Source organism: Myotis yumanensis, unplaced genomic scaffold, assembly GCF_028538775.1.
Source record: "Myotis yumanensis isolate MYYU_CA2020_CCGP unplaced genomic scaffold, mMyoYum1.0.hap1 SCAF_15, whole genome shotgun sequence".
NCBI lineage: Eukaryota > Metazoa > Chordata > Mammalia > Chiroptera > Vespertilionidae > Myotis > Myotis yumanensis.
The window spans coordinates 31,876,299-32,164,656 of NW_027223766.1; the positions used below are offsets into that span (position 1 = coordinate 31,876,299).

General features: G+C 39.0%; 1 non-coding gene across 1 annotated transcript; it reads right to left on the bottom strand.

The window, feature by feature from the left end:
- Positions 1–157,338: 157,338 nt before the first annotated feature.
- LOC138993605 (U6 spliceosomal RNA) lies at positions 157,339–157,449 on the bottom strand. The gene has a single exon (XR_011468320.1). It is a non-coding gene; the product is annotated as a U6 spliceosomal RNA (small nuclear RNA).
- Positions 157,450–288,358: the final 130,909 nt, after the last annotated feature.

The window sequence follows — 288,358 nt, forward strand, 5'->3', positions numbered from 1 at the left end:
TTGACTTTATAGAATAGCAATCCCCAGGTAAGATCATCATTTCCAGAAGCATGCAAGTAGGGGAAATATAAGAACCCTTAAGGTTGTCAGCTCAGTGGCTTTCCATGAAAGTAACCTTGCTGTGGTTCAGCAGTGGCCACTTTCTCATCAGACTCTGAGCTCTTATTTCTTCCTTGTGAAATCCATGCCTTTTACCTTAATGTTGGCTCTTGTCATACACCAACTCTCAGAAACTGGGCACTTGGTGCTGAATCCCAGTTCATTATGGCTGGCAGGATTCATGTTTTCCATAGTCACTTAAGATTAGGATTTTTGGACCCAAAATAAGGTAAGGGGTAGGTAATTGACTAGATAAATATGACTAAGAAGGAATATCTGATTTGGTGAGGCATCTCCGGTGAAAAAGCTGAACTAGAAACGAAGTAATGAAACCATTGACACCATCTCTAAAGTTGTCATGCTTGGATTTTTCTTCATTATTCAAATTGCCCTTTGGGTTCCTAGCTCATTTTATCCTGATTTTGGGTTTTTTGCTTCTGATTTTTGAATGTGTAAACTTCCATTTCTGACTCCCTGGACTGACTGTGTACCACTTCTAGACTATGATCTAAATCTAATATTCCTGGTGAAAACGGACATAATCATTATGGTAATAATAATAATAATAATAAAATATCTATAGAGTGCATATTATATGCTTTACATTTATGATGTCACTTAATCCTCACAGAAAACATGTGAAATAGGTCCTATTCTTATCCAAAGTTTTAAATAAAGAAACCAAGGCACAAATAGATCGGAGTTATACAGCTGCTAAGGGGCAGAGTCATAGTTGAGATGAAGCTGTGCTCTCGTCAAGCACATTATATTGTTCTATTCCATCTCTACCATGCCCTTGCTCCCCAAGTGACAAGGAAGTCTCTGAAAAAGCCTCCTTTTACTTTAATGTATATGGTAACTTATGGAGCTAGGGCACTACATTTCCCAATAATTCCTCTTTGGAAATCCTTGAGCCGCATTTAATTTCAACAATTCCCCCCCCCCCCCCCGCCACCCCCCAAAAAAAGCATTTCTGAAATCATGACATTCTCTGTTATCTCTCCTAATGAGATCATCCCAATGATTCGGGGGGACTAGTTCATTTTATCAGTGGCGCCTTCATTGCACAATTTCCATTTTTGCTCTTGAAGAATAAAAGATTTATGCCTGGTAGACTGTGATGTGGTTTGCATCTAAGAGAAAAACAATTCTTTCCAAAATAAATACAATATCCCCAAATGATTTCATAATTACAAACAGTGTTGACGAGCTCTTTGGCTTAAATAAGCTTATAACATATTTGCTGTGCTTTTGTGTAGATATGTTTTGATGAGCTTGCTAAGGAAAAATAATTAAACCCCTCTGCCATTTCTAATTGAGAAGAAAGCAATGCAACCCATTAGTTGATGTCTACCATAATAAGATTTTTTTTCTCCCTCATTTCATTCCAGATTTGTTTCAAGGATTAACTTGCGTTAAATAGTTTCAGGTCTGAACATCAACTATGTTTCTCATTATTGCAGATCAAAATGGCTCAATTCTCTTTGTGTGTCAATGCCACTAAAACACAAGGGAATCTTAAAAGTACAAACTTCTGATAGAATCACCACATTTTCCTAGTCAATTTGCCCAACAGAGCCTATTCTTTTTCTGCCTTTACTGCTGGAACGATGCTTTGTCCTGATAAGTTTTAGGTTCTGATGTCATGCACAGGCTAGGCAAGACAGAGTGAATGTAATCTCTCTTGTATCTTCAATGCACTATTGTGAACTTGGCTTTCTAATGCTCCTTCAATCAACTGTTGTCTTTGATCTTTAAGCGGAATGTGGCCATCCATCTGATGTGATGTAGGGACTATCATCTAGGTCAGTGGTTGTCAAACCACGGCTCGAGAGCCACACGCGCCTCTTTGGCCCCTTGAGTGTGTCTCTTCCACAAAATACCACGTGTGGGCACGCGTGTACAGTGCGAAATTGACTTAAAACTTTAAGTAAAGTTTATTAAGTTAATTTTAGGGAACGTTGTGGAGTGAAAGAAGATGTAGTGTCGAGGATTGAGAAAGGTATGTTGAGATGGTTTGGACATATAGAGAGGATGAACGAAAGGAGATAGACGAAACAAGTATACAAGATGAGTGTGGATGGGAGAGTTGGAAGGGGTTGACCTCAGTGAACGTACCTCAATCAGATTGAGGATGTTCTTAGCAAAGGCCAGCTTAGGAGTACCCTAATTAAGTTCATAACAATGTACCTACCTATATAGTTTAAGTTTAAAAAATTTGGCTCTCAAAAGAAATTTCAATCGTTGTACTGTTGATATTTGGCTCTGTTGACTAATGAGTTTGCCGACCACTGACCTAGGTTAATCCAGGGGCCTCTGCATTTAAACACACCTGACTTTAAATTCTGACTCCACCACTGCTATATAACTGGGTCAATTCTGAAAACTTTTCATCCATAAAATGGGCCTAATAACAGTACCTATTGTTAGCTACAGGAAGGTGTATATGGGATAACGCATGTTAAACAACCGATGAAGAAAGGAGAACATGGTAAGTGTCCAGTTAGTTCTATTGTATGTTGCCTTACTGTATTGAAAGGCAAGAGGTTAATTACAAAGCCTCATTTCACTGTGACATTACTAGACTTGGTTATCTGGTTGATTGAGGTGAAATAATATGAAACTAAGGGAGAATTTTGGGGGCACAGGGGCATGGGGTAATACATGGCAAACCTCCTCTCTGCTCAAGATCTGAACCAACTTAGAAGACCAAGGAGTTTGAAAATGGAGACCAAAGTATCCCTTTATGACTAATGAAGCTGAGTGTCCAGACTGGGACATGTCTGCAGTTTCCCATGGAAAAGCCAGGCTTACACTTGCAACTGGCCTAGGCCCTATAGAGCGTTGGTTTCACTCTGAGGAGCAAAAAATGTTTTTCCACCTGACAGCTTGCTCTTAAGAGGAGATGACAGAGGTCTTCATCGGACAAGGGGAGAGGAGTGAGAGGGTGGAGAGGAGCCAGGAGCATGATGCCAGAGATGGGCCTCCCCCTGGAAGGAAACATCAGGAATGGGAATGAACATCCCCCCATAGGACAGTCTGCCTTAAAATCCACAGAGTTCAAGAACTGAGGGACCCAGGTTTCATTTATTGAAGACACAATGTGTGGAGACAGATTCAGACTGAGATATTTATAGGTGCCTCCCTTATCTGTGGTTTCTCTTTCTGCAGTTTCTGATACCTGAGATCAACTGCAGTTTGAAAATATTAAGTGGAAAATTCAAGAAATAAACCATTCCAAGTTTTATTATTATATATTTTTATGTCCTCACTGGAGGATATTTTCCCATTGATTTTTAGAGAGAGTGGAGGAGAGAGGGAAAGATAGAGAATATGAGAGAAACACATTGATTGGTTGCCTCCTGCACGAGCCAGAACCAGGACCAGGACCAGGACCAGGGCCAGGGCCCGGACAGGGGAGGAGCCTGCGACCCAGGTATGTGTAGGGAATAAAACCTGGGACCCTTTGGTCCACAGGCTAATGCTCTATCCACTGAGCCAAATCGGCTGCCGTGGTCGGCAAACTGCAGTTCATGAGCCACATATGGCTCTTTGGCCCCTTGAGTGTGGCTCTTCCTAAGCCCTAGGAGTACCCTAATTAAGTTAATAACAATGTACCTACCTATATAGTTTAAGTTAAAAAAATTGACTCTCAAAAGAAATTTCAATCATTGTACTGTTGATATTTGGCTTTGTTGACTAATGAGTTTGCCGACCACTGGAGGGCCACTGGTAATTTTTCAATCCTGCAGTCTGAGTAGCAATCAAATCTGCCAATGCCAGCTGGTCCCGCCCCGGGCGTGAGCCCTCCCTCCTGCGTCTCCACGCCTTGGATGCTCCACCCTTTCGTCACTCAATAGCCATCTTGGTTACTGGATGGATTGTGGTAGCCCCCGGGCTTGTGTTCATGAAACTCTTATTTTACTTAATAATGTCCCCGAAGCACAAGAGTAGCGATGCTGGCAGCTCAGGTATGCACCAGCGAGAAGCCGAAGGTGCTTCTTTTACGTGAAAAGGTGAAAGTTCTCCTCCACTTAATAAAGAAAGAAAAGAAACGTGTGCTGAGGTTGCTTAGATCTACGGTGAGAACGGTAAGAAAGAATCTTATATTGAAAAAAAAAAATTCGTGCCAGTTTTGCTGTCTCACCTCCAACTGCTGAAGTTACGGCCACGGTGCATGGGAACTGCTAGTTCAGATGGAAAGGCCTGAGCTTGTGGGAGGAAGACAGGAGCAGAAGCGAGTTCTGGGTGACGCCCCGTGTTGCACCTGCAGGAAGACTTCCGAGGGGGGGCCCCTGGGATGAGGGACCCCAGGCCAGCTGCTGCCGGAGGGCTGGCTGCACAGGCCCAGGAATGGGTTTGGCATCCTGTCATCTCACAGCATCGCACGAAGAAGGGTGAGTACAGAATAATAAGATATTTTGACAGAGAGACAGACCATATTCCCATAACTTTCATCACAGTATATTATCTTAATTTGTTTTATTTTATAATTAGCTATTGTTATTAATCTCTTACTGTGACTAATTTATAAATCACACTTTATCTTAGGTCCCTTTGTACATAGGAAAAATCATAGTGTGTTTAGAGTTCAGGAATGGTTTCTGGAACCCAACGGAGGTCTTGAAATGTATTCCCCCTGGATAAAGGAGGGCGGATATGGCACTTTTGGCTAAATTAGCTCAGATCAACGAACTCAGTCTTCTAAATCCATAGAATCCTGGTCATTTAATATTCCACATGCAAAGGTGGGAATTAAGTAAAGGATCTTCTCTCCACTATACTCTCTTCCATCTTTCTCCAACTACTTTCAGCTTATGACCCTGACAACGAATCTTAAATAAACTGCTGTGCATTCTTCATACTAAAGTAACTGAGGGGATGGGACCGGCAGCCTCACCGTTGATAATACTGTCAAGAACAGAGGTTCAATTTTCATGCTTCAGCTTTAAATAGAGGTAAATCATTTTATTACAAGACTTGGCATCCTTGCTCTTGACCAGCTGTTGAACAAATGTGTGTCCTTGGTCACCAATGGAGCCAGACTAGAGGGTGTAGATAGCTGAGTGTGAGCCATAATGACTACTGTTAAAACAACTCCAAAGCACATGTCCTCCTGACAAGGGTGTGGAGATGGCAGGCAGTACATGCACAGTCCAGACATTCTGAGGTATGTTTTCAAGTTGTGCTTTGCAGGAGGTCTGAGCCACACACACACTTCCAGAGCCTTTGAATCTTCATTTATGCCCGAGTAGAGGGGTCCCACATGTACTAAATCCTTCTTTTCTCTGCCATCACGTGGAGGGTCTTCTCAAACCCAGGAACCCTTGCCTCTATGCTGAGGTTCTTCTTCTACTACTTTTATTAGAGCGCTGATATCATTGCTTTAAAAAAATTTAAACCTGTTTTGAATTTTTCACTAGGCTGTGAACACTGCTGGACCAGGGTTGAGGTGATCTTACCCATAATTGTATCATAGGCACCTGGCACAGGGTCTGACCCATGGGAGGGGCTCAGTGACTATCTTGTTGAATTGAACCGAATGACAGTTTACTTCTTTTTTTAAAAAAAAAATTAAATTCTTTATTGTTGAAAGTATTACATATGTTTCCCTTTTCCCTCATTGACCTTCTCCCACCTGCTCCTGCCCCCCAGCACATGCCCTCACCCTCCTACTGCCTGTGTCCATGGGTTAGGCTTATATGCATGCATACAAGTCCTTTGGTTGATCTCTCCCCCTTACCCCCACCCTCTTCTACACTCCCTCTGAGGTTTGACGGTCTGATAGATGCTTCTCTGTCTCTGGACCTGTTTTTGTTCATCAGTTTATGTTGTTCATTATATTCCATAAATAAGTGAGATCATGCGATATTTTTCTTTCTCTGAATGACTTATTTCGCTTAGCATAATACTCTCCAGTTCCATCCATGCTGTTGCAAATGGTAAAAGTTCCTTCTTTTTTACAGCAGCATAGTATTCCATTGTGGAGATGTACCACCGTTTTTTAATCCAATCACCTGCTGATGGTCACGTAGGTTGTTTTCAAATCTTAGATATTGTAAATTGTGCTGCTGTGAACATAGGGGTACATTATTCTTTCTGATTGGTGTTTCTGATTTCTTGGGATATATTCCTAGAAGTGGGATTAGTGGCTCAAATGGGAGTTCCATTTTTAACTTTTTGAGGAAACTCCATACTGTTTTCCACAGTGGCTGCACCAGTCTGCATTCCCACCAGCAGTGCATGAGGGTTCCTTTTTCTCCACATCCTCACCAGCACTTGTCGTTTGTTGGTTTGTTGATGATAGCCATTCTGACAGGTGTGAGATGGTACCTTATTGTTGTTTTGCTTTGCATCTCTCAGATGACTAGTGGCTGTCAGCATTTTTTCATATGTCTCTTGGCCTTCTGTATGTCCACTTTTGAGAAGTATCTATTTAGGTCCTTTGCCCATTTTTTTGATTGGATTGTTTAATCTTCCTTTTGTTAAGTTGTATGAGATCCCTGTAAATTTTGGAGATTAAACCCTTGTCTGATGTAACATTGGCAAATAAGTTCTCCAATGCAGTGGGCTCTCTTGTTGTTTTGTTGGTGGTTTCTTTTGCTGTGCAGAAGCTTTTTATTTTGATGTCCAATTTGTTTGACAGTTTACTTCTTAAGGCAGGGAGTGCAGATACTCTGGGTTGAGGCTCTGGTTTTGTTCGGATGACACCTCCTAAGTCATGTGACCATATTTACCTCTAGCCAGAAGCTGTAACCTCATATAACTTTTCAAGAACCGAAGACCCCTGAGAAATTAATTTTGCCAATCTTCTTTTTTGTGTGCTAACTCCAGTTGCCAACATACAGGAATACCTAGAGTTGGGGCTCTCGATACCCCAATGTAGAGGTTCATGGCATCCATTCCTTGAACTCTGCTCCACGTGACCGCTTCCTACTTTTTTTAAGGAGGACCAAAAGTAAAACTCAGTCACAAAATTTAAGGGAGTGCCAAAACTCTCTTAAGTCAAGATAAATAATATTTTAATGCCGTATCTTGAAAAATAAAAAAGTCAATGAAAGCATTTCATGATGAGCAAATCCTCAAAATTTAAATAAAGTCACTTTAAGTAGTCTTGATTTTCCTTATTGCCTCACTCTCCTTGCCTAATCTTGGCCCCAAAAAAGACAGAATTGAGGGGAAGTCTCCTTGGCCATGACTTTCCTGATTTTCACCCCTTGATATTTTTTCTTCTTCTCTATATCAGGGAGAGTTGGTATGGGTTTCAGGTAGTGCTGAAAGGTAAATGCAGAAACATAGTCATAAAAAATGGAAGAACTTGTCAAATCTGAAGTGTCTATATGAGAAAAGATTTAGCAGGGGAAATGTTGCATATTTATTAACTGAATAGCAAAACGCTGAAATGAACAAAATTTAATAACATTGAGCAATATGGCTGTAAGATTTATGTCTTAGGTGAATTTGTGTGGCTCCGTTTTTATTTGCTTTGTCCTTTATTGGAATAGCTTTTTAAAAGGGCTATTTCTTAAATTGTTCTGGATTTCCGTTAAGCAGTACAGAGTGTTGCTACATGCAAATTTACTTTAAATGGGAGCAAATGCATATGAAATCAGCAAAAGAACGCTCCAAGTGTGCCTCTCTTCCCTACTGGAAGAGCTGTCTTCATTTACATAGGAGAGCATGAAGCCAGAAAAGGGGAAAATACTTACATGAGATCTCCAAGAGCTTTTTGGAAACGCTGCAGGAAAACACAACACCTCAGTGGTGAAGCCAAGTGGTTTTCGAGTTTCCTGCAAAGCGGCAGCTTTGGGGGGAAGTGACCTCCTGGGGCAGTCCAGAGGTGCTGGCTGGACGGTTAGGGCTGCCCCTTTACAGGCTCTGGATGGATCTGAGGTGGGGAAAGACTGCGTCATTGTAGCAGAGCATCTTGAAACTTCTCAGTTCCCTTTGTTTCCAAACAGGAAAACAAAGTGCTGAGGAAGCCTTGAAGAGAAGGGGGGAAGCCTCCGGCAGTTTTTTTTTTTCCCCCTAGGGAAGCCCAGCTGTGGCTACTAGTATATCACAGTATTTCTCAAGTGTTCTTTGGATCTCTTTACCTCAGTGGTTCTCAACCTTGGCTGCACATTAGAATCACCTGGGAATCTTTTTAAAATCCTGATTTCTGGGCCTCATCCTCCGGGAATTCTGTTTCTTTGTTATGGGGTGGGGCCACAACATTAGTAACAAAGAAACAGAATTTCCGGAGGATGAGGCCCAGAAATCAGGATTTTAAAAAGATTCCCAGGTGATTCTAATGTGCAGCCAAGGTTGAGAACCACTGCTTTACCTGGTGCCAACCATCCCCAATGAAAGTAGAAGAGAGCTGCTTGATAGGAACCAAATCCTGGCCAAGATGCTGACTTTTCTCTTTGCCCTTTTCTGTAGCACAGGGTGTGTCTGATTTGCTTACAAATGCAAGTGTCACCTGGACCCGCCCTCCCCCACCTCACAAGTTCTGGGAGTACAGGCTGCAGGCAAAGTCTCCTGCTGTGCCGGTTGCAGAAAGGTACAAAGTCTTGGCTCAGGGAGTCTGAGATGAGATGCATGACTCAATAGGAGAGACCAGTTTTCTATTTTTGGCCCCCCAGACACTGAAATGCACAGATATGCCACGGTAACTTTTTTCTCTGGAGGACTCATCTCATGGCTGGTTGCACATTAAAGATAAGTAGGGAGCTTTAAAAAATACTGATGCCAAGGCCCCACTTCAATCCTATTAAATTAGATGCCCTATGGGTGTGGACCATGTTTCCATGTTTTTAAAGAGCTCCCCAGTTGATTGTAATGTGCAGCCAGGGTTGAGCAGTCACGGCCTGTACCACTTGGTCCCACAGACAGCCCTTTGCTCTCCTCCGGTTGCCTCTCCACCCAGATAGCTCTGTGCCCTCCATCAGAGGGAGCTAAGACTGCCTTTCAGTTTAATTCAGTTCAATTACATTCAATTCAATTAAAGAAATATTTATTCAACTTCTTCTCTACCCTTCATTTCCGATTGTATCTTCCACGAGAGTGGTGAGATCCATGTTTCCCATATAGGACGGCAAAGAGACTTGAATTTATCTTAGTTTTTGCAGGCATAGTTAAAAAAATCCTATTAAAACACCGATTACAAGTTACTAAAGATTATGCACTAGATTTGGATATCAAACTTTTTCTTACAGTCAAAGCTCTGAACGTATATATATTTGCGTGTATGCAAAACATTTGTCTTTTAATGTGTTTGTTTATTCAGGGCATGTTATTAAGCATCAATGAGCTGAGATAAACAAGACAGAGAACTTAGTTTTTGAATAGCCCCCAGGGTAGTGGGAGATGTGAAAAGTGAACAAGAAATTAAACTACTGCAAATTGTGAAAGCTAAAAGTCATATGTATGAAAGTATGTTTCACATAGATTCAGAGGAAAGGGTTGTGCCTGCAAGTTGGAAAGGCTTACAGACGCAATACAGAAGAGTAGCCCCTCTCCATGAAGGATTTCAGACAACAAGAGGAGTATGTGCAGTTTTTGAACATGAGAATGAAGTGTTTGGCTGGAGGGTAGGGCACACAGGAAACATAGGAAGAGGCAGGGAAGGAACTTGAGGACTCCCAACTGTCTTTACACCTTCATCTGTGGGACCAATGTTTCTAAACCTTTCTTGCCTCATGGCTGACCTCCACATTCATCATGTATTTGCAGCTGCACTTGGGTATGCAGTGGTTGAGAAACACTCGGGTGGGATGAGACCGTAGGTGAAATGAGTTTGGAAAGCGATGGAGAAACCTTTGAGAAGCAGCTAAAAATTTAAGCCAGTTGTTCTTAACCTTCCTAATGCCGTGACCCTTTCATACAGTTCCTCATGTTGTGATCCCCAACCATAAAATTATTTTCGTTGCTACTTCATAACTGTAATTTTGCTACTGTTATGAATCGTAATGTAAATATCTGATATGCAGGATGTATTTAGGCCACCCCTGTGAAAGGGTCGTTCGACCCCCAAAGGGGTCGCGACCCACAGGTTGAGAACCGCTAATTTAAGCTCTAGAGTTGGATTGGCCTGGGGTTTCATAAACTCACTGTTTCTGAACCCCCTTCCTCAACTGTAAAATGAAAATACTCATACTTATTTCATAGGATTTTAAAGACTTATTAGGTTTGTGTAAAGTCCTTAACAGCCTGTGTTATGCCCAGATTTCAAGATTCCCAAGAAACCACATCAGGGAGCCAATCCGATGCAAGAGCATAAGAATCTGTATTTCGAGCTAGCTCGGCTCCCCGTCCACCAGACTCACCGACACCACGACAAGCCAAGTGGTGAAGAGAAGCGAACCCCGCCCAGAGACCGGTTATATAGGGGGGGGGGGGGGTTGGAGTAAGGGGAGGAGAAAGGACTGTGCTCTGCCGATTGGCCAGGCGCAAGCCGGGTCCTGTTACACAGGATGTGGTCATATCTATGGTGTGCACTTCCCTTGATTGTCATTGGTTAGTTTAAAATCCCGGGTGTGGCCAGCAGAGGCCTGGGCTTCCGGGAAGAAGGCCGCACGTGGCCCCAACATGGAGGATACAGGCAAGATGGAGGGCATAGCCCTCGCCCTTTCACCTGAACACGGAAAATGCCAATAGACGCTAGCTCTTCCAGTTGAGATAATGAATTGTCTCTTTGCAGTTTTCTTTAAGTTTTATTTGTGTTCATTTATGCTTCCCACTATACGTGGCCTATGTCCCAGGGATATACTCAAAGACCACCATCACTTTGGCTGATTATAAGAAGTTCATGGTTTTGGATATACAATGTAACATGAGTTTTAGGAAGTAGTCAACTAGATCACCATCAAGGAACACCATCAGTTCTAGAAAGTCAACCGGTAGGCCCACAGCCTCGTTTACGGATATGTCCATTCTGCAGTTCTCCATGTCTCTGCCTCCAAAATGAAAACCAACACACAAATGACCAGGCTCCGCTACCTGCAACATCTAATCTGGTCTCTCCATGGCTTGCTCCTCATTCTTCTTCTGCATTTTAAGACATGGTGAAGAAGGTGATATTTGAGAAAGACCCTGAAGAATGCATGGAATTTCCTTATGGCTAAGAATAGGCATCCTAGGTGGTGAGATTAACATCAGCAACGGTACAGAAATATACTTAGGAACAAAAAGTAGTAATATAGTTGTTTCTTTGGAAGACAGGTTCTGTGTACAGGCAAAGGAGAGGAATAAACTGCAGAATTTAGGCTGAGGCTACAAGGATCCTTTCTATCAATTGTATTTTGAGAATGAAAATTCAGAAAATTTATGTACGTCCTATAAAATAGCTGACAACTCTTAGAAAGCTTGGTCCCAAATCTCATTTAAAATAATTTCACCTGACCTTTCATTCTATTATTTTTATAGAAATAATAATCTTGTGTCTGATGAAGGGCATTTGTGGTGTGGTCCCAGTCTTGACTTGCTGAGAGTTCATCTACTTAAAAAATTTTTTTTTTAAATTACAGCTTACATTACTATTATTTTATATTAGTTCCAGGGGTATAGCATAGTGGTTAGACACTCGTATAATTTACAATGTGTTCTTCCTGATATTTTCAGTACCCAAGTGGCATTATACATAGTTATTACAATATTATTGACTATGTTCTCTATGGTGTATTTTATATCCTCATTACTATTTTGTAACTATCAGTTTTTACTTATTTTTTAAAAAAATATTTTTATTGATTTCAGAGAGGAAGGGAGCAGGAGAGAGAGATAGAAACATCAATGGTGAGAGAGAATCATTTTTTTGTCTGCCTCCTGCATGCCCCAAACTGGGATCCAGCCCACAACCTAGCATGTATCCTGACCGGGAATTGAACTGTGACCTCCTGGTTCATAGGTAGATACTCAACCACTAAGCCATGCTGGCTGGGCCAGTTTTTACTTCTTAATCCCTTCACCTTTTTCACCCAATGCCCCCTTCCATCCCCTCTGGCAACCATCATCTGTTCTCTGCATCTATGAATCTGTTTCTGCTTTGTTTGTTCATTTATATTGTTCTTTAGATTCCACATATAAGTGGAATCATATGGTATTTGTCTTTCTCTGCCTGACTTATTTCACTTAGCAAAATAAAATCTAGGTCCATCCATGCTGTGGCAAATGGTAAGATTGCCTTGCCTTCTTTTTTTTTTTTTTTTTTTACAGCTGCATAGTATTCCATTCATCTGCTGATGGGCACGTGGGCTGTTTCTAAATCTTAGCTATTGTAAATTATTGATTCACCTAAGTAACAATCTGTTCCTGGAAGAACATAATCATTTACACAAAAACCAACTGTGATGTGAGGATTATATCATAAATCAGGATACGAGCCCAGATCCCCTTCCCACACATAGACCCTTAATAATAAAGAAGGGTTGGGGTAAATAACAATAGAAGGGAACAGAGTCATTTCTGAATAGCTTGTTTTCTGAGGGAGTCCATATGATGTCAGAAAAAAAATAAGGTCCTAAATTCTGTTTTCCTATTAAAAATCCCACTTTAGTTGAAGCATCTGCTGCCATAAGCAGGATTTATGCCACAAATAAAAATTCAAAAATATATCTTTTTTATAGAACTTGAAAATAGGACTTCTGAAATTGGAGGAAAGCTACACAACTTAGAAGATCCTGTCTCAGATGGAGGGTAGTGAAGTCCATGCTAAACGCAGGCACCCCTGGGTGCAGGGTTTATATGGGAGGGAACATAACTTTGACAGGAACCAGGTCTGGGACTTATAACTTGACAATTTCAAATCCATGTCAGATGATTCTTCAGTGGTGAGGGCATTTCTGGAAGAAATGCTAACAATGCTCAAGTGAAGAATTGACCCCAACTCCAATAATGACAGTAAAAGCTTTAGACTTTCAAGATACTAGTAACAGAGGGTGGGAGGTTGATGACAGGACCAGGCATTACAAAGTCCCTTTTGGGCAACGTTACCTAAAATGAGGACTAATGCATAGTAATTTGAGCCCAGGTAACCTCTTCACACACACACACACACACACACACACACACACACAGACACACACACACACACGAAATAAGCTACATCTAAAACGACAGATTATTTGAGCCAAGAAGGACTTGATAGCACATTGAGGCCAACCTCCTATTTCATGAGGAAATCGATGTCCAGTGATCACTCAGCTAATTTCTGTCATAGCTAGGGGCAGAATTGTAGTCTTGGAAGAGTTTTGTCTGTGTTATTTTAATGCCCAGAACTCTCTTTATACATAACCCGAAGCGTGTCCTAAAATTTGGCTGGGCAAGTCCCAAGGTAAGAGTAAGGAGGAATGGGTCCGTCAGTTACATGGCCACGGTGGAAAATCTGACAAGTCACTGTAAACTCCTGGGGGAAGCAAGGGGCCAAAAATCACAGAGAGACTCCAAAATGCACTGTGGCCAATTCAGTCTAGTTTTTCTGGTCAGTTTCAATATCTGGGGAAACAAAAGAGAAAAAATTTTTTTTTGAAATATAGAATGGAATTGAGAATTTCCTCAAAAGCAGAACAAAGAGATCCTTCTAAGTCAAGGCAGGAGGAATGAAGGGAAAGGCACCCAGATATCCAAGAAGTGAGGCTACCAGAAAAAGGCAGGAAATCAGGTCCCAGGCCAGCCCGCTGCTCTGGAAGACAGGTGGTAGTTATGGGGATGGCGGTGGTCAGAGCATTTGAGAAACCCTAGACACTTAACGAATTTCAGGAAGAAGGGGGACAAAGAGAGCCATCTGGGGGTGGGTTGGGTTGCAGCAAGAGGCGACCCCCAAAGTGTCCATAAATAATTTCTGAGTAGTGAGGGAGACACACCAAGGACATATAGAGCAGAAAGATTTTTTCCCTTACTATTAAGAAATGGCATTTAAAAAATTGGTCTCCTGATCTCTTCACTTCATCATCACAAGAGATAGTTAAAAATTATCTCAGGCATCTACATATCAAAAACTTTCCTACAGAATGTGCTAATGGACAGGATCTCTGTAGAAAATATTAAAGGCAAAGAGCCAGAGTTGTAGAATGTTGGTTTTTATGAACATACTATCTAAGTCCTTACCTCTGCACAGCTGCCGAAAGGGAGACACAATTTCCAACAGTTGAGCCCAGCCGGTATAACTCAGTGGTTGAGTGTTGACCCATGCACCAAGAGGTCACTGGTTACATTCCTGGTCAGGTTACATGACTGACTGGGTTGCGGGCTCCATCTCCAGTAAGGGAGGCAACCGATTGATGTTGATATTTCTCTCTCATCAATGTTTCTATCTCTCCCTCTCCCTTCCTCTCTCTCAAATCAATAAAAACATATGTTTTTAAAAAAGAATTCCCACCAGTTGCTATTATTGGCAGTGCTCTGAGGCTGTGGCAAAGGTAGTGTCAGCATGGGACGTAGATAAGTCTGAGGCATAGAAGATGATCAGTAGACAGCATAAACCAAGAATATAAAGAGAAGACTATGACTTGGACTCCAAGAGTTGCCTCTACTTCATGCTAAGGGTTCATTCAATAAGTTAGTGAAGTCTAATTTTAAGATAAAAATATATGTATACTCTATTGCTTATCTTAAGTATTTGTTAGTATTATTAAACATTATAGTTAATTGATTAATAAATAGTAATTTAGTTTTGAAATTGGTTCTTTTCCCTCCGCTCAGTGAACCCTTGTTGTCTACGTAAAATCCTGAGTTATAAGGACAGCCATCAAAGGCCTGCTAGAAAGTTCCTTGAAACCAGATGAATCAAACCAGTCCTTATGGTGCAGTTTGCAGCCACCCGCTGGGGGCAAACTTATCAAGGATGTGCTCAAACAGGCCGGGGACATTAAAAAAATAAATAAATAAATCTTGCAATTACACTTTTCTACCACTAGATGACAAGCATGCTTAAGCAGGATAAAAATCCTCCTACTTGATGCATCAGTGGCCCCCTCAGTGATAATAGTAAGTTAAGGTATCCAGAATTCAATTACAGACTTTACTAGGAAAGATAGACAAACTGTGAAAATAAAGAACTGTCAGCATTGACTAGTAGAATAAATGTGGTTACAAATTCACTGAACACTCATCCTTGAAGCCAGGGGCCATCAAACCACTGCCTTTTGGCCACATCCAGCTTATTTTTGTAAATAAAGTTTTATTGGAACACAGCCACACTCATTTGTCTGTGGCTGATTTTGCTCTGTAATGACAGAGGGGAGTAGTTGAGACAGAGACTGCATGACTTGCAAAGCTTAAAATATTTCTACCAGGTCCTTTACAGAAAAGTTTTGCAATGCTTGGTCTAAACACACAAGGTCATATACTAACTCAATTAATCCCTATAGCTCGATGGTTGTGAGAATGTATTATTATGATGATTATTTTTTACAGGAAAAAAAAGTGGTTAAGGACCAGATGAACCCCGGCAGATATATTAAATGACTCTAGAAGGCATATATGACAAAGTCTGTGACTATTGATGTACGACATGCTTGATACTGCAAGGTTTGTGTGCCAAGATGAATGACAGTTAGCTTCAAAGTTGTGGGGAACCTAGAAAGAAGAAATCAAAATTATTGCAAAGCTGGGCTGGTCTTCCGTGTGACCCACGGGGAGAAATATAGCTGAGTTGGAGTAGCTGCCCATGAGCACTTTCTCCTGAAATGATTATTTATTCAGAACATATTTTAAGAAACTATTTTACACAATTATTCATAAGACTGAAGATGCTTCAGCAGATGAAACAGGGTTTCCATTGTGATTGAACCATCAGTGGTCAGGTGGAGAGGCGCAGAAAGAAGACAGAAGAAAGCTTCCTTCTTTTTAATGTCGGAATTTCAGTGCTGGAACCTGGGCATACCTGGGCCCTCAGGAGACCTTCTGGGGATGGTGGGAGCTGGGAGGAGGGCTGGCATTCATCCTAGTCATTGTCTGGGATGTCTTTTCTAGTAGTTATAGAGATCAGTGATGTACTGGGGTAACTCCTGGAGATTTATTCCACACTTGTCATTGCTGGTCTTTGTCTTGTGTTCTTTTTTTTTACTGAAGCATTTGGGTAAATAAGTGCCTCATAGTCATAAATAGTGAGGAGGAGAGAGGAGAATCAGGAACTCAGTCACTGGCTGCCAGCTTAATCCTTTGTCCCACATGAAGAAGAGATGGGGCCACATTGCCTCGGTCTTCCTAGGGTTTTCCCCGAGCTCCTACTCTCCCTGCCTTTGCTCTGGGAGAATCTCCTCTTAGATCCTTCCACAGGATGTCCTCCTTCCTTAGGATGCTTCATTGTTCTAACAGAAAAGTAGGTTCTGGCGGGCTGTTCCGTTCACTCAGCCTTTGTTGACTCTACAAAAGAGGGAGGTGCTACTGTGTGGTATCTCCGTGGGGTACAGTGGGGATGTGAGTGGTGAAGGGTTGGGGTGGGCCTTACAGAGGAATGTGGGCTACTGTTTTCTCATAAAGAATCAGAAATAACCAAAGCTTCCTAGAATAAGAATTAATGTTCTTCTAAAGATCATCCTATTTGGATTACATGAGAAATTTATATTCCTCCTAATAACATGATTTGGACCCCCCCACACCCCCCACCTTTTTTTTGGTGAGATAATAATCCCAGCCTCATTATACCAGTGGAACATTTGCCCAGATTTCAATATAGAATGAATGTCCCACCTCCCTTTTCTTTAATACACAGGTATGTGTATAGGTATGTTTGTATGTGTGTTTGTATATATGAATAGTCATATGTATGTATTTATAGTTGAATTTTGTTGGGCAGGATATGCAGGATAGTGTAAAGCTGAAAAATTGATAAAGATAATCTGGACTATTGGAATTTAGGAATGGGAAAGGCTGGAAGATAAGAAGTGGTTTTATTAAAGGTGAGTTAGGTTCTGAGGGAATTTGGATCTGCAAAGGAAGAGGCATTTCAGGCTATGAGATGGAGAGGCAGAGGTATGAGCTTGATAGTGGGCACTTTGGGAGATGATAATTTGGGGAAGGGCTAAATCTGGGAGTTCATGAATATCAGGTTAGAGTTTGAACTGGATCTCATAGTCTCTGAGAGAAGCAGAAGACTTTTGACTAGAGAAGTAGCAAGGGCAGGACCATCATGTTTATCTTCTCCTCTCTGTGCTTAGCGAAGTGACCATTGACACATGGTTAGGGTCCAACCAATTTCAAGTGAATGAATGTATAGCAGTGATATTTTAAGAACACTTCAGTGAAGTGATCAAATTTTAAATCTCACTGCTAGTACCAGGACTGTAATTGGAAATAGCTGAACATGAATCAATCATTGCAATAGTAATTGTAACCAGAAATAGGAAATGTTTCATAAAATTCTATTTGTTTCACTTTTGATTACATGGCCATGCCTGACTGTACCGAGTTTAAGATATTCCACAAATGCAGCATGATGAAATAATAATAATAATAAATCAGGAATTTCATGTTTGCCTCAATTACAATAGTTTTTTCTGATTGGTTTGAGGAGTTTATTTAATAAATATTATTTCTATTTAATAAATATTATTTCTTCTTATTCTTTTCATCCTCAGATCTATATCTGAGACTGTAAAAATTTTTTTAATTTACTTTTTAATTTTTTAAAAATATATTTTTATTGATTTCAGAGAAGAAGGAAGAAGGAGAGAGAGATAGAAACATCAATGATGAAAGAGAATCATTGATTGGTTGCCTCCTGCATGCCCCACACTGCAGATCAAGCCTGCAACTTGGGCATGTGCCCCGATGGGGAATCGAACCATGACCTCCTGGTTTAGGGGTCAATGCTCAACCATTGAGCTACACCAGCTGGGCTTAACTCACTTTTTTATTTAAATAAGAGTCAGGTAAGAAGAAAGGGATTGCATCCGAGTCATTAAAACTGGTTTTCTTCAATTCTTAATTTTTTTTTTTTTTTTTAGCCACCGGTACTTGATATGTTGAACTAGAAGGACTCCCTTTCAATATCGCAGTGTTGTTGGGTGGAGAAATAAGGGCTAAAGTCCATCCCTGGTTACGTCAAATGGTGTCAAATTTGGCTTGCCATTCTCACTTCCTGTTGACTCCCAGAGAAAGGCTGCAGTTGGCGTCTAGCAGTGAAAAACACGAAGCTCCGAGACCAGTCTGAATTACTAATCACTACATGTCCTGTTCATTCTAACCACTTTCTAAGCGATTAAATAAACTGGCCAGGTCAGTGACTCAGCTTCCGAGGCGGTAGCCAGCAGTCCGAGCTGATCTGCACATCCCTGGTTTCCATTCCCAAGGTTTGATCTAGGGCTGGCTCAGAAAGATCATTTCTTCTTGAAACTTGTCTCTCAGGGGACAGAAAGATGGACACAGATGATGCAGTGTATAGTCTATTGGAGAAGGGCCATCTCACCATGAGTCTTTTGAGGGGAAGGGTTGCAAGAATGTCATCTTTCATCAGCTGGTGTCACTCTTTGGAACCAGGGACAAGTATCTGGGTGTGGCCGGGCAAAGTTGTCTGACCTTTGAAAGGAGAAAAGATATTGAGTAGGAAACATGAACTTTTTTCCTTTTCGGGCTTAACTGTCAGTAGATACAGTATTCCCTAGTTTGTGTCAGTAACTACCAAAGGTTCTTGAAGATGTCACTGTTTTAGAGGAGTAGACTTGTCCTGTTGTTTTAGTGATCAGCTGAACTTCGCTGCGTTTACTAAGCTTGAAGTCCAGTTACCATAAAAAGCAGCATGCAGTCAGTGGTGGAAATAGGGGTGGGAGTGGAGGGACCCCATGGGAATTCAGTTCCAGGAACTCCCAGTCTCATATGCAAATTAGATTAGACTGCTCTGTGGCCTGGGTTCCCAGAGCAAATAATTCCCATTCCCACCTCTTTTCTTGCATTGTCTCTTGTGGGAATAAAAAAATAATAATTTTCACTTTATTTCAGCTACTGCCTTATTTTAAAAAGTATATCAGTTTGTCCACCTTTCTTCAGGCAACTCCTTTCCAGGTAAACTTTTAAATACTTAAACAAAGAAAAAAGATTTTGAGATCCTTAGTAGAAAAAACTGTAAGTTTATCAAAGTTTTATCTCTTCAGAAAGTTGAGTCTTTTGAGTGGCTGGTGCCACCACATCCTTCAGGCGTTTTTCTTACTTGGCATAAAACTTGTAGCCGTTTCTCATATTCCCTTTGTTTTGATTAGTTGATGCATGATAACTTGACAACACTCAAATGTGAAAGCTTGAGAAAGGGAGGGTGACAGGGAGAGAAGTCCTCCAGCCAGCAATTCTTTCTTTAAAAAAATTCTTTGAACATGACTAGTTCTCAAGCATAGGGACTGAAGGTGAACCTGAAGAATTCATCCCAAAACCACAGTCTCAATCCTCTGTATGTGGCCATTTCAGTGCTATCTGGAAAGAACGTGTGTGAATGTGCACGCCAGAGAGCTAACATGCAAATCACTTCCTTCCCAGGACACGTCGAGTGTTGCTGCTTTATCGGTGCAGATGTGCTGTGGGCCTTGCAGATAGCATCTGTTTGTTCTATTTATGGGGGCTTGAGGGGGAAGCATGTAGTTGAGCTCAGCATGAGAACAGCTTTCTTGTTGGATCTTTTATCTTAATTGTAACTTAAAAATTATTGCATTCTGGAATCAACGGATTGGGGTCATTGGTGATTCCAGAGGATAGGTCATCCCTTCTCCTTATTCACTCCTTATCTGCTCCTCCTGCCTCCAGATTTCACAGAGTTAAAATCAGAACTGGAGAGATGAAGTCATTGCACGAGAACGCATAACATTCATTGTGAGTTTCATTCATTATTATTAACCAGATATTCATTAAGGCCCTGCTATGTTCAAGGCATGGTGCAAATTCTAGGACCTGGTGGTGAGCAAACATGGCTCTGTTTCTGCCCCTGTGGATTTTATAGTTTAATGGGGGAAATACACAGTCATGGAAACAGTCACAAATACAGCTTCATCTGTGACATCTGTGACAAGTGCTTTATGTTGCCACAAGACCCTAAACTAGGCAGATTTAAGCTGGTCAGAGAGGTAACAGGAGGGTTCCTTGAGGTAACGAGGCTTAAGCAATGATCTGAAGGATGAGTAAAACCTAAGGAGGTGTATCAAGGAGGAAACAGCCTCTCTGGCAGAGGGAATGGCATGGGGGGAGAACTATGGCGTGATGAGTGGAAACATGAGGGTAGGAGAAACAGAAAGAGGGTCAGTGTGGCTAGAGTGAAGAGGGAGGAAGAACAGGAAAGAGAGAGACTGTGTGGTGATACAGAGCCAGACACTGAAGCTCCTTGTTGCTCATATGAAGGAGGGTAAGAGTAGATGAGGAAGGAAGACCACTGGGGCTACTGCAGTAGTCCAGGCAACAGGTAATAGAAACTCGGTCTTAAGTAATGAGTGGTGCAAGAGAAGGAAAAGAGTACATATGTTCAAGAAGTACTTAGGATGTAAAAATGACAGGATATGGGAGGAAGGGAAGAAGTGGAGACAAAGGTGACCTCAAGCTTCTGAGTGGGAGAAATGGATGGGTAACAGTGTCATTCAATGAGACGAAGAATGCTAGAATGCCCCATTAAAATACCAACAGCATGTTTCACAGACTTGGAGCCAACTCTCCAAAAATTTATATGAAATAAAGAAAGACCCTGAATAGCCACAGCAATTCTGAGAAAGAAGAACAAAGTTGAAGGGATCACAATACCAGGTATCAAGTTATATTACAAAACCACTGTTCTCAAAACTGTCTGACACTGGCACAAGAACAGACAAATAAACCAATGGTAGAGAACAGAGGACCCAGAAATCGACCCAAGGAATTATGCTCCATTAATATTTGACAAAGGAGGCAAGAGCATACAATGGAGTTAAGACAGTCTCTTCAATAAATGGTGTTGGGAAAATTGGGCAGATACATGCAAAAAAAAAAAGAAAGAAAGAAAGAAAGAAAGAAACTAGACCGCCAACTTACATCATACACAAGAATAAACTCAAAATGGATAAAAGCCTGAAATGCAAGACAGGAAACCCTATAAATCTTAGAAGAATCCATAGGCAGCAAAATATCAGACATTTCTTGTAGCAGTAGGTTTACCGATACATCTCCTAGGATAATGAAAACTAAAGAGAAAATAAACAAATGGGACTACATCAAAATAAAAAAACTTCTGCACAGCAAAAGAAACCATTGCCAAAACAACAAGAGAGCCCACTCCATGGGAGAACATATTTGCCAATGTTACATCCGATAAGGATTTAATTTCCAAAATTTATAGGGAACTCATACAACTTAACAAAAAGAAGATAATTCAATCAAAAAATGGGCAAAGGACCTAAATAGACACTTTCAAAAGTGGACATACAGGACAATAGGCATATGAAAAAATGCTCAAAGCCTCTAATCATCCAAGAGATACAAATCAAAACAACAATGCAGTACCATATCACACCTATCAGAATGACTATTATCAACAAATCAATGAACGACAAGTGCTGGCGAGAATATGGAAAAAAAAGGAACCTTTATACACTGTTAGTGGGAATGCAGACTGGTGCAGCCACTGTGGAAAACAGTATGGAGTTTCCTCAAAAAATTAAAAATGGAACTCCCATTTGACCCAGTAATCCCACTTCTAGGAATATATCCCAAGAAATCAGAAACACCAATCAGAAAGAATATATGCACCCCTATGTTCATAGCAGCACAATTTACAATAGCTAAGATTTGGAAACAGCCTAAGTGCCCATCAGCAGGTGAGTGGATTAAAAAATGGTGGTACATCTACACAATGGAATACTATGCTGCTATAAAAAAGAAGGAACTCTTACTATTTGCCACAGCATGGATGGACCTGGAGAGCATTATGTTGAGCAAAGTAATCCAGTCGGAGAGATAAATATCACATGATCTCACTTATTTGTGGAATATAATGAACAACATAAACTGATGAACAAAAATAAATCCAGAGACATAGAAGCATCAAACATATCTTCAAACCTCAGAAGGAAGGCAGGGTGGGGGCGGTAGCAGTGAGGGGACAAGAGATTCAATCAGAGGACTTGTATGCATGCATATAAGCATAACCCATGGACACAGGCAATAGAGGGATGAGTGCCTGTGCTGGGAGGCCGGAGAGGGCTGAGAGAGGTCAATGGGGCGGGGAAAAGGATACTTATGTAATACTTTCAACAATAATGAATTTAATAATAATAAAAAAATGAATGCTAGAATGGAGGAGGGGGAGGGGAAGATGATAAGTTTCTTTTAGGACATCTTAAAGTTAGATGGTAAGGTACAGGTTGACTATATCAGTCTGACCCTCAAAGGTGAGGTCTGGGCTGGAGAAAAAATATTTGTGAGTGAGTTACTTAGAGTTTTTAATATTTCTGTGGTTTATTCCTCTTCAGCATCTTTCCAGAACAATATCTTTGTAAGTAGGAAATAAGTCAAATGGTCTTGGACACCAGGTAAGGTGAATTGTTGAACACGTTATTCCAGATGGCAGGAACTTAAGGGGCTTCTGGGAGGCAGGCATAGGTATGGTGTGGATGAATTAGGGAGCTGTCTGATTTGAAGGACATCAAAAGGTAGCTCTGTACCCAAAGAGCTGTCTTCTTCCTTGTTGGAATCATGTTACTCTTTAACTGGTTCTTATTTTATTTGACTTAAAATGAGAAAATTTTCACGTTTGAAGGTAAAGTAAATGTCTGCTCCAAATTTCTCACTCAAAATGATTCTGCTTTTTGAAATCTCTAGACATATAGGCTCAGCCTGAACATGTCTGTGATGGGGAATCCAGTATTGGACAAGGCAGTGTAGATCTTTAGTTCTGTTCCAAAAATTCTTCCTTTTATTGGATTTTCCATCCTAGATGACTCACAGCAGTTCTCCTTCCCTTTCCACATAGCAGACAATCAACAAGTGCTTACCCATAAGTCATCAGTCTTCTCAGCTAAGCTGCCACAGGGCTGGATGTGGTACATTCAACTGTCACTGAAGTCATTAAAGCTTGGACAAATATCATCTCAATTAGAGTTCACAATAACCCTTTGAGGTGTGTATTATTATTCCTAAGGGGATGAGGAACTGAACCTCAGAGTCAAAGGACTTACTCATGATGTCACAGGAGTGCAGAGCACAGCCAGGGCTTGAACGTAGGTATTGTGACTCTCAGTTCTGGGTCCTACTCAAGCTGCCTCAGTAACTTGGGTTAGGGCTCTGTGCTAACTTCTGAAGGTAGCGTGTTAGTAGGGACCATTGAGCCATGAGCTGATAGCACTGAGGTGGGGCTTACCCACCTGGTCCATGTGGGCTGAATGATGCCTGCCACCTTGACTTGTCCAGCAAATGTTACAAAATAAACAAACAAACAAACAAAAAAACTGTTTTTGATTTTGAACACCTGGAGTTTGGACATGAACTCTCTAGTTCTCCACTTACTCCACTCCTCCCATCAGCCCCTTCATTGATCTGCCTACAGAGTCATAGAAGACATTGCACATATAACTTTGTATCTCTTTAAAAGCTGGATAGAACTCTAATCTTCAAATTTTTTTTCAGATTTCACTTCCCATTAGTTAAAAAAAATTTAAGTGTGTATCCTATGTGTATTTTTAGATTCAATACAAATCTTATATAATAAAAGGCTAATATGCAAATTGTCCCCTCGGGAGTTTGACCAGGAGTTTGACCGCTCACTGTGATGTGTACTGACCACCAGGGGGTGGTGTGGAATGAAGGAAGGTCCTGGCCAGCAGCCAGCAGCTGGGGGAAGGAAGGCCCCGGCCAGCTGCTGGAAGGCCCTGATCGGCCCTGATGGCTGGCCAGGCCTAGGGACCCTACCCATTGAGCCATGAGCTGGGCCTCTAGTATTTTCATAATTTCATGCACTGGGCCTCTAGTATTAACATAATAGACTATCTTTATTTTTAAGTTTATCAAATACAGGTTTAAAGTAAGGATAAGTCAGTAAAATAAGACCATAAAAATATAAATAGAAGTCCTGATATTTTCTTTTCTCACCATAGTGAACCATCCTCATGGATCATCTCTGTAAAGTCCCACTGGAGGGACCACTGACATGCATCCAGGAAAGTGGCAGGAGAGGAGCTAGTGTGACAGGGCATGGCTAATGGCTGTATGACACCCGGGGAACGTAGGGAAACATTTTAGATGTGCTGACAAAAGGCTTTCCTCTCTGTGTTGCCCAGCTTCGGCTCGGTTCTGAGGCACAAGCATTGCTAAGCTCTCTCTGGAAGTTCGTAGTGAGTGAAGGGCATTGCTTTGTTCTGCATTGTTTGCCCGTGGTTTTAATTGCCATGTGTGTCCTAAGAGATGTGGTAATAGCACTAATAGCTAACATTTGTTGACTGTTTACTATGTGCCACTGCACATAGATATTTACATACATTACCTCATTGTCCTTATTACAACCTCATGAAGTTTTGCTATTCTCATCTCACAAATGGAAAAACTGAGGCTTACCTGTGGGTGGCTGGCTAGGTAGTGGCACAGCTGGGATTGGAACTCTAGTCTATTCTCCACCAAATCGCTTATTCTTCACTGCTAAGCTATCTATACTGCCAGTAGAATGAGTGCTTAGATTACTGATAATGATCCGGGTGGATTGCCATCATGAAAAGTAGCTTAAATGGGAAGAATCACCAGTTGCAGAGCCCAGAAGCCTGGGCTCACAGCAGTTGTGGATAAATGAGAGGAAACTGCCAGGTTGATAGAAATGCCAGTGGCGTTAACAGTGAACCTCTCCAACCAGATCTGGGTCCTTCTTTATTTCTAGATAATGTGGCTCTTCTAATCTGTAGCTCCAGGTAGCAAATATACACTGAGTACTTTTCTGGATGAGACCATTGGAGGCTGCAGCTGTTGTCCAGGACATCTGAGTTCTATGACAGGCTGCGCATGGTTCAACCTTACATTTAAGTGTTTGAATAGGAGAGGGAGGGAGGGAGGGAGGGAGAGAGAGAGAGAGAGAGAGAGACAGAGAGAGAGAGAGGGAATGAGAGAGAGAGAGAGAGAGAGAGAGAGAGAGAGAGAGAGATGTTATGGGATTCAGGAGTTCTCTTCATTATCTGTTACAGTGGAGTCAGATAGACCTGGGATTGAATCATGCCTACTATAGATTATCTGGGAGAACTTTGGCAAGTTTTCTAAGCTCTTCAAGTCTTCATTTCTTCCTCTTGAAAGTGGAGATGATAATACCTCCTTCAAAGTGGTGTTGTTAGGAGTGAACACAGGGCTTGGCACACAGTAAGAGCTCCAACATTGGTAGCAGTTAACGCTCTCTGTGACCTTGCTCTCTCTAAGAAGAGGCGCCGGTGGATTCTCTGTGGCACAAGCCCAGGTCTTCCCCTGCATCGTTTACATCCTATATGCTCTTTTGGAAAATGAGGAGAAACTTTTTTTTTCTTTCTGAATCTCCTCAATATCTTGCTTCCTGAGAAGAAGAAATCGGTTTTCACAAAAGAGGAGTAAGAACTGGAGACGCTGGAAATTTATGGGCTGGAGAAGGCTGCTCCAAGAAGAAGAAAAGAATTCTGGCGATCAGTAACACCCTCCTGAGGGGGCCCAGATGTAGGCCAGATGCTGAAAAGCTGTAGAGACATATTAGGCCCCATGAGTGATCTGCCTTGACTTTCATCCATGTGGGCATGAGGAGCATTGACTGATCTCACTGAGATTATTAAGAGTGACTCCAGGGCTCTGGAACATGGGTATAGGAGGCTGGGGCTCAAGGGGTGGTCTTGACAATCCTCCCAGTTGAGGAAAAGAGTCTGTAGATGACAGCCCTTCTCTCCTGATGGATGCTGACTTCACATGCCTTGCCCCATGCCATCCCCAGAAGAGTGCTCAGCAAAAAACACTGAAGACACTTCAAGGGGAAGAGATTTGAGATTTCTGCCGAGGCAGAAATCATCGCTAGTGTTATTTATTTAGTGTTATTAAGGTTGATTTGGATGCAATCCTAACGATAGTGATTATTCCTGCCTGTAATTGCTTTCTCTTCAATCAGTCTGCATGGCCTTTTTCTAGCTGGAATTTCACCGTACAGCTCAGCCTCCCAATCCACGTTTTGATAAGCATGTTTCATTTTCCTAAATATGTAAGGATGGTGAAAAGGTCTCTTTTTGTGATTGGCATAAGGAGAGGCACATTACTATAACTCTTTTAAATAAGGGCTAAATGCAAGAGCTGAACCCTGGACACGAAACACAAAACTGATTGTTGCTGCTGCCCCTGCCTTCAGTTTGACCTGTTTTCCTCCACGGCCTCTTCTCTCCACTGCAGCCAGAGTGGTATTTCGACCTTCATCCCTGCCATTTGTTTATTTTAAACGTATTTTTATTGATTTCAGAGAGGAAGGGAGAGAGAGAGAGAGAGAGAGAGAGAGAGAGAGAAAGAGAGAGAGAGAGAGAGAGAGAGAGAGAGAGAGAGACATCAGTGATGAGAGAGAATCATTGATTGGCTACCTTCTGCATGCCCCACACTGGGTATTGAGCTCACAACTGGGCATGTGCCCTGACCAGGAATTGAACCGTGACCTCCTGGCTCATAGGATGATGCTCAACAACTGAGCCATGCCACCCAGGCCATCCCTGCTATTTAATTTTCTATTGCTGCTGTAACCAATTACCACAGACTCAGTGGCTAAAGACAACACAAATACATTCTTTCCCACTTCTGCAGGTCAGAAGTCTGATGTGAGTTTCAGGCTAAAGTCAAGATGTTGGCAGGGCTGCAGTCCTTTCTGGAGGTTTGGGGAGAATCCTTTCCTTGCCCTCTCCAGCTTCTGGAGGTGTACACATTATTTGGCTCAGAGCCCCTTCTTCCATCTTTAAAGCCCGCAGTGTTGTCTTTTTCTGATCATATGTCCATGGTCCCAGCTCCTTCAGGCCACAGCTGGGAGAGGGTCTCAGTTTTTAAGGACCCATGTGATTATATCAGGCCCACCTTGATAATCCAGGATCATCTTTCCACCTCAAGGTCTTTAACTTAATCACACCTGCAAAGTTACTTTTGCCATTCAAGGCGACATTGTCCCAGGTTCCCAAGATTAGGATGTAATATCTTTGGGGGACTGTTATTCTACCTACCACACCTACTCGCCTGCTCCACGCCCATCATCTCTCTCCTGGACAGCTGTAACTGCTCTCTAAATGGTTTCCCTTTATTCACCTCTGTTCTGCCACCTTCCTCTTTTGTGATTTCTCCTCTCATTCACTCTGAAATAACCACATTGGCCTCCTTGCTGTTCCTTGGACACACCAAGCACATTTATGCCCCAGGACCTTTGCACTTTCTGTTCTCTTTGCCTGGGTTGCTTTTTACCCAGATAGCTTCATGACTGCCTGTCTCAGTACTTTGTTTAAATGTTATCTCTTCAGAGGAGGTCTTTCCCTGAACAAGTTATATATGCGATTAATCTATTCCTTTGTCTCATGTCCTTACCTGTTGATTCATGACAGAGGATATATTTATTTTATCCTTTTCCCCTCAAGTCTTTATTTCACTTTCATTTTAAAAGATAGTTTCACTGATAGAATTCTAGGTTGGCTGTTCCCCCCACCCAACCAATGTTCTAATGAGAAGACTGTTGTTTGTCTTAGTTTTCTTCCTTTTTATGTAACTAATGCTTTTTTTAGAAAAAATATTTTTATTGATTTCAGAGAGGAAGGGAGAGGGAGAGAGAGAGATAGAAACATCAAAGATGAGAGATAATCATTGATTGGCTGCCTCCTTTTGCCCTTTACTGGGTATTGAGCCCACAACCTGGGCATGTGCCCCTGACCAGACTAGAACCCCGGGACCCTTCAGTCCACAGGCCAATGCTCTAACCACTGAGCAAATCAGCGAGGGCAATGGTTTTATAATATTCTCTTTAATGTTGGTTTTTCAAAATGTAATTATCATTTGCTTTGATATGGTTTTCTTTATGTTTCTTTTGTTGGAAGGTCATTCAGCTTCTTTGATCTGTGGGTTCACAGTTGTTTTTTTAAAAAATCAAATCCAGCCATTATCTTATTTTTTTAAAAAATCAAATCCAGCCAAATATTTTATTGCCTCTCACTTTTTCAGAGACTCCAGCTATACATATGTTAGTTCACTTGACATTGACCCACAGTTTACTGATTCTCTGTTTAGTTCTTTCCCCCCACAGTATCTTTTCTCCCTATGTTTTATGTCGCATAGTTCTATGCTCTGTCTTATATTCACTACTTTCTACTGTATCTAGTCTGCTGTTAATCCTACCCAGGGGTGCTTTTCATCACAGATATTGTGTTTTTTATTTCTATAAGTTTGATTTATATCTTTTCACACTTATACTTTTCTCTACTTTCTTAAACCTGTGAAGTATATTTATGGTAGCTGGTTAGCATCCTTGCTTACTAATTCTATCATTTGTGTAATTTCTGGGTCTGTTTCTATTGATTGACATTTCTCCTCAGATGGGTTATATTTTTCTGTTTCTTTGTATGCCTGGTAATTTTTGATTCAATGCCGATATTGTGACTTTTATATTGGCTGCTAAATTGGTTGATTGCTGGGCTTTTTATTTCTTTAAATAATTTTGGAATTTTTAAAAAACACAGTTATTTGTTGACAGTTTTCTTAAGGGAAATCTAGAGCAGCCTTTAGTGTAGGGTTAATTTAGTTTTACTACTGAAGCAATATTCTTCTGAAGACTATTCAATGATCTCTCTGTGTTAGACTTCTTTCTACTCTGGCTGGAGAGGGTAGCAACTCTTCACCCTGTATTTTCCTGAAGATTGTTTTGTCTGCTCCTTTCTTCTTCTTTTTAATCTTTATTGTTGAGAGTATTATAGATGTCCCCCCCACCCCTTTCCTCCCATTGTCTTCCTCCACCCATATCCCCCCTTCCCCAGACCTTCATCAGTCTATTGTCTGTGTCCATGGGTAATGCATACATGCATATAAATTATTTGGTTAATGTCTTCCCACCCTCTTTCCCCTCCCCTCTGAAATTCATCAGTTTGTTCCATGTTTCCATGCCTCTGGTTCAATTTTATTCATCAGTTTGTTTGTTTTTTCATTAGATTCCTTGTTCATTTATTTTGATTTTTAGATTCAGTTGTTGATAGGTATGTATTTATAGTTCATATTTTTCTTCTTATTTTATTATTGTGAAAATTTAGTAAGATACTACACATGGAAGTGCTTTATTTAAAAGTAAGTTATTTCTAAGTGTGTTTCCAGTAGCCAATTATTGCTAAATGACAGAAATCTGCTTGGAGAATATAATAGTAATGTAAATAATGACAGCTACCCTTAATATATGTTTTCATATCAGGTCATTGTGCTAGTGGCTTTACACATATTCTTTCCACATCCTCTTAACAAATATGCTCTTTAATTGCTTTTTCTATTTTCTGTATCAATTCCATAAGAATTAAAACTGCAAGTTATTCTTATCCTGTTTACAGCCTGAGAGAACAGCCTATTTTCCTCTCAAATAAATGTACATTTTTCACTTTAACTCTTTGTAAGACTTTGCAAGAGTTTGTTGGTTTCACTTCTTGAAAGGAAATAGGACAACCCTAGATCTCCCACACAAGAGAAAATGGGGTCAGAATCTTGCTTTAAATCTTCTCATTGCCAAGGCTTCGATGGAAAACACGAGTGTCAGGAAAGATGGAAGAAGTGGGCTCAGGGAGCAAGCAGGCGGGAGGAGAGAAGTCATGTGCTGTGTGTGTCAGCACATGCTCAGTAAAAGCAAAGAAACCTTCTCCTCTCAATTGCTGCCTTTGCTGTTTCTTTGCTCTCTCTCCCTCTCCTCCACTGGGTTGTATCTATGACTGTGGTTCTGGCACAATGAAAGCAGGGGAACGTGCGTAGCCTCGCACCATAACCAGCTCTTGCTGTTCTCATTGCCCACCTTCTCTGCTTGCTTCCACCCCCCTCCTTGACCCCACTGTCTTCCTGGATGTGGGTGCCCAGTTACAGTGTGCAGAAGGGCAGGACGACCACTTCTTTCTTCTCCATTGTGCTTGGGAAACTCACTAACAGTAGATGCGCTCCGCTCTGGCTTGAGCCCGTTAAGAGGTCTCTAAGGATTAATTCCCAAGAGATCGAATCTTGTTATTTTACTGTGGCAAAGTGAAATTAGTGTAAAGTAACAAGGAACCAGATTAATGTGACCCCAGGAAATAATCCATAAAAAACGTATGAGGCCTTTAGCAGGCTGTAAATTGGATTTCAGACAGGGTGAGGGGAGGGGGAAGAATCATGTTAAAAACAATCAGTTTGTATTGAATAGAGCTAATATGTTAGCACTTTGAGATGGAAAACACCAGAGTAAATAACTCTGAGAACCCAGTGGCAGTTTTTTTCTAACGTGTAAATAATTGAAATTGTGATTATAACCCTAACTGATTTTTTCTTACTTTATGGCTGGTGGGAGGGTATCATTCATTAAGCATCACAGAAGTCTAAATCAAAAGAACAAAGGAGAAGGAGAGGCAGAAGATAGAGATGAAGAAGAAAAAGCAGTTGTTCAGCTTAGTCTACAAGACAGGACAAATCAGTCATCTTGGTGCCTTTGCAACAAAGCAGTCAGATTGCCGCAAGCCTGAAGAGCAAAGAAATAGCTCATTAGAACCATATTGTATTTTTCTGGGATAAGGGAACTGACTCTGAAAGAAAAAATGGTTTGGAGGCTGATAGACAACAATTCCTCCCTCCCTCCCTCCCTTCCTCCCTTCTTCCCTCCCTCCCTCCCTCCCTCCCTCCCTCCCTCCCTCCCTCCCTTCCTCCCTTCCTCCCTTCTTCCCTCCCTCCCTCCCTCCCTTCCTCCCTCCCCCCCTTCTTCCCTCCCTCCCTCCCTCTCTCCCTCCCTCCCTTCCTCCCTTCTTCCCTCCCCCCCTTCTTCCCTCCCTCCCTCCCTCTCTCCCTCCCTCCCTTCCTTCCACCCTTCCTTCTTTCCTTTCTTTTTCCCTTCTATCCTTCCTTTCTCTCCTCTTCCTCCCCTCCCTCTCCTCCTCCCCTTCCCCTTCCTCCTCCTCCTCCTCCTCCTCCTCCAGCAGTGGCTGGAAGGAAGAAGTGACAGGCACTTGGTAGTTGTACCCAGTCATCCTATGTCATCAAGTTGATAAAAAAAGAATTTCCATAGAAAAAAACAATGATTAAACTCATGTGGAACCACAGAAGACCTTGAATAGCCACCACAATTTTTAGCAAGAACAAAACTAGAGACATCACACTTCACAATTTCAAACTATATTATAATATAGTAATCAACATAGAATGGTACCAGCATAAAAACAAACGTATAGACCAATGGAACAGAATAGCAATAAACCAGAAATAAATCCGCCCATAGACTATCAACTAATCTTCAGCAAAGGAGGCAAAAATACACAATGAAGAAAGGAAGTCTTTTCAATAAATGATGTTGGAAAAACTGAATATCCACATGCAGAAGAATAAAATCAGACCCTTATCTCACATCATAAACAAAAATCAACTGGACTGAAGACTTGAATGTAAGACCTGAAACTATAAAACTCTGGGGGGAAAAAACTCTTTGACATTGGTCTTGACAATGAGTTTTCAGATATGACACCAAAATGCAGGCAACAAACGCAAAAATAAATAAGATTATATTAAACTGAAAGACTTCTGTGCAGCAAAGGAAACAATCAACAAAATAAAAAGGCAACCTTTGGAATGAGAGAAAATATTTGCAAACCATATATTAGATGAGGAATTAATATCTAAAATATTCATGTAAGGAACCCTTATAACTCAATAGCAAACCCCCCCCCCCCCAAAACAAATAACACAAAAGATGAGCAAAGGAGATGAATAAAACTTTTTCCAAAGAAGACATACAAATGATTAACAGGTATATGAAAATGTGCTCCACATAAATAGTCAGCAGGGAAAGGTGAATCAAAATCACGATGAACTATCACCTCAGGCTTGTTATTTTAAAAATATCAGGTAGCAAAAGGTTGTGGAGAAAGAGAACCCTGCTACACTGTTGGTGGGGATCCTTCCACAAAGGCCAATGATGAAGGGTTTGCCCTCTAGGCTCCCAATTTATACCTTCCTTTGATTATTAGTTTAATGCAATTATAATATAATCCAAATATAATTTTTCTTAAAGTGGAATTTAAGAAAATTTCTGAAATTTCCTGGAACAATAAACATAAGAATATCTAAAGCAAGGTTTACAAATAAGAATATGCGGCATATTTATTCTGAAAGTTAAGAATATTGTGAAACTTTAGCAAGTAAAGCAATATAGTATTTATACTGGTAGACAGAAAAATAGATTATAATGGAATGTTCAAATCTGAACTATAGAATACATAAAAACTTAATATGTGGTAAAGCAGATATCCCTAATGTTAGGGTGGTGAATGATTGAATTAATATATTGTTTGGAGAAAGTTGCTTTGTAGAAAAAAAAGTAAATTGAGAGTCTCAGCACTTAACATGTACCTAGGAAAGTTCCTACAAAAGCATATATGTGTGTAGGTATATATGGATTGACTTGTGTCTTCCAAAAGATTAAACTTTGTTACAGTAGTCCTAGAAAACTAATTATATATTTTTATACACCATACTATATATCTATGTATCTATATCTATCTATATCTATATCTATATCTATATCTATCATATATATCTATCTATATCATCTATATCTATAAAGATAATATTTTTGATGATTGGTTTGGACATAAAAGTGTTAAAGCTAGCTAATGTAATTTGATGAAGATGCATCTGAGGCACTTTGCCTTAACAGGTTTTAAAACATTTTTATAAAGCAGCGATGATTAAAGCAACAAGACCAATAGCTCATTAGAACAGAGTGGGAAATTTAATATATAAAACTATGGGAGGATGTGGGTAAGCAATTGGATCTTCTCCATGTGGACCTGCTTAGGCTCCCTCAGAACATGGTGTCTGGCTTCTAAGAGTGAGCGTCCTGAGGGAGCAAAGCGGAGTGTGACCTTTGTATGACAGCCTCAGAAGTCAGTCCCACAGTGTCATCTCGGACATACTGTTACCTGTCAGGTGGTCACAAGACCTGCCTGGGTTCAAGGGGATGGGACATAGACTTCACCTCTTGATGGGAGATGGGCAAATTCCAGAAAAGATGTGTGATGGGAGATGTTGCTACTGTTGTAGGAAAATGGTCTGCCCCAATCTGGGGCTTGGCAAATCCTCCTTCTCTCCATATGTGAATTGTATTGGCTATCATTGGTTTTGCTTCCTGGGTTTCTTGGATTGGTTCTCACATTTGCACCTTTCTGAACTCTCTCTTTGCCCTCATCTTTACGTTCCTATGATTATCTTGAGGCAAAATTCCTGGCACTGGTGATAATTTTATTTTGTGAGTTGTTTTTTTGGGGGGAAAAATTGAACTTTGATTTCCATCAGGGATAAAGTAATTGTAGAATTAGTCCCAAACATAACAACACAAAGACTCAAATGTAAGATACAAAGAACACTGGGTATTTGATAGTTTTAGGTGATACAAGTTTGAGGAATTGTCAAAGGAATTGTGAGTGTGCCACATGGCCACGCATGGCAACCTTCTAGATATTTTTTGGTTGTAGAATCTTGAGCTCTGTCCACATTGTTTGGGTTCATGGCAAGCCCTTCGCAATAAAGCCTAATTCATAGCCATGTTAAATATGTGACTAGAAATACTGTATTGACAGTTCTATGACTATAGTTTTGAGAAGTTCCTTTTGTTCTTTGCACCAGGAGTCCCTTTCTTCTCCCCTACCTCCTCAATCCCTACCAAGTATAGCCTCATTGGGGTCTTCAGATAATCTACATATATTAAAGCCTAATATGCAAAGTGTCCCCTTGGGAGTTCGACCAACTGGAGTTTGATCACTTGCTATGATGTGCACTGACCACTAGGGGATGACATGGGACGAAGGAAGGTCCCAGCTGGCAGCTGGCAGCCACTAGGGACTCTACCCGTGCATGAATTTCATGCACTGGGCCTCTAGTATAGAATAAAAGATAAGTTTGTCTTACAGAATCTGAAGAAATGCTACTGACTTCAAAAACCCCTGTATCATGGGAATCAGCTAGACCCATGGTCGGCAAACTGTGGCTCGCGAGCCATATGCAGCTCTTTGGCCCTTGAGTGTGGCTCTTTCTAAGCCTTAGGAGTACCCTAATTAAGTTAATAACAATGTACCTACCTATATAGTTTAAGTTTAAAAAATTTGGCTCTCAAAAGAAATTTCGATCGTTATACTGTTGATATTTGGCTCTGTTGACTAATGAGTTTGCTGACCACTGAGCTAGACCATGTAGAGTCTCAAGTTAAGTTCAAAGGAGCAAACTTTGACAAAAATTTACGTAAAGTAATACTTTCATTGCTCCCACAGCACCATAGCAACCACATCCTATAACAAGTAGTTGTTAATATTGGAAGTGAATTTGCAAAAGTAAACCTTTACCTCTAAATGGGGTTCTGATAGTTTTATACAAGTGGATTTCATGGCTTATGTTACCCACGGGCTAATTAACACTTGAAAGCAGTCATTCGGATAAAGGTGAACAAATTCTCGACACCAGAGATAATTCTCAATATTCTTCATATCTTAATACCAATAAATACCAATAAATACCAGCCAATGTAGAGGTGGTATAGAATTATGCTCCAATCAAATAGAAATGAAAATAAAGGCATTACAGCATCTTAGATAATGAAAGAACCTCAATTCAAAGGTGTATGTGGCAAAGTGGATGCTAGCATAGTCTTAGGCCTCACACAGTGCCTACTCATATAGGTGATCAACCTATATTTGTTGGATAACAAAATGAAGGAAGGAAAAAAGGAATTGGATTTATGTTAAAAAAAATGAAGCTCCAATAATTGTGTAGGATATTGGATGCCTTAGCATTGAGACATTGCTATATTAAGCATTAGGTATCCACTATTATTGCGTTTTATCTTTCACTAGGAATTATGATTTTTCTACCTGGTCATTGGCATTTTGAGGGAGGGGCTAGTTTGAAATCATTAACTTGAGTTCATTATATTAGACAGACCAATGAGTTCTAAAAAGACTACAAATTTTGTCTGTGGTTTAACTTCCAATAATTCTCCTTTTTGGTTTAATAGCGTGCGGACAATGTTCTAGATGACCTCTGATGCCTCAATGGCTGATTTCAGGCAGACTTAGCAAACAAATTTTGGAATTAAGTGAAGGAAGTTGTTAAGATTGTATTTCAACTCATTCTGAACAGAGGGTGGGTTGCTGCAAGTGCAAGAATAATAAAAGTGACGTGAAAAGTTCTTAAACAGTGCTTTCCCAGGGCACTTGGGACACCGCAGATATTAATGAATGCTTGTTAAAGTCCACTGGGGTAGGAATGGGGCAAGGATTATTAACATGTTTTATAGGGGAAATGAAGCATCAATAAAGTATCAAGCAGTGATTATGTAAAAGAATAAAGTTTCAAGCCCCAGCCTCTTTTCTCAGGGCCTTTGCTCACCACAGCACAAGTAAAATTGCGCCTGCATCCCAGACTGGAGTGGATCTCAGCAAGCCTCATACTTCTCTCTCCTCCCTGCACACCTTGTTCCTCAGATCAGGAGTTCTAAGCCCTTTGTACACTGTGCACACCCCAGCCCTCTACTTTCCTCCCTCTCAGCAGATGAAATTGCCTCCTATTTCACATAGATCCTTGAAGCCATATACGGTGAACTCTCAACCTCCCTTCTTGCTGACTCAAAATTTATTTTTATCTTCACCCATTTTCTGCTCATTCCTCTTCCTTGTTTCAGAGTCTGATTGCCTTGAAAAGCCGGGTCCGTCTAGCCCTCTTCTGGATTCCATGCATTACAGTTTTCTGCCACCCACCTCCTTCATAGCTTTCATCTCTCCTCCTCTCTGAGCTCTTTCCTGTCAAGCTAAAACCGGGCTCAAAACTCTCCTTCCCTAAAAATACTTTTCCTTGGCCCTGCTTTTCTTTCATGTGACCTCCCTATCTCTCTCTCTCTCTTCCTGTAATTGCCTAATTTCTGAAAAGAGCAGCCTGTGTGCTGTTGTTCCAGACGTTTGCAAAGACCATTTGGACTGCTCTTGTGTTCCTGAGAGGCAGCAGGAGCTTTGGAACCAGACTGCCTGGGTTCAAGCCCAAGGAGAGGGAGGCTGGCCTTATCACTGCTCTGCTGTTCACTGGAAAAAAGGGATCATTGCCTTCATGCTGCCTTTTTCAGCACCGAAGTCCACCCTCCTGCTGGTTACAGCAGCTCTACTTGGGGAAGACATCTCATTTGTTTTTAGTTCCAAATTTGAGCTTGTGTCCGAAATACTTGTCTTTCCTATGGAATTCAGTTGAGAATGATTTCCGCTTTTGAAATGTAGATTTTTATTCTAAGTAGGAATGGAGTTAAAGAAGGAGAATGACAACTACTACTACCAAGTGAGAACTATATCTATGCATAATGGCTGGCTGCTATTCACAGCTCTTCTGCCTCTTCTATTAAAAAATCTCTGTGCACACTGAATGGGATAATTACTTAGGTCTGTGGGGAAGCACTTTCTGTTAAGCGGTAACGTGACACTGAGGCAATATTATTTCACCACTTACCTGAAGGCCTTACAAGCATTTCTTTCCTATACTGGTTTAAAAATCACTGACTTGATAGATAAGAGGGGTATAAAATATCATGGAATTATAGAATAAGAGGTGCTCTGACTGAGGGGAGAGAGAAGTGAGAGCAAAGGGCCAACAAAAGTTATCCATAGTAGTTCTTTGGGTAACAATTAAGGTATGGTAAAAAATGAAATTCGAGGACACTTGTAATGAGAGACTAAAGATACAAAAAGATGCAATCTAAATACACCCCCCCCCCAAACAAACAACAACCCACTAAAAACAAAGACAAAAAACAAACAAACAACAAAACAAAAACAAGAGGACTGCCCTAATCGGTTTGGCTCAGTGGATAGAGTGTCAGCCTGCGGACTCAAGGGTCCCAGGTTCGATTCCAGTCAAGGGCATGTACCTTGGTTGCGGGCACATCCCCAGTAGGAGGTGTGCGGGAGGCAGCTGATCGATGTTTCTCTCTCATTGATGTTTCTATCTCTCTCTCCCTCTCCCTTCCTCTCTGTAAAAAATCAATAAAATATATTTAAAAAAAAAAACAAGAGGACTGCAACTGATGCCTCTAGCTGGTGGCAACCAGGTAAACATTCATTCATTCAACAAGCATTTATGGACACTTTCTAAATACTGGAAACGCAGGAGTGAATAGCAGCTCTTCTTCTGAAGAAGTGACAATCTAGGACATTAGGCAGATAAACAAACAGTTCATGTGCTATAAATACAGTGATTCCGGTTTCCCCGGAAGCTGCGATGAAATAAGAGACTCAAGGAGCAGGGCAAACATCCTGGTGGAGGGGAGTAAGCCCAGTGTAGAGGAGTGGGGGGCGGGGAGAGGTACTTGGGGAGAGATGGAATGGGCAAACTTGGGGAGCAAAGAGTCAGAGCAAAGAAAGGACTGGAAAAGTAGGCCAGCTCTGGATAAAAATTAAATGTTGTTGAAATAGTACCAGGGGCAATAAAAATGGGGGTGAGAAAATACAAATAAAGACTTAATCATTTCAAATAAAAGGTTCTGGCTGGGAATGGGGAAATGTAAACCATTATTTAAAAACCCCCGGGGAAGAGGATTGTAAACCAGACTGTGTGTGGGTCTGAGTGACCTTGACCAAGTGCAGTAATTCCAAGAACCCAAAACCCTTTAAATGGTCTCTAAGGCTCCAGATCACAGTCCTGATCTCAAACCTGCCCTGTTCTTATATTTCAAGGGAAATCTCCTTTCTACCTATGTTTCTTTTCACCTTTGTTCCTTCTGCTCTACTGCAGGGCAATGAAGACTTGACATGCCTATTGGAGTGTAAGCCACAAGGATAGATGCGTAACGTTCGAGACAGTGTTTGCTCTGTAGGTGGAAGTCTGGGCTGACTCTATTTCCATTCTGCTCCTTGAGTTTTTCTTGCAGATGTTCCAGCTAGTGGAAGTAATACCTGATCTTTCATGATCTCAAGCGGCTCACTTTTGTAAGTGAATTTTCACAATGAAACTGGCCGTTTTATAAAGAAGTAGGTAGTGTTTATAAAGAAACAAAGAACTGCTTCTTACGAATTTTACAGGGTGTGGAGCAACTTCTCATACAATTCTTGGCAAATATTTTTAAACATGGCACTGAAAAATGCAAAAAAACCCACCAAAAACCCAAAACAAAAAACAAAAACCAGCTTCTGAGATATTCCCTCCGCCCCTCTTTCTGTTGTGTATTTTCTGTGTTGAAAGCTAGACTTCAGGCCAAACTGAGAGTGGAAGCAGTATTTACTCTGCCCTTGTTATGTTCCATTTGTTTTCACACATGCTCCTTCACACATGTAACATATCCAGTGAGGCAGGAAATATTATTATCCCCATTTTCTAGGGAAGGAAACCAAGGACCAAAAAGGTGAAATAATTTGTAGAAAAGCACAGAATTAGTAAAAGAGCTGTGATTCCAAGTCCTGCCTCTCTGATTCCAAAGCTGCAACTTTCTCCAGTACACTGACTTATAGCAGCTTCGGGGCTCCTTATGCTCACAGGACCCTGTGCTTTCCTCTTTGTCAAAAAATGTTATACTTTTTGTTAAAGTAAATAACATATACACATAGAAAAGTATACACACACCTTCAGGGTATAGTTTGATAGAGTTTTCACAGACTGACCACATCCATCAATCGGCTCCCAGATCTTGACACAAAGGATCATCAGCATCCCCCCCAATCTCCTCTTGTTCCTGTCCAATCATGAACCCCCGCATTCAGAGTAATCACTCTCCTGACTTCTACTGTAGATTAATTTTGACTTTTTCTGTACTTTATATACAAGACTCATACTGTCTTATGTTTCTGGCTTCTTTCACTCAAGAGAAATGTTTGTGAGATTCATTCATAACATTGCAAGTCATTAAAGATTGTTCATTCTCCTTGTTGAATAGTATTCTAGTATATGAATAAACCCCAATTTCCCATTCTTTTTTTTTCTTCTGGGAAATTGAGTACTTTCCTGATTGGGATTGTAGAATAATGGTTCTTCAGCGATGTCTGCATCCTAATCCCTGTGAATATGTTACCTTACGTGGTGAAAGGAACTTGGCGGGTATGATTAAGTTAAGGGTTTTGAGATGGGGTAGGCCCAATGTAACCACAAGATTCCTTCTAAAAGGGAGGCAGGAGAGTCAAAGTCAGAGAGGAGAAGCGATGTTGGAAGCAAAGGTTGGATTGTTGTGTTTTGTAGATGCAACCTAAGGATGGCAGTGGCCTCTAGGAGCCGGAAACAGATTCACACTCAGAGGGAATGTATCTGTGCTGACGCTTTGATTTTAGCCCATGACATTCATGTGGACTTTCGACTAAAACAACTGTACAGTAGTACATTGATATTGTTTTAACCCATAAAATTTGTGGTAGTTTTTAACAGCAACAATAGGAAACGTGAGTGCTATTATGGGGACATTCTAGTAGGACATGTATTCTGATGAACGTACGAACTCATTATTACTGAGTTTATATCCCTGGGAAGGAGATTTCTCAGCCATGGGATATGCATGTTTCAGCTTCAGTCAATAATGTCAAGTAAATTCCCAAAGTGGTTATACCAATACATACACTCTCTACTAGAAATGATGAGAGTTCTGGTTACTCTACATCTTTGCCAACATTTACAATGTGCTTTTTTCATTTAAGAAAGTCTGGGAGTATAAAGTGTGGTTTTTCTTAGTGGTTTTAATTTGAATTTCCCTAATGACTAATGAGATTGAGTACTCTCATATACAGGGTGTCCCCAAAAATGTGTACACATTTAATAGCTGATAGCTCAATTGATGTTTCTTTTCAGATTTAACCCATTGGAATAGATAATGTATAATAAGTATATATACATTTTTTTGGACACTGTATTTACTGGCCATTTGAATTTTTGTATGTGTTTGTTCAAGTCTTCTGCCCATTTTTTTCTTCCTGCTGGTATTGGTCTGTCTCCATTATATTGGCTATAGAAGTCCACTCAGTTCTGTTTTCCTGAAATTTGCATTCAGTTTTTCAAAGTTATCTTTCCCTGTTCTTTCCCATTTTTCTAACTTTCATTTCTTCAATTGTCCCCAAAGAAATACATCAAAACTGGTTTAGACCTAGTCATGAGTAACTGTGAGAAATTTGTAATAATCATTTTTAGAGTTTTACAATTTTAAAAGAGGCTTCTTGGTTTGATTTCTTGACTTTCAGCATCTACACAACTTTTGTTTATCTAGGCCTGCACAATAAAGCCTAACATCTCTACATTTTGACCACTTGGGACTTACCACCAAAACACAGTCCCTGTAACAAAATTCAACTGTTAGCAAGGAGTCACACCAACTGAGCCGCACCAGCCAGGGCCATCACACAAATGTTGATATGTTGTATTTTTATTTTTTTTTTACAGTTAAGAATATTTTTCAATTTTTTCTAATTTTCTTTTAGACTCCCTTTTTTGACTATGGATTGTTTATAAATTTAATTTCCAAGTATATAGAGAATTCCTTGTTATAGTTCCATCATTAATTCGTAGTTTAATTCAATTATAATCTAAGGATATACTTTGTGTGAACCGAATTCATTTAAGTCTGTTAAGGTTTGTTTATGACCCAAGGTATTTTCTGTCTTGGTAAATGTTCCATATGAACTTGAAAAAAATGTCTATTGCTGGAGACACTTTTGGATAGATTATCTGTGTATGTTGGGTGGAGTTCTACACACAACTAGATCCAGTTGGTTGATGGTGTAGTTCAGTTCTCTGTCTTTAATGATTTTCTGCCTACTAGCCCTATCAAGTATAGAGAGAAGAGTGTGTAAGTCCCAGGTATAGTTGTGGATTGGTCTAAATTCTGCCAGTTTTTGCTTCACGTATTTTGAAGTTCTGTTGCTAGAAGCAATTGCATTTAGAATTGTTATGTCTTCTTGGTGAATTAGCACTTTTGTCATTTTGCAGCGTCTCTTTACATGCATGGTTTTAACTTAATTTTTCTGTCTGTGTTTGGAATCTCAGGAAAATAATTTTAAGGCATCATGGATTTGTGAATGTAGACATAGTCCTGGTTAATATTATGCTCTCTCTATAAAACTAATATGTCATTATCTTGACTCTTAATGTTAGTTGAACCAATATCACCCACGTGGCTATATTTTAAACATGGAAAAATGAGATGAATTTGTCACTGAGAAACTTTTAGTCCAGTGAAGTGACAACTTTTTTCTCTGACGCTGCATGGTAGGAGTTGTTGTTTCAGGAAAGGCTTAGTTTCAGTTTATGGGTTCTGAGTGATTGAAGACTGCTTCCAGGATCCTTGTGCTTTGATTTTCCTTCATCTCTGCCTCTGAGAAGGAAGGCACAGCTTCTAGAAGAGAGGAAATGTCTATCTGTGACATAGAAGGCCAAATCCGAAGAGCAGAGACAAAAGAAGATGTGTAGAAATAGGGGAAACCAAAGTCCAAGAAAGATTTTTTTCTTTCCCCACCAGACTTAACGTTTGGTCACTCAATGCCACCGCACTTCAGATAGACTAATGCTCTGATGTTATGTGGCAAATACAACAGTCTCTTCCTTCGCCCCCTAAACTCGCAGCTCAGCAATGGAAATCCTGCAGTACCAGTTGCCTCTGAAACATCTTTCCTGTTCCAAGTCTTCCTCTGAAGCAGGAAAGGATCAACCTGGAGAGAAACTTGGAGATGCAGCAAGAGTTTAGGGAGGTAGGAGAAAGGACAAAGGTCCCTGAAAATATTTCTCGTACTTGTTATATCTGTCAAGTTAATTATACCTCAACTAAAATAATAGATGGTCACCAAATTGAATACCATCTTGAAACCCATTCTCATCATTAAACTTCCATGGGTTAACTGCTTAAATTGTGAGCTTGAATTTGTAGCATCAGCATAGCCCTTGAATGAATTATGGACTTGTATTCACTCCAGAACAATCTATTACCCTCCACATAGCAGAAAATGCCATTTGTTGCAATTTGTGCAAACTATAAATCAATACATTATTACTTAAAGGCATGTAAGCTATGGCTACACTGCACACTCCTGCATTTGGTAATGGTGTATGTGTTGGGGGTTGGAAGAGGAACAGCATAGATTTTTTTTTTTTATTCTCCATTTGAGTACTCACACAATTTTCAGGAGAACGAATGGTGGCTCCTGTCTTCTTATAATGCAAAATGGCATCTCTGCTCAAGTGTTCCTCCAGGTCTCAAACATCTACTGACCAATCCCACCTTTGAATGTGGTTTTAAATTGGATGGAGAAACTGTGCACAGTCTAGCAGGTAATAGGTCTCTTTGCAGAGGTTTCAACCCTGGCTGTGCCCTGGAGCCACGTGGGAGGTGGGGCAGACTTTTGGAAATCATTGCCTACACCAGACCCCAGTTTATTACAATGCAAAGTTTGGGATGACACCCAGACACTAGAATTTATGTAAAAGCCATCCAGAAAAAATAAGAAGCCATCCAAATAATTTTAATGTGCAGCCAAGGTTGATAACCTCTGCTCGACGGAAAACAAAGAAAACAAGTGTAAAGGGAGAGTCGCTGTGAGCTGTACTATTCTCAAATTCAAGCTGAAATGCATCTGGAGGATGTCAGATACAAGCAAGTCCACGGGAAGCCTCTTAGAGTATTTCTCTGCCCACCCTGAAGGGTGAAAAGAGATAAAATTAAGTGCACTTGACAAGAAGTAAGTGCTCAATAAATCCTTACTTCTCTCTTAAAACATGCAGATAACTAATAGGGGCCTAGTATGTGCAAATAAGCACACGTCAGCCTTGCATAAAACGTCACTCCCTTGGCTTGGCCCTTCACGCACTGCTGCCTGACCCCTTTCATATCCTGGCACACTGAGAAAATGATGCTTGATGTGCACACTGGCGTGAACAACAGAGTCTGCAGCCCAATTGTCCTGAGGTCTGAAGAGTTAATATCTGGTGGGAAGCAAATGTGTCCTTTTGTTCCTGGAAGACTGGAGAGTGTACAAGAATTGCTAGGTATTCCTTGACTAGAGAGCGCCACCCAAGACTGGTTGTCTTACCTGCAGCACCGATGAAACAATGAAAGCCAACAGGAGGGCTGCCACAATCCAAAGGTTAGGAAGAAGAACTACAGTTTGTCGAAATAATACTATGTGCACCTACTGTGCTAAGGTTCCTCAGCTCCTTCTGTTTTTCTAGCTGCCATGTAAGGTAGGCACATGTATTTCCATTTCCCCCTTTCCAGATGAAAACCTGAGATCCAAGAGATACACCGAAACATCATTCTGTGCCACCTCAAGGAACCTCATCATGGCCATTCTGTTCACTTTCCACCTCCAGTCACTCTGCCTGGATTTTCCAGAGTCAGACCCTGCAAGGAACATCCTACCCCAGCTTTCAGCTACCTGGAACCCTCCTCCTTGTGACCCAAGCCCTGTCTCTCTGTGACCTCCCCTGGCCACCATGTTGATCTCCACCTTTGAATCCAATAGCCTGCCCTTCTCTGAACCCAGGGGAGTCTGAATGATAGAAAGGGGGACGGAATTAAGAAAACCATGCCTGTGCCTTTCTAATTTATGGTTAGTTAAAAAAAAAAAGACACAGAGAAGAGGCTTTATGGTACAAAGGTCACAGAATAAATTGGTGTCCAGGCTAGGAAGAGCCTCAGACGGCTATTTACTTAGGGGGCTCTTTCAACCTGAGCCCAGAGCCGAGCCCAAGGAGTTTCTGCGTAAGCACAGGGCAGGATTTTGTCAGTGGCAGCCCCTTTCAGGGAACCATAACTGCAGTCATACTGAATCACGAACTAGATTAGCCACATTAGAGCTCCCGCTATAATATATTTCAAAGTTAAAGCACAGGCTGTGGCAATAGTATCAAAACCTGTAATTTCTGATGCAAATGAACAGCATGAAAAATGGCCCCTGGCTACTAGGATAGACAGAGGGATATGTGAGTGAAATAACATGGCAGTTATGTCAGAATTTGGAAGAATAACTGTATCCTAGAATAGTAAATTATTATCACAGCCTGACTGGTAGAATAACCCATAAGGTAAGTGAATGTGTGTGTGTGTGTTTTTTTGGTACCTGGATAAAATTACATTGTCAATTTTGTTTAGTCCCTTTTTAAAACCTGCACATTCAGTTTTGAAAATGTGTGTGGAACATAAGGTGACATTTGGAAGAAAAGCATAATTTTCAAAGAATACTGATTCCATTAGTTCTTATATTACAGATGCCGGTGAATTTAACTTTTATAGAGTTGCTAACACATGGAAGGCATAAAATGGACTTTCAGCTACCTAAGATTTTCAACAATGTCTCAGGGAAGACAGTGAGCTTAATAAAATGTATTTTTTTTTTGGGGGGGGGGGGACATACTGTGGCATTGAGTTTCATGGGCATAAGCCCATGGAATCAGAAATCTTTAAGTTCAAAGGTCTTATTGGCTGAATGCTGTTATGAAACCAACATAACGGTACTGAGCCTAACTTTTGTTATCTACAGAATGGGGTTAATAATACCTTCCTTGCAGAGCCTCATAAAGATTAGAAATGATAATATGGGTAAAGTGTTCAGCATAGTTCCCTTCATTTAGACCCTCTGTGAAGGAGAGCTGATTTATTACTATTTAATCTAAACTCATGTTTGATATGTATATTTTAAATTCTAGAGTTTTAGGATTGACTCAGAGGTAAAAACAAATATAGTGGGCTTAATATTTTGTTGACGTATTTAGCTTTTGTATATGTTTGAATTGACTCTGATAGTTGGCTGTTTGTGTGTAAGGTAAGTTAACTAACCCTTCTAAAGGTAGAACTTTAAAATTTTTTTTAGCAAACTAAATTGTAGAATCCTTCCCATCTATGGAAAATACAGGTATATTTATAAATAAATATCATTTATTAAAGTTTTGTACCCAAGTTAGCTTTAATTAGTCACACACACAAAAAACATGAAATAAATGTATTTGTTTTGAGAACTGTGCCTCTATCCCAGAGAGCAACAAATCAAGGTGGGCAAAGATGTACTTGAGAGCAAGGCTTTGTAGTTAGGCAAACCTGGGCTTGCTTCTTGACTTTTCTTGCTAGCTGTGTGACCTTGGCTTAGACTACACCTCTAGGTGCCTCAGTTTTCTCATCTAGGAAATGAAAACAATAGCTACTACAACACTGTAGAGATTAAATAATGCATATAATGGCATGGTACTTATCACCTGGGGAAGTCTACATGAATAAATGTCTGTTTATGTATGGGGCCTGAAACTATAATTTGATCAGAGGACAGAAATATTTATAGGGTTATTCAATACCAGGAAATTCTGTTAATATCCATAGGAGATGGTAAATGGATCTAATTTCTATGTAGACCATGAGATCTTTTTGGTCATTGTTATGACTGGATGGGATTATTCACTTGGTGTTTCAAATCATTTCTTAGCTCCCAAAACCAGAGCAGAAAGGAAAGCAAAATTGAACATTGTACATGGTTAACTTAAAACTGTATTTAGAAGTGAGACCATCTGGGTTGTGTGTTTTTTTAACTTACTATTTTGGCTACCAACAAGTAGGTGTGGTTTTGTGTTAATGTTATAGGTAAACTTAGTTTGATACAGTGTGTGATAGTGTTCTGAGGATTTTTCACAACTGTTATTCTGGTAGCAAAGTGTGGATATGATAAAGAAGTGGGACTGGTATTGGTAAATGTGAGGAAAGCTAGTAAAAAATGTTATGGTCTGAGTGGTCATCTTTGTAGACCAATGTATGTCTATAAATACGGTTTGCTATCTGAGAATTTGAAAATGGTCTACTTTGTTATCTAATGATTTGGATTTTAGCTGTCTTATTTCTTTTGTTAAAAAACCTCAAATTCAACAATTTGCACTGGGTTTCTCCCATGCTGAGTATAATGCATTACCATAATTCAAGGCACATTCAGTCAACTCTGTGGTTTCAGGGAGCCATACATTTCAAATTTATTTCCAAGGTCAAAAAGCCATCCCCTATGGCAAGTGCAAAACGCCTTTGATGTGGTGGGTACAACATCTGTGCAGACAGACACACTTAACTCATGCAGCGCTTTGATTTCACATTTTGGTTGAGAGGTAAGGTCTTTTGAACCCAAGTACATTTAATGTTAAATCACATTAAACAATTAGGCAAATGGGCCATGGTAGTGAGGGAGATGGCACCCTGTTCATAAAGTCTGTCCTGGAACACCTGACCAAAAACAGACTCCTGGGCTGTTGGGACTGCCTTCATCTTGGATTACATGCCGGCAGTAACTCAGAATCAGCTACTGAAATGCAACTTGTTGACACTGAATTTCAGACCTTACATATCTGCCTCTCCTCTTCGTTTCTCCAACTCAGTTAATGGCACCAGCATCTACTTAGGTGACTGTGCCAGAGCCCTCATGCCATTCTTTATATATATATATATATATACTAGAGTCCTGGTGCACAAAAATTTGTGCACTCGGCGGGGGGGGGGGGGGGGGTCCCCCGGGGGGGGTCCCCCAGCCCGGCCTGTGCCCTCTCACAGTCTGGGACCCCTCGGGAGATAATGACCTGCTGGCTTAGGCCTGCTCCCGGGTGGCAGAGGGCAGGCCCAATCCCTAGGTGCAGCCCCTGGTCAGGCTCAGAGCAGGGCCGATTGGGGAGTTGGGGCGCAGCCCCATCATGCACAGAGCAGGGCGGATCGGGAGGTTGCAATGCCACCCTCAGTCACGCTCAGGATAGACTGATTGGGGGTTGGGGCACCGCCCCCTGTTACACTCAAGGCAGGGTCAATGGGGAGGTTGCGGTGCCACCCCTGTCACGCACAGAGCAGGGCCGATCAGGGGGTTGGGGTGCTGCCCCCTGTCACTCACAGAGCAGGGCCCATCAGGGGGTTGGGACGCTGCTCCCTGTCACTCACAGAGCAGGGCCCATCAGGGGGTTGGGACGCTGCTCCCTGTCACTCACAGAGCAGGGCGGATCAAGGGGTTGGAGCACTGCACCCTGTCACTCACAGAGCAGGGCCGATAGGGGAGTTGGGGCACCGCCCCCTGTCACACACAGAGCAGGGCCGATCAGGGGGTTGGGGCGCTGCACCCTGTCACACTCAGGGCAGGGCCGATGGGGAGGTTATGGCTCTACCCTGTCACACACAGAGCAAGGCCCGTGGAGGGGGGTGGGGCGCCACCCTCTATTACCCACAGAACAGGGCTGATCAGGGGGTTGGGGCGCCACCACTGTCACACTCGGGGCAGGGCCGATGGAGAGGTTATGGTTCTACCCTGTCACACACAGAGCAGGGCCCGTGGGGGCTGGGGGTTGGGGCGCTGCACCCTGTCACACACAGAGCAGGGCCGATCAGGGGGTTGGTGTGCCGCACCCTGTCACACACAGAGCCGCAGGGTGATCAGGGGATTGGGGAGCTCCCCCCTATCAGGCACAGAGCAGGGCTGATCAGGGGGTTTGGGTGCTGCCCCCTGTCACGCTGATCCCGGTGCCGGGAGGCATATTACCCTTTTACTATATAGAATAGAGGCCTGGTGCATGGGTGGGGGCCGGCTGGTTTGCCCTGAAGGGTGTCCTGGATCAGGGTGGGGGTCCCCACTGGGGTGCCTGGCCAGTCTGGCTGAGGGGCTGAGGGCTGTTTTCCCATTGGCAGTTGACTAAAAGCTCCCAACCGCTCCTTGTTTTCTTTTTTTTTTATTCTGGGCCAGCTTTAGCTCTGAGGCTTCGCTGCTGAAAACATGGATACAATGTTGCGGTCCGGGGCTGACTGACAGCCGGTTTTGTTTAGCTTCTTATTTGCAACATAGTAATAGTTGCTTAGAGTTGCAGTTGAGAGTCCGGCAAGTGAGGCGGGGAACGTTGGAGTCTGCAGTTCCTGGAGGAAGCAAGTCTCCCTGCTCGCTTCAGTGCATGGCTGCCGGCCGCCATCTTGGCTGACAGTTAATTTGCATAAGGATACGCTGATTAGCCAATGGGAAGGGTAGCGGTCGTACGCCAATTACCATGTTTCTCTTTTATTAGTGTAGATTACTTATCACTTGGGGTAGTCTACATAAATAAATGTCTGTTTATTTATGGGGCCTGAAACTATAATTTGATCAGAGGACAGAAATATTTATAGGGTTATTATATATATATGTTTTTATTGATTTTAGAGGAATGGAGAGGGAGAGAGATGGAAACATCAATGAGAAAAACACTAATTGGCTGCCTCTTACTTGCCTCCTACTGGGGATCCAGCCCACAACCCAGACATGTGCCCTGACCGAGAATTGAACTGGTGACCTCTTTGTGCATGGGACTACGCTCAATCCACTGAGCCACACTGGCTGAGCCCTCATGCCATTCTTAATTCATTTTCTCCCTTCATTTTCATCTCTATCTCCAATTGATAACCAAGACTGGCTAATCGTGAAGTTGCGCGCATCTGTCTAGCACTGCTCTGTCCTTATTTCTTGCTTGAATAATGGGTACAGTCTCCTGATTTCCTTTCTGATTGATAGATTTACCCTACTCCAATCCTCCATTTTGTAGCCATGACGAAATCTCTAAGTTACTTCCCTTCATAAAGCGTTTTTAATAGTTTCCTGCTGCCCTCTGGATAAAAAGGCCCAAATTCTTTTATCTGGCCTTTAAGACGCTTCCCAGAGCTCAGAGGGTCTCCTATTTCATCGCTCTCCACCTTGCATTCCAGGTCTTTGATGTTCCTTTTGGGTGGAACGCATTCTGCAGCTTCCTGTCTTGGCTAAATCCCATTCCTCTTTTGGAGCTCAGCTGAGACATAATTTCTTCTGGAAAGTCTACCTGACTGCCACCCTGAACTCCAAGTCAGGACCGAGTTAGTGGGTCCTCCCCTGCTCCCTGCACCATTTTCTGCACAAGACCTCTCATGCGTGTTCCAATCACTATTTCTGTGTCCACTTCGCCTGCTGCCTATAAACTCGTCAGAGCAGGGAATAGTCCCAGTACACAGCAGAATGGCACATATTCAGGATTCAAAAAGAATCTGTTAAATCAATATACTATTTTTAAATCTTCTGCTACCTCTTCCTAAAACTAAACACCAGAGCTTGATAGAGGTTTAATTTATATATCTGAGTCTGTGTTGGGCAGAGGAAAGACTCTTTTATAGAAATACCACTGGAAAACTAGGTTATGTTGATTTAATGAAATATTATTAAAGATATTGGAGTTCCATCTCTAGTCTGCAGGTAGTGGAAGTGGAGCAGAACTGATACACGGCTTCCTGCAAAGAATCGGCAAGTGGATGAGTGTTGGAAAGCAGGCACAGTGGAAAGGATGGTTTACGCACACATCCCTTTCCTCCTCCAAGTCTGTAGATCTTTTCTGAGTTGTGGTATTTAGTTGGGTGATAAAGGAATTCTTATGTCATGCATAACAGTAATTTAAAATTTAATTTTAAAAAAATTTTTTTTTGATTTTGGAGAGGAAGGGAGAGGGAGTGAGAGAGAGAGAAAAACATCAATGATGACAGAGAATCATCAATTGGCTGCCTCCTGCACACCCCCCTACTGGGGATCGGGCCCGCAACCCCAGCATGTGCCCTTGACCGGAATTGAACCCAAGACCCTTCAGTCCACAGGACGATGCTCTATCCACTGAGCCAAACCAGCCAGGGCATAACAGGAATTTTTAAGTGCTGAGTAAGCACCATGGTTTCTGCCCTGAAAGCTTTTGGAAGGTTGAGAAGATGGGATTTTAATGGACGTGTCACTTAGAAAGAAAGAGTCAAAATGGTATTTATTTAGATGATTGTGAGATTGGAGGTGGGAAGCACTGAGCAGGAAGATTCTACTTGGTAACAGGGCAAAAGAATTGTAGGTTTTCCAATCACTGCCCCTTTACTACCCTTCATAAGTTGAAAGCAATTTGGGCACTTGAAGCTCCCCTAGTGTGAACTTGGAGCAACATGAATTTGTGACTCTGTCACTTCCTTGAACAAAGCTGTAGGACATTGGGAAAGTTTCTTGATCATTCTGAGTCTACATTGTCTTATTTAAAAAAAAAATAAGGATAAAACATGTTATTAGGTTATCATTATATAAGAAAGACCACATGTAAGTTAACATGACTCATAAAATTGTCTAACATTACGACTATTTCTTTAGATGTCAGGGCTCATAGTACGTAGAAATTGTTACATGCCTAAGGGTTAGAAAGAAGGAAAAACAAGTTTTAAAGAAAGGTTCAAGGATGCAATAGGTTTTTTACCAGGATCTAGGAGGCAACATTATTTGCAACTAAATTAAGCAGAATAGAGCTGTCACATACAGGGACTGGGAGGCATTTGTAAGGGCAACCAAGCACTGCCTGGCTGGCCAGGAAGTAAACAAGTTTATGCAGTATGTATTGTAGGCAGGATTCTAAGATAACCCTCCATTGACCTATACCCTTGTATAATCCCTTCCCCCTGAGTATGGGTGTAACTTGCAAATATGATGAAATTTTCCCCCCATAATTATGTTATGTTATATGGCTAAAAGTGATTTTACAGATATAATTAAGGTCAACTAATTAGTTGACTTTGAGGATTAGGATGTGGATCATTGAAGAGCCATTATTCTGTCTACTAACACCCCAAAGAGGAAAGTACTCAATTTCCCAGCAAAAAAAAAAAAAAAAAAAAAAAAAGAGAGAGAGAGAGAGAATGGGTAATTGGGATTTATTCATATATTAGAACACTGTACAACAGTGAGAATGAACAATCTCCGATGACTTGCAATGTTATGAATGAATCTCACAAACATCATGTTGAGAGAAAGAAGCCAGAAACATAAGACAGTATGAGTCTATGTGTATAAAGTACAGAAAAAAGTAAAAATAATCTATGGTATATGTGGAGGGTTTATGACTGGGCAAGAACAAGAGGGTGTTGGGGAGGGGGGAGATAGATGAGATGGATCCCCCCATAGAGGGGATAAATGGTGATGGAAGAAGATTTGACTTGGTGTGGTGAACACACAATACAGTGTTCAGATGATATGTTATGGAATTGTGCACCTGAGACCAGATACATTCAATAAAAAGGAAAAGAGTAGCATGAGCCAGGTAATTATTTGAAAACCACTGACTCAAACATTATTGATACTGAATGACTGCCTTTTCACTTTCTGAGACTATGATTTTGTCTCATCTTTAACACATACCTGAGTACCTAACCTATATCAGGAATATCATCAACGCTTACTAAACACCTTAATAGATGAATGTGCTTTAAAAAAATAACATATTACTTCTTTAGTATTTTGCTCCTTTTATGTTGTATTTTACAAATTAAACCTTATGGTAAAAATGGAAAGAGAATAAAATTACCCTTAGAAACTAACTGTGTTACATTGAACCTATGATTTAGCATTTCTGAACCTTCTCTAAAGTAGATAAAGTGTCTGTGTAATAGATTGCAAACATTAAATGAAAGCTGGTAAACTGCTCCCTTCTTTCAAGATTCAGCTCAAAATCTCAGCGCCTTTGGGATGTCACAACCATGGTGACCATACTGTTCTGCTAATGGCATTTCATCTCCCTGTCAATGGTTGCACATACTTACAGCACGTTTATTTGTTTATATTTCTGTTTCCTTCACTTGAATGATGTGTGGGTCATTTTAAAGTGAAACTTTTAAATTATAAGTTCAAATATTGTAAGAAATAACACAGAGGATCCCATGGGTCCTTTACCCAGTTTCTTCAAAGGTAATAGTTTAAAACACGGTGGCACCAAATTACAACCATGATATCAACATTGACAGTCAAGATACAGAGCATTGCCATCACAAGGATTCCTCGTGTTGATCTTTTACAGCAACACCCGCATTCGTCCCACCCTGCCCCCTTCTTTCCTTCCTGGGGACCACAAATCTGTTCTCCATTTCTACAGTGTTGTCATTTCAATAATACTATTTAAATAGAATCACGGAGTATATAACCTTTTGGCATTGGCCTTTTCCACTCAGTATAATTCTCTGGAGAGTCACCCAGGTTGCTGTGTGAGTAAATACTTTATTATTATTTTTTATTGCTGAGTGCTATTTTATGATATGAATGTACTAGAGTTTATGTAACTGTTGATCTATTGAAGGACATCTGGCTTGTTTCCAGTTTGGGGTTAATGTGCATAGAATTGTTATAAATATTCATGTGCAGGATTCTGAGTGAACATTAAGTCTTCATTTCTCTGGGATAAATGATCTAGGGTGTTATTGCTGAGTCATATGGTAGTTGCATGTTAGAATTTTAAGAAACTGTCAAATTATTTTCCCAAGTGGGTGTATCATTTTACTTGTTTGCCAGCAATGTGTAAGTGATCCAGTTTCTCCCCATCCTTGCCAGCATTTGGTGTTCGCACTATTTTTTTATTTCAACCATCCTGATAAGTGCAGAGTGATATTTCATTTTTGTTTTAATTTTCATTTCCCCAATGTATCATAATGTTGAACATTATTTCATGTGCTATTTGCCGTCTGTGTATTTTCTTTAGTAAAATGTCTTTTGCTCATTTTCTAATTAGGTTGTTTATTTACTGCTGAGTTTGGAGAGTTCTTTATATAGTCTAGATACGAGTTCCTTCCCAATCTGTAGCTTGCCTTTTTGTCTTCTCCATAGGATATTTCAAAGAGCAAAAGTTTTAGATTTTGATGAAGTCTAATTTTCAAATTTTTCTTTTATAATGTGTGCTTTTGTTGTCAAATTTAAAAACATTTTTCCTGCCCTGGCCAGTATTTTAAGTGGCTAGAGCTTTGGCCCATGCACCAAAGGGTCTTAGGTTCAATGCCCATCAAGGGCATGTACTTGGGTTGCAGGTTTGATCCTTGGCCCAGTTGGGGCATGTGTGGGAGGCAACCAATCAATGTGCCTCACATCAATATTTCTCTCTCTCTCTCTCTCTCTCTTCCCCTCTCCCTCTCTTTTCCATTCTCTCTAAAAAAAAAAAATCAATGGAAAAAATATCCTCTGGTGAGGATTAACCAAAAAAAAAAAAAAGAGAAAAAGAAAAAAATTTTTTTCTAGCCTTTGATACTGAAGATTTTCTTCTATATTTTTGAAAAGTTTTATAGTTTTACATTTTACACTTAAGTCTGTTATCCACTATAAATTAATTTATAAAGTGTGAGACTTATTTTGAGGTTCATTTTTTGCCTATGGATATTCAATTGCTCCAGCACCATTTGCTGAAAAGTCTTTCCCTCATTGAATTGCTTTTGCACCTTTGTCAACAATTACTTGAATATATGCATGGGGGTCTATGTCTGTGTTCTTTATTCTGTTCCATGATCTAGGTGTCTTTTCCTCTGACAATGCCACAGTCTCTCTATATAATAGGTCTTGATATTGGCTAGTTTCTTTGCACTTTATTTATTTATTTAATATTTTTATTGATTTCAGCGAGGAAGGGAGAGGGAGAGAGAGATAGAAACATCAATGATGAGAATCATTGATCAGCTGCTTCCTGCACACCCCCTACTGGGATCGAGCCCGCAACCCAGGCATGTGTCCTTGACTGGAATCAAACCTGGGACCCTTCAGTCTGCAGGCCGATACTCTATCCACTGAGCCAAACCAGCTAGGGCTTTCTTTTTATTTTTCAAAAACATTTTAGCAATTCTAATTCCTTTGCCTCTCCATATAAAGTTTGAAATAATTTTGTACATGTCTACAAAATATATTGCTAAGGTATTGAAAGGAATTGTAAACTTACATATCTTTTAAAGAAAATTGCATCCTTTGTATGTTAAGTCTTCTAATATGTGAATATAGTTGATTATATCTTCCTTGGTTTATTTCATTAGCATTTTATAGTTTTCAGCATACAAGTCCTGTACATGTTTTGTTAGATTTACACCTAAGAATTTCATTTTTTGAGTGACTGTAAGTATTGCTATATTTTTAATTCTAATTTCCATGTCTTTGTTGCTAGCATATAAAGATAAAAATTAATATTTTTATGTTTACCTTATATCTTGCTACCTTGCTGAAATTACTTATTATGTTATATGAGGTTTTTTTGTGTTACTTTTTTTTTTTTTTAGTTTTCTTGGGGTTTTCTAAATAGACAATTATGGCATATGAAAATAGGGACAGGTTTTTCTCTTCTCTGATCTCTATCCATTTTTGTCTTATGGTTAGAACTTTTAGCAGTATGTTGACTAAAAGCAGTAAGAACAGACATCCTTGCCTTATTTTTTATTTTAGGGCAAGACATTCAGAATGTTACTATTAAGTATGATGTTAGCTGTAGGTTTTATGCAATGTGCTTTATCAAGTTGAAGAATTTTCCCCTCTATTTCTATTTTTATAAGAATTTTTGTCATGATCCAATGTTAAATTTTATTAGATGCTTTTTCTGCATCAACTGATATGATCATGTAATAAAAATTAATTAATATGCTGGATGACATTGATTTGAAATAGTCTTGTATCTTGGAATAAAGTCCACTTGGTTATGATGGATAATTCTTTTTATGCATTGCTGAGTTCTATTTGTTAGTATTTTGTTAAGAATTTCTGCATCTATAGTCATTAGGAATATTTTTTACTATCTTTGAATAGTTTGGGTATCAGGATAATAATAGCTTTATAAAATGAATTGGGAAGTGTTCCCTTCTATTTTTTTTGGAAGAGATTTTGTTGAACAAAAATACTTTTGTTAAATCTTTTTTAATGTTTGGAGTCTTTTCCAGTGAAAACTTATGGGCCTGGGGATTTCTTTTCTGGAATCTTTGAATTATGAATTTAATTTCCTTAGTACTTAAGGAGTTATTCAAATTCTTTTAGATGAGTGAGTCATGGTAGTTTGTGTTTTTAAGAAATTGGTCCATTCACTCTAAGTTGTCAAATTGATGTGTGTAGAATTTATAGTATTCCTGTAATGTCCTTTGGATGTCTGCAGATTCCGCAATTAGGACCCTTTTTGCATTCTTGGAATTGCTAATTTTTTTCTTTCTTTGTCATTACGCCCAGGCGGGTTGGAAGTACAACCTTCTCTCTTGGTTTCCATGGACACTTTGACAGAGATTTGGAGAGGATAAAATTCCTGGCCCCCTATTCTGCCCTCTTTCATACCACCTTGGTGAGCGGGTGGTTTGTGAAGGGTGGGGTGCCTTGTTACAGCCAGGTGAGGGTAGATGTCTCGGTTTCCTGCTGGACCTTTGTTGCCATGAGTGGAGGTGAAACCGGTTTTGTTTTGTTTTTGCTTTTTTTGGGGGGGAGGGGGGACAATGTTTGGCTGGAGTAGAATGGTTATTGTCCAAAAGTTTTCTTCTGTCTTGCTAAAATGCCCCTTTGACTAGAGGAAGCAGCATTTTGATATTTTTATTTTCTTCTAAACCTGTTAATGTTTCTAGATTGACAGCTTCTTCAGCTGTAAGGCTGAGGTATATGATGGAAAATGAAAACCCAAGGAACTCACCACTGTGTCCTTCCTATATTTTAAGGTCCCTTATGGCCTGCTTTGTTCTTTGTGCCTTTCAGAGTCTTCTGTATTTGTTTATATATAATGTTCAGGGCTTTTAACTATACTTACTGGTAGTGGGAGGAATAGAGAAAAGATATCTACTCCATCTTCCTAGAAACAGATGTGACATAGTAATTTTTATTATTTTTCTTTTAACCCTCAGCACCTACTTGGGTATTTCATAAAGTTCATAAGAGACAATAATGAGGCAAAAAAAAAAAATTTAAACTGTGAAACAGAAAATAAATGAAACATTATTATTTTCTTCATCATTTTATTTTTTAATGTTATAGAAACTAGGAAAACTACTTGTCCCTAATGATAGTGGGTGTTAAGATTGTTTTTACTATGTTTCCTCATTTGATTTTATTGGTGTTAACTCTAGCAAAGTGGAACAGTCATGATGGGGCAGCATAACAGGCAAAAAAAATGCCTAAGTGAATGCTGTTTTTTTTTAATTAAGGCAAGCAGTTTACTGTTTTTGGATTACTGTAGATCCATCTCCATTTCATCAGTAAATCGGTCAGAGGTGGGCTTATTGTGAAGAAAGGATGTCCCTGCAGGTTGGACAGTCATGTGGCCTGGAAGCCGCTTTAACAAGTCATATGTCACATGACTGCGACAACTACTGAGAATTGCTACTCCTTTGAGAAAAGAAACAGAGCAAGATGAACTGTGTGGAGTAATTCTTTTTTTTTAAAAAAAAATATATATATTATTGATTTTTTACAGAGAGGAAGGAAGAGGGATAGAGAGTTAGAAACATCGATGAGAGAGAAACATCAATCAGCTGCCTCCTGCACACCCCCAACTGGGGATGTGCCCACAACCAAGGTACATGCCCTTGACTGGAATTGAACCTGGGATCCTTCAGTCCGCAGGCCGACGCTCTATCCACTGAGCCAAACTGGTTAGGGCATGTGGAGTAATTCTTATGTACCTGAATGCTTGTCTTTAAAACAAAGTTTAGTAAGTTGAATTGCATTTTGCCATTTGGTTTTATTATATATTTAGTATATATGTACTATAAATCCTCAGCAAATAGAGTGTCACATCATAGTCTAAAACTTTGCTTGTAGGGAAGCCTTCACTGACCATACATTGAACATCCCTCGCCTATAATGCTCATCCCATAGCAACCAAAGAAATCTCTGGTTCTACCGCCTTGTTTTTATTCCCAGTTAAATGTTCCCTTTGAAAGTCTGAGCATTTATTTTCATGAAACCAATTTTCTTTTTGTAGTGTTTCTTGACAGGAGCATATCCTTGAAGTATTTGAAGTTCTATAAAATGATTCTATGCTGTTAAATATTTTGGTTCAATGTTGGTGTCTCTGTTTTTTTCTGGTTTTCTATACTGTTCACAGAACCACTCCAGGCAAGCATCTTCCTTCAGTTCTTTCTTGCCTTTTATTGTCCAAGTCTTCTATTCTCTTACTCATTGGTGAGTTAGTGGGCTTTTTTCTAGAACATTCATAATCCTGCTCCCTGTGATGTACCCTGCATTTCACCATTAACAAATGGGCCTTCACTGTAAGGAAGGTGTCACCCTTATTGATTATTACCCTACCTGAAGGTTGCAGTCTTGGATCCTCTCCACGGCTTCAGTGAAATTAACTACATGGTCATGATTCAGATCGTTGGGTAGTCAGTCATACAATCAGCAGCATGAAGTAAGTGTAGCTACATTCTGGAGTTAATACTTCAGCTCAAGTAAATCATCTAACTGACCAATTACTATTATTCTCCTTGCCTAGAATTTTCTTCACACCTTCTTCATCTAGCTTAAATGTCACCTTCACAGGGAAGTCATTGGCTGTGTCAGGCCATTTTCTTCTATGTGCTCCTAGTATTTATTTCATTTACTCAATCAACAAATATTTACTGTGTGCCTATAATGTGCTAGGAAGGATTCTAAGCTCTGTATATTCTAGCACTCTGTTAATAATTATTCAACTTATTCACTTAACACCTATTGAGCACCTACTGTTTGACAGGCTTTGTCCTATGCATACTCCCATGCACTGAGGCCATTTTTGCTTTTTGTTGCTTTTTATATAAATTGTGAAGTTCTGACAAGACTTTTAACCCCTAGGGCAGCAATTTTCAACCAATGTACCAAAAATAATTTTAAAACATGAAATACCTGACTAGTAAGGGGCAATGACCTCTTTTCCCTTAGATTGTCTAATAAAAAAATGACAAAGTCAACACAACAATAGCTATCTGGTGTGAATGAATCAAAATGATACCTAACTTTTTTCGTCACATCAGCAAAAAATATATTTCTTTTGTGTGCTGCAGAATTTTTAGTAATTAGTTTATGTGTGCCATGAGATGAAAAAGGTTGGAAATTGTTGCCCTAGAGGACAGGCATGGAGCATGTTATATCTAGAATAGTTCCAAGTACACAGTAGGTGCTCAGAATATATTTGATGGATGAATGGATAAAACACACACACACAAACACACACACACAAATACACACACACACACACAACAACAACAACAACAACAGACAGGACTAACTTTGGTAGTAGGGAAATGCCTGTGTGTCATTGCATGTGAAATGGTAAGGTTGTCTCTGCTTGTGGTGACTGTGACACGTCAATTCTATCACAAACAGATCCAGCCAAATTGACTCTCCCTTTAGGCAAAGAGATGTTTTCCCTCAATCAAATTATGTGCCATTTACCATATACTACTTGATGCCAAAGTATGCTCCCCTGATGAGCATGACATTTTATTTGCATGCACATAAGCAAGTTCACAGTGTTTCATCTGAAAGTGCAACCCCACTAAGAATGCATTTGTTTGTATTTATTTAGATTTATTTAGAAGCTTTGTTTGGATGGGCACATGGCAGGGGGTGATCTGAAACAGGGAAGCCTGGAAAAGCTGATGAAAGCTGGTTCTCCAGTGAAGAATGCATTTTGGATTAAAAAAAAAAAAGACCTTTAATTACCCTCAGACCTCTTTTTGTTCTTGTTCCAGAACATTCTATGAGTACAAATTCTCAGGCCTCTTCAGTTCTTTTGTCTTGTTTTTAGAGACTGATCATGTATGCCTTTGGTGTTAGAGGTGAGTGCCCTGGTGTTTGGGTAGAACATCTTTGAAGGAAGTTTTCTGGGGGTTGGTAGGGTATATTTGAGGTGAGTTTGCAAGGACTGGCAAATCCAGATTACTGACAGTTAAAGAATAAGGGCCACACTCCTTCAGGTGAACTTTAGCTATTATCAATCCATCAAGGTACCTTTAGGCTGTCTCAAGGGAGGTTAATTTTTCTTTCTGATTGTCTCAAAAATGTCATCAATGTGGTGGATGGAGTAAGAGGTTCAGTTTGCTTTGAAGCAAAGTTGCCTCCATCCAGAAAGTGTGAGGCAGGAGCCTCTTAATTTGCTGTGTTACATGTATTCCCTTTGGTAGAAGAGCTAAAACAGAAAAGAAGACGAGGAGTCCATTTCTTTGCCTCAGACCCAACTGTGTCGCATGGCGTCTCTATTTAATGGCTGAAGGTATATTTCACAGGCTTGACCTAGATAATAAAATGGGAAACCCAAACAAACACAGAGGAAAGGAAATGGTTGGTTTAGCACAGTCCCCACACCACCCAAGTACTGCCTTCACTTCAAGGCAGTCAACAAAGAAGGAAGCCACCTCCTCCTTCAGGATATCTGTTTATTTTGCTATTAACCAGGGAGAAGAGAATTTGGGGAAGATTTTTTTATGGAGAGTTGCAACTTAAATGGAAGCTACTGCTTTTAAGATTAAGAGCATTACCAAGAGATGTCTCATAGGCTTTAGTCCTATACAGTTTGTAATCCTTATACTTACCTAAAAGATCAACCTATACCCCTGTGGGTTTACACTGTATCCCTTTTTTTATGCTAACTTTAGCATCACACAGAAACACCTGAATTCAACCACAATATTGGGGGTGAAAACAGACATATATTCACATCTACCCACAGACCCTTGAGGATATTTTTCTTCATTTATTCCTGTGAAAAGGGATTTATAACCAAACCAAGAAAAAACCTCAAGTTACTGGTGTGGTGAGATTATTATTACTACCCCAAATCAAGGAGGTTGGAAGGATTATATTTGGAGCCAAGGTTCATCCAAATCATGGTGGTTTGGAAATCACCTTACACTGAAATTTTTCTTTTTTTCCTACTTAAACAAGCATCCTATATTTACTCTCATCTGTGGGAGTTAAGGTAATTTCATTGGAGCTTTTGGTTTATAATTTTGTAGCCTACTTCCATGTTCTGGATTGGCTTACTTAACTCAATGTGCAATGCTTCCAGTCTTCCAACTCCGCCTCCCCCCGCCCCCCTGCCCCCCCCCCCCCCCCCGCCACTATTGAGATTTGTATACTTTATATCCAGGGCTTGTTCCTCCATAAATATGAGTAAAGTTGGTCAATCACATTTATTATTTAGAAGACAATAATTATAATATCCTACTTTTGTACAGTGCTTCAGTTTGCAAGGCACTTTCACATAATTAAATCATTTGATTCTTAAAACAGTCCTTTGAAGTCAGCCAGGAGGGTATTATTATCTCCATATTAGAGAGGAAGCAGGTTCAAAGGGGTTGTATGCTTGTCTGAGGTCACATGGTCAGTAAGAGGAAAACCAGGATTAGAGAGTGTGAGGTCAGAGTACTCAGCTGCCCAGGAACTGCAGTGCCCCTCCACCCCACTTGGACCAGAACTGGAGGAATACGGTGCTTTTCTCTTAGTAGACTACAACAGGTTCTTTTGCATAGTACCAAAGACAAAGTATATACTCATGAAACCTCAAAAATACTTATACAGTGCTCTAGCCAGTTTGGCTCCATGTATAGAGTGTCGGCCTGTGGACCGAAGGGTCGGAGTTCAATTCCAGTCAAGGGCACATGCTGGGGTTGTGGGCTCAGTCCCTGGTAGGGGGCGTGCAGGAGGCAGCCGATCAAAGTTTCTCATCATTGATGTTTCTGTCTCTCCCTCTTTCTTCCTCTCTGAAATCAATAAAATTATATTTAAAAAATACTTATACAGCTATAAAACAGCAAGTTGCTATGAATAGGATACTTAACATTTTAAGGGAACACCTAAAGGAGATTGAACGAGGGAGGGGTTACTCTAGAAGGCAGGTTTGAAAATTACTGTGCATGTTGACTTGGATTTTCTGAGAAGCAGACACCAAGACGGGTTAGACGTGAGAGACTGACTGGGGCAATGCCTATGAGGGGGAAAAGGGCAGGCAGGGGGCTGGAGGAGGTGGGGCTGTCCTCCAGAGCCTGATGCAGATCTGACCCCTGGGAAGGAGAGGGGGAGAGCAGATAGAGGGGTGGGAAGGAAGGGTCTCAGACTGCAGCCCCTTATGAGAAAGTTTGTGGCCATGTATGTGGGGAGCCCTGGAGCCCAAATCTCCCCTAGAGGAATCCTCTGTCTCACAGGATGGGGCCTGTTAGTAACCCATCAGGGCTCAGGCACTGACTGGGAGTCGCCTGCGGGGAGCATGGCCTCAGCCTGAACACCATGGTGTGTTCAGAGCACAGCAGCTGGGACCAGTCAGTCACTACTGTTCCCCACAGAAGGAGATCTGAGTGGTGCTCTTGGCCACCACATGTATATCATGGTACTTGATTCATTTTCCACCTTTTTAAAAGCAAGGAGTAAACAAAAACAATAGCAAATACTCTTGGAAAAATACAGACACACTAGGAATAAAATTAGATGCTCATGTATCACCATTGACAAACTTGGCTCATACAAGGGAAGGGCTACATTTTGTAAAGACGTAGATTTGGTTTTTCAGAGGTTGTATTTGTAATTTAAAAAAATATATATTTCTTTATTGATTTCAGAGAGGAAGGGAGAGGGAGAGAGAGAAACATCAATGATGAGAGAATCATTGATTGGCTGCCGCCAGCATGTCCCCCACTGGGGATCGAACCCGCAACCCAGGCATGTGCCCTTGGCCGGAATCGAACCTGGAACTCTTTAGTTCACAGGCCAATGCTCTATGCACTGAGCCAAACCAGCTAGGGCTGTAATTCTTTTTGATGACCCAACTGTGGGCTCTGTGGATGCAAGAATGGTAAACTATTTTTTTGTATTCCTAACACAAACACAGTGCCTGGTCCATAGTAAATGCTCATAAATTGTTGTTGAACAAATGGGTGAGTGAACTTAAATGATAAAGAAGGGGGAAAATTGCCATTTCTGAATATTTTTCATTGTTTCAGTTGTCTTTCTTGGGTGTTTCTTCATTAAGCTCATTAACAATGGACTCTAAGTTCCTGGAGTTGAGGTAGAGGAGGATGAGACACTTGGGACTTTTTAAGGAATCCTTAAAATCAACCTTCCCTGGCCTAGTGACCTTTGACCTGAGGACTTGGGAGCTGACTAAGCCTTGCACAGTAACTTTTTCTGCATACTAGTCTGCACATAGGCGAGCGTATTTGTTTCAGATGGTTTGCTTTTTCTTGGCATTCTTGATCAAGCAAAGAGGTGGTAGGAATGGCAAAGAGAAGGAGATGGAAACTGGGTGTATAGGTGAGGCCATCCCACATTGGTAAAACCAATAGCAATTCAGTACTTAAGTAACTTGTTCATGAGTGTCAGGTTATGTCAAGGTTTATTTGTGCGGCATTCCAGTGCATGTTTCTGTCAATGGGACCTCGAGCTCCCCATGCCCTTCAGATACTTTGATTCTTCCTTTCTCTCATCTTCAACTGGTCAGAAAGTACTGCCAACTTTTTGTTTATTATCTGTTAAGCTCTTTTCTTCTGTTGTAGGAAATATTAAGTGCCCTTACTACCATGAATACCCCTAATAGGTTCCCTCACCTCTAGGAGTTTCAAGCTTATGTATATAAGAAGTGTCATGTGTGCCCTAGCTGATCTGGCTCAGTGGCTAGAGCATCGGCCGGCGGACTGAAGGGTCCTGGTTTGATTCTGGTCAGGGGCATGTATCTTGGTTGCTGGCTCCATCCTGACTCTGATCGGGGCCCAAGCAGGAGGCAAGCAATCTATGTGTGTCTCTCACATAGATGTTTCTTTCTCTCCCCCTCCCTTCCACTTTCTCTAATAATAAGTGGGAAAATATCCTTGGATGAAGACTAACAACAACAAAAAGTGTCACGTGCACTTGGGCTTCAGTTTCAGATTTGACTCTACCCAGCTGTCGATTTTAATGCAGATCATTTACCCTTTTTCAACCTCAGTCATCTCATCCATAAACTGGGAATAACAGTGCCCATCTCAGGGAGTGGACATGGACTTGAAGTGAGATAATACTTGGAAAGAGCTACTACAGCACCTACATCATGATGGTTCTCCCTGCAGCCAGGGAACCCAGTAGCATTCCTGACACCGCCCTCTGGGTAATCTTTGAAAAGGATTATTGTACTGGCATCTTCAAGTCAAATCTTTCCAGACAGTTGCCCTATTTTTGCCAAAACATCTCCAAAGGTGTGAGGTCAAGGAACCGCAGAATCAATTTCCAGTTTATTTGTCTGCCAATTAGTATCCTCTAACACAGCCGTGGGCAAACTACGGCCTGCGGGCCGGATTCGGCCCGTTTGAAATGAATAAAACTAAAAAAAAAAAAGACCGTACCCTTTTATGTAATGATGTTTACTTTGAATTTATATTAGTTCACACAAACACTCTATCCATGCTTTTGTTCTGGCCGTCCGGTCCAGTTTAAGAACCCATTGTGGCCCTCGAGTCAAAAAGTTTGCCCACCCCTGCAATAGCTGCTCTTTTCCTAACTTGCTAATGTTGTCACCTACTATTTTTTTTTAAAGAAACCCTCCTGCTCCAGTTGAGCTGGTTTACTCATTTTCCTTTTCATAAACTATATTTTTTTATTTCAGAGAAGAAGGGAGAGAGAGAAACATCATTGATGAGAGAGAATTATTGATCAGTTGCCTTCTGCACGCCTTCCACTGGGAATCGAGCCCACACCCCGGACATGGGTCCTGACTGGGAATTGAACCATGACCTTCTAGTTTATAGGTTGACGCACAACCACTGAACCATACCCCGCTGAGTCATTTTCCTTTTTGTTCCACCGTTGGTCACACCTTCTGAACCTTTGTCACACCTTTGAAGGTGCCTTTGAAGAGGTGAAGTTCCCTTTTCTTCAAACATTCCAACCCACAACACATAAGGATCCTAGTTTCATTGCTCAGCATGAGAACCAGAGGACTTACCTTACCAGTTTGGGCCTCTGTTTCCTTGTCTGCAAAATGGTGAATAACATTCACATCAACCTCATTGCAGAGAAGATGAAATGATATAAGTAAAGCTCACAGAGAGGTTTCTGGCACATAGCAGGGGCGTACTAAGTATGCACCACTGTTACTGTGCCTGCTTTCTTTCTGAACTCCTCTGCACTTACTGTCTATACCACCTTGACCTCAAACCAAACCCTGTATTGGGCCACCCAGTATGCACATATATATTTTTCTATTTACTTGTACTGAAAGTACAACTTGTAACCTGAGTCCTAAATGGTGTTGAAATTAGGTCTGCTATCTATTTGAGAATTAGTAAAGCTTGCAGTTACCAATCATTTATAAAATTTTACCAGCCTCTCCAAATGAAATTTTCAATGTTTGAGGACAGAGATAGTGGGGTTCTTTTTATTAGTGTCCAAGTCAGAACTTTGTATTTTTTAAGGTATAATTTATGTTGACATAAGAACATCCAAGCCTGTAGAGAATTTTCATAAGCAGTTATTTGAGCCAGGGCTGATGACAATTGCTGGGAAACAAGATCTCAAATGCTCCCGAGAGTCATGGTTTTGCAGTTTCTTTTATGCATTTGAAATTAAAGAGGGAATTTAAGGAAGATTACCCGTAGGTGGGAGAAAGCAAGGTGGGGATTGGGTTACAGAATAGTTAACAAGATTATGTGTTCTCTTGGAGATGGTTCTGCTTATTTCAAATGTGTGTTAACCTGGGTGCACAAAAACAATGGACAGAGCTTGCTTAAGGCAAAGATAAGCCTTTTCCTAAAGAAGTTATAGGCCTGGGGAGTGGCTACCCACCATGACCTGCCCAGTTAGGAATTTATTTATAACCAGATTATCCTGTGAGGTTACTTTACGTAGAATCCCCTTTCCAGCCACAGTTACATATAAAATTCACCCTGTTTAGCATGTCGTTTTATGAGTTTTGACAAGTGTTTATCATGTAATCACCGCCACATTAAAAAAATTAGTATCTTTTCATCACCGCCCTTCCCCCAAATTCCTCTGTGGTCCTTTTTAGTCAACCCCTGCTCCCCTCGTGCAGCCCCTAGCCCCTTGGCAACCACTCATCTGTTCTCTGTCCATATTTTTGCCTTTTCCAGAATATCATATAAACAGAATCACACAGCATATAGCCTTTTGAGTCTGGCTTCTCTCACTTAGCATCGTGATACTTGACCTTCACCTATGGTGTTGCGTAGGTCCTTATCTGTTTCTTTTGATTGGTGAGTAGTATTCCATTGTGTGGATATAGCACAATTGTTTATCTACTTACCAGTAGAAGGGCATTTGGGCTGTTTCTAGATTTTGGAGATGACGCATAAAACTGCTAGTAACATTGCGTACAGGTTGGTGTCTGCTCACAAGTTTTCGTTTCACTCGCATACATAATTACAAATGCTTTTCCTGTGTTGCTTATGTAAATTCCATTGCTCTTGCTATGACCACTATCTCAACAACGTCTCTATGAGTTAACTAACTTCTGGGTGTGACTCAATTTCTCTCTGAAAGCAGAGCACCTTTTCACAAGAAACAAAATATTGGGTTTGGCAGGTGAAGAGGCCACATAGGTTTTATGCTTCATTAAAACAAAACTCAGAAACCAAACACAATAGGCAGGGGAGTGGGGATTAATAATTTAGTATCTTCCATTTCTAGGGAGTCAAGAACTTCTCTCTCTTAGTTCAGTTGAAATAGGACCTTGCTTTTGCTCGCTCTCCCCTAGCCAGACATTTGTCTGATTGCCTGATGGGAACATTCAGTGTTTTCATTGAGCAGGTTCTTCAGGAAGCCACATAACTGCCGGGAGGAGGAGGGTGGTGGAGATAGTAATGAGGCTCTAACTAGGTGCTAACAAAGGGCTACAGCTAAGAAGGGAGAATGTGGAAATGTGATAATGAAGAACGCCTAATTAGGTTTCATGGGAAACAGAATGTTAAAAGACACCCTAACTGAAAAGGATATCAGGAGCAGCAGAGGTTCATGTATAGGAGTCGATGCCAGGGTGCTGCGGTGGGATGGGCAGGCTAGTGAGGGAAAGCTCTGGAGATTTTACCTGCATTCATAGTCATGAGCTAAACACAAACAAATTCATGGAAAACAGCAACTACTTTATTTAGAAGTGTGGATAACTTGGATCTAGAGGTAGACAGAAAATGAAAACCAAAACCCATCTTTTCTGTCTTTACTAGACACTTCTTGAGTCATCTTAAACAATTTTCATCAGGTTTTGTCCTGCCAATGATTCACCCACAAAAAGACGTGGGGAGTATTTACTGACTGTGTTACTATCAAAGCAAAAGATGCTTTTAAAGAAGATTCTGTTTAACACTGTAATCGTGGTGAATATGATTGGAAGAGAAGAGGCCAAATAGAATTTCTGAATGGGGTTTAGAGAACCTGGGTAGTAGACCTGCGTTTGCTGCCAGCCAACACTGTGATCTTGGGAAACACTTATTAATTTTCCTGCATCTCAGTTTCCTTAAGAATAAAACCAAGGTAATTGAGTGGATGCCTTTTAATACCCTTTCTAGCGTTAAGACCCCATTGTTCTAGAGTAAACAGAATGCAAATGATCAGTTTTCTTTTGGAAATATTTTTCTATGGTTTTGGCTAGAGAAGTAGGAGGTAGTCCTAGTTTCCATGGCTTAAGGTGATGAGAACCCACTTACGAGTTCTGTTCCTTAGATTGTTTAAAAATTCTGATGCATATTTCATAGACATTCGGAGTGGTGAATCTTTGTAGTTATTTCCTAAAGAAATCTGAGATCTCTATTGTTGCTGTGAGCAAAATAAGCCAAGGAAAACCACAACACAACTATCTTGAGACTTAACTGGAATGTGATGTTAAAAGTGTTTTCCATTTTCATTACAAGTGTCATAAGAATAGATGTACACAAGAGCAATTTTAGTTTCTCCCGTTTCTCGTTGCCTCATCGGTTCTGTGAATTACAGGGGTATGTGGTATTTTCCACTCGCTCTGATTTGATTTACTGTCCTTCAGTTGGGTTTTTACTAACCTGTGAAGGAGGAGGCTGTAATAAGAAACTGAACATCACGATGTAGGGAAGGTCAAAATAGAACTGAATTTAGGGATAAAGAAGGAGTGTCAGAAGGCATTGATGATAGGGTTGCATTACTTGTTATTTCTTGGTGGCCTCTCTTCCCCTATGTTTAGATAAAAGCTGCAGAAGTGAGTGTATGGGGGTGGTGGTGGTGGTGGTGGTGGTGGGGGGGGAACAGGATCCTCAGAGCAGCAGCTAAATCTCCTGAATTGCACCTTCATGAATGGAACTATAATAATCGGGTAGGGAGCCTCCCTTTTATTAAAAAAAGCACCTTAATGCTGGGAATCATTGCAGCCAAAGGTGTAACAAGATGGAAAGGGAGAAAGAGAGCAGTACATTCCCCTTTAGGGAGTGCTTGAGGCTTAATAACCCTCTCATGATATAACCACTGGGTTGCAGAGATCAAATAATTTTTTACTTACAACACATTACATGCCTTTTGGTATAGGTAGATTGATCAAATCGATAGTTCATTAAGTGATATGTCCTTTTACGGAGTAACATTGGCAAAACCAAGTGAGTCAGATTACAAAAGAGCATTACAGATTTCCTTTTTCACCTTGAGGCATTATTTTTTAGGTATAGTAATAGACAAATTATTATAAGTATTGATTGGGATTATGGCAGGATGCAGAATTAGCCACAGGCTAGGAATTCATGAAGTACTTATTGAATATATATATATATATAATATATATATATATATATATATTATTCACCACATTTCAAAAGATATCTTGTATCTTACCCATGTAGTGGAAAGAATCCTGGTCTCACAGATACTAGTATTACTAACTATCTGGTTAGTGATGTGGGTTAGTCATTGTAACTTATTGAGAACTTATTTTTGTCATCTACAACAAGAGTCAACATACTGTGACCCACAGGCCAGATCCATCCTGCCACCTGTTTTTGTAAATAAAATTTTATTGGAACACAGCTACTCTCAGTCATTTTTGTACTATTTAAGCTGCTTTTGTACTATAACTAGCTAGTTAAGATTAATAATAGGGAGAGAGCAAAGGGGAGGCCAGACATAATAAACATGGTCATCTGGGCAATGTCACCAGGAAGCTGCCACTTCGTGCTCCCCAGGGAACCACCAGTCCATTCTCTGCAAATCACTGGGGGAAGAGGGTCCAACGAAGGGGAAGATGGACATAGGTAAGATACTTGCCTGTGAGCCTAATCTAGAAAGATCATCAGCTAGGGGGGGGAGCCACTGCAAATGTGGGAAATCCTGTAAGATTCATTGGTTAAGCTCCCAGTGAAAATTCCCAAACAAAGAATTCTCTCAGTCTTGTGGTTTTTTGTTTTTGGGGTTTTTTTTTTTTTGCTTTGTTTTTGCTTCTTTGTACTTGCTTGCTCCTTGCCGAGCTAGCCCACCATGGGCCATGCAGACCCCACATGCAATGGACCGCAGCTGGGAACCCAAGCTAACCTAGCCGGATGCTGGACTGGACTGTGCTTTGATTTGGAGCAGAAATTCTGGGCAGTGGCTTTAAGCCTAGTTCTGCTGAAGACAAAGTTGGGCTTCGTCCATGGTGGGATGAAGGGAGATAGGAGACCTTCGAGGGGACCTCCCTTACCTTTACACCATCAATCAAGCTTTCCACAATACCTCCTCCTCCCATGAAGGACGCAGGAAATTCTTATTCCCACGCTACCCTACGAGCTCCACTTCCACCAGCCACAGCTGGGGACACAGGGCATCCCACCAATAACACTTTCACCTACCATGGTCAAGTGGAATAGTTGGGACAGAAACCATATGGCAGGCAAAGCCTAAAATCTTTACAGTCTGGCTTTTTACAGAAAAGTTTTGCTGATCCCAATCCACAATGTAAGAGAGATGGGTCACCAGCTTTCAGACTTTCTAAAAAACGTCGTGAGAGCTATTTTTCAAACTAAATCTTATGCACAACTCTAATATACAAACCAGATGAAAACAAAGTTTCTGTGGTTGAAGAAATGATTGGGGTGAAGAGACCTCTCTAATTTGATTCTCTCTGTCTCCTGAGTTATTGCCAAAGGCCCCCAGGGCTCCAGTGTGACACTCCTTTGAGGAAATCATCTCTGAGGTTTTATCAGCTCAGGAACTATACGGATAGATTCTTATATTTTTTAGCATATGTGGAAAAGGAGAATTCAGTGATAGATTTACCTCTAGTTTTCAATCGTCTATTCTTAGGTCGTGGCAAGACTTCATTTGTCTTCCAGCCAGTTTCAGTTGGTAGTGCTGTGCTGATGCTATGACATGATGTATGCTGTGGCAAGCCTTTAAAGTCTTCATGTTTCCTGGAAAACCTTTGTATCCTGATAAAAGAGAAACTGAAGCTACACTTTTAAAACAGACCCCAAGGGTAGAATCTATCAAAGCATGATGTCTCAACTGCTACATGCAAGCTTGCCTTTCAAAGCAGGGACCAATGGGTAAACTGTTTATTTCCATATACTGCAAGCCAGCTTTTCTGATGATGGAGGCAGCAAAGGAATTGGCTGTGGTCTAACAGTGTAATAAAATCCAATTCAGTTAGTGTTTATGGAGTGTCCACAGGGTGTGGGCTATTGTATTAAACAAGATTTTAAAAAAACCTCTGTGATGCTTATTTTCTCAATACTGCATTTTTAAGGCCTATATTGCCTTTGCAAATAATCTGGAAACTTTCAGTTCATTAGATAAAGTCCCCAGTGAAAGATATGTCCTTGTCCCTTGATTTTTTTTTAGTGTGTAAAGGAGCAAAAATGGTAGTGGGATGAGATGAGGGTAGAGGAAAGGAATTAATAGCTGTGGGCTATTAATAAGTGTCTTGTGCCACACTCATAAAATTTTTTCTTTTATTTCTCATGACTATTTAGGGAGCAGGTAGTAAATGATATAAATGTGAAAACAGCAACTTCCCAAAGTCTCACCACACATAGTAGCAGAACAAGGATTCTAAGCCTGGATGCTTAAATGTATCAAACTGTACTGTTCATTAGCTCTGGTTCAAATGTTTGAAACACATACTATGTCCTCAGGTAAAATATCCCTATGATTAAATATATCCACAACCACACAAAAGTTAGAATTGTCATTCCAATTGGATAGGACAGCATTACTTTGCATAGTAAGTAGCTTTTATAATTTGATAAATAATCTTGGTGTGCAGTCCAAATAGATAATAGGAGTTTGTCTCAAGAAGAAATCAAGAATAAGAATATATCCTTCTCTTAAGACCAGGAATCAAAGGAAAGGGGGTTAAGAAGTATAAACTTCCAGTTATAAAATAAGTCACAGGAATGTAATATACAATGTATAGAGTGATATAATAATAACTTGGTACAGTGACAGATGGTTACTAGACTTGGTGATATATAAATGTTGAGTCACTCTGTTGCACACACATGAAACTAATGTGATATTGTATATCAACTATAACTTAAAATAAATTTAAAGGAAAAAACAAAAAAGACCAGGAATCAACCCTGACCGGTTTGGCTCAGTGGATAGAGTGTCGGCCTGCAGACTGAAGGGTCCCGGGTTCGATTCCGGTCAAGGGCATGTACCTTGGTTGTGGGCACATCCCCAGTGGGGGGTGTGCAGGAGGCGGCTGATCGAAGTTTCTCTCTCATCAATGTTTCTAGCTCTCTGTCCCTCTTCCTTCCTCTCTGTGAAAAATCAATAAAATATATACATATATTTTTTAAAAAAGACCAGGAATCAGCAAACATTTTCTGTAAAGGTCCAGATAGTAAGTATTTCAGGATTTGTGGGCAGATGCTCTCAGCTGCCACTACTCAACTCTGCCATTTGTAGCACCAAAGTGGCCATAACAAACTGTAAACAGATGAACATGATTGTGTTCCAATAAAACTTTATAAATGGGCAGAATTCATATAATATTTAATCATTGTATTTATTAGATTTTTTTTAGCCATTTAAAAATTAAAAGCCATAATTAGCTCACAGGCTAGACAAAAACAGAGGGCAAGTGGGATTTGGCCTGTGGGCCTCCTCTGCCACCCTCGTGTTAAGACCCCTGGCTCACAAACACTTCAAAAATCATCTAAAAAGCTTGTTGAAAATGATTCTCAGACTTCACCTCTACAGGTTCTGATTCAGTCAGTCTGGGCTGAGATCAGTATGGGTGATTTTTTTTTTTTTTTTTTGGCAATGTCAGTCATATTCCCAAGTCGAAATAGCAGACATATTCCAATTAGGATAACTCACAGAGTTTTACTTATGGGCTTTATTTATTTATTTATGTATTTATTTAATTGGAACGATGTGGCTGGGGGGTAGGTGAGCCCTGAGGGATTCTGCAGGACCCCAGAGCTAGCAGCGGAAGATCTGTCACCGTTGGGCCTGAAAGGAAAGGGTCACTGGAATCCAGAAGCAAAGAGCTGGTGAAGAAGTCCACCTAGATTCCTGTGGTGTTGAGTGATCCATTCATTTACAGTGGCTTTTTTGGGAAACAATATGCGGAGTCTACCTTTTTTCCTCCTTTAATCTCCTGGCAGTGGCTGCATTGATCAAACACAACCAGGAAGCAGGGAGCACGGGAGCCCTGTTGATGTGGTCTGCAGTGGCCAGCCTCCTGGCCCAGGGCAGGCTGAAGAACACTGGAGAGTAAATCTGAAGAGGCAAACAACAGATACCTTGACAAGAGTCCTGGACACTTTTAAGAACTTGGTCCTGGTATCTCCTATTCTGTGGATGATACTGTTAATTCTAATTCCTTGTTACTGCCCAAGCAGTAATGGCAGACAAGAGTTGACTCTGCAACTTCCTTGGCTGGCTGCCAAGCTTTTAGAGGTGCACTTTTTTCATGCTCTGCTGAATACATGAGGATTGAGGGCCATTTAGGGTATCTTTTAGCTCCACAGAAGCCATAAAATTGACCCACACAAGAACGTGGTTGAGCGGTTAGGGTCAGGGATTATGGGGTCTACATGTCAACAGGAGGTCCCAGTCTCTGATTTCTCTTCTATTGATTTACTTGGGAGAAAAGAGAGGAAACATAAATCCTGGGCAGAGGGAAGAGAAGAGAGAGGAATGGGGTCTCCTGAGCCTGAGGTTATACCTCACCTTCATCTTAGGTATAGAGGTCGGAACAAGTACCCATTGGTTAAAAAAATAAAGTATTTCTCATTTAAGTGATAGGTAGTTGAGATTGGAGAAAGTTAATCTAATGGTCAAGAAAGGAAAATGTCAAATATTAATATATGCTGTAATATATATTGATATATAAAACTTCAGGTATCATCAGAGAGGCTGGAAGGTAGGGAAGACCAGTGATGTGGAATAGAAACACCTGATATAGGATCATGAAGACCAGAAAAAATCTTCTGGTGTTGGTTTTTAAAAAGTCAGTAGTGGGCCCTGGCCAGGTAGCTCATTTGGTTGGAGAGTCGTCCGACAGGCCAAGATTGCAGATTTGATCTTCGGTTGGGGCACATACAAGAAGCAACCAATGAATGCATAAACAGGTGAAACAACCAATTGATCTTGACCTCTTTCTCTCTCTCAAGTTAATCAATAATTTTTTTAAAAGTCAATAATGGCCATTAGTAGTGCCATTTCAATGGACTCAAAGGAAAGAAGCCTGATTTATGGGGTTTACAGAGAAAGGGGAGGAAATGTAAGCTCCTGGGCTCCCAGGCTGGGAAGAGCTTCCTACGGGACACGCACACCAATAGTCTGAGCAGCTCCCATCTGGTGAGTGGCCAGGAAAGGAGAAGGTAGCTTAGCTTTCAATTTGCAAAGGACAATGGAAGTTTAAAAACAGTTGAGTTTCCAGAATTTAAACGTAGTGGTTGCCATCCCTGGAAAATCGAATCCTCACAAAACATGCCCATTGGAAAGTTGTGCTTCAACTTCCCTTTTAAGATCCTTCCATTTTCAAAGAAAATGAATCCATAGCTGAAAAGAGCTTTTCATGTTAGGAGAGGCTGAGCATAAATGTTATCTAAAGATTCAAGGTACTTTCCTGCGGTTGGTTTCACGTTTGTTTGGTAGACTTGAGGAAAGGACTACTCAAACATGGTTTATTCATTTTATAGCAAAATCTTATTTCTTACTTCTTTTATCTTTCCTATAGAGAGTGGCCTGTATATGGTAGGACTGTCCAATCTACTTTAGACAACAAAGAAACATAAATAAATATAAGCTAAAGGCTGAACACTAGATCTCTTAAGGTGATTTTGGTTCTTAAGGAGGGTGGGGCTCAAAGGCAAAAGCAAAAAAGAACATTTCTCTGAGAAGGCGCCACTGTGGTCTAAGAAGTTTTACATATCCATTTGGTTGTTTCTATTTGCATAATAACCATTTATTTTCCCATTTGTCTAAATTTACACATTCATATGGTTTACTTTATGCATAAGAAGACACCACTCCCCTTTACCCCCCATTAGTATAAAGCAAAGAGGAAAATCTGTTTGCCAAATGAAAAATTTAAGAGATTTTTTTTTCTAAAAGGGGCATTAATGCATTGGTGGCAGATCTGGGAAAAAATGGCAATAATTTAATAATTTTTGAGTTAGTAAGTTTCCTCTTCGTTCTTCTCCAGAAGCTTTTGAATGGATTACCCTAACCTCAAGCCAGAAAGTCCACTTTGCTCTTTAGTATCCCGATTTTCTAATAAATCCTTGCTTTATTACTTGTTCTGCTGTTTTGTCCTTATATTTCTCTGACTCAGCCTCTTCCATTAGAATGTCAGGATAGAATTTCAATATTTCAAAAGGAGTTCACATATAAAGTTTGGAAAACAAGTTTCCCAAATTGCTTCTCTCCTATTATCCTCTTCCTTGATGCCGACGCTGGGCTTGAGAAATTATTAGGCATTTTCCACTTGGAGATTCTTAGATAATAAGATAAAATATATAAATGGAATTGGTAGTGAACAGAAGAACTAAAGAAGTAACTGATCAATCACCAGAGTAGCTAATTACCCCCAAATAAGTTTCCATTTTCTTTGATAAATGCTCTCTGGCTCTGGCTATCTGATTAATTACAGTGTATAAATCGAAACTAGCTCTTCGGAGGTGAGAAGCCACTAGAAACGCTCTTATAAAATGTTCAATGAATTCTATCTGTTCCTTAAATCATGAATTGCTACTTAATCACAGGTTACTTTTGTTCAACTTCATAGACAGGAGTGACATAATAACCCTTGGAAATTGCTGAGACTGCCTATTTGAAATACATATATAAAATAAAATAACCTTCCTAAAGACATCTTTAAAAGGGAAGGCCTTGTTGACTTCTTTGCTTCATTTATATACCCCCCGCTGCAATCCCCAGCATTCTGTTTGTGAACCTTGTTTTTTTTTTGGTTACTTTCAATGCCATGCCTATAATTTGATTTTTCCTTATACTATTGTGTCATTTCCTTCTAGTTTGTTCTGTAAGTTATTTTTAAAATATAAAAATTTCTAAATATGACTACCTTAGGAATATAATTGTCTCCCAAATTATGGATGGGGGACACAAAGGTGAGAGCTGTGGGAAGAAGTTAAAATAATTTTATCTCTTTAGTTTTCTTTAAAAAAATATATATATATGGTATATATATATACCATATGGTATATGTATATGTATATATATATGTATATATATGGTATATATATATATATATATGAGTAGGACATAGGTGGGAAAGGGAGCAGTAAGTGTGGAAGGAATTTTAAGGTACTTCTCATCTTCATAGAAAAGCAATTCAATGAATAATTTCAAAGGCACATATAAACAAAACAAAAACCCAGTAATAATGTTCTGATTTCCTATTTCTGTTCTTACATTCCTGACTGAGCTTTCCCCTTCAAAACTTTAATCATCCATAAAACCTGAGGATGTGGAATGCAATGCCTATAAGACAAGACAGGAGCCATGAGTGGGACTGTGGTGAGTTATAGAGCCAACTCCCAGCTAGAGGAAGCGGCCAGTGATTTGGAAGGAATGTGTGCCCAGTGTTCCCAAATCTATTTTCCAAGAAAATCTGGAAATTTGGACTTTTATGTGAAATATTTTGAATTTTGAATGGTGGAGGCTAATTTAATTAAAGGAAAAGCACTGTGTGGGCCAATGGCACACACGTGCAGGCCAGATTGAGTCTTCAGGCCACCACTTTGCAACTTCTGACAAACATAGTATTATAGGTTTTGGATAGATGCCTGCTCAGGGGATTTTAGCACTACCAAGAGAGGAGACATTTGTGTTCATATGCTTTGATTTTAGTATAAGGAGAGCATGAAACTGACATAAACTCATAAGCACATATGTTTGCATGAAAGAGAGAACAAACTCAAGCTCACTGCCTTAGTAAGGAGAGAAATGTAGAATTATATATCAGTTTAGTATTTTCTTTCAGAAGCTATTTTTTTTAAAGTCTTCATTAGCTTATTTAAATATTTTCTGACTTTATAGAAGTCTTTGATTCATACATGTTTGGTTTCATATCAAGGAGCTAGGATCAGTCAAATGCACTTTCATTTATTTTAGCATCTATATTCAAATAAGGCATCAGTTTTTAAATATATACTTGTCCTTGAAAATCGCACAATGTTAAGTCTTGGCCAATATAGTTATTAATGAGAGCTAAACTTTTTTTGGTAACTATAATTATTTTGGTGATTAAGAAAGACAGGACAGAGTGATTAAGAGTACCAGCTTTCAGATGAAAAAGACTTCAGTAGTAGTGGTAAGGGGGCAACTTTGGAGTGAGAAAGACTCGAGTTTGAATCCTTTTTTATTTTTTTGATAACATGTCCTTGATTAAAAGCATTTAACATATTTCAGCAGTATTAGTAGAGTGGCTGGCATGCATCAGAGCTACTGGATGGATAGAGATTTGGTGAGCTGATTGGGATAAAGGTTTTATTTCAGGAGCAGCTAACAATGTGGGGTTAGTAGGTAGAGTCAGATAATAGAAGATCTTGAATATCTGAGAGAAGTTTGGAGGCTAGGGTCCAAGTTTAGAGTCCAAGTTCAAAGTCTTTAGTTTGTAGACTAGGGTGAAGAATAGAAACACTTGGGTAGGGGCAACCTACTCAAGAACAGCAATTTAGCAGCAGTGTCTGGGATGATTCAGACTTATATAACTATTGCAATCATCCATAGAAGAGATATCAACCTGGATTAGATCATGGTTGTGGGAACAAAAAAGAAAAAATGTGCTTAAAAGATGTCACTGGATGTGACTTTCATATAAGTAGATTTAATCTGAAATTCTTGTGTTTGTGTGAAAGCTACAGAGCAGCAAATCAAATAAGAATTTTAGAATTCTTTGAAAGGTAATTTATGGGTGGTGAAATAGAAGAGAGAACTAAGGACTAAGAGCTAAGTAATGTCTACCAATTAGGAATAGAGATGGGAAAATAGACTAGAGGAAATGGAGATGAAATAAGGAATTTGAAGAAGAAATAGAGTATTCTAATGATAATAGTTCTTTTTGTTTACACATTTCAAGGTGTCTTACATCCCTTATATCTTTAATGCTATTGGTATGAAAGCTCATATCTCACTCATCTGCTAGAAATGCAACTGACTTCCTCTTCTTGCACACCTTTTCATGTTTATATGCCACCTTAGGGTCTGTCTTCCCTAAGAGGCTTTCATCACTTTATTTCACTATCATATGTCTGTCTCTGAGTTGATGTGGCATTTTATAGATGAACAAGACCAAGAATGTCACAATCTGGTATAAAATGTGATGCTTCATTTCCTCATCCATTTTGTATGTGTCTAATATCAGCAAGGACTCAAGGCCTATTTCATTTTCTTCTTAATGAGTTGAATGATACTCCTTTTGTTAAAAAGAAGACTGTGAGGTCTTGCAGGGCTGGGCCCTTCTTCTGTTGTTGCTTCTATCCAGTGAAATATTATGCCTTATGATCTTGTCTTATGAAATATTACATTGAACTATGAGTAGGTTTTTGCTAAATTTTATATAATACTTATGTATTTTCTAAACTGAAACATGTCCTTATCACTTACTCTGTTAAGAGCTGATCTTAGGTTGTGTTAGTGGGTAAAAAGATGAGAGAATGAGAGTAGAAGTATTAGGAGGATAGACTTTGTAAGACTTATGCCTAACTGAATGTGGGTGATGGAGAAGGAAGGAGAGAGTCAATGATGCCTCTTAAATTTCCACCATGGACAACTGGGTAGAAGGTGATACTTGTTCAGCAATGAAATGATTAATGAAAAAGGAATAAGTTTAGAAGGCAGAGGGATAATAATAATGCCCCTAGGAATATCCATTGCCCCTTTATCTCCACTACATTATAATCATTATCCTTCCTCCTAGCAGAGAATTTAACTAGAAGGGACACAGTCTTAGACCTTGATGAAAACATGTGGTCACCCATTTATAGGTTTCTCTCCTCTGGTATCTTATGCCTTGGGGGAAGGAGGGTAGGATTGAGAGGAGAAAAATGGAGATGAGGTGCCCAGATTTCCTTCAAGGAAGGGCTTTTCGCTTCAGTCCTCATTCTGTGGAATGCCTGAGCAAGATGAGAATGTAAAAATCTAGGCTTTTTGCCCCTGGCCGGTGTGGCTCCGTTGGTTAGAGTGTTGTCCCATGCACCGGAAGGTCATGGGTTCAATTTCCGGTCAGGGCACATATCTAGGTTTGATCCCAGGTCAGGGAGTGTATGGGAAGCAACCAATCGCTGTATCTTCTCACATTGATGTTTCTCTCATTCTTTCTTTCTCTCTCTCTCTCTTTTCCCCTCCCTCCCTCAAATCAATAAAATAAATAAATAAACAAATAAATAATGAATACATAAAAATCTAGTCATTCTGCACCATTGGAGATACTCTGACAGGCAACACTCATTCTAGAGCACTCTGGCTGAGGCTTTGTGGGATTTTTAAAATTTGATTTCCTCCTCTGCTCCACCCTGTTTTCTCTCATTCCCTTCTCAAGTGCGAACTCTACTAAAAATCTTGCACCTAAAACTCCTTCTTAGTGTCTGGTTTTGGAAAGTGGAGAGTTTTCAGACCTCTCAGCATATCTGGGATTGCCCTTGGAGTTCTAGGAGGAAGGGGTGAGGGCCTGTGGCCTAGCATATAGTGGAATAAGGGGCTGCACTCTGTCCTGATTGTTACTGGTCTGTTAGGATGAGGTGAGGCAGAAGTGAGTCTAGGAAACCAAGTGAGCAGTTCATTTTATGATTGGATTAAAGGTACTTCCGATCTCCAAGAGGGCTTTAGTTTAAAACCAACATATTGCAGCAATTGTCTTAAATGGGAGCTTCCTTCAAATAAAGAATATCAAAGAAACCGTGGGAAAGTTTGAAGCAAGTTTAGTTGCTGTGAACCAGAACACTTTAATCTTCTATTAAATGAATGCAGTGTGATAATAATATAATGATACCTTGCATGTAGAGTGCATATTTATTTTCCCCCAAGACAGTCCTAAAGCACATTAATGCATGTCTTTCCCCCCCTTCCCCAACCCTCTTCCTGCTGACTTTCCTCAAGTGGGAGAAGGAAGAATAGAGATAATTGAATCTTTAATAAGCTAATGTTCCATTTTTTTTTGATTCAGCGGCTTCCCCAATGAAGCTGTATTAGAGCTATGAAATAGTACTAGAAGTGATTTTACTTTCTGTCCCTTTGACAGTCTAGAGGAGGTTGTCAGAAGAAGAAATGAGGTGGTTTGTATGAATAGGGCAATGAGGGGTTGTGGGGAAAAGGAATCTGGCTACTGAATAATCTACAAAGAGAATAATCTACCCCTTGATCACCCAAGTTGATACCAATTTCTAAGCTTTTATCATAATCATTAAAGAGCTTTCATTACTGATATTTGTGTATCTTAGTAGTGTGCCTAGAAGGTATTCTGCTAAATATTTTATATGTTATTTTATTTATTTCTCACAATATTCCTGGGTGGTATTTCCCCCCTTATTTTGTAGCATTGAAACTCAAGTCTCTGAGGGATTGAGTAAGATGTTCAAGGTCACACAGCTGGTAAAGGACAGTGCTGGGATTTGAATCTAGGAGATATTTCACTCCAGAGATGGACCTTCTACCCACATTGCTTCCTGCCTCCCTTATGTGAAACTGCCTTATAAGAAGCTGCTATACTGACTTTATATTTGAAACAATGGAGTGTGTGTGTGTGTGTGTGTGTGTGTGTGTGTGTGTGTTGAGGAGAAGGGATGGGGGGAGTCTATTGAAATAGCCCCTAGGAGAACAGCTTGCTGAATATACTTAAAACAGCTTTACCAATAAAGCCCCAGGTTCCTATCAACGATTTCATCTTCCCAAACTCCCCCTGCATGGAAATCTTTGGCTTTTCCAATACCACTCAGGGAAGAAGATTTGAGATCTTTAAGGATGACATCAAAAAATCAAAAAAATAACAAACAATAAACATTGCGCAACTATGCTAAATCATGCCCCAAGGGGAAGACAACAGGAAAAAGCTAGAGTTTGCCAAATGGAAAAATAACTAAACTGGTAGAGACAGAAAAGTTAACTCAGACTTCAAGATGATAAAAGACTTGTTATAAACAATGGGAATTGGGGGCGGGGGAGCACTCAGCCAAGTCCCTCAGATACATGTAAGCAACTAACTCCCACTGAGGTAGATGGATGTATCAGTTTCTTCATTTTAATGAAGACTATTAGACTGCATGGTCACAGGACTCTCTGTATTCAAGTCCTTTTCTGGATGGCACTGATGAAGCCGCTCATAAAAAAGTCAAATGCTTACACTGCAATCGGAGCAAGAAGTTCGCTCAAAATGGAAAGCGCATGGCTCAGTTTGCCTGGGGTTCAATACATGGCCCCTCTTGGTCCCCCCTTGGGAGGGAGGGAGGCATATGTAGAATAGCTGACCCTATTTTGGGATTCATGCTAGGCTATTATTATTATGTTTGTTCAATATTGTTATCCTAGGAGCAATCTTCCCTAAATTGCTACCTTCTACATCTGATATTATTTAGAACAATGTACAATTAGCCACATTTCTGTATGAAGAACTTTTTTTTTTCAAAGCAAATATGATAAACTTTGGTAGCATGGTACCCCTGCAAAGAATGCTTGATTGAGGCTGCTTAATATAGTCATTTATTTATCATTTTAAATGATCCCAGTTGTCTTTGCATATGTCAACATCCATTTGTTTCGTGAGTATATTGGGGTCAAAATCAGCCTCCCATTCATAGGAATACTTATCTATACCCACAGATGCATCAGAGTCTGCATTTGATAACACTTTATGCTAATCCATAAGGAAAAAATTTCCTTTCTAATTGAATTGCTTTTTATATTCTTACTGGGAGATATGTTAATTTGTATTATTGTAATGTAATTGCTTTTGTTTGTTTTTGTCTCTCAAAGCAGATTTTAAACTCTTAAGGATAGAGAAAAAGTTTTCTGTTTCTTTTTATAACCTTGTCCTTTTTCCTATCCCACTCACCAATAAGTACTCTGTAAGTTTGATACCCTACCGACGTAGGTGTGAAATAAATATTGGTGATATTGGTTAGGTGACTTTGTAGATTTGTGTTTAGTCAAATAGGTAAATAGCCTCAGAGGGAGAGCCAATTTCTAGTAGGTTGAGTTTTAGAAACCAATGGGGGAAAAAAGCCAGTGAAAATGAAAAAAAGCAGTTTTAAAACTTTAAAGGATATTGATTGCCAGGGAGGCCCCTCTGGCAATTGATGACTCCCTTTCCTGAAAAGTGCCACGGTCAGAAGCTCAGCAGCATGGGTGGAAGAGGCGGGACCTACATTTAGAGTTCATAGAATAGGTATTCTCCCGCGACTCTCTCCTCTAAGCATTGCATGGTTTCACTTCTGACATTTCAGTTACACATATTTCCCATCGCTCCCTTCATTGATTTTTCACTACCAGCTTTGCCAATGTCATGTTATCACATTACCTTAAATCTGCTGAAGGGTGCCATGTTTGTTGAATATGCCTTGGGGAGAAAGTGCTTTCCTTCAGTTTGTTGATTTCATACGAACAAAATTAATCTTCCAATAGTTGATTTCAATAGTTGAATGTCTCTCTTAACTTTAGATTTCCTCTTTTACTGTAAAATTTTGATTTGAATAGATCTTTTCATTTCTCCTGAGAGTTTACCTTATGTTTGACCCCAGCTTCATTTAAAATTTTATTCCTCACGGCCATATATTTAGGAGGCACTATAAATAGCAATCAGATAAAGAAAATACATACAACTAGAAACAGTGTGAGGAGCTACATAATACTAAGCATAAAGAGAAAGTCATAAAAGCTACCAGAAAGAAAAGATAAAATATCTAGAAAAAAATAGATTTTTCCACCTCAGCAAAAATATGTTAGAAGAGTCCTGGTGGGGTGGCTCAGTTGTTGGAGCATTGTCCATTCACCAAAAGGTTTCTGGTTTGATTCCTAGTCAGGGCACATACCTGAGTGGTGGGTTTGATTCCCAGTCCCAGTCAGGGTACAGACCAGTGGCAACTAACTGATCAATGTTTCTCTCTCACGTTGATTTTTCTCTCTCTCTCTTTCTCTCTCTCAAATCAATAAAAACATATCCTGGGGTGAGGATTTGTATATATCTCTATCTCTATCTCTATCTCTATCTCTATCTCTATCTCTATCTCTCTCTATCTCTATCTCTATCTCTATCTCTATCTCTATCTCTATCTCTCTCTATCTCTATCTCTATCTCTATCTCTATCTCTATCTCTATCTCTCTATCTCTATCTCTATCTCTACCTCTACCTCTACCTCTACCTCTACCTCTACCTCTATCTCTATCTCTATCTCTATCTCTATCTCTATCTCTATCTCTATCTCTATATATATGTTAGAAAATGATTATGAGCAGAAAAATAATTGTTATCTTAAAACTTTATATCTAGCTGAATTGTCAATGAATAGTGAGGGCAAAAGAAACATATTTTCAATTATATAAAATAAGTCATCATCCCAGATCCTTAGCAACATGAAAACTTAACTCAAAGAGAATGCATAGTATACAGGAATATGGCAGGCACAGAAAACAATTTTAAAATAGTTAAATTTAATGAATCATTGGTATGTGTTTTTTAAAAATGTGATATCCAGTTTAAGTGACTCTGGGTAGGTCCAATGGAAACTAGTAGAGAGAAAAAAATCATGGGTACAGCCAGCCTTTGCTGATTGATTATTTCTTACTTATGAAACAATCTTCTGTACCAATTATTCCTTTGCAGATGACAGAAGCCATTTAATCTAATGACCATAATAATTAATTTTCATTATGAAGCAGATTGCTTAATGATGCTGAAGCCTAGATTTCATTATGAAACTAAAACAAAAAAAATTCCCACACTCCCAGAACATAACTTTCAAGTTCGTTAAATCAGGGAGTAAATGTGATAATTGCTTTTCTTATAGAGTCAATGGAGGCAACATTAGGGTGACAGTGTAAAAGGCTGTAGCAGTTATTTTGTTTTTATTTTTTGCAGCATTAGCATCATTTGGGAACTTGTTGGATATGCAAATTCTAGGGTCTCACCTTAGACCTACTGAACAGGAAGCTTTGGGGGTGAAGCCCAACCATATGCATTTTCATAGGCCTCCCAGATGGTGCTGTTGCTGGCTAAAGAGAACTACTTGTTTAGAGAATGAAGGAAAGATGGTAAACAGGCTTTTTTACTTATTTACTAGGGGCCCAGTGCACGAATTTGTGCACCTTAAAAAGAATTGTGAGCTGTGAGGTTGCGGTGGGCACAGGGGCGTGTCTCAGCCCATTCTCAGTGCCCCCGCCTGGCCTCTCCTGCTTCTGGGCACCGGCAGTGGGTGGGTGAGAGTGGGGCTGTGGCCAGCAGCTGGTCCGAGAGGTGGCTGTGGCCCTGATCACCCCTCAGGAACAAAGGGAGGTGGAGAAGCCCTGAGGGGCAATGGGGGCCGACAGCCACTGCTTGCACCTGCTGACAGCGCCGAGTGATCGGGTTCGGCACTGGGCGCCAGAAGTGGGCGCGAGAGGCGGCTCCAGCACCAACAGTGGGTGCAAGCAAGGCCGGCACTGGCAGCAGGTGCAAGCACCCAGCGGGACCACCGCGCGCAGGAGCAAAGAATTTTCAGTAACCACCAGAGGCTCACCCTGATGACAACGACTGGTGCCCCGCCTTTGTTTGGCGCCCCCACTCACCTGCTCCACCATCCTACTGTGGCCGATGCCTGCCATGTTCCGCGTGCGCCCCCTGGTGGTCAGCGCACGTCATAGCAACTGGTTGTTCGGTTGTTCTGCTGTTTGGTCTATTTGCATATCAGGATTTTATATATAGATTTATTTATTTATTTATTTATTTATTTATATTTTTATTGATTTCAGAGAGGAAGGGAGAGGGAGAGATAGAAACATCAATGATGAGAGAGAATCATTGATTGGCTGCCTCCTGCACTCCCCCCTAGCAGGGATTGAGCCCACAACCCAGGCATGTGCCCTGACAGGGAATCCAACTGACCTCCTGGTTCATAGGTCGATGCTTAATCACTGAGTTGCACTGGCCAGGCTAGGCTTTTTAAAATTTATTATTATTAAAAGATAGTTAATATATAACATTTTATTAGTTTAAGCTGTGCAACATAGCTATTCAACATTTATATACTTAACACCTAATTACCATGATAAGTCTGGTAACCATCTGACACCCTGAAAAGTTATTATAATATTATTGATTGCATTTCCTGTGCTATATATTACATCCCCATGACTTATTTACTATTTTATAACTGAAAATTTGTGCCTCTTATGCCCTTCACCTTTTTCATCCTTCCCCTCACCTCTTCCCCTTTGACAACCATGAGTTTATATCTATGAGTCTGTTTCTGTTTTGTTTCGTTTATTTTATTCTTTAGATTCTACATGTACAATATTTATCCTTTTCTGTCTGACTTATTTTACTTAGCTTAGTAACCTTTAGGTCCATCCATGTTATTACAAATGATAAGATTTCATTCTTACCATCTAAGTAATATTTTATTATTCTTTACCAACTTATCTATTGTTAGACACTTAGGTTGTTTCCATATCTTGGCTATTATAAATAGTGCTGCAATGAACATAAGGGTGCATATATCTTTTCAAATAATTGTTTTCTTTTTTTTTTGGATGATATCTAGAAGTAAAATTGCTTAATTGTATAGTAATTCCATTTTCCAATTTCCATAGTGGCTACCGGTATACCAATTTGCTATCTCACCAACAGTGCACAAAAGCTCCCTTTACTCCACGTCTTAGCCAACACTTGTTATTCCTTGTCTTTTTGATAATGGCCAATCTAACAGGTGTGAGGTAATATTTCATTGTGGGATTTTAAAAATTGATTTTAGAGACAAAGGGAGGGAGAGGGAGAGGAAGAGGGAGATCTGGGAGAGGGAGAGTAGGAGAAGGAAAGGGGGAGGGAGAAGGAGAGGGAGAGGGAGAGGGAGAGGGAGAACGAGAGGGAGAGAGAGAGAGAGAGAGAGAGAGAGAAAGAGAGAGATACATCCATGTGACAGAGAAACATCGATCAGTTGCCTCCCATATGCACCCTGACTGGAATTTGAACCCACAATCTGGGTATGTGCCCTGACCAGAATTGAACCAACGACCATTTGGTGCATGGGATGATGTTCAACCAATTGAGTCACTCCAGATAGGGCTCTCATTGTGATTTTGATTTGCATTTCCCTGATGATTAGTGATGTTGAACATTTTTTCATGTGTTTTTTGGCCATTTGTATGTCTTCTTTGAAGAAATGTCTATTTAGGACCTCTGCCCATTTTTAGCAGATTTTCTTTGGAGTTTATGAGTTCTTCATATATTTTTAGATATTAACCCTTACCAGATACATATTTTGCAAATATCTTCTCTTATTCAATTGATTGCCTTTCATTTTGCTGATGGTTTTGTTCACTGTGCAAAAGCTTTTTAGTTAGAAAGAATTCATATCATTAAAATTTCCATACTACCCAAAGCAATACTAGTACATGGATTCAATGTAATCCTTATTAAAATACCAATGATATTTTTTAACAAAACTATAACAAATAATCCTAAAATTTATATAGAACCACAAAAGAATAGCCAAAATAATCTTCAGAAAGTAGAACAAAGTTGGAGGTATCACACTTCCTGATTTCAAACTATGCTACAAAGCTAAAGTAATCAAAACAGCATAGTACAGTACTGGCACAAAAACAAACACATAGATCAAAGGAATGGAATAGAAAGCCCAGAAATAAACCCAGTCTTATATGGTCAATTAATCTATGGCAAAGGAGATAACAGTATACAATGGGGAAAAGACAGTCTCTTCAATAAATGGTTTTGTGAATAGTTACATACAACTCCCCCCCCCCCAAATAGACCACTTTCTTACATCATATACACAAATAAACTCAAAATGGATTAAAACTTAAATGTAAGACCAGAAATCATAAAACTCCTAGAAGAAAACATAGGCAGTAAACTCTTTGACATTGGTCTTAGAAATATTTTTTGGCTATGTTCCCCCAGGCAAATTCAACAAAAGCAAAAATAAACAAATGGGATTATATCAAACTAAAGAGGCTTTCTTGTGTTTTTAGTTTATCTTACTTAAGGTATTGGGGCCTATAGGGTTTTTCATATTTGGAAAGGACCTCAACTATAAAAACCCGAGAACAATATTTGATATACCAGAATTAATTGTTTATTATTTATAATGTTCAACAAACAAGCTAGGATTCAGGTAGAGATTTGTAACTTGGGGTCGAAGGACACCCTTAAGCACAACACCATCTAATAAATGGATTTCAATAGGTCTGTGATCCCAGTGAAATTGTAGGCAATTTTAATGTATTTATTTTACTTTTGAAGCAGATATATATGGAGCAGCACCTTGGATCAAGACCTGCTCTAGGTGTTGAGGTTTCAATAGTTCTTAGAAAGACAAATTTTGGTAACATTCTCCAGTGGAGAGGCTAGCAGAAGAAAACAAACAAGACTATAATGCCATGTGGGATCACATGCTGGGAACATAAATGAAAGGTGATAAGGGGATACAGGGTGGCTGGGGTGTGAGCGGCTACCATTTTATGTAGTTGATCAGGGAAGTTCTCTAAGACAAGCAGACATTTCAACAGTGTAGGAGAAAGGCAAGCAGGTATCTGGAGAAGAGCATTTCAATCAGAGTAAACGAAAGAAGGCATGCAATTGGTATGTTTATAATGTGGTTTCAAGGAAAGTAAGAAATTTGGCTAATAATGATACCTAAATATGCTTGTCTGGTTCTACTATGCTGTACTCCCTCTTACTATTTCTCTCAAGAGCATACTTTTCTGAAACGACCTGTTTCTACATATGTTTGATGGCAAGAATTGTGGCTTATGCATGATGGCAAATCTATATTATACCCAGGCTGGGACTTTGAACCGACCAGCTGCGTTTGTTCTTTTGGACATATGACTGACTCCATTACTTCACATGGAAGTCATGGTTATATAATTCTTGATATTGTTCAGAGAGGGAGGAGCTTCCCTGTTTCAGCTGTCATCCTTGGTGACACAATTTTTAAATTGCCATTGATTGAGCACTTGCTATGTTCCAAGCACTGAGCTCAGTGAATTGCTTGGATTTCATTTTCTAAAAACTCATTTTTGTTTTTGGTAGTGATTTGGAGCATACTCATATGTGAGCTGCACAAAGGACGCAATTTTATCTCTTTTTTCACTCTTAATTTTCCTGGAGCAATGCTTGCTTACAGTAGGTCCACAATAAATGTCTGTCCAGAAAAGAAATGAGAGAATTAAATAATCAAGTCATATAGCTAGCAAGAGACAAAACTGGGATTTTAATACGGTCTGTGTAATTCCAAAGCTTTGACTACTGTGCTGCCCTGTGAGTTAACTTGAAATGGAATGAGGGGGGGAAAGATAGAAATATGAAGTTTAACATAAAAAAGGCAGTGTAGAAAAAGCAACTCATGTGAAACTATTACTAAGGCAAAACTTGTGGGTGTCCTCCTCACAGCTAACCTTGTCTTAGACTTTTTTGGGACTAAGCAGAGACTATGACAATGCCAATTCTCTGCTCTATAAAAGAACAGACTGGCAAGACCAACTTTCATGCAATAGTCAGCAATACAATAAGTTATGTTGGATGTCATCTTATTTCATACTGTCTACTCCAGGGCTTGCCATCTTTGGAATCACAAACATGAAAGTTGCAAATTACAGCATTATGTTAGAGACTGGAAATATACTGATATGAGAATGACCCTCATGCTAGTTTTAATTGGGTTCAGTTAATCCAAATTGCCAACATTTCTAATTTGCTGAGGCATACCATTAAAATGCAATGTAATATGTTGACTGGGTAGAGATGTCTCCCCTCCTCTACCCTCCCCTTCCTTCTCCTCCTCTTTCCTTCCTGTCTTTTTCCTTCTCTCTCCCTCTCCCTCATCCTTCCTTCTTCTTACTTTTTAAATTTATTTTTCATTTCTACCTTTGTTTGTAACCTTATAATGTTTATAACCTACATGATATTATTATGCAAACATAATTGTTCCCACTTTACACATAAGAAAACTAAGTCATTGCGGTCATTATGTAATTTGAGAATTTTGTGGGGAAGATGGAAAGAAATCTACATTTCATAACTTCAAGTACCTTGTGTTTTTTGATATGTCCACAAGTCCTAAGCAAAATCTTGGGTTCAATTATGGGTACTGATTTACAGAATATAATGAATAATAACGCATTTCTTAAAGTAAAGGTGAAAGAGAATGAAGGGTAGCCTGAAAGTCCTTATTGCCTTTATATTTTAACTTAGTTCACTTTACTTTTTCATATTTTGGGAATAATAATGGAACTTAACATATCAGCGTTTTAGAAGCTTTCCACAAAGATAGGATTATGTTAAAAAAATATATTTTTGTGGAATTAGGTGGGCTTGGGTGTCTATCTTTAGGTAGCATTTCTTGCCTACTCTTGGTGAAGAGTTACTAGGTTCTTTCTTTTTTTTACTTTAAGTGGTACTAACAATTTTGTATAGTGTTTGTCCAGATAAGGGAATAAAGTCATGCTTGGGTTTTGGGGGGATGAATAACCTCTTCAGACTCTGTCGCCAACCAGGAGCCTTTCACTGGAAGCATTTCTTTGGGTTCTATAGTCTGTCTGCCAAGAACACAATCACTAAATTGTGAAAATGTAATTGTTTGAAGAGTTTTGGTTTTACAAAAGAAGAAGGAACAAAGGAGGGTGCTCATGTCATATCCCCCCCCCCCCCCCCCCCCCCCCCCCCCCCCCCCGCCTCCGAGGAACCAGATTACCAATGAGTTGTGATCAGATGGTAGCCAGCACCATCTCCTTTCTGGGCAATGTGCTATTAGATCAGACAACAATTTTTTCCGAAAGTTGTTATAATAATGCAGCTGTGTTTGAGAAAAGGGATGTCAACAAGTTCATCGGTTCTCATATCAGAAACGTTCACATTGTGCTGATTTTAACAAGGCTCAGGTTTTTACAAGCAGGTAGTTGTTAGTGGAGACAGTGTCCATTTATGGTTTAGGGAAAGGAAAAAAAAGAACAACTGTTAAATAGCTGAGATGCATCAAGTGGACCATTTGAGGTGCAAGTAGTTACTTTTAAACATGTTTTAATATGAAGCATCTGGGTTGTCAAAGAACCTCATTAATCTATAGGAAGGCTGCAATACTGATGCCAATTAAAATGAATGATACACATCCTATTAATGTGAAGGGGAGTTAGCCGTCATCAACATCTTCTGTTTTCCTCAACTGTTACCTTCCACAAAACAAAATGAGAAATGAAACACGGAGATCCAGATGGCAGCAAAGTAGTTGATACCACACTTACCTCCTCTTAGGACCAAACTGGAATTACAGCTAAAATATAGAGCAAGCAACCTGAATGACCAGCTGAAGACTAGCTGAACAGAAGTTTTATGAACAGGGATTTGCAAAAGAAGACACATTGAGACTGTTGGGAAGGGTGGAGATACATAAAGGGCTGGCCCTGCTCCCACATGCAATACCTGAGATTCTGGAAGAATATCTCAGCTGCAAAGGTTCCTCTGAGAAGTGTGGGGTCTCAACAACAAGCCAGGTTCCCCAGCCCAGAGCACCAGAGCAGGGAAGAGGTGCCCACGTAACTTCTGGCTATGAAAATCAGCTGGGATTCAGTCCACCAAGGAGAGATGGAAGTCTGCTAGAAACACAGATGCCCTCTTAAAGGGCCAATGCACAAAATCTCAGCCATTCACCATGGGCTTGGGTGGAGGGAGGGCAGAGGGGAATTGAGTCTTGTGAGGAGAGACTGGGGATTGTGGCTCTGGGAAGACTGCTGAAGAGACAGCCACCAGGATCCCTGTACTGAGTCAACCTGCCATACCACAGACATCTTTGGGCAGACATCCATATGGGAGTGCAATAGACGCACCCTTTGGAGTCCCTCTTGCCCCACCTTGCAGAGCTTGCACACTGCTGAGTAGTCAGCTGCCTGGATCAGGGTGTAGAGGTCTGGGCAGACTCAGGGGGTGTCGGTGACTGAGTTTTGTGGCTCTGGGGCGGGGGGGGCGTTCAACTCACTTTCTCATGAACCTAACTGGCTCCTCCCCCTCATGGGGGATCTGCTAGCCCTACCCTACAGGCTCCCAGTGGCCCCACCCTCCCGACTCCCGGTGGCTCCACCCTGCTGAGGTCTGGGCAGAATCTGGGACAGACTGAGTTGCGTGGCTCTGGGGTGAGGGCCACTTCCCCACCTTCCCCCAAGCCTGACGAGTACCTTCTCCTCATGGGAGATTCATTAGCCCAACCCTCCGGACTCCCGACAGCCCCACCCTTCTGATGTCTGAAGCTGGCCACTGGGTGTGTTGGTTCAGGGGCCTCTTGGGAGGGACTCTGGTGCAGGCCAATATCAGACCTGTGGCTGGCCCTGGGCAACCTGTTTGGTGGTACAAAGTGATCCACAGTTTGTGGCTGCCTCTGCTAGGCCTGGGTGTGTGTAGGATGGACTAAGCTGCATACCAAGGCTGGCTTTTATCAGCACTGGGCTAAGGGACAGGTCAGCAAAAGTCCTGTCGCTGAAGATCCACCTCCGCCTGCCTCCACCTGCTGACTGCCTGTTAGGTTCAGTCACTAAAAGTGCCTCTGGCAGTACTCAAGTTGCCTGAGGTAGGTTCTCAGTGAGACACCACGTAGGGGTGAGTGGTGTTCACCCAATTGATAAAGGTACAAATTTAGTGCCAGTGCTGAGCCTGAGGCCACTCAGCAAATGCCCCAGTGTATACCAAGCCTGACTGCCACCCGTGGGGTGCTCCCACACTTTTGTAGTGGGGTGGAGTCTCAGGGACCATCAGTGCGTGTCTAGCATTATTTACTAGGCCTAAAACCAAGATTTGGCCATGTGAAGGGAGGGCTCTGTACTGATCGGATATGTGAGGGGAAAATGACAGCAATCAGACAAGAAGGAAAAAATAAAAAGCATTCAAATTGGAAAGGAAGAAGTAAAACTCATTAATTGCAGATGACATGATACTATACATAGAGAACGTTGAAGATTCCACCAAAAAGTTGCTAGAACTGATGAATGAATTCAGTAAAGTAGCAGGATACAAAATAAATATCCAGTTGCATTTTTAAACACCAATAATGAACTATTAGAAAGGATAGCTAAGAGAACAATCACATTTAAAAATTGCCTAGGAATTTTTAAATGTGATAAAAAAAATACTAGGAATAAATTTAACCAAGAATGTAAAAGGTCTATCCTCAGAAAATTATAAGGCACTGAAGAAAGAAATTGAAGAAGATACAAATATGTCAATGCTTGTACAAGTTCATGGATAGAAAGAATTAATATTACAATGTCCACACTATCCAAAGCAATCTATAGATCAGTGCAATTCCCATTAAGATACCAATGGCATATCTCACAGAACGGGAGCAAATATTCCAAAAATTTATATGGAACCACAAAAGACCCTAATAGCCACAGCAATCTTGGGAAAGAAGAACAAAGTTGGAGGAATCATGCTACCTGATATCAAACTATACTACAAGCCATAGTAATCAAAACACCATGATATTGGCATAAAAGCAAACATATAGATCAATGGAACAGAATAGAGGGCCCAGAAATAAACCCATACCTTTATGGTCAATTAATATTTGACAAATGAAGCAAGAATATGCAATAGGGTAAAGATAGTCTATTCAATAAATGGTGTTGGGAAAATTGGACAGATATGTGCAAAAAAAATGAAACTAGACCACCTTCTTACACCATACACAAGAATAAACTCAGAATGGATTAGTTAAATGTTTGACTCAACACCTTAAAAATTCTAGAAGAAAACAGACAGTAAAATCTCAGACATTTTTTCTGATATGTCTCTTCAGGCAAGTGAAGCAAAAGAAAAAATAAACAAATGGGACTACATTAAAAAAAGCTTTGCACAGCAAAGAAAACCATCAACAAAATGCAGACACACCCACTGAATGGAGAATATATTTGCTAATAATATATCTGATAAGGGGTTAACATCCAAAATTTATAAATAACTTATAAAACTTAACACCAAAAAACAAACAATCTAAAAAATGAGCAAAGGACCTGAATAGAAACTTCTCCAAAGAGGACATACAGATGGCCAGTAGACAAGGTGTTCAACATCACTAATCATCAAAGAAATGCAAATCAAAACCCCAATGAGTTCAAACATTACACCTGTCAGAATGACTATCATCAATAAATCAACAAACAGCAAGTGCTGGTGAGGATGTGGAGAAAAAGGAACCCTCATGCACTGTTGGTGGGAATGCAGATTTGTGCAACCACTGTTGAATTTTTTGAGGAGTTACCACAAAAAATTTAAAATGGAACTGCCTTATGACACAGCAGTTTCACTTCTGGGAATATATCTGAAGAAACCCAAAACACGGATTCAACAGAATGTATGCATCACTGTGTTCATTGCCACGTTATTTACAATAGCCAAGATTTTGAAGCAGCCCAAGTGTCCATTAGTAGATGAGTGAATAAAAAGCTGTGGTACATGTGATACACAATAGAATACCCTCAGCTGTAAAAAAAGAGAAGGAAATCTTATCTTTTTTTATTGCTAAAAGTATTACAAAGGGTATTACATATGTGTCCTTCCCCACCCCCCCCCCCCCCGCTCCCACCCCCCGTCCCTGCCTTTGACAATCCCCTGGCCTCCCTTACCCCCCAGTGTCTTATGTCCATTAGTTATGCTTATATGCATGCATACAAGTCCTTCAGTTGATCTCTAACCCCCCTCCCTCCTGCCCCCCAACCCTCCCTGGCCTTCCCGCTGCAGTTTGACAATCAGTTTGAGGCAGCTCTGCCTCTGTATCTATTATTGTTCAAAAGTTTGTAATGGTCTTTATTATCCATGAATGAGTGAGATCATGTGGTATTTTTCCTTCATTGACTGGCTTATTTCACTTAGCATAATGCTCTCCAGTTCCATCCATGCTGTTGCAAATGGTAAGAGTTCCTTCTTTTTTACAGCAGCATAGCATTCCATCGTGTAGATGTACCACAGTTTTCTAATCCATTCATCTACTGATGGGCACTTAGGCTGTTTCCAGATCTTAGCTATGGTGAATTGTGCTGCTATGAACATATGGGTGCACATATCCTTTCTGATTGGTGTTTCTGGTTTCTTGGGATATAGTCCTAGAAGTGGGATCACAGGGTCAAATGGGAGTTACATTTCCAGTTTTTTGAGGAAACTCCATACTGTCTTCCATAGTGGCTGCACCAGTCTGCATTCCCACCAGCAGTGCACAAGTGTTCCTTTTTCTCCACATCCTCTCCAGCACTTGTCGTTTGTTGATTTGTTGATGATAGCCAGTCTGACAGGTGTGAGATGGTACCTCATTGTTGTTTTGATTTGCATCTCTCGCATGATTAGTGACTTTGAGCATGTTTTCATATGTCTCTTGGCTTTCTGAATGTCCTCTTTTGAAAGGTGTCTATTTAGAGCCTTTGCCCATTTTTTGATTGGATTGTTTATCTTCTTTTTGATAAGTTCTATGAGTTCCCTATAAATTTTGGAGATTAGGCCCTTATCAGATATGACGTTGGCAAATATGTTTTCCCACGCAGTGGGTTTTCTTGTTGTTTTGTTGATGGCTTCTTTTGCTGTGCAGAAGCTTTTTATTTTGATGTAGTCCCATTTGTTCATTTTCTCTTTAGTTTCAACTGCCCTAGGAGCTGTATCAGTGAAGAAATTGTTTCGGCATATGTCTGAGATTTTGTTGCCTTTGGATTCTTCTAGGATTTTTATGGTTTCCTGTCATACATTTAAGTCCTTTATCCATTTTGAGTTTGTTCTTGTGTATGGTGTAAGTTGGTGGTCTAGTTTCATTTTCTTGCATACATCTGTCCAATTTTCCCAACACCATTTATTGAAGAGACTATCTTGGCTCCATTGTATGTTCTTGCCTCCTTTGTCAAATATTAATTGAGCATATTGGTTCGGGCTAATTTCTGGACTCTCTATTCTATTCCGTTGATCTATATGTCTGTTCTTGTGCCAGTACCAGGCAGTTTTGAGAACAGTGGCTTTGTAATACAGCTTGATATCTGGCATTGAGATCCCACCTACTTTGTTCTTTCTCAGGATCGCTGCAGCTATTCGGGGTCTTTTTTTATTCCAGATGAATTTTTGGAGAGTTCGTTCTAGATCTGTGAAGTAGGCCATTGGTATTTTAATGGGAAGTGAGTTGAATTTATAGATTGCTTTGGGTAGTATGGACATTTTAATGATGTTGATTCTACCAATCCAAGAACATGGTATGTTCTTCCTCTATCTCTTTTTTCAACGTCCTGTAGTTTTCTGAGTAGAGGTCTTTTACCTCTTTAGTTAAGTTTATTCCTAGGTAGCTTAATTTTTTTGGTGCGATGGTAAATGGGATTGTTTTTATAATCTCTCTTTCTGCAAGTTCACTATTGGTGTATAGAAATGCCTCAGATTTCCTGGGGTTAATTTTGTATCCTGCTACATTGCCAAATTCATGTATTAAGTCTAGTAGTTTTTTGATGGAGTCTCTAGGGTTTTGTATGTATAATATCATGTCGTCTGCAAATAAGGACAGTTTTACTTCTTCTTTTCCAATTTGGATGCCTTTTATTTCTTCTTCTTGTCTAATTGCAATGGCTAATACTTCCAGGACTATGTTGAACAGGAGTGGTGAGAGTGGGCATCCCTGTCTTGTTCCTGTTCTTAGGGGAAATGGTGTTAGTTTTTGTCCATTGAGTATGATGTTGGTTGTGGGCCTGTCATATGTGGCTTTTATTATGTTGAGGTATGATCCTTCTATTCCCACCTTTCTGAGAGTTTTTATCAAAAATGGGTGTTGGATTTTGTCGAATGCTTTTTCTGCATCAATTGATATGACCATGTGGTTTTTTTCTTTCAATTTGCTTATGTGATGTATCACGTTTATTGATTTGCGTATATTGTACCATCCTTGCATCCCTGGGATAAATCCTACTTGGTCATGGTGTATGATCCTTCTGATGTACTGCTGGATCCGATTTGCTAAGATTTTGTTGAGGATTTTGGCATCTATGTTCATGAGGGATATTGGCCTGTAATTCTCTTTCATTGTGTTGTCTTTACCTGGTTTTGGTATTAGGGTGATGCTGGCTTCATAGAATGAGCTTGGAAGTGTTCCTTCCTCTTGAATTTTTTGTAGTAGTCTGAGGAGGATAGGTTTTAATTCTTCCTTGAAAATTTGGTAAAACTCCCCTGAGAAGCCGTCTGGTCCTTGGCTTTTGTTTGCTGGAAGCTTTTTGATGACTGCTTCAATTTCTTCCATAGTTATTGGCCTATTGAGATTTTTAGATTCTTCCTGATTGAGTTTTGGAATGTTGTATTTTTCTAGGAATTTGTCCATTTCCTCCAGGTTGTCTAGTTTGTTGGAGTAGAGTTGTCCGTAGTATTGTTTAACAATCATTTGTATTTCTGTGGGGTCTGTTGTTATTTTGCCTCTATCGTTTTTGATTTTGTTTATTTGGGTCCTCTCTCTTTGCTTCTTGGTGAGCCTGGCTAGAGGTTTGTCAATCTTGTTTATCCTTTCAAAGAACCAGCTCTTGGTTTCATTGATTTTCTGTATTGTTTTTTTGGTCTCTATGTCATTTATTTCTGCTCTAATCTTTATTATCCTCTTCCTTCTGCTCACTCTGGGGTTTTCTTGTTGCTCTCTTTCTAATTCTTTGAGTTGAAGAGTTAGATGATTTACTACCATTTTTTCTTGTTTTCTGAGATAGGCCTGTAGAGCTATAAACTTCCCTCTCAGGACTGCTTTCATTGTGTCCCATAGGTTTTGGATTGTTGTGTTTTCATTGTCATTAGTGTCCAGGATGTTTTTAATTTCTTCTTTGATCTCATTGGTAACCCAATCAATATTTAATAACATGCTATTCAGCTTCCAAGTGTTTGAGTATTTTGGGTTGTTTTTATTGTAGTTTATTTCTAACATTATGCCATCGTGGTCTGAGAAGATGCTTTTTATGATTTCAATCTTCTTGAATTTGTGGAGACTTTGCTTGTGACCCAATATGTGGTCTATTTTTGAATATGTCCCATGAGGGAAATCTTATCTTTTGTGACAACATGGATGGACTTGGAGAATATTATGCTAAGTGAAATAAGCCAGTCAGAGAAAGACAAGTGCAGTATGATTTCACTTACATGTGGAACTTAATGAACAAAATAAACAAAATAGAAACAGACTCATAGATACAGAGAACAAACAGACTGACAACTTTTAAAAGGGAGGGGGGGCTGGGTGGAAAGGTGAAGGAATTATACAAAACAAACAAACAAACAAAAAAACAAACCCAAAACACTCGTAGACACAGACAACAGTAGAGTGATTATCAGAGGGAAAGGGTGTTGGTGGGGCAGGCGGGGGGAGGTAGAAGAGGGTAATGTGTGGATAAATGGTTATGGATAGAGATGTGACTTGGGGTGGTGAACACACAGTACAATATACAGATGATATATTAAATAACTGTACACCTGAAACCTATATAATTTTATTAACCAATGTCACCCCACTAAGTTCAATAAAAATGAAAAAAATATATAATTAAAATAAAAAGAGAAATGAAGCATGACCACAGAGGTCTCACTGTTGCCTGGTTTGGAGGCAGGGTTAGGCAAGGTGTTGGAATTCGGAGCTGAGCACCTCATGGCAGCTCCCAACTCTTGCAGCCCAAGGGGCTGAGTTGGAAGGGAGCCCTTGGCTATGAATCTGGTTCAATGTCACTCAAGTCTAGTTCAATGACTGGATATAAAACCCCAGGTGAGACAGGAATGCAGAGCTGCTGGAGTTTTCATTAGTTCTCTTTAAATCCAACCCTAGTATGTTTCTTTTTTTCTTTTCTTTATGCATTAGTAGAGTTAAGGATTATTTGCTCAGTGCTTGTAAAATGTCCAGTTTTGGTCCAGACTAGGATAATACTCTGCTTTTGGTTTTCTCCTGCTGGTGGGTGGGCAGGCAGGGGGCATCCTTATTTGCCTATCTGGCACCACTATTGTGAGTTATATTTATTGACTGGAAACTTGGCAAGGCTAATATTTTTTCTGGGTAACAGAAATTTTTACTTACAAGGCTCCACGGCGACCAGGTGGAAATACATCATTAGCTTACTGAATAATGGATATATTTTAAACCATGACTTAAAGTTTGTTCATTTATAGTGTATTAAACCAAGAAAAGGTTTAATGCAAGCCCAGCTTTCTGTAGAATTAACTAAATCAAAATGAAGCTTTTTCCCCCTTCTTTTGGTGAACTTTATTGAAGCTTATTCAACTTTCCAAGAACTAAAAATGAGCTTCCTGTCTTGACTGTTTGGAATTACTTACTGTCATCTGTTTCAGACATTAAAGGGGGTGATTTAATATTAGCAATAAGGGCCTTCTTTCTCGTTTGGCAGGTGTTAATTATTTAAACACGGCTCTTTTTAATTTGTTTCCAATCACCCCTTTTGAGTGATTTGCTCTACAGGTTTCATTATGTGCATTTCTTGAAATCAAAAGGAAGGCGAGCTGGAGCCCTCAAACTGAACTTCCCAATCTATCTATTGATAGGAGAGGCAAGGCAAAGCTATATTTCATGTATTATGATCTTCGCGATTTCTGCTGATGGAATATAATAGACAATACATCATTTTTATCTTCTTTATAATAAAAAGTTGCTCTAGGCACAAAGCCTCAGGTTTCTGCATGCTAATGATCCTGGCTGAGTGGAGAAAGACTTTGCATTTCCTGGTCTGTCAATTAGGAACAAGCCACAGATATCTCGAGTAATTAAAAATATGGGAGGGACATTTCTCCCACCGAAACCACACCTTTCTTGCATTTCAGTATTATGGTCTTTGTCAATTCGTGCTGCTTCGTTCCCTCTGGCAAAACTGGCTTCTGCTGCCTGATGACTTGTTATAAACAGCCCTGGGCTTGTGTTTCCCCTGTAAGATGCTTGTCAGAGCTTCCTCTGCTCCTATGGCACCTCCGTGTGTGTGCTCAGATGGAAAATCAGCTTTCATTGGGCAGAAATGCAGGTGTCACTTAAGTCAGGCTCTAGTCTAAGTGCTTGATACAAACTTTTTCAGAAGACCAACATCTAAATTTGAAAAGCAGAGGGATAAGGAGAAAGAGCAAAAGCTTTCACAACCCCTCAGGGAAAGGAGAAACCGACCAGCCCAGGTTTTGTTCAGTTGTACACAGCAAAGTAATTTCATCTCAGTGTGAAATGGAAAAGGTGGGTGTTTGTTTAGATTGGGGCCATTTGGTAATGATTTTAACACTCATTGGAATCTCGAAGCCAAAATATTCCAGGGACAGAGTCTGTAATGAGCACTTATCCTCCCAATTAAAATTTCAGTCCCAATGAAAATGTTACCTGATATCCTCCTCCTGTTTTCAGTTTCTCAGTCTTTGCTGTGTTTTTTACCTTCGTGATTGGTGGCTCCGGTTGATCATTTTTTCCAGTGAAATTATTCTTCCTTTGGCATCCAGCAGCACAGCCAAATAGGCTGATCTTCTAAGCGTAAGAATCAGGTTCATCAGGCTCCCTGCCACTTTAGATTTGAAGGCTAGAAGAACGGATTGAATCTCTGGACGAAACAGCTTCATTTCCACTGAGTGGAATGGGGATTCAGACGTCTTTGTCAATAAAATGTTAATAAGCAAAAGCCTTAAATGTTTCAAACATGACTCAGTTATCTAAGATAACTGTTACTCAGTGAGCTTTCTTCCAGATCTTTGAGATCACTTTCATTTTTGTGAAAGAGAAGGATGCCTGTGGTTGAAATGGTGGCAGACGTGTGATGTGAAAAGCACTTTGTAACGAAGGCACAATAAATAGCCTTGCTTGTCATTCTTTGCCCCATCTTTCTGGAGCCTGGGAAGAGAACATGTGTGACTTCATTGGAAACCATCACAAGATTTGGGGGTGGAGGAAGTCATGTAAACGAGGAAAGGATGAGAACTAAGGCCTTTGAAAACATTTCAGTGATTTTTCTTTTGCTCATTCATTTATTCAACAAATGCTAACTGAATGCATATTCTGTATTACAGGGGAAACACATGTTTAAATGAGACAGCTCACAATCTGGGAGATCAGACAAAACTATGAACAAAGAATATTAATCAGTGCGTCATATAAGCCTTCTATTCAGTGTTCAGATGAACCCAAAAAGACAGCAGCTAACTCATTGGGGAGTTTAGGAAGGCTCCCCAAAGGAGGTAGTATTTAAGTTGGGTATAGAAATAATCACTAGCCATTCATCATGGGGAATAGCGATGGGTTGGGGAGCCTTGGGGTAGAGGGTGTTCCAGGCAGAGAGGAGCAAGGGAGTTTGGGATAGCACTGGTGAGAATGTCAGAGAGTTCTCAGGTTTTGAGGTCATGTCAGGATGGACTCAGATTGTGTGAGGCAGTGGTTCTCAACCTTCCTAATGCCGCGACCCTTTAATACAGTTCCTCATGTTGTGGTGACCTCCCATTTCATTGTTACAAATTGAACATAATTAAAGCATAGTGATTAATCACAAAAACAATATGTAATTATATATGTGTTTTCCGATGGTCTTAGGCGACCCCTGTGGAAGGGGTCGCGACCCACAGGTTGAGAACCGCTGGTATAAGGCCTTGCTAAGAAGTTTAATTTTCTCTTCTAAAGTGAGTGTTTCTCCAAAAGGCTTTAATCAGAGATGGGTCAGCATTAGAGTTGAGTTTTATAGTATTCTAAGTACTGAAAGGAGGACATATTTAATAGGGGAGAAGAAAGAAGATGAGTGACCTTTGGGGAGAAGGAAAAGAAACCAGGGGTGGAGATATTTCTGACCTATGCGAAGGCATTGGCAGAGGGTGTTAAAACCTGTGAAGAGTCTGAACTGTATCCTACTTGTACCCTAACAAGTGAGGCTGCCACAGCTTTATATGTAAATGACAAGAGAGGACAGAAGTCCCCAGGTCAAAGACAGATGCTTTATTACTCAAAGCAAAAACAGCAGCCAGAGCAGAGGTCCCTAAATCAAGATAAGGCAAATCAAATATTGCATTGCAAATAGAAAGTGTCTTATCCTCCCCTCACTGGGTTTAAAGCATGAGAGCTTCTTGGGGAAAATAGTAATTAGTGTTGGCATTTTTTTTTTCTCCTTGTTGAGATTTAGTTTTAAGTGGGAGTTTTCTTTTTCTTTGGAATCTGTGGTATTTAAAATACAATTTTATTACCCATGGTATCAAATAACTGTATATTATCCAACATGCAGAAGGTACTTTGTCAGGATTGTTATTAAAATGTCAATTATGACGGCATCACTTTAGGGCTGGATATTTAATCTGAGAAAATAAACTAAGTACGCGCCTTCCTCCTGCATTATAGGGGTTTAGATTCTAAGATCCTTTCTGGTGTATAACTACATACTGGCTGCTAAATACACGAGACTCTACTTGATTCAAGGTAATATATCAAACCCTTGTTACAACTTGCCTTCAAAAGTCCACATGCTTTTCCTCTTTAGTCAGTTTACAACATTACAAGCTACCCTTTATCTTTAATTATTGCTTTCTTATATACTAATTGCATAGGCCAGCTCTGGGTTGAGTTTATAATTTTGGTGCTGCTTGACCTTCTGAATCTGTGCATTTTCTTTCAAGCTTGAGCTGGTGAAGGTGGGAGGTTGAGGAAAACCCAGTTTGGCTTCCCAAGTACAAGAGATGATATCTCAGGTGGCTCCCTTTCAGTGTGTGGAGATTCCCAAAAGAGTGGGGAAAGGTTGATGAGAGGAGAAAGAATACTTCTTGGAGAAGTAGGGAGACACATGTTAGCACTGTCAGGGATCCAAGTGATCCTCTAATCCAGAGTGACAGAAAAATCAATGAACTGGACTCATGAGACCACCTAGTTTATCAGGGGCAAAGGTGCACAAGAATCCTGTACCAAGTTGAGTCTTGTAGCATCTTTGCTCCCCAGGTTGTGCTCCTCCTACTTGAGGTTAGAGAAAGAGCTCTAAAGAGGGGAGAGCCCTGGGGCAGGAGAAATGTCAACTAAGGGAAGAGGTGTTAATGGAATTTAGCTCAGATTTCATTTCATGGAAAAGAGATCAGTCAGTGTTATGAACTACGAAATGTGACTAGATTGCTTAAGAACTAGCGAAGATTTACAAACTCCTTGGGTTATTTCCTCTGAATGGCAGATTTTTATACAGTCCTTCTAGTTTAAGGCATGTTGGGTTGAATAACAAATCGGCAATTTCAAATGGTTCTGTTTCACACCTGTTAAGAGTTAATAAATTGCAGCCCTTCTCTTTGCAAAACTATTTTCCCCCCCAAATAATCTAGATATTACCTTGCCTTGGACATTACAAACAAATACTTTACACTTGGGACTTAAAACAGCAACTTGACTAGTGGCCGGTGTTGTGAGAATAATCACCCGAGTCCAAAACACCTGGAATCCTCATCAGCTCTTGGGAAACACTGCCACCATTGTCCTTTGGGTGGCGTGAGCTAATGGTAGAGTTACTGTGCAGTCACCCTTTATTTGGGACTAATAAAATCATAACCTCATTGGAAAGTATGGTGCTTACACATTGGACTTTCCCATATGCTTAATAATGTCTGTAGAAATAGAAACTCTCTTCTATTGCTCAAAAAGAAAACTTATCTATTTATATTTATGGGCTATAGCTACACTATTGCTTGAGCAAGATTGTGCAATGTGTGTGTGTGTGCGTGCGCGTGTGTGTATATACATGTATGGGGGTAAGTGAGCATGTAGTTCTATAAAGAATAAACAAAGCTTGGAGGGCCTGGACCCTGGAGTGTGATGGTGCAGATGTGCATGGGGGAGTGTATTTGGTGGCAGTGAGGACAGCTTGCCTCCGTCTCATTTCAGCATAATAGGCAGGAGACAGCGCAGCTGAGTTTCCCCAAAAGGCTAGTGCTGTAGCTTATCTTTTGCAATGTCACTGGATTGATTGATCATTAAGATGTCTCATGTTTTTAAAAAGAGACAGCCTACTGACAAGCAGAGTGGCTATTTAAAGAAATCTTAACAGAGAAAAAAGCCAGACAAGCGGGAAGAAAATGATTTAAAATATTGTTCAGGGAAACATTACTACCTTTTGCTAATCTTTTAATTCTGATAAATAGCAATGATTTTATTGGTGGGCAAACCTCACTTTCTTGATAAAGCCCTCTACTGTCAGGAGATCACTTCTGCCTTGACGTCCAGTGGCATCTATGGTCTGTTATCACTCACTTGCCAATGAGTCTCTTCTTGTTTTGATTTTTCTCATCAGTTAAATCTTTTGTTGCAGTTTGACTATGTTTTTGCCGACAAGAAGCTAAAATCTAGAGGGGGACAAGACACTCTTTCATATATCTTTTCTTTCTTCTTAGCATATGGACTTCCATAGGGTAGGTGCTAAAAAATATGTCTGCCAACTTGATTTGCTGTAGAATAACTTTAGTAAAGAGTTAAAGAAGTAATTTTGCTTCTTTTCACAGCAGTAAACAGCCATTAGTTTGTTATTGTAAGGTTGCCCGAGGCCAGGTTTTCAGACTAAAAGTGAGTGTGAGCCATCTATCAAGGAAAAAGAATTATTTAACACAATAAACATTTTGTGTACATTTGGCCTTGAGGAGATTTTTTTGTCTATCACTATGGTCCGAATTCTTCAAATAACTACTTATTCCTTATTCCCTGCATTTGTGTTCCTGGCTATGAGGGAAATCCAAATCTAATCTAAAAAGGCAGAAAATGCCATCTACATGCAGACTAATGGTGAGTCAAATGCAAGGGTAATTTTGAGAGTGTTGCTTAGAAAAATATCGATAAACAATCCAATATGAATAGAGGGCTTCAGGACTGAGCTGAAGGCGCACCCTCAGCCCTGTCAGTGATGACGATTACAGGTTGCTGCAAGCATCAACGTCCTGTGTGCAGACATGTTTCTGCTTACAAGCTCTGCGACCCCAAGGAGTGTAGCCATCCAGGGTGCTTCACGACCCTGGGAAGTTTCAAGAATTCTCAATCAGTTGATTTCATGTTTTCAGGCTAATTCCATTTCCTATTCTGAACACTGAAAGGAAAACATCAGTGCTTTAAAAGCAGCTTAGGATGCTTGCTTTTATCTGAGAGAATGTGATTATTAATGGCTATTTTAGAAATGCTTTTAAATGTGGAGGCATCTCCCCCACCCCCACCTTTCTTACATTCATGAATCTTGAAGCTGTAACCAGTAAGCTTTCTCCCCTTTCTTCCAGTTTCTTCCCTCGTGCTATTTCAGACCCTCAGGCAAGCCTTTCATCCTCTCTCTGTATGCCACAAACTAGAGAGGCTGGTTGGAGGCCTGCAGCTTTTCATCTGTGTCAAACGAAGGGATCCGGACTTCTTTAATGCAGCCGCACCCATTGGTCAATCCATCGCTCTCCTGTCTGTACCCATCAGCCATCCCCCACCCCCAAAGTCCCTTGGCACCTCTTTCCTTGAAACCAAGGCCCAAGGAGGTCAGACAGCCACTCTTGCTTTGCCAAGCATCACTCAGCCTCAGCTGAAGTAATGTTTACATATATGATCATTCCATGCCATTTAAAATATGTAATGGATACTGTGAAAACAATAGGCACATTCAAGCTCCAATGCTGTGCACAAATGAGAGAAATATTCCAATACTCATATCAGAGCCTAATAGGTATAATTTTGCTCACGATAGAGTAATATGCAGCAGCTCTCCCCAGACTGCTGGGGAAAACAAAGAAGTGGTTGTCAACCTTTTCAGAATCAGATGTTAATGATATTTCGTGTCTTTGTTGAGTCTGTGGAAAGCAGCTACTGCACCTAGAAGGGAAATGACTTCCATACCAACCGCCCTCAGCCAAAGTCATTGGACTGGGAAAGCTGGACCGCGTCCATATTTACATTTCAGAGAGAGGTGTGAAGGAAGATTTCAAGACAGACTTGACTGAGCTGCCTCCCACTTGCCTTACCCGATGTTCAATCTTATCAATGTATGAGGGGTCTTATTATTTCCAACATATAGAAAGGGAAAATGTAATGTAAACAAAGGGCCGACGTGTTTTGGCAAAGGAGGGAAGTGTTTCTGCATTTCGTGTATTTTTGGAAAGCTCTGAAATCCCAAAGTCATACATCTTCCAAGGCTTGGAGGGGGTTTATTCAAGCATCCAAAGTACTCAGCGGCTTGGAGAGTAGTAACTTTGCTGCATCTGTTGTAGCAACTAACTGCTTGGTCTTTTTCTCAGAGCTGGTTGTAAAGATAGTTTGCTTTTCACGTCTTCCTAATCCCCCTTTTGTATCACTTATAGTATTCCTTCCCTTCAACAAAATTCCATTTTTATGTCTTTAAAGAAAAGGTTTTAATTCTAATTTCAAGTCCATCCAAAAAGTAGGCCTTTGCCACACCATACTCCAGCTGCTGGGAATTAGGCCACTTTTTTTTTTTAAACCCAGATATATGTAATTTTAATCTTAAATCTTTAGACACTGTACAACTAACTATTAAGATTCTGACAGATAGTGCTCTAAGGGTCAAATTCACACCATTCATAGAAAAACACAAGCCCTATTAGACTTTTAAAAAGCAGAGACTATGCCACAATCGCTTTTTAATACCATGCTTAGATTGAAATTCCATTTTCACAATGATTGTAATACGTCTTTAAATAAAGACCTTCCCACAGTCGTCCAAATTAAAATCAGGGGGTATTTCCCCCGTCATGTGTGCCCACTTATGAAGACTATGTCAGCTCAACTCTAACTGTGAAAATTTTATTACATAAATTAAATCACAAGCCACATGTTTGCCAATGCGGAACCTCTTATGTTTATATATGTACTTATGTCAGAGTCCCATCTAAGTTCTGAAATACTTTATAAGCATGATTGTGACTGAACAATGTGTTGAGTAAGACATTTTCCAGATTCGGTCAATTAACGGGACTTTGGCACAACGAATTCAGTCATTTCAGTTATTTTGAAGTCTGTTTCTGATTGCCACAGCTTAGTGTCTTGCTACTCAAAGTACTGTTTGTGGACCAGCACCACAGTGACCCTTGAAGCTTGTACAAATGTGGAATCTTGGGCCCCGAATAAGACTCACTGAATCCAGTGCCTATGCTGCTGGAATGCCGACTACCCTTGAAAGGCAAGGACCTAGTGGATCCTAAAATAGGTATTCAGGTCATTTTGAGTGTTTGGCAGCTTTTGAAGTATGCATTCTTTTTTTTTTTTTAGGTCAGGAGGGAATGATTTTATATATTAATATTAAATATTGTAGTAACATCCTCTAAATTATGTGGTTCTCCAAAGAACCTGCTTTATTTTTTTAGGAATATGCTTTTGGCAGAATTGGATTCATTGATTTGTTAACTTATGAATTCCTAATGGCGACTCTTGGGAAGAATATACAAACAGTTTGTACATGTACAGTCAAGTTTCTCAATACTTGAAGTGAAATACTTAAATATCATTGGAAATCTAAAATAATAAAAACAAGAATGGTGTAGATTATATCAATACAGCTCTTGGTATGTGCTAGGTACCTTTCTAAGCACTTTACTGGTACATTGGTGAGCCCAATGAATGAATCTTCCTGACAATTCCATGAGATGTCATCTTATTATGCCCATGAGGACACCGAGGCATGGAGAGATAGTGACTTGCCTAAGTTCACCTCACAAAAAGTAGAGGAGCTGAGATTGCTTTAATTGCTTTTTATAAATAGTAGATGGTGATTAGGCAGTCACTTCGAGTTGGGATAGTCTTTTAGAGCCAATATGCCCTCTTGTTTTACATATGAGGGAAGTGAAGTTCACAAAAGCCACCGTGGTTCTCAAAAGTCACATAACAGTACCGATACCTTTGTGGCAATTGGGCATATATCTCAGCCCCCTTATAGTTTATACAGTTGGATTTCATAACTTCCTGGGAAATAGGCAGGTTCCCTAGGTCACACCAATGACAGCCCCATTTTACTTCATTGCTTCAAGGAAAGAGATTGGCATAAGTGCAGGTGATAATGCCCATAAACTGGGCACTCCTTGCAGCCTCTTTTTTTTATGCCTCTACTCAACCCTGCCCAGACGTGTACTGTTGCACTAATCACTCTGATTTGTGTTATTTGTTGACATGTCTGCTCCACAACGAGGTTGGAGAGGTAAGGCCATGTTTTATTCTTCTTTATGATCCTGATAATTACCAAGGAATATGACACACAGTAAGCCCTTAGTAAATCATTGTCAAGTAGACAATGATTGTCCTCCTCACCACTGTTTCAGGTGTGCAATCCAGGTGGGTGTGAGGCCCAGATGGTTCATGCAGGTATGGAAACATCTAAACCTGAGCTTAACATGGGGAGACGAAGAGTATAGTTGCATGGGTCATTGGTGGTGTTGGCAGTGATGTGTGCATGAAAGAGCACAGGTTAGTGCTTAGGCACTGGCTATTTCTTTTCTGTATTTCTTCAGGTACATATTTTCTGGTTTGAGTTGTAAACTCCCAAAGGCAGCAACTCCCTTTCTTTACTTTTTTTGTATAGCACCTCGCTTTCTACTGCACACAGAGAATTGGTGAATACTTGTAGAGATAACATAACATTGTTAATCTGTACCTTGGAGAATTTACAATAGTATCCTTTTCTAGGAATTAGAGTGTAATATTACCCTAACTAGGTAAATAGGATAAGCACTAAATGAATCTGCTGGTCAAAGCCACATTAATAATTAAATCACAGATGTTTCTATTTTTACTGGCCCTTGATTTTAAAATAAAGTCACAATTACTCAAGTGAGCCCTTACTAGTCTAAAAGTCCATGGTCAGAGTGTTTCCCAGTTATTTTGGGGAATCCAAAAAAGTCGGCCCATATATCCCATAAACCAGTCTGTCAGCTGTAGTTATCACTTGGCTCCTGCTTATTTTTTCTTCCTGCTCTAACTTGCACGTATCCACAATGCTGCCTGCCAAGCCCCTGGGTGAAGTGTCATGGAACTGCTGACTATAACTGTACAATGAAAAGGCAAGGAGAGTCTTTTGAAGAAGAATGAAAGAGCCTTGCCCTGTCAGATTTATTTTTTAAAATGGAACTATTTTGAAAGGATTCACATGTCGTCATATGAAGTAATTCAACAACACCGTGTACCCTTTACGTAGTTTTGCCCAATGGTAATACCTTGCAAAACTATAGGACATTAGCATGATCAAGATATTGATGTTGACAGTCAAGGTACAGAACATTTTTATCCCCATGAAGATCTTTCGTGTTGTTCTTTTATAGCTACATCCACTTCCTACAGCCACCACTACCTCCTGAACTCCTGGCAACCATTAATCTCTTGCCCATTTCTGTAACTTTTTTCATATAATAAGTGACATATAAATGGAATCATATAATACACTAGAGGCCCGGTGCACAAAATTTGTGCACAGGTAGGGTCCCTAGGCCTGGCCGGCGATCAGGGCCGATCAGGTTCACCACCTCCTGGCCTCCCTGCCTCCTCCTTCCCTCACTCCCTCAGCGCCCCACTGCCACTGCTGGTTTCCCGCCATGTTTTGTGCCGCCCCCCTGGTGGTCAGAGCACGTCATAGCAAGCGATTGAACTTCCTGTCTCCTGGTCGAACTCCCAAGGGGAAATTTGCATATTAGCCTTTTATTATATAGGATAACCTTCTGAGATTGGCCTTTTTACTCAGCACACTTCTCAGAAGATGCATCCAGGTTGTTGTGTGCATTGATGCTTTGTTCCTTTTTATTACTGTGTAATAGTCCATGGTATGGATATATGGCATTTGTTTAAGTGTTCACCTATTGAGGAATGTCTGGGATGTATCTAATTGTTTGCTATTACAAATAAAACTGCTTTGAAATTTGTGTACAGGTTTTTGTGAGAACATAAGTTTTCATTTCTTTGAGATAAATGCTAGGGAGTATAATTGGTGTGTTATGTTACATGTTTTATTTTAAAAACCACATGCAACTATTTTCTAGAGTAGCCATTCCATTGGGTATAGAATTCTTGGATGACAGTTCTTTTAGTTCAGCAGTTAAAAAGATTTTGGTGACTTCCTGTTGGTCTCCATGGTTTCTAATGAGAAATTTGTTGTTATTAGATCCCCAATCCCATTATTGGTAAGGTATTTCTCATCATTTTTAAGATTAATTCTTTGTTTTTAGTTGTCAAGAATTTGACTCAGCTATATCTTGATGTGGATTTATTGAGATTTATCCTGTTAAAGATTCACTTAACTTCTTGACTCTATAGATTTATGTCTTTTGCAAAATTTGGGGAGCTTTTGGCCACTATTTCTTCAAGTACTTTTTAAACCTCACATTCTTTTTCTTTTCTTTTTGGGACTCTAATGACATGAATGTTCAATCTTAGTTCTATGTTTCCTTGAGACTCTGCTAATTTTTTTTCAGTCTATTTTCTCTCTGTTTTTCAGATTGGATAATTTCTGATGTTCTGTCTTCCATTTCAATGCTTATTTCCTCCATCTCTTTCATTCTGATCTTGACTCATCTATTCAGTTTTTTATTCTGGTTCTTATATATTTCAGATATTAAACTTCCATTTGGTCTTCATTTATATTAACTATTTCTCTGCTGGGACTTTCTGTTTCTTATTTGTTTCAAGTATATTCATAATGTGTATTAAAGTATTTTTATGATGCCTGCTTTAAAAATATTTTTTTTGAGATAATTCTAACCTTCCTGTCACCTCAGTGTTAGCATCTATTGATTGTCTGTTTTCATTCCATTTGGGATCTTTTAATTATTGGTAATTATGTGTGCTATTTGGTTGAAACCTGGACATTTTGGGTATTATGTTATGAGACATGTTATGTTATTTAAGTCTTCTTTTTAACTGGCTTATATTGACACGTGTCCAGCAGGAGGATGGGGAGGAGTTACAACCTCTTTCCTGCTAGGTGAGGCTAGAAGTCCAGGTTCCCCATTGGCCTTGAGCAGGGAAGGGTTGTATCCTGGATATTATTGAAAGGGATTGGGAATTCCAGCTCTACATTAGACTCCCATGATAACTCCCTAGCTAGGAGAGGTAAGAGTATAGCATTTGCTCATCACATGGTTTCCATTGACACCATTGGGGGAAATAGTGGCCTCATTATCACTGGATGGTATTAAAGGTCTTGATTCTATTAAGACTTTTAAAGACACTACTCCAATTGAAAAGGGGAAGGGCACATCCTCTCTCTCAAGTGGGGTGGGAGTCTCTGCTGGGCCTTTGCTGGCTTGGGTGGAGATGTATATGGCCACATCCCTATGGTATTTGGCGGAAGTAGAGAAATCATTGTTTAAAACTTTTTTTATAATCTATTTTTTCCATCATCATTTATTTTCTCTATGTCTTCTTCTACCTCCCTGCTCCCTCCACATTCATCACACTGTTGTCCATGTACATGTATTCTCTCTCTCCTTTTTTTTTCTTTTTTGCTCAATCCCTCCACCTCTCAACCCCACTGCACCCCTGCAACCACCACCAGGGCTGTCTGCCTGCTCTGTATTTATGAGTCTGTCTCTATTTTGCTTGGTTAAAAATTGTTATGCTTTTTCTAGTCTGCCCCTTTCTGGTTCCTTGGTTAAAGAGAGTAAGCTTTGATGGTGCTTTCCCCTCTTTTTTCTTTTGTTTGCACTTGGCGTTTCTAAGTTGTCAGCTTCTTTAGTTCCAAATCTGGAATTGCTTTTTGTATGAGGCAAAAAGAAAGTCTAGGGAGCTCACCACTATGTCATTCCAAAGTCCTTAGCCATTCTGTCTTCTCTCTGTTTTTTACTGATTTCTATGTTATTGTTATATCTATAATGTTTTACGGTTATTGTCTATATTAGTGGGAGGATTAAGAAAAATTTGCCGACTCTATCTTTTAGGAAGCAGAAGTCTTATTTTTATCATATATTAACAATATACGATATTGAAAATTCAGCAAAGATATAGAAATTCAGCAAATTGTTCATTCAACCCATTGATTTTTGGTGAAAAAACTTTTGGTCAATTGATGTTTGGTGAGTTGTCCTGGAACTGTTATATCAATAGATAGGAACAACTCCTAGGGAAAACTGGGTGGATGAATTTATAAGCAGAATGGATCTGTGCTCTGATAGCAGTTGGACAATTCTTCTTGTATGATCAGAGAAAACTGTAAAACAATAGTGAGACTACTTTTATAACAATTTATTGTTACAAAATATTTTCTCAAATACCTGATATGTATAAATGAATCATATTAATATGCCAGGTAGCTCTTTGTGAGTAGTACCTACAGTTTATTAGTTTAACAGCTTTAAGAGTAGTTAAAACAAATTAAAACAAACCATAGGTTCTTAGATGGATCCTTGGGAACAAGAAAGGTTCACATAACTAACTAATGCTGAGTTACTGAGCAGACTGAATTACTGGGATTTCCTTTCAAGAGTAACCAAACAATTTGTGGTATTGACTTTTCATTTTCAAGGACTGCTGCTACTTCATGTCCTGCGAGTAGCAATGATTCTAAATCTTAGATTTTTCACTGCAACATCAGACAACTCATTCTTCCTTGAATAATGTCACACTATAGGTTGCAAAGCAGTGACCCATCAACTGTATTCAGTGCTTTGATATGAGTATTTCATACCATGGAATGTTAAAAACATTTTTTGAGAAAACATTTAACACAGTAGATTTTACATAATAATAAGGATTTTTGTCTTGTTTTGAAAAAATATTGAGTAATCTAGTAATGATAGACCCAAAGTCCCCTGGCCAAATCTAGTTTTGAATTAAGGTCTGGCTAATTACAACTAATTTCATTTATATTACCTGTGAGTTTTTAAATGAACAAATTAAATACTTTAACAGGACAACTTTGAAGTAGGTACATATCTATAGCTACAGTAATATAAGAAAAGGATATGCTATGAAATGTTCTGAATTGAATACAAAGATGTTTTGTCATTTAAAATAAATATATTTCCCATGTTTCAAGGTGTGTAGAGCAAGAACTAGAAACTGGAATTAATTTATTCTTTATTTAGTTAATCTCCTAAATATTTTAATAATGTCTTATCTTTATCCATTGTAAATTTTAGTTACATGCCTCAATGGACAATATGTATAACATAAACTATGTTTTATTAAATGAGATTATAGATCAGATTAATATCATAGGAGAAATTAATATTTGTTGGCCACAGTATGGATGCACAATATGGTTCTAAATTATTGTCAAAATTTAACTCACTTGTCTTCCCAAATAACCTAATTTTCACATTGGGCAAAAAGGGACTAATGAAAATTAAGTAATTTGTTCCAAATCCACACACAGAAAACTGAGAGAGCTAGTGTCCACTCAGATTGGTCTACTGGAAACTCATAGACTTCAAACCTTGTTTTCTTTATATCTCTTAAATTTCCGCTTCATTTTAATTTATTTTGTTTACAGTTTTTCTTTATTCTTGATACATGTCAGTTACTCTTCCACAAGCCATCTTTTGTGAGTCAAGACTGTTTTTCTTAGAAGGCAAGTTTTATAGTAGAAGTTGAGGAATTTTTCTGACAGATCTTGCATTCCTTTTTTTTTCTTCTTCTTCTATTGTCCTCCCCAAAGCTCCCTATACATTTCATTCCTTAAAACCATGTGAGTTTGAAGACTTATGTTCTCTCTGTCATCACTGCAGTGTCTCAGAAAAGAATCTCATTCCACATGATTTCAGGCACTCAAGGAACCAAAACATAAAAACCTGGAATTTGTCATTACCCACTTGGCCTCTGGTCCATCAAACCCAGTAGCTTGCCTCCAGGAGAGATCAGTCCTTGACTTCTAAAAAGAATCCATTCTCTCTTATGTATTTGGTTAATTGAAAAATGCTGTGTTTTAGGTAAAAGATCCTGCTTCAGTTGGATAGCAACCAAGTCAGCCATATGGGAAGGAAAATAATCTAGTGAGTTGCAAAATAAGAAATTATGATCCATGTGTTCCTTTGGATGGCTCTCTTTGGGATATGAGGTACTAACTCTTTGAGTTTCAGTTTATAGCTCTTTAATTGTGGATATTGTTGACTCTGTTATTAAGATTTGAGAATATAATAAATATGCATATGATAACTAAATCCTTTTGCCAGGAGAAGGAGCTCTTTCCTGACTCCCAAGGAATGTTATCAACTAATCCAAAATTCTACAAAATCTGTGATTTCACTTCTCATTTCATACATTAGTCCATTTGTGAAAATGTGTTGAGTATTTTAAAGTCTTGGGTAATGGCTTTGCTGCAGAAACAAATTGGCCAACAAGAGCCAATGACATTTATTCCTGTATTTGGTCTTCTGCTGAGCTTGTCATAGACCAACCACTCACTGGAGAGCAGAACACACTTCTGAGAAATATGACAGAGCCAAAGACAGGGCAGAATGGAGATATCAGCCAAATTGGGAATAAGAATTTGATTTATTTATGCCTTTCTGTGGCAACGTTTTCTCCAGAAAACAAAACACCAGGGAAAAGATATATAGATATTCTCTCCAGTGGCACAATCGGTTAGCGCGCGGTACTTACAGATATTCTCTGCCTGACACTGAGGCCAATGAAAGAGGAAAGAGAATAGAAGAACCTTTGGTATCAGATCAGGTGACCAAGTGAACTATTCAATAGGTATTATGTATTGTCAAAAAATCTTATCCTTTGCAGGGACTAAAAAGAAAACAACTTCATGAAAAGAGGAGCCATTACTTGGCTGAGATTGCAAGCAATGTGTTGGCTAAACTGAAGACTTTAAACAAAGCAAGAGATGAATGAGTTCCAAAATGTTTATTTCTTTCTAGAAATTACAGGAATTTTAAATAATTCTAGCTGTCATTCAATACTGAAATTGTGTAGGTACTTTAAAAGGGTAATGTCCATTAATTCATTCAAATCGTTTTCTTTGAATGAGTCAACTTTAAGAAGTGTCAAGGATTTCATAACCCCAAAGTGGCCTCTGTAAGTCCATTTTGTTACTTATACGAAGGTCATATTCTAAATACCATGTGTGAAATTCACTCCCTTGAAAAATAAGATAAATCTTTTTAGAATGATTTAAGTAGGATTATGCCTAGAAGCAAGGAAATTAATAGGTTTTTAAGCTTCCTAGTGCCTTTTTATTTCTATGAAACCCAGAGGCAAATCATCAAATATGATAAATGGACAGAGGGCACTGTGGTTTTGTGACAATCTTTTCTTTGTCCCTATACTCTTCAGAGAATCTCCACCTATACTTATGAATTCGACTATCAAATAAAAAAGGTTGATGTCTTCTGGAGAAATTGCCACATTTCCTATAGGAAATGGGTTTTTGTTAGCATGTGAGTGACCACTGGAACAGTTAATGAATAGCCACAATTTAAACACAAGGAATATAGTTGACTCCCTGGTTACAAAGTATGGTGTCTTGTACCTCATTGGAAAGGAGCCCATAAGGCCTCATTGGAAAGGAACCCATAAGGCCTTATATTTCATGATAAGATTTCATAGCTGTTCTAGAGCTAATTATTAGAAATCTATCCTTGTTTGTCATTTGCAGATTAGCTATTTTGCGAAAGTTCAAAATTTGATCCCAATAGGCCAATTAGTAAAAATACACAGCAAAGTTTGACTAAATTTGTTGGTCATGAAGTAGCAGTAAGAAGTTTGATGTTAGCCACAAAAAATAAAAATATCTATGAACAGCTGAAAAGAAATGATTTTGTAGTCTCTGTTGCACAAGACAGGGGTTGTGTATTCTTTGGGTTGTCTTTTTTCATGCTGAGGCAGCCTTTAACCTATAGTCATAATTTTGTCAATTATTTGTACCTCACATAGTTCAGACAACCCTTTACTCTTTGCTGAGCCAGTAAATACCATCAACATGTTCTTAAAATTTGTCGACACTACAAGCAAAAGAGGACTTTGACTTCTTTCCTGAAACATCTGTGATACAACCCAAGAAAATTCAACAGATTTGTTAGTTACATGATAAATTTACATTGCATCTCAGTCACTTTTAAGGTAGCCTCCCCAACATACTTTCATTAAATCACTAAGCCACATTTCCCCCTTTGTAAGAGTGGGAAGATATATAGTGAGATATAGGAAATGGGTTTTTGTACATTGATTCAGTTACTGCTGTGAAATTACAAATGCAACATGAAGGCCATTGAGGGCTAGATCCTCCTAATACTGGCCATTTTGTTAGCATGTGAGTGACCACTGGTGCAGTTAATGAATAGCCACAATTTAAAAGATCACATTTATGTGATTTAATCACCTCTAAATTCCTGAAGAACAATTAAAAGATCCGGTCCATCTCTTGAGGTGCTTCATGTAATAAAACATTATGACAGACTTAGAGGTATTGGATTTTATAGTGTCTTTATACTAAACATACCACATCGGTCATTTCTAATGGATAAAGCTTTAATTATTCGGGTTATTTAAATGTGAAATGGTGACCTAATGGAGCTTTACAACTGGTAATAGTCAGGTAGAAGAGAACATAAGAATAACAAGATCCCTGCTCTATAAATGATAAGCAAGTCCTTATCTTTATAAATTTTAAAATTTTAATAAAGTAGCAATACTTTATTTGGTCTTATCTTTTCTCTGTGCCATTATGACTTTATTCAGTTAAGGTAAACATTCTGAATATGAATTTGTAAAGTGAAGAAATTAACATGGAAGAAGTTTGAAATTATGTCATGTTGATACATTTAGCTAAAAACTATGGAGTATAATCCTATGTAATAAAAGCCTAATATGCTAAGTGTCCAGTCATCTGGTTGGCTGTTCAACCAATCAAAGTGTAAATATGCTAATGATATGCTAAGGATGCTCAACCACTTGCTATGATGTGCACTGACCACCAGGGGGCAGATGCTCTGACTGGTAGGTTAGCTTGCTGCTGGGGTCTGGCTGATCGGGACTAAGCGAGATGGGCTGGACAAGCCCTGGAGCCCTCCCACATCCCTCCCCGCCCCGATTGTGCACTGGTGGAGTCCCTCGGCCTGGCTTGTGCTCTCACAATCTGGGACCCCTCGGGGGATGTCAGAGCACCAGTTTTAGCCTGATCCTGCAGGCCAGGTCATGGAACCCCACTGGTGCATGAATTCGTGCACCGGGCCTCTAGTATTAATATATTAAACAAGCACTAGAAATTAATACAATCTGTGCTTGTGAGGTTACAACAAAACTACTATCTATCTGTACCTAATAGTAGCAAAATGGTACAATTTTAGGAGGGAAATTTGGAAATATTTGTTTTCTACCTACTGATTCAACTGCTGTGATATAATTTTAAGAAATAGTCCAGAATGTGGGAGGAAAAGTTATATCTACCAATATATGCATAGGAGCATTATTTATATTAGTAAGTAATTAGAAATAAATTAAATGTCCAGCAATAAAATAGTTTCTATTATAGCACATTTCATAGCTATTAAAGTCATACTTCTGTGATCTATTTATCAGCATGAAAAAGTGCTTATGTCATAATGTTAAGTATAAAAATTATAGGAAACTATACATATACTATTGTAATTATTTATACGCATATTTGTTTTAAAAAGATTCAAAGCAGAGTTAAAACTAAGCAAAAAAATTTTAGACAAGAAAACAAACTCATGTGTCTAGGGGTAAGTGTTCCAATATCCATCTTTTGTAATGTGTTTTAATTATTTTCAAAACAAAAATAACTATAATTAAAAATAAATCTTACTGCATACAATAACTTCACTCACCACTCCATAGAGAGAAATTCAGATAGAGGAAATTATAGAATTATAAAAGAAGATAAAAGAAGGTCAAGTTGAAAGTTAATGACAAAGTTGCAGATGAGGAAATATATAAGCATGAGGAGAGCATTCTTATGGGGTGACAGACAATATGGACAGATACCTGGATGGATTTGAACTTCACTATAGATCATTGAGATCTGGGTGTCCTTTAAATGGGGAAATTGAAAAAAAAAATAGGCAACTAAGACATATATTGGAAGCATGATGTGGGGAAAAAAAATTGTCCACAGGACAAATGGAGAGATGAGGGACACATTACCTGACTCACATACAGCTTCTTGAACAATTCACACAGCATCGTCTATGAATTTTGGTGGATGCTGAGTAGCAAGACAGGTTATCAACACTAAGGACTTGGGTCTCAGCCAGAAGTTGTCCCAAGGAATCTTGGCTCAGCAGGAGCCTATTCAAATAGTTGAAGATAGAAGGCTATTTAACAAGTTGTAAACAATTGAGCTGAAGTGATGGCCACTTGCAAATAGAGCATTCATATTTCACCTCTATAACTTTGAAAGAGGAGTGGTAGCCAAAAAATAGCAAGCTGTCCTTGAATTGACCTTGGCAGAGTAAAGAAAACAAATGGTTACATTAAAACAAACACTTTTTGAGGCTTTATATAATGTGTTTACTGGGTCTGGAGGTTCAAATTTTCATTTATCTACAAACGTGTCTGCATATAATGAATAAATAGTACACATGTACTTATGTATGTGTATAGCAGCAAGTGTTTGTTGAAGTGAAAAGATGTGTTGATTGAAGAATAAATGTTGTATTCTGAAGGGTAATAATTTGGTCCCCTTGATAGGCTGTGCCCTGATATGAGTGGTCTATTGTATTATACCCACTTTTCTGTCTTTGTACTGCAAGTCTACACTTGTCTCCATTTTCTTAGCTCAGGTTTATTGTTTAATGCTCTTACTTCCTTGGAATTTGGATTCTATTTTCACCACCTTATTAATGTCTTTAAAATCATTCATTACCTACAGATAACCATTGGCCTTTCCTTTGTTCCTCTATTCCTGGCCCCCCTTCTCCCCCCGCCCCCCACCCCGCCCCGTCCCCCACATATGCAGGCTTTTGGTTGTGATTAGCACCAATTGAACTTTCTCCCATTTGGATGAAAATAGCTAACATTTAGTGACCACTTACTCTGTGCCAGCTATTGAACTAAAAGCATCATTAGATGTTACTTTAAGTTCTCTTCCTGCTCAGGTTAGACAAGGAGCCCTTCAATGTTGGGCTCGTGTAGGTACCCTGCTTCACTTCCCCCTCACAATGTAAAACAAAAACAGAGGAGTTTGCTTTTCCAAAGAAAATCATCTAAATTAAGTACGGTGGATGTATTCTTTATTAGAGAACCACATTTAGAATTATATTATATAAGGAAGGACTACCTTTACAAAGGAGATGCTTTTGACAGTTACATTTACCTGTTTCTTTCCCAGCTCTATGTGAAATGAACTTTTGGTCATTTGTCACAGGAACATTTTTAGCCTGAGTTGTCTAGTTGTCTGTTCCACTGGAAATATTAACCAAGAATTATCTTCGTGTTGTGTAGACCCGAGTAAACAATACTTTAACAAGTGCCTTGCTCTTCCATTGATATAGGGGGTTTTATTACAGGAATGCAAATATGATCAGTATGGAAAGTTTGAGAATTATCACAAAAAGGGGTTTCCTTGCATCCATTTCAGTGTCTTGGAAGTTTGAAAGGGGAGGGAGTAGAGGCAGGAGAGATGAAATAACATACCAGCCGAAGGCACATTCCAGAATGATATTTTAACTAAGCCTTTCAGATCCTGCCTTTCCTTGGTTCTCAGTTTTTGCATTTTCTCCCTTCCTTTTCTTTCTCTCCATCCTCCCTTTCCCTTGTCTTTAGAAACTTCACAGAAGTCAGGGCATAGCTAGGGTGCTGTGGCAATGGCTGGAAAGAGAGAAGAAGTGCCTTTTCTATTCGTTCCCTCTATATCTGTTCTCACCCTCCCTTTCAGCAAGCATCACATGTTAACTATGGAGACACACACACACACACACACACACACACACACACACACCCCCTTATTTTGTGCCAGAACAGAGCTCCTGAAAACTGCTGCCAAGTGGCCGCCGCCCAAGAGACTGCAGAATTTCTGGCACTAGGCAGAATTGATGGCTGCGGCCAAGTGATTGTTGCTGAACTTACCTGTGTCGAAAGGTCAGCCTTGCGGTGTTGAGACTGGGCACCGTCACTGAAGGCAAATTGGATTGTGAATGGAGGCCCTGAGGCATGTTCTGCACTTTGCAACTGGTCTGGCAGGCTCCTCTACCTCCCCAGGCTGCCACAGGCATGGGAAACCTGGGCAGTCACAAAGGCAGGTAAAGCAGCTTCGCCAAGGTACAGGATCAACTACTTTTGTTTTGCACTCAAAACATACAGTAATGGCCAGTTCTTAGCGGTTGATTTTCCAATACACTGTGTATTGTGATGAAAAAGCCCCAAATATTTGCAGGAGATATTCACTTCATCACTTCAACTCTAAAATTATATGTTAATTGGGTGCATCCTGAATTGATTTGTAACTTAAATATAAATATTACTAATTTGAGAAAGCACTAATGAGTCAGAGCACAGGTTAGAAATTGTTTTGTGTGCATATTCATCTTTGTGTGCGTGTCTCTCTGTGTGTGTATATGTGATGGGTGGGTGCACGCTATTTTTCCAAATGAAAAATGGATAAAAGAAAAAAAATGCTATCTAATTTATAAGGAAATCAGAGGAGCGGGTGAGATAGCAACTTCTTCGTGAACAAATGGAAGTCATCCAGTGGGAACTCCTTTAAGTTCCTTTGACTGACTCAGTGCCCAGGGACCCACCCTCCCCTCCTTCCCGCTGGCTGCTGTGAAAGATGAATGTATCTTTTTCGTTCTGTCATCTAAGCTAATCCCTCCACCTTTGTCTAGATCACGTTCCCTTTTACCTCGTCAGGAACTGTGTTCTGTTGCATGTCTCCTCTTTTTGTCATGTCAAGAAGCTTCTTACCTTTAGTGTTTAAATGAGACCAGATCTTTCTCAACTTTTAGGAAAACCTACCTCAATTCCATTCTGCCTTTTATCTGTCACTGCCAAACTCATTTGTATGTTGTCTACACCTATCATCTCTGCTTCACTCTCCGTTCTCTCAGTGCACGGAAGTCTGGTGTCCACCATGACCCTCCCCCTGAAATTGCCCTTACCAACCAACAATTGCATTTGCTCTGTCTAGTGACTTCCCTGACTCTCAATCCAGCTGGGCAGTTTTAATCCTTCACTTTTTTTTTTTAACCATTCCGCACCACTTGATCCTTGGATTATTTGTTGCATTTGAAGCATTTCTTCCTTTGGTTTCTATGACACGACACTCCCCTTAGTGTTTTCTGCCTCTGAAGAAGCCTTTCTTATTGGTCTTTGTTGTATATAGAAAGGTGATTCAAGCTGATTCTCAGAGACCTAGAGTAATTATTTTAATCTTGCTTTCAAGATATAGGGTTAATACAGTATCAGTTAATATCTATGGGATGCTAGTAAACTTTTGATTGATTTTGAAGTCATTTGATTATTGCCATTACTGTATAGTGCTTTATGGAGGGTCTGGTCTATCAATGACTCCAGGTCCATTCTTGCCCCTCATTTTTCCCAGAAAATGTTAAATACTTCCTTAGTGCTATTGTTTTTGTCTTAATGGGATTCCTCATGGAACTTTCACGGTATCACCTCTAATCTAATTTCATCTTAAAGCTATTGTAACAGCATGAAGTATTCATGTTATTACTATTTTACCTTTATTAAGCCCCTGCTATGTATTCAGTGTTTCACATTTATAATAATCTAAACTCCATTCTGCTAAAAGGTGTAATATAGAAATAATAGCAATTAGTTATTCTAGTCCTTAGATCAAGTTTACAGTGTTAGATTTTCTTATCTCCTAACATCATGTTATCAAAGATGGAATTCACATCTGGATTACCTAATGCCCTAAACCCCATGTTCTATCCACAGTACATACTTACATTCTTTGCTGTAACCCAATATCCTTGTTCAGAACACCACATTTCAAGATTATCTATTTAGCTAAATGATTTTTCCCTTCCCACCCCCCAGGGAATCTGACAATATCTGGAGACATTTTTGGTTGTTTCAATTGGGGGAGTGGGCACTGCTACTGGCAACTCCCAGGGAGAGGCCAGGGATCCTGCCAAAGATTGTAAAATGCACAGAGTGACTCTAACCTCCCTCTCCCAGGAGCAAAAAATGTCAACAGGGCAGAGAGGTCAAAGAAACCCTCCTGGACAGAAAGAGAAAGAAAAGGGGAAATGGGGAGAGAAAAGGTTGACTTTGCAATTCTGAGTCTGTGACTACAGAACTGGAGATGTCATTGAGAGCAATTAAAAGCCCAGACATTTTGCTGAATTAGTGGCTAAGGTGATGAATCATTTCTACCAGCTTGAGTTTGAGGTTAATGTGAGACACAGCTGGCAGAACCAGTAGGCAAAAATGTTGTTAAACTGAAGCGAGAGGCAGAGGAAATGTGGCTATAGAAGTCATTCACCCTGGGGTGATAGTTGGACCACAAGAGTGGTTGAATTGTTCAAAGGCACGTGGGAAAGAAGAGTAAAGCCATTCTATTGGCACTCTAGAAATGTAAATCCATCACATAATAGTGAATTTTTAGGTGATACACAGTAAGAGTTATTTCTGCAAAGCCCATCTGTTTCAACACGAGGAATCAACATTTGAATACCAACCTTTCTAAAATAAAGGTTCCTGGACAGATTTAATTTTACTTGTGTTAACTGTTTGCTTCTTTTATCTCAATACCAATCTTTTCTATTTGAAGCAGGGGTGATCAAATTTAGCATTTAGTTTTGCTTAGGGTTCACATGTTAAGATGATACTGTGCCAAGGGCAAGAGGAATGGAAGATATGTATTTTTGTTATAACTCAAGATCAGAGAAAAGGATGTCCATACAGAGCGGTGTAGCCTTGCCTTCTTTTCAGCTTGCCTGCTTTCTGGCTTGCTCTCAAAGCACTTAATAGTTTCAGCTTATAATCGCTAAACATGGAAACATCGAAACACCACACCTTGATGTTGCTTATAATGAATAGTGTCTTTAGCACGAACATATTTTTATCAAAGCACCTACAGACAGACAGCCACACCCTACACAGCATTAATCAGCCACAGTCTCTGGCTGCCCATTCTTCCTTTGAAGAAGTTGTGGGGTCGGGGGCTCCTAAATTAAGTAACATGCAGCTGAATTATTTTACTTATCCAGGCCTGAGGACCATTCCATTGCATCCTTTCCTCCATCTAAAGCAAGACCCATAATCATATTAATAAGTTCTTATGCATGGATACTTGTAACTTCATTTATCTGATCCCAGAAAACTTGTAGGTTGTTTGGAGATTGGCAGATAGGACACCCACTGGTTCTGCAAAGGATGAGTTGGCAACAAGTGGGCCTTCCAAGGCCTTTGGGCACAGGGAGATTCAGATTTTCCCAGATTAGAGGAACACGATTGGTTCCTCCTAGCACTCACACAAATTTCTTGAATTTATTGCTGGTGTCTTGTGAGTATTCATGGCTTCAGCTGCTCTGTCTTTCTAAATAATATTTGCAGTTGTGGTAGCCATGGCCTTAAAAATAATCTTAACCTTATTATTCAAATAGGTGTCTCATCATGCTGAATAACTCATGACCCACACATGCTAAGAATAAACTGGATGGTGTCATGAAATCTTCCACCTACAGAACTGGAAATGCATGGAATGCAAAGCTGGGTCCCAGCTCTCATGCTGTCTGCAGAGATGGCTCTTCATGTTGGTAGAAGACGCCACCTACTCCTAATTCATTAGAGGGTCTGGAAATGTCCGCATGGAAATTTCTCCCTCAGGCCTGCCATTGTATCTGAAATTCTCACAATTACAGTGCATTCTGGGTCTAAGACATCCTTTTAGTAAGAGAACCTTTGAAATGCGTAGAAATATCCTGCAAGGATAGGGATACTAATTCAATTGAAACCAATTTTTAATTGAACATAGATAGGTGTTTTGTTTGGTTTTTTGGTAGTTTCACCCTTGTATCTTAGAAAGTAGAGCTCTGACAAAATGGGAGTTAGGAAAATATCTGATCAAGGTAAGAAAAAAAATCAGCAGTGTTTAGGGTAATGGGCATTGCTAGTGGAATCCATGGTAATGGCAAATGGTGGGCAGGGGTGAAAAAAGGCAAGACTGCTGCATGGAGAAGCATGCCCTTTGGGAGATTGCCTTTAGTCACCTATCCTTGAGATGCTCATATGGGCCATTCCTCATAATAACAGCATGAATAATAAATCAATAATAATAGCTTCCACTTTTCTTTATTACGGTTTGGGACCTTAGCTATATATTTCATATTCATTATCTTATTGAATTCTCACCACAATTACAGATAAATAAAAAGGCTCAGAAAAGATAAAACCTTATGAAGTTAATCAGTGGGATTCAAAATCAGGTTGGTATGATTCCAAATTCATGATATTAACCATTATTCAAATTGCTTGTTACTATCTTTCTCTGTGCTCTCTCTCCCTCTTCTCACCCCTTCATATTTCCCCTGCCTGGAATATCTTAGCCCTTTTTTCTACCTGCTGGAGTAAAAAAATATATATTTTGAGGACCAAGTGAAATGGGGAAATAGCATCTCTTTGAAACACTTTTTCTTTAATATGTGATCTGCTGTATTCATTACAAATAACCAGGGAGTTATCCTGCCCAATTGTGAGACAGTTGTGACAGGAATCATTTTCTTTATACGGTTATAGCACAGAGTCTAACTTTGTCCATTGAACACAATGGGTAATCAATAGACCTTTATTGAAAGAGTAAATTTGTTCACAGGTGTCCTATAAAACTGGGGAATAAGCAATCTTCATCCTAAAGTTACCAACAAAAGATTTAATGATGTTCACTGGAATCGCTTTTAGGAGGCAGAGGAAGTAACATAGCACTTTTAGAGATGCTTTCATTTTGTAAACATATTTTCATTAGCTGTTTTTATCAAGGTCCTGAATATTCTTGTGACTGAATAACTGAATTTTATTGTATGTCCTCAGGTAATATAAGGATGGAATAAGCTATCTATATATTTTTTGGTTTATACCTTTGAGGACCTGGCATTGTGAAACTCTTACCAAAGGGGCACATGCCACAATGTGCGCATTATATGAATGAGGAAACAAAATGCTTGCCAATTTGTTATCCACAGCATTTATGAATACATGATATAAATGAGTGTGAGGAGATATAAATATGTATACTACGGATAGAAAAACACCTTATAAATAACTAATAGAGGTGCTGTAAGTGTGGGAAACACATCACATATGACCCTGGAGACATAATGTGAAACATCAGAGAAACACGTGGTTGCCTGTTGTCGTCCTAGGAATCCAGAGATGTGTGTGTATTTCTCCACTTTTAATTTTTTGTTTGTGTGTGTGCTTTGCTGACACCAAGCTCTTTAAAAAAATTAAAACAAGATGAATATATCTCTTTATATATTTTCAAATGAAAAACTATGCTTGTTTTAAATTTCTCAAATTAAATATAAATTGGAAATGGAAATACTTCTGAAATGGAGAAAAATTTATTGGTGGGGGGAGTGTCATTTTGTCCCTGCAACAGTATCCCTTTCCTTTCCATTTTACCCCAAAGCAAAATGGGGTACATTTTACTTTGTTAAACCAAATCAGATTTCGAGTGTGTGTGTGTGTGTGTGTATCTCACCTTTCCCTTTCTTACTTAAGAACCCAAAGTAGTTGATATCTCCATGGGATGCGTAGGGTAAGAACACCCATTTATGTGGACTATCTTCTGGTTTTAGACTAAATATGATCCATCCACACAATTATTCACTCCATGCCAAATAATTGAGAGCTGACTGCTGTTGAGCTTATTTCAAGCCTGTGGGTACAGATAAGAATGTGCTGTAGACTGGGTCTCAGGGACTTCACAGTCTGATGGAATAGGCATAATTTTAACCCAGAAGTCACAAACACATATCTTAAGAAGTGTTTTATTTGCAGTTGTAGATGAAGGGTAATTTGAAATATTTGCCCAAGAAAAAACGCCCAGTAGGGATTGCTGTGTACCACACAATTCTTGGCTGAGTGCATGAGAATTCTTCAAGTGTGAAAGCAGGTAATACCAGTATTGACATGAGCTTTATGGCATCTACCTAAGTTTTGGCCACTATCATTAATTTATCAAGAATCATGTCATGGGAACTTCTTGTCCTAAATGATATCTGTGTTATTAAAGGAGCCTTTAATATATATATATATGTGTGTGTGTGTGTGTGTGTGTGTGTGCGTATTAATTTCAGAGAGGAAGGGAGAGGGAGAGGGAGAAACATCAATAATGAGAGAGAATCATTGATTAACTGCCTCCTGCTTGTCCCCCACTGGGGATCGAGCCAGCAACCTGGGCACATGCCCTGTCCTCCTGGTTCATAGGTCCACGCTCAACCACTGAGCCATACCTGCCGACAAGAACCTTTTATTTCTGATGTAAATGTTAGAGTCACAGAGAGCATCAGATAGCGTAAGAAACACTTAGAATTCATTTCTCATGATATCTAAAGTATTTAAAAGCTTTACTTGGGCACCATTATATGCACAGAGAGGATGAAGTTCAGTTTGTCCCTTGCACTGTTTATTTGCTCTAATTTATAAGGCATTATTGTTAATAATTGTGCAGACAGCCTTAGAACTAGGCTTTCCATGTTTACCACTTAGCTCCATCATTTACAATCTGCATGACTTCAGGCAAGTTATTTAACCAGTGTTCATTTCCTCAACTGTCAGTGTAAAATAAGAACACCTGGCACTATGTTCGTGTCTACAAGTTTTTGTTTTTTTTACTTAATCCATTCACCTTTTTCACCCAGCACCCCCACATCCCTCCCCTCTGACAGTTGTCAGTCTGTTTTCTGTATCTATGAGTCTGTTTCTCTTCTGCCTGTTAGTTATTTTGTTCATTCGATTCCACATATAAGTGAAATCATTTGCTACTTGTCTTTCTCTGACTGGCTTGTTTTCCTTAGCATAATACTCTCCAGGTCTATCTATGCTGTTGCAAAAGGTAAGACTTCCATCTTTTTTACAGCTGACTAGTATTCCATTGTGTAAACGTACCACTGCTTTTTTATCCTTTCATCTACTGATGGTCATTTGAGCTGCTTCAAAATATTGGCTGCTGTGAATAACACTGCGATAAATATAGGGGTGCATATATTCTTTTGAATCAGTATTTCAAGTTTCTTCAGATATATTCCTAGAAGTGGAATCACTAGGTTATACGGCAGTCCCATTTTTAATTTTTTCCAGTAACGCCATACTGCTTTCCACAATGGCTGCACCAATCTGCATTCCCACCAACAGTACATAAGCATTTCCTTTTCTCCATATTCTCACCACTTATTATTTGTTATTTATTGATGAGAGCCATTCTGACAGGTGTGGAGTGATATCTCATTGTGGTTTTAATTTTGCTTTTCTTTCATGATTAGTGACATTGAGCATCTTTTCATATGTCTATTGGCCATCTGTATGCCCTCTTTGGAGAAGTGTGTACTCAGTTTTACCTTTTCTTTTTTTTGGTGTTGAGTTTTATAAGTTCTTCATAAATTTTGGATAGTAACCCATTATTAGATGTATCATTGGTGAATCTGTTCTCCCATTCAGTGGGTTATCTTTACATTTTGTTGAATTTTCCTTTGCTGTGCAAAAACTTTTTAGTTTGATGTAGTTCTATTTGTTTATTTTGTTTGTTTTCCTTGTTCAAGGAAATATATCAGAAAAAATATTGCCACAAGAAGTGCCTAGATTTTGCTGCCTATGTTTATGTGGTGTATCAAGGATCCCTTGGTAGGGTCTTAGGTATCCATAAGACTCTCTGTTGTGAACTGTTGTGTCTTAAATATGTCCTACAAGAAGAAGGAACATGATACTAGAAGGAGATATGAGATATAGGAAGCAATGTTGATAAGAATAAAGCAATGAAATACATAAACTTTAAAATAAATATTGTGTAAATATAAGAAGATGTTTGACTGTGGAGTACATATGAGCATGGATGATATATGCTTAGATTGAGGAACATTCTAATGCTAATAACAATACTAATAATATCAGACATTATTTATTGAAAACAATGTGTTGTCAGGTACTATACTAAGCACTATTATTTAAACCTGACATTAAACTTGTGGCATAACTCCTCTTATGATAATTCTTTTCATAGTTGAAAAAACTGAGCTCCAGAAAGGCAAAATAACTTGTCTAAGGTAACAAAGTCAGTAAACAATGGAGCTGTGATTCTAAACCTTGCAGTCTGACTCCAGATACCACCGTAAAATAAAATGTCTAAAATTAGAAAATAAAAATGTAAGGATGGAGGGTAACTTTATTAATAATACAAATTAATATCTAATGGGTGCCTAGTTCATGCTTAGTTGAAGAGTATATATTATGGAGAATTTTTAAAGTCTCCATTCTTGTGGAGTTTACAATATTGTGGGATTAAAAAGTCTTAAGGAAGCATGTGAGAAAAGTATACATTACAGCACAAAATCATGCTTTCAGAGCCAAAGGCATTTTTGTTATTGTTAATCTTGACCCAAGGATATTTTTTTCATTGCTGTTTAACCCAGATATGTGCCCTTGACCTAGAACCAAACCCACTACCCTTTGGTGCCCAGGCCAACGTTCTAACCACTGAGAAAAACCAACCAGAGCAAGCTATAGGCATTTCTAGGCAATGGCATTGTAGAGCAGTTTGGAGACAGACTATGGAGGAAAAGGATTTGGGGTCATTTTGGAAGTTGAGTAAATTTTGGATTAACAGAGAAGTAGTGGAGTCTAATTCAGTGGATCTTTTCACATTAGCAAACAAGCAGAATAATCATGACCTATAAAGGGGACCATAATAAACTTACTTAATCTCTACATAAAATTTACTTGGGGGAAATTTGAGTCAGGCAGCACCAAAATTTGGACAAGACTATTGAAATCCTTGAACATATAGGTAAGATGAACCTCCAAATTGAGAGGGAAACTGGAAGTTATGTAAACCGAGTGCTGTGAAAATGGCGCATCCCCTGAAGGAATAATTGTCAGATAATGCCAAGTGGTTTAATGTTGGAGAGGTCACATTTGAAAGATGATAAGCCTGTCCTGTATGAGATATGAAATGGGAGTTGTTACAGACGTTTTCAAAGTTCATGTCCGTTGTTCTGTGAACACATCACCTTCCTCTTTAGGCAGACAATGGAACCGTTATAACTAACTCCCATTGGGTAGTTTGCTGCAATGTTTCTCCTCTTCTTTTTATCAGTTCTCTTTATATTCATCTGGACACCAAATTTTCATGTGTGTCTTTGAGATGTTGTATGTTGCTGAAAAATGCTTGATGTTGCTGTATCCAGGAAATAAGTCCAGTGTGTCGAGGGAACAAGCTCTCTAAAGACTGGGAATAACAAGCGCTTTTTGGCTGCTCGACTGATTACGCATGACCTGAATCAGCCCTTTCTTCTCCACTCTTTTCATCTCTGTCCTGGGAGAACAGCCACATTACCGCTAGATGATGTTGAAAAACATGGACTCTTTCTGATCAAGGAGGATTGTTAGAAATCATTGACTAAAATCTTAGAACTTTTCATTGCTATTTTAATTCAACCAACACTGTGCCGTACATTGTTATTTTAATTGCTAGCTGGGTTTCGAAGTGTAGACTGTCATTTGGTAAAATACAGGCAGTGTAGGCAAGCTACTGTAGTAAATACCTTGCCATTTGCTTACGCATATTGTATGTATACATATGTACCATGTGTACATGTATGGTAACTTGCTGTATGGCTGTAAGTCCTGGACCTGTGTTTGCAGCAATTCCCTTTGTGGAGATTCAGAATGGTGTTTACAGGAATCAGAGAAGAATAGGAATGACCTTGACAAAAGTCAAAATGTGCAGCCTTTCCTCCTCAACGCATCCTGCTCTTGACTCTAATAATAGTAAGAGTTAACATGGATATAGTGCTTTGTAGGTTATGAAACACTGGTATCACTTTCCCTGGGGTCATGGGACACTTGTGGGAACAAGGTCAGTATGTCGACAGCATGTGAGCAATGGGGCGGTGGTGGTATGGGTTGATTCTGTGACCTAGACAGCGTCTTGATGATAAGGAATTTGGCCTTTATTATATATGTAATGGGAAGCCATAGAAAGGTGTTAAGTTAGACAGGGGCATGAATTAATTTGCATTTTGAAAGTCTCCCAGGCTGGCACATGGGAATGCATTGCAGGAGGATAAGGATCAAAGTGCAGAGACAAGTTAGGAAGGTACTTTAGCAGCCTAGCTGAGAGGTGATAGTGGCCTGGGGTAGATTCCCCTTAAGTTCTAGGGCCCCTTGCTTGCATGAGCCCCTTCTTAAGCTGGGGCAGAGCCTGAGCAATGTATTCATATATTTTTGTGATATTTGCACGAACAAGATATTTTAGCTGTCAACTGTTACGACAGCTGTTTTCTTCCACTCTGACGTTATGCTCATTCACCATATTTCCACTTGGGTGGGGTGATGTTGGAGTGGCTGTGGACATTTTTAGGATCCTGTGAAGGGGAAGTTGAGTTGGTCATGTGTTATTTTAACTAAAATTTGGAAAGGTGTTTTGGAGTACTTCATTAAACAAATGAAGCAAACTTCTTTGATAATCTTTGTATTTACTGAAGAACCAAAGATATCAAGATTAAAAACTGAGATATATGAAAAGTGATAAAGATTACGCTGAAATCACTAGAAATTATTCTGGCATCCAGAAGCATATTGTATAACTCCCCCAATTTTCAAATTTCATTGATTTATGAGGAGGAAGAGACAAATTCTGAGTAGAAGTAATTGATGGTTTGCTGATTATTTGATAACCCGTTTAATGAAGATAAGTGAATCATAGAAACATATTGTGAACAAATTTAAATTTTGGGCTGTTTTGACAAGATTAATATAACATAAAACTCATACTACACCATTCTCAATGAGAACATCAACAACAAACTCCTTAATGAGTTTTGGTAGTTCAAAGAGTACTTACGATTAATCACTACATAGAAAACTTGAAGTGGTCTGAAATCTAGTTCATTTACCAAAGAAACTAGAAAATGATCTTTGCAAATTAAAAAAATTTAAACATTTACATAGCACTCTAGTAACCTGTGGTGATGCTGAAATAAACACTTTAAGCTGTCAGTTAACTATCTTCAACTTGTTAGAGCAAAGATTGAATTCTTTATTATCTTTACCAAAAACTCTTTTATGAAATTGTTGCTATATGAAGAGGTGATCAAAGAATATGCTGCCAAAACATGAAGGAAGAATTATAGAGGTGTGCAAACATATTAATAAAAATAGTATGTCATTTTTGTTTATAAGCTTTGTAGTATTTTAGATTCAAAAAATTTTTTATGTGTGTGATTTCTTTTCTCAGTCTAAATATGTACTCATTGTTAAAAAAATGTACCCAATTTTGTATTCAGAGCTTTGTATGCCTTCTCCTTAAACTCGTCCTCCTGATTTGGACGAGTTGCATGTACTACAAATTTTGGATCTGCCTCTTAAACTTGGGTTGTGGCTGTGCAGATGGAGAAAAGTGGACATCTTTAAGATGGATTTAGGAGGTAGAATAAATTCTGATAGGATTGCCTTATTGAAGGGCTAGAGTCCATCTCTGAGGGGTGAATGAGTTAAAACTGAGAAATAAAGTAACTCCTCTAAAGTTAAACAACTCACAACTTGGAACTGGTTAGCTAGGGGTTGAAGCTAGATGTATTCAGCTCAAATGCCTCTGATCATTGTCATGTTCAAAGCTTCATTTTCCTTAGGGTGGTTTTAAAGATTTGATTAGATGTTGACAAAATGCTTCATGTGGTTTCTGGCACATTGTTGAGTGTTCTTAGAAGTGTTTCTATTATTTTATTAAGATGGTAAGAGGTTTATTCTTTAGATGCACATGGGTTTTTAAATTTAATTTTCTCTGTCCACTTGCCAATCTCTGCGAGAGAATCAGCCCACTCTGCTGTAGATTTTTATTTTTTTCAGGGATAAAGGCTTCTCTCTCTGTTGCTTCCTACTTGTCACTTGTCGGCCAGCCAGTGCCCAGAGCTAGGAGTGGCTGCTTAAAAACAGCAGAGCCCTTTGGCTGACCGGCCTGTGAACGTCAGTAGCAGAACCACTTGAGGAAAACTGGACGTGGGACAAAGCTGGACTTCCGTAGGAGGGTTGGTGTACCTTCATGGCTTTAGAGGTGGGAGAGGAAAGTCACATGTTTCCTAATACGGAAGAACATGAGAGACACGAGAGAGTGATTCTAAAATAACCTGATTTAGCTACTTTACATTATTTTAGGCAGATTTAAGGTGAGGAATGAGATGGAATGAGTCTAGTTTTTAAAGTTTCTATACAGCCCTAACCGGTTTGGCTCAGTGGATAGAGCATCGGCCTGTGGACTCAAGGGTCCCGGGTTCTATTCCGGTCAAGGGCATGTACCTTGGTTGCGGGCACATCCCCAGTGGGGAGTGTGCAGGAGGCAGCTGATCAATGTTTCTCCCTCATTGATGTTTCTAACTCTCTATCCCTCTCCCTTCCTCTCTGTAAAAAAAATCAATAAAATACATTAAAAAAAAGATTCTATACAGCAGGAACATTGTCTATGTGCCTTCTTAGGGAGCATTGTTGAAATGTCTGGCAACTCTTTTAAGATCTCTTTGGACTTCTCAGTTACTTCCATAAAACTTATTTTGTCAGTTCTCAACTGGGAATAATAACATTTCTCTCTCTGGGAACCAAACTTTTATTAATGTTTTTATTTTTAAGTGTTATCATAATTATTTCCTACTTTATTACACAACAAGCTCCCAGCCCTCTCTTTTTTTATTTTTAGTTTTAATTCTGAGCTGGGGAGCATTGAAGGCTTTCCTATGTACAGGCGCATGCTGAAATGCAGGCACCAGTTGTTTTGCTGGGGGAAAAGAAAAGTTCTAAAAATGGGGTGTTTTTGTAATGTTCCATTTCATCTCCACGTAGCAGAGACTGCGGCTTCTGTTCTCCCGGGCTACCACACCCTTAATTGGTCATCATAAATCTTGTGGGCTCCCAGCAGTTTGCCAGAAGAGATAGCAGTTCCTCTTGTTTGTTCTTTCCTTTGCTGGTATTCTGCTTGTTGGACTTCTAAATTAGGTAGTGACTGATGGAGAATTCAGTTTTAACTTGGATTCTGTACCCTAGTTACTCCTTGTCCACCTCTGCCTGAGTGACTGGGCACCTTCACACACGGGCTGCAACAACATGTTTCATTTCTTTAGCAGATCCATACTCCATGCACTGCCAGAGCTTCAGGTCATCCCGGGAAGTCATGCAAATCAACGGCGACTTCTTCCTTTCTGGGTCTGTCCAGCGGCACTTGGGATGACGCGAAGGTGGGTCAGTGAAAGGGAGAGAGACCTAAAGAAAAGAGAGATGATTCAGAATTTAAAAAGGATTCAGTCAGGAGTGGGATTTTTTTTTTTTGTTACACGAAAACTTATTTATTGAGTTTCCCCTATCAATATAATTTTGTTTAAAGTATGTGATGAGATCAAGCAACATGACATTTTATAACATTAAAAATTAAAGCTTTCTCATCCAATTTTAGGGGAGGTAAGTACATTATCTTAGGAATGAAATAGTAAACTGCTGTCTTCAGGTTGAGGGACCATTCTCTTTATGAACCAATTTTTATATGAGCCTTTTATTGCTTGTAAGTTGGAAAAAAAATTTCTACTTCAAATTTCTAATAAGATGTTTCTTCTTTTTCTCATGTGCCTCTCTAAAACACACACACACACACACACGAACATACACATATATCCATGTAAACATCATTCACATATGCCCTTATAAATATGCTTGTATTTACATAAACAAAATATGTGACTTTAAAAAAATCTCTGGTGTGATGTATTTTGTAGCTACAATTGAATGGAAGCCCCAGCAGGGTCAGGACGTGATGTCACTGTCCTTTCTTTACACAGAATGTGCAGATCCTCCGGTAGCTCTGTCATCTCCATTCTGGTCGGTGAAGATATAAGGAAAGTCAAGTCTATATGCCAATGACAAATGTCTTCCCTTTTACTGTGACAGTCTTGGCTCAGTGGGATCACTTTAGGTGAATGTAGAAGTGACAGTCGGAAGTCTTGGAACCAACCTTCTCAAACTTTGCATCTCTTCCTCCGTAGAAAACAGCACAAGTGTTCTCCCTCACTACTTTCCATCTGAGAAAATGGAGAGTTCTAGATTAATATTTTAATCTCTTAACCCCAATAGAAAGAGGAAGGGATGGCCTGGTTGTTGCATAATTCATCGTTCATTATACCTTTGGCTCTGTCTCCCTCCTTCCACTTTTAGCAACCTCTTCAGGACCAGCTCCTCCTCCTAACCAGCACTATCCAAACATTGTGAGTCTGACCTACTTACTGAAAAACATGCCCAGAAATTAGATGCTATAATTACTCCCAGAATTAGCAAACTTGTTCATTCTACACCCCGTGGTAGTAGCTGTTCAAAGTCGAAGCAGTGAGTGGCCTTTGATTAAGCATTAAGCCTTTTTGTTTAAACGAACAAATAATAAATATTTCATTGCCACATCATTCGAAGCCTGATTTGGTTTCAAAGTGAATGCAGCTACATGCCTCGAGTGACTGCTTTTAATCAAATAAATCCTGTCTCCACCTTAACATTTTATTCATTAGTCACCGTTGAACCTTTGTCCTTACTTGTCAGTATCTGAGAAAACATACTTTAGCTCACGACGTCTACTCATTCTCTCCATCACTGTGATAAGCGTTGCCTCACTCATGGCCAACCTGTCAGAATGGAAACTTCGTGTCATGGGTGCGATTGGAAATCTCACGCAAGCTACATGTATGTGACTTCAGTCAAGATGAAAATGGAAAGTGGAAACCTGGGTGCTTATAAATGATGGGATTTTCTCAGCTATCTAGATATTTGCATCTTGTAGGTTAATCATCCTTGAATTCTCAAGTTCGTGATCCAGTAGAAGTAAATGAGTAAAAAAATTGAGGGGCCTCTATAGAGCTTCCCACTTTTACTTTTGTTGGTTAAGACAAAACAAAACAAAACAAGTCATTTCATCAATGGAAGGATATGTAAGTATCAAAACAGGAAAGGTCTAGTCTCAGAGTAAAAGAGACTTCTTTCTTTTTAAAAAATCCACTCAGCTTTGGTGAAAATGCCTTGCCTATTTTTCCTCATTTTACACCAGACCTGTGAGAACTCTAAACATGTGTGGGACTTGCTTTTTGGGGACACAGCTCGGAGTTTGTTTAGATGCCTAATATTTGGACAAGACAGGCCAGAGAGATGCATCAGTACAGGAGTTTTAGCTTTGTGTTTTTCCTTTTTGACATGTTAGGATGGTTGCTTTGTATCTCAAGAGTTCTTCCCACTGGGCACGTACTCCTGTGGGTGGCTTTTAATTTCATGTTGTTTCTCTGGGAAGATAACTCGTCTGTGCTTGTGGTCTTAGTGAGGATTACTTATTTTGAGACAGGATCAGCCTTATACTTACATGGAGTAGGCAGTGGCTTATGTGGCATGATTTGTGTGTGAGGTGCTAAGAAGGCTTGAAAATAATTCCTCTCCTCAGTTGCCACATAGTCTGAAATCCAAAACAGGAATATTTATTTCTTTGGGCTCCTTAGAGGTGTCTCTTGTTTCCTCGTCTCTGCCTTTATTTCCATCACTCTAAAGCAATGGTTCTCAACCTGTGGGTCGAGACCCCTTTGGGGGTCTAACGACCCTTTCACAGGGGTCGCCTAAGACCATTGGAAAACATATATATAATTACATATTGTTTTTGTGATTAATCACTATACTTTAATTATGTTTAATTTGTAACAATGAAAATACATCCTGCATATCAGATATTTACATTAGGATTCATAACAGTAGCAAAATTATAGTTATGAAGTAGCAACGAAAATAATTTTATGGTTGGGGGTCACCACAAGATAAGGAACTGTATTAAAGGGTCGCGGCATTAGGAAGGTTGAGAACCACTGCTCTAAAGGCTTCAGATACCATCGTTATGCTGAAAATCTGTTTTAAAATGTAGTCAGGGTTTTGGTTTTCTCAGGCATGGAGAAATCAACAGATCAGGAACAATTACCATTGATACATAGTTTGTTACTCATAGTTCCCAAGAGGAAGGACGTGCCACCTTATATAGAGCCACTTGGAGAAGCAGCAGGGTCAGCCAGGAGTCCAAAGGAGCCCGGGTGGGGGCGGGGGAAAGCATGGGCAGGAGCCTTTACTGTGGTTTTCATAGGAATGACTGGTGAGGAGGGTAAGCCAGCTAAGCAGGTTTAGGATTGGATAGTTTGGATAATTTAGACGGGCTCTGGATTATAGGTGTGGTCCCTAATTGTCTGGTACTTGGGCATGGGTTGATTGGGGCCAGGGGACATTGATTTGATGTGTGAGAGCTGATTAAGGAGGGAGCTGGGGTACGGCCTCTGGATCTATTGTTTTGCATGTAAAAGGCATGCTAGCAAAGGAGAGGTTTGCTATCTATAAGAATTACCCACCCTGGGAAGGGCAGTCTTTCTTTGGTGAGGCTTCAGATGGCAGAGCATTAAGAAAACAGAAAATAAAGAAATGTAGTTAATACACCCCCACCCCATCTTGGTATCTGCTGCCCAGACCATGAATTCCATGCATATTCATCTATCCAGCTGCCACTTGGCATCGTCACTTACATGCCTTAGGGCATTTCAGAATTAACCTGCCTAAAATGAAGTACCAATCTGCCCCCAAACCTGGCCCTCCCAGTCTTCACCACCTCAGTAAACACTACCTCCAAAAATAAAGCTAGAAATCTGGACAGCGCCTTTCTTTTCCTTGCTTCCATGTTGAATACATCTGCCACTCCATTCAGTTTACCTCCAAAATAGATCTTGTATTTATGCCCCTCTCCTCAAATCCACTGCTACATGCTAATCTAAATCAATAATTCTTATCAGATCTTAGGACTTCCAGTCTTCTCACTGTGGAGAAGACACACTAGATAACTAACCAACTATTATTAAACAACCCCCCAAAATCAACAAATGGGTAGAATGCTAGAAAATTATAATTATTCTTCTATTTGCTCATTTTTCTCAATTTTTCACCATCACTGTCCTGCAGCACGAAACACAATCTACTATCCAGTTACATCCTAGAATAAACTTTTAAAAATATTAAGCAGAACATATCGTTCCCTTACTTAAAAGGGGTTACCTGTAAGATTTCCAACATGCTCAAAATCAAGCTCACCTTCTTTGGAGAGTGGCTGTAGCGTTTGGACCAGTTCAAGCCTCGGACTAATGAGAGGGCAAGGTCCTCTCATAGCAAAGCCATATGCAGGTCTCAGCTTGGAGGGCAGAGCCCTCTAGGCACAATTATAGCCAAAGGCTATGGTTGTAAGCTTGACCTTATGGTCCGAACCTGTGGTCCCAGGTGGCTGAGTGATGTGGGCTGCCAAAACAAAGCCTGATAGAGTTCTCAGGTGCATGTAACTAAGTAGATTCAAAACTCGCGAGAACATTGTAAACATCTTGACCACGCCCTTGCTTTGCCTTGTGGGATCTGACTATAAAATAAAGACCCAGCTTACAGGCTGTGGCACTGTCTCTCTATCCGAGAACAATGTCCCACCTAGTCCCTCCTCAGGTTCACCACTGACTATGCTGGACATTCAACCTTCAACTATGGGCTAGAATTCCTGCATGTTCCAGTCACAGTCTAGTTCTCAAACTTTATTTCATGCCATCTTTACCCTCCTTCACTATGCTTCACAGCTTTTCTTTTTCTTTTTCTTTTGTTTTTTTGAGTTTCTAGAACATTCTAAACTCTTTTCTGCCTCAGGAACTTGGCAATTCCTGGTAACCTCTGTCTTCCTGTCCTTTAGGTGCCTGCTTGACAATCATTACTTTAAAGATGACTTCTCCGATCACCCTCTTTAAGCACAAACTGCCCTCCCAGTTCCATACCATGGGTAACATCAATTTCTTTATTTTAGGACTAGAGGCTTGGTGCATGAATTTGTGCACAGGCCAGTGGGAGGAGGGGCCGTGGGCGGTTGGCTGGCTTGCCCTGCCCCCTGGTTGAACTCCTGGTCAAGGGGACAATTTGCATATTAGCCTTTTATTATATAGGATATGTACAGTAATGCTTGGTTATCTAGTCATTGTTGGTTCATTGTGAATGGTGTCTAATGTATGTGAATGTAAGCTCCAGGAGGGTCAGCTGGCACCTATTTTTTCACTACAATGGTCCCTTGCATATAATAGGTACTTGATAAATATTTCCTAGATGAATGAATGACTTAGACAGCCAATGTCTTTTTTCATGATTTTTTTCAGCTTTGTTGAGATATCATTGACATGTAACATTGTGTAAGTTTGAGATGTATGACATGATGATTTGATAGAGGTATATATTGTGAACTAATTACCACGTAAGGTTAGTTAACACATCCATTGCCTCACATAATTACCATTTTGTGTGTGTTGTGAGATCAATTAAGATTTACTCCCTTAACAACTTTCAAGTATGCAATACAGTATTGTTAACTATAGTCGCCATGGTGTGCATTATATTCTCAGGAGTTATTCATTGTATAACCGGAAGTTTGTACCCTTTGACTAACATCTCCCCATCTCCCCCCGCTTCAGCTCCTGGCAACCATCATTCTACTCTGTTTCTATGAGTTTATGAGCCTGCTTTTAAACTTCAAGGCACAACTCTTACACCATAAAAGCCTAGTGAAAATTAGTTTATTGGTGTGTTTTCCTCCTGGTTGTATGAGAACAATACAAAACCACGAATATAAGAGAAAAAAAGATGATAGCTGGATTTATATAAAAGGTATGAGGAGAAATCAGTGTCAAGATGATTTGTGAAGTTCAGTTTTACTTTTTTAAACTATCATTTCTTAAGAACTGACTAAGAGCTAGGCTATTCTATTTTTAAAAACTATCTTGTTTATTCATCACAATAATTTTATAAAGTAGGTATTATTATTCTGATATTGCAGATAAGATTTATGAGATAGATTTATCCGGTGGCAATTTTTATTTGGTTTCCAGTTTTTTGTTATTTGTTACCATTCTATACAGATAGGATAGAGTGTGTGGGATCTGGAGCCAGGTAATTTTTGGTTTTCATTTCTCAGGACATGATTAGTAGCTGTGTGACCTTGAATATGTTACCTAACCTCCTTAAAAATTGTTTCTTTCTTATAAATAATTGGAAAACATTACTGCCTCCCCATAGAGTTATTGTGATTATTAGATTAGATGATGGGTGGAAATTATTGTAACACAGTGTCTGGCACATAGGAAAATGCTCTGAAGATATTAACTATTATCATCATTCCCAAATTTGTAGCATTAAGGAGCACAGCTTTAAGAAGGAAGCAAGTTGTCTGTGGTTTAAGGGAACAAAATGTCCCAGTTTAGGAATGTTATAAAACTAAATGAGAAATTTCTATACTTGAATGTCTTTGAAGAAGCTTGTCATGCATGTAATCACTGTATTTATATTAAAATAAATTAATGAAAAAGCTGACAAAATAGCACATAAAACACACACAAAATATGGCTCAGGATGTAATTTCTTGTATGCAATGAATACATTAATAATTAATAAGAGCGAATACCCATCAACCTCATTTGCAATTACATTTGAAGAGAAAGATTCTTTTCAATTTCTGTGTTTTTTTTCCCCCTGAACTTTTTATAGCACCAGTTGAAAAAGCTTTGAATTATTCTCTCTCCTCCCTTCAATCGCCACCACCTTCTTCCACTGTTCACGTCAAACAGAACTTCTCTTAATAATCTATTTCCTAGTCTTTGTCCAAACTCGTTTCATGGGAACTCAAGTGATGTGGCTACCACTCCTCTTTTGAAAGCCAGCTCCATGGCCAAGTAGCTTGCACAGTCAGCAAGGATTACCTGACACTGTGCCTTCATTTTCTCTTTTATAATGCTATGCGATTACTCTTAGCTAACACTTCGCATTATCCAAAGTAATTCACTTCTCTCCTTGATGTTTGCACCCTTCAGGTATTAGTGGACTGTTATCATGACCCCCCTTTAATTGTCACTTAGTCAGGTTTTACATGTTTAGTTCTTTTCATCTTTCCCCATAAGTCCATTCCCTCAGGCCTGTAATCATTTTGTTGCTCTTCTTTGAGCCTTTTCCAGTTTGTCTGCCTCTTTCTGGAAATGAGGCTCCCAGAAATGACTGCATCACTACAAATATGTTCTCTGAAGAGCTCTCTGGAGTCACAGAGCTGCTTGGTTGGAGAAGTGACGCTGCATTGAGCCAACCTCAAAATGAGATGGTTCAACAAAGCACGTGTGGTTGCATCCTACTTCATGTTTGCTTTTGGACACGACTAATGTTCTTGCCTAAATTTCAAGTTCCTGGAGAAAAATACATGTAAAACTTACTTTTTTTTGAATGGCTAAGTGTCTTCAACCTTGGCTGCACATTGAAATCACTCGATGATCTTTAAGAAATACTAATGCCTTGCTCCCATCCAGGCATTTTGAGTTTATTGGTATACGATGTGAGCTGGTCATAAAAAAATTTTTAAATTCCCCAGGTGATTCTAATGTGCAACAAAGGTTGAGAACCACTGTCTTAAACAACAGAAGCTTAGTAAACATTTGGCAAGTAAATGAAACAATGAATATTATCTTATTTATCTTTTCCTCAACTAATATCTCCAAGTATCTCCAGGGGTAGTTGCCTTTCAGTTTCCTGCCACTTTACTTATCTATGTTTTGTATTGATACTTCAAGCTTTTCCAGGTCACCACTCATTGAATAATTTAAAAAAAAAATTCACCCAAGGACATGCTTCCATTGATTTTTAGAAAGAGAAGAAGGGGAGAGAGAGAAACATTGATGTGAGAGAGAAACATTGATTGGTTGCCTCCTGTATGCACCCAACTGGGATCAAACTCTCAACCTAGGTATGTTCCCTGACCGGAAATCAAGCTCACAACCTTTTTGGTATACAGGACAGACGGTGCTCCAACCAACTGAGCCACCTGGCCAAAGTTTATTGAATACATTATTTTTTGGAAGGGGGGCGCGTGTGTGTGTGTGTCAGAATTTCTAGAAGCTTTAGAAAAATTATATCATGTGTCTGACCTTTTTGTTTTCTGATAGGTTTCTCAGTTTAATAACACTTTCATGTTTAAGTATCTCATTTTACATCCTTCCATCTACGTAGGAATGAAAAAATCAGAATTTCCTTTGCCCTTTTTGTTTCCTTTTATGCATTTCTGTAGCACTTGTCAACCCAATGAAGATCTACTTTATTTAAATGGCTGCAGCATTTGCAATGATTTTTCCTGGCTAATTTTAATTCAAGAGCAGCATGTCTATTCAGATGAAATTAAGTAATTCATATTAGATGAAATTTCAAGATGCAGTTTGGCATATTCATAAACACTATATCAATTTAGTAGATTTAAAAAAATGTTAGAGCCTTTATATATGTATTTTTAAAAATATATTTCTATTGAATTTTTAGAGAGAGGAAAAGAGAGAGAAAGAGAGAGAGAGAGAAACATCAATGAGAAAGAAATGATAATCTGCTGCCTCTTGCATGCCCCCCACTGGGGATCCAGATCCAACCAGGACATATGACCTTACTGGGAATCGAACTGATGACTTCTTGATGCTTGAATGACACTCAGCCAACTGAGCCACACTGGCTGGGATAGCCTTTATATTTTTAGAGTAGTTTCAAGTTTACAAAAGAATTCAATAGAAAGTACAGAGAATTCCCATAGGTTTTTTTGTGGTTTTTTTTGATATGTGTTTTATCTGAGATTGAAGCTCAAGCATCATATACAGGGCACTGTCTTTTGGAGCTTTGGCCAATGCTTTAAACAGTGAACATACATAGGGACTTATTAAACTAGGAGATAAGAATGTGAAGCTGCATTGATATAAAGAATGGGGTTTATCTGGCATGGTTGGGAGTTTATTCTTTACTTGGAACTTCAAATATTTTAATTTTTAGCACAATCAAAAGGCAGGTAGCCAAAATGCAGCTCCCACTACAAGACCACACCAAACTAGCATTCTTATCTCAAAAGACCTTCTATTTAGTGACAGCCAAGATGCTGGAAGACAAGTCCGTAGAATGCAAGGCAGAGAGAGCATCACCGCAGGGGCAGCTTGTCAGAACAAGCAATTGACCTTCAGTAACTATACATTCTTGCTTTAACACTGTAGAAACTTTTTACTTGGGACTTGCACAAAATTGAAAGGCCTGCAGGTAGTGCTAATTCATGACTTCTTAGTCTTCTGCATCCTGCTTTTACCAAACACTGACAGCCTGAAAAATCAAAACGGTCTACTTATCAATTTTCTCAGCTACTTATAGTAATATGTTGGAGGTCGAAGGAAGATCTAGGTTTTGATTAACCTCAGTAATGAACAGGAAAGAGAGAAGCAAGGCCAAAGAGAGTCTCACTCAGCTGCCCAGATAAATGATTTTTAGAGGTTAAGTCTCCACGTAGCCAAATGTTCAATTATCTTTATTTTATAAAAGAGGAATAATATAGAATGTGCGAGTGACATCTTTACTAAAACCTCTATGGTCAGTAGTTTTACTGTGGCTAAAATTCCATTTTCCTAACATTTTTACTAGTTTGTCAGGTATACAGCTGCATGCTTTTGTTAAACCACAACAGATACTAGAATATACATATATCTCTAGACTTGGGATAATTGTTGAATTCTGCCACCATTATGGTAAAGTGTAGACATTGATAAACTTTTCAAAGATGCTTGCAAAGGAAAATATCATAGTAACCTCTCAGTTAGAGATCTTTAACTAATGTAAAATTTGGTTAATGATCAGAAAGAGACTGGTCTAAAATATTTTTTGTTCAAAAAGCAATAGAATGAAGCACAGTAAAATCCTAGGTGTTGGCAATTGAAATATGGTAGTTAGCTGTGGGATACAGAACGTCAAGAATTATTGGGTAAGACCTTTTGGGTTGCATTTATCTAGGCTGTTATTTTCATGGTAAAAATAAGGGGGGAGGTTAATTAAACTTTGTTACTAACCTACTGTAAGTAGAAGTTTATATTTGGTTTCTAATAAAAAGTGGCCCAGGGACTATCTGCCTGGGGTAGGGAATGCCTACTAAAATGTACTCTGTGGGCCTAACTCTAAATTAATTGGAGTAGGCTCTCTAGGGGTGGGACCAGCATGATGTATTTTTATCATGATCCCTAGCTGATTCTTCTGTACACTGGAATTAGGCCTTCTTACAGAATATAGAAAAGGGTGGGCCAGAAGGTGTTGAGCACTATATACTCTTCCCATTCTGCTTCACTAATTGTAAATTGAATCAGAAAAATGTAAGCTAGAACTATAGGAGTTTAGGCAGTGAATTCTCCTAAGTTAGCAACTCAGCTTTAAATAATTGCACACAGAAAGACTCTAAATTCTTTGCCTTAATATTTTAGCTTTTGAACTAGCATGGATCCCAGACAATGAAAAAAGAACAAGAATCAAAGGAAAATAATCTGGATGCAATCAATTCCCTGATGGGAAAATAGAATGGAGTTGAGATCAGAGGAACACTGCAGTAAAAGTTGCTTAGTAATTGTAGCGTATTATACGTTTGTCTGTATACTTAGGCTAACAATCCTGTTGTACCATTTGCGTTCAGTGTTTCTTAGTTAATCTCTCTGGTTGAAAAAAGTTTCAAGTATTGTTAAGAAGAGATATCTCGATCAGTTGAACCTAAATGGATGCTTTTTCAAAGTTCCAATTTCTGGAGTTGTCAGGAAAAAAAAAGTGATACTTCTGCAGAATCTGCCTGAACAAGATCTGTACCTGCCTGAGTGTGTCATGCATTACACAAAGAATGCAGGCAAAATTACAGGGTTATTTATTCCCATTGAAGAGACAGCAAAGGTTCTAAGCAATTCAAATGTACCAATTATAAGAGGCTATCTATCCATTTCAACCATCCCACCATTGATTAAAACAGTTCTGGAATTTCAGTTTTTGCTAAGACCAAGTTACATTCTTTTGAACATCCTCTGGGGTAGTAAATCTTTGTAATCTGAAAGAGGTTTTGTTTTGGAGGAATAACCTGTTGATACAGTCATTCCCTGGGCATTTATTTTAGTTAGTCAACATTAAGTCACAACTCTAAAGTAATAAAATTAATTTTCCTGGATGATTCACAAACAGGTTCCAAAAACAATTCCAAATGCAAAATTACTAATATTTTGAGTATGAACAGTGTGACTATCATTGACAAGGAATTTGGTGTGATATAGGTGAAATAAGCCTGGTCTTAGAGTTTAAGGATCTGTGTTAAGTCATAGCTCTGAAACCTTGATTGCTCAAAGTTTCCTACAGGCTTACAGTAAGAGTTAAGTGAGACAGTATGTGAGAAAGTGATTTACAGAATGAAAACACAAGTATGTCGTTATCGATAAACATACCTATTGCTGAGCTGTCTGTTTTATAGAGCAATTCCATATGGATGAACAAGCTCAATTTTTTTAAGGAGTTCATATTTTAGTGGATACTATTCAGTTACTTATTAGTAATTATGTTATTTAAACAAATATTATTTGGAGCAGATTTCCAAAAATTTTCATTTTTCTGGACATTGGTCTCTCCTAGAAGACACTGAAATATAATGAAACTATATTTTGAAATACAGAATCCTTACTCCTCCACATTTTTTAATGCAAGTAAATTGGAATCATTTATATTTTCCTACTCAAGACTTTGAGGACCTGATGTTTATAAGAACTGGTAAGTTTTTAAAAGGAGAAAAATGAGTATTTTTTATGAAAATACTGGGCATATTTATATTTTAATTCTAAATTTCAAAAATAAGAAGACAGATTTTAATGACCTTAACTTTTATGATCACTTGTTTTTGAAAAAATGTCTTCCATCTATGATAATGGAAAAGTGACATTTAGTTATCATAAACCACAGGAAAGTCTTTAAAACATTTTAAGTTATTTTCTCCCCAATGCACTTTTTAAAATAAATGGGATAAAGCAGAATGGATTGATTTAATATGGATCGTTGCTTCCGGTTTCTTCATCACATTGAAGTTTTCAAATCCAGTGAATAGGAAGAAACAGGCCAAAATAGAGGTTTGTTTCTTCCCCAAGTAAAAGGCTTAGCCCTGAATAATTTCGGCAGCCTCTTCATGATATTCAAATGACAGTGTTAAATATAATTCTAAAAGCCTTAGTGCATTCTCTTAATTCTTCACTTTTTCATTTTGACATTAAATGTCAGGTTAGGTCCAAACTTTGGGTGAAAGGTCACGTGACATGGTTAATCTCTTAACCCCCATCAAGAAGGGCTTTTTTTTATTTTTATTTTTCGCTTAAAGTATTACAAAGGATATTACATAAGTGTCCTTCCCCCCCCCCCCCCCCGCCCTTGACAAGCCCCTGCCCTCCCTTACCCCCCAGTGTCTTATGTCCATTAGTTATGGTTATATGGATGCATACAAGTCCTTCGGTTGATCTCTTACTCCCCTCCCTCCTGCCCCCCAACCCTCCCTGGCCTTCCCACTGCAGTCCGACAATCAGTTTGAGGCAGCTCTGCCACTGTATCTATTATTGTTCAAAAGTTTGTAATGGTCTTAATTATCCATGAAAGAGTGAGATCATGTGGTATTTTTCCTTCATTGACTGGCTTGTTTCACTTAGCATAATGCTCTCCAGTTCCATCCATGTTGTTGCAAATGGTAGGAGTTCCTTCTTTTTAATAGCAGCATAGTATTCCATCGTGTTGATGTACCACAGTTTTCTAATCCATTCATCTACTGATGGGCACTTAGGCTGTTTCCAGATCTTAGCTATGGTGAATTGTGCTGCTATGAACATCTGGGTACATATATCCTTTCTGATTGGTGTTTCTGGTTTCTTGGGATATATTCCTAGAAGTGGGATCACAGGGTCAAATTCAATAAGGGCTTTTTAAGAAAGATCCTTCGGTACTAAGGCAACAGGCCCTATGCACTTGATTAAGGTAATGACAGAAAGCAGAGATGGAGGGGGGAAAGAGAATCAGACCATGGGTGAGGGTAATATACAGATAATGACACATTTCAAATGCTCACGACTACTCACCTTCTGAAGATTAATTCTTTATTAAATCAGTTTTTCAGTCTTGGCTATAGAGGGTCTGGTTTTCCAGCATTTATTTTCCCAGCCTTCCCATCTCTTGTACTTATTTCACAAGAGCCAAAGTAGAGACTCTGTGTGGAATCCACGCATGTATTCCAAGTCAACGCCGCATGTATCCAAAATGTTATTACTTATCTTCAAAGGAAGGAAATTATCATTTTGTACCAGACACTTAAAGAGACATAATATTTTTTTCTATATAATCTAAAGCCGGGAATGAGAAAATGGAATATTCTTGTTTTAAAGATTACTTCAAAAATAAGAAAATGGGCCAAAATGGTCTGCTATATTAAACTTTAAGGCTTTGATTCCAAAGTACATTTTTAGTTCTTCTCCAGATAGAAATTTGCTACATAGTTTATACTCCCATTACTTTTGTGTTTTCCTTTAAAGATTTTTTAAAGAGAAGGGATAATATTTTATTATTTTCCCTGATGCCCAGCACAGTGCTTAACTCCAAACAGACACACCATAAATGCTTATTCATTTTAACACACCTATTTGTTAATCTTTGAGAGGGTACGAGGACATATCCTGCCTCTAGAATTTATCTAAACACCTTCTCAAGCAGTATTTTCTAATAGAGATAATTCCTCAGGTCTTTGTCAGTCTACATTTTTTGCTATCAGTTAAGAATTGTCTTGATAGCAGCAAATGAATATTCATTGAGTACTTAGTGTGTGCCCCTGCTGTGCTAAGTTCCTCAGGAATAATATTTTACTAATCCTAATGGACTCTTAAATATAAAGCACACTTATTACCCCCATTATTCAGAAGAGAAAGTGAAGATTGGAATGTCATGGTCAAGGTTACTCAGCTAGGCAGTTGCAGAGCCCAGGGTTGTCAGTCTCCAAATTTCCTTCCATCTAAGCACTGGCAGGTACAGGATATACCAGTAAGTGAGAGCCTAGGATGCTGATAAGGAGATAAACAAGTTCCACAGATGCTAATCTTCACAGTTTGTTTAAGTCATTATCAAACCTTCCCCCACCCCATCCTCTTGGTGGAAATAAAGACTCCTCCATGCCTGGCATTTTCCTGATTTTTCCTGTCCTATCTTTGGACAGTGCCCGCTCCCCCCCCCTCCCCCCCCCCCCCCCCCCCCCGCCCCGCCCAGCTTCTATCCTTTCATGCTCTGCTCTGGGCTTCTGCTGCTGGATCTTTGCTCAGCTGGCTTCCCGAAGGCAGCTCCACTCAGCAGTGATGCTGAGACTCCTGCATTTAACACTCCTTGGTGTTGTTTACAGAACTTGGGAAGGCTTGTGTATACCAGACTGGGGAGACTTTGATCTCTGTGCAGGTCTAGAAGTGGACTCTGCACTTGCTCCCCTCTCTTCTGTGATTCTCTCTTCCCTTTCCCTTCCTTTCCCTTCCCTTCCCTTCCTTTCCCTTCCCTTCCCTTCCCTTCCCTTCCCTTCCCTTCCCTTCCCTTCCCTTCCCCCCTCCTCTCTCTTTCTGTTTAACTTCTTGTTCTCCAGTGTCTTAGCTTGTTTTATTTCTTATTGTCCCTGGCATTTTTCCTGATATCAGAAGCAGTTTTGAATTATTCTAAATCCAGGTTTCCATGCTAAGCAACACCAGATATCGTATTTTTGCCCTCTATATGAGATAGAACAAAAGGCTCTAAAAGTCACATGTGGAGTGAGCCTATCCCATTGAAAACCTGAGCATCAGGTGCATATCAATAATGTCTGTGGTTGTCACATTGCCCATAGAGGTTCTGATGGGTTTTCTGAATGCTTCCCAGCCCAGCTCTGGGTGGGGCAATTCCTGCCTGGGACAGAGGTGAGGCACTTGGTAGTCTCAGGTTATCCTTCCTCCTTTCCATCACTTAGTTAATTCCTCATGCTCCCACTTTGGCATTTTTACCTGGAAAGAATAAGATTGTAAAGAATACCACAAAAAGCCTAGCCAGTGTGGCCCAGTGGTTGAGCGGGGACCTATGCACCAGGAGGTCATGGTTTGATTCCCAGTTGGGGCATATGGCCAGGTTGTGATCTTGATCCCCAGTAGGGGGGCATGCAGGAGGCAGCCAATCAATGATCCCCTCTCATCATTGATGTTTCTATCTCTCCCTCTCTTCCTCTCTCTGGAATCAATAGAAACATATTTTTTTTTAAAAAAAATACCAAAAAAAAAAAGGTTCAGGGGAATCAAGAGATGTGTGAAAGATGGGAACATGGGAAATTCTCCCTTCATGTTGATGGTGGGAGGGCAAGGTGGGGTATTTATGAGTTCACTGTATGGTTGAAAGCATCAGGATCATTCTAGCACAGGGTCCCCTCAGTTACTACCTGATAGCAATGCTTCTGTTCACTGCAGTGTGACCACTCTGTGTTCCTCACCTGGTCCTACAACACGCTTGCCACTCATCACCCCTGTGGCAGATATCCAAGTGCTAAGGGATTTGCTCTGGGCAGATTTCCAAATCCTGGTGTATGATACGTGGCCACCAACATCTCTGACACTTTGGTCTTATAGCTTTTACTCTTGTCCATCTTTGATCAGTCCTCCAATGGGCCTGGGTGATTTCATTTATTGCTTCAATCAGATCATGTCACTGGCCAGATTTGAATCTAAAGCTTTTCCCATATCCTCAGAGACTTTCACGCTCTGGGTCCTGGCTTCCTCTGTGACCCATTTCCCTCTACTCTTCTGTGTGTTCACTCAAGATCAGCCTCTTGGGCTGCTGACTCCCACACCTGCAAGCGTGCTTCTACAGGCCTTTGCATGTGCCGTTAGCTCAGTCGGAAACATTCTGCTCTCTCTTTTCACTCAAGTGTCTGTTCAACTGGCATCTCCTCAGAAAGGCTTTCCCTGGCCACCGTGTTTAAAATAAGACCCACTTGTTGCCCTTTGTCCACTCACCCCACTGGCTTTCAAACTCATTTACCTATTACCACAGTATAAAATACATTTTGTATCGTGACTGTTATGCCCAGATTCCAAGATCCCCAAAGACCAGACTAGGAGCCAGCCAGTTCGATGCAAAAGCAGAAGGTCCTTTTATTGGGGGCTAGCCAACCCGACTCTGCTTCAGGCCAGCCCAGCGACCAGGAGCAGAGTGCCCCGACGTGGGAAAAACCGGGTTTTAATAGGGGGGTGGAGCGAGGGGATTGTGGGCCCTGCCGATTGGCCAGGCGTAAGCCGGGTCTTGTTACACAGGATGTGGTCATATCTATGGCGCGCACTTCCCTTGATTGTCATTGGTTAGTTTAAAATCCCGGGCGTGGCCAGCAGAGGCCTGGGCTTCCGGGAAGAAGGCTGCACGTGGCCCCAACATGGAGGATACAGGCAAGATGGAGGGCATAGCCCTCGCTCTTTCAATGACCTCATATCATAAAAATATTTCATAAAACAATATATATATGTCTACTATGGGGGATGGACTCTAATGCATTCTACTGCATTTCATCTCATGCATTCTAATCATTTCACTAAAAATTCATGATTTTTAATTATTTCACCGCCAACTGAATGATTACAACCTATTGTGTTATAAATACTCTCTTACCCAGTTTAGTTTTTTCATAGCAGATATATTCTGTATACTGTTTGTTTGTCTGCTAAAGTGTAAGCTCCATGAAGGACATGAGAATGCATAACTTAACAGGTTTTATAACTGTTGTATCCACATATAAAAAGTACTCAATAAGTACTTGTTGAATGATTGACAGAGTGAATGTGTTGATGAACAAAGATTTCAGTTTCAAATAATGTGTGTATGTTGTATCTCTACTGAAAATTCATACTACCCATTAGGATATTCAAAAGTCCAAGATGTTCTCTAGTGAAGGAGCCAGTTTGGTTTTGTTAACCCCAGGATTCAGAAACTTAACCCTTTTTTAGAGCACATTTGTTAGTGCATCATGGGACATCGGAGATATTCAGATCATGGTTCAGAAAAACAACAAAAAAATCTAGCCACATAAACCAGCACTGGATGCTGAGCACAGGCTATCATCGTGGGGTCCAGGAGCCATTGCTTTCTCACCCTAATGGAGGCATTGGCCATTCAGTTACTGTATGGTGGGAAGGTCCACAGATCCTGAGGGAGGAGCTCAGTGGTTTGAGCAGCAGGAATAGGGACACGTGGATAAATTGGAACAGCGGTGGCCATATTTCAGTCTAAAGGAGATATTGAAGTACTTTTACAACTAGGGTAGTCGTTCTTGTCAATACTCTTGAATGCGTAGCCTTAGTAAAACTTACTTTGCTTTATTTCTCTAATCATTATGTCCAGATCCATAGTTGGGTGTAATGACCCCTAATGAGGTGGCCAAGGGATCAGGAGAGGGAGCAGGAGACCAGCATCACTTCTTCATTCTCTGAGTCTAGAGGAGGTCAACAGCAAGAACCTCCCTAAGAAGCAGGAGGAACAGGCAGGGGGTCAGTAGGTGATGCTCGGCTGCTGATGTTCATAAAATTGTTTCTTAAAGGGAGATATTTAGAAGGCCAAATCTTTGAGTGATGAGAAATTAGGCCATAAATCAATGTTAGCTGCCATAATTATCATTATTAGTTTTTAAAAATATTTTATTGATTTTTTTACAGAGATGAAGGGAGAGGGATAGAGAGTTAGAAACATCGACGAGAGAGAAGCATCGATCAGCTGCCTCCTTTACACCCCCTACTGGGGGATGTTCCCGCAACCAAGGTACATGCCCTTGACTGGAATCGAACCTGGGACTCTCAGTCTGCAGGCTGATGCTCTATCCAGTGAGCCAAAACCGCCAGGGCTATTATTATTATTATTTTTTTTTAAAAATCATTTTAACCACAGCCTGGGAGACTATATGACTTATGTTGGAGGCACCTACATTTAGTGCTTTCATTCTGGAAGTAGCACCTCAGCTTTTATGACTGTGAATTTTTATTCTTTCTTTTCTTTCCTAATCAATCCTTGATCCTATTTTCTTCTTTCCTTTCCCTCCTCAAAGATGTAAATTAAGCAGCAGAGTTGTTTGTCCACAGTTACTCTTTGCCCAATTCTGTGGGTCATGAGGTGGTACTGTACTTCTTTCTGTCACTTCCACCTGTCGGGACATTTATTTTATTTGCTGGGTCTCTGCAGTTGCATGTTATGATAAAAGCATGATCTCCCAGGTTGCGCTCATTTCTAGGAGGGAGATTTGGGCAGCACTATAACATGGTGATATTATTTTTAAATCCGAAAAATCTTTCAGTGCTCCTGTTCAACACTTCATCAGTTGTTAAGCAAGGTGATTATGGCAGGTATTCCAAAGCAATGACTTAAGATCTTTATTCATGTCATCTGATGTCAAATAAAAGGCAATAGAGTGACAGCTGTAGGCAGAACATCTCTTCCAAGGTGGCACACTTAATCCTAAAAACGTGGGGAGCGAATTGTCTTGATGAGTGGAAGGGCGGTATCTGAGGAGGTCTAAGAGGTGCTGCAAGATCAATGCTTCAAACAAACCTGATGCTTCAGGATAGTTGCAAACATGTGGAGCCTTTCTCAGTGGAACGGCGTTGTGTGAATCTCTAATGGAAAGTGTCGGAAAGGTATCAGGGAGCCACCAGGAATTTCTTCTGGCTCCAAAGATTACCAGCATGCACAGCATCCATAAGACTGAGAGCCTGAGTAAAAACGCAGTTCTGGCTCTGCCCTGACTCCTCTAGTGATTAGCTCTGTGTTTTTTTCTTTGCTGAGGTGGCCCATAAGTTAAAAGGGACAGAGTTCTTCAGACAAAGACTCTTGCTTCTCCAGCACTCAGTGTAACCGGCCTTTGATATGGGACACATTTAAGTTCACTTTCATTTTGCCATTTGTTGGCCATATAGCTTTGAAAGAGTTCCTTAGACACTCTGTGCTATTTTTACTACATCCACGAAGTGAGAATAATTATTCCTATGTACCAGGCTTACTGTGGTCATTAAATCACAAGCAGGCAAGCACTTAAGCTTGCCATTCTGTGTTCAAATTCCAGTTCAGCCACTTGTCAACTGTGTGTGATGTTGGCAGTCCATCTCCAACGCTCAGTGTGCAGAAGGAATAATAACCATATCTAGGTTATGTGGTTATTGCAAGGATAAAATGTAATCAGGCATGAAAAATTCGTAGCCCTGTAACTTCTTTAGAGTAAGCCCTCAAGAAACATCAGCCATTGTTAACACAAACAGTATTAAGGGCTAGGTTCATAGTAGGTGCTTAATAAATGTTAGTTCTCCCATCTCTAAAATACTCTCTAGTCAGGGATTTATTGAGTTATTGCCTGCTAACACAAACTTTTCTGACTAGGGAAGTTTTTATGGATGTTAATTTTGCAATTTTGCCCTCGAAACTTTGTGAACCATCTTCTGTGGGAGCCCCATAGGCCAGAGTAATTTTGGGACAAGGGCTCTTTGTCTCAGATATTCTTGCACAAAAGAGAGGATGGGCCATGACTGATTCTACCGGCAGTTAAAGATAATTGTCACACAGATTTGGGAGGTATGGCAGGAAGGAGCACAGACTATAGGATCAGATGAGAGGGGTTGAATCCTAGCCCACCAACCAAACTCCTTTTCAGCTGTGTGGCCTTAGGCTAGTTTTTTTTATTTATTTTCTTTTTAAACCATCCTGGACTTCCATCTTTTCAGCTGGAGAATTATAATGCAAATAATGCCTGTATGAAAGGCTGATCCAACCAGATCACTGACATAAACAGTGCCTGTGTTTTGCAAACTAGAAAGCACTATACAGACATTTGAAGAAGTGAAAAAACAAGGAAGTTACCTCTATTAATTAAGTTTTCAGAATAGGATGGTATTAGAAATACCAAGGCTGTTGCATCCAGGGGAAAGCAACAGCCTTGCTTTAATGACTTTCATAGCAAAGCAAATGATTTGCTGGTTCAAAGGTTTTCTCCAGAAAATAAAGGCGAGGAATTTGGATCCAAATATGGTTACCTCTAAAGCTGCTTCCATATTTAAATGTTATAATATATAACATTTTAAAGACAGATCATGGGCAGGTGTCTGGAATTTAGTGTAATTCCAACATTCCAGTTAAATCATAACATAAAACTTGAGGTACACACAGCCAGACGGTGAGGAATAACATTTGGCATGGATTATTCCCTGTTCTATGACTGTATCATGATTATGGAAAAACATAACCAGATACACCTCCCTGCTTACCATTTTATTTCTTAGGTTGAAGGTATATAGAATTTGTTGTTAATGCATGTGCTTTGGCCATGCAGTAGACATTTTAATACTTGGCAAATATCTTCAGAATTTCATTTCCTGGATACATGGTCAGTTTGCAATTCCTGTTCCCCTGTGTTTGCCCAGGTGATTCCTTCCGGGCAAGGAGATATGAGTGGGAGAGACATCTGTTAACCTCGGGCTACAGCATTTGAATTGATGCTGTGAGACACCCAGGGATCCATTTCATCATGTAAAGTGACTGGCAGTGTTGGAAATGGTGTTTGCTTTTTAGCTGCAACCTTGAGTGACCAAGAGAGAGCAGAGGCCTTGCTGATGTGTGATGCACTGCCAGTGTAAGGGGGAGATACCAGAGTACATCTCTGTAATTATAAACACTGGGGTTTGGGAAGTCACAACCTTGCCTATCCCAATACAGATCTTATCTCTGTCACTTACTGTGTGTCCCTGGACATGTTACTTAATCTTTCTAAGCCTTAGATTCCTCATCTGTATTTTTTCATTGGGAGATTATACTCATGCTAAATCCATAGGGTTGTTGTCAGAATGAAATAAAACAACGTAGATAAAGTACTTAGGATAGAACCTGGCATATGACAGGCATTAAAAATGAATTTATTATTATTATTACTATTTTATTAAAATTATAGGATCTTAGTATTTGAATGCAATCTTTTGTTTTGCTTTTTGTCACAGACAGAGGTTCCTTGACTACTAAAACAAGGTTCTTAATATGTAGTACATGACTCCCTCTGAAACTGCATGATAAATTTGTGCAAATAGAGTTCCTGTCTTCCATCAGATCCTCATTGGAGTCCATCACCAACCAAATGTTGATCATTGCTTCTATAAGGTCTCTACTGTATCTAAAATTTTATCATTTTATATGCCTTGCTTAAGTCAAGATATGTCCATGTGGTCCTCTGGTATCCCTAATTACAAAAGAAAAAACAAGTTAATTGGCCTGACCTCTTGCACATTGACCATTCCATTTCCTCATGGGCCTGGGTGTGATTTTTCTGGGTCAGGAGGCATCTGTCCTTTGGGGAGCAGCTGTATGGCTGCTGCTGCTGCTGGCATTGCCTCATGGGCATTTTCCAGCACAGGCTCTCATGAGGCAGACAGGGTTACAGCATGCGAGGAAAACTGGGGCAACAGTATCTGGTAATAAACAGGAAGCAGAAATGGAGACACTCTTAGAAGAGGTGACATTAGGGAGGGGTAGACAGTTAGGAGAGGCTTCCCAGTGGGGGCTGGATAGCTGTAGTTTAGTTCTCGACTGGTGTCCAATCCAAGGTGGGAAGGAGGAAATGATTCTGGAGAGGTATGCTGAGCAGGCATGTAGGAGCACACGCAGGCAAGTCTAGATGGTCTACCCACTTCAGTGAAAAGGTTTGTGACAGATATTCCCCAGGATGACAATAGGCAAATAGACATAAAGACTTATCCCTGTTGGTTTTGAAGGCAGGTGGAATGAACTTTAACTTGCTAGGTGAAGATGACCTATACTTAAGAGAGAGCTAGGGCTGGAGCAGAGATGGAGTCCATCACATGCCAATGTTCTCTTAATTAGTCTTATCACCTTTTTAGTCCAAAAATATTTACTAAACATGAATTAGATGCCAAGCACTGTGCTAGTTGCTCTGGATCCAAAGGCGTGAATAAAGATTACCCCTGTCCTCAAGGAACTCATATTGTAGTTGGGGAATAAACAACAACAACAAGAACAACAAACTCATAGGGCAGATAATGGGACTGAATGATTGTGTGTTCTGACTGGCATTAGATAATATTACCTGACTTGCTTCCAGACAGGAGTGTTCTCTCTTCCCTTGTTCCTGTCTCCCAGGATCCTATTATAATTTTATAAGCATGTTTTTGCAAACGTGGGACTTCCTTTATCTTTCCAAGTCTAAGCCACCCTTTTGAGCCTGTGTTTGTTTATGGGCTCCTGCTCCCATAGCTCCCATCCTTTTTAAAAAATAGTTCCTAAGCTCACTAAAGAAAACTAGAAAAATCATTGTTTTCTTTAGACATTTCCATCTCGACTTCCACTTGAAAACATAAGTGATTGTGTCGCTAGAATTTTCTCTCTTTTAAGGGTCTCTCATTTATCCCCTTTGGGCCTTCTTTCCTTTGAAGTGTGAACCTAGAAAATTAAACTGAAGTTTTTTTTCCAGGCAATTTGAAATCATATCTTCTTAAAGCTGATTGTCATTCACATTTAAACACTCAGTCCGAGTACTCTTATTCCTCCTTGTCCTTGCAGGGGGCTTTCTTGTTTTCCTGGTTTTATCATTTCTATGATATCTTAGGTAGGCCATTCTACAAAGGAAGAACCTGAGACCTATGATCTCTTCGCTTTATTTCACTGGCAACACTGTCGTGGATTGCTAAGAGACAAGCAGTATACAGCCCCAGTGATCTGCCCCATTTCTAGTCATCTGTGTTTATAAATAGCCACTTCAGTTTGACACCAGGGAGCCTAGTGTTTTTGAGAATGCATACATAGGAAGGAGTTCAGCAGTGGATATGAGAAAAGAAAAATGAAGGGCCTATTGCAATAAGCCTTAGTAGCACCAACTTTGGCCAAAGAAGTAAGACAGGCAAACTGGCGGGGTTCATAGCAAGAACTATTGTTGCTCAAGCACATCTAAGTAATTAGTAACACATTCTTGTAATTGCTTCCCAAATGGCCGAGGCATTTGGTTTTCTAAAACAGGATTCTGAAAGCTCTGATATATGTGCTCTGTGACATATATTTGCATACATTTTCTTCTCTTCCTGCCTCGTTGTTGAACTTCTGTGCACAGAAAATTGATCCATTTACTCTCTTTGTTTCCCTGTTTTTGGTGTTTGATTTGTAGCTTCCTCTCATCTCTTCACTAACCTTGACATGTCTCCTTTCTCATTTTGAAGATTTTAATTATCTATGTCTTGCCGTTTTTGCCATCCTTGTACAATTTTGTCTCTTCAACAAAAGCCCTCAGATGGAAGTCACATCAGGTTCAGGAAAGAACACTGGGATGCTGTGCGCCACAAGGTTTGAAGTGGCTTCGAACCTTTCAGTGATCAAATTTTTTTTTTTTTTGATGCACCAAAAAGGGGTTTGTATTTCTAAGGGGAGAAAGCATTTTTTTTTCAAAGCTCAAAAGAATAGGACATCAAATAACTCTTACCAAACAACATTTTGATGAGTTAAGTGTAAATGAATCAGAAACATAAGGATTGAATTTCCCTTAAAATACACATGGGTTTAAAAATTAAGGGGAAAAGTGCTTGGCAAAATTCTTTTTGGGTTTGGCCAAGTCTGATTCCTTTGAAAACGAGTTCAGGACATGATGCCAATCTCAAAATGCTTCTGGGTTCACACATCTCTGGTCCAAAGTGCTCTCTTCCTCAGAATCCTCTATTTTCCCCTTTGTTCACTGATGTCAGGACTGTGTCCCCTCAGTAATTCCAATCAGAATGATATCCAAGAACAGAAAGTTCATGTGAAAATTTCCCATGCAGGAACTGCTCATGACAAGATTTTTGCAGAGTACGGAGTAGGCATATTATGATTCCAACTACCTATTGAATATCTATTAGCTATGAGGCACCTAGAAAACAACAAAGAATCAAGTATGGTTTCCCTAGTCTCCCATTCATAATCCATGAATGCCATATGAGCTGAAGTCCTGATGGGCCACAGAATTCACTCCACATGGTTCATCTATGTTGCCTTCCTTCACATGCTCCTGAATTTAATGATGAGTCTATTTATAGAGATGCAGATAGGGTTAAGGATGAATAAAAGGAAAAGGCTATAGAAACAGTGCCCCCCCCCCCCCCAGGGCTGAAAGGACAAAGGGGAAATGAAGTTAACAGAACCCAAGGACAGTTGGAACCATGAAGAGAGACCAGCATATGGGATCTGTGGCCATGGCAGGGTGTGCCTACTGTGAGAGACAGAGTATTAGAAAAGGAAGGGGCAGGAAATAACTATAAGGGGACTTGAAATGCAGTCAGTGGTCTCAATAGGACAGAGAATGGCAGAGAATTAGCTAGAGGGTCAGTGAGGTAAAATTCTAAGCCATTGAGCAGCTGAAGAAGAAATAATTTCTGCCTCTATGACTGAAGGTGACAGTGTAGATAGAGCTTGAAGCAACTTAACTACACTGGGGTAGGATTTTGATAGGTGAATTTGGAATGGTGGGGATAAAAGCATTTTTAGGTGTGAGGCATGACATAAAGAGCATAAATCACAAAGCATGGTAGGAAAGTTAACTGATCTGTATTTATAAGGGGTGGCAAAAATAGGTTTACAGTTGTTCATATGGAAAAATAATACAATCATTAATAAATAATACAAGAATAAGCTCTTTTGCCCACTCACAACTGTAAACCTACTTTTACCCCACCCTGTTTAAAAGAGCTGGTTTATAGAGGAAATTTGAATAATATGCTAAGGAAGGAAGTTGTATTAGTCTGAGTTCTCTAGATTTATGATAAGGAATTGGCTCACGGCATTCTGGGGGTTGAGAAGCCCTGTGATCTGTTGTCTGCATGCTGGAGCTCCAGGAAAGCTGGTGGTGTGGTTCCAGTCTTGAGTCTGAAGGCCTAAAAACCAAGGGCCGATGGTGTAAGTTACAGTCCAAGGGCAGACGAAGGCTGACGTCCCAGCTCAACAATCAGACACTTCACCGGGAGAGAATTCTCTCTTGCTCTGCCTTTTTGTTCTGTTCAGGCCCTCACTGGTTTGAATGAGGCCAAACCATACGGGGAGGGCCATCTGCTTTACTCAGTCTCTAGATCCCAGTTCTAATCTCTTCTGTTAACACCCTGACCACCCACCTAGAAATAATCTTTAGCCAGATATCTGGGCACTGTGTGACCCAGTCTAATTGACACATAAAATTAACTATCACAGAGATTGAGCTTCATTCACAAGACAAAGTGGAGCCACCCAAGATTCTTGAGCCAGGGGTATAGTAAAATCAAAATAGTGTTTTAGGGAATTTAGCCCAGTTTGTTGGAAATGGATCAGAAAAGGGAGATTTCAAGGATCAGGTAACTAGAAGGCCTTGGAAGGCTTGATTTATGTGGCTTCATGTTCTGAATTATCTGTTTTGCACAATATTTATTGATTTCCTAATGATAGATGACATTTTAGTTATGTGGCCCCAATGAAGTTAAGACTCTGTTTTTAGTTGAAACACAATCGGCGAATGTATCATCACAATTTGTAACTATTGTTTATTATTGAGCCAAATAATGTATCAGAATTTCATCTTTTCATTATAAGAGATTTTTGTTTTTCTTGGGGTTTCTAATTAGGTCAATTTTTTGCTTGCATAATTTGCTAGCCACAAATTTTAAGTACTTTCAAATGTTCATCATATCAATTGTTCTGTCAAATTTCCTCCTTTCCTAGTGTCTTCCTTTCAGAGTCCTCGATCCCCATTCTGCAATCTGAACTACTTGTATTGTATGGCTGCTTCCTGAGAATTTAATCTTGAATCTTCTGCAATGGATTTTTGCTTTCTGTTTCTTGGATTTATCCTTTCCCCCTTTCCCTTTATTTCATTGCTAGAGTTCATTCCTTAATAAGCCTAACAAAAAAGAGAACGTGCTAGGTTAATTTTCTGCTTATTTGCATCTATTCTTTCTCACCTACATTTGGCTGATAGCTTGATTTGCTCAGAATCCCTTTGAATTGTGAAGAGAGCTTTGCTGATGTCCCTTATGTTCTTGACACTTTGTATCAAATCTGATTCTTTTTCCTCTGGAAGCTTCTCAGGCATTCTCTTTTAGCCCGTTTCCTGAAATTTCACAGTGCTGTGCAATGGTGTAGGTTCGTGATTTTTAACCCTTTTCAGCTCATGGCACACATAAACTAACTACTAAAATTCTGCAGCACACCAAAAAATTTATTTTTGCTGATCTGACAAAAAATAGGCATAATTTTTTTATTGATTTACCAACGAAATTGATAATAGTAATTACCAATCCTTTAAAAAAAAATCAGGTGCCTTATACTTGTACATAAGGATTTCTGGTACCAAGAATTAACCAGTCAGATGCAACCTTATGCGACATGACCAATAACATACAACTCTATTAGATGACCTATATATTTATGATTCAAAACCAGGCATTCACACCAAATTGCTATTGTTGTGTTTGCCATTTTCATTTTTTTAGATGATCTAAGGGAAAATAGGTCAGTGCCCCTGACTAAATAGTCAGATATTGCATGTTTTAAAAATTCTTGTGGCACCCCTGTTGAAAATCACTAGTGTAGGTGGTTTTGATTCATTGTGGTGGGCCTTCAAATGGGTCTTTTTCAATGTAGACATTTGTGTCCCTAATATTTTTTGTAATATTCCTGGGATACTTTTCTTCTCTTTGTTTTTTTCCATCTTCTCCTCTTGGAATTCATATTAGTTGGATAATAGACCTCTTTAATTAATCTTTTACATCTCATTTCCTCCCTAGATTTTTTTTCCTCTCTCTCTTTTTTTAAAAATGTGGAACGTGTCACAGGATTTGCTGGACACCCTTACGCAGGGGCCATGCAAATCTCTCTTCTCTGTATCATTCCAATTTAGTATATGTGCTGCTGAAGCCAACACCCTTCCTAGATTTTTATGTATTTTTATTTCTTGGAAATTTCTTTCACTTTATCTGACTTCTTACCTTCAGTTTTTTTAAGTGGTATTTTTAATTTCAAGAGTTGTTTCTTTCTAATTGTATCTTTCACATATTATTTTTTTCTTGTGCTAGAAAGGAAAAATCTTTTTCACATCTCTCTGATAATATGAATTAAAGCCCATTTGAAGTGGTTTTTCTTTTGTCCTGAGTTATTGGTTTCCTCTCTGCCCCCCTCCTACTCTACTTTCATTCACAATGATCCCTATTTTTAAGTGGGAGTTTTTCTTGTGTTAGTTGATTCTTTCATATTCAAGACTAAGACAGTTTAAATCGTGCTCAACCCATATAGTGGTATACTCAGAAATAAAAAAGAATAAACTACGATACATGGAATGACATCTCATCTCAAAAGTATTATTCTAAGTGAAAGAAGTGGGACACAAAAAACACATACCATGTAATTCCATTTATAGGAATTTTTTGAAAAGGCTAAGTTCTGGTGACAAAAGCAGGTTAGTAGTTGCCAGCAGCCAAGGATTGGGGGAAAACTTTGCAAGGGGATAAGAGGGAAATTGTTCTGTATTTTAATTGTGGTGGTATTCATGTGACCATAAATATTGGTTAAAAGTTATTGAATTTTATACATAAAATTGGTAAATTGTATTGTATGATAAGCATCAAAAAAGCTGATTTAACAAAAATTGGAAATTCTATGTGTGGATCGGGTTTGTTGACTTAGAGCAGCAGTTCTCAACCTGTGGGTAGCGACCCCTTTGGGGGTTGAACGACCCTTTCACAGGGGTCGCCTAAGACCATCAGAAAACATATATAATTACATATTGTTTTTGTGATTAATCACTATGCTTTAATTATGTTCAATTTGTAACAATGGAATTGGGGGTCACCACAACATGAGGAACTGTATTAAAGGGTCGAGGCATTAGGAAGGTTGAGAACCACTGACTTAGAGTCTTTGAATTGAGCTTGTCACAGGAGAAGCCATTGTTTCATTGGGGATATCCTACACATGGCAATTTGTGGAGTCTTTACTGCTATTGTCTTTAGAGAAAACAATAATTGACTGGTTTTCTGATGTGAGCTGGTGTGCTGCCAGTTCATGTATAGACTTTTAAATTATTCTACCTGTTTTAATTATTACCAGTTTTCATTGAATCTGCTGTCTCCAAGTCCCTAGATTTTCAGTTTAAATTTTCTATAATATGCCATGTAGAAGAAACCTAATTTGGATCTTGAAATATATATCTAAATTTATACATAATACAGGTTTTCCATGAGGAAACAGAGAAAGAAAAGAAAATGTAAATCTGTCTATATATCATCTTTTTATTTAGAATTTCCATAAATTGTGAAATTGGGGCTTGAGATAGTTTCTTAGATCTCAGGGACCACAGAAACCTCTGCTGATGCTTAAGATCCACATGCTGTGTAAGATGAGGCACTGGCAGTATCTAAGAAAACATTTGTCCCCAGGTCAGTCTTTAAAAATATATATTTGTAAAAATATAAAAATATATTTGAAAAATACAATCCCCTCCCCAGCAGATACCTATGCATTCCTTACCTAATTTTAAATAATATTTTAAAATTTCCCACATTTTCTATTTTTTAATTATTTTTTTTTATTGATTTCAGAGAGGAAGTGAGGAGAGAGAGATAGAAACACCAATGATGACCTCCTGGTTCATCGCTCAACCACTGAGTCACACTGGCCCAGCCCCATGTTTTCTTTAAAATTTTTATAATAAATCAACATATTTTAGGTATTACTAAACTTCTCCCAACTCATTAATCCCTTTGCCTCACTCCCTCGTTGCCCTTCCAAGAAATAACCATCTTCCTGAGCCTGGTGTGACATCTCCTTACCTGTTTTGGTATTTCACAATAAATGATTAAAACAGCAACAACAAAAACATGGATATATTACATAAAATTTATATGAAAATTATCACATTATGTAATCTTTTGTCACTTGAGTTTTTTTTTTTCATTCAACTTTGTTTTTGAGTTTTATCTATATCGATAGAATTATTTCATTCATCTCAATAGCTGTAAAACATTCTGTGGGAAGAATAAACCAGAGTTTATGCCTCTTTCCCCTCAGAGGACCGTTGGGTGGTGGACATGTTTTTGTGATTACATGCAATGCTTCATTGGCCTTGCATATGTCTTCAGGAGCACATGTGTGGGGGTTTCTCTAGCACAGTGGCTCTCATAAGCTAGGGTGCATTAGAATCAGCTGGAGTGCTTGTAAACACAGACTTTTGGACCCTACCTAGAGTTCTTGATTGAAGAGCTGCAGGGCAGCCCAAGTAACTGAATTTTTAACCAATTCCCAGATGATGCTGATGCTAGTATAGGGACCAATCTTTGAGAACCACTGCTTTAGAGTTGATATCTACAGGTGAAATTTTTGTCCATTGGACATACATATTTTCTACTTTGCTAGGCATTTTCAAACTGCTAGGAATTTCTAAACATACAGAGTGTTTGTGCCAATATATACCTCCACAATCAGTGTATGCATCCCTATTTCTCACTATTTTGCAAAAACTTGGTGTTATAAGACATTAACATTGTCAATCCAAATATCACTTGTTTCATTTTACATTTTTTTCTCATTAATAGTTAGATTGAACACAGTATATTATGTTTAATGTCCATTGCTTTTTATTTTCTGAGAATTCTATATCCTTTGCTTCTTTCCCTCAATTAAGTTGACTGGTTTTTTTTTTCTTTATTTTATTGATTTGTAGAATTTCTTCATGTGTTCTGGATAATGGTTGCAAATCTTTTCTTTTAATATCCTAGTCTGTGATTTCATTTTTTAATGTTTATTTTTGATGGAGAGAGGTATATTCATAAAATCAATGCCAGTGTTTTCTTTAGTAATTTGTGCTTTTATAATACTTTGTTTAATAATGATTTTCCTGCTCTCATGTCTTAAAGATATATCATATATTTATACACTTAAATTTTCTACTTTCATTTTTACATTTAATTTTTAATTTATTTGAAATTATGTATATTGTATAAGGTAAGAAGCTAATTTTTTTTTCCATAGGGGAATCAGTCACTACCTCTGTCTTAATCAAGATTTAATTCATTTTTGCATCGATTTCTAAACTTTTTTGTCCATTCTATAATCTCTTATCTAGTTCAGAACCAAAACTATACTTTTTAATTATTTGAAATGTCTAGAAATTTTTGGTATCTGATAGGGAAATTCTTCTCTTTTCCAAAGTAATCTCATCTCTTCTTGGTCTGGCTGACAGTTCAGTTTGTCTAGTTGGGTGAAAAATTTGCTTTACATTTTTTAGTCGGCTCTATCGCTTTATTCAGTGTTGAAGTTTTTCTCTGAAGTATCATACATGCTTATTTGGGACTTGATTTCTTTTTAACAAAAATTTGAGGTAGATTGAAAAAAAAATCACCCATGATGCAATAGAAATAATTGTGTGTGTGTGTGTGTGTGTGTATAGGGCTTACAGGTAAAAAACAGAAGTATGTCAACAATAAAAGTAATAAAATTATTAGACTAAACATAAAATTTATAAAAACCTTTGCTTTGAGGATGAAGAGGGCTGTGTGATAAATATTTGACTTCTCTGGTAGTGGAGAAAATTGTATTGTAATAGAATTACAATATACTGTCAGAAAGTAATAGAACATTTCATAGGGTCTATAGAAAAATAAAAATTTGTTAAAAAATACAGAAATGTATTGCTAATAATGGCAGTGAATCACATTTTAATGTTATAAAAGTTAGTAGGTAATGAGATTCCTTCAATCCCTTCTTATAGTCTAACTTGATTCAGGGATATAAATGAGAATATCTAAATCCTTAGGTAGGTACATTTTTTCTCTATTTCTGCTTTGGCAACCTAGGCTCCTATGTCAAAATCCTGCCACTTATTTTTGTAAATAAAGTTTTATTGGAACATGGCCACACTCTTTTGTCTACGTATTATCTATGGCTGCTTTACAGCTACCAATGGCAGATTTGAAAGTTGTGATAAAGACCCTATGGCCCTCTAATCTGAGAATACTTACTATTTACTATCTGGTTCTATCCAGAAAAAGTTTTCCATTACCTGCTCTAAATAGTCATTCCTTAAATTATTAACTTTATATCTAGTTATATTTTGAAATCCTCCCTCACCTTTTTGTGACACAGGAGGCTATAAGCCAAACACCTTATGGGCACAATGGTCAAGGTGAGGCACTTGGCCAAAATGATCCCTTCATGTCTTCATTTGGGAAGAGAATGTACTCACCCCATATACTCTTTCTATTCAGGGATTTGATCACCCAAAGAAAAAAGAAGAGCTTCCAGTTTGCCTCAGCAACATACTCCTTCCTTTTGCTGTGCCTGGAGGGTAGTTCGACCTCCTATCACCTACCCCTCCATCAGTCACCTAGCCTCGGCGTGCTTCCTGGACTCTAGTGAACAGTTCATGGGAATCCTGAGATGGCATCTTTCTCCTCAACTGGACTCAAGTCCTGGTAAGTCCCGTAAGTTTTGCAACTTCTTTCCCCATAGACCCAAAGCTGAATTCCTCTCAGTTCCCTGATGATGTAATTTTGTTAAGATTTTTTTTTTTTTTTGTAAGAACTGGTCCACTAAACTGTCATAACTTCAAACGTGGAAAAAGCACAACATCTAGAGCCAGAAGTCTTGTTTTTGAGTTCCTAACCTTGACATTTACCAGGTGAATGACCTCTCACAGGTTGCCTAATCTCTGAGTCTCAGTTTTCTCATATGCAAAAGATACTAATATTGCTTTGTCATACGTACTTATTAGGATTATTGTGAGAAACAAATGAGATATGTGAAAATAATTTGTAAACTACAAAATAAAACACACATGCTCATTATTATCACCAGCTCTCAAAGGCTCCCTCAACTATTTTTCCTAATCTCCAAAGGCTTTTTTATTTGCGTTCAGGAACCAGTCCATTAATTCTCCATTGCAGCCTCCTTGCCAAAGGGCCTTGCCATTAAGTTAGCATCTGTTTTTCCTGGAAAGGAATGTGGTGCTCCTCCATGCACAGCCACCCTCTACAAATCACTGTTCTAGAACCTGATATCTCAAAGCTGAGCTGTGGTCTCTGACAGTTTGAGAGTGGGGGTTAGGGAAGGAATGTTCCTTTTGCCTCTCCTTAATTCCATTATAGCCCTGGACCCCAAAGCAGTCTTGAATGTATTCAGAGACATATGTACTTTTCAGGGAACACAACTCTTTGATTTCTTGCCCAATTCTTCTCTCAAAACCAGAGGATGGAGGCAAAAGTGAGAATGGGCGTACAAGTACCCCCAAACCAAGACTGCCCATTATCCTCATCTCTCTGATATCTTTTTAGAACCCAGATTTGTGCCTGAAATTCCTACCTTCATGAGGCTCTCTTTTCCTCCACCTTATGTCACCTCTTTTTTTAGTTCCTCCCACTGTCTAGGAGAAAGAGCTGGTCATTGGATTCATTCCATTGCAGGACATGGATAGGGTCACTTAAAAGGTGATAGGGTATTCTTTATTAAAAAACTAGAAGCCTATTGCATGAAGATTCGTGCAATAGGCCTTCCTTGCCCTGGCTGCTGGCACCAGTTCTCCTCCGGCACCCGGGACCCAGGCCTTTGGTCCAGCTGCAGCAGAGAAGCCAAGCTTCTCCAGTCTTCAGTCTTCAGTCTTCAGCCTTCACTCTGGCCAGAGCCTTCAGTCTTCGCTTGGTGCCTGTGTATGCAAATTAACCTCCATCTTTGTTGGGTTAATTTGCATACTTGCTCTGATTGGCTGGTGGGCATAGTGGAGTGACACCAATTTGCATGTTTCTCTTTTATTAGTGTAGATATCATCATGTGTGAGGGCCTTTATTCTTTGTCTTTCTTGTAGTCCTTTAGAGCATGTGCATTGTTTTCTCTTCCATCTTCAGTATCATGGAGTCAGTCCAAGAGTGGTCAGATTGCAAGATTTGGATTGAACTTGGGGATGATAGAGACCCTCACTGGCTATTAGAGAAAGCTAGTTATCTTACCCTGGTCTTGCTAGAACTTTGAATTGGATGTTGGACTAAACTTAAAATTTGATTAAAACAAAACAAACAAATGAAAGCCATTTGCTCTTGTTAGTGTTCCTTTTCTGGACATTTCCCCCAGGGCTCTCATGGAAGGGGTGGTGGTGACTAAGATGTCTTTATTCCATCAAAAGCTCACACAGTTTACATCAGTGAACTCACAGATAAATTCCCAGGGTGGTCACTGACCCACTGTTTCTACAAATGGCTATTCTCTGTATCCTGGGTTAAGTTCAACTGGGACACTGTGTTACAAACTGTAATCTAAATTTTCTTCAATTGTGAACTAACTGCTTTCTACAGAAAGGAAAAATGAGGATTACAAAAAAAAGCATGACCATGATATCTTTGCCAGATAAAACATAATTTGCTTTATTTTTCCCCTTTGCACCATTAAGAGATTTATTGTCTCCTATTTATTTTCAGCACTTTTCTTCATTTCTGGGAAGTCTGACCTGCCTAAATCATTATTGCATCTGAACAGGGTTTTGCAGACAGATTTCCAGTAATGGGCTCAAATAATGGGCTCTATTTGGAATTTCAATGGCCCTTTAATGGCACACAGAAGGGCAGTGCTTCTTACATGTTTCCTGAGGAGCAAACATGAGTAGCCCTAGGGGGCTAGTGGCATAATCTAAAGCAGCCCACTACAAATTTTAAACTTCTCTGTAGTCATATATTATGGAAAATTTGCATTCTACACCATCATATATTTGCGGTACCTTATATAGAAAAATGTCTTAATGTTTTGATTGGCATTTCAGACAGGTGTACTGTTCTTATTCTGGCACAAAGTGCTGCTGATTGCTTACTGTTACTGGGTAGGTGGACCCCCGTCTGAGATGTTGAGGTAGGGAAATTGGATTTGAATCTTGATTCTGCCACTTTTAGTCGCCTAGACCTAGGCAAGTCCCTTATTGTCTCAGGATGTAGATCCTCATGTTTAAAACGGGCTGTTGTGATGTTTGAACCTACAATTCGAGGATTCCTTTTTGTTGAGTAATTGCTCAATGTGGAAAGGGAAGGACTGATTGGAACCAATGGGAAAGTCTCAGTCTTGGACCATTTTGAAGATGATTAAGGGCGGGCATTTTCATGAAATTTAACTGCCCTTATTATGCAATAGTTCCACTTTATCACATTAGTTTCTTGGGGATGTTTATAGTGTTTTTCCTCATAGAGTGCCAATGTTAGAAACAATAATTTTCAGTGGAAATTTTGAAACAGCTGCCAGCCTCAGGCTCCCAGACTCACCCCTAGTGAACCTAAGTTCAACAAATACTTATCAAGGAACTTTTTGGTGTCCATCACTTGCCAGGTGCATTGAATAATATGGAAAAATTGTGAGCTAAGGCTCATACTCTCAAGGACTTGAAGTCTTATTAGAGAAAACCTACAAAATAGTTATAAGAATTAATCAGTAATAATATAAAATATATAAGAATAGAATGCATAGGGACATAAGAATAGTATATATTTGTCAGGGACCTACTAAATAGCATACTTAGCACGTTTCTTCCAATTCTCAAAACAACTCGGAAAGATAAAAACAATTATTTCATTTTACTGATATTAAAATCAAGGCCCTACATCAGACTTTATAATCAAGCACCAAAAAGAAATAGATTTCACAGCATCATATGTTGGCCATCATGTCCTATAGCCCTGAGTTATTCTGTATAAGTGGGCTTTTCCCACACTGATTCTTGAATTGGAGTATTTTGGATCTAACGGAGGTAAGAATGATAACCTCTCAGTTTCCAGAAGCAAAGCTGACATGACATTTATTCAGTACTTGCTGCTTTAGTCAAAGGGGCTCACTGCTATAAAAATAGCCATAAATTTTGGCACCATGGCTTAGAATATTCTTTGCACCCTCTTCCCATTTCTAGCATAGTACCTGATACACAGCCAGCCAGCCAGAAACTATCAATGCTCACTAGTATGCATGTACTACTTTACCTTTCCCAGACTCCTTTGCAGTTACGTCAATCATGTGACTGACTCTTCAGGCCAAAAGAATGGCTGAGATGGTTTAGAATCTGAAATGCCTTTCCCACCCTCTCTCCTCCTGTGTGTCTGCCTGATGATGCCAGAATGACCCTGGGACCACAAGATGACTGGTCCCAGATGGAAGACACCTGGGTCTCTGAGTCTCCGCATGGAGCACTTCCTGGAGAGCCATCTCAACAGGGACATCCACTTTGGACTTTGTAGAAGCAAAAAGTAAATGTTATTGCATTACAGCAGTTAACCTATCTGACCAACCAGTACAGCAGGTACTGAATAAATGCTTACTATGTGAGAGACATTTATGTGCTTCACATTCAAATCGCCTGGGGAATTTTTAAAAAGCCAGATGCCCAGGTTACATACCAGTTTAATCAGAATATCTGTAGGATGATGTCCAGAGATTAGTTTATTGTTGGCTTATTTTGTCTTGTTTTGTTTTCTTACTTCCTAGGTGATTCCATTACGTAGCCAAGTTTGAGAACCAGTGCATTGAATCAGTGCTTTTTTAGAAAGTATGGGCTGTGGATCTTGTTCCACTGATATTTCTTATTATTGGTGATCTCTACATCCAGTGAGATTTAGAGGAGCTACTATTTCTTCTTTACAAAAAAAAAAAAAATCGAAGAATAGCTCCATCATGTATTTGTGTGCTCTAAAATTAAAACTGAGCTTAGTGCCCTGGCCAGTTTGGCTCAGTGGATAGAACTGCAGACTGAAGGGTTCCAGGTTTGTTTCTGGTCAAGGGCATGTACCTAGGTTGCAAGCTTGATCCCTGGCCCTAGTCAGGATGCATGTGGGAGGCAACCAATCCATGTGTCTCTCTCACATTGATGTTTCTCTCTCTGCCTTTCCCCCTCCCTTCTACTCTCTCTAAAAATCAATGGGAAAATATCCTCGGGTGAGGATTAACAACAATAACAAAAAACTGAACTTAGAAAAAATGGTAGTTATTCTTTTTCTAAGTTAATCTCTACAAAGATTTTCTTCTTCATTCTTCAAAGCTCAATGACCCTGGAATAGCTGTTTAAGTTTTTAGAAAAAAAATTTTCATTTGTCCTCATTGGTCAACTATAAACATTAAATAAATATTATTATTATTATTTTTTTTAAATATATTTTATTGATTTTTTACAGAGAGGAAGGGAGAGAGATAGAGAGCTAGAAACATCGATGAGAGAGAAACATCGACCAGCTGCCTCCTGCACATCTCCTACTGGGGATGTGCCCGCAACCCAGGTACATGCCCTTGACCGGAATCGAACCCGGGACCCTTCAGTCCGCAGGCCGATGCTCTATCCACTGAGCCAAACCGGTTTCGGCTAAATAAATATTATTAATAATAAATTAATGAGGCATATCTTAAGCATAATTAATTTGCTGCTACAGCATTTTTTTCTGCCTTTTAAATTTGGAATTAATGTTACCAATAGGAGATAAGATTCATATGAAAGGATGGACACCAGACACTTAGAAATCCTCATAAGCATGAAACGTCTATATATATAAAAGCCTAAACAACCGGAAGACCAAACAACTGAATGACTAGTCTACTGGTTGCTATGATGTGCACTGACCACCAGAGGACAGACGTTCAACGCACAGGATCAGGCTCCCTCCTGTCTGAATCAGGCCTGTGAGGATGGGGCCAAAACCGACCACCTGACATCCCCTGAGGGGTCCCAGATTGTGAAAGGGTGCAGGACAGGCCAAGGGACCCCTCCGGTGCATGAATCCATGCACTGGGCCTCCAGTAATGCTTATGAAAGTACAGCTTACCCACAGCTCAGAGGGCAAAAGAGTGTGGTGCAAGGAAGTGAAAAATCAGTGTCTGATATCATCACGTTAGTATCTTGATGTCAACAACTGCATTTTGAAGCAAATGCCTCAATGTGCTTCTAATGGGATGGAGCACTTGGCCCAACCTCAGAGATCGAAAGGAAATGGCGGGTTGTCAAGGAGATGGTGAATAATTCTCAAAGTTGAGGTTCTGCGTGTTACCAGAGTTTGCTTCTTCAAGGGATCACTGATCCAGTGCAAACATTTTGCCATCATTTTACATGCTATGTCTCAGTTTCACCATCTGTAAAAGGGGGATATTTGCCACCCTATTGAATTTTTGGGGGTGCTAAGTATGCTCATTGCAGAGCCACGTCTATTACATGATATCAGTTTCAAAAGTTAATTAGGAACTACTTAGTGTTTACATTACTCAATTCTAAGCACCAAGATTTTCTTAACCTTTTTGCCCATCACCTACCCTGTCATCATCCTTGAATTCTTTCATGTTATGCTTGGCATGTATTTTTATACAATTGTGCCATAACCCTTCATGGTCTCTTAGAGCACTGTATATGATATGTCCATGTAGCATCTCCTTTATCTCTTTCTGTTTTTAATTTTTTAAAGTCTATATTTATTGCATTTATTTTTTGGTGTCTGATAATTTGAGATAAACTTAGGTACACCATCTTTAAATCAACCAGAGATATGTTTACAGTTGGCTAAGATCTTCAGCCTTTCAAAAGAGTTTCAAATCTATTTGAATAACTGCCAAAAAATGTGTTGTTAATTATCTATTCTGAGCATGTAAGGTTTACTTTCTTATGCAAATTTTGACAATAAGCAGACATACAAAAGTAAATGTGTACGTTAAAAGAATATTTTTATTTAAAAGTTTATTTTGATCATAGTCCATTAATAGTTAATAGTAAGGGAATTGGACCACTTAGGGAAAGGTTTACAATTTTTTTTACTCTTTCCTTAACCACAGAGACTACTGACAGAGCTATAGCTGTTTTATTCATTCGATTCTTCTATTTTCACCTTTATTTATTTTTAATATCTAATCCTCTTTCTACTTATTCAGTTTCAATCAAGGATTTTATTTCCTTGAAATAGTCTCCCAAGCAGTTAAGTCTGTTACTTGGTCAGCAAGACATTAAAACAGTGAACTGAAATTAAATGTCTGCTCTCAAACTGGAGTTTAATTAAATTTTCTTACTTACCAATAGATTTAGTATATTTTGGGTTCCTTATGGAATTCGTATCAGTAAGATTATTTTTCCTTTTCTCCAGGCCCTGTGCTCATAACTGTGCTGTGTCTGTGAGTGTGCTGCTGTTGTTTTCTTCATCAATAATATTTTATTTTCTTTGCTTATGCTTCCCTCCAGCACCCTTCACTTTATCCTTCATGTATATAAATCAACTTTTTACTATATTTCCTATCAAGACTCTGCTAATGATATTTATTTCCTCTCTTACTTGTGGCATGTATAATTTGACTGCTTGACATTTTCCCTCCTATCTCAAGTGGATTATACATATAAGTGAGAGCCTGGATTTGAGTTTTCTTTTTTCGTTAGAATACACATAAGCTTTGTAAAATTCTGGTATGTTTTTAATGTGCTTTTCAGACCTGTTAGAAATGAGTTTCTTTCAGCCTGTTCAGATTACATTAATTTTTTACTGACTCTTTGCTTCAGATTGATTTTGCTTTTAATAAAGCATCAAATAAAACCAGACATACAAACCAACTATTCTCTGTAAGAGAAAACAGTAGAATTATAAAAATGCAGCATCAAGATGTCAGGTAGATATGTTTGGGGAGATTGGGAGCAGGGAGTGATAGTTCCCATCCTCCTGTAAGAAAGCTCAGCCCCACCCCTCACTCTTATTATATGAGAAAAGATTTGTTGTTGAATTTTAACAGGATGTTACTGGAAATTGAACATTCAAAACTCTAATTGAAATACTCGGTACTAGATTTATAGGTCCTTTCTTCGAAATCCATAAATTCTATTTCTGGAATAATTTGACTGCCACTATTAAAAATTGAGTCTGTTGAGTGAAGAAAAATTGAAGCCCTGCTGTTGAGACCCAATTGTCCATCTTTTTAATATCAAGCACATGAAATCAGAAGACCATCCATAGAATCATAGAGACATAAGGAATAGATGACAGGGTTACAGATGGTTCACTAAAAATATAGTTTCATATTCCCCTGAATGCTTTGAGGAGTATTCACTAAATTTTGTAAACTGGTACATGATAACTTGTTTTAATATCCTTATGAGATTGAGAAAAATAATGAACTAAAAAGCAATATTTAATCAGAGCTACTCAAATATTCATCTCAGTTGGGCTGCTTATCCAATTGGGACTCATCCCAGTCTTTAAAAACAATTTATGATAAAAGTTATCTTAAGATACATAAATCTCCAAACTGACTCCTCTTGCAGTCTCCTAAAATTCAGCAAATGTCACCTGGAGTCTTCTAGTTGTTCTTGCCAAAAATCTTGCAGTAATCCTGAACTCTACTCATCCGCTTATATCCCATATTCAGTCAACTGGCTAATTCTTTTTCCTGTGTCTGGAATCTTCCCTTATTTTACAACTTTTAAAACTTCTTGGGATTTTAGTCCAAGCCATTATCATCTTCTCCTTAGATATTTGCAATTGCTTCTTTACTGCTGCCCCAGCTTCTATATTTGCCCCCATATTTTCAAGCCAAAAATCAGAACAATGTGGTTAAAAATAATCCAGATCATGACTTCCTCAGCTTAAATTCTTCCAATTGCTACCCATCTCACAGAGTAAAAGCCAAAATCTTTACAAGGCCTACATGGCCCTCTCTGCCTCCACCTCCTCCAATTCTATCAGTTAGCTCTTACAGTATAACAAACTATCCCAAAACTTGTTGGCTTAAGACATTAAGCATTTATTATGATAGCTCACAGCTCTGTTGGTTGGCTGGGTATCAACTGGTCCAGGCTATTCATTTGCAGATTGAGTGGTTTTTGCTCTAGACCAGGGGTCCTCAAACTATGGCCCGTGGGCCACATGCAAATACAAATATTGTATTTGTTCCCGTTGTGTTTTTTTACTTCAAAATAAGATATGTGCAGTGTGCATAGGAATTTGTTCATAGTTTTTTTTTAAACTATAGTCCGGCCCTCCAATGGTCTGAGGGACAGTGAACTGGCCCCCTGTTTAAAAAGTTTGAGGACCCCTGTCTAGACTGACCTTAACTGGGTCAATTCTAGTCCTGGGTAGTTTTCTCATGCTAACGGCAAACATGTAAGAAGGCAAATAGAAATATTTTTGTAAGACTATGTAAGCATTTGCTATTAACTTTTGTCATCATGTTAGGATAATGTCCTTTTCATTTATTAGTAGATCTCATTTGGAACAATGGCTCTGAACAAAAGGGCAGTAAGTTGGGGCCTAAGTGAATGGTGGTCACCAATGGTTTTTCTTGCTGGGTAACCAAAGAGCTTTAAGAGGTTGTTTCTGCATCTGTGCTACACTGTGCTTACCATTTTAAAAACTTGAGTACAAGTTTTTATACACGAAAGCTTACTGTTGTGGTGATACAATGTTTTTAAGGAATAAAAGAAAAGTAGTGGCCTAGAAAATATGATATGATACAGAGAAGAGGATGGCAAGAAAAGGACTCAAAACAGAAAAGGGAAGTTAGGTAAGTAGGGAGCAAGTTTAGAATGAGAAGTTAGAGAAATGTAAGCTGCCAGCTTTCTCTTTATACCTCCCAGAAGTTCTCAGAAATTTTGGATATTGCATTGGCCTTCTTGCCATATGAATGATGGTATCTTTAGTCATGTTTTTGGGTGTCAAAGGAAAACTGATTTCAGAAGCTGAAGGGATTGGTTTCTTTGAGTATCACACATAGCTTCAAGACATTCCTTCTTTTCCATCATATTTTTTTTTCTGAAAACTTACTGCTTTTTTCCAATTTTTGTTTTATTTTCTGTTCAAATAAATTTTTTTTCTTAATATAACTGGCCATATATTTTCCTTTGCTCTCTGATTTAAAAAATTGATTTTAGAGTAGAAAGGAGAGAAAGAGGAGAGAGAGAGAGAGAGAGAGAGAGAGAGAGAGAGAGAGAGAGAGAGAAAGAGAGAGAGAGAGAGAAACATAAATGATGAGAGATAATCATCGATAAGCTACCTCCTGCATGCCCCACACTGGGGATCGAGCCCACAACCTGGGCATATGCCCTGACCGGGAATCAAACCATAGGTCCACGCTCAACCACTGAGACATGCTGGCTGGGCTACTCCTTGGTTTTATTACCTGTATGATATTCATTTTTAACCTACATGTCTTAAATTTAATGATGCATTTAATGAGAGGCCCAATAATTCCTCATGCCGGCAGTTTATTTATGTTTGCTGCAATTGTCCATTTATGGTTACTACTGACCCCGAATAAGGATAAACTCTTGAATTCCATGGGTTCTGAACATATTCCTTCCTGCCCCAAGTGAATAGCTGGAAGTTTGGTTCCTCATGGTACTGGGGCAATCACCTTGCCAATGTGGTAGCTCCTTACTTATCAGCTTGTCTATCTACATGAGGATCCCTAAATAACCAGCGAGTACTTAAGCATCAGGTTAAACCCTTACTTTGTTCCTTGCTGAAAATATTTCCCTTTGGAAACTTAGACTTCTCATCCAATAGAACCTAAAATTGTGAAGAGATACAGAATAATCCTGCAAATGAAGCTTTGGGAGTGATGGTGAGAGGAAGAAATACTATTTCCACTCCTTGATTCTCATGCCTATGTGTTACCATTCCCACTGCTGGACACAGCACCATGTGTGGCCTGATTGGTTCCCATACTGCATTATACAGGAAAGTCTCCCAAACCCACAGTGGTGTGTCCTTTCATAGTTCATTTATCTTTCTATTAAGTTGCCTTCTTTCTGGATTTTGTGTTAAATTATGATCATGACCTGGGTCCCTTGGTCTGAGTATCCTATATAATAAAAGGCTAATATGCAAATCGACTGAACAGCGGAATGACAAGTCATTATGACCTGCACTGACACCAGGGGGCAGACGCTCAACTGCCCCCTGGTGGTCAGTGTGCTCCCACAGGGGGAGTGCTACTCAGCCAGAAGCCGGCTCACGGCTGGCAAGGGCAGAGGTGGTGGCGGTAACCTCTCCCGCCTCTGCAGCAGTTGGACATCCCCCGAGGGCTCCTGGACTGTGAGAGGGCACATGCCAGGCTGAGGGACCCCTCCCCCCCACATGCACAAAAGATTTTGGCTTTTACTCCGTGAGATGGGTTGGTAAACCAAGTATTCCATAAGGCCTCAGGTAGTTGTGTTGCCAGAGGCATTGTTTGCAGGGAAGATAAACCTGTAAACAAAATATGTATAAATTCCAGTAAGGACGAATTTCTGACTCCTCTAGAGTAGAAGGATTCTGATACAATCAACCTTCCACCAACTAGCTAGCTAGTCTTCTTGAGGGATGCTCCCATACTGAATGTGCAGCTGCATTTGTCAAAAACAGTACCGAAATTCATCTTGGCACACATTGTTGGATCCATGCATTGTCTCCATTCCTGCCACCATGGATATTCTGCTCATGGATTGGTTGCATTAGCATTGGAGAGTGATCAAGGAGAGGTCATCTGATTTCCAAGAATAAGTTATCATTTTATCTGGTTACTGGGTGCCCCTTTACAGTGGATATTCTATAGTGGTCATTGTCAGATGACAAAAACATCCGAAGGCTTGTGCCCATTAACATAGGTTCATCCACATGCTTCTTCCCCAAATTCCCTTGCTTCACAAATGATCAAATTGCATTCTTTCCAGGTTCCTTACAAAACAGCTAGGTGATTTATCACTGCTGCAAATTTTTGTCTATCTATACACTTTAAACCACTTTTACTGCCATAACAAAGGAACAAGTGACTATAATGCTTGCAACTCTGCTAATTGGAAGGATTTCCATTCATTGCTGTCTTCCAGGGCCTCCCCAGATGGGGTTGTAGTGAAATGACAGTCCAATTTAGTGCACCATAATCCAGGCCCAAGTGTTTGTTCTTCCTGGGTTAGCTAGTTTTAGGAAACCACCCATGGGGCTATAGGTTAAATGAAAGGAGAGGCTTCAGTGCAATATAGGTAGGTGACAGGGCACGTGTTTATGAAACTTGTGCTTTCTGGATCTGCTTATGTCCTATCCCATTATACAATGGGGTGCTGCTGTATCCACCTGTCTACTTAAGACTCATTAGATCTGATTATATCCAGGTCATGATAGCAGCTCCTGCTACACAGTCACTTAACATCCAATGGTCAGGCACTTAGTCTCCACTAGGGTATAGGGAGATACCAAGAATATTCTTAATCAATACTTGATGTATAATATTTATTGATTAATGAAAATAAAAGACTATAATAATAATAAAATAAAAAAAGAAAGATACCAAGAGCTACTTTTAAAATGGCACATTGTTGTCTATTGCTGATGGCATGGCCTTGTGTCAGAGCTCTTCATGTCTGTATGACACTTGGATCAGAGCTTGTTAGAGACTCCACACAGCAATATTAATTTAGCATATGTACCTCTACTACCATCAATTTGTTGGGTCAAATATCTTTAGTGGCAAGACAGTGTCTACAGTTGTCTGGACCAGTTGTACAGCCTTCTCTTGCTCTTGGCCATCCATACTCAGCCCTTGAAGCTTTTTGAATCACCTGATAAATAGGTTTCTCCTTGGCTTCTTATATCATAATAGCTCTACTCTAGAGTTCAGGGAACCATCCTGATTATCCCAGGTGCTATGGATAGTCATTTTAATTATGCACCCAAGGTCCAGAAGCTTTGGAAGTGCTTGGATCAAAATTTAGGTTTGATCCAATTATGGCTCATTTTATTCCAGGGCCAGTGCTACTGTGTAAACCGGCATTTTGCCTTCTGCACCTCAACTGAATTCAGCACTGCTGAACATCGTAATGTTGATGCTACAGCATGCCAGGGGTTACCATCAAAGAGGTGCTATTGCTATCTGATCAGGGAGTGAAATTCCAATTCCTCCTTTGACACCCAATTTCTGAATCCCATTCTAATGATCCAATTTTCCAGAGCTACTCCTTGTAACAATGATTTTTGCTCAGGCTATGCCTGATGAAAGGTTTATATGCAATTTGTTTTAGAAAGTGATCTTCTGGAATGGAGTAGGGGAATGGGTTGAATAAACTGGAGAAGGAAGGGAAGCAGGAAGGCAGGGAAGGGAGGGAGGGGGGAGGGAGGAAGGGAGGGAGGGAGGAAGGAAGGGAGGAAGGAAGGAAGGAAGGAAGGAAGGAAGGAAGGAAGGAAGACCAATGTAAGAGTGACCTAACAAACTGATCATCACTGTTTGTTACTAGTATCTAGGCCATCGGTTCTCAACCTGTGGGTCATGACCCCTTTAAATACATCCTGAATATCAGATATTTACATTACGATTCATAACAGTAGCAAAATTACAGTTATGAAGTAACAGCGAAAATAATTTTATGGTTGGGGGTCACCACAACATGAGGAACTGTATTAAAGGGTCACGGCATTAGGAAGGTTGAGAACCACTGATAGACCTTAGTCTCATAAAGAATCTTCTAAGGAGCAGTGAAAAACACTGAGATATCATGTATGGTAAGGACTAATAGGTTTTAGAAGCTATTCCTGTTTTAGAAATTTTAGTGGTCAATATGAAGAGATATGAATTGAATAAAGCTATACTTAGGCGAATTTGTAATAATCTGAAAGAGATTGATGTCAATCTTGAAGAGAGTAATCAGTGTCAGGCCTTAGATTTTGTAGTATAAAAATGTTTCTTAATTATGTGTTTTAAATTATAATATGTATATTTATCCAAATTGGTTGATAAATAGGGTGAATAGCTGAGTCAAGGATTAGGATCAGGAAAGTCCAACCTCTCCAAAATTTCTTGTTGCTTTTTCTTTATTTTATCTCTTTGCCTAGTCTTATTTTTGAAAACAATACTACCTAATATAACTGTAGTGTGAGCTGCATAAGTAATTTCAAATTTTCTAGTAGCCATGTTAAAAATGTAAAAAATAAACTGAATTTATTTTAATAATATTCTTTAATTCAAATATGTCCAAAATATGATGATTTCAACATATAACCAATATAAAAATCGAGATATTTTATATATTTTGTTACTAAATCTTCAAAACCTGATGTGTATTTTATGCTTAGAGCATATCTCAACTTGGACAGGCTGCATTTCAAGGGCTGAATACTATATATAATTAGTGGTTGATGTGTTAGACGTGATCTAGAATGTTCTCTATTCTTGGCCTGGTTAATTTCTACTCACCTTCAAGGCACACATCAAATATCATCTCTTTTGAGGAGTCTTCATAGTCCTGCCTTTTTATTTCTCTCCCTTACAGATTCCCACAACAATAGCAAATGTGTGTGTTATTAGTATACTTAGTATTTATACAAATCATAGCACTTACCCTGATTTATAATTCTTTGTTAAATTTTTTATTATCACCACTAGACTCTGAGTTCCCAGAGAGCAAAATACTATCTTTCATTTCTATAGCTCAGAGTCTTACTAATTTTTAAAATTAAACAAGTAACTGGAATTAACATAACAAGGTGAAGTTACTATATATAAATATAATGAGACTAGGCCCCTAAAACCAACCCCATAAATACAGGATTGGAGAAATGTGGTTTAGAAGCTGTTCACATACATAAGACTTAAGAACTTTAGATTTAATTATTAATTCAATGGAAGCAAAATTAGCATCTATATTCCCAAAAGACAGACGCCCATTAAGTTTGTATTACCAACTACTGCACATAAAAGGAAAGAGGGGAGGTAGACTTTCCTTTTTCAGAACAAAACTTTTGGTGATACCATTTTGGGAAGAATATAAACAAACTGAAATGGAAAAGACATAAAACTATGTTATATGAGCAGTAGATTCAGGAACTGAAGATGTTTAGGAGAGAGAAAGGAATGACCAAGAAAGATGACATTCTCTTCAAATATTTGGAGGACAATAGAGAGATGATGGGTTACATGTCTGAGCTTCTAAGAAATAAAAATCAGATTTACTAATGTAAGCTGTAAGGATTCAGATTTCAATCTTACATAAGCAAATAATTGTAACAGTCTACAATGATGCCTGAACATCTGAGAAGGATCTTAGATGTTTGAATGAATGAATAAATAAAGTGAAGTGGGAATTGATCACCTCAGCAAGTAGGGGATTTCTATTTCTGCAGTGTATTCAAGTACAAGTTGAACAACCACTAGGAAATGTTGTAATGGGAGATGGACGGTGAAAATATATGTAATATATGCTTCCTTCCCAGCTATGAATTCTTCTTTTTCTATAATTCTATTCACTTTAAAGAAAAACAGCATTGTTTTTACTTAAGTCAGTGTTGACAGTGTACATAGCTAAGTTATATATCAGTCATAACAAACTCTCCAAACAAAACAATAATGTCATTTTCCCTTGAGTAATTCTCACCAGGTTTTTTCTTTTGAAAGACTCAGTTGGTTAAAGAAAGTTCATAATCAGTGTTTTCAGAATACATTGTGGGACATGAAGCAAACCTCACACCAACAATGCATTATTATTACTTATTTATTTTTAGCAATTAGTCATGGAACAACATAGGTGCCCAGAATTTCCTGGACACATAAACATGAAACCTCTGCCTCTGAGAGCCTCCAGTTTAGATTGAGACAAATGTAAAACAGAAAACCTGAGTTTTACCACAAGAAGATGAATGGGCATCATTGATAACTTCATGTGTGACCTCTTCCAGACAATAACGCTTTATTTATTCAGAAAGTTTCAACTAAAAATCAGCTCAGGGAATATTTTAGTTCTCTGGAAGATAGTGCAATCAGTATTACTGCAGTTGCTTTGAACACATTAATTTGCTTTGTTACAGTCTGGACTGGATGCCTTCTACATTGGATATGGCCACCAATTCCAGCGTTATGTTCACCACCATCTTGGGGATTTCTATGACTTCTACCCTGTGTTGCTACTGAAAAATCCAAAGCTCTGTATACCTTCAGATAATAGTGCCTTGCACTGTCAAATCAGCTTTCCATATGTTAGCGTATTTGACCTTCCCTCTATGTGAGCTCATTTTAGGAAACAGCAGTGTCTATTCACCTTCATATCTCTCATGCCTGGAAATTAGGGAGCACTCAGAACAAAGTGCCTGGCTGATGATTTTCTCCCTAGATTCATATAAAAATGTCTCTTTGTTCTCAGTATTCTGAGGAAGGGGTTGTTAACAAGTAGCTCCATATATAGAAAACAGATTTGCTTAATTTGGGCATCTTCCTTCTGATTCATAAGGGCACTTTTATTCAAATTTACCCATGTGAATTTTCCGGTTTAAAACCCCCTTCTGTGTGTTGCTTAATTGTTGAGAATAATGGGAGTCTATATGTATGTATGTATTTATTTTTTTAATATATTGTTATTGATTTTTTTTTACAGAGAGGGATAGAGAGTTAGAAACATCTATAAGAGAGAAACATCAATCAGCTGCCTCCTGCATGCCCCGGACTGGGGAGGTGCCTGCAACCCAGGTACATGCCCTTGACCGGAATCGAATCCAGGACCCTTCAGTCTGCAGGCCGACGCTCTATCCACTGAGCCAAGCCGGTCAGGGCTATTGTATTTATTGACTGTTTTGATAGATCTGTATTCTTTAGGAGACCTGGGACCACACCTCCTATGCTAGAGGAGTTTCCTATAAGGAGTTCTTTTCTCCTATGAGATAAGTTCAAGTTTATTTGAAACTGATATAGGAAATCAAATCTTTAGCCTTATTAAGTTCATGAATTTAAATGCCACAGTTTCCCACGACAAAACATGGTTGTCTGCTGAAAACTCTACAGGGAGGGATTGTGTACAATTTGCATGTAGGACAAAAATAGTAAAATTTTTGTTAAATAAATCATTTTTTCCTATAATGTAATTAATGACAAGATCCCCAGGTACTACACTGATTGCTGTGTGTCTCATAAAGGAGTTCTGTCTTACATCCATTCACATTAATTTCGAAGTTTTCTGTCAACATCCAAATCCATTAAAAACAAGCAAACAGAAAAACAAACAAATAAAAAATATCAGCAGGAGACTAATTGTATACAACACTAACTTTAAGATTTTATTTTGGAAACAAGTTACTATATTTGCTTTCTTTTTCATGTATAGCTTATGAAGCATGTCAAAACTACTTTGCATATAGGATGATAGCATCTGACATACCTAGGTGTAAGGGAGTGAACCCGTACACAGAAAATCATTAGGGCAGGGCAAATGATAAACTGGTGATAGAACTGTGATTACCTTCCCCACATGGAAGATAAATCTATGAGTGCAAGTGTCATGTTGAAAGGTTGAACAATTATTTCCTTATCCATCACTGCCAATTCCTTCAATTTTATCTGGACTGTGTTGCAGCTGAATACATCTTATGAGTTATGTGGCAGTTTCTGAAAGATGAATTCTGTGTTGCAACTGGCCCAATGTGTTTGCTGTAGGCCCATCTGTCTCAGTAGTTCTCATTCACACACTAGCTATTTTTTTCATACTTAAGGATGTTTATTGCATCTAAACACCCAAAATCCCAAATAACAGGCAGGAATATTTTAGACAAACCCAGGACATATATCAAAGTATTAAAAGAGAGACAAATAATGGGGCAAAATTCTCTGTTGAGTGTCAATAACAGGTCCTTCCATATCACTTAGCCAATATTTAGTGGATGGCATTCAGGGTTTTTAGTTTTCTCTTAAATCAAGGGGTTAGTATGATGAAATGGAGACAAATCTGATTATGATCATCTTTCCAATGGAGCAAGGTACTTTGCCTTAAAAAGATGTGAAATTCAAAACTTAAAAAATTTAATCCAGATAATAACTGAAAACAGAATTATAGAATACCTGGAATGGAAGGGACCTTAGAATTCTTTGACTATAAACCTCCTGCTAATGGTTGAGACCCCTTCAAAGCATTGAGACATGATATACCCAGCATTTGCTTGAATGTTTCTTGTGGGGAGGGACCTTCAGAGACTATGCTATCCTATTTTCATGATCTGTTTGGACTATTTGATCATTCACTCATTTATGCTATGTTAGAACCATTTGATCATTCATGCCATTCATATTTATTAAATGCTTACTATGTCCCAGCAATTGCCCTAGGAACTGAAATCCATATGATTCCTGCACCCTTCAGTATTCTTTTATGTACAGTTACAAAAATTGGTCCAACCAACACAAAGGTATTATTTAAGCAAAGGAAAGATTTTTTTTTTTTTTTTTTTTTTTTAGTGAAGAATTTAGGAAAAAATCTGATTTTGATGTTATTGGATTCAGGAGCTCAAATGACTTCATCAGGAGCAGGTTTCTCTTCATTTCTTTGCTCTCTCTTGTCCTCTATGTGGACCCCATTCTCAGGCAATCTCTCTACCTTGTAATGTCCAGGATAATATATCATCAATCTTAAAGCCACTTCTCTTCAGTCTGCCATCTGCAACCACAGTAAGGATAATTCTGCCTTTATATGACAACCTTCAACAATGTCTCACCTCGAAATTTTTCTTCTTCAAAGTGATTCTCCATTCTTTCAAGATTTTATCTCCATTTTCTCCATTCTATAAAGATTATATCACCCCCTATATCTAGTGCTTACTAAACATTTCTTGAAAGTACAAATGAGTGAATGAATGAATGAATGAACGAGAAAAATTTTCCAAATTAGTATATGAATACTTCAGGTGTCAAATTAAGTTTTGCATAACTCAAAAGCTTGTGCTCTTTTCATTCTCCTGAGTGTCACTACTTTGTATACACTCATTTAGCAAACAAGCAAAGCAACAGCAACAAGTCACAATGCCATATGTCAGGGACTGTAACAAAGGGCAGGACAAAGCTTGCGAATGCCTCCATTTGATGACCTATACTAAATACTAAATTCTTTTTTAAAAATATATTTTATTGATTTTTTACAGAGAGGAAGGGAGAGAGATAGAAAATGAGAAACATCGATGAGAGAGAAACATCGATCAGCTGCCATCTGCACACTCCCTACTGGGGATGTGCCCGCAACCAAGGTACATGCCCTTGACGTGAATCGAACCCGGGACCCTTCAGTCCGAAGGCCGACGCTCTATCCACTGAGCCAAACTGGCCAGGGCAATACTAAATTCTTTAGAAGTTTTCTGACCAGATATGTCATTTACTACAGACTGGTAACTGATGGTATTGAGCAAATGTATAGGTAAGTTGAGGAAAACGTGCTTACAAAGTTACATTGTCATCATTTTTTTATGCTTTTAAATTTATATCCCCTATGAAATGAATAGCACTAAAGCAATATAGGACAGTAAATAATACATTTTATTAATGTTCAGGTTTGTTCCCTCTGATATTCTTTTTTATAAAAACTTAAAATTGTATTGAAATAATAGCAAGTATGGGAGCTATGTGGTAAGATCCACAGCCCTTGACTCAAAGAATAGTATGCATCAAGTCAATAGAGAGTTTATCGTATTACAGTGCTGCGAATGAGCAAGCACAAGCTACTATGGGGGCCCTCACCCAGTCTGTGGAAAAGCTGGGGTTAGGGAAAACTTTTCAGAGGAGCTGACAGCTGATGGTTGAATAATTCATAGGCATTAGACAAGTAAAGAAAGGGACCACTCATCATTATGGCAGATTTATGGCCATGGTATGGAATTATGAAAAGTGACCCTGGATTTTTATTTCTCATCCTTCCCAATATATTCTTGGAACAAACCACGTTCTATTTGGTATCATCCATTAGTGTAAATTATATCTGGTTGACTTCTTAGTATGCCTTCCTCTGGTAACAGCACAAATGTAGAAAACTGCCTACATTTCCTTATCCAGTGTCTAGTATCTGTGGCCTCCTGCCTACCATTCTTACTGCAGGAATGGGCATGTGACTCAAGCTGGGCCAATCAGAGCACTGCATCCTCCCAACAATAGTAATTGTTCAGTGATGAGTTCATGACCCAATCTAGACCTGTGAGACTCAGTGTGAGGACTTTATGGGAACCACTATAAGGAACATGCTTCTCTCCTTCAGAGGTGCTAAACTGGCTATTTGGAAGCCAGGTAGGGGTAACCATCTTTGCACCATTTGCCGAATGCTTAACTGAGAGACATTTTGATATAGAGGAATACAGCAATGAGCAATGGAGAGAGAGGCAGAATAATGATTGCATAATTGAAGGACCCATATCCATCTGTGCCTGTTGAAGGAAGCTTACTGTTTGGGAATTTTATGTATACAAGCCCATATAGTCCTTGTTATGTTTGAACCAGTTTGAGTTGGGTCCCTGTCATATGTAACTAAAATATCCTGCTCAATATATTTGAGTACTTTAGTCAAATGTATTTGGTCTCTAATCAGTACTCAGGAATGCCAAAAAAAAAAAAAAATCAACACATTTTTATTTTGTTGATTGGGAGAATACAGATCTCAAATAGATTGGGCACTTCCTAAAGTCTGTTCTGTGGTCAGCTGTACTAGATAGAACAGTGGGAAGAGCGTACTCTTCAGAATCAGAGCAGGGAGATTGGAACCTCAGGTTCCATCACTTTAGTATGGCTTTGGGAAAATCATTTGGACAAAATATCTGCAGATTAGTTTTTTTAAAAGGGAAGACCCATTGCATCATATTTATAATCTGAGTTTCCTGTGAATAATCTATGAATATGATGAAATTAGATTAAGAGCAAATTAATAGCACTGCCCTCTTACATTCATTCATTCATCAGGAAGTTTCAGTGCCCAGAAGGAAGCCTTCAATAACTGCTGGAATTCCTCCTGGACTAAAAATAAGAAGCCACCAGTGGTGGGATAAGCCAGAATCATATACTATCTTTTGTGTCACTATCTGTTGGAAGCAAGCGTAAACAGTACAGCTTAGGCTGAAATATTTTACCAAAAGTTTAGCACATCAGATAATTTAATGTTAATCCTCTAAACATCATAAATTGTCTGGACTTTACTGAGTACTTATTATGTGTCAAGCACTGCAAATTAGTCCTTTACATTAATTAATTCATTTAATCCTCATGATAATCTGCATGTTATTATCACACATTATTAACCAAATTTCACAGATGAAGGCTCAAAAAGATTAAATAATTTGTCCAAGGTTACATAGCTCATAACTGGTAGTGATGGAATATGAATCCATGTACCTGGTCCCCTTGCACCACATCCCTTCCTAGGACTGTCATTTGATTTCATGGGGTTGTTTTGGCTGGATATGGTAGCAGGGTGTTGTAGACATTAACATGCACCATTTTCCTTCAGTGAATGAAGCTTTGTTTTTGAGTCAAGATGATCAGGTCTGGTTCCTTTAGAACATGTCTTCCCTCTAGGATAAGCATGTCAAACTCATGGCCCGTGGGCTGCATGCCTTGTTTATGCTGGTGTCTTTTCCGCAGCTGCAAGGGTTCATCTGGAGAAGGGCTGCGATGAAAATTAATTAAACTATACATGAAATATAAATTTGGGAGGCATTTTGGGGGAGCCATGGGAGGCTTAGCGCTAGTGACTAAGCTCTTCGAATCTCTGGACCCAGGGCTTTTTATTCTCACATTTTGCCTTTTAGCAAAGCAGATATACATATCAAAGGTAAGGTTTGGTAAACAGGAAAGGATTATCAGGTGGGGGAACTGCCCTCAGCTGTCTGGCAGCAGCAATAACATGCAGATCTTCAGCCCTGCTGAAGGTGTCCATCAGCCTTCTGACGAACTTCTTGCATTTATTATGACCTGCTGGACTTAGCCTCCAGCAATTTGGCCCATGTTAGCCTTTGAGTTTGACATGCTTGCTCTAAGAGAATCCTCAGGAACACACACAAAGAGATTTCTAGGGAAGATGAGTGTTGTGACCAGTTCTATCTATTCGTTTCACATGATATGGCCTGTCTCAATCTTGTTCCGGGTCCAGGTGACGCCTAAGCCATTTGCAGTCTTTGGGTGGAGAAGAAACATGTATCAGTATCCACAATGTGCCTGTTAAGCCTCTTCTCAAACCTGTGAATAAAAAGAATGAAGGAAGCATCTTCTTAATTGGGTTTATAGAAGTGTCACCCATCTACTTGCAATGCTAGTCATTTCTGGTCTTGATGAGTGTTTTTCTACATGTGAACACAGGCCATACCTTTCTGACTAATGCTAGGATTAGCCAGTTGATCCTGGTCTTTATCTGTATGGAAATGTAGTATGTGTAGCTATTCACCGGTGCTTAGAAACACAGCTGAAAGGTGATGGAGGCTTTGCTTCCTTCCTCAGCATGGCATTCCACATCTATTCAGATCACACTGTCCTAAAAAAATATTACCTCCTCAACAAAGTCTGCTCTAACTCTTCTAGCTCCCAGGCTTTTCTCTCTCTCACCTTAAAATGGCTATAGCCCTTGTAGCTAAAGCCAAGGTTTCTCAAGCTCAATACTATAGGTATCTGGGCTGGATAATTCTTTGTTGTGGGGGGCTGTTCTGTGCTTCAAAGGATGTCTAGCTGCACCTCTGGCTTCTACCCACTAGATGCCAGTAGCACACCCCTTGCCCTGCCCCGCCCGCTTACCCACTCCAGTTATAAGAATACAACATATCTCCAGACATTGCCCACTGTTCTGGGGGAACACAATGGCTGCCAGGTGGGACCATTGGCCTTTGCCAAACATTTTTATTTAAAATGTTCTGCCATAAAAGTCCCGAGTTTTCCTTGTTCATATTTCTTCAATAAGATGGCAGACATCATGCATTATTCTATGCTTTCTGTTTTTCCAAATGTGAAGACAGAAGGAAAGGAAAGTCCACTAGTATTTGTTAAGTGCAAACCTTGTGGCTAAACTTTTTAAAGTGCTTTGCGTATGCCAGTTCATCAATTTATTTTATAAATACTTATTGAGTACCTACTAATGATACTTTAGAGGCAACATTCAAATCCTGGCTCATCTGTTGAGTGTGACCTTGGGTAATTTACTTAACTCTCAGTGACTAAGTTTCTTTACCTGTAAAATGGGGCAATAACATCACTCATCCAATGGGGTTACATGGGTGGAAAAGTATAAAACATTTAGAACAGGATCTGGCACATGTAACTGTCTGCTGAGTACCAGTTATCACTGTAACTGCACACCAACCCTGATTTTGGTGCTGAAAAATCAACAATGGACAGGAGGTCTTATCTTCATGGGGCTTATATTCTACTATGGTCTCACATAGCCCTTATAAAAAGGATGTGCAATATAATTGCCCCATTTCACAGGTGGTAAAAGTTCAGCTAAGTGAAAGGAAGTAATTAGCCCAAGCTGCGAACTCAGTTTGCTATAGTAATAAAGCCATACTGAGTATCTAATAGGTGCTCAATACACTTGTTGATGTCTAGCTCAAGAAAGAAATTATTTTCTCTTTTCCTTCATTCTTCCCCTCCTTTTGTTTTCTCTTTTCTAAAGACACTTGGAACCTTTCTTGCAAGTTTTACAAGTATATTTTGCTTATCATTTCACATTTGAAGATTTCTTTTCCTCGTGACCACCATGCTACCTCTGCTGATGAACCAATCCTGCCTTTAGATATATGAAATTTCATTGAAAATGAAAAGTCCACAGTGATTCATCTTCACAGCAAATGGATAATGTGTACTTTGGAGTTTCAAAATAGAGATGACTCAAGAAAATCATATGTTTCCTGTTTTTTGTTAAAAAAAACTTTTCAAAGATTTGGGTGCTCCTCCACCCCTTACCATCATATTAAATATGATGACCATAATTGGGGTGCACATCCAAAGAGAACCTAAAATAGGTCATTCCTTTCCAGTTTTAACATTTAGGAATATATTTATCAAAATAATAACTTCAGCTATTTCTAGCTACATTTCACATTAACTCAGAGACTCTCCAGTGTGTCAATAGACACCATCTGGGGCCTATCACCACATGGAATGTAGTGGGTGATTGGATGATCCAATAACACTCTTTGTTGCTCTCTCTCTGGACATGGGTAAATGAGGCACTAGGGTCAAGGACAAGGACTGCCTTCTTGCTAAATGACTCTTCTGTTATGATTTTCCCAGGACCCCACCCATGTGTATTTACGTGTGCTCCTTCTTAGAGGGTGTGGCAGAAGGGCAGTCGCCAGGCTGGTTAGGCTACAGTCCGGGAACGTGGAGGAAAACCCCCCTGTGTTTTTCATCTCTCAAATCAGTGCTTCCATGGGAAGGCCAGCCAGTTCCCTGGCAGCTGGCAGCTGACAGACCACCTGAAAGAATACACTGGGCAAGAACTTTGCTCGTTTTAGGTGAAGATGAAAGAGATGAAGTTTTCAGAAAATTCCTTGACTTAAAAGAAAAATGCTATGTATTTGCAATTGAATGTTTGTTTGAAAAGAGGCTCCCTGCCCAGTGACCTTACATGTCTATCTCTGGGAATAAAAACCATATCTAAAAAAGAAAAGAAAGAAGTAAAGAAAGAAAGGATGAAAGGAAGAATGACTGAATGAATGACACTAAAGACAGAGCAGACTTTGCAGTTGCATTTCTAGGGGCCTTCTAGCTCCTCCAGGACTGGTCCACACTCATACTAGGGACTTTGAAATGTTCTCTCCGTTCTATGCATGTCCCTCTCTGCTTCTCACCGTATGCTGTCAGGTTTTGAAAGTCACACCTTACCTCCAAGTTATACTTCCAAGTCAAGGTTCCCAAATCAGCTCTCCCTTCCATCCCAGGATCAATACCTGGCATATTCGAGCAGGTGTGTTACTCTGCCATATGGCAGCTACCACATGACTCTCGGGTTCAGTTATGCTTTTCCTCTCATCCCATGATATAAATTCTTTAAGGTGTTTGTCAGCTGCTGAAACTGCTGAGGGAAGAGCCAGGCAGTATTGTTCCTACTCTGCCTCACATGGAGAAAACATAATCTCGTCTCTGCCTTTACCCTGCCAAGTCCCTGTAAGTATTTGGCACACTGAATATGTTTACTATCAGTTAACAACATGAACGATCCTGGACTTCCTTCTCCACCTACACTCATGTCCACACAAACACACACCACATTTAAAAACACCAACAGGACACCAAGTTTCCGATTGTGAGCACTCAATTCTGTGAGAAGTGCATTGTCCTTTAAGGGTGCAGAAACTTCAGATGGCTGATTTGGAGACCATACAACCTTGCTTTGCTTCAGGAGAAATTAGACACTTCCAGAAAGAAGTGCTAGAGATTGGCAGTGAACAAGGCACTCGAACAGTGAATCTTTTCACCGGTGACAGGCACCTTGTACTGGCCCTGATTCTGCTCTTTAGTTTTCTATTATAGTGTCTTTGATGTGTTTTCTTCTCTTATCTTTCCTTCTTCATTAGACACCCAGCAAATCAATTTCCTCCAAGATGTTCCCCGAAAGCAGTGGTCTTTCCCTTCTCTGAACCACCATTACAGTGTGGGCAGCTGGCTGCTATGGTAATCTGAAGCTCTTCTCTGGGTGTTTTTCGGACTGGACATGTTAGCCTTGAGCTGAGGGTTGGGTATTACTTGCTTTTCTCAGAATCACATTGCCCAGCATAATGATGAGAATAGTGACGGCTGCTCTATAAATGTTTACAGAATGAGAGGAATGAGTGACTTGACATTATATTTTAAAATGTGAGGGATCAGGTTACAGATAAAGAACACAGTTATTGACACTCAGAAGATTTAAGTTCAAGTTCATGCTCTGCCTGGTATCAGCTCTGTGAATTAGGGTCAGATGGAGATCACAAGTCTTTCCCTGAGAAAAACTGGGGAAAGAATTCTTATATGAATCACGTGAGTTGATGGAGTTATTGCGGTTTTTGAATTGTACATTGTGAAGAGATTTTGGTTAATATTTGAGTTAATAGTTAATACTAAGGCCTCCCTGTATTCCATTCTTCTCTTCTTCCTCATTACTCTAATGCTAACAAGGATCTTGTCTTTGGCATAAGAAAGAACCACAGGTCTACTAATAAGTGCATGATGGGTTATGAGTAGATGGACCAGTGCCTGTTTTCCTTCACTGGTTCACCATTCCTCTGTCCCTACTGAGACACACGTGTGAGGGTGCAGGTTCGGGCTATGGCTGCACACAGTGACTCTGTTAAAGAAGATTCAAAAACAAATAGGCCCTGGCCAGGCAGTTCAGTTGGATAGAGCATCATCCCAATCCTAGAAGGTTGTAGATTCTATCCTCCATCAGGGCACATATGAGAATCAACCAATGAATGCATAAATAAGTGGAGTAACAAAATTGATGTTTCTCTCTTTCTCTGTCTTCTTACCTCTCTCTCTAAAAATCAATAAAAAAAATACATATATACACATGAATATATATATATATACACACACACACATGAATATATACTAGTATCTACTACTAGAGGCCTGATGCATGGAAATTTGTGCAAGAGTAGGCCTTCCTTCCCCCGGCTGCTGGCACTGGCTTTCCTCCGGCACTGGCTTTCCTCCGGCACCCAGGACCCAGGCTTCCCTCCTCTGGCCACCGGCAGGCAACCAGGACATGGGCTTCCCTCCCTTTGGCTGGCCGCAGGCACCCAGGACCCCAGATGGCTTCGTCCAGCCCTGGCTTTATCAGGAAGGACGTCTGGTCTATCTGGTCTAATTAGCATATTATATATATATATCGAGGGGGGGGGAGAGAGAGAGAGAGAGAGAGAGAGAGAGAGAGAGAGAGAGAGAGAGAGAACCGGTGGTGATGGGCTGCAAATATATTTCCCTTTGCACAAATGAATTAACCAGTCATACAGTTTCATAATTCTACTGGGTTCTCAGTATGGTCTTGAGTCAGTCAATCATTAAAGTCATGGAATAATCCCTTTTTGTGATTGCTGAAGTAATTGACAGTGTTTTCTGGTTCAGTTTCTTCACAGGGCATTTTTGAAAAGTAAGGGAGAATAGAGTAAGTGCTAAAAATAATTGCTGCACGAATAAACCCCCAATTAGCCATGGCATCAGAGGAGGCCCTCTCTTCATCACTGAAGAGGGTAGTCTCCGACATCCCTTTTCAAGAATAATGCTGGTAACCTCTAAGTTGAAATGAAAAGGGGAAGAACTCAGATACACATCTCTACGGAATCCACATACCTAGGATTTTTCAGTGTACATTAGGTTGTGTCAGTACTGTTATATTTTATGATGTTTGCAGCAGTGATTTTTTTAAAGTCTAGTTTTAAAAATAGAAATGCAAATACAGAGGGCAGAGAAAAAACTCTCCATTGCATCAGTATGAACATTTTTATAAGATTTTTTTTCTTTTGGCATTCTGATCTCTTTGAAAAAGCTCTCCTTATGGGGGAAAAATACACCTTCTGACAGCCTGGAGGAATTATGCAATGTGCTTTGCACAACTCCCTATGGCCTCAGGTAACAATGTAAATGAACCTTATTAGACAATATTTTTTCACCGTGCATGTGAAAAAATGATTTTTAAATGAGTTTTTTCCTTTTGGATTTAGTAAAACTGCTCTCCTTGAATGAGGAGAAGTCACACGAGAAAGAATTAGGGCATATTACAATTCAGCTGTTTGAGTCAGATGTAAAAAGAGAAAAAAAAATTGGCGTTTCTGAGGTGGAAAAAGCTAGGTCTTCCTTCCCAAGATTCTTGAAAATAACTGCTGAAAACCCTCACACTTTCAAAGAGAAACTTCTTTAAAAGTTGTCACTAAAAATAGGGGGATTATATGGGAAGCCAGTGTGCATGTGTGTCAAGTCAGAGCAGCATAGCAGGTGTGGGCTGGAAACTCAGGGTTTGCGATTTTCAATCTGTGGGCCGATTTAAAGCTGTTGGCCGGAAGAACATTTAACCCTGGGGAGTTGGGTTACCTGTGTTTCTTACCCGTTCAATGGAGGTCTTAAAGAAGTCTAGATGAAATGAAATTTAGCCGTAGCATTTGGCTTTGAAGAAAAAACCCACTGGCTACATAAAGGAATGAGGAACATAGTGTTAAAGGACTACTGAGAGCCTGGCTCCTGCCTGTGGTGGCTCAGAACAATGGGAAGCATTCCTGAAGTGGTGGGGACCTCATTAGGGGGAGCAGTTGTTTCAAGATTTGAGATCTTCATTTGTGGTCACACCTTGAGAAAGCAAGCCCCTAATCCAATATGACTGGGCAGTCTTCTTATGGGAATAACAATACGTGCTTGGCCACAACAAAGACTGTAGTAACACACACTGTTCTACAATACAATGGTGCCACTGGCTGGGGGGAGGGGGATGCAGAGCTAGATGGAGGTGGTGGTTGCACAACTTTGTTAGTTTACCTAATGTGGCTGAATTGTTTGCTTTAGCATGGTTAATTTTATGTTATGTGAATTTCACATCGATAAAAGGAAAATACATTTGTAATCAAGATAGGAGCTTGCTGCCCTAACCGGTTTGGCTCAGTGGATAGAGTGTCGGCCTGCGGACTGAAGGGTCCCAGGTTCAATTCCGGTCAAGGGCGTGTACCTTGGTTGCGGGCACATCCCCAGTGGCGGGTGTGCAGGAGGTGGCTGGTAGATGTTTCTCTCCCACTGATGTTTCTAACTCTCTATCCCTCTTCCTTCCTCTCTGTAAAAAATCAATAAAATATATTTTTAAAAAATTAAAAAAAAAGATAGGAGCTCGCTCACTGCAAGCAACATTGCATCACTGCTGGAAGATGTGTGTAAGGTTCTTTGAAACGATTGTGGTTAGGATATCTGCTATTTATAATTCTGTTTTTACAAAAAGAAGGCAAGAAGAGTCTTCGTTGGAAAAGACACATGGCTGAAATAGAAGCAACATCTCCACATTTCGAAAGGGAGTTATTATTTCGAAAACGGAGTTATTATTTTTTTAAAAACAAGCTAATGTAATAGTTCTTTTCTGACTGATTTTAATGTGCAACAATGGGACTTAGCATTCTTGCACGGGGCTTAAAACTTGACCTTCATTATATTGATGGCACACAGCCCTTCTGAGGCTCTTTGACTCATCCTCATTTCAGAAAGCACTCCGTGGAAGGGTATGTGGACTCAGGAAGCATTTAGTCGGACTGAAAATTGATAAAAGAGAGCTCCACCAGCTTGCCCTACATGCCAGGACATAATCACCTTGCTCTAAATTGCCCTTTTGCTAAGGGCTCCACCAGCCTTTTTCATTTTCCAGTTCCCCTCCTTCCTCAAGTTCACCTCCAAGCCCTTAAGGAAAATTGCTAATCTCCTTGGACCTCGTCCCTATTTCCCTCGCATGCTAAGGTGAAAACATTCCAGATACGAGATGTCATACCAGGTCGGGACCAGTCAAGGGCCCAATTTCTGCAAAAACATCCTTTGTTTCTCGCCTAATGAAGAAGCTCACACCCAGAGTGCTCTCAGTTGTTGGGTTTCTCTCCAGGTGGAGCCCCAGACTCCCGGGTGCCAGGGTGCCAGATGATTAAGCCTTGCTTCTAGCAGGGGTTGGAAGCAGCTGCTCCTATATCAACCTCTTTTTCTCTTAGCCAGTTGCGGCAGCGTCTACACCCAGCTGTGATGTGAGGTGCCCACTGGCAGCTCTCATCTCTACCGACAACCTTTCATCTCGATTCCCTATAAACTTTTCTTAATATCTGCTTGTTAAACCTGACAGAATGGCATTAGAACAAAGCTAACCTGGCTGCTGAAATGCTGGCAGCATCATCTGTCAGGCCTTTCTGCTTCTTCCTTTGATAAAGTTTTGCCCCGCTATTATTGTGGGGACCTTGTTGGATGGTTCTGAGGCCTCGGAGCAGAAAGGCATCCATGTGTTGCAGAAAGCTCAAAGGTGATGTGGTCCTGGGGCGTATCCTGAGTTGAGTCATCTATTTCTTCCTCTAAATTATTCCCAGTGAATATCAAATCAAACCTCCCCACCTGAGCTTATGTAAGTACTTTAAAAAAACCTTTAGGAAGCAAACTTTTAAACTTGGTTGCCCTACTTAAACCAGAAGCAAGATTTTGGACAGTTTTATAAAATGGTTATAAGGATCAGTTGCCTTCTTGGGGTCACAGAGTAAATTAGCATCCGCATGAAGAAAAAAATTAGATCTCCTTAAATAAAAAGGATAACAACCATGTTTGTTCTATGATAGGACGTCTCTATCCCTCACTGAAACCCAGCTGGTGCTTGAACGAACATGATCAGGGATTAGAGTGCTGTCTTGAAAATTGGAAGGGCAAACTTTGCAAATTTATCTTGCTATGAAGAGCCCACCCTGTCTTCAGACCAGTTAAGAACCGTTTCTCAGACCAGGGCATGCCCACTGCAGCTAACTCCCGCTCTCGGGTTTTCTCTTTAGGAATGACTTTCCACATCCAGTCTTCATCCAGGCCTGGCGAAGGTTGGATATGAGCCATGGAAATTGCCCTCTAACACTTACTTAGCAAGATGGTTGCCAGAAGAGTAGGTGCTCAACCAATGCTTTTTCCCATTTGACCTAGAAGTACAGTGAAGAAGCTAAATTAGAGGGGTGTGGGGGTAAGTCAAAAGTGTTCTTTCTTCAAAGGGGCATCAGAATTTAGCCTTAAACCTCTGGACCAGCTTCTGCCCCATCCACCCTCATCCCCACCATTGGCCAAGAAAAGATTACATGGCAGTGTTTATAGAATCTTCTTTAACATCATCCTCTCACTTTTTTTATGCTGAATGTTTCATACTCTCTTATTTTAACCTATGTGAAAACAAGTACTAGCTTTGAAATATTTTTGGTGAATACTTCACCATAGAACGTAACTGGTCTAGATTACAGCTAAACCTCTGTGAGTGCCGGTGGCATTACATACCTGGCAAATTGGAAAACTCAGAGCACTCTTTTTATCTCCTTAAGTGCTTCTTAAAATATAGTATCCATTTGCAAGGAAGAAAAAGACATTCTCTCAAGAAGAGTGAGTCATCACTTTGGGAACAATGCTCTGGTGTAATATTAGTTAAACTCAGTTCCTATCAGCTTCAAGTTCAAGAACAAACGAATGGGATGCCTGGCTCTTTGCTCCCCCACACCCAGACTCTCCTTCTCACAAGCTATGCCAGGAGGCTTCCCATCTCCAGACTTTTCTCCTTATACGGTGTGGTTTCTGCCATGAAGAAGTCTGCTTGGACATGGGAGACTTCAAGCACTAAATTATGTCTCCTGCTCCCTGATCACGGGCAGCAACTGTGCCAAGGTCCAAAAGAAGAACGGGGTAGGTGTGTCCTAATAGGAGACAGTATTCCTCCTCTAATTGCAGTGAAAGCCTTTGAAGCCATTGTCTGATGGATCTAAGAAGATTGATCCTGAAGGTGTGAGCTCAGATCTGCCAGTTAGGAGCTCAGAGTTGTAATTCTCGGGTTGGCAATGACTCATGGTAGGACCTGCGGCAAACTCACTCATCTGTGCGCCAATTTATTTATCTGCAAAACCGAGGGATTTTAAAAAATATATATTTTATTGATTTTTTACAGAGAGGAAGTGAGAGGAATAGAGAGTTAGAAACATCAATGAGTGAGAAACATCGATGGTTTTTAACACACAATTTCCTGATGGGGATAGTAGAAGGTTTAGACATGAATGACAGTGGAAAATACATGTGATGGAAAGCACTCCCAAGGTTTTATCTGCTTGAAACATGTCTGAATTTTTAGTAGGTTTTCTTAGTCTTGTTTCCAAGTCTGGACTTTCCTCTTTGGAGGTCTTTAAATCCACAGTGAGGAAATTCCAGTTCCCTTGAAGTTTTCATCTAATCCTGCTAACTCAGCACAGATGATTTCCTTTAAGGAGTGTGTTGCATGGTGGTTTTTCAAAAAAGATCTCACCTACCACAAAGACCTCCCTGCCACCCTTGGGGACCAGATGCCATGCAGGATGGGAACCAACTTCTGTGGTGGGACCATGCTGTTTCTGAGCCCATCTTTGTAAAAGCCTCCTCGTGGTCTTGGCAGAGCTATTGCGTCAACCAAGAAGTATCATAAAGACATTCTCCTTTGTTGATGGCCTTCTTCCATGTCTGATGAAACAGCCCTTTTGGGGATAAAAACAGTCACAATGAAAAACGATGTGTCAATAACTGGAAATTAAATGAGTGTGTTAGTATTAATTTGTTACATTCTCCATGTGCTCTTCTGAAGAAGTGGTGTTTATATTCAGAGGCAGCTGCAGGTTCGTAGTATGGTAAAGGAAGAAAGGACCCAAGAGAAATGGATCCAGCGGCCCCCACAGGGCTTCTCGCTCAGCTGGGTCCTCCTGTACTTGGCTCACTTACTTTTCTCCTTTGGAAAGGAGTGCAATTCCTAAGTGTTTCTTTCTCTGGGTGGACTGGTCTCTGCTCTCTGCTTCCCATATTTCAGGTCTCTTGAGGCCTGAAGCATATTTCTGTCTCATCTGCTTAGCTGTGCTGTTAAATCTCTGCCACCATGCCTGTCTCTTCAGCTCACCAGATTTCACACTCATTTGCCAGTGGCTGTGAAAGGAAATGACAGCAGAATTTCTCATGGACTTGGCTCCCATCCAGCATCGAAAACTTACTGAGTTGATGTCTCCCAGAGCCCCTTCTTTCACTCAGGTGTCCCCATTTCATTGGGCTCAGCAGATTTCCTACATCTGTGCTGTATAACATTGTAAAGCGTTCAGTCTGGAGACTCGCTTTCTCCCTATGCTTTCCCAATCCATGTGGAAGCCAAGGAGCCTCCCCATAGGTCTGAGACTGAAAAAGTGCAGATTTTATCAGTCCTGCTTTTAGCAGTGCCCTGTGGAATTAGGGACCTCCTGTTCAATGTTCCCTCTACTGCTTTTAAGGTGTGAACAGATGAGCAGGACCCATGAGCTGACAACCTCGCTGTGTGAGCACCAGAGATGATGAGCAGAGCTCTGTTAGTGGAAGAAAACAATGGAATGCAGGCATTCTGTTCTCACTCATTTACTTACTCATTCTTTCTTTCACTGAGCGCCTTGTGTGCCGTGCACCAGTCTTGCCATGGAGATATAATAGATGATGTTTGTTGCATGTGTCTTCCAGAGCAGGCTCTGTGCTAAATGTGAGTCTTCCACGACACTGAGGGACACTGGGGTTATCTCCACATTAATAAGAGGAAATTGACACTTAGAGGTATTAAGTAATGTCACACAGCGAGCAAGTGATGGATCCTGGATTTTCATGCAGATAATCTCACTCAAAATCTTGAGTTCTTATCAGCTACACTACATGGCTTGAATGCTGGACTCTACTACATATTGTGGGAGATAGCAGAACAAATATAACATAATTTAATGTTGTCCAGGAACTAACAATAATAGAGGGAGAAAACAGGCATGGCACTGCTATTTACACGTTGTGATCTTGGATATGCTACTTCTGTGCCTCAGTTTCCTCATCATGAAAATGGATGTGATAAAATTTTCTATGTCTTAGGGCTCATTTGAGGATTAAATGTATTAAGATATATAAAATAGGGCAATGTCTTGATTAACTCATTCTTTTTATTGTTAGTTATTAATGTTCACTATGAATAAATAACAATATTCATTGTGTAACTACTGTATACCAGATACTATGTTAATCACTTAGGGATCAGTAGTGAACAGGAGATACAGTCTGTGTCCCCTTTTATTTTTCCATTGGAGTGGAGGTAGCCCAAAGAATAACTGTCACAGTAAGGAAATAAATGAGAGCCCTGTCAGACAATACTCACTCCTAATTGACACAGAGAAATAAATATTGAGATCAGTCATAACTTCACCCTAACTGCCCCCAAAACAAAGAAATAATTTGGAGATTGACTTGAGGGGGAGGAGGAAGAAAACGTGCTGTAGGGAAGGTGTCTGGGAGCAGCTAACAGGAGGGAAACAGATAAACAGCAGGCAGGTCAAGAGCTCCATAGGCCACTGTATCTCCCCCATTTCTCCAGTGGGTGACCCCAGAGATGTGCTGAAGCTCACGGATAGGTTTGCCTGTCCTCTGTGCTTGGAAATAAAGCAAGGTTGGAGTCATTGGGATATTCCTAGAAACCCTTTAATTTTTCCTAGTAAATCAACTCGACTGACCAAAGGGCTGACATCAATTTCTCTGGCTGTTCAACACAGAAAATATGTATGTGAACAAGGGGGCAACGTATTTAGGAGGAGATAGAGGTCTGCGTATTTATTTAATGAGTGCCAGGAACATGTTGTGTACAGGGATACCAGTGCAAGAAGGGACAGTCTTTATTCTCAGGCCACTTGAATCCTTTCCTTCTCCACTTTGTTTACACCAAAGATGTACTTATTTCACTCCTTGGTCTTACAGAGAATATTGCCATGGACATTACCCAGTCCCTTCCATCTCCCCAAAATGCAATTATTTGAAGACGGAGATTTAGGCAACTGCTTTGATTCAGAAAGAAGAAACAGGAGATAGGAGTGGGACTTGAAAACTCCTTTGAACATTTATAAAGTGATTTTTCTTTGTTTTGCTGGTGGTAAGAATCCTGGAGTATGACCATGTTGGCCAGGAATGATGAGATGACCACTTATTCTTGTTACACACCCACAGTGACATGTCCCTTCAGCTTCTGCAAAGACCACCTGGAGATCCAGGGCCACCTGAGTCCAAGGCAGCACTGACACCACCAGCATGTTCTGCCTCTTCTCCCTAAATGCCTATTCACCCTGAAAATGGGCTTTCTTTTTAGTTTGCAAAATAATAGGGTATATCCCCCTTTTTCATTTGAGTACCGTTTTGCACCTCCCTTAGCTTTCATTCTTTAAAACTGGTCATTCTTGGATGTGATATTCTTAAACCAGGGAAGAATGAGGAAATTCTACTGTCTTGGTGAAAATTACCTCATTTAGGAATAATTGGTATTCACAGAAGAGATGCACATTTTCATCCACCTAGTAATGAACAAATTAACAAGACACCTACTGAGTTGTGTTAACAAAATTACCAAATGTAAAAGGAACTAATTACTATCCACTTCATCTAGACAAACTCAAACCTGCATTCATAATGGGCTTTTTGGCTGATGATGTGGACTGTGGAGAAAGGAAATGAACAGGTGCCTGGTGCTCAAAGATGCTGTTATTGGTGATTGTTTTGGGAGTGATGCCTATTTCTAGAGAAGGCCGAGATTGCTTCTAGAAGCCTTTCTTCCTTGCTGGTGAATATGTTTGCAATATTTCCTTTTGGAGATAACGGATTGTTATCCATGAAATAGCAACCAAAGCATAGAGAGACGAATTTTAGAAATAGTAATTTTTGTGAAGCGATGTAGGCAGCAAACTGCCTCTGTGATATGGGGTCACAAGGGACTTCTGGCCCAGTGCCTAAAAGGATTTAGTTTTGGGGAAGATTTCTGATAAAAATGAAACTAGGGTTCTTGTACGTAATACTGAAATTTGGGTGTTTACTCACATTGAATACTTCTTTTCCTGAAGATGTTTGAAATAGGCTGCTGACAGTTTTTCAGGCTAGACAATAGTTTGGCATCACCTTCATGAATTAAATCTAATTTCAGTGAAACTTATTTTTCTTAGAATTTATAATAGAGCTCCAAAGGAATTTAAAGCAATTTTTAGACTACAGTGGGGCCTTGACTTACGAGTTTAATTCGTTCCGTGACGGAGCTCGTAACTCAAATTACCCGTATGTCAAATCTTAAAGTGAACGAGTGAGACACGTGATGCTGGGCTGATGTTGTGGCATTCACTGTGACGTTCGCTGCACCAACTAGCGGTGGGGTATCTGAAGCTGGCTTGTAACCTGAATTTTAGCCCGCAACTCAAAGCAAAAAATTGGCCGAGAGACGGCTCATATCTTGAAAAACTCGTTAGTTGGGACACTCGTAAGTCAAGGCCCCACTGTATTTAGTTTCAACTAAATATCTTGGCAAGTCAAATGGAAAGTAAAAGAATAAAATAGGTAATTATAGAAGTTAAGATGCGGTAGAAGAATAAAAGCGGGCTTTGGTCACTTCATGCATTCATTCATCCATTTACCATTCAACAAGTATTACTGATTGGTTACTAGGTGCCAATAATACTAAATGTTGGGGATAAAACAAGAAACAAGGCAAATGAAAAGAATATGACAGTCAAAAAAGAAACAAGGAAGAGAAAAAAGATGATTTCAGAGAATGGTAAATTGTATGAAGTAAAGGAAACAGGTATGTGGTAGCGTAACAGGTGGGGATAGGACCATAGCATGAGTGAGGTGGTCAAAGAAGGGTCGAAGATGTGTTCCTCCAGTTCATCCAGCGTTTGCTAGTCTAGATTACATATGGGAACCAGTTTGAAGAGCATTTCCCAAAGTCTTTACCAACTGTAGATTTTTAATTAGATTTTCTGCCACCTTTCATGTTTTCATCGCGCAGCTACATGTACTGAGGTGCTGATTGTCCTTGTTGATTTCTTCATTGTCTAGTAAATTTCCTACCACCGGTGTGAGGGGTGGGTGCTCTTCATTTGTTTCTAGGAAGCACTGAGGCAATTTTACAGAGGGATCCCCTCTTTTGCTGATGGCAGCATGCTGTGTGGATAAGACAAAGTTACCTGAGCAGTTAGCTCAGGGTAAGTGCAGGTGGAGACAGACTCTGGAGTTCTAGCAAGGAATCTTTCAATTGGAATTCCCACCATCACAACACACACTTAGCATAGGACTATGGTGGTGCTGGAGGCTTGGATGAAGCCATATGCACTGAGAGTTAGGGTTCAATAAATGTCAACTGGGTGCATTAGTAAATGATCGATTGAATGAATAAATGGAAAAAAAACCTATAGCTCTGGAAATGGTCTCAGACTTTAGGAGGGAGGGAGGTGGAATCAAGATGTGCTGATGAAGAAGCCAAAACCACACACACACGCACACACACACACACACACACACACACGCCTTATACTCATAATTTTCCCAAAGCAAGGATGTAAGAGATCACAGAGGACCTTTTCTAAATTGGTCTGACACAGGATTTTATGTTAGTGTTTTTCTTTAGGGGAAGTTGCATTGGAGACTTCAGTCCAAGAATTTAGCATCCTATTTTTGAGATGATGTAAAATATCTCTCTTATGTTTTATAGCTGGGGCCATCCGAAAGTATGGCAAATATGAGAACATTATATTTCCTTTTTTATAAAGCACTAGAGGCCCGGTGCACAAAAATTTGTGCACTGGCGGGGGGGGGGGGGGTCCCTCAGCCCGGCCTGTGCCCTCTTGCAGTCTGGGACCCCTCAGGGGATGACCACTTGCTGGCTTAGGCCTGCTCCCTGGGGGATTGGGCCTAAGATGGAAATCAGACATCCCTCTGGCAGCCCGGCAGCCCTCGGGGATGTCCACTTGCCAGCAGGGAGCAGGCCTAAACTGCAGTCGGACATCCTTAGCACTGCTGAGGAGGCAGGAGAGGCTCCCACCACCACTGCTGTACTGGCAGCAATCAGTCTGGCTTGTGGCTGAGCAGAGCTCCTCCCATGTGAGAGTGCCCTGACCACAAGAGGGAAGCTCCTGCATTGAGCATCTGCCCCCTGGTGGTCAGTGTGTGTCATAGTGACCAGTCATTCCCAGTCTTTCTGCTGTTAGGGTCAGTTTGCATATTACCCTTTTACTATATAGGATAGAGGCCTAGTGCACGGGTGGGGGCCTGCTGGTTTGTCCTGAAGGGTGTCCTGGATCAGGGTGGGGGTCCCGCTTGGGTGCCTGGCCAGCATGGATGAGGGGATGATGGCTGTTTGCAGCTGGTCACACCCCCTTCAGGGTGGGGGTCCCCACTGGGGTGCCTGGCCAGCCTGGATGAGGGGCTGATGGCTGTTTTCAGGCTGCCTGTACCCCCTTCAGGGTGTGGGTCCCCACTGGGGTGCCTGGCCAGTCTGGGTGAGGGCTGTTTTCAGGCTGGCAAGTGACTGAAGCTCCCAACCTCTCCTTTTTTTCTTTTTCTTTTTTATTCTGGCATTTATTTACCTTCTATGGCTGTCACTGGAGCTGAGAGCCAGCTTTAGCTCTGAGGCCGGCTCCAGCTTGAGGCCTCGGCTGCTGAAAGCAGGTATCTGGGGTTTGTTTAGCTTCTATAATTGCAACATTGTTTCTTAGAGTGCAGCTCAGAGCCCTGGCCATGGCAGGCGGGGAACCTTGACTTCCTCCATTGCCGGGGCAACCAAGCCTCCTGTTCGCTTCAGCTGCCTGGTTGCCGGCTGCCATCTTGGTTGGCAGTTAATTTGCATATCACCATGATTAGCCAATGGGAAGCGTAGCGGAGGTATGGTTAATTACCATGTTTGTCTATTATTAGATAGGGTAGAGATGAAAATAGGAGAATGTGGTATCATCAACATTAGAGAGAAATTTAGAAATTTGGTGACTATTGCGAGGTAGTGAAAAGACAACAGACCGGGATCAAAAGAGCTTGCCAGTGGCTTTGGATGAACTGCATTTTTTAAAATATAGAGGATACTTTATGTTAATCATCAAACTACAGCTGTTGAGAGTGGTATACACTACATCTTTATACCTTTCTATCAGAGGCTTACCATGGCATGGGCATTTAAAGACTCTGAAAGTCTTGTAATAAATCCACTTTGTTTTACTTTGAAAAACACTTTCAAAGTTGACTACTTTTGATTACTGTTGACATATTATTTTTTTGAATAAATATGATCTTAGGATGCTGCTCAAGACTATTTGATATCTGCGTGCGCGCATACACACACACACACACACACACACACACACACACACACACACACTGACTATCCACATTTTCTTTCCAAGCAAAACAGGTCAGTTTCTTCCCCATTTCTCCTACTTTACTGAAGTTCACTCTAGGTTCAATCTATATATTTTTTAAAGACCTTGTAAGAGAAATCAAACCCCATCAACACTCTTAACAAGAGTCACAACTTCCTAAATGTTCCAAAGACCAGTCCTCCCCAACCCCCAATCAGATTTTTAAGTAAAAGCCCAAGGCACAAGGCCTCTTATAGCCCATGGGCCTTTTTGCAAATGTTCCTGCAATAGAGTCACCCAAGTCTAAGAAATGTGTCTTAGGTGCCATTTGCTAATGTGCAGAGCCCAGCTGAGGGTGGTGAAGCTTTTTGAGGCTTTCCCTGAGTTCTGTTTACTTTGTGATCTGTACAAGGACCTCTTCCCCCTTCTCCTTCATCCTTTTCTGACCTGAATTTTCAATTCTAAACATAGTTTCTGGAATTTTCCATAAAAAATTGTGTAATAAATGAGTGAGGCTGAGAAGAAAAGGATGGGGAAAAAAGACATGGTCTTTCTTATATTCCCTTCTTTTATAACCTGAGTGGTCCCTCCTGATTTTCAGAAGTAACATCCCCATTTTACATTATGTTATTCTATACCCTGGAAGGTGTCTGCCATTACCCCAGTGAAGGCTTTCTCTCCCAATTATCCAATAGCATCTGCATTTTAAACTGGTGATGGCCACTTGTTACCGAGACACTTTGGGAGTAGCTAAAGGCCAATCAATAACATGCTGATACTTTTGGAGAGATTCTGCTCCCAAAACATAATTGTTGGAAAACGTATTCTATCATTTGGCTTGAAACACAGCATGGAGTTGTCACAAAAAGACATTTGCTCTGGGGCTGAGTGTGACATTGATAGGATCTAATTTCACACCCAATACAACAGGTTGAAGAGCATCATTACTTTGCAAACCTTGAGTTTTGTCTGCTGCTCGGTGCCTTTTTGTTGCCAGACTCTGTTTCCTGGTTCGTTCTGCTAAAACTGGCAGGCTAGCAGCTTTTCAAAAAAATTAGGCAGAAGACAGAATTTTCTGTAGCATATGATGAATGATAGAAAAAAAACACACTAAAGTACTAAAATGTCTTTATACAAATACAAGGACTATAGGCGGTTGGCAAGAAGATAACTGCATCTGAGTGAAGGAGATTAGGAGTACGTTTAGTAAACAAAATCTGCTGAGATCATGTTCATTGCTAAGATGGCACCCTTAAGAGATAAATACCTCAGAGGGATTGGATAAAGAAAAAAAAGATAAAGAGGTGCCATCTGTATCAAAGTATTTTTACAAATATTAATGGGGCCCATACTTGGTGCTTAGCATTGAGATAAATACTAAGTGGAGACGATAGCTGTACGATACAATGCCTGCTTTCAAGGTGCTTCTGGTTTTGGTAGATGCCTCATTCTTGAAAAAAATGTCTTACACCAGGCTTTATTTCTCACATTTAAAATTATTTGGATTTATTGACCTATCAAATATATCAAGTGAGGATACAAAAATTGCAAAAAATTGATGTATATTTAGGTCTCAGGAATTTTGTAAACTCTCAGAATATTCACAGACCACTGTCCCAAAAGGAAGAATGTTATACTTACCAAATAAATTGAATCAATACATTGACTAGGAGTTTAGAGAAGGGAAGTATCACTCTTTCCTCCTTTAATGAAGGCAAGTCTGTCTGTGGAAGGTGGCATTTGAACTGGGCCTTGGACAGTTGATAGGATTTCAGGAAGAGGAGATATGTCTGACAAATTAATTGTTAAAGTAAGTGAATGAGCAAAGGTGAGAGGACAGAAAAGACCATCTTATTTAGCAAGTTTTCTTTGCTCCTTTTCCTGTCTCAGCCACTGGCATTTTCACCCTTACCTGGACACCCATGCTGGGGATCTGCAAGTCATTCATGACTCCTCATTTTCCCTCACAACTTAAATCTAATGAGTCACTAAATTCTACTGCTTCCACTCCTTATACAGCCAACAGTTTGAGCCTCTTTCCCCGTTATCACTGAATCAGCTTTGGTGAGAATGATATCACCTTAACACTCAGACCAGTGTCTGAGTGTTACCTCCCTCCACTCTTCTTCCTCCACTCTTCTTGTTTCCAGATTGTATCATCATTATCAACCCCTTATAAGGGTTTCTACCGGAGAAATGGCTCTATAACTCTAATCTCATGACGTCACTCTGCTTAACATTTTTAATGAGTCTCTGTTACCAAGGATGAAGTCCAAATTCTTTAGAATGACATAGGCATCTTCCATGAATTGGCCCCTGCCTACCTCTCCAGCTTCATCTGCTACTTCTCCCTTCACAACCGTCTTTTCTTAGTAGATAATGGGAAGTTATCATCATTCTTCTTACAGAGAAATAACAATAAAAGAAAAAGATTAGTCTCCTTTTGCAGGAAAGGTTGAAAAGTGAAATGCTTCCTTCCTTCCTTCCTTCCTTCCTTCCTTCCTTCCTTCCTTCCTTCCTTCCTTCCTTCCTTCTTTCCTTCCTTCCTTCCTTCCTTCCTTCCTTCCTTCCTTCCTTCCTTCCTTCCTTCCTTTCTCTCTCTCTCTCTCTCTCTCTCTCTCTCTCTCTCTCTCTCTCTCTCTCTCTCTTCTTTTTCCCTTATTTCTTCCCATTTCTTGGAAGCCAGAAAGTCTGCTTAGAGAAAATAGGAGTCAGAATAAGTTTGAAAAACTGGATTTTTGCAATAAATTCCAAATCTATATATGATTATAATTTATTGAAAAACCTCAGAACATAATGAAAAAACAAAATCAAGGGTAAAACTGTATGAATGACCTACATTGTATACATGCAGAAAGAATGGGAACAGCTTTATACCAGGTATTGGTTTATTATCAGTCTATATTTAATGTTTAATTAGTTATCATTCTTTACTATGCTGGGGGTTGTTTCTATTAAAATTAATATAGCAACAGGATATTTATAAATTCTAATTATTCCAATACAGAGCTAGTGGGCCTTTATGTTTATTGGATACAAAATGTACAATGCCTAATGCCTATGTACTTTTTCAAATATCTAGAAAAAAGGAGTTTGAAATCTCAGAAGCTAATACACTCATACAAAAAGTAATTAAACTGACTGAACACAATGCATGCAAAGCCAGTATCATTGAAGTGTTGTGCAGAACTGATGAAATTATAGTGTATTAGATATTTTCAACAGTTCCCAGACAACCTGGAAAATCCAAAGAAATTAGGTCAAGATACAGGTAATGATTGAATGAATGACTACATCAGGTACAATCTGTTTGGGGGGGATATGTATAAACCTAGATTTATTTGAGAGAGAGAGATAGGCGAAATTAATCATCACAGCAGCCCTGTGAGGCATATGCTATTTTGTTTGTACTAGTTTGTAAAGATAATTGTTTTGTCATTCTCTCTTATTGTGTATGTCTTTTAAAGTTTTCTTGACATACATTTATCATAGTTTATTTGTTGCAACAGGTATGCATTACTTTTTAAATTTTAGAATGAAAATTTTAGATTGAAAAATGTGAATCAGACAGTGGGAAGGAAAATTTAATCTCTTAAATATTCGAATGAAATAGGCACTTTTGTTAAGTAAAATAGTTATACTTCCTCTTGAAATTGATGAAGAAAAATGTAAGATGTCTTACATGAAGAAATACTTCAAATTATCTTTAGCTTAAAATTTATCTGAATAGTAGTATAAAAAAGGGGCATATTAAAAACAAGGTACATATTTAAAATAAGTGGGGAAAGATGCAAGGACAGAATGAATTAATTTAGATGAAATCAGATTAAGTGTCATTAAGGAGGAAGAAAACCATTCTTAAAATCAAATAAGAAAGGCCTTGGCAATATGATGAATACAAAATGGCAAAATTCCTGAACATTTATATTTCTAATTTTACTTATACAAGGAAAATGCAGATAAGAAAGTCTACAATTAGAAATTAATGAAGACCTCTGGGAAAAGAAAAAGAGTAATTGGCAAAAAAACCTCTCAGCTAAGGCTTAAAATATGGAAAGTTAAGAAACCACAAGCATCCAAGGGTGAAAGGGCATTGGTATCACTTATGGAACTACTTATAATTACTTGTGAAATGTGCCAGAAAATTAGAAGCTTTCTAAGATGAGTGGGGAATGCAAATGTAGCTCCGTTAACACTGGTCTTGCCCAGTAGGTGTGACATCAATGTTTGGACGTACATGTTCAAATAGGTGCAAATGCTTTAGCAATCCATGTGATGGAATCTGCTCTCTAGAATAAATGAGGCACTTGTTCAGGATTGTATTGATTAGCTTTTGCAGGCCTTTAGAATCTTATGTTAAATAATCATAGTAATCGTCAACATTTATTGACTGTGCATTGTGTGCCAGGCACTGTTTTATAAGCACCAATGTATACATTTAATTTAATCTTCAAATAGTCCTCTGAAGTCTATACTACTTTTATCTCTAGTTTATACAGATTAAAAAACTGAGACGAGAGTTAGGGAAACTCATTCAAAGTTAATAGTTAGCAGCAGTGACACAATTACTTGTGTCACTAAATGATGCAAAAATAATTCATTCACTCATTCAGCAACTATAGAGTTCCTAGTTTGTTTGTGTCTGGCATCATCCTTGGTAATGGAGCTATCTTGGGTAGGACCAAAGAAGACAAAGCTGCAATCGTGGCATGAATGCTAATGATGTCACAAATATTAGTGGCACATATTAGGGCTAGAGTCATCAGGCCTTAATGTAATGTTCAGCTGCACACTTAGACTGCATCCCTGAAATGCCACAAGCATCTGTCAGCTTCCATTTAGGTCATTAAGTTCTATTACCTGATGGAAAACCATTGTCGATCTCTCAGTTTAAATATTTTTCCAGTGGAGCTCAAGAATCTTAAAGCCAGAAAATTAACATGAGATCTAAAGCTTGGGTGTACTCATCCAATTTCTTTATGGATCTTGGAAGATGACAGGTAGAGCCCTTTAGGAGTATAGTATACTGGAATGGCCAACTTAGGAGTCAAACTGTTTCTGTTGGAATCCCAGTTCTTCCACTTGCTGTTCAGGTGACTTTAAATAAGTGACGTAACCTCTCTGTAACAGAGGGAGATTAATAGGCACCAACTCAGAGACTTGAGGTGGAAATTAAATGACATGTTACAGGTACAGAGCAGTTGTGTCATGAATGTCTTGATGATGTCATGATGATGTTAATGGTGATGACAATGATATTGACAACAACCAAGGAGTATGGAATGCAATAATTTATATTTCTCTCTTTTTTTCTCCCCCAAATCCAACTGCTTGATATTCAGGGTCTCTATAGTACACAATTTTCAACTTGTTTCAGATCATTGTGCCTATTATCTTTGAGCAAAAATAATAACATGTTTTAAAGCAAATAAGAATCACTATTACCCATGGAGTCCATTTTGGCCTAGTCACTTTCCTGGGCCCAAATCATACATGAAATGTATTTAATCCTCTCAACAATCCTACCTAGGAATTGAGATTCAGAACATGTAAGAGCAAGAATTTGAAATCTGATTCTAAGCCCATGCATTTTTACTTTACACTGCATAGAATGCTGAGAAAGTATGACTAACCACATAGTAATTTATTAAGTATACAGTGGGTGCTAGATGTAATAAATCAGAATATTACAGACTCCACTCTCCCTCTTTGTAGAAACAGAGTGATAAGAGATGTGCATGTATCAATGAGTAGAAATGTAACATTTCTGTACATGCAAAATAATCTTTTCCCCTCTTCTTTTGATATTTTATTCATTTTAAAAAATGATACTAAATTTAAAAATCTGGTACACTGCTTAAACTGTGAATGCTATTGTCCTTGAGGTGCCTACACTTTTAATTAATTTATATGTACTTTCCTTCCTTAGGAAAGCTTCAATGTTGAGTGTCTCATTCTCCGATTGATAGAATCTGTAGAGCTCTAAAGAAATATGAGAGGTCAATATGCTGCCTTGATGTGCTTACATTAAATGTAGATTACAAATACATATTCAGTTAGAGAGAGCATTGAGGCCAGAAAAAAAGTAAATATAATACTGAAATACAATCTGAGATAAGAAAAATAAACAATTTATTTTAAATAATTTCAAAATTATAGAAGAGTGACAAGAAAAGTGCAAAAATATCCACATTCCTTTTACCCAGATTCTTTATTATTAAAGCACTTGCTCCATCACCTTTCTGTCTGTCTCTTTCTTTTTATGTCACTTTCTGTCTCTGTTCCTCTCTCCCCATTTCTCTCTCTCCTTCTCTCTTCCTCCCCCTCCCCCCCACACACATACACACACATACCCCTATACATCCCCATTGACAATGGTATTCTAAACCATTTGTGACAATTAAAAACACAAATCCCTAACAATTCTAAAACTTCAGTGTGTATTTTCCCAAATCTCCTCCAAGTCAGGTAACCAATACTGATATGACACTATCATCCAATCAACAAATCCAACTCAAATTTGGGCAATTGTCCCAATTAATATTTTGCCTTGCTGGTCTAAGATCCTGCCATGGAACACTCATGGCATCTAGTTGTCATGTGTCTTTATTCTCTTCCAAACTGGAACAATTCTATGGTTTTCCACCAATTCTTAAAGAATACACGTCTTACATTCTTAAGTTGCTTCCTCATGTCAAGACACAGCTCATGCTCTCTTGGCATAAACATTACAGGAAAGGTGCTGTGTTCTTTTCATACAGCATATTAGGGGCACATGATCCTTTTCATCTCTGATGATGTTAAACTTGATCAGCTGGTCATATTGATGTCAGGCATATTTACTCATCATAATGTCAGCATTTTCCTTTGTAATTGACCAGTATTTTATTAAAATTTATTCTGAGTGTACAGAATATTCTTGCCTCAGCAATCCTCTACCCCCGGTCTGAATCAATTGCCACTGTGACAGTGACTTAATGGCAATTTTCTACTTCCATCATTTCCCCTACATTTATTACTTGGTGTTTTATTTTAAGAAAGATCTTTTTGTTTCTCCCACATTTATTTATAGAAGTATGTACTCATAGATTCTAACTTAATATAATTGGTTGTATTTCTTATTATCGTTATCTATTTTGATGCTTAAATTTTTCCTAATATGGTCATTGGCAGTTCATTTCTGCGTCCTTTTGACATCTTCCCATCATTACTTGAGCATTTCCCCACTTTTTGGTCACAAACTATTTCAGGTTCAGTTTGTACTTTCAATGTCCTAGGTCTGAAGTCATTCATTTTTTCAAAGAACCTGGGCTCCTTTTGGTGTAGAAGGATATTTAGAAACCAACATCTGGGTGTTTAGTGTGATCAGTGCTATTGGGGTATTGTTACTTTCTGGCCTTCTCCGTGGATAGGGCTAGAAACAAATTATTTTTATATGAACACACAAATATACATCTATACGAATCATAGGTACACGTAAGCCTATAAATATTTCTATGTATATGTGCAAATATGTTAAAAGTAGAGAATCAAAATAATGGGAAAAGAAGACGGGCAGGGAAAAAGGCAAAAGGAGAAAAACATGTTAACTAGAACGTCAAAATATAAGTAATAACCAATTAGTGTATTTGGTATACAAACTTGTGACCAAGTTAGAATTGCACATCAGAAAAAAAATTAAGAAGATAATAGGGGCATAAATGTGACCTCATATATTAGGGCTATATTAAGGCAAATAAATACCAGAAAGAGGGTTTTTTTTTTGTATATACAGAAAAATAATCCTCAATTAAAACCTAAGTCTGAATATATGCATTAGAGGGATAAAAATTTTACCTGTTAATTTGGATTTTCCAAACCTCGAATGTTACTTGTTCAATATAAGTAAAGCTATAGAAAAAATTCACCATTTTTTCTCCATTGGAAGCAGTTTCCATGTAAATCATATATAATCTCCATGAAATATGGTAGCAGTGTCAATCACCAGGAGAAGTCAGTGCTTTCTAGAGTTCTGACCTAGGCCACACAGGTTGTGGCAAGTTAGAAAGCGCCACGGGATTCATTCTTAGGGTATAAAGGTAAAGCCATAAAGAGAAGCCATATGGACTTACAGGAAAAGGCCCTGTAACAAAAATATTAATAATAACACAACAACAACTGTGTTTTGTATATGCATGTGTTCTAGAAAGATGTATGCAAACGTAAACAAAACACATTAATTTATTTCCTCTAAAGCATAAACAAACATTGCCTTGTTTGGCAGAATCTGCAAAATGCATATTACTCCTGTGGCTTTTTTTCTTTGCTACAATAGAAGTATGTTTTGTATTAAATCCATTGTTACTAGGAAATTAATCCCAAAATAGGCTAGTGTGGTTTTCCATAGTATTGAGAATCCTTATTTCTTATGAAAAAAAAAATGCAGCCTTCTTTAAACACATCAGCCTCCTGAAATTTTTTTTAAAAAGTAAAGTTTTCCCTTTGAGATGAATTCCGTGGATATGCAGGAAGATGCTGGAAGGGGGATTCTTCTTGAGCACCTTGACTTGCTGGGGGGCTGTTGGTTAACTAGATAATATAAACTGCACGCATATCTAGGAGACATTTAACGGGGTGTCGCAGCAGACTCTAAGGTCATCTGCTGAAGTCTCTAAAAAGAAATCTCAGACACTTCTACTCTTCTATTTTTTTTAAATAGAGTAATTGAATTAGTAGATAAAGGTAGTATGAGTAACACCATCAATCTTGATTTTAGCCAAACAATTGATGAAGTGTTTTACAGGAACTGGAGTAATAGTTACGTCTGGATGTGCCAGGGCAGTCACCTGCTGAATGGCCTCGGTGACAGGGGAGTGAAGACACAGTGAAGGAGCTCAGGCTCTGAGAGAGAACACAATAAACGACCGTGTCATTCTTAGAGCAAAGTTCCAGGCTCTTTCAGTCTTCCAGGTGACTGGGCCATGACATGCTTCATGTTAACTTCAAATCTGAGTACTGCAAGAGCTCCTAGTCTTAATGGGCCCTTGGACAGGGTTTAAACAGATGGAGTTTGGGGCTGCTTCTCTATTAGAACAGTAAGACTACAGCTAAAGTCAAAGAGAATTATAGTAATTGTCTGGGACCAAGGGCTGAAGTGCCCAAACTTTGAGTATTGAAATGTTGCAGTGCATGTGGCCTGAGTTGTCCCATGGAATTCTGAGGACACTTTCTCATTCCTTCCCATGCAAGACTGTAAGTTCCACAAGGACAGGGGCTTTATCTGTTTTTCTTGCTGTAGTACCTCCTTTCTGAGAAATGTATCTGGCACATAGTAGGGACTCAGCAAGATTTGCTGACTAGATGACTCTCCATTACAAATCCCAATTGAATACTTATTATGTATCTGGTGCTAATCTATGTGGCACTTTCCTTTTCTGTATAAGGGTAGAGGAAAAAAGAAGTATAAAAACTCACCTGGAAAAAAAAAATAAAAAAAAATAAAAACTCACCTGGCCAGTGTGTCTCAGTGGTTGAGCATCGATGTATGAACCACGAGGTCTTGGTTCAATTCTCTGCCAGGGCACATGCTTGGGTTGCAGGCTCAATCCCCAGTGGAGGGCATGCAGGAGGCAGCTGATCAGTGATTCTCTCACTCCCATCATTGATCTTCCTATATCTCTCTCCCTCTTCCTTTCTTTCTGAAATCAATAAAAATATATTAAATAAAAGAAGTATTAGAACTCAACTCAATGTGGTGGTCACTTCCTTGGCAAGCACACAGGATTCCTGCCTGTTGTCTCCAAAGTGAGCAGTTGATAGGATAAAAACCCTTCCACCACCCCACCCTCCACTCATGTGGGGTCAAAGCCCTTCCCATGGTAGCGTTTGGGAAGCAGTGTTGCTGACACTTGCCTTAGGACAGTGGTCGACAAACTCATTAGTCAATAGAGCCAAATATCAACAGTACAACGATTGAAATTTCTTTTGAGAGCCAAATTTTTTAAACTTAAACTATATAGGGAAGTACATTGTTATTAACTTAATTAGGGTACTCCTAAGGCTTAGGAAGAGCCCCACTCAAGGGGCCAAAGAGCCGCATGTGCCTCGCGAGCTGCAGTTTGCCGACCATGGCCTTAGGCTATTGAACCTGGTAAATGACCTGTGGTTGTAGCTTTAGCTGCACACTGCCCCTTATGCTCTTCATGTTCCCAGACTCCTGTGATGGGAAAGAGAAGCTTCAATGACTCAGGACCAGGAATTGATGGACCTTAGAAATATTGCTGGGCTGATAACAAAAAGCCAAAATGATTGGAAATTGTGCAACAAGGCAAATGACCTGAACAGACCTGGAGGGTCCCAAGAAGGATTTCAGAGGTATGCTTGCAAACATCTTCTAAGTGGAGGAATGACATGACAAACCCATCTCTGGCATTGATGATCTAGAAAACAGGTAGAGCAGTCAACTTTTGAAAATGGGCTCGTGTCCCTGAAAGAACAGAACAGAAAGATACTATATATTTCCTTCCCTACCAGACTGCTGTGAGGTTCTTGTGTTGTTTGTCTGTCTTTGAACAAAAACATTCCCTCAAATGAAAAAAGCTGTAAAGAACAATGCTACAGTCCTGGGGTACTGTGTTCATTATGGTCTAATAGGAATGCAATAACCACAGCAAGCCAGGAAGAAATCCGTTTGCCAACATCAGAATTCCATTGTCCAAGTATTTCCAGAGAGTATCTTGGCAGTGGCCAAATTCTGAAACTTTGGTAAAGATAAAAACATTCATTGAAGGAGGTCTCCTTTTGGAGGGCCCTCTGTTGCGATACCAGATGTGATCCTTCTTTAGCACCTTTTATGTGAACATTTTGAAGGATTTTGCAAATGCTGCTTAATTAATTCTCACAACAGTCATGTGAGTTAGTAATACAGCCCCCAAAACCTCAGGTTAAATGAGCTGAGGGATCAAGTAGAACCATACCAGAAAGAAGCTTTTCCATTTCCAGTTCCCAAAAAAGTGTTCACAAAAAGCAAAGCAAAGCAAAACAAACAAAAACCTTGGAAATCCTCAAAATTGTCCTGTCTGATTGGAAGAAAAAAATTTATCTCATTCTTGTCATTGTGTTTAAACTTGAAGGAGAATGAGTTTGGGACATAATTTTTAAAAACGATAGGACTCTCCTTCTGTTCTTGATAAACTCATCTATGAAGCTCTCTCTTTTTTATATTAGCTTTGCTTCTCCTGATAATTTACTTACATGCCTTTGACCAAAAATAAAAATAAAACAAGTTTCTTAATTTAATATATTCTGTGTGGCCACATTTGATGCCAAAGGGTTAAAACCTGGACTTCACTTCTGGGCGAAGGAAAAGTTGTGTTCATCGGGCGGGGATCCAATAGGACATGTTTTCTTTCTGTGGCCATGTGTGCTTCGTCCATCTACAGGAGTAAACATGGTTTTTGGAATAATTTATGTGGAGCCTGTTAAGTAAATGACTGAAATTCACTCCAGATTGGGGAGATTTCTTGGGAAGACAACAGCCACTCCTTGCCTGCAGTCACTTCAGTAAGCCCTGTATAGGGGGAAATCCTCCACCATCGCACTTCACGGACCTGGGGCCACTGTCCTTGGTGTGGAGGTGGCTAGTAATTAGGTGGTTGGACCTGGCCTGGGGAGTTGAACCTCAGACCAAGATGTGATTTTCTTCTTCATCACAATCCTCAGTCCTTCGCCCTGTGGGCACATGTGAGTTCTTGGCGAGGCAGGAATCAGTGACTGGCTTATCTTGACACTTGTCACACGAAGTGGTGACATTTGAAAATGTAGTCAAATGCTCTCAATAAGGCTGACAAACAACTGTCACCATGTAGTCTGGAACATTAGTTTCTGAGAGCTATTTCCTCGGGAGGAAAATAGTACTTTTGTGTGTGCCCCCTCTCATGTTTCTGTCTCGCTGTTTCTGTCTCTGTCTCTCTCTGTCCCTCTGTCTCTCTCTGTCCCTCTCTCTCTCTCTCTCTCTCTCTCTCTCTCTCTCTCTCTCTCTCACACACACACACACACACACACACACACACCTCTGTCTCTCTTCACACACACATACTTAAGTTCTTATTTAGTCCCCGGTCTTGAGATACTGCAAGATCTCATCCAAATAAATCCCTATTTGAGGGTGGACTATTTGCATTGATAGTTGTGATGGAAGCCAAGCAAACCTGCATGGAAACCAGCCTTTGTTTTTAGTTGCTTCCCTCCAACGTTAGTTCTTCTTTCAAAACCTCCAGCTCTGAGTTTCTCTGCCTCCCTCAATCTCATACCCTACCTTAGTTGAGATCTCAAGGATATCAGACCATAAGACCTTAAACCAGCCAGGACTCTCATAGAATCCTAGTGTTGATTCTAGAAGATCCTGTGAAGACTTTCATGACCCAAATTTTAGTCAAAACCCTTGAAGGGCACCTTGTTACCTCACAAAGAGTATCCATTTTTCTACCAGTGCTTAAATATTTCAACCTGGACTGGAAAGATTAAAGAGGTAGATACAAGAGCACACTACAAATATTTTAAACTCACTGATGTGCGTAGATAAGATTTTTGTAGTTAGAATAATTTCAGTACCTCTGGGTAGAAGCTAAAATTTATCCACCCAAGTCTTATAATATCAGTTTAAATTGGTGCTTGGGCAATTAATTTAAGAGAATATAAGGAGTAAAACTCACAGAGATAGTTGTCTTCATTAAATTCATTTGCATTTCATTTGTTTTATTTTGTTTGTTCTTATGAACTGTTTTATTTTCACGCTGACATGTATAATTAATTCTATTGTCCAAATTCCTTTGAATAAGACCAGCCAAATTACATTAGTATGCTATGCAAAAGCATTTGTCATTGGCCCCAGAATATCTTGTTTTGACTCTGAAGCAACATAGATAGCAAACATGTCTTTCCCTCAGTCAGTGGTGTTGCATTAAAACACCCAAGCCAGCTCTATCCGGTTTGGCTTAGTGAATAGAGCATCGGCCTGCAGACTGAAGGGTCCTAGGTTCGATTTCGGTCAAGGGCATGTACTTGGTTGCGGGCACATCCCCAGTAGGGGGTTTGCAGGAGGCAGCTGATCGATGTTTCTCTCTCATCGATGTTTCTAACTCTCTATCCCCCTCCCTTCCTCTCTGCAAAAAATCAATAAAATATATATAAACAAAACAAAACACCCAAGCCAATGATGCCTGTGCGTCTGACATGCTTTTGAAGGTGCAGAAGCCAGCTCTTCTAAAGCTGGTGAAACAAAAAATGTCCCCAAAGACCCAGTCAGCTCAGTTCTTTTCTAACTCTAACTGGTGAAACTGAACATATTCTGAAACTGGGAAGGCAAGATTGCATGGTTGTCCCAGTGGGCAGCACAGGCATTCTGTGATTCACCCACAACAGGAAGGCACAGGTATGAGACTAGAATACATTCCTACTTTTATTAGACTTGTTCTCAGAAAACAAAAGGACTCCACACCTTCCCACAAAAGAGGAACTGCACAGTCATGGGTACAGACTGTGAAAGCAGAATCGCTTGGTTCAAATTGTAGTTGCGGTATTTCCTATCTTGTATCATGAATAAATTACTTAATCTCTCTATGCTTCTGTTTCCTCATCTGTAAAGTGAGAATAATTATAGGGTTGTTCTAAGGCTCAAACAAGTTAAATGGGTACAGAATATGAAATGGAGCCTGAGTCATAGAAAACACTATGCAATTTTTCTTAAAAAATATAAAGCGACATAGGTATGAGTACTCACCAACATTTCTCGAGAGAGGATGAAATTTGCCCAAAGTTTGATTTTGATAAAAATTCAGATTGTACTAGTATAATACTTAATGGGTCTGTTTAATCCCTGTCTCATTTATTCAGGAGTTTAGCCCCACAGTATATTCTAGTAATCTCTTTCTACCTGAGACACTTCTGTTACAGCTAAAATTTAACAGAAACACATACTAATAGAATGTTCTTACATCACAGAGTATTATAGAATGCTAGAACATTTTCAGTGTGCTCCCTTTGACATCTGATAAAAGGTTTTATTGTAGTCACTGACTAGAAGTAGACCACATTTTGCATTCTGTAGCATCAAAGCAAAGCATAAAACACAAACATGATACTAACAGCAATAAAAGAGAATGTTTCCATTTCCTTTTACTTAAAAAGAAAATCCCCTATGCCCTTCCCATGTTACCTTGACGACAGCTACATATTATTATTTAAAATGCCTGCTTCTGAATCTCAATTATGCAATTCACCAAGCAGCTTCAAACACATACTAACACAGGATAAGAGGAAACATTAGTTCACCTTCTAAGATCTGAATGCAAGAATAGTTTTTAATTGCTTTTCTTCTGCAGTGAATTTTATTTTGGTCGCCAACTGGAGACATACCATGCTTTGCATTAATCTGTAGGGTCAAGGTAAGCATTAAAGATACCAGAAATGTTTCCTCAAAGCTGTATTTCCTAGAAGCTAAGTCTCAAGTTCAGCTCAGTGTCTTCAGTAATTAGGAGTCAAGGCAGTGACAGTCACTTAGCTTCTAAATCTGAAATTGGCCACAGTTGAGAGGGCAGTAATAATCGTAGTCATTGGGTGTTGAGGAAGGCTGTAACTTGTATTCACAACCAAAAATGTTTCTGCGGGAAAGAAAGAAAGTTCATTGGAACATAAATGTAACATATATTTTGTTCTAGAAATTACATCTGTTTTTCAACAAAGCTAAACAAAAAATAAAATAAAATCTCCCCTATAGTCCACATTACGTAAAGTCTTAACAAGCCTTTTTCTAATTGAAGAGATCATAGGCAAGTGGACCCACCCCCCACTTAAATAATCCAGAAATACTAGTGGTTTATTGATCCTATTTCAAATTAGCTTGATGAATAACAATTCAAAACCTTGTCAATCAAAATGCTTAACACATTTTACAGCTTAAAAGCTCATTCTTTTTGATGGGTTCTCTCTTAACAGATTTTAAATTAATTTCCTTTTTCCCCATTACCTATGAAAAAAAAAGAATAAATCGTTTATTTATTAAATCATGATGATAGTGATAATATAATAATAATAGCACTAGCTGCCACTGAGTGCTCCTTGTATTTAAATATGATGGTAAATTGTTTATTCATTAACAAATTTTATTCTCAGAGTCATCCTAACAAAGCACTATTATTCTAATTTTATAGATGTGGAACTGAGGCTTAGAGGTATTAAGTGACTTAAAGATTAGATGATTAGATATCTGATAATGCTAAAATCAAGATTTGACTGGCTCCAAGGACTCTTCATCTTAAATCCTCTTTCTGTCTCTCTCTGCCTCTCTCTCTGTCTCCCTCTTTTTTCTAAAATTGATCTTTATTGTTGATATTATTACAGGGTGTCCCAAAAAATGTATATACACTTTAACAGCTGATAGCTCAATTGATGTTTCTTCCTTTTCAGATTTAACCCATTGGAATTAACAATTCTTCAAAGTGTGTATACATTTTTGGGACTACCCTATATGTATATATATGTATATATAATTTTTATATATAATTCATATTATATACATATTTAGTGTATTCATAATATATTTAATTATACGCATATTAATGCAGGTATTAATATATTTAAGAGGTATTAAACTCAAATTCCCTTGATTTTTTTTATTTTTTTTATTTTTTATTTTTTTTATTTTTATTTTTTGCTAAAAGTATTACAAAGGGTATTACATAAGTGTCCTTTTTTTCCCTCCCGCCCTTGACAAACCCCTGCCCTCCCTTACCCCCCAGTGTCTTATGTCCATTAGTTATGCTTATATGGATGCATACAAGTCCTTCGGTTGATCTCTTAATCCCCTCCTCCTCCCCCCCAACCCTCCCTGGCCTTCCCACTGCAGTTTGACAATCAGTTTGAGGCAGCTCTGCCTCTGTATCTATTATTGTTCAAAAGTTTGTAATGGTCTTTATTATCCATGAATGAGTGAGATCATGTGGTATTTTTCCTTCATTGACTGGCTTATTTCACTTAGCATAATGCTCTCCAGTTCCATCCATGCTGTTGCAAATGGTAGGAGTTCCTTCTTCCCACCCCTTCCCCAAGGCTTCACCAAACCATTGTTTGTGTCTATGGGTTATGCATATAAGTGATTCTGTTAATTTTTTCCCGCCTCTCTGCACCCCCTTCCCTTTGAGATTCATCAGTCTGTTGCATGCTTCCACACCTCTGGATCTATTTTGTTTGTCAGTTTATTTTGTTCATTAGATTCCACATATAAATGAGATCATGTGATATTTGTCTTTCTTTGATTGGCTTATTTCACTTAGCATCATTATCTCCAGATCCCTCTATGTTGTCTCAAAGGGTAATAGATCCTTCTTTTTTACTGCTGCATAGTATTCCATGGTGCAAATGTGCCACAGCTTTTTGTCCACTCATCTACTGATGGGCATTTGAGCTGTTTCCAGATCTTAGCTATTGTAAATAATGCTCCCATGAACATAGGGGTGCATTTATTCTTTCTAATTAGTGTTTCGGGCTTCTTAGGATATATTCCTAGAAGTGGGATCACTGAGTCAAATGGAGTTCCATTTTTAATTTTTTGAGGAAACTCCACACTATTTTCCATAGCAGTTGTGCCAGTCTGCATTCCTACCAACTGTGTACTAGGGTTTCTTTTTCTCCACGTCCTCATCAGCACTTGCTGTTTGTTGATTTATTGATTGCTAGAGGCCCAGTGCACAAAAATTTGTGCACTCGGGGGGGTCTCTCAGCCCGGCCTGTGCCCTCTTGCAGTCTAGAACCCCTCAGGGGATGTCCACCTGCTGGCTTAGGCTCACTTCCCAGGGGATTGGGCCTAAGCTGGCAGTCAGACATCCCTCTGGCAGCCTGGGAGCCCTTAGGGGATGTCCACTTGCCAGCGGGGAGCAGGCCTAAGCTGCAGTCAAACCTCCTTAGCACCACTGAGGAGGCAGGAGAGGCTCCCACCACCACCTCTGTGCTGGCAGCCTTCAGCCTGGCTTGCAGCTGAGCAGAGCTCCCCCTGTGGGAGCGCACTGACCACCAGGGGGCAACTCCTTCATTGAGCGTCTGCCCCCTGGTGGTCAGTGTGTGTCATAGCGACCAGTCATTCTCAGTTGTTCTGCTGTTAGGGTCAATTTGCATATTACCCTTTTATTATATAGGATAGCCATTCTGGCAGGTGTGAGGTGCTACCTCATTGTTGTTTTCATTTGCATCTTATCTCTCTGATGATTAGTGACTTTGAGCATTTTTCAGATGTCTCTTGGCACATTTGTATGTGCTCTTTGGAGAAGTGTCTATTCAGGTCTTCTGCCCATTTTTAATTTGGTTGTTTGTTTTCCTTTTGTTGAGTTGTATGAGTACTTTATGTATTTTGGAAATTAACCCCTTATCAGATGAATCATTGGTAAATATGTTCTCCCATACAGTGGGATTCCTTTTCATTTTGATGCTGGTTTCTTTTGCTGTGCAGAAGCTTTTTATACAATGTAGTCCCGTTTGTTCACAGATGACATGATATTGTATGTAGAAAACCCTGAAGACTCCACCAAAAAACCTATTATATTTAGTAAATGAATTTGGCAATGTAACAGGATAAAAAATAACCCTCAGAAATTGATGACATTTTTATACACCAATAATGAATTCTCAGAAAGTGAAGCTAAAAAAAAATCCAATTTACCATTGCAACAAAAAAATTTATATATTTAGGAATAAACTTAAGCAAGGAGGTAAAAGACCTGTACTCAGAAAACCATAGAACATTGAAAAAAGAAATAGAAGAAGAAATAAACAAGTAGAGGAATATATTGTGTTCATGGATTGGTAGAATTAACATCATTAAAATGTCCAAAGAAATCTATAGATTCAATGCAATCCCTATTAAAATACCAATGGCATATTTCACATATCTAGAACAAATATTTCAACAATGTATATTGAACCAAAAATACCCTAAATATCTGCAGCATTCTTTTTTAAAAAATATATTTTATTGATTTTTTTACAGAGAGGAAGAGAGAGAGATAGAGAGTTAGAAACATCGATGAGAGAGAAACATCGATCAGCTGCCTCCTGCACGTCTCCCACCGGGGATGTGCCTGCAACCCAGGTACATGCCCTTGACTGGAATTGAACCCGGGACCCTTGAGTCCGCAGGCCAATGCTCTATCCACTGAGCCAAACCGGTTTTGGCAGCTGCAGCATTCTTGAGAAAGAAGAACAAAGTTAGATGGATCACAATACCAGATATCAAGTTATACTACAAAGCCACTGTAATCAAAGCAGCCTGGTACTAGCACAAGAATAAGCATATAAATCAATGGAACAGAGAATCCAGAAAAGGGATCCAAGCCATTACATTCAATTAATATTCGACAAAGGTGGCAAGAGCATATAATGGAATAAAGACAGTCTCTTCAATAAATGATGCTGGGAAAATTGGACAGGTACATACAAAAAACTGAAACTGGACATCCAACTTACATCATACACAAGAATAAATGGAAAATGGATACAATATTTAAATGTAAGTAGTAAAACCATAAAATCCTAGAGGAAAACATAGGCAGCAAAATATCAAACATTTCATGGAGCAGAATATTTACCAATATATCTAGGGCAAAAGAAACAAAGGAAAAATTGATTTTGGATACAAAAAATCTCTCATCCATTATGATACATTCTCAAAATGGAGTTTAAAATACCCACATAATTGCCTGGCTGGTGTAGCTCAGTTGTTGAGCGTCAACCTATGAACCAGTATGGTTGGATTCCCAGTCAGGGCACATGCCCCAGCCTGGTCCGCATTGTGGGGCATGCTGGAGGCAGCGGCCAATCAATGATTCTCTCTCATCATTGATGTTTCTATCTCTCTCCCTCTTCCTTCCTCTCTGAAATAAGTAAAAATATATTTTAAAAAATAAATAAAAAGAATCAAATACCCATATACCAGGCCAAATTGAATGTGTTAGAATTAGAAACTAATTACTAATCACAGTTCTGTCTCCTCAAGATGTTGTACCAGCTGATAAATACACGTGGGATTTGATAGGAGTCAATGTACTAGAATTATTTCAGACAGCCTAGAACCATAGTTTCCTATGCTTTCTTTCCCCTTGAGTGGAACTTAGGCACTTTGTTATGGAGCCAGCAGGACAATGCCAAGCCTGCCAGGCAGAGACAGGAAATGTGTTCTACCGGGTAGGAGGCAGGTCTGCATTACCAAGTCCGGTCTACACCCCAATTCCTCAACATCACCAACCAGATGAACCTTCCTTCTCCCATCAATGGAAAGACAACGAAACAGGTGAAAGCAAGAGCTGAAGTTTCTTCAAAGAAAGCTAGAGCTCCTCTTTAAAGGAAAAGCAATATCCTTGGGAAGGGTGGAGCGAGGAGGTAAAACATCTTCCCTAAGAGAAAACCAATTAAAAAGTTGTATTCTTACTAGATTCAGAAGGGTGCAATTGTTCACTTCACTGGGAAATAGTCTGTGTTATGATTGATTGCAAAAATGCTGGAGTCAGACAGTAAGGGTTCAAATGCTGTCTCTTCCCAGCTTAGGCAAGTAAATACCACTGTCTCATTTTCTTCATTTCTATTCCTCAGAGTTGCTGTTGGTTGGAAAATTACTGAGACCATACATCTACATCAGATACAGTATTTTTGACATTTGATGCACAATCAACATTTCTGTGCTATTATTACTAATAAATAAAAGATTATCTTGGAAACATAAGATTCTTGCTGAACCAAATCCAAGATTACCCAATATTTGTTTTGAAATCGTACTTTGTGAAAGGCTTAATATTATTTTTTTAAATTGTCCCCAAATCCTGTGTGCCACGTTTTGTTTATTCTAAATTCAGCAGATGACTTGGAAGCTCAGAGAGTCTAAATACCTCATTCAAGTTCACCTGGCTAATAAGCAGAACTGGGATTCAAACTCACGTCTTCTAACTTGATTTATTTGGCATTATCCAATCACATTCAACTGTGATTGTGTTTGAACTCAATTCCTGAATCAGTTTTGTAAAAGGAATCTGACATATTGTAAATAAATGCTTATAAAAATCCTCATGACTTAGGAACACATTTCCTGAATAAGAAACACAGTCTCAAAGTATTTGTTCTAGTCGGGATGTGTCTAGGATCCTATCCCAACAATTTTATTGCTTCCAGGGAATGCAGATAAAACTAAGATAGTCGTCACCCTTGATGGCCTTTTAGTTGATCAAATGGGCAATCATAAGCATTCTAACCCTGCCATAAAACCCATCACAAATGACACTTCTCTCTCCAAGGTTTTCTTAGCCTGCAAAATAAATGTATTCAAGGGAAACCTTGATATTTTACCTACATATAAATTAATGAGTACTCTCCCTCTCTAGATTCTAATTTTTTACTGTCAAGGAATCAGTGTTATTATCTTTAGTTTTGTCATAACACCATCTCCCAGAGTGCTTTTACTTTCTGTATACTAAGACCCTACAAAATACTTGTTGAATTGAATTCAGTATAAGAGATTTCCTTCATACGATAATTTTAGAACCAAGAAAACAACTACAAAAAATAAAACAATAAATTACTTCAAATTTGGACTAATGCAGTTTAAATTAACTTATCAAGCTAGGAAGGAAGTGACTACACCAAATAAAATGATTCATCTGAGATAAGATATTCAGCAAATGAAAATTATTACAGTTTGGGGAATTAACTATGACTTTTCTTTTGTTTTCAGGTTTTAGTCTGAAGCCATCTCTGTTTTGTAGTTGGTGCAGGGAGTGCATTAATCATGAAACTGTTGATAGGTTTAACTATGGGGAATGGGATGGTGATCTCAGTCACTCCCCCTGGGAATGAGATTGCTTCATGAAAGCTAAAGTGAAAATGGGATAATGTTGGATTGTGGGGGAGAGGAGCCAATTGAGAAAGTTAAGAGTATTGTTCCCCAGGTTCTATGAGGCCCAGCTGCTTTGATAAAACCAGGGGAAAGCTGAAACTCTCCGACTTAATGGGGAATTCAGGTGGAAGCAGCAACTCTTGGGATCATGGATGAGTTTTGAAATGGGGTAATTTTATTTATGCCTTAATGACTCATGCTTCCTGAGTGGTGAAAATATATATACGTTAGCATGCATTCTCATCATCACTGTCAGAGGGATGCTTCCTTATGGAGTGGTTATGTAATAGATCATCAAGTGTATCTCTCTACTCCAGGAGAATCATAAGGCACATCCTAAAACTCATTTTAAAGTGACAGATGGGATTACCCTTTAATTGGTTGAGTATCTCTCAGGTATCTTTGTAGCCATGGTGACTTGTCCCTGTATATGAGCATTGCTTAAATGTTTGTTGATGATATTTAGATTAATTACTTGATTTGTTCCTTTGTCCATATATTCACACAATTACTGTCATACTAGACTAAATTTAAATGAAGACACGGAAGCCAGGAAGGAAAGGGATACAGTAATATAAGGAAGTCTTTAAAGAAAACTTAAAATGTGGTAACAACGTTTACCTGCTAATTGATGCAATAAAGAGCAGACTTGACATTGTGGAAAATACATCCGTGATGCAGAGTAAACTTGGGAATTTCTCCTAAAGAGCAAAGGAGAGAACGAAGTTATAAGAATGGTGAGTTAGAACAGCAAAGGCTGGTAGGCAAAATAGGGTCAACTTATAGATTAAATGTCCCTGAGGAAGAAAGTAGAACAATTGAAATAGTAACAATAAGAAAAGTCATAACTAAATAAAGCTTCCAAGAATTGGAATAATTCCTAAGTATAGATTTTGACAAATTTCATTTTTTTTGGATGAAATCAAAGAAAAGCAACCACATCAAGCAAGATACATTCAGACAAAACATTTTGAAATGTATCAATAAGGGAAGATTGCTTTAATAATATAAATAAAAAGGCAGAAATTTGGACTCTTTTTGGACATTTCCTCTATAACACTAATTGCCAGGAAACACAAGGCATAGACAATATTAATTTGAGGGAAAATGGGTAAGCTTTAAAATTGAAAACACAATCTGAGACATTTTACTTGTATTGAACACAGAATGACTTTTTTTCAGCTGTGTAATGCTGATAATATATTTATTACTTAGGTACTCTAATTTAAAATGTTATTTGATATTATAGTTCAGATAATGGGGGAAAATCCAAAATAAAGAATTCAAGAAAGAGGAAGTGGCGGTATAAAGGAACTAGTGAACATGTAGTTAACAAATAGATTTCCCAATAATTTTTGTGCACAACTCATACATGAGTAAAAATAATTATTAAAAGAGAATAATATCAATACTAATTTTAAAAATTGGGGTCTAAAATGTAAGTTACATTAGTTAAGTTGAAAGGCAGGGTAGTAACTTGGATGGGCAGTAGAAGATGTGGGGAGGAGTTCCTCAGAAGTACTCTGTATCTGATGTTGTTATTCAGGAAATACATGTTAGATTTTTTGTTTCAAAAAATTCAGAAGTAGTCACTAGTAGAACTCAAAAAGGAGATCATTATCTTCCAGTCCGCTAGAAAATATTAGAACAAATACAAGATGATCACAGTTTGTGTTGAGAAATGCATTCCCAAGGAGAATGGAACGCCTCACATATTAAAGAGTAGCTGTATCTGGATTGTGAGCCTTTTTACACATTTTCCTTTAAGCTTTTCGGTATTTTATAAATGTTATTCGAGAGCATTCATTACATTTACAAGCAGAAAAATGAGTAAACATTATGCAAGATGTTGTTAGACGGCAAGTCAGAGAGAAAGAAAGATCACACTAGGCAAGGGCAGGAGTTGAGGGGTGCTTGCTTATTCAAGGACCTGGCCCAAGGCAGGTGTCTGGAGAGAAGAAAGCTGGAGACAGTGGCCTCAGAGAGTCACGGGGCCTCAGCAAGATCACTAGCACTAGTAGGCCACATTTACGATTTTGCTTTTGATGTTCTTTAACAAAATAGCCATTGAAAACAGACGAGGCTTGTGTTTTTTTTAAAAAAACACAATTTTATTGTTTGCTGTTGATTCAGGAACACAAGGTTTGTGTTAATCATGAAGCTGAGCATTTCTCCCTCAACCGTGTAGATGTGTCTTTGATTAGAAGCCAATGGACTCTTAGGGTGACTTTGAGCCCCAGAAAATAAATGGGCTTTAATAATGTGTGTGTGTGTGTGTGTGTGTGTGTTTCGGTGTGTGTGTGTGTGTGTGTGTGTGTGTGTTTGTCCACACGTGTAGGAGGGGCAGTGGTAACAAATTTTTAAAAGACAAAAGACTTTAAATATGTTTTTATTGATTTTTTTTTTAGAGAGAGGAAGTAGCCAGAGAGAGAGAAACATCAATGAGTGAGAAACATTTATTGCCTGCCTCCTGCACACCTTCCACTGGGGATCCAGTCCAAACTGGCACATGCCCTGGCCAGGAATTGGACCAGTCACCTCTTGGTGCATGAGATGACGCTCAACCACTGAGCAACACCAGTTGGGCTGAAAGACAAGACTTTAACAGTATAAACTATGAGGCAGCAAACTCTCTCTTTTTCTACAGAATCTTCATTCTACCTAATCACAAATTTGAACACCATTACTTTACCCTCTTGCTCCTATCATTTTTTTTTTAAAGTGACTATTTGCATCAGGGTTATGTAGAGTACATGTATATGACCTGGTCATTTGGACTCGTCTCTTTATTTCTGTAGCGACAACCATTTGTGGGCTCTGCATTTTCAGAGCCATAGATACTAGTCGTGGGATGACGTGGATAAGCAAACGTAAATGGAACAGAAAAAGCAACGAAAAAGCGCAGCTCTTACCTGCCTCCTAGGCACTTTGTTTTCACTCGGGGATATTTGCGGTGCAGAAATATTCTTCTCAGAGGTGAAGAGTATATGAGAGCAAAACGAATTACTCTGGAGTTTCCTTTTCTCTTCTTCTATTCCCAAAATGGTTTGTAGGTAAATCATCATTTCCATGGCTAAATAATTAGCAAATTGCCACCAGGGCCCATTCCTGACACTGCCAGCATAGCCTCAGGGTTCAGAGCCCAATCAGTTATCTCTAAATCAACAAAACCAGCGCTCCAGAGGAGAGAGATCTGGAAAGCTTTTCTTCTCAGTTCTCTCATATGTTTTGTTTTAGCTTAATGTGTTTGTCTGGATACTTAGACACCATGGCGATAGGCGTCACAGAAATAAATAGAAAAAGACATAGAAAAGAGCTAAAAAATAAAACGAAAACTTGGAAAGACTAGGAATGACACTTGTTTCTGAGCACTTTTTTTCAGAACTCAGTGAGGGGGAAATTAAAAAGGGACTCTGTGTCAGACAGACAAGTTAGGGAATAATGTTTCTAACAGTGTTATTTTGCTGACACTAGATGAAGGGAGCTCATTAGCATGCTGTGACTATTTAACTCTAAAAACTTGTGCTGTAGCTTTTGCTTTGCTGGATATTCCTTACATCTCAGCTCAGCTCAGCATTAAAAGAGTGGTAAGCCTGTTACAATTTGGCGGCGTGACATGTGGGAAGAAAAGACTCTTTCGAGTTAGAAAGAGTAGGGTTTGAATTTTAGCACCGACCTTTGTTACCTATGTTCTTAATCCTCCACGAGACTTCATTTTCTCATATCTAAAAGGTTCATGTTCATACCTACCTCAAACATTTGTGGCAGGATGAAACACCAAGCGAAAGCTCTATCGTAGCTCCTGGTACATAGAAGCTTTTTAATAAATGTTTGCTCCATTTCCCACTGTCTACATCCTCATAAATCATTTGGTTTCATTTAGTAAAACGAGTGCCCAAGAAGAAGGAATGAGACACCCAACCTAATTTGGATCTGCTGAATGATGAATGTCCTCCAGACATCAGCATCACTGCTGGCTGTTGCCCTGCCCACTGTCTCTCCAAGGCCAAAACCAAGGCCAAGACCAGTGTCCATGCCAGGAGGTTCAGGGTGTGAATCTTCCCATCTGACTTCTGCAGATGCAGCCTGGTGTTTCTGTATGAAAATAAATGATTAGAACGGGTACATCAGATCAGTTAGATTGTGGGAGAACAGCATTCAAGAGCTCAGAAATAAAAAGAGCCACATTATTCTCTCCAGTAAAACAACAACAAATAGAAATGCCCAGTCCTGGCTCCATTGGTTGACTGTTGTCCCTTACACCCAGAATCATCAGTTTGATTCCTGGTCAGGGCACATGCCTGGGTTGGGGGCTCTATCCCCAGTAGGGGGCAAACAGGAGGCAGCCAAGTGATGTTTCTCTCTTCCTTCCTCTCTCTCTAAAATCAATAAAAATATATATATTTTTAAATGCCCAGAGATCCAGGATGGAGCTGAAGGTTTTGATCTGACATGAGAGGCAGGGTTGGCAGATGTGTGCTCCCCTTCGTGTTAAACATGAGCCCATAGCAGTATACATTACCTGTTTTACTTTTTGCAGAGAAAACCAGTAACCTAATTGTTTTCATTATTCTAGCTCAGAGTGACATTGAATCCCTGCAGAATGGTGAGTAATAAACTCATTTCTTTGTTATTAGTCTGTTGATGTTCTCACTGGCCACCCTGGAGGAGGAGGGCTGGGAGCGTTTCCACCAAAGGTTTAGAAACCCACAGCAATACAATTCTGTGCTCCTACCTGGTTGGTGCAGTGAAAAAAATCTTACTTGTCATGTCTGTCACTTCTGAGTGCTGTGATTTACCCAAAGACATGGAAGAGTATTTCTCTTTTCCTGACATTATCACAAATAATTTAAATGAATAAAACCGTAGATTTCTTGGGGGAAATATGATAAATGCAAATTGGGGAAAGCCATTCGTAAATTCTCTTATAAATGCCAAGCTTATTCCTAAGATGCTAAAGTCAATTCAGAATCCAACACTGTGTGCAAGTAGTTTTCATTTTTTTCCCTTCAAACTTCTTGCATCTCTTGAGCATCTTATATCACCACATTTCCTAATATTTTTGTTGAGAAAGCAAACAAATTTAGATGTTCTCTTTCAACTTTGCATATAAACTTAAATCTCAACCCTCAAATATCATTTCTCCTTATTCCTAATCAAAATAAGCTCTGGGAGTAATTGGTGGGAACAACATGCAAGCAAATGGAATGTCAGAAAAGTCTTTTCTGTAAGCTTGGGCTGGTGCCGTTCGCCCCAGGGCAGAAGTAGCCTATTCCAGAATGAGAAGGCATGTGGCCATGCAGATTCCTGGTTCTGATGTCCAAAACCAAACTGAATGCATAATGACAACAGTTTGCCTCTTTGGATGAGCTGAAGCTGCCTTCTAAACAGTGGGCACATTCTCTTGGTTGAGAAAGATAAATCCAACTTAGGAGAAGTTCATCAATCAACCTATATGTGCTGACTGCCCACAATGTGATTTGTGGACTGTTCTCAGGAATGTGGAGATTGTCGAAGGAGAATACCATGGTCCTGCCCAAAGCAACACACAAGCTAGTTAGGAAAACAGAGCAAATATCCAAAAATCAGAGGATAATCAGATGCTAATGTATGTGCTGCTGACTTTCAGTGTAATAGGAATTCTTAGAAGGGGAGGATTCGTGTATGCAGAAAGAATTGGGAGAGGTTTCTTAGAAGAGATTGGAGCTGAGGTTTTAAGAAGGGGTATGACGGAGGAAACTCACCGCAGGAAACAGTATGTACTCTCATTGTGCCATAGCTCATGTGGCAGAGAGGGCCGGTGGAATGCATGGTAGGCAGGGGTTGAAATAAAGATCGAAATGCAGGGTGGGGTGGAACTATTTGAGGTGACAAGAAGGAGAAAGCTACTGAAAAGTTTTGAGCTGGGAAGTGGCCTGATGAAAGCCATACTTTTAGTAATATATTCTAGGAACTGTGCATAGAATGAAGTTAACTTGATGTTGGTCTTTAAAAGACTTCTGACAAAGATGGGGAAACTATCTCTTCTCTTAAAGTAAGTGAAGGGGTAAAGACTTATATATTCCAACTTGATCAGTAAAGCCCCAGTTTCTCTGGGATTAGAAAAACATCACAGAAGTTAGTGTCAAAAGCTTTCAGTAGTGTGGGTTTAATTTTAATCCCTGGCTCTGTACTTCATGTATGTTTGACTTTGGCCAGGTAACATAATGTCTCCAATTAGCAGGTTCCTCACTAGTTTTGGAGGAAGTTGAAACTACTTCAAACCTCAGGAGTGGGACCTAATTAACCTAAGTTAACTTGGCACATTCTCCAAAAACTGGTCCATCTCCTCCTACTCTCCTTCCTTCTTTCTCCCCTTCCTTCCTTCCTTCCTTCCTTCCTTCCTTCCTTCCTTCCTTCCTTCCTTCCTTCCTTCCTTCCTTTCTTCCTTCCTTATCTTTCCTCTCTCTCTCAAAACAATAAATATTTTGTTTTTTTATTCCTGCTTTCCTTTCTTCTATTTATAATCTATGATGTTCTAACTGGTACAGGGAACTGTTGAGAACCATGAAGGGTCTGATATTTTATCCTACTTTCAAATGAACATGTTAGATTAGGATCATAGATACTAATCCATGAAACATATGAAACTCCTGGATCAAAACAACAGTGCACTCATATCAGTAGCAGTAGTCAGCATAGCACCATGGTTTGTACTACTTCCCATAGCTCTGATTCCTCCAGAGTGACTCCAAGGAACCCCATTGGCACCTATAAACTTAGTGGGTTGTATTATAAGAGTGGAAATCTGAGCTTATTGACCCCAAATCTCTTATAACAGGCAATAAGGATGGCTGCCTTTGTTCAGGAGGGAAACACATGTCTTCCAAACCTATCCAGGAACATGTGCTTTTATCCAGAAAGAGACACTGTGTCTGTGTTCCAAGGCTCTTCTCTCTTAAAATGATAGTTTCTGACAAAGAGCAGTCAGTGCCTACTTCAGAGGACATGAAAGAATATGAGACTTATGGAGAATGTTCTCCCTATGGGAATCATCAACATTTAGATAATACCACTCAGATTGAGTATATAGAGTATAGACTTGGTCTGGGAACTGAAACCCAGGAGCCATAGTGTTTTAGGAGTAGATAGAAGAGGAGCCTGTCGGAAAAACTGAGAGGAGGCAGCCAGAGAGGAAGGAGGAAAACCAGAGCCAATAAAGAAACCAGTGGTTTTATGGGGAAAGAATGGTTGTCAGTGCCAAAGGCTTCTAGAGGCCAAGTGAGATGTACCCGTTGGTTTTGGCAATGAGAAAATGACTTCACCAGATTGCAGCGATTGAGCAATGAGGAAGTGGAAGCACCGAGAAGAGATGCTACTTTGAAGAAGGTTGGCCCACTGAGAGCCAGACGCTCTGCCAGGTGCATTAAAAAGAAGGTTTACAAAATAGGGTTTATTATTTTTTCAAGGGTTTCACTCCCCTTTGTGAAAGAAAACACAGCATGGTTCTCTGTACAGGTGGCTGGAGTGTCAGCTATACGGATGCATAACATAACACTCCATCCAGTTTAACATATGTTTCGTACTCCTTGGCATCAGGTTCAGAATGGCAATATGAGGCAGAATGCAGACTTCATTTCTTATTTGGATACAGTATAGGCGGTGGAAAGGGCATTGGCTGTGGAGTCACGTGAACTTGTATTAAGATACAGTTTTCATAATGTATCAGCTGTGGGATTGTGGCTCAAAACTAAATATCTTCATCTTTAAAATAGAGCTAATAATACATAACTTTGGGGGTTACTAAGATTATGTCAAGCACCTAGCAGTGGGCCTGCCATGTTAGAATTAGTTATTTTTAAAAGTGGACCCCTTAAACTGCTTTGAAGGCTTTGACAAGACTTAATAGAATCAGTTGTATTAGCTGTTATAGAGGCAGTAGTGACAGTCTAGGGCTTGAGATTTAACTCCTGTGCCACCATTTTTCCCTGGTACAGTACATAGGGGAAGGGGAAAATATCCTCACCCCTAGCTTTATATATCTACTAGAGGCCCAGTGCATAGATTCGTGCACCGGTGGGGTCCCTAGGACTGGCCTGTGGGGATAGGGCCAAATCCGGCTCTCCGACATCCCCCAAGGGGTCCTGGATTGTAACCGGGCTGTTCTAGGGTGACGCACCCTGGAATTGGGCTCCCTCCTGTCTGGTTTCAGGTGTGTCACCTGAGAACCACAGCTGCCAAGTCACCGCAGCTCAGCAGGTGTTGAGCATCTGCCCCCTGGTGGTCATTGTGTGTTATAGCTACTGGTCAGATGGTTGGACAGTCAGACGGTTGCTTAGGGTTTTATATAGATAGATTAGCACCCCAGGCACACCTGTGAACCAGTCCTGCAGGCTTGGTTATCAGTTATTTTAGCTTTAACTTTCATAATAAAATTATTATTTTATGTTTTCAGGGGTGGGAATCCTTTTTTTCTGGATAGTTATAGCATCATTCATGGGTCATATGAAATTATCAGCTTAAAAATTAGCCTGCTATATTTGGTCAAACATTTAATAAACTCACCCCTAATGCCTTGGCAGGTCCAGATCAAATGATTTCAAGAGCCCACGGGCCTAACGTTCTCCATACCATATACTTTTTTCTAAAAAGTCTTTATTGTTGAAAGTATTACATATGTCCCCCTTTTTTCCCCATAGACCTCTCCCAGCCCGCCCCCACCCCTCAGCCCAGGCCTTCACCCCTCTGTAGTCTGTGTCCCTTGGCTATGCTTATATGCATACAAGTTCTTTGGTTGATCTCTTACCACTACCACCCTCTTCCTGCCCACCCTCCCTTGCCTTCCCTCTGAGGTTTGATGGTCTGTTCTGTTCAATGCTTCTATGTCTCTGGAAACTATGTTTTTATTCACCTTGGATAAATCATCCCTCATTCAGAGAAGACATTTGCAGCTAGGTCACCAAAGGTGTAAGAATGATGCTTGTTATGCCAGTTCTATGTGTCCTGCAATGTGTTGTGTTATTTTTCTCTCAGGGAGGCCGGTGGAAGGACTGGTAACCAAACTGACAATTTAGAGACCTATGAAGGTGCTAGATACATGTGGGTTTTTTTTAACATATAAAAGTGATTATATGAGATTGAAATGAAATGCATTGTTACGGGGCATAACATTTATGACATCTCATTTAAAGATGGCTGTGAATCCAGTAGAGAGCACTGATTTACAACCCACCACCAGCTTGTGTCATGGAAGCAACCTCCAGTATGGTACTTAGCAACTAATTAAACTAAAAAGACAAATACGAGGCTTTTACATTTTTAATTTAAAAGCTGCTAAATGTAATTCTTGTTATAGTGGTACCAAAGTATGGTAGCGAAGCCTGCATTTTAAACCTCTTAATCTCATTATTTTAATTAATTTTGTAAATAAAAGGTCTGTGTAGGGGTAGGAGATATATTATTTGTTTGTTTTTCTAAACATAAGAATGGTACTGGTTCCTTTGCAATGAAATGATTCTTTAGTGTGATTTTTCTCTCAGATGAATTATTAATTTGCTTATGTCAGTAATTTTGTCCAAATATGATTTAGACTAAAAAGTTCACCTTGAAACAGTCTTGCCAGATATAATTTAAAATCCCTTTTTATTTCTGCCTTCTAATTTTAAAGATAATAAAATTAGAATTCGAGTGATCTTGAATCTTACTGAGTTATATTGTGGATGCTCTGTTTCTCATCAATCTGAAGGCAACATTTCTTTCAAGCCACTATTTCATTGGAGAGGAAACAGGAGTCTTCAAAATCTGGCTGCTTCCTCAGATTATATATGACCTTGAGGGAGGCCCTTAGATTTTCAGCTATGCAAGAGGGATCATGGTTGCTAATAGAAGTGTATGGGTAATACTCAGAACCAAGGAATATTGGAGCGAAAAGGAAGCAGGAATGAACACCTAATCCCATGCCTTCATCCTACAGATGAGTAAACTTGCATCCAGAGGTAATGAATCACCCATCTCTTCACTTAGGGCAGAAGAAGACTGACTGATATATCTGGGCTTCAAGTCCGGTGCAGATGTCACTCTGTACTGAAGATGTCTATGCAAGTGTCTAAGGTTATATTGAAAGTATAGCATAGCCTCTGTTTAGCGGGGTACGGTGGGGAGGAGTAGAGTAGTTAAATCATCTAGAATTTGGGGACAAATAATAAAGTGTGTAATAAACTAATAGGCAGTGTAATTAAATCAGAAGGACATCCTATTGGGTTTTTAAAAATCCTATTAACATGATCAAAGCTTTAACCTTTTTAAAACTTAGTTCATTTCTCAATACTAGGCTGTTTTTGAAGGAAAGGAAATGTCTTGAAGGCTCCCTACAACATCTACTGCAAAGATCGTTTAAGGCTGATCAAGAATTGATGAAGTAACATGTCCCAGATTCCACGACACCCCTTTTCCAACGACCAAGGTTCATTTACTCTCCCTGAAAAACCCCAAACCTCATCAGGACTGCATTTACAGGACACACGATGTCTGTGCTACTTAGGAATCACTTATTGTAGCACAGTGAATAGGCAACAGAAATCGGAATAATAAACAATATTAAAATTAGAACAAAAAAAAAAATAGCGATGCATTATTCAGCACCAAGATAAGCTGATGTTCAGATCAGATAGGTCACTGTCCCTTGGTAATCCTCCTCTCACACTGGGTCAGTACCAGTTCTCTGTAATGAAGTCAGCTCTTTGCAGAAGTGATTTGCATCCGGCTAGGGAAAGGGGGCACATCACCTGTTTTCAGCATCAGCACTCTGTGCTGGTTTGATCCCTCTCAATGTGCCAGGTGATGATTAACCAGGCTGCCTCCCCACATGCACATTCAGAGTTGCCGTTTTCTGGGAATTTCCCTCACCAAGGAGACCACAAAGGTATCTCCCACGTGGCTCCAAAAAGCATGACCCTTCCACTGTGCCAATGCAAATAGTTCAGGAATTTACTTCCTCTTATCTGACCTCTCACATTCTGCTGTGCCCTCACTTGACTCGGAGTAGGAGCCCTAATCAGAGTTAACAGCCCTCCTGACCTGGGGGTGTTGACACTGCTGAGCAGAGGTGGGAACCCGGGAGATACAATCTTCCTGGCTGGCTGGCTGCTCAAGGAGTTTTCAATCAGTTTCTTGACATACCCCAGGTGTACAATAGTTCCTCCCAGCTCTGATTGATTGCGTGCCATGCATTTGTTTGTAGCTCTCTGGGCCCTAGTTTGTAACACTGCTAACTGGAATGATTACAGCGATCAGTGCCAGTCTTTGTGACTTTAATAGTTAGATTTACTTTAAGAATGGAAGTAAGTTATTTCTCCTCAAGGGTGCTCAGATAGGTGTTTTTTTTCTTTTTTTTTTGAAAAAAAATTATAGAACTACAGAAGTGTTGCTCTATTGCATGATATCCTTGGTGAATTTTAATATTACAGCTCATGAGTGCCACCCTAAAAATAGCAATAGTTGTGGGAATTCCCCAAAGAAGTTGATATTGTATGACCAGTCTCATGTCTTTGGAAATATTTTTCCCTTCTCTTTCCTCCTACAGGAGCAATTATGTGAATTGCTGGTCCCCCAGGCGTCATATGAGAGGTGAATCACTTCTCTCTCTCCCCCACAGAGATGATGAAGCACTTGCCAACTGCCAGCTGTATTAAACTCAGAAGTTTTGGGGAACTTGCCAGTCTGACAGTACATGTAGTATCACTTTCCCTTAATTTAAATATTGATTTAAAAGATAAGAGCAATAGATTAAGGAGAGCTTACATTTATAAACTATTATTTCTCCAGTGTACAAAGAACTTTCACATTAGCATCTCCCCCCCCCTCCCCCGACTCACAATAGCCTTGTAGAAAAGTTTATTTATTTATGAACAAAATTTACATGTTGAGGCGCTGAGCATGAAGGTACTAGAGGTACAGTCAACACCCTTCTAGTATTTATAGTCAAGTAGGGGAGAATGGTATTACTGAAGGAATTACACTTAAAAATAACATTGTAAACTGTGATTGAAACTGTGAAAGAAAATTGCACATCACATCATAAGGGGAATCATATATAGGGTGGGGCAAAAGTAGGTTTACAGTTGTTTTATGGAAAATAATTAATAAATAATAATACATGAATAATCTGTGTTTCTCGTACTCCCACCTTATATAGCCTGGGAGTACTACTGGTATATTCAGGAAGAGAGACAAGATCCAAAGAGATTAAGTGGGGGGGAGAATGTCACCATGGACTCACCTCATTGGTTCTTAACCAGAGTTCTCAAACATATAAAGCAATAGAGAACGTGACAGTATGATGGAGTTTTTTCTTCTGTGGTATATTTTTAATTGGTGCAAATGAGTGGGAAAAAGTAATACCAATTCATGAAATAATCTATAATGATGAGTTTATTGTAAGGAAATTACATTTTTAAGTTGTCCTTAGTAACTCAGAATGATGCGCTTGGTCTGTACTTTTATTTGGATTTTGATATGAGGGGAATTTTTAAGGTATGCTGAAGTATCTTGAGGTATAGTGATACCATGTGCAAATATATTTCGTGAAAATGCCATTGTAGACAATTTTCGGTAGTACTGTATGTATATTTAGACCAACTTCTAAACACACACTGTACATTACTGTGGAAATGCAAGTATAACTGAGAATTTAAAATTGTCTCACAGTAGAAGACCCATCATCTATGCAGTTCCATGGTTGTTTTCCTGATATTGGCAGCCAAGATGTGGTTGTGTGTGTGTTTATTTTGAAATATATATATATTTTTGTATGAAACAGAAAGGCTAATGAGCGAGAGTATAGGAAACTGACAGAGTGCTTGCTACCGGCTCTGTGGATCTGGAAAAGATTATTTCTCCCTTTGATTCCCCATCTGTACAAGTATTAATCATTGATTATTACAGTGGCTAAATGACAGATGCATAACAAAACTCAGTTTATCCTCCATCTCAGTGATATAAAGGTTAAAGGAGCTGGCATTTCCCCACAAAATATTAGTTTTAGAGTAATCCATTATGAATTTAGCATTCATTAATTTATCTAAGCTATTTTTCACCAAGTCATTAACCGAACTACTTTGGAGTAATGAATAGCACAAAATCATTACCAGGTGTGGTTTGGATTTTAAGAATAAAGTTGGGTGCAAAGATGGACACGAAGATATTGGGGAGGGCTGGATGAGGAAGACATAGGGCCCCGATCAAGGTCTTTTCTCTACTCTCAAAAATCCTTAGGGCTTAAAGAAGCAGTTGTGATTGATCCAATCCCTTACCACTGTCCCAAGAGAGAACAGGCTTCTATAGACATAAGATTGGAGACTTTGGAGGGTATTCTTATGAAGAGCTAATTCATAAGGGTCACACTCATTTTCTCCCACAGATTTCCTGTTCACCTAATATGAGCCCTATCTCAGCTATTGGATATGCCTTTTGTATATGTTGACTGATTATACTTTTTACTGAAACCTAAAAGTCACATGTCCATCAGCCTTTCCTGTCCAAAGAACAGTATCCTGAAGCCATCCTTATCTTGAATGCTAACCTGTTGGAAATTTTTTAAGTGCTCACTTCATCGCTCATGGGCAAACTGCCACTGTCTAAAGCAGGGGTGGGGAACATCTGGCCCATGGGCCATATAAGGCCTTTGAAATCATTTAATCTGGTTCTGCTAAGTTAATTAAATGTTTAACCAATATGGCAGGCTAATTTTTAAGTTGATAATTTTGTATGGCTTGTGAATGATGTTATAAACATCGAAATGGCCCTTGGCAGAAAAAAGGTTCCTCACCCCTGGTAAAGCTTTGTGAAATGTGTGTATAGAGTTGAACACCCTTCACAGAGACAAGGGTCATCAGGATATAGCTCCCCTCCCCAGTGGGGGAGGGGGCATGGAGGCATTACGGAATTATTTAGAGAAGTGATATGTTCTACTGTGTCCCTAATTCGGTCTGTCCAAAGGCAGGGTCCTCTGTAGGCAATTGTGGGAAATGGTGACCAGTGTGTGCGGGACCAGCCAGGCCAGGCTGCTGATATGGTGGAGTCAGTGTGCATCTTGGATCTTGACCCTTGTATTAGGGTTACTCAGGGTCCATATATACACTATCATATACATGACACAGGAGGCACAGTGCTCCTTGTCTGGTGACCAGGCCAGACAGATAATATTTGCATGTTGTCCATAAAAAATGTTATTCTCTGAGTAGCCATCAGGAAAGCTGAAGACCATGACCACCTATTGGAATTCTGATGTCCCCTGATTTTCCTTTAATGCTGATGCTTAGCACGTTGTTCTTTTTAGCCACAGAGTTAAAACGGTATAATGAAAGGGGCATAGGGTTTAGAGCCAGAAGACAATTTTGCCGGAATTTGACTATGGGAAAATTATTTTGCCTATCTGAGTTTTTGTTTTTAATTCTAGTATGGAGATTATACCATGTACCTCCTAAGACTGTCTTTATGATTAAATAAGTTAGTTTGTGCATGTGTTGAAGCAAAGTAGGCACTCTTGAGCATTTAACTGAATCTAAATATTAAGTGACCTCCCAGGATACCAGTCAGACTTTCCCAGGTCGATTACTCTGTATTCTATCATCTTATGAAATTTTGTGTAATTTCCCCTTAAAATCATCATCTTAAAATAACCTTCATTAAGTAATAATTTTAAGTAACATAAGTACAAATGCTTTAAAAGTCAATCCAGAGGTGGTTTTTGGTGAAACGCTTTCTCATCTCCTTGTAACTCTAATTGTTTATTCCCCCAATAAAATGTAATTTAAAAAAATTTAAGGTCATAACTGTTCCATCCAGAAACTAATAATTTTTATCATATTTTTTCATAATAAATAAGTAGCTGGTAGAATTTCTCTTGGTTTGCAATGGGAAACTTTGAGCTGTCAAGATTTATAGTGGTAGCCTAGCCGGCATGGCTCAGTGGTTGATCATCCTATGTATCAGGAGGTCATGGTTCAATTACTGGTCAGGGCACATGCCCAGGTTGGGGGCTCTATCCCCGGTAGGGGTGGTGCAGGAGGCAGCCGATCAATAATTCTCTCTCATCATTGATGTTTCTACTTCTCTTTCTCTTCATCTCTGAAATCAATAAAAATATATTTTAAAAAAAGATTTGTAGTAGTAGATTGTTCTTATATGAAAAATACTTATTTAAAACTGAGACTATTCAGCAATAATTTATATATTTACAAAAAAGTTATCATCTTCAAAATAATTACTATATAAAATTCTCTCTTATAGTAAACAATATTGCTTTTAGATTGCTTTGGATATTTTCTACTAAAAAAAGTTTTTAACCTGCATAAAAACTTAATGTTTTATGGTTGCCTGACAGATTTATTAAAACAAACAAATAAATAAACAGTGTTATTTTGACAAACCATCTACTGCCATTGACAATTCTTGTTATGAATTATTTTATTTATTCTAAAAGATCAAATTCAATTTCAAAAGACAAAGGTTTGCTAATATTTATAGAATCTGGAAGAATATATAAGGAAAAATGATACTAAGACAAACATTCCAAAACTATATTGAGCAATGCCATCATTAGTGAAGTAAGTGGGTAGTTTCCAAATTGGACTACCCTGAAAGTGGGCAGCACTCATGGGATTGTATGAATCATATTCTTGTTGTTTTAAAAAAATAAATCACTCTAAAGTTACAGCTCATGTAATAGTTGATTTCCAATTTCAAGAAAAGAATTCAATCAATCATGTAATTGTTCATAATAGAGAACTGAGCTCCATGGAGTCCTGAGGAATCCATCAAGCATTATTCTCAATAGTGGTCAGAGGTAGGAATGGGGCCTTTAGTACCTTCCCAATCAGATTTCACCAAGAAGTTCCACAATATTTAGTTTTATTTATTGGGCCTCGGTAAGACAATTTAGTTATAATATAAAGTTTCATGCCTTAAAAGATTGAAAATGAATGAGTTTTATTATTATACTTTTGAAAAGTTCTAAATGTCATTGACTACCTGAATGAAAATCTTTACAGAGATCACTTTATATTGGTTGTTTATCCTTCACATGGAAGATAAATGAGAATTATTTCATACCCTGAAATAAATACAGTGTAATAATGACACAGATGAATCTCTCTACTTATTTATTAACATTTCAATGGATTAAGATAGGAGAGTCAGTTCTACCTGACTTTCAATTTGACGACTAAGCACTGTTGACAGATTGGTAACCTAGTAACAAATGATGACTAAATACAAACAGTAATAATAGTTTTACATTGGCACAAAATAGGAGATCTTTTAGATGAGATTCCCTTCCCATTGTAGATGGGATATTGGCAGCTTTTCACATGGTGTTTTGGTGGTTTTGTTTTGTTTTGTTTTGTTTGTTTTGTTTTGTTTGTTTTTAGTCATCTTTGTCAGAAAATGGAGAAACATTATCTTACAGCCATTGCTCATCAACAATAAAAGCCACAATTTCTAGGGCTACCATGTGTGGAATGTTGACTGTATCTGACCCTGGTCTTTGCTCAATTCATTTGTAAGAAAACCCAACATAATGGCCATGATGGTAGTAGTGCATTAGGTGTCTATAGCAAAGAGAAAGTTAGGGTTTGTTCCTTCAGTGTTGGCGTTATTGCCCCAGAAGTTGAAAGTCACTTGGTCATCATCAGAATCCATCTTATACCGTACAGTAACCACAGTTCAGTCTCCTCTTCCCTGTCCCTCCCAAGCCACAACCCTTTTACGGTGAACGAATCTTATTACCTCTAACATAAAAGACATGGGGGCAATAAGGCTCATGTATCTTAACCAGTTGTCAGTGGCTTAGACATTATTGTAGCTCAGGGGAAAGAATGAAGAGAGGGAGAAAAATCTGGGTTCAAATCCCAACCATGTATTTTGTAGAAGTAGTGTGAAAGTAAATACTTAAAGTACAGACAAAAATAAATGACTGCTGATATTATTATTTTGTTAGTAAAAAAATCCTATAAAACCCTCAGGGGGATGACACAATATATATGAAATATCTAAATCCATGGGGTAGTATTTGTATGCATCTGCTTTTAAACAAGCTTTTTTAATGTCTCACTGACACAACCTATGATCCCCAGCAGTTGTTCTAGTTAGCAGAAACGTTTATATTTTTCTATTTTTAGTACTGTTTTTTCTTTCTCCTTTTGAAGTGTCTATTTTCCTACTTCTGACTTGTATGGAAATTCCCTTGAGAGGAATGAGTAGGGGATAATGGAGATGATGAAGGGCCAATCCAGAATAATCTCTGTCTTAACAATATTTTTAGCCCCCTTTTTGCCCAAACCAAATTATGTAACAAATCTGTTTATGAAAACTTAGTTGATAGCTGCCTTCTCCCTAATTTGACAATTTCCTTATTCTAAATTTATTGTACTATCATCAACTAATGTAAACAGTTCTGAAACTACAATGTTATCTTAACTGGCTTTATTTAATGCAAACATAAATTTATGTGTAAATAAATTATATCTCCTCCTATACCAAATTGCAATCTGGTCTTATAAAAGATCAACAATATGAGACACATTTTTAATATCCTGTGTTTATCAGATGTTCTGAAGAATCAACTCATTGCTGAAATTTAAAAAACACACACGACATTCCATCACCTCAAGTTGGTGGTTTCCTTTCCCTACCCTGCGATGCTTCAATTCTAAGGCTGATTTTTTAAGTTCCATTTGGACACTATGTTAACCCTCAGGCCACAGAGTGTTGGCAAACAGTTGATTTCATTTTTCCCATTGGCATAGCTGCCGTTCACAGCAGTGCTCTCCGCGTTTTCTTTTGTTTAAATTGGCTGTGGTGTTTCTTGCTTAAGGCATTTACCAGAATGTGGCCGTACCTGGGATTGAGCTACACTCAGGATAAAGAACTGGGAGTGGGGAGGCTATAAACTGACCACTGGGTGGGTAACATCATTCTTGCAACTATTCAGAAAATACATGCACACCATGAGCCCTGACATTCAGAGTTGGAAAATGAACTGAACATATGGTAAAGTTAAAAATTAATATTAATAAATGGAAAAGCCATTTCCCCAGTAGTCATTTTCAGATTGTCCTCTAGTGGGATGATTTATTTGACTCTCTAATTTACTTGAAATGGGCAACAGGTTAAAATTGTAAAGAACACTCGATGCAGCAGCAAGAAGGTAATGACTGTTTTATCTAAGAAGTATATTAATTCAAATTCTTGTTCAAGGAAATTTACACAGTTTGCTAAAGAAAACTTTATTCCCCTCTATTCTGAATCTCAGGTTAGATAGCATATAAGAAAAATGCTTAGTAATGTAAGGTAGGCATTGTTATCATTTACTTATGCCTCTATTTGCACATTTATTTATTAGATTGAAATGAACTTGAGATGGAAAGAGAAATGGACCCAAGGTAAACAAAGGCAATTCTTTGTGTACCTAAAAGAGTTTTATAAGCCCTGACTGGTTTGGCTCAGTGGATAGAGCGTCAGCCTGCGGACTGAAGGGTCCCAGGTTCAATTCCGGTCAAGGGCATGTACCTTGGTTGCAGGCACATCCCCACTAGTGAGTGTTCAGGAGGCAGCTGATCATTGTTTCTCTCTCATCGATGTTTCTAACTCTCTATCGTCTCCCTTCCTCTCTGTAAAAAATCAGTAAAATATATTTAAAAAGAGTTTTATAAAAGATTGTGTCAAATACAGCACTTGTAAACTTAACAATAAATTCTATAACTAGACCAGTTTAGTCTCCTTTTGTATCAATTTTTTTCCTTTTGTATCTAGATGACATCTCATAATGACATGCATCTGAAAGAGGTGATGGAATCATTGATCTAGTAGTTATTGAGATAGATAATTTCAACCTTCACTGAATCCATCATACCTGTCCCTCTCTCCCCTACTTTTCACCTATCTCCTTTTATATCATTATAAACATATATTTCGATCAAGGTAGATAATTGTCATTTCATAAAATTTTCTTTGTTATCCTAGGGTTTTCTATTTGATAATCTACTGACTAGTAACTGAAGCTGATCGATTGATATGGCAATAAAAGTGCAAAAGCAAGCAAACTCTGCTCATTGTTCATGAAAGAGAGTTGTGTAAATATAACACTGATAGTAAATACTGGCCATAAACTTAATAATCACAACAAATGTGATTATTTTCACTTAATGAGCTAGGCCAGCAATACTCAAAGTGTGGTCCATTGGCCCCATGTGGTCTCCAAGATTCTTTTAGGGGATCTGCAAGGTCAAAACTATCTCCATAATAATACTAAGAATGATGTTCATTATTCACTGTCATTCTCCCCCAACTGTACAGTGGAGTTTCCCAGAGGCTACATGAGATTTAATGGCATCATCTTTCTGATGCTAATATGTGTGCATGTGGACTATTGTATTTATAATTTTGTTTCTATTTGGGTACAGTATATAAACATCAATAAATATAGCTCACAACAAATCGCTTTGTGGGTACTCAATAATTTAAAATGTGTAAAGGAAGTCTGAAATAAAATACTTTGAGAACCTCTGTGCTAGGCAACATGTAAAAAAAAAGTGAGATGTAGATATTACCTAGGTTTCTTCATAGTGTTTTTCAATATAGTAGCTGAGAGAGGAAGAAATCTTCCTAAATCTATCATTTCTAGCCATTTATGCAGTTTAATCCTCATAATTTAGGTTTGACTGCTGTAATTTTAGAGCTATTTGTATTCAGTGCTTTAGAATCAGTGATCTATAGAAACCCAAGTGCTGGCCTTGTGATGGGTTAAGCCGAATTTGTGTCTGTCAAGAACTGTGTGTAAGCAGGATGCTCACATTTCCATTTATGGGAGTGGTGATATTTGGCCTGTTAGAGGTTGTGAGATAAATATCTACTCCTTTAGTGTGCACTCTGATAGAAAACCAGCAGAGGAATCCAGGAAATATGTAGGTTACCACTTAGTAATGTATATTTATATAACATGGTTATGGAATTAAAACTGGTGATTTCAGAAGAAAGGATAAAAAACAAAGCCCAGATAGTGGGTTTAAAGTTTTTTGTTGATAAACATTAGAGTTTTTATAAATTTTATAAATGTAACTTAAATATTTCATTTAATGACTCAGTTATATCTTTTTTTCAATAAGCATTTATTAGAGGTTTAGTATATATACTAAGCATTTAAAATTTTTTTATTGTTGATACTATAACAGATATCTTCCATTCCGCTCCCCCTTTGCCTACTTCTACCCAGTCCCTGCTACCCCTCTCCTGGTCTTCATCACTCTGTTGTCTGTGTTATGCTAATTATTTTGAATACACAGATAAATAATATCTAACCCCTCAGAGAGCTCACAATTTACCCAAATGCTAAGTGATGTAGAAGCAGAGAGGAGAGTATTATTTTGTTCAACATCACTGCAGAAAGTTTCGCAGATAGGTGTGGAATATATGTGGCATATGCTATTCAGGTGTAAGGAATAGCATGCATGAAGACAGATGTGTTAAAATTCTTTGTATGTTCATGGGCCAGCAAGAACCTATATGATTAGGTTATATGAGTAATGAAAGAAAATAGGCTAGAATTTTAGGTTGGGATCAGGTTGTGAGGAGGTTTGTAGGCCATTTTAAGCAGTTTGAATTTTGAACACTCACCAGAATTGTACATCCAATGGTCTGCATGAACAGGCAAATAAAGTGATAGTAGAATAAGATTTAAGCTTCCTCCTTTTGTTTCATAATTTTGTTTTGTCCTTATTACAGTGATGTGCTGAAGATGGTATGAGAACTATGTAGTAGCCTCCCTTGTCAATGAATTCATGTTGGTAGCATCAACTTTGGCAGGGGGGAAGTATTTACACCAGGGGAATTGGAAAATAGGACAAATCAGAGGGTTTTTTTTTGTTTGTTTTTTTGTCTGTTCACCAGCACACTATGGTTTTGCCATTTGATGAAAGTACAGAGGATACTTCTCTATCTTTCTAAAATTGAACAAGCCACTCAATAAGTGGCCACTGACAACTGCAAATGTGGGGAGACTATGTGGAGAGTGACAAACAGCAGTGTGAATACCCTACCCATCTTTAAAGAGGACAGTGGCCTCTCTGCTCCAGTCTAGGTAGGGAAAGGGGCCTGCTATGTCCAGACATCTCAATTTAACAACCAAAAAAGTTAGAAAGTCATATATATTGAGATAAAATCTCCTGATTTTTCAGTGTTAGAAACTAATTTTATAACAATAGTAAGCATTACCTATACACTAAATCACAATCTGCTTTTGCTGGAGGTAATAAGAAATCATTGAAAGTTTTTAAGCAGAACCACTAGAAGATGGGTTTTTACTTAAGAAAGGCAAGTCTGGAGAATGTATAGAGGACAGATTGAAAAGAACAGAGATTAACAACAGGAACTACAGTGATGGGGATGGTGAAGACTGATTCTGTGGCATCAGTGAGAGCCATTTTGAGGTTCCAGGATGTCAAGGATATGCCTACATAAACCAGGTAAAGGCTGTTTTCCAGCAGTGGCGGACACATCTCATTCTGGAATGCTTTTTCCATTACCAACACCGTTTTTTTAGTCAACAGTGTAAGTGAGGACCAGTTTTCTCACCTCCAGTGAAAACTCTCAAAGCAGTCACCCAAGTGGTGGCTCAGTGGATTCACCTTTATAAAGGACAGCATTAATATTGATTCTATTGCTCAGGTACATTTTGAATAAGCAGAGCAGATGCTGCTAGTGTGAAAGCTGTTACCTCAGTCAAGTTCATTGACATATTTGTTTTTCAGATTTAAACCCGGATGTTGGCAGATGAGTTTATCTGTGCTGCATACCTGATGGCTGTATTCCAACAGAATAAAAGATATTTAAAACAAAACAAAAGTGCTTTTGAGTGCTGTGCAGTCAATGCAAATAGGGCATTGGCAAGGATTTCTCCAGAAAGCTGCCCAAATTCCCCCTCATTTCTTCCTTCCTTACTGGTTTGGGTAAATAAAATATTTATGATTTGGTAATAAATAAGCCCTTTCATATATCCACAAGGTGTGGGAATCTTCAGAAGAACCAGGTCTTAGGCATGGCCCTTCAAAGGGATTGTGTCACTTGAATTTCCTCCTCAGGTTGTTCTCAGTCTCCAAGAAATCTAGATTAAGTATTTGATTGGAATGGCACAGTCAAGGACACATGCGGTCTTTTGTTGAATTTTCCCTTTGGGAAAGGGTCCAGACTGTGTCCTTGCAAAGAAAATCTCCATAATGAAAAATCATGTGATGCTTCATTTTCAAATTCATAATGACTGGGTTCTGTGGACTCCATGATCCATTTGATTATATATCTGATCTCTGAGGAGGTGAGATAGGCTGGAAATGGAGTTCCATCATATGGCCACTGATTTAATCAATCATGCTTATGTACTGCCCCACCAAGACCTCGTCTTCCCATCCCTCTGACACTCACCACATTGTTGTCTGTGTCCCTGGGCTATGCACATATGTTTTTTGACCATTCTCTTCACCTTCTTTCATCCTGTCCATCCCACCCACCTCCCCTTTGACATCTATCAGTCTATACCGGGGTGGGCAACCCTTGGCACGCGTGCCAAACTTGGCACGCCAGTAACTTTTGCTGGCACGCGAAACCCTCTCTTATAATCTTCCATTTACAATTTTTTTCTTAATATTGACTTTTTTATTTTTCAGATAAATTCAGTGTAGGTGCATCTTAGATAAATAAATAATTTTACATAAAACAAGTTATCTTAAAGACCATAGACATGGATTGACGAGAGAGGGGAAGAGCAATTTCTATGCATCTGCCTTAACTCTCCCTGCGTTCCTAGATCCGACCAGTGTTTTGGTTTCATCCACATACGCTTGTGAATCTTTGTTCTCAGTGATGAATTTTGTTAAGTCTCATAATGGGAGTAGCCTGACGGATGAAAGTAGTAGCTCGTGCATATCTCTGAAGGTCACGAAATATAAACCTGATGTAAATCTCTGTCATCAGTGATGCAGCAGCAAAAGTCCCACTGATAATATCAAACGGAGTCATAAAGTTTCCTGTTGGACTATCAGTGTACATGTATACATTAAAAAATAAATGTATTTTTCATCATCATATACTGTGTTTTTGTCGCTCGAGTGAATTTTATTATTTCTTCAAGGTTCTTCACATACGTACACCTTAAGAGATATCAAGTAGGTGTAACATGTTCTCAAAAAATTAGGGTAGGCACGCAGAAGAATTTTGAGTCAGAGATTTCGCTGGTTTGGGCACGCACTCACAAAAAGTTTGCCCACCCCTGGTCTATACCATGTATTCATAACTCTGGTTTTATTTTGTTCATCAGTTTATTTTGTTCATCAGATTCCACATATAAGTGAGATCATATGTTGTTGTTTTTTCTCTGACTGTCTTATTTCACTTAGCGTTATAATCTCCAGGTCCATCCATTAATTGTGAAAAAAGAGAAAAAAAATGGCAGGTGCATTCACCATTTCTAATCTTCCTTCTAATCACAATTATTCTCTGACCTGGTGCTAAATCTTTCTCAGCTGAACACGAGTAGCATCATACCAACTGCAGGACTCCTCACGTGTCTCTGGTCCCCAGCTTCTCCTAGCCTTTCAGGTTCTCAGGCACTATTTCCTTGCCTGAATATTGTGCTGTGTAAAATAGAGACAATATAGTAACTACCTTATGCTGCCATGGTGAGAATTAACTAAGAAAATGCATGTAAAATACTTAGCAAAGTGTCCAGTACATAGAAAATACCTATAAATGTTGACTATTATTACTCTTGTTACTGTTGTTATTATTGTTAATGTTATTATTACCCTGGACAATAATGTTCAAAGCAGATGTCAGATAATTTAGTGAAAGCCCTAGGGAAATTGAACCTTTGGCACCTTAGCTGCATTATTTGATAATCTTTATCTTTTGCCCTAATCTCTTCCTGACTTCCTACTATCTGGGTTTCTTGGTGCTTGCAACTTCTTTATTCTGTTGACAGATTGGGGGAATCTAATATGATATCCTGGCCATTCCCTTAGGCAGTATTCTCTATCTGGAGCCCTCAAGGCTGGAGCCTTTTCTTCTAATGCCCCTCATCTGATATTAGACCTACTCACCATTTGACAACAGCACGGCCTGCACCTAAGTGTGAGTCTCATTTTTTACTATAACCTACCCTCATCTCCTGATATTTTACTAAGGGTCATCTCCTTTATGTAAACATCATCTGTGATTGCGTATGTAAATCTCTGACTGCTTCCACCTGGTATTTCCCCTGCACTCCTGCTACACCTCTCCCCACAAGCACCCGGTAGCCCTTCCTTCAACCCAGCACATTCCTGTGGATGATGTTGACTTCTACCTCTGATTTTACTAAGATGGAAAGATAGCCTGCCTCTTTGGGTTTGTATTATTGTCCTCTTTTGGCTAATTCTCAGATTAGAGATGCTCTTTTCCACCCCAAGTGAGCATAGGCCAATATAATTTTGGCACAAACTACACAGAGGTAGCATCAGATGCCACAGGTTGAAGGGCTCAGTCCCCCACAAAACTACCCTACCTCAGATGCCAGCTATAACCCTGGCATCTGCTTTGATCACTCCCACTTCTGGCTCACTGGCTATAAATGCAGGGTTTTTTCATGATCCTATCAGGGTTGACAACTCTAGACTCAAAGGATGTACTGAAAGCACGACATTCATGATTGCAGTTTTGTTACAAAGAATACACATAGGGGCAAGGTCTAGAGCTTCCATAGTCTCTCTCTGTGGAATCAGTGTGTTACTTTTCCAGCACATCAATGAGTTCACTAACCAGAAAGGTCTTCTGAGTCTCACAGTCCAGAGTTTTTGTTGGGCTTGTATTACTTAGACAAGATTGATTAAATCAATGGCCATGTGATGGAACTCCATTTCCAGCCCATCTCACCTCCACAGAGATCAGAGATCAGTGGGGCCCAAGTTCCAACCTCTAATCACATGGTTGGTCTTTCTGGTGAGCAGCCCCCACCGCGAGTCACCTCATTAGCATAACAAAGACACTCTAATCACTCAGTATATTCCAAGGGTTTTGAAGTTCTGTGCCAAGAACCAGGGACAAAGACCAGATGTATCCTTTATTATACCAAAGAGAACATTTAAATTTTAACATTCATTGTGATTTCTGCCTAAGTTAAAATACTGAACCAGTCTCCCATTATGGAGCCCAAGCAATACCTTGACTCTTTTTTAAATTTAGGTGAGTTTCCAGCCCCAAAATGTTTATCTTTAACTGTCTCCTGTACTCAAGATTGTTAAGTTCAATTTTCCAGGAAACTGACCATCAGTCCCCAAATACTTGTTCACAGGTTCTTCTAATAGGAATATTAGATTCTCCTGGGAATCAGGCACCTGGTGGTGGACTATTTAGATAACTCATGATTCCTCAGACACATGCAGATTAGGGTACTTTTGAGGGAACATAGCTCCATGGGCAGGACTTCTGTTTTTATCGGCCTCTTCAGTTCCCCTTATCCTAAGCCATCAGGCAGAGCTTCTGGGTAGGACACTGTTGTTTAAAGCTGTGGATAAGCCACTAGAACATGCCTGTCAGGGAGATCTGACTCTAATCTCAGGGGTTTGTTTATATGGAATGCTATATACCAATGTGTTCATTTGGTTACACTATCACAGGGTTAATGGACATTCTTTGACCACCCTTCAAAGTGTATGGTGTCTTATTTCTCCACAGACCTAGGAAAAATAAACCCCTTCGCAATTTCTAACATCATCTGCTTATTTCACTAACAACCCCAACCCCTCAAAACTGGCCACCTTTCTAGAAAGTTAGCATCCAAAAGAAATTTTGATATCTTTGGAATTTGGGATTTAGTTAAGGTTCTTTTTATTCATTTATACCAATTCATATCTAGTGACATGTCTGAATTTTACAAGAACATTAGATGCCACTTGCTCAATAAACGATTTTCTGTAACTATAGAAGACTCGGTAGCCTCATGTGTCTGAACACTTAGCTTTGGAAACACTTGATTTATTTTGACCTTCCACAAAATCAGGTTGACGTATGGATGCTTAATCAAATATTTAACACAAGCATAAATAACAGAGATTTTTACATGTGTAACATCCATAAACTTCCAGACTTGTTTTTCAAGTTTCTTATACTTGAACGTCTCATAAAGGTCACTTTAGGACATGCTTTAGGTCTTAACACTTCAGCCTCATTCTTGAAATGGTTTTGGGAAATCATACAAAAGGCATTATAGAACTCTGTGGTGATGTCTGCAGATGTTTTATATATCTGCATAATTCTGTTATATATTGGTATAACTTTAGAGTTAAGTAGATTTACCCTGTGACATTTCAGAAACATTTGTGCAATTCTTTTCTTTCTTTCTTTCTGTTTTTATTTCTTCTTGATTTTTAAAAGACAAGAAATTTGAGTGGAAAACAAACAAACAAACAAAACGAGCACTGGATTTTTCAATCCTGAGGCCATAGTTGTATAACAACAAGAAAAAATGAGGACATAAAAATATTTGGAATGTACACTTAAAAAATTCCTGTAGTGTCTACATCACAGAACTACAAAATCTTAGAGTTGAAAGAGTCTCCTGGGCATTTCACTAAATACAGAAATTTCTTCTGTAACAAGGTCAAACCAATCTCAAACTTCTATTTGCCTCTGATAAGATGGATATCAATTAAACAAATCAGCAGTTTTTGTATCTCTTTTAGGGTAGAAATTTACTATTAGTCTTAGATTTGCTTCCTTAATGAGTCTTTTGTTCATAGACTAGAATATTTTAATTAATGCTTTTTTTTTTTTTTACAAGAACTACTTTTGGTTAGGAAAAGGGTCTTGTTCTATTTGTGTTTTTTGTTTGTTTGTTTTTGCATTTAAAGTGGCTGCCCTCACCAAATCTGACCATGATGAGTTTTGAAACTAAAGTTTTAAAGATAAGTGATACCTTAAATTATTCACTATACATCTCTATGGAGAAAGAATCAACTATGCACAAAAATTTGAAATCTGACATTTTGGGGATATAATATGAATTAAAAATAAAGGCAATACATAAACCTACTGTTAAGAGCACAGTAAGACTTATTAAATATGTATATGGTTTAATAAATGCTAGTAAATATATACATTTAAGAAATGCTAGCGAAAAGTATTACATATGTAGGGTAGACATATCAAATCTTAAAATATGAACATAGAGATTTGGAAACTTCTATACACTGATGTGTATCAGTGTAGCTTAAAATTATAGAGAAATGAAAGCACTCCCCCCAAACACATTAGTTTAATTTTACTGTTTCATTTCATATACAATTATTTTATTTTGTTATGTGCTTAGGTGCTATAGAAATTGAAATATAACTCCAAGGATAGAAACTAGTAGTTACTTGTTATCTATTCTTAACCAAACACTGCTAGTTGCATCACAGAAATGTCTCATTATTCCCACTTCAAGCAACTGAGAACCAGTGAGATTAAATCATGTAATTGGGACACAGCCATAAGTGGGAGATATGTTTCTAACCCAGGTCTGACAGATTGCAAATCCCTCTTTGCATATTATTGTGTATGCCAATGTCTCTGATCAAAAGGGACATAAAGTCCTTTTGGTGACATTGCATCACACGTAGTTATCAGAGTTACATTCAGAGCCGTGCCAGTTTACATGGTATCGCTGAGCAGGCTAGTTCACTGAAGCGAGGACTTTTCAGTGGAGACTTTATATTTAAGTTTCAGTTACATCTCAAATTCTTTTAAAGAATCATATCCTTTTTATAATTTCTTTTTAATTAACATTTTCATTGTACACTATTTGACACTACAGAGTTACACAAACCCATTTTGTGGTTCTATTGTACTCTTCTGATCTTCCATTTGAACATGTATATGAAATGTCGTGGTACATTTTAACTACCACAAGTTTTGCAGGAGAAAAGTAGTCAAATAGTAGAAGAATTGTATTTATCAAGATAACAAGGAATCCTAGACTTGCAGGCCCTTCTTAGGATGACATGGAAAGCATGGAGGATGAGAGAGAAAATTATGGAAGTTACTTCTGATCAGCAGGTCAAGTGGCAAGGTTATGTTGAAGAGAAGAAAATGAACAGAGAAGGAAGATGAGAGAATGAATTTGCCAGTATGGAGAAAAAGAGTTAGTTTTAGCTCCTACCCTAACTGGGAGATCTAGGCAAAGGAATAGATATCAAAAGATGAATGTTAGTAACCTTTGCCATGCCACGAGTGTGCAGAACATCTGTATGAGTTTGCGTTCTTCAAAGAAACAGAACCAATAGGACATGTGTGCACGTGTGTGTGCTTGCCCTTATTATGGAAAATAATCTGTTTTACTAAAAATCTACTTATTTAATTGTTAATCTCATCTACAGATATCTTCACTGCCACATCTAGTCTGGTGTTTAACCAAACATCTGGGTTTCATGACCTCATCAAGTTGACACATAAAATTAACCACTACATCTTTCAGATATTCTTTAAACTTGATCTCTATCAAGCACTGTTCTAGATTCAAGCAACAAGGACATGTATAAGAGAGATGAGGCCACACTTTTAAGGTGCTTACATTTTGAAAATTTGCAAACAGACAAGTTAACACATAGATAAACCAGATATCAGATAGTGAGATGATCAATGAAGGAAACAAACAAGGCAACCTGATGGATGTTCACTTATTTGATCATGACCCGTAAGACATGCATTTCACATTCCAGTCCAGTTCACTGAAGCAAAAGTGTCATTAAATTCTCTATTTTCCTCTCCTCCTGTGTGTATGTCAGTGCATATGGGTATGCATGTGCATGTGTATGTGTTTAACACATTCCGATTCTGACCATTAATAGATTTTACTCCTACGTGCGTCAGCGTACACCATGCTTTGTCTGGAGTGGCGAAAGGTGATATCTTAGGTGGAAGCTAGGCTTGGAGGGAACCCAAACAGGGCAGTCAGAATGGCTGGAGATTACTGACAGGAAGAGAAGGCAGATAAGTGAAGCTGGAGGCTTTATTAAAGCCGATCACAAAGATTCACCTTTACGCTAAGGAAGAGGAGAAGCAATGATATGCTCTTGAAAGGTTTTGTATAGGCAGGTGGCATCATTTGATTTAGTTTTGGAAACGATTGCTCCAGCTGCTGTATGGAGAAGAGGTTATAGTTGGACAAAAATGAAAGCTTAGAGGCAAGTGAGAAGGTTATGGTAGGGATGACCATGGGACATGAACAAATGCAAACATTGTAGTAAAAATGCAATGGTTCCAAATGACAGACTTTGGGAAGAGAAAGGGAAAAAAAAAGTACTTAAGATGTTGGTTTAAATCTAGCTAATGCTAGTATCTCATTTGTCACAGTGCCAATCCAGATTACGATATTAATGAGCTACTCTTTGAAGTCTTCTATCCTCAAATCCCAAGCCTCAATTCATAAAAGAGACCTAAATATCTATCTATCTCTATATATCTATCTATATCTATATCTATATCTATATCTATATCTATATCTATATCTATATCTATATCATCTATGTATATATATATTGATTTCAGAGAGGAAGGAAGAGGGAGAGAGATATAGATAGAAACATGAATTATGAAAGAGAATCATTGTTTGGCTGCCTCCCGCACGCCCCCCACTGGGGATCAAGCCCGCAACCTGGGCATGTGCCCTTGATGGGAATCAAACCTGGAACCCTTCAGTCCGCAGGCCAACGCTCTATCCACCCAGCCAAACCAGCTAAGGCTAAATATCTCTTTTTAATCCTTACCTGAGGATATGTTGTTTGTTTTTAATTTTAGAAAGAGAAAAAGGGAGAGAGAGAGAGAAACATGAATCAGTTGTCTCCTGTACTCACCCCAACTGGGGATCAACCTGCAAACTAGGTATGAGCCCTGACTGGAAATCAAACCTGAAGCCTTTTGCTATCTGTGAGGACACTCCAACCAACTGAGCCACCCAGCTGGAGCAAGACATAAGTATCTTTTAGAAAACAAACCAAAAGTTTTAAGGATAATTCAAACTAGCAAGTGAGGGGAGATTCTTGAATGTGCAGACATTTCCTGGAATTGTCAACGTGATGACTCTTAATATTCATGATATAATGTTGCATCACTGATGATGTTTCATTGAGAAAATGGGGAAAAGTAACTTTATTTTATGTAAATAATTTTGGCGATTTTCTATTTGGGAAGTTTCATTTCTTTCTCTCTTCCTCTTTTTTTTTTTTTTTTTTTTTTTTTTTTTTTTTTTTTTTTGCATGAGATCATTTTTTTAGTATCAGTGGAGAAAAACAAAGCCCCTTGTAAAATCATTCTTGTGTTGAAATGGTTACCCAGGAAGAAGCATTTCTGCTTACGTGATCATTACGCTAGTGTTAGATGACCAGATGTGTATGTCTGTGTTGATGCATAGGCATTGCATTGGGAAATGAGAAATTGAAGTCTTCAGCAAATACTGCAAAATTAACTTTTCTTTTTGTTTCAAAGGCCAGTGTTGTAAAATGTTTGAGAAAATGTGAAATATAAGGTTCTATTCATTCTTCTCCCCAGCGCACTGCCTTCTTTTTTTTTTAAGGTTTTAAAGTTTATTTTCAGAGGCAGAGGAAGGGAGAGAGAAAAGAGAGAGGGAGAGAGAGGGAGAGAAACAGAAATGTGAGAGTAAAACATTGGTTGGTTGCCTCCTGCACACACCCCACCGGGGAATCTAACCTACAACTCAGGCGTGTGCCCTGACCAAGAAACAAACCAGCAACCTTTTGGTACATAGGATGACACCCAACCAACTGAGCCACACTGGCCAGGGGCCCACTGCATACACCCATCACTAGATTATTGAAACAGCCTCCTAGCTGGCTTCCTCATCTTTGGTGTCTCCAAATTCATTCTTTGCACTGCTGTCAAGTCTTCTAAGAAAACAGAATACTTGGTCCTTGCCTTCAGAATAAATCCCACACACCTTAGAAGAGAAGAGAACCGATGTCTATAGAGCACAAAAGGTGGGGCAGGCTTAGTCTCAAATGGTTTATGTGTATCCTTGGTTCTTCAAAATAAACCTGACCGCCTTTTCCCAACACTATTCTGCACCCCCTAATCCCCAATCTCCAGTTACACAACATAATCACATTGCATTGACAATGACCACTTCCCAGACCACTAGACTCAGAACTCTTGAAATAAAGGATGTTGTTTTGCATGTTTTTGTTCTGCACAGTGGCTGGGAGATAGTAGAAATTCAGTAAACAAAAGAGGTTTATTCTATGTTTTACAGACTCCTCAGTGTTAAGAATGGCCTTTCTGGAAGCTGGACAAGAAGTAGTTTTTAACCCCTTGGCCCCTGCCCAATGTTCTATAAGTCTGTTCTTCCCCTTGCTTGCTGGCTATGTGAATTTGAAAGAGTTTCCTTAAATCAAGTAACTTACCCACATTTTGTGCCTTAGTTTCTGTGAAATGGGTAGCAATCATGACAAACTTGAAGAGCTGTTGCAAATACTAAGTTAGGTAGTATCTGTAAAGCATCCAGTACAGTGCCCAGCCCACAAGAATGTGGTAAATGCATGATAGATAATATTGTGATTATTACTTTTTAAAAAATAAGCCAACATTCTAGTGCTTTATAAATTTATTGAGAACCTAGGCGATTCTGGCACAAAGATATTCAAAACTTTCCTTTAAAAAAGTTAGAGGATAGCCGCAATTAGTATCCAGGAATGTATTCAAAGTCTGAAAAAAAATTAGGTTAGGCTTTAAAAAAAATCATGGGCTTAAAACACCAAATACTATTTTAAACTTAATCTGCAAGCAGAGTAGAGTCTACCCATTACTATTCATGGCTATTGCATTGGAAAAGCTGGAACTTTTTTTCTTTTCCAACTGATAGATTTTTCTAAATTTATATGTAAGGTTGCCTCTGAGATCACATTATTTTAATGGTTGTCATTATTATTATCCATTTAAATGCAGAGGAATTTAGTTTGAAGGGAAACTATAACCTTTCTTTATTTTAATTCACATTCTGTACAGGAAAACCATGACTTCCAGGTTCAAAGGAGAAAGCCTTTTAAAGGGCTTGTAAAAGGCCTCATAGGCTTCTTGGACATCAAATAGCTCAGCAAAACAGCATTATGATGATTTAAATGTAAATGAATTAGAAACATATGGATCACATTCCCTCGGAAATACACATGGGCTTAGAAATAAAGGGGAAACTGCCTGACAGAACGCACTGCACTTCGCTTAGCACAAAACGTTGAAGAATGGGTTGAGTTTTGGGCCAAATCCTGAAGGCCACGGGTCTGTCCTATGGGTATTTTCACAAACCCTGTGTGTCTTGAGGTTCCTTGGCTTTGAGAGTTATGTTACCTGTCAAGGCCATGGCTCCTGTCCCTTCTGCTTACCATGCGCATGAGTGTGCCGTTATTAAAGAGAGACCAATTTTGGGAGAATGGAAGGAAAGGGGTACAGGGGAAAGCAGTTGTTGAATCTTTCTCTCTCTATTTCTTCTCTATTTCTCCCTTTTTTTCTCCAGCTCGTTCTCTTTACTTTTTTTCATTCTTCATTTCTTCTTTATTTTGCTATCCTTTTTTTTCTTTATCCCCACATTTCTCAAGCAGAAGAATAAATGAAAACAGCATGCATTTAAGGGAGTTTGTAGGATGGCGAATGGGTAAATTATATGTTTTTCTTAATCATGCATTTTCTTCAGAATCACTCGCTGTAAGTTCCATCAGAGAACAGAAAAGTTGCAAAGCTTTCCTCAGTGGGTCACTTAGCCTTGCCATGGCAAAAGGGGAAATACTGGGGCTCATTTTGTTGGGTTTTAAGCATTCTTAGGTTTCTTGAAAGGAGAGTCACTCCGATTCAGCTGGTTTTAAAAAGCAATTTATCATTATTAATATTGATTCTCAGATGAATTAATTTCTCTAAAACGCTTTGGCACTCGAACTATCAGAGACCCAGGCTAATTCACTGCTGCCCAGCCTGGGTGAAAGCAGGTGGCACAGTAACACGATCCGGCTTTTGTGTGCGCATTGCAAAATATACTGCCTCTTGATAAGCAGCTACAGAATTGATAGTTAAATCTATCCGCATGGATTTGCTTCCCATATGGAACTAATTGCCTCTGGAATCGCTAAGCCAAAAGATCTCTACAATTTCAAAAGCTTCTCTTATCTTTCCTCTCGTATGGCTGTTGACAGGAGCGAAACACATCTATCCTCATTTATTATATTGGTCTCATCAAGTGAGGACGTGTTGATGGGGGACTGTTACAGAACCAGATGGTCCAAGTTGGTCTTTTATGTTTCAAGCATTTCCTCTCGTTGGTCTTAAAAGTCCAAACAAAGGCTGTCCTGCGCTTGGGCTGATTCGAATCTCTCCTGTTAAAGACCCCGTGCAGCTACCCCTGGCTGGTACCTGTGGACCTCAGCATTGAGTGTCTGTGTCCTTTAACCCTCTCCTAAGTCCTCACTCACTTTATCTCTGTTAGAGTTATTGGGGGCTGACTGAGGGATAATGGGCTTTCCTGACCGTCTGGACCCTGACAACACGTCCTTTTCTCTTGCTTCTCAATTTGCCACCACAGTACTACCTCCCCTTCTTTCCCAAAATGCATAGGCCGGAGACCTTGACAACGAAATCTAAATCTTGACAACGCGCAATATTTTACTCTCATTTTGATTGTGGTTTCGAAGGGCAGGGCTTGACCTCTTATTTCTACTCTAAGCCACGAAGGAAAAATTAGTGTAGAGATAAATAGGTGGTTGTCATCACCATCATTCCCATTGTCTTGTCATCTTAGTTCACATTTCTGGAACATGTTGCTGAGTATGGCAGAAACACTTTAGATGTTTCAACTTAATTAGTCCTCTCAACTGCCTCAGGAAGTGAGTAACGTTATCATCCCATACTATAGAGCAGTGGTTCTCAACCTTGGCTGCACATTAGAATCACCTGGGAATCTTTTTAAAATCCTGATTTCTGGGCCTCATCCTCTGGAAATTCTGTTTCTTTGTTACTAATGTTGTGGCCTCACCCCATAACAAAGAAACAGAATTTCCGGAGGATGAGGCCCAGAAATCAGGATTTTTAGAAGGATTCCCAGGTGACTCTAATGTGCAGCCAAGGTTGAGAACCACTGCTATAGAGGCACAGGGAGATGAACTGTATGGCAGAATCTGTAAATTAAGACGAAGATTACCAAATTTTATATAGTTTAAAGGGTGGGAATTATACAATGTAACAGGCTTTCCCCTACACCTGTGTCCTCAGCATCCTCCTCTTCCCCTAGTCCCCAGAATAGGTGGAAAAACTTTCAGGAAGAGAGTTTCACCCACAGGAGCCTGAAATCCTGGCTATGGACAATGCTGTTTGGGGATGGGGAAGACACTATCTCTGGCACCCCTCTGGCTGTAATGCTTTGGGAAAATGACTTACACTCTTTATGCTGCAGTTTTCTCAGCTGTGAAATGGAGATAACAGAATACCTTCATCTTAGGGTTGTTAGGAAGACTTAATTATGTGATTATTAGAAGACTGTTATAATACAAAAATAAAGTCAGCCATATCAAGATATTATTATGCCACCAAGAAATGCCCTCAAATGCTAGGCTATACATTGATTGTTTTTCTTTGAGAAAGAAATAGGGTAATGGATCACTCTAGAACAGCGGTTCTTAACCTGTGGGTCACGACCCCTTTGGGGGTCAAACGACCCTTTCACAGTGGTTGCCTAAGACCATCGGAAAACACATATATAATTACATATTGTTTTCATGATTAATCACTATGCTTTAATTATGTTCAATTTGTAACAATGAAATTGGGGGTCACCACAACATGAAGAACTGTATTAAAGGGTCGTGGCATTAGGAAGGTTGGGAACCACTGCTCTAGAATGTACATTTAGTTGCCTAACGAATATTTCAACCTTAGTAGCCCACCTCATACCTGATGCACCCAAACCAATTGTGTTTCCATCAAACCTACCAGTTCTAGTTTTGCTCTCTTGGTTGGTGGTACCAGCATATTCTAACATAGTGGTCAAAGTGAGAAATCTTGAGGTTGACTTTCATTTATCTCACTAGATCAGTCATCAGATCTTTATTCTACATCCAGTATAGCTTCCAAATGCATCCCCTTCACCAATGGCCATCACTCTGAGATCATTTCAGTAGCAATCAAGCAGTCTTTTCTATTACCTTTCTCCCCTCCATTCCATTCAAAGTGCAGCCAGAGCATTTAAATATATCTATAGAACACCAATAATGTTATTCTCATGAACGGCTCTACATTTCTAGAAAATGAATCTTAATCCCCTTGATATGTACAATATTTCTATTTGACTTCTCTTAATAACACAATGCATATTCTCATGGCAGTAGGCCAACAATTATAGTTTCTCTTCTAAATGAGAGATCTTCCTGAGAGGAGACTGAATTGCTTAAAGTTTCAGGCCCTTAACCCTCTCAACCCCCCACCCTGAAATAATTATAATAGCTCAGAGCAAATATTGTTGTGAGAATAAAGTGAGAACTCGGTCTAAAGCACTCAGCACACTGTTCAATCTTGCTGTGTGAACTTGGCAATTTATTTAACTTCTCTGTGTCTTATTGCCACTTTTATAAAGTAAGAATAGTACCTAAAGTGTAGAAATAGCATGAGGATTGGATTCACCAGTATGTGCAAAATACTCAGGACAATGTTAATGATTCCTGTCTTATTTTTCTTATTATTTCTTTAATTCAGTTATAATATGCCATTGATGCTAATTTGTATTAAAGACTGAGAAGGATTTAAGGGGGATTTATTATAGTTTATAATGTACATTTTAGACATTCTGAAAATACTGCATTAGAACAGCATATTAAGGCAGAGCCCAAATGTCATCACTTTATGAAGATGTTGCCCATGCTCTCTGTCTTCCCATAGACTCTCCTATTCTTACTTCATGCTTCCTTAGCAGTTTGCCCATATTTTGATTGTAGCACTTTGCTATGCAATACAAAAATCATCTGTGTCTTCCACTAGAATGCGTGCCTTGTTCACTTTTTATTTCTTCTCAACCCCTGTTATACTCCCCACCAACCCCTGATGCCACCTCTGTGCCTGGCAACCAGCAGGCATTCAATCAACGTTGACTAAATACACTCTGAATTGAGTAATGTGCCATTGTCCCACCTTCGTGGCTGCCTTCACAAATACCTAGGGTTTAATTTGGGTCTGTGGCCATGTTGGATGAGCTTCAGAGACCAGAGTGTTGTCACAGCAGCAGGGACTCCAGAAAATTGGCTCCTAGAACATTTTGACAAGAAAAATGTCTGCATTTCAAGATACCTGAGGGCTTATTCCTGTTTTTCTCAAACACAGTCAGGCTTTCATGTGGTCTTACACTTGCTTATTGATAGCCAGTATTTTTCGTGTTGGGCCAAATGTGGCAACACATTATTTATTTGACACTGTGGTAATCCATTCAATTGGATGGAAAAGAACACATTAGTCAAATGAAACTGATGTCTGGTAGCCATGCACACTCACCCAAATAATCTGCCTCTGGACGCTATTCATGGGCTGGTTCTCCAGCTGCTTGACACCGAGCCACATTCTCGCTCGGGGATTTATTTTCCCTGGCCCTGCTGGGATACTAAAACCAACTTTCCGATTCAGCCTCAGCCTCAGCCTCCAGCCCCTGGACAATAGCAATACTGTGTGATGACTACCGAGGACAGACTAAGAGGGATGACTGTTTTAATAGCACTTTATGACTCCTCAGGCTGGACTGGAAACATCACCACAAGGAGAAAAAAGGTATTCGCCAAAGAGAGGGGACTTCTCTGTAGTCAGAATCTGAGCTGGAATCAAAACCACAGACAGAAATAGGGCTGAGGTCCTACAGTGTAAATTCCAGGAACTGGGGAGGAAGCTTGAGGACATGGCCATTGGGCTTTCAGAAATATGCTAATTGTGTAATAGTCACAAGTAACACAGGAGAATAATAAAATAACAATAAAAATGGATGACTAAACCTGTGAGCTAATGATTTGGGGAGCAAGCCTCAAAACTAGAAAAAAAGAAAAGGAGCATTCGGCAGTATCTCATTGTTATCTATTTGTTCATGTTCTTTCTTAGCTCTCTCTTTCTCTCTCTCTCTCTCTCTCTCTCTCTCTCTCTCTCTCTCTCTCTCTTCTTTTCCTTTTAGAAGAGCAAGGCCCAGTAAGTTTACAGAGTATTTATGGAAGCCATGTGTGCTTCATGATATCCCTATCTCTGACTAAAATATAAAAGATTGGCATATACAATTAGAAATTCATTGATCACATTTAACTTTCCAATTGTGTGGTCAGAAAGGTCAGATCTAGTTTTGAGTCTTGCTTCTCAACTGCAAGTAGCATCTGAAATTCATTTCTAAAGTGGCCAGTAAATGAGCAGGATCCTGGTAGAAAAAACTTCACTTTTTATGAGCCGACAAAAAATATTTAGCCAAGGGTCAGCAAGTGATTTTTCAACCTATGTTTGGCAACAATGTTAATATTTAGGATTTCTCACTCAGGTCAAGTCCAAGAGGATGTCCTAATGAATATGTGTGGGCAGCTCTGTCATGCCAGAGCAGGCTGCCAAAAGTTGTGTACTCATGCAAACCTAAAGGGCCTCCTGGAGGAAGTACAGTCAGACTTACCAATATTTCCTAGAACCAAGACTCTTGAACAGCGAGGACAAAGGCAGCCTGAAGCTTGGAGCTTTGAACCTTATATAGCAAGAAACTCATCTGGGGTAGAAAAGAAAATATGCGACTGAAAGTACATATATTTCATGTCCCATGTCAAAAACAGTTAATTGGCTATTACTTCTCAGAGTTGTGTTAAGAAGGATTCAGAGGCTGTATGCAGACCCAGTGGGAAAGAGTGCCATCATCAATAAGCGACATCTGCCAATTTGGGTGTGGGTGCCTGGGTTTCATATTGCATTAGTAGTAGAATGAAAAGAACTTTGGAATATGACACTCTGTGGCGCCACTCAGTTAGGATCTGCTCAATCTGGGAAACACCAACTTTGGGAGAGAATGGGTTTTAAGAAACTGAAAAAACTTAGTCACCAGTATAGTAATAGTATAATAGTGTAGTACTATATAGTATGGTATGGTATGGTATGGTATGGTAGGTGTGGTATGGTATGGTATGATATGGTATAGTATGGTATGGTAAAAGTGGTATGGTATGATATGGTATAATATTGTATATATCTATATATCTATATATCTATATATATATACACATATATATACACACACACACACACACATTTCTAAATGTTTCCTGTTATGGTACATTACCTACTAGGGAGATAAAAATATATATACAGAGATTATTATAATAAACTAGAGGCCCAGTGCATGACATTCGAGCACTGGGGAGGGGGGCGGTCCCTCAGCCCAGCCTGCGCCCTCTCGAAGTCTGGGACCCCTTGGGGGATGTTGCAGAGGCGGGAGAGGCTCCTGCCACTGCCACTGCACTTGCCAGCCATGAGCCCAGCTTCTGGCTGAGTAGCACTCCCCCTGTGGGAGCGCACTGACCACCAGGGGGCAGCTTCTACGTTGAGCGTCTTCCACCTGATGGTCAGTGTGCATCATAGCGACCGGTCGTTCTGCCATTCGGTCAATTTGCATATCAGCCTTTTATTATATAGGATGATAAGTGTCACAAGAGCAGATTAGTCACTGAAGGTTCTCATTTCCTTCCCAGTGACACCTCTACCTGACTTTGTACATGGGACAATGTTCCGCTTACTTGCTTGAGATTTGCCATTTTGTCACCCAAATGTTTGGTTGGTGAGTAACCTTCCAAAGTGTTCTATCTATTCATGAGCCTTCCATCCTGCATGAAGGCTGACAGAGGTGGTGAGGAACCTTTGGAATAGGTACACTCTGAGTCGCACAAGAACTGTTCATGGCAATTTTCATGAGATTTGCAAACTTGAAATCTACAATGATCCAGCACCAGGATCTTAAAAAATCCACTGTTGTTAGACATGAAGCAATGGGCACTTCTTACTGCTCCAAAGGAAGAACTGGATTTCTTATGCTTCTTAAAGATTTCCTAGACACATTTCTCCCTTTGCCCATTTCTTCCCGAGGCAGCACCCATGCTACTCTGATGGCCAAGTTGGTTGATGGTCAAGGGAGAATGAGTTTGGTGCCATGAGAAGCTCCCCCTTTCTCATCTGCCTTCCTTGTCACTTCCCAGGGGTGTGAGAGCTTGTGAATGTGAACATCTGCAATTTCATAGGAAAGTCACTCTTATGCCCGATACATAAAATGCAGAGCAAACGTTGTCTTTGCTATGATTTCTCAATGTTAACTAGAGCGAGCTGGCCGAGGAAGGAGTGTAGAGAGGAAGAGAAAATTCACACACTTGAATTTACGCTGAGAATTTAAAAACAGATTTACCTGATTCAAATAACTCTGCTAACTTGCCTTAGCCTCAGAGTTCTTGTCTTGAAAGCCGCCAAAGTCACACTGTGCTGTATCACTTTGAAAACATTAATGACCCCGTGGTTTTGTGAGATTACACACTCCTACCTACCTTTGAATTTATTTGTTTACTTTGTTGGGTTTTAATTAAAAACCATTCTTCCAAACTGCATTACCATGCTGGGAAATGCGCTTGAAAAATCACCACTTTTCTTCTCCTCTAAACGTTATGCGAGCAAAGAAAGGACTGTTTCTTTTTGACAAACGTGTCTTGCCTCATTTTGTTTACGGTTCCCTTTTTATTTTCTGCCATCTATGGAAACTTGATGAAACATCAGGGTGATACTAGACTCCTACATGGTGTCACCAGCAATTCTAGTAGTCCTGCCCAAGAAGCAAAAGCAGGAAACAAAGAATGATCCTGACTGCTTAGTTAGGCCTAACTGAAATCCAGTTGTTTACCATTCAGGTGATCTAAATTATTGCCTCCCCAGCTGTTCATTTCTCATCTACCAACAAAGACCAAACTTCAAGTATTAAGTAGAATAATTGTTGAAATAGCAGTAACTTTTTAATTTTTGCCTATACAGGTAATAAGTTTTCATACATTTTAATGCGTCACTAAGGAATCTTTAAACCGAGTTTCACAGTTCATCTGCTTGCTCAACAAAGAGGCTGTGAAACACTATTTTAAAATGCCTTTCTTTCTGCGACTCCTTCATATGTTATCAATAAAATCAAACATAAAATTTAAAAATATTAGGCTATAATCTCTCCCATATAGCACATTTTCAAGAAAGGGTTCCTGTGTATTTTTTTCTTGATTTGTAGATGTTAAACTTTGATACATCAGAGAAAGAGTATACATCTCTTAACTTCAACAATAGATGTATAATAACATCCATAAATAACACTTTGAATGTTTTCTATTTTGTGTTGTGAGTAAATTCTCAAAGTAATTATTTGAACTAAGTAACTTGTTCTTAGATATTAATGTCCCAGTTAAATTTTTCTTATTTAAAAAAAAAATTCCACATTTACCATGCACTATATACATCCTCAGTATTTGGGTCATTTTCAAAAAAAACTCTGTTTTTATTTATGAAACATTTGTTTGTAATATTGTAATTAGAAGCATATACACTGAAGCCTTTCTTTTAAAACTCTTTCCTTTTTTAAAATCTTCCAGCACAGAGAATACTTTCCATCACCTCTTTCTGTTTAAACTGGACAATTTAAAGGACTCCATTTTTGATATGACTTGTATTAATTATCCCACAGAAATGTTTGTGGTGTGTTCTTTTTTCACCAAGTAGATGGAGTTGGCTATCTTGTGTAATTCTTCACATCTCACAGTCTGTAACCTTGCAAAGAAACAACCTATGCAGTTGTCACTGAGGCGGTTTCATTTACAGTCATCTGTGGCACATCTCTTCTACAACATGTCCCACTGGTTCCATTTAGATAAAAACAATAAAGCATGGCATTGTATAAAGGAGTATATCAGTGTGTTCAACTGGTTCTCCAGTTTCACTGAATTCTGAGGCAAGTATGGGCAAAAAAAAAATCTATGGATTTCTAAAGGTCATTTCTATATTTGCATTTCGATGTCATTTCTAGTTTTATAGACATAAATGGAAATGTCCATTTTTCTTCCCAATCTTCCTCTCATCCTATGTAGTTTCTACGGCTAGTGTCAACACTCTCAATTTCCAAGCTATAAACTGGGCGATCAGCTTTGATTTAGAAGTCTGATTCTTCCCATGGCTAGATAGTCTCCCTATACCTTTGGATTGCGTTCTCGCTTAGCTTTCGAATTCCACATACCCAGTGCTAGTCCGGCACTTACACATCAAATAAGTACCTTATCAATATATTTCTATCTACTTGCTCTGCCTTTAATTCATTTTTTTCACCCCATCCCAGTCCATTCAACCAATCAAATGTATGCAAGGCTATGTAGTTCCCCTTCCTAAAATACCACTGTCCTATTTCTCTTCTGTTGTGCAAAGCCCATTAGTATTAGTTTCAACTCCAAACCCACTGGTCAGCTTCCCCTATAGACATTGTTTCATAGTCTACTTTCTTAAATAATATTAATATTATCACTAATTTTTAAAATCTATTTTGGCTGCTACAATAAAAAATACAATAAACTGGGTGGCTTATGACCAAGAAACATTTACTGCTCAGTCTTGGAGGCTGGGAAGTCCAAGATGATGACATGAGCAGATTTGGCGTCTGGTGAGGATCTGTGTTCTAGAAGTTCTTTTTGCTGTAACCTCACGTGGCAGAAGGGGCAAGAGGCTTTCTAGGGCTTCTTTCATGAGGGCACTAATCCCATCATGAGAGCTCTGGCATCATGATCTAACCACTGCCCAACGCCCCCCTCCCCCCCCCCTTCCTCTTAATATCAACACCTTTGAATGGGGTCCGGATTTCAACATGTGAATATCAGGGGATGGAAACAACCAGACCAAAGCACTAATACTTATAGGAAAAACTTTTGAGTCTTTTCAATAGGCCAGGTACTGAGCTAAATGCTTTAGCTCAATAATCTAATTTAATCCTTGCAACAACCAGGAAGTAGATATTATTCATGTCCATTTTTCACATAAGGATGTAGAAACTCAGGAAGATTTGAATGTAGCTCACACAAGGTTACATGGCCATAGAGGTTGCATGCTTTTATGTTGCAGTATCTATCCAGGCATATCATCAGTAGTTTGGCCTTCCTAAAGTTTCTTGCACATAGTAAGAAATAAATAAATATTTGATAATTCAGTTGTTTAAGAAATTAAGTTAGATTTGTTTACCACCTGATTATCTGACTATACTGATCAACCCAGCCATGTGATGAAGTCAGTTGTTTATGCCAACAATGCCATGGCCTTGACATATTGTGATTTCAAATATAATTTAAACATTTACCTAACAGAAAATTTATTTTGGGTAATAAAATTTGGGGCATAAACAGAAATTCTAAAATTCATAGTTTTATAGTAATATCAGGTTCCTTACAAGTCAATAAAAATAAAAAATATATTTAGAAAAAAGTTTTCAAAAACATCTGTGATGAGAAAGTCAAGAAATATTAAAAAATGCTTGGTAGATCAAAGAGTGATTTTCTCTGTATTGCTCTTAGACTTCCTTTAATATGTAATACACACTAAATCCAAATTATAAGTTATCATAGATGATATTCCCCCCCCCCCTACTTTACTCCAAACATACTCAGCTATTAAATCTTCATCTCTCTCTCAGTTGAAATCATGGCAAGTTATTGCTGGAAGATTCCTTATAGATTCTGAGTCCAGCCTCTTGCCCAATGGAGAAAACTTCTAGAAAATCTCCCAGCCATATTGTGACTCTCTCATACTATCATTCAACTTTTATTTGAACACCTCCAGTAACAGAAAACTTAGTACTCTTGAATTAGCCCAGTCTATTTTTAGCCACTTATAATTGTTAAAACAATTCTTTCTGATAATAAGCCTCAATCTTCTTCATAACATTACCCCATTTCCCCTTATTCCCCTTGAAGGATGATATTTTATGTTAGATTAGATAAAAACAAAAAAAACAAATCTTGATTTTTCCCAATGCAACTCCTCAAATTATTTGAGGAGAACTACTCTGTCTCTAATTCCCCCCTCTTAGCTGTTCTCCCCTCTGGGAAAATATGTCTACTTCTTGTAGCTGATAGTCATTTGACTTAGTTGCCAGATGTCTCACCATCCTAGTCTTTCTCCCCTGAATATTCACTTCCATCCTGAGAATACAATAAGCCAGATGTGGCCTCAGGAGGGCAGAAAACCCTGAAGCTATAACTTCTCTTGCTTTAGAAATGGTATTTCTGTCATGGCAGCCTAAATTTGCACTAGCCTTTAAAACAGAAGCTTTATGCTCATGGCTTTTATTGAACTTGTGGTCGAAAGCCCCAGGCCTTATATTTTTTTCCCTAGAAGGTTCAGTCAAGCCATCAATTTCTCATCCTGTTCTTATGTAATTGACTTTTTTTTTTTTTTAACTATGGGTAGGGATTTTCCTTTCTGCTTTTTTGCCTTTTATCATGTCAGTTCCAGAACTCATGATGGGACAACAGAAGAAAAACACAAGATTCTTGGCTGCTGTAGGTACTGAAAATCTGGAATGACTCTAGTGAATTATAATAGAATTTCACTCAATAAACCCCAAACCCTATGGATATTAAAAGCATAAAGACAAGCAAACACAAGAGAAATCCCCCAAAGCCTCTTGCTGATGGGAGCTGCATTTCACCTTTAGTCATACTAAAATGGGCAGATGAGGAGAGAAAATACTTAAATCCTCAGTAATTGAGGCCTCCTACTAGAACACTGCTTTTCAATCCCTGAAACTTCATGCAGTTAGTAGGGGATGTAGGAGATAGGGACACATTTAAAATATGGAGTTTCCTGTGCTGCCCCTTCTCCAAGCCAATTAGCACATGTTCAACAGCTTTCTCTTTCCTCCATTAGCACATCTATTACCTTTGGCCCCCAAACATTCAACAGCTTCCACCTACTTGTACTACCAAGGCTCTGCTTCCTAGGAACAATTCTCTCTTCACTGGAGGATGGGGATAAACAAAACAACAACAACACATTTCTCTTCCAAACATCCTCATCATGAAAACAGTGGTCTTTTACCCAGCAATTATGTGAATTTCCAATCCACAGCCCCTTATTCCTTCGTTACACTTCCCTTTTTTTCTGTTTATGATTTTTTTTTGGCTTGCTTTGCTTGTTCCTGTATGCTTCTTTGGAGGATTGCACTTGGTTGATGAGAGCTGTCCCATGAAAATGCCAAGGCTGGGACTCTCTCTCCCCAACTCTGCCATATCAATTTTATTAGGGGCTTGCGGGGCCTACAGAATTCAAGCTCTCTTGCATCTGGACAAGATAACCTCTGCAGTACATTTCTTGCTCCAGAGTTCCCCCTGGGGATCAGACTCAAGTTTGGCTGCTCCTGTAACCGTCTCTGCCTGGTTTCATCCCCCACCTACCCAGCTTTTCCGAACTTCCTTATATGTTTCTGCTGAGAACACTCCCACTTAAAAATATTTGCACACAATTTCCATCTCAGACTCTGTTTCTTGGTAAAACACAATGAAACTTTTGAATCATATCACTGCTTTAGAAATTAAAAAGCAGATTTAATTTAATTCAATAAACATTTATGGAGGACAATCTAAAAGGCTGAATTTATCCATTAGAGTAGAAGCTTCTTTAGGGTAGGAATAAGGTCTAATTGACCTTTCCCTCCCAGCAGCTAGCATTGTGCTGAGCTCAATATAGATAACAGATCATATATTCTATTATGGAGGCACTGTGATGGGCATGACGTAGCCCCAACAAAACTTAAATTTACAATTTTAGTAGGAAAAACAAGTATGCCCCGATTCATTATAAAGCAAGACTGAATGCACGAAGTGTATAAAGAGATATATGCAAAGCATTATGGGGGCATAGAGAATCAAAATAATAATTTTAATTGGAGGTAAGCTTCTTCGGAGGAACGTGGATACATCAACAAGTTTAAGTGTATGTATATTCTTTCTGGCTGCTTTCTACCTTGTTTTTTACTGGATCTGATCCAGTGGTTCTCACACTTATTATGAAAAATTTTGTTAGGAGCCTTGATTTTCCACAACTTTGATATAGTGACACTATTATTTGACTTTATTATCTGCACTACTTTCTCCTTGCCCTCTTCTAAAGATCTGTATGGAATAAATTTATTTATTTTGAGAACAAGTGTAAAGCTCTCTTGAAACAAGGCAAATGAGTAATACACTGCAGGACACTGAGAAAACATCAAACACAGTGGTTCTCAACCTCGGCTGTACATTAGAATCACCTGGGAATCTTTTTAAAATCCTGACTTCTGGGCCTCATCCTCCGGAAATTCTGTTTCTTTGTTACTAATGTTGTGGCCCACTCCATAACAAAGAAACAGAATTTCCAGAGGATGAGGCCCAGAAATCAGGATTTTAGAAAGATTCCCAGGTGATTCTAATGTGCAGCCGAGGTTGAGAACCACCAGATTCTCTTCCCCTGTCTCTTTCTCTTTCCCGCTGCATTCATTATATAGAACCTAGGAGAAAAATACTGAAATAAGGTCAGGAGCTCACAAATTTATAAGTTTTCTTTCTGTGTCTTCTTTCTTTGTCTCTCTACCTCTTAGTAGCTCTCATTTATCTACATTCATTTTCCAGTAAGTATATATTGCAGTATTTAAACTCCATCACTCCCTTTCAGGTGGCCGGGCCTGGGCTATTGGAGAGATTTACCTTTGCAGAAGGAACAGTTACTATTGAGCATCACATGACCAAAGTTTGAAAGACCGAGTGACACAAGGATACAGTAACCTTATTTATTTATTTATTTATTTATTTATTTATTTATTCATTCACTCATTTATTTACTTATTTATTTGTTTATTTATTTGCTCTTTATTGAAGTTTCACCATAAATGCAATCACTTAGCACTACTACTTTCTTGAATTGCTTATCTTAGAAAGTACTGTAACTTATTTTTAATTGAAAAGGAACTAAATACATCTCGAGCTAGACTTAACACCTGCCATCAGTACCTCAAAAGATACTACCTGCTGTCTTTTTCCGTGTAGGGTGATGACTCACACCTGATCTCAGATGTTTGTCAGGTTGTCGATGACTACAATAAAACTATCTGGTTCCCCAACTGAGAAGACCTAAAGAAATTGTGATGGGACAGCAGCCCCTCATATTTCTGCGATGAACGGGCCTACAGAGATTTTTATGAATTTTCTGTGCCTTGCATTATTTAACCAGTCACCTAATATTCCTGTCATGTAGTAAATTCAATAAATTACTATTTGCTGAAAATTTTCACTGCTTCATTTTATGCAGAGTCATAAGACAGTTTCCTGAGTCTGGAGTATTTCTGATTACAAGACAGAAAAATCTGGCTGTGTTTGACTCCAAGTCCATCCAGTCACATTTCTAACCTGCCAATTCCCTCCCCCCTCCCCAATTTTGTCCGTTGGTGTGATGATCCAACTTTATGAGTCAGGAAGATAAATTAGGCAATGATGATCATTTATTTCTTATAGAGAGAAATAGTCTGATGATCCAAATGGTCTGTTTGAGGCTACTGAAGAAAGTAGACAGATATTGGAAGACAATGCAAATAATCTTCATAGCTGGGATTGCATTTTATGTTAATTGTCTTATGAACCTAGAACTTATTTCTTTTCCTTATGGATTAGAAAAAAGTTCTATGGACTGATTTTCTGTATGTTTGTTGCTTTATAGATAAATCTGCCTTAAAAAAATTGTTGATTCAGAAAACTGTCCTTTGATTGGGTTAACCTAATTCTAATCTACATGCAGCCACTTTCATAGCAATGCAAAATGCACCAGGCTCTCTACTTCTGGTATTTTTTTTCTTTGTAATTCACAGAGTACATTGTTAATATGTTTGTTTTACTGTGACTGAACAACCTGGATTTACTGGTAGGGTTGCCAAATACAATGCAAGATGCCCAACTGAATTTAAATTTCAGATAAACTATGAATACATTTTAGTATAAGAATATCCCAAAAGTTACAATAATTTCCTATGCTAAAAATTATTCATGCACTATTTGAAATTCAAATTTGACTGTATCTTTATTTGTTAAATGTGACAACCCTACTTACCGAGTTATATAATTCCATGTAATTTTGTTCTTTTCAATAGATTCATTTCAATAATTATATATTTAGTTTTTATGTAGGTTTTTATACAAATAAAATAACACATTAGGGAAAATCTTATTTTAGGCTATGCTTTCTTGAGTTGCTCATTCTTGGATGCAACAATGCTTTGCCGAAGCCCCTGTAGCCCATGGGTCCTCCAGCCTGCAGTCATGCCTCCCCAGCTTGCAAAAAACAAGCTTATTTTATTGAGCCTTGCCCAAATTGCAGAGTAATGAGCAAAATAAATATAGCTTTTTTGTTGATGTTGTTTTAAGTCACAATTTTGGGTTGGTTTGTTTTGCAGCAATAGAAAACTGATATGTCAGATTATAATTTTCATAAAATCTGTTTCCAAGTTCTCTATAGCAACATATTTACCAACTATCTCTTAGGATAAGTTCTATTTACATTTATAAAATGTTATATATTTATTTTTAATTATTTTAATTTTTTTTGTAAAAGTGTTACATATAAGAATTTTTAAAACTCACATAATGCCAAAAGGCTTTTAATACAAATCAATATTTACTGCCTCATTTCCTCCCATCTCATTTAACTCCTCAGTTCAGTGTTTTTCAACTCTTTGAGTTATTTCTCCTGTTTTGGCCTCCATCTTTCTAAATAATATCTATAAACTATCATTTCTTGATTCATCAATTTTACTCATTAATAATTTCCCCCTTATGAAGATTTTACCCTGCTTACATCAATCACTCTTTCCCAATCTATCTCATCCTCCCATTATATAAAAATTTTGTTTTAATACATGGTCAATGCATGTATGGTAAGTAGTATCCAATATCAAGCCAAATAAAGTACTATAATTGCACATTTTATTTTAAATGGAATTAATAAATACTTCTTCCCTTTTACTTTTTAAGCTCTTTTAACATCAGACAGAATCTCTCTGTGTACTTCAATAGATCTGTTAAATGCCTGTCAGTACAAGTTTCCACATTTTATATGTTCTTTATTGTGTTTCTTGGAAATAGATTTTTGCAGCCCCAGTGTTGAATAAATAATTGTGAATGACCAGAAAGAATACACACCATGTCAGGAGCAGTGTTTATTGGGAGAAAACTTATAGTCAGGAGCAGAAGCAGGCTATGGCTCTCTTGTTGGCCATTGCCTTCTGAGACAGTGCACCAGGATCTGGGCCAGATGTCAGGCTTCTGGAGAGGGAAACTGGCCTTTGAATTATTGTACTTAAAAGAGAAGCTTCCCTTTTATACTATAATCAGGTTCGATGGTCTAAGCCAGCGGTTCTCAACCTGTGGGTCGAGACCCCTTTGGCGGTCGAATGACCCTTTCACAGGGGTCGCCTAAGACCATCCTGCATATCAGATTTTTATATTACTATTCATAACAGTAGCAACATTACAGTTATGAAGTAGCAACGAAAATGATTTTATGGTTGGGTCACAACATGAGGAACTGTATTTAAAGGGCCAGAAGGTTGAGAACCACTGGTCTAAGCCTTGAGGTTATAGTTATGTGATCTGATGGACCAGTTGTTTTTAGCTGCCACCTGCCATTTCTGTAATCTACTCAGCTAGTACTTGGTCATAGCCAATTTTTATGGAGCAACTGTTGGTAGCCATGGTCCTATTCTGCAGGATGGCAACTTCCTCTCTGGGACACCATCCTGCAGGATTGTCTTGGACAAACTTACCTTGACTTCTGTCCTTGAAACTTTTCCCATAATATGAAGTGGTTGTACTCCAGGCCTGCAGCACAGTCACTCCATAGGACTTACTTCTGATGTCATCTTGGGAATCAACTTGTCCATTCTCCTGCGTTGGGGTGACTGTTTCCTGGACCTTATTGTCCTCTCTTTCCTGGATAACCCCCTCATTTTATTGGGATAAATTCTCCAATAGCTTCCCAAGAAAGTTTACATGGCAGAAAAATTTTTTGCCATTTGCATATTTAAAATTGTCCTTTTTATATTCTTGTTTGATGGACTGACTGGCTAGAGCACATTAGATTGATCTTCATTTCATTTGGACTTTTTAATCCATTACTCCATTATATTTTAGTTTCCACTGTTACTCTTGTGGGGACAGATGTTAATCTGATTGCCTATTTTATGAAATGACTTGGTTTTTGTCCCTGGAAATGTTTAGGATTTCCTTTAAAAAAAATTTCTAATAGTCTAAGACTTTATGATAATGTTTTTTTATTTTTTTATTTAGGCTTCATGTTCAATATGGTTTATATCCTTTAGTTCCAAGAAATGTTCTTTTATTATTGTTTTGAAAACTTCTTCTCTTCCATCACCCCAGTTTTCCAGTCTTATTTGAGCTCCTATTTGTTGGATATTGGATCTCCTGGAAGGATCTTTTAATTAATTAATTTTGTTTTCTATTGTCCTCTTTCTATTTTATTGTTCTGAGAGAGTCGATTTAATGTTCAACCACTTCTGCTGAATTAGTAATATGACCTGTCACGTTTTTAGCCTTCGAGTATTAATTCTTTCTCTATAATTGTTTCTTTTGTATACTATGATCTTATTTCCTTGGTAACAGGATTTCCCCCTTTATTAACGGTTATTAATTATATGTTCTTTGAGGTTCTCTTTGGGTCCCTACATCACCTATATCTCTTGATTACCTGGTTTTTCTGTTTATTTTGGTGTTTGTGATAGACTTTCTTCAAATATCTTCCCATCCTCGACTATCCATTCACGTCTAAAATTGGACACTTAAAAACTAATTAGTTAGCACTGTGGGCTTGTAAGGCAATTAAAAAGCCTGAAACTTTTCAATTGGTTGTTTTTCTCTGGAGTAACTGATTTCATCAGAAGGGTATCCCACTGTTTTCTGACTGAATTGCTTGTGTGGCTGTTGCTTTCCTGTAGCTGGCATCGTTCAGTAAGCACTTTCACTTTATTTGTTTTCAATATTGAATTTAAATGACAACTTTGGGTCTGGCCTAATGAGGCAGGGCTTCTCTGGTTCAATTACCCAGGAGCAGTGGCTTTCAAACATTAGTATACATTAGAATCACCTGGAAAGTTTGCTATGCGCAGATAATTGGGCCTCCTCTCCAGCGCTTCTGATTCAATAGGTGTGGGATGAGGCTAGGGAATATGCAGTCCCGACAAGTTTCCAGATCCGGGCCTGGGGAGCACAGCTTGAGAAACACTGTTTGGAGCACAATCCTCTGATTATGCAGGAAGGTGAGTGAGAAATCCTTAACTGTGCCGCATAGTAGTCTAATTTATGATGCTTTTAGACAACCCCTCCGTTTCGTCCTCTCAACCTTCACTCCTCATCTCAGCAATGTGGCCTCTCATTCCTGAGACTTTCTGGGATTCTTCAGGGTAAATAAGCAAAACTCTGTTTGGGCCGAGAGTCCTCTCTCTCTCCCCACCCTCCCTGCAGGAAGATTGGATTGACTTACATGCTCTTTGTTGGGTCATTTGTCATTTCCCCTCCCTCCCCACCCATGCTTTCCGCCTTTATATTCTGAGGCCGAGTTACTAATGGCCTTGCTTTCCTGGTGGTGGAGTCTGAGTGTTTTTATTCTTCTTGCTGTTTTGGGGGTATTATTTTGAAGGGAGGAAGGAAGAGAAACTTTGTATATATTTTGATAGAGTGTTACTTTGAGTAGAACTGTGAGAAGAACCATTCTTATTCCCATCATTTTGAAATGGATGAGTAAATGATATTTTGATTCTTGCTAGTTTTACTTTAGAGGGTATTTTTGTGAGAACTGTTTATTTTGGGGGAAGCATCATTTGAAAACTGGAAATCCATGGTATGTAGTAATTTCTGGCGACTTAAAAATAGTCAGTTGACCACAACAAAATATTTACAATTGCCAGAGAAATAGTTTGTACCTTAGAAACACTTAGACATCTGAACTGCACTGAAAATTATAGCGAAAATAATTATTTTTGCCCCTCTGTTTTCTAATGTCAACTTTTTATCATATATATTTTTAATCCTCACCCATGAGTGAGGATATTTTTTCCATTGATTTTTAGAGAGAACGGAAGGGAGGGGGAAGGAGAGAGATAGAGAAACATGGATTGGCTGCCTCCAACACTGGCCCTGACCAGGGGCAGATATCGAACCTGCAACCCAGGTATGTGCCTTTGTCCTGGAATCAAACTCGAGACCCTCTGGTGCCCAGGCTGATACTCTAACCACATAGCTGATACTCTAACCACTTAGCTATGCCAGCCAGGGCTATCATATTTTGCCAAAATGTTTATTTGGCTAAGTCTCATTAATACTGAATTTCAAATTGTGAAATGTCCTCTTAACTATCTAGAACTATGCTTTCTAAGGTAGTTCCACTAAAACAAGACTACTTAAATGAATTAAAATTTAGCTCTTCAGTCGCACATGGCTAGTGGCTACTGTAATTAACAACTCAAATATGGAACATTTCCGTCATTGCAGCAAGTTCTATGGGAGAGTATAAATATAAAGTCTCCTTTATTTATAGAAGGCAAAAGGGGGTGGGGGAGAATGGCTCTGACTTTGAATGAAAACACTCTTTTGTCAGTCTTTTACATTTTACTCAGCAACTTTTTGTTTGGAAATATCAGTGTCTTCAGTCTACGGCCAAACAGTCAAACACTACATTTTCAGTTTGGTAGTGGCAATGTGGGAGATGGAAATGATTTACTCCAAAATGCTGGGTGGATTTGTGTTAAATCATTCATGTGCTGTTAAGGTGGAGGTGTCCTCATGGGACTGGAGGCTCACCTCCCACCCTACCAATTTCCCTACCTGGTTAGTGTCAGGAGATGTGTTGAAAGGCTGAACCACTGCAGGTGTGCTTTGTCAACTGGGAATGTAGCTCAGTTTCTCAGATCAACAACAGTGTGTGGCTTATGTGCAGAGTGCCTGCTTGTAGCTGGGAAGTGTGTGCAACAAGGCTCAATGGTGGGTTCTAAGTGAGAGAGACACTCTTGGATTCTGACTGTATGTTTTCTGACCTTCAGATCACAATTTAATTGTTTATTGACCAAATACACATTAGAAGCTATTTATTGGATCCCAATGGGGAGCTATTATCCCAGCCAAAGGATGATGAATATGTATGTATTCCTGTAGCTATTTTTTTAAATGTTGAAAAAGAAGTCTACTTAAACCTGCCAATGAAAATGAAGCATTTCTAATAATTATTTGCTCAATAAAAAGTATGTATGTGGAAACAAAACTGGAATATTTCCATGTCACAAAACATGCTTTTAAAATCAGTAGGAATAAACATGGAGATGGTAGGGAGAAAGAGAGAAAGAGAGAAAGAGAGAAAGAGAGAAAGAGAGAAAGAAAGAAAGAAAGAAAGAAAGAAAGAAAGAAAGAAAGAAAAGAAAAGAAATAGTTGACTTAGGTGTCAGATACATAAATATACTAATAGTATTTTTATTAATTAAATTAATTAGTTAATGACATTTAGGTGTTAATTACTTAAATTTTCTAAATTTTTTAATCTTTCTAGATGCTTAGAAAGTTCATCTCAGAACATTCTTCCTAAAATTGCTGCAGCTTTTCTTTTTTTCTTTTTAAATATATTTTATTGATTTTTTTTTTTACAGAAAGGAAGGGAGAGGGATAGAGAGTTAGAAACATCGATGAAAGCAAAACATTGATCAGCTGCCTCCTACACACTCCCTACTGGGGATGTGCCTGCAACCAAGGTACATGCCCTTGACTGGAATCCAACGTGGGACCCTTGAGACGACAGGCCGACGCTCTATTCACTGAGCCAAACCAGTTAGGCTATGGTGCAAACCGCAGCTCGTGAGCTACATGCGGCTCTTTGGCCCCTTGAGTGTGGCTCTTCCACAAAATACCATGTGCAGGCGCTCATGTACAGTGAGATTGAAACTTCGTGGCCCATGTGCAGAAGTTGGTATTTTGTGGAAGAGCCACACTCAAGGGGCCAAAGAGCCGCATGTGGCTTGCGAGCCGCAGTTTGCCGACCACTGGTAGGGCAACAGCTTTTCTTTTTAACTATAGAAAACAGCCTGACTGTTGAAGTTATATTCTATATTATTGGGTTTATTGCAAAACTGGTGCTCTCTACCTGTATTTGTGAATGTCCTGTCTTAACCTAAGGCAAGGTTAGGTGTTGCCATGAATCTTTGTTTGAAATGACTAGAAACAGCTTTCCAGAGGCCTGTAAGGAGGTGTGTCCCCCCTCACCCCCACCTCCCCATCCCCGTGCTGGTCGATACTCTTTTCAGTAAATGGAATGATCATGCTACTTAGATTTAAAGAAAAAACAAACTAGTAAGACTCATTGAAAACCAATTGGAAGGTGTGCAGATAAGCTACAAATCAGCAAGGTAAATATCATGGCACAATTATCTATGTGTCTTTTGTTTCTAAGACCTATTGTGGAAGGCAAATAATGACAAAACAGGTATAATACAAATGTATATAGAATACTTGATATATACTAGACACAGTGACAAATGCTGTATGCATAAAGTTTTAATTGTACTTACAACTTCTAAAAGTTCTATGGGGTAAAGATTCTTATTCCCAGGAAAGAAAATTAAACATTTTTAGCGCCTTATCCAATGTTCGAATTGGTAGGTGATGGTGTCCGGGACCTAAATTTGTCGAATGCTACAACCCGTTTTCTTAATAACTGTGCCAGGCATTCAATTTAAGCAAGTGGAATATTAGGACTGTCAGGATTATGGAGCCTGGAATTCTGTGTGGGTTAGAAGGTAAACAGGTTTTAAACAAGGCCATTTTTTAAATTCTCAAGGAAAAACAAATCAAATTTTCTAGGAAATGTAGTGAATCTCTGATATATCCCAATCATCCAGAATAGTGTCTGGCACAGAGAAAGCATTCAATGAGTATTTGTTAAATTAATAAATGGTTTAGGGTCATTATATAGCTATTATAATTTGGGGTACTAGTATACTGGGAGGCCTTTAGCTGGTCTATGTAATTACTGTATAACTCAGAGAATCTGTTCATATACATTTATATGTCTTCCCCTATCATATTAGCTATAAATTGGTGACTCTGGAAGACAATGAGTATTGCATTAAATGATAATCCTATCATTAATTAATAGGGACTACTAAACTTAGAAATTAATATTGTTGAATAAAAGCAAGTCCATTTGTATGAACCTATAGTAGGTACTTCAAATGTCCTAATTAACTCAGGATGGTATTTTACTTTGTCTTTATCACCTAATATTCTTGAAGAAGTGAAGTATTCCTTGACATAAGATGAATTTATTTCCAATATAAACAATAAACATCCTGAATATAAGCTCCCTTTGGTTAAAGTACCTGTTAAATCTTTTGGGGTCAAGATCATATACCTCCCTGATTATTTAACAATTATTAAAAGATTTCAATATTTTAAATCTTACTTTAGGTAGTATATCCTATTGCTGCTTTAACTGATAATCACAAATTTCATAGCTTAAAACACCAAAAATGTATTATTAAACATTTCTGGATATCAGAAGTCCAAAACGAGTCTTATTGGGGGTAAAAATCAAGGTTTTGCAAGGCTGTGTGATTTCTAAAGACTCTAGACTCCAGAAGAAAATCCCTGCTTTTTCTAGCTTCTAGAAGCTGCCCACATTCATTTCCCCATGGCCCCCTTCCATCTTTACAACCAAAAATGGCCAGGAGAATCTTTCTCAGATTGTATCTCTTTGACACTGACTTTCTGTCTCTTCCACATTTAAGGAACCTTGTGATTAGATTGGGCCTGCCTTGATAATCTAAGGTAATCCTTCTACTTTAAATTTAGTGGATTAGCTAATTTAATTTCATCTGCTATCTTAATTTTGCTTTGTCATGTAGTATAACATATTCCATGGACTGGAAATGAGGGCATAGGCATCTTTGGAGGGGCAATATTCTGCCTGCCACAGATAGAAGCAAGAATATGGAAGCATTAAGTTACAGACTTGCATTAGTTCCCAACTATATATATCAGCTATTTGATCTTGGGTGAGTTCCTTAGCTTCCTTGTTTATCTGGATGGCAATTTGAGTTAATAATCACTACCACCTACAGTTGTCATGAAGATGATATAATCATCGGAGAATTCAGGAGTCTTTAATACCTGAAAGAGAATTATCTTGTTTAGTTTGCCATTCTATTGAACCTGAAAAAAACAAAAACCTACTCAAAAACATATTGTGAGTTATAGCATTTTTTTAAAGCTATCCTTTATTCTTTTTAAGTGAAAGGATAAAATTCATCCATTTAATAATTTCTGTGTAGCTCATTATCTAGTCTTGTCTAAAAAATCATTGATTAAGGGCTGCTTATCTGTCTTTTTGTTCATCAGTTCACTATGCAGATACCACATTATGGCAGAATTCTGGAAGAGACAAGATTAATGAACTTGCACCAATTAGAGAAAAATTGATGAATAAATTTTGCTGACCAGGGATGCAATTAAAGTTTAAGAAAGAGATAGATGTGTAAAGAATGATCTAATTGTTGGAAACCTTAATGCAACATAGAGAGTTTTGAAATGAACTTTCAAATAAAAGGAACAGAATTAGCAAAAATGAGAAGTAGTAGGTGAGAAACTGAACATTGTATATGGGGGAAGGCAGGTGAAGGAAAGGAAGAGAGCTAGCTGACATAATAAAGGCCATGTCTGTTAAAGTCATAGTACTGTTTAATATGGAATATGGAACTGTGTCAGAAAAGGACTTGAAAGCCAGACAAGAAAGTTTCAAAAGAAGACACTGAAGGTTTTTGATTAGACAGTGACAAAGATGAGTTTGGAAAGAGATGAACTTGTAGAAACCAGGGACTAGTATAGAACTGAGTTATAACTTTTCCCCCCAAAATATAAACAAAAATTGATATTGACCAACACATGAATCATTAGAGCTGAATACCTTCCTTTCCCTTTTCCTCTACCTCAAACATTCCTGTTTATATTAGAACTTTGAGGGGGGAAAGGTGACCCATTGATGGAGAGGTATACTGACAAATTGCATCCTTTCATAAAAACCATTATGAATGAGGGTGGGAAGAAGAGAGGGAAAACATATATTAAACAAAAGAAAGCAAAACTTTTTACTTGAGATGAATTTGTTCTTACAATCTGATGTGGTCTATATTTGTGAGTTTTAATTCAATGATTATTTCTGGAAAGAGTATGTATTTATATAATTCTGCTATTACTAAAAACCTTTATAAAACTAATAAACTCCTAAAACTCCCAAATTTCTTCATTTTTAATATTAGGCTCATACTCCTTATCTAATAAGGGTTTTGTGAGGTTTAATATGGATAGCCCACCTAAACAATTTCTGGGAAGAACGAAAGAAACTCATTGAAAGGATATGGTGCACCAATGTCACACCAATACATTTAATTTAAATAAATGAAGGTTACAGGGCAACTCACATGGGTAAAAAGAGTACATGAGGGCAAGTCCAGAGATCTAAGGAGAAAGAACCGAAAGGGTTTGTCTTCAGGTTGCTACCATTGGGGTATCTCATTTCTCCATGATTTGTGTCTTTGCACTATTCCATTCAAGATTCAAATTCCCAAAGGAAACAAAGTGTTTGAAGAGCCTGCTCTCACAGTAAAAATTGCAATGGACAAAATTAAACTGTTAAGGAAGGCTTTAGTCAAGGCTATTGCAAAAGGGGAGAGAGGCCAGAACTTAGTCAGAACCCAACTCTGCCGAAACAAAGGGAGTAGGGTTTTTAAAGAGATGGAGTGAGGAGGAGATCCTGAGCCATCTGTGCTTATAATTAACTTACCTCCCCCCCCCAAAAAAAAGTAAACTTTCTCAGATCTTTATGACAGGAGGTGATTTTACAACTTGGACCAAGGCTCCCACTAAAGTTAGTTTCCTGCCCTTCCACAGAAAAAGGAGAGAAACAGAGAGAGAATGAGAGAGAGAGAGAGAGAGAGAGAGAGAGAGAGAGAGAGAAGAGAAGAGAGAGAGACGCACGCTGGGGGCACTATCTTGACTGGGGATAGTTCTCAGCTCCTTGTGAAAGACAGTTATAGGTTGTAAAGGGCATATTGGTCCTGCCTTGGTTGTGGTGGTAGAAAGAAGCAGTGTGATAAGGCGTGTTCATTTATAGTCCCACCAGTACAACACTGAGTGGGTCAAAGAATCATTCTCAAAGGAAAAGTGAGAAAGAACCACCAAAAATAAAAAATGAAAAGTGATTGAGAAGTAATGGTGTGCAGGACATTATGGATAACCAAAACGTGCCTGGCACTGTGTCAGAAGTTAGAAAATAATTTTAACCATTGAGCGATTTAACATTTACTTAGAAAAAATAAACAGATCCACTCAAAATAACTAGCCAACAATTCAAAGGCAATGAAGAATCAGGGACAAATCCCATATAAGTGGCCCCTCCATGAGCACAGCATTGCATTCAGAAAAATAAAATCCTATCATTGCAAACAGTTTAATTTTTTCCTGTGACCCCTTTAACTTTCCAGATGAAGGATTATATTGAATGATGGGAAGCACCAGATTTAAAAAATCCTTATTATTTTTCAGTCTCTATTACGGTGACACACTTTATCCCCAGTGTCCCAAAGCTGTTCTTGTTCATCTCTGCCTCTCCCACATCCGTCTTTTTCTCTTCCCTCTCCTTCTTTTTCATGGTGTGAAAGCTATTTCTCTTCAAAGTCCTCTCTACTTCTTTTCATGCAGATAATTCAGGATTTCCGTCTGCCTTTTCCACTTCTGTTTTTCTACCTTTTATTCTAACATAAACAATGCTGACTCTTCCTTGAAGTTAAAGCTGGGATGTTAAGCTGTGGGATGTTAAGATATTAACTTGTCCCTTTTCTTTTTCCATCCCACAAATCTGAAAGACCATCGTATAGACAGTATATGTGTTTGTTGAGAAAGTCAAGATGAGGAATTATATCTTGTTTATTATATCTCTTCAGCACCTACTTACCACAGGGTCTGTCTCAGAGTTTGTGTTTATTAGCTTTACTTTGTAAATTGAATTGTTGAGACACAGAATTTCAAGGGTTTGAGGAATTAGAGATTCTTCAGCAGGTACAAACACAGGAACTATTCCATGCATGCATTTGACATCTGAACGGCAGTGCTAAGGTGTTGCAGAAAGCTTTCCAAATTAGTGATGGAAAAAAATAGGAATTATTTGAATAACTTTAGTGGTACCCTCACTATCTAGTTTCCCAAGCTAAATGGAACATTCAAAAATCTGGCAGGAGATGGGAGGAGAGAAGAATGAAAGTGAAGGAAAAAAGAAGACAGAGGTTTTGAACATGGCCACTACCACCATGGCCACTCCAGACTTTCCCCAAGTCTCAGGCACCAGACCAGGTCATTGGACTCCAGACTGTCTGGGAAAATACCAGATGAGTGGTAGCATGTGCAATGTAGCCCATCTACCTTTATTTATGGATCCATAAAAATATTATTATAACAACAATGCTGTCTTGTTTCAAAAGGGTATTGGGTGGTTTAGCTAAGCTTATATGGCAATCTAATTATAATGTTCCTTTTCAGTGAAACTCTAGTTGCATGTTTTTCAGGAGACCAGACACTAAAACTTTTTTAATGGGCTCAAAGAATATCCCTGTGATGGTAAGTGGAAAAACACATAGAGTGAACATAACTCGTAAGAGGTTTATGGAAGAAAAATATCTGAACGACTCCTTACGATGTTTGTGTGCTACATAAATATAGAATATTTTCCTCAGAATACTTGCATACAGTATAAAACTCTGATAACTAAGAGTTGAGTAGCGAGATGTTCTTTCTGGAGTGCTGCACATAAACGCTCCGAGCGTAAGAACTGCAAGATCAATGTGGAACACATTACCGTGGCAGAAACGCAAAAGAACCATGGCTGGGAGCCACCATTTCACTTTTCCAGTAGTTGTTAGAAGCTTTTGTGTGTTCTTGTCCCTGCATCAAAGGCCTGAAATCCGTGAGCTCTAATGATAGATTTACACTGGGATGCAAAGAACAGCCAAAATGCAACAGTGATCTCAGGTTGCCAATCACAGATGCTAATTTAATACAATGAGGGCCAAGATCAAGATTATAAATGTTTTAAGGCCCCTAGCTAGAGTAGATAGGACTAGTTAATGCAGTGTCAATTTGTTCACATTGGAGCTCAGGAAATTATGCCTCATTCATTTGGAAACATTAAATAAAGGGCAGGAAACCACATCCCAGCTGAAAAAAGAAAGCAATTCCTGTGCAAAGTCTATGTAAAGGTGATGCCTGACTTTGATCCATAAACTCATGAGAGGATGGGTTCGGATAACCTGCAAACTAATGTTAGAAACTCCAAAGGCTTATAAAGGGACTCAGTTCCCAGTCCATTCTACGAGTTGGTATGATTCCACTTTTGCATAAATTAATCACAGAACTATAATAATTTCCTGCTAGGGTTCCAAATTTAGAACCTGGTTCCGCCTTCCAGTCTGTACTACAGATCTTCCTAATGCTAGTCAAGTATTTGAAGGAGCTGACAGCACTAACCTCAACCCAAAATGTTTGATCTGCTTCTTGTCTCTCATCTTCTTAAAAGCATTGCTCTCTGATTTTCTCTCCTGCCTGTTTTAGTGGTAGATTTCCCAAAAGATGTATAGTTTGGGTGGCTTTGGCAAAATGCTTTTATGCTTTTCCTCTTACATAAGCCTGAAATTGTTAGATCTGGATTCAGTTTAAAAGATGCAGACTACAAAAAAAGAAAAAAAAAAGAAAAGCCAGAAGGAATTATTTTGATTCTCTCAAACTTCATCATATCAACAGACATCTAAGGAAGATGAGTTTACTTTCTCAATCACTTTTCTAAATAAATGTTTTTAAATGCAAAAATCTGTCTTATACAAGGAACTTGAAAATTGCTAGCTATTTTTGAAGACATTGAGCCTAAATTTTATAATGCTTCATATTTCTTTATGACAGGACTAGGGCCTGTCAATTCATCCCCTCAAATACCTCTCAAGCTGTTCTCCACACCCCTGTTGTTGGAGTCCTAGTTTAGGGTTTCAGTCTTTCTTGCCAGGGTATACCAATGGCTTCCTTGAGTCATCTTACTTTTAGCTAGATTCCAGTGGCAGTGCCTTTCATTCCAAATACTTGGCATGGCACACATAGTTTCTTATGTGCTTTCTTTGCTGATATTCCAGCCTCACCTGTACCCCTGCCTACAAACACGGCTGCTGTCATTGGGTCTTCTGCCATGCTGTGGCCTCTTGTGCCTGGAACATTTCTGCTTAAATTCTGTTTTACCAAATCTCTGTTAACTCAAGACCTATCTCAGTATTACCTGTTCACTGTCAGTGTTAGAACAAAACATGGTACAGATCAGTGGGTAAGTATTTAGATCAGTGATAATATTAACATTAGTCTGCTTCCTATATTGAGCTGTACTTCAAATCTTTTTACACCAGGCTTCCTGTAAACGCCTAATTTTTGTGTCATTTTAAACAGATGAATGAGATGAAATGGCACATGACAGAAATTGGACACACCAAGACAAAGGCCCAAATTAAAAAAAAAAGGAGTAGATGACAGAGAGAAATACATTCTTCTAAAATTCTTGGGATTTCTTTATAGTATATGTGATGGAAATGCAAACCTTGCAATTTGAAGAGTAAAGAAAACGGTGACCCCCTAAAGGTAGAGGACTTGGGGATACACAGGTGGCAGCTATTTGACTTACATACCAATTTGTCTATCAACCTATATGCCACCTCTCCTTTAGCTATCATTGTCATTATTTGATGTTGGAGGGGATGGAGGCTTGTGGAAAATTCAGGTTTTCTCCTGCCTTATGGTAATCATTGAAAAGAGCAATTTTCTTCAGTGCTGAGGCCACTGTATCCGTTGAGAGCTACACTTCCCAGGAGTCATTCTCCCTGCCTTAGACCCTAACCTCCCATGCTACTTATTCCCCAGCTTATGAGAATGACTGCTCCCAAAACTATACTCTTAGTTCTCAGAAGCAGGCCGACCTGAAAAATGTCCCATATAATATTCTTGTGAGAGAAAGAAATGATTTAAGACCATGGGTGTTTTTTTAATTTTATTTAATGCTATTAAATAGTGAATCAATTGAAGAGACCAGCAGTCTGTTGACTGATAAGGAAAAGATCAGATATAAACTAATGGAAGAGCCTGATTCTGTCTTAAATGCAATTGATAACCTAGCCAAATACACAGAGTCCAAATTCAAAATACTTGAAGCAAAAGTGGACATGATGCAAACCAATGTATCTTTTATGCATTCCAGATCAATGCAAGAAACTCTGCCAACTGGGAAACTACAGGGTGTCCCAACAACATGCATACACACTATAACAGCTGATAGCTCAGTTGTGAAAATGGAATGTATTTTAATAAACACTGCCTTTATAATTATCCAAAGAGTGTGTATACATGTTTTGGGGACACCCTATATCTCCAAGCCTTTTTCCAGATGAAACCAATCGCCCATGAGCTATCATACCTTTTGCTCTGCCAGCTCAGACACAGAGCGAGCCTCCTGATCCATGGGATGATTGGTGGCTGTTCAACCACCATCACAGTCTTGAACACTTAATGTGAGAGATGCTACAATGTCACTGCCCTGATTGGTTGCTGTTTCACCTCAAGAGTTGTCCCAGTGCCATGTACTGTGTGCACCATTGCCACCACAATCAATTAAAAAAATATTAAATTCTTTATTGCTTATTGAAGCAGTTCATGTTCTACTTATTTTATTTACATGTATGTGTATTGTTTGATCTTTGGGAAAATAAGCCTATATTAGTTACCTAAAAATATCTTTCAAATTTGCTTGAGTGGTGCTCAGGAAGTCAGGGTCACGGTGAAGCTGTAGGAGGTAGGTCCAGGTACATCTCAGAATAGAAAGAAGGGCTGATGTTGGTTTCCCTGTTAACTTTCGAGCTACATTCATATTCACAGGACATGACACTAGTAGGCCAGATTTATACATCACAACGTGAACTGGAAAGTTAGCAAGTAATTAATTATTCTGTCCTATGAGGATAGAGGAGAGAGGAAGTGGTTTACCCAAAGCCTCTTCGGTGCTGATAACAGTCTGCATGAGCAGAGTTTTAATCTATGATTCAGCCTTTGCTCAGCTTTACGTTCTTTATGTAACAAGACTTGCGTGTGTGTTTTTATTTAAATTGAGGATTGCAATCTTCTGCCTATACTTGACTTGTGGAAATTTTGTTCTGTCACAGTTTATTAAAGACATATACCAACTATCTTGCCCAAATGTTGCATTAATGTTGTAAGCAGACTAATAATACTTAAAAGCTAAGGGTTATGCGATTTGGCAAATTAATGTTGAGTTTAAAGCAGTTCTAAGCATTCAACTATAATACATGAACATGATGTATTGCAAACTAAACATTTTACCACCATATGCAAATTTACTATCTAGTTTCGTGGAAAAATGCCTATGAGGCTACAAAAATGTAATTCCACTAAAAGAATAGACCACAGGCATCCCATTGGATACACCTGAAAGATAATACTGAATAGATTGTAGGGGCAAAACCACAAAGACAACAGGGGTAAAGCTACTATTGGAATTTTTGAAGCAACTATTAAAGCTTTTGTGCAGAAGTCAGATAAAAACAATCTTGAGGTTTTGAATCTTTGTGATCGCTTTTGGCAAAGAGAGTTAATGTCAGAATATTCTTTTAAAGTGCATAATCACTGAAAGTAGCTTGTATTTTTTATGCTTATCTGTGAATCTTGGAGGTGAATTTTGGTATGTCAGATGAAATTCACTGTATAATGGCAACTGTTACTCTGTTCCATTTCAAGTTGCATACACTTGATCACAAAAAACTAACAAATGAATCTAGATATGGAAAACAATACACACACATACACACAGAGCTAAGATCCACGTGTGCTGTTTTGACAGAGTACAAATATAGCATGTTCAGAATCAAGTTTATTTATTTAAGCAAATATGGGAGAAAACACACACAAAACAAAACAAAACAAAAAAACACCAAACACATAATGCCTTGGCAAAACCTAGAAGGAGATATTTGGGTCAAAAACCTCATAAATATATTTCATCTGATTTCACATCCATGGAACATAGATTCTGATACCATGCATGGCAAACAGCGATCAGCTGTGCCTTGAAGATAAGTTTTCTGCAGTTGCTAATAAAGGAACCTGTGGCCCCCTGGCTGGCAGCATGTTTACTGGGAAAACTTTTAGAGTACAAAGAAAGGGTGGGAATGCATTTTGTATTGTCTGCTTGGGTTTCTGTAGAGCTGCAGGCACACGTCACTGTTTTTTTTTTTTTTTATCTATCATTCTTGGAAATTTACAAAAACCTCTTACTTCTGGAGAGTTGTGTTTATTGCCTTGGCTGTTCGGAACTTTTAAGATGAACTGGTTGACAAAGTGGTTAAATAAATAATTTAAAGTGAGGGACACCTTGCTATTCAAGAATTTTTCTTTTCTTTTGAACTATTATATAATCTTGAAATGAGCACATTGGCCTACAAAAGATAGAATAACCACTGTAATACTGCATTTGGGTAAACGCTCCCAAGAACTAAGGTCTCTGTAGTAAACAATTATCCAATAATCTTACACTATAAAGGCAAGGCCCCTGTAATTAGTGCCGTCATCAACAACGACCAAAAAACCCCCCAAAACAACAAAAAACAAAAGTGAGTGAAATCATCTAATATAAAATGTTCATATATTTCTCAACATTCCAATAATTGGCAAAAATTTTTTTCAGCTTTACAAAATAATGGAAATTGATATATGCCTGAATCTATGCAAATTTTACTGAATTTAGGATTGCTGTGCTCATTTTCAGCATTTTGACTTCTCTGCTCTCTCCCCCACAGGTCAGTGCAAGCAAACTTACATTTAAATGGGGGAAGGGACTATTTCTGTACTGACACTTGCAAAAGGGGAAACATTTGTTGTTTCTATCAACTCCTTTCCTCTTAATTCTGTTGCATGGGATTTAAAAAAAAAAAAGACTGGGTGAGGGTAAGTGTGTGTTGAGTCAGGGGAATCTATTAAAAATGAGGCATCTGGTTACTCTAAGATGAAAACCAAATCTTCTTTGGTCTCACGTGAAGAACTGTGCAGTTTGGGACTTGCTGCTCTTAATTCAATTACAGTCCCCCCTTTTATTTATTTATTTTTCTTAAATCGAAGGCAGAGTACAACACAAGACAGACAAGAAAAAAAAATATATATACAAACACAAAGGGATGATCATGTTCTGTAGGCTCTCAAGACATTTTTCCCTGGGCTTCAAATCAACCGATGCTAGTTGCATGCGGACAGCTGAAGTCAATTTCACTCAGTTACAAAGAATGGGATCCTTTGTTATGGGGACTGTATCCCAAGCTGCTGAATATGATGCTTACAGGCTTGCTCCACCCACTTTCAATGTTCAGATGTCCCTGCACCTCCCCAAACTAATTGTTCTTAGGGCATCAGACAGGCAGAACCTAAACCCTTGCTTGCTTCCATTGTTTGATTTCTCTCTCCCCACACCCCACCCCCCACCATCCCACCGAAGTGCCCCATTCTTTATTTGTTCTCAAGCCCCTGATTTCATTCAGGCTAATAAGTTATTTCCCTCAGTAGCATGCTTTCTAGCACCAAAGAAGTTGCTTAAGGTGTATTTGTTGCATAGTTTTATTCTTATTGTTGTTTTTTTTATAATTCTAATTATCCATGCTGAATTCTTCGTTTCCTATATTTTTCTCTTGCTGGGAACAGGACCCATTTAAACATCTTTTTACACAGACATGGGGATTTTATTCAGAAAGATTTACTAGCTACTTCTTATTGTCTGGATCTAGGTTCTTCCAACTTTTTTGATTGCCTATTCCATAAATAAAAACACTTAGCATCTGATACTGTGCACTTATTTTTATGTTATCTACATGCATTCTCTATAAAATACTGTAAAACATTTATAAAAATTAAATATAGAGACTAAATTAAATTATATAAATAATACATTCTCTTCTTTTTTTTGTTGTTGTGTTTGTTTGTACATATCGCTCTGATGAGGACAGGCCACTTTGGAGACCAATGCTTTAGTCCAGCAGATTTTAAACTCCAGCACACAAACGCTGTTCAAACACAAATTCCTAAGCCTACCACAGAGCTTCTGAGTCAGGATATCTGGGGTAGCACCAGAAATTTCTATAAAACTTCCAGAGGAAGGACTGCATTTTGAATACTACAGCTCTAATCTTTAGAATAATTTCTTGATTGGACCACCCTGGGTCTAGGTTCATTTTTAATGTAATCTTTCGAAGCGGGCTTAAAATGTAGGACTTGAATTCATTTGACCCAGATTATATGTATCAGCTGACCATGATTATTCGTTCTTTTCCCTTCTCCTTTGAGAGTTATTTTCACATACCTCAATAAATATGCACTAAAACTTCCCTAATTCAGATCAACTGGACAAAAGGCCATCTGAATTCAGGGAAAGGTGCTTCTTGAAATGCAGCTTAGCCCCACAAAATGACCAGAGGCAACTGCAATGGAAGGATCATCTGGAAATAACCTACAGATTTATGAATTAGATTAAAATGCAATGAATAGCATAGTATTTAGATTCAATTTGATGACTTCCAAGTAACTTAAAAAGATTTTGACCTTAGTGAGTTGAACATTCTCTGAAATATTTACATTTCCTGGAAACTTGCTCACATAATCAATTTGCTTAGCAAACTTTTAGGTTAAGGACAATGCAAAGAAAAATAGCCTCAGATGTGCAGAGATACCAAATATTTTCTGGGCTGGTGAAATTTTATTCTATTTTTGATAAAGTGCATATCCTCAAATTTTCTATCTTAAAAGTTTTCTAGAAGAGATTTTTGTGCTAAAAATAGTACTTGTTTATCCAAATTCATTTATTTATTGAGAGTATTGCTTACCCATAATGCACCAAACTACATGGCAACTAATATTGCAAGTTCAGGAATTCAAAACTCTTCATCAGGGTGATGCCATCCTGTGGTGTACACTTTAAAAGTATCTGTAATGTGTCAGATATTGTGCTATGCATTTGTGATTATATATGTGTGCTATGCAATTGTGGAAGAACTATACAAATTCATGTAGAAGTATAACTATTAAATGAGCTAAAAGGAGAGGTATATGGTGCCATGAAAGTGTGACAGAGAAAAATGACTAAATTGTCCCAGGGGGAAATGTGTACGATCTCTTTCTAACCTAGTGGCTTGCTCTTAAGTAGGTGATCTGTGGGTATTTTAAAGGTTATCAGTAAATGCCTAAAGGACAGTCCATCAGAGTGAACAGACTTTCAATGGATATATTGGTTCCTAAATGATTTCAGAAGGGCAGCAAAAATAAATAATATTGCAGTAGGAGTGGCTAAGTCAATGGCTAGGAACTTTGGGCCAGCAACTGACTTGTTGTATTTAGTTTATTTATTCAATAGGATGGCTAAAGAATGGGGTTGAATAATTTCCTTGCCACGCAGATCCTGAGACTCATAGCTGTTATTGTTGGATATTCCAATTTTTTTTTCTGAATGATTTGTGATCTGCCAGTTTCCCTAGTAAGCAAACTTCCCTTGCCAGTTTGAAAGGTCCACTGTTCTTAGCATCCCTTTCCTAGTCAACATGGCGATAAAGTGCAGGACCTGCAAAGGAAACCTCTCAAGCATCCTTCAGGTTTTAGCCTGCTATGTGCACAGAAGGCATTATAACTCTTAATTTAATCACAGAGTAACATTTTCATACTAATCAGAGACTTGCTGACTTTAAGTACTACACATTATTCCGTGGGAAGGAAAAAAAACCCCCACTCAAACAAATTTTAAAATAAGATGTTAGCAGGAGTGTAATAAGTGTGTCATTCTTAGCGTCTGGTCTACTAATAAAATGGTCTTGTGCTGGGTATCTTGAGAATATTTTCATTTGTATTTTAAACCAGACCTCAGTGCAGGGCTTTTCCTGTTGAAATGGATTCCCTTTTCCCATCTTTTTGCAAGAAGAAAAACACATCAGTGTTACTTTTCTGAAGGAAACCACCTTTTTATTTTCTTATTTATTTTAAATTTTCACCCGAGGATATTTTTCCATTGATTTTTTAGAGAGA